Here is a 288358-nt window from a genome sequence, read left to right as displayed (position 1 = left end):
AGGATTAGCACAGGAATTTACTGCAGATAGTATTTGAGAGCAACCTTTCTTAGGTACAGAGTTCTAAGCACAGAAAATATTGAGAGAAACCTTTTCCCATCTCCCTTTAAGTGAATCCACAACCTGATTGGCCTACAGGAGAATTCTGGAAGACTTCCTCAAACCTGGATCTACTGATACCCCTTGGTGGAACAATCCAATTATACAGCACACGCCACATGCTAAAATATGCTATATCTTGGGCTCCATTTGTACCACACATTTAAAGCTTCATCATGCCACTTTAAATAGTCATTGCTCCCCCCCCCAAGAATTCTGGGAACTGTAGTTTGTTAAGGGCGCTGAGAGTTATTAGAAGAGCCCCTGTTACATTTCTCCAAGCCACGATTCCCTGGGAAGAGGGATTGACTGTTAAACCACTCTGGGGATGAGGAATAATTACAGTGGTACCTCGGGTTAAGAACTTAATTCATTCCGGAGGTCCGTTCTTAACCTGAAGCACCACTTTAGCTAATGGGGCCTCCCACCACTGCCGCGCCACCGCCATGCGATTACTGTTCTCATCCTGAAGCAAAGTTCTTAACGTGAGGTACTATTTCTGGGTTAGCGGAGTCTGTAACCTGAAGCATCTGGAACCAGAAGCGTCTATAACCTGAGGTACCACTGTATTAGTGAGAAGACTGCAGTGGTAGTTTTTCACAAAGTAAACTGCTTGGGTGTGATGTTTTAAAACCGCTTTTCCTTGTAATTCTGGAGTAGTCTCCAATGAGTTGTGCCCTGGTAAGGCAAACATTGTGCCTATTTACTTTGGGGGATAATGTTCGTTGTAGGAACGGGGTTCCAATCTGCAATGCTTCCTTGCCCTAATTCTGTCTTCCTGTTACAGAAGCAACTTTCTAAAATGGATAATTAGTCCATTGCTGTTAATTGTTACGTTTCATATTGTAAGCTCTACCAGCAAGTAGATTTTATTATTATTATTTTAAAAAAAGAAAACGACAATCTGATTGTCACAGAGCTGCTCTGCAACTGCTGTTTGCTTTGGCCGTTTGCTTAACAGGGTTAAGCAAGTAGGAAAGTTTATCGCAAGAGGACAGAGACCTGGCCTTGGCTTTAGGAAGCAAAGTTTAGGCAGGCCAATGGATCAGCCTCCTTTTCCAAAACTACACTTGTCAGCACATTTTCTTGCTCATCATGAAGATTTTCTCTTAGCTGTTTCATTTTTCAAAAAAAGTTTATTTGGGTTTTCAGATTTACAAACAATCATATAGAAAACAAATAAGACAATGTCCATAAGTCCCTACTGACTTCCTTCCTCCCCTTTTGTGAGTACTTATGTTAACTTTTTCTCCTTCATCTTCTCTGTTAATCCAATTCTATTAAATCTTCAATAAAACCATAGTTCTAATTACACATAGGTAGCCGTGTTGGTCTGCTGTAGTCGAAACAAAATTAAAAAATTCCTTCCAGTGGTACCAACTAAGTTAGTTATTGGTATGAGCTTTTGTGTGCTTGCACATGAAAGCTCATACAATAACTAACTTAGCTGGTCTCTAAGGTGCTACTGGAAGGAATTTTTAAATTTTGTTTCAATAAAACCATAGTCCAACTTTTAACCATGAACGTCATTCCAATCCTACTAATAACTGTAATTGTTTACAATGATTTTTTAAATGAATTTTATATTTCCCCCATTCCTTATTGAAATTTTGGTCTTCCTGTTTCCTAATTCTTCCGGTCAGTTTTGCCATTTCTGCATAGTCCATCAGTTTAATCTGCCATTCTTCCTTGGTAGGGACTGTGCCTTCTTTCCATCTCTGGGCTAATAGTGTCCGGGCAGCAGTAGTCGCCGACATAAAAAGTCTCTTCTGGTCACTTGGAATTTCGGCCATACAATTCCTGAATGTGGCCAACACATGGGACAGGAACTAAGCCTCAGATTCATCTGGATATCTCACTTCTTCCCTATGTATCCATTTCCTAGATCTATCTGAATGTACATTGTGTATGGAGCCTTTAAAGCACATGACCCCACGGCTGTGGCACTGTGCTGGGCCCAGGGGTAACCCGAGTAACGCAGTCCAGGTCCGGTCCCGAATCCAAGGGTTCTGCAAGGAGTCAGTCCGACAGGGCCAAGGCAGGACACAAGGCAGGGTCAGGCACAGGGTCTCAGGCAGGTTCTGGCAAACAGCAATGTTGCTCCCGCAATCTGGGGCAGGGTCCGACAGCCTTTTATCTCTGTTGGGGTAGTGGCCTGTCCTGATCCCCCGGTGACTCACCTCCCTGTCTCGCCCGAAGGCGAGCACTCCTCCTGCGAGTACTCAGGTCTCTCCTTCTCTCAGACTCGGGAGACGTCGGTGGGTTACTAGACCCAGAGGCCGCCTCAGCCTCTCCTGACCCAATTGGTAGCAGAGCAGCTGTAAGTGATTGCCCAGCTGGAGGCAACAAGGTAATCCCTGCATCTGGAGCCAGGGCAGGCTCAGGCCCCTCACTTGGCCCTGCTGGTGCTTGTTGCAGGGGAACTTGTGCAGACTGGGACTCTTCAGGATCAGGCTCCAGACTAGGTTCAGCTGCCGCCTGAGGCAAAGGATCCAGTGCGGACTGAGACTCCTCTGGCTCCGAGTCTCAGGCCATCACAGGCGCGATGGGTTTGTGTGTCCTGGTATTAACCAGAAGGTTGTTGGTTCAAGCCCACCCAAGGGTGGCTGCATTGCAGGGGGTGGCCTAGATGATCCTCGAGGCCCCATCCAGCTCTACAGTTCAATTCCATGACTTATAATCCCTTCATTAACCACTTGCTGTTTATCAACCGTTTCTGTGCGGAGCCCAAAGCTATTGCTCTCGGGACGCTGTCACACCAGAAACCCAACAAAGGAACACGATCTGTTGGAGCTCCATCTTGTGAGCACCCTGTAAATATGAATAGAAGTATATTATCACAGAGACACACTGTCTCCAGCAAACTTCATTGCAAAGACAACAAAACTCAAGGTATGAGTTTGCACCTCTGAAATCTGTTACCACTCAGAAGTTGGGTATGTGCGTGACAATGACCGATATATTGTGGCTAACGGGAGTTCGTTAGAGACCGAGCACAAACGAATGGCATGAAAGCAGCTCAAACACACTCAAAGGAAGAGCATACAGAAAGATTTCATGCATTGGTCAATATCCAATATTGACTAGGCAAAGTACAAACCCTTAATCTGAGTCCACATTCCCCAACACTGCCTAGAGACGATGAGAGCAGCCCAAGCTGCACTGAATTGCATTTTAAATGTTTGCTCGCGGTTTTTATCTCACCTTTTAGGGTATTCACCCTCCCAAGTTGGCTTACAAAGCCATCGGCAAAACAATACAACAAGATTGCAAGCTGTTTAAAAACAACAACATACATAATATTTAAATGACAGGGGTAGGTTCGTAGCGAAGAGCAGCAAACTCTTGTTGCTTGGAAGCCAAGGGTGAGAGAGTGCTCTTGTGCTCGGGTCCTGCTTGAGGGGTTCCTGGGGGCCGAGTTTTGGGCCCCCTGAATAGTTTTGGGGTAGGGGCTGCCCCCCATATAACCCCTCTTCTGAAACAGCTTCAGTCGGTTGTCAGCTCATTTTGAGGCCCAATTCAAGGTGCTCATATTAGTGCTTAAAGCTCTAAACAACTCGGGCCTCAGATATCTGAAAGACTTCCCTACAGGCCTTCTCGATTGCTGAGATCAGCAAAAGGGCCTCTCTTGGTAGTCCTCTGCCCTCAAAGGCGTGTGTTTGTGTGTGTGTAGATTTGGGAACAGGGCCTTCTCTGTGGTGGCCCCTTAGCTGTGGAACTCACTCCCCACGAAGGTGTGTCAGGCACCTTCAGTATACAGCAAGTCATATTTTTATGACTCGCCTTATTTTTGTGACTGTAAGTTGCTTTAAACTAATTTTTATAGTGCGTTTTAATTTTGTAACCCACCTGGAACCTTAGGGTGAAGGCAGGTAACTACTACTACAAATAATAATAATAATAATAATAATAATAATGCAGCCTGTTAAGGGTTCTGAGAATTACAGCTCGTTGAGGAAGAAACTACATCTCCCATGATTCTTTGGGGGAAGTAATGTGCTTCAAATGTATGGTGTGGATCTGAAGTCAGAGAGCAGTGAAAAGTCAAAAGGTTGTCCTCAATGTTAATCCTACTCAGAGTAAACCCATTGAAAACAATGGGCACCACTAACTTAGGTTCATTCATTTTAATGGGTCCTCTCTTATTATAACTTAAGTGCCACTTCAGATAAACACAACCCAAAGTTGCTAAAAATAGCGTTTGTAAAACAGCTGAATCTGTGGTCTGAAATATCTAAGAAAATTGACTGGGTATCTTATAAAGAATTATTAATGGAAATAGATCATGAGCTGAAATTAAAGAGGTTTGAAGATATAAGAGGATTGTTAACATTAGTTACAATACCATCAACAATTATACACTGGGTGAGGGATTTTGGATATGACATACAATTGGCAGCATGGGAGAGGTTATGGAATCGGGACTTGAAAGTTCACAGCGTGCTATACCATGAAAGAAAACCATATGAAAATGATGTGCTGCTGGTATTTAAAGGTAAAGGGACCCCTGACCATTAGGTCCAGTCGTGACTGACTCTGGGGTTGCGGTGCTCATCTCGCTTTATTGGCCAAGGGAGCGGGCGTACAGCTTCCAGGTCATGTGGCCAGCATGACTAAGCCGCTTCTGGCAAACCAGAGCAGCGCATGGAAACGCCGTTTACCTTCCCGCCGGAGCGGTACCTATTTATCTACTTGCATTTTGACGTGCTTTCGAACTGCTAGGTTGGCAGGAGCAGGGACCGAGCAACGGGAGCTCACCCCGTCGCGGGGATTTGAACCACCGACCTTCTGATCGGCAAGTCCTAGGCTCTGTGGTTTAACCCACAGCGTCACCCGCACCCCAATTTAACCCCTAGTAAATTAGCTAAAATATATAAAGCAAGATCAAATGGATGCTGGAAATGTAAGGAAAAAGAGGGCACCTTCTAACACTTGTGGTGGACTTGAAAAGTAGTAAAAGAATTTTGGGAGATGATATGTAACAAATTGGAAAAAAAAATGTTTAACATTTTCCAAGAAACCAGAAGCTTTTCCTTGTAGTATTATCATACTACTAAAATATTATGATATTTGCTGCTCCCCAGAAGAGATACAGAAAATCATGGAAGCAAGCTTCTTATAACGGTCTCGGTACAATACCTCTCCTATTGGAAATATAAATGGTGCATAAATAATGGTATAACTCACTGTTTGGTTTTTGTAATTACACAGAAAACTGCCTCATATCAAGTGAAACATTTGGTTCACCTAGCGCAATATTGTCTACAATAGTTAGCAATAGCTCTTTGGGATTCCAGGCAAGATTCTTTATCTGGGACCTACAACCCTCTCTGCCATTAAAAGATTGGTATATGTCCCCCCCCCCATATTTTAAAGACATGTATGCCACCTTGCTCCCAAATGACGTCCAAATCACGTTAACAAAATTCCATGTGTGTCATGTGGGAATTGTGCTTAGTCATTCCCTCCAGCCTTGTTTTTAACCACTCCCTCCCACAGCCGGCCACTGAGCCTAAGAGATTACTGAGCCTCTGGTTGTGTCAGGATGTGACCCTTGCCCACACACATTTCTCTGCTTCCATCCTAGGCTGCATTCGCACTTGTGCTGCCAGGAGTGAGTCAGCAGTCAATCACACTTAGCAAGTGGAATTTACTATTAGGAAAAAAACAGGATCTGCACTGGAGTGTCAGGCCTAAGGAGCACAGCAGCTTGTCTTCTGTAGGTCTTGCCCCCGTGAAGCTGTTGCGGAGACTGAAGGTCCCTGCCTTCTCGAAGCTGCCTGTCGCTTCTTCCAGGATTTCCCCCAAGCAATCTGATCCTGAGCCTGCATGAGGCTAATTTCTCCTCCACCCTCTTCATGCCTCCCCTGGTTCTGGGAGACTAGGGGAGAGGGGAGCTTGTCACAGCAGGAGGGGCAGACTCCCGGGCATCTTCACCAGCCTGACTCATCTCCTCCTCTGGGCCTCCCTCATTCAACTCTCCTGCTTCAGCTTCTGCCTCTGATTCTGGACTCCTCTCTGCCACAGACTCTCCCTGCTCACCAAACCCTGATACTTCTTCAGCTTCTGACACCTCCGCCTCCCAGTCTTCTCCTTCATAGTCATCCTACCACCAATCCCTGGGCTCTAAGCCTTCTTCCCTTGCTGGTTCCCCAGCTGGTTCCTCCCACCTGCTTACACTCGCTTGCGTTTCCAGTGCTGGGTTTTTAATCCGTGTTCAGCCCACTATCCAAAATGCATAGGTACCCTGCGCTTCGTTGCGAAATGTGACTGTTCGATACGACTGTGGCACTGATAAAAACAAAGTTGATGTGAACTGCTATGGGGAAGGAGGTGCAAAACACACTGGGAGGGTAGCAGAGGCAGGAGAAAACAACTTCATTGCACCCTAAGGCAGTACAGTGGTACCTCGGGTTAAGAACTTAATTTGTTCTGGAGGTCTGTTCTTAACCTGAAACTGTTCTTAACCTGAGGTACCACTTTAGCTAATGGGGCCTCCCACTGCCACTGCGCCGCCGGAGCACGATTTCCGTTCTCATCCTGAAGCAAAGTTCTTAACCTGAGGTACTATTTCTGGGTTAGCGGAATCTGTAACCTGAAGCATCTGTAACCTGAAGCTTATGTAACCCGAGGTACCACTGTAATGTGGTACCTCTGGTTACGAACTTAATTCGTTCTGGAGGTCTGTTCTTAACCTGAAACTGTTCTTAACGTGAAGCACCACTTTAGCTAATGGGGCCTCCTGCTGCTGCCGTGCCACCGGAGCACAATTTCTGTTCTCATCCTGAAGCAAAGTTCTTAACCCGAGGTAATATTTCTGGGTTAGCGGAGTCTGTAACCTGAAGCGTATGTTACCTGAAGCGTATGTAACCTGAGGTACCACTGTAATGTGAACACATGCCCAATGAACAAAGCACACATTGTGTGTATCCCTAGCCACATTTGGAACTGCCTTCCTTCCACAAAGCCCAATTAAAGGATCCAGAGATGAAGTGGAACTCTCACAGAGCAACATCCCAAATTGTGTGTGGCTTATTGTATATTTTTAAAAAAATTAAATCAAATTTTATTTTCTGGTTTTATGTCCTTGCCTGTCCCAAGGTGCTTCTTTCTTGCTGTGTACCACCTCCCCTGCAATCCTGGCTTATTTTTGGTCCCGGAGCCCAGGCATGAGAAAATGGGCTTAGATCCTGTGTGCAGGTTCCCCACAAGCATCTGGTTGGCCTCTGTGAGAACAGGATGCTGGACTCAATAGGCAACTGGCCTGATCCAGCAGGCGTCTTTTATGGGTTTGTGTTTTTTTTTTAAGCAACTGGGCTGGCATTGTGCAGCAGGAGAGGGAGAGGCAGTCCCATTATCTAGACGCATTAGTTGTCACCTAGTTATGTTGGAAGTTCATTGTGAACTTTGCCATAGAAACGCAGAGTTAATCAGTTAAAACCGAGACAATCCGCCAAAAGCAACAACAACCAACCTTTCATCAACGGAGAGCCTGAAATGTAGTATTTAGCGGATACACAGCTGTGAACCATTTTGATAAATGAGAGATAGATGCTGCCAACATCATCTGTCACCGTCAGCTTTGATAAACGACCCTCCATTTATTGCTGGGCGCGGAAGACTCTCGTGCGTGTGTACGCTGGTATAAATGGGATGCATTCTGTATTACTGAAGTGATATCATGGAGCTGGATTTCCCCACAAAACGCAGAGCTCCCTGCTGTAGGTGCCAGTGATGCCACATGATGTAGAAGGCTTTCCCCTCTGCCTTCCATGTGCACATGGGTAAACATTGTGCCTCTGTAAAGCAGGAGCACGGCTGTGTCAGTTTCATGCCAAAAGGAAATAAAACATTCCAGTATAGATTGGTACCTTGGTTCTCAAACGCCTTGGTACTCAAACAACTTGGAATGCAAACACTGCAAACCCGGAAGTAAGTGTTCCGGTTTGAGAACTTTTATTGGAAGCTGAATGTGCTCTGTTTTAAGTGCCACACTCCCGTTTTGAGTGTTACACTGAGGTTGGTCTGTTTTTGCTACAGTGGTACCTCGGGATGCGAATGGGATCCATTCCGGAGCCTCGTTCGCATCCTGAAGCGAACGCAATGCGCGTCTGTGCATGCACAGGTCGCAGTTCGCTGCTTCCGTGCATGCACGTGACGTCATTTTGACCGTCTGCACATGTGCATGTGGCGAAACCCGGAAGTAACACGCTCCATTACTTCTGGGTCACTGCGGAGCGCAACCCAAAAATACTTAACTTGAAGCACATTTATCCCGAGGTATGACTGTATTTATTTCGCATTTTTGTTTTTGTGGCTGTGTGGAACCCAGATTCAGGTAGGTAGCCATGTTGGTCTGATGCAGACTGGAAGAAAAAAAATTGTCCAGTAGCACCTTAGAGACCAACTACCGGTAAGTTTGTTCTGAGTATAAGCTTTCGTGTGCATGCACACTTCTTCAGATACAGAAGATACAGATACAAAAGTGTATCTGAAGAAGTGTGCATGCACACGAAAGCTTATACCCAGAACAAACTTAGTTGGTCTCTAAGGTGCTACTGGACAATTTTTTAAATTTTTTTTGTGTGGAACCCAGTTCAGCTGATGATTGTGTGACTGCAGCACATCGTTTATTGCTTTCATTTTATGGATCAATGGTCTCGTTAGATAGTAAAATTCATGTTAAATTGCTGTTTTGGGGGTTGCTTTTAAAAGTCTCGAATGGCTTAATCTTTTAATTACTTTCTATGGGAAAGCGTGCCTTGGTTTTGGAACGCTTTGGTTTTGGAACGGACTTCCGGAACGGATTAAATTTGAGAACTAAGGTACCAGTGTAGTTTTAGGATTTATTCAACCAATTCCCTTGTAAGTTACCCCTTTGGATTTTCTCTACATATATTTGTTAGACAACTCCCACCACTCTCTGCCCCCTGACCATAACAGCTGGGATCAATGGGAGTTGCAATCCAACCACATTTGGACCATTGATTGTGTCGGGTGATTCTTTTGGTTTGAAAGCCTTGAGAGTCACTTCCGTTTATTTCAACTGGGTTTCGTTTCGTTGCTGAGTTTCTTTCTCTCTGTGTTGTTTGAAAGCCTTGAAGTCACTTTCGTTTAGTCTGGGTTTTGCTTTTGTGTTTCTTTTCCTTCGTTTGTGGGAACAAAACAGAAACTGAATGTTAAATCCAGGTTCCCTCCTCCTCCTCCTCCCCTCCCCTCATCCAGATTCATGGTTTATCTTGCTGCAAAGATTACTGCAGTCCTCCTCAAAGTTAACTCTTGTGGTTCCTCTTAGTTGATCGGCTTATTCATAGGAATCATAGAACTGTAGAATTTGTTGAGCGCAAATACATTTACAAAAGAGTTCAGAGTCTTAATTCAGCACATTGCAGTGGCATCTGGGCTTGCCTTCAGTTGAATCTCAGGTGTGTAAGGCCAGGGACCATAAATAAACGCAAACATGATTAACTTAATGCACCCCAGCATTCATTCCACAGGTTATTCAGAATCAGCCAAGACTTTCTACGAAACAGTTAATAACATAACAGCGTTAGTTGAATGACATTATTTTCCTTGCCTGTTTGTATCAGTTGCAAAATGTTGCCCTCTACAGACAACTTGAAGTTACTGCAGATATTATGAGATTGAGAACTCTCTTCTTCCTTTTGGTCAACACCCCCTGGCTGCTAAATGGGGGAGAAATTCAATTCAGTTCACATTTAAATTGGAATACGCCCCACTTTCACTTTCTGAAACAATAGGAGAACCAAACCACGGCCTTCAATATTTGCACTTGCCCACATTTTGCAATGTGGTTTCCCAGCCAAACGATAATTACAAAAATGCATATATCAGGAGAATATGTACATAAAGATGAACGCGCTAGTGAAATTAACGTTCAGAAATGCATCGTATTAGGAGAAATTGCTTGCAGATATGTATACATTAATTAAAAATGCATACAAAAAATGTGTTTATTGGAGGAAATTCATACTAAAATGCTGAAGAAGCTCCATTAGGATATATATATTGTATATTGTATACTGTATATTGTATATTGTATATTGTATATTATACATTATATATTATATATTATTGCTGAAGAAATGTGTAGGATTGAATTTAAGACTGGAAAAACAAGAAACAGAGAGAACTGACAGATCCTTTCATCCCTAGTTGCCACATTCTCTAATGTCATCATTTGCAGGTGAGAGGTAATTGAGATGCCTGCAAATCTCAACATTTCTTGCCTGTTTAGCTTTGAGGATAAATATACAGAAGTAAACTCCTTCACTGACCCTGATTCACATCCCAAGTGTTTTTGCTGGGCTGGAATATTCACTGAACTCTGATAATGTCTCTTGTTTGTCTGTCTGGAAGACATATAAGGGTGTGCTGTGTTGTTGATTTTATTTTATTTTGATTTATTATATTTATATGCCACTTTTCATTCAAATGAACCCCAAAGCGGCTTACAAACAAAAAATAGCAATAACATGACAGAACATCACAATTTCAACATAAATCATATAAAATACTTAACAAATATCCAGTGAAACAAGTACATTCTGTAAAACACTGTTGCCAAAGCAACAACTAAAAAAATAAATAAGCTAAACATCATAATTAAAGCAAGAGCCATGTTATATGGTTTACAAATCAGTACAGCATTTATAATCTATAAAACAACATTAACAAAATAGCAGCCATAAAAATAAACTAAGCACTTTTAAGTTCATACACACGCTCTCTACACTCCCACAGCAGGTAACAATAATTAAAACACAATGTGAAAAAACAGTTTAAAACTGTTTATAATCGCAGAAATAAGGTGGCTCCTAAAAACCATGTCAAGAAAGCCAGACATGCAGGGCCGTCTTACCCATAGGCACTAGAAGAAGAAGAGTTTGGATTTGATATCCCGCTTTATCACTACCCTAAGGAGTCTCAAAGCGGCTAACATTCTCCTTTCCCTTCCTCCCCCACAACAAACACTCTGTGAGGTGAGTGAGGCTGAGAGACTTCAAAGAAGTGTGACTGGCCCAAGGTCACCCAGCAGCTGCATGTGGAGGAGCGGAGACGCGAACCCGGTTCCCCAGATTACAATTCCAACACTATTAACCACTACACTATGCTAGGAGTGTGGGGCACCCGGGCGCCAGGCCGAGAGTCCAGGGAAGCGCCCGCCCATCAGTCGGAGTGCCGCGGCGGGCTTTTCTGCTGCGGGCGGCTCTGCGCCGCAAGTTTGGGGGCAACCAAGCCAGTGAGACCCTGAGGAGGCTGGCTGGCTCTGCCCTCCTGCGCACCTGGGACTGGGCTACCTGGGGAGGGAGCACCAGGCGGATCTTTGCACCCTGGCGGCGCATATGCTTAAGACAGCCCTGCAGACATGGGTGTGTGTGTGTGTGTGTGTGTGTCAGGCTTTCTACACTTTGGGGGGAGGTTGCTAAAATCCAAGGATAAAACCACCCCTGCAGCATAGTATCAAACCCAACATTACCTCAACGTTTTTTTAAAATGTTTTATTACCAATTTCAACATAACAACATATCAAAACATATCATATTCATTATTCCCCCCTTTCTCCCCCCCCCCCCCAGGTCCTCTCTCTGATTTCTCAGCAAATATTATTCTCTGCACGTTATAAAATTATACAAATCATTACATTATCTTTCTACCATGTTATCAGCCAATAAATTTGTGTATGTTCATTCAAAACCTGCCAAGGAGTCCAATTCATTTTGTTGTCTTTTTACTTAAAATTACCTCAGCTTTCTAAGCAGCTTGTCTAAGCAGGAGTGTTTTTAGCAGGCGCCGAAAAAAGAACAGCGAATGCTGATATCAATAGGCAGGGAGTTCCGAAGGACATGCGCTGCCGCACGAAATGGCTGAGTTCTTACAAATGCAGAATGGGTATTTATGTGGCACCTGTGGTAGTGCCGATTCCTCTGACTGAAGCAGTCAGGTGGGCACATGTGAGGTAACGCGGTTTTGCAGGTAAACTGGTCCCAAGTTGTTCGGAGCTTTCTATACTAATAGTAACACCTTGAACCAGACCCAGTAGCAAATCGCCAACCAGCAAGAGCACAGGGGTTATATGCTGGCAAGGCCTCACTCCTGTCAGCAATTCTGCTGCAGCATTCTGCACCGGCTGCAGCTTCCGGATCATGCGTGAGGGAAGCCCCCCATGTTAGCTGTGATAGCTGAACAGGCTCCAGCACCACATGTTTTTAATACCAGTCATGGGAAGCAAAGAGAAGGGGGCATCCCAGGAGGCTGTCCCATTTCTGGTTCTCGGATTGGATGGCGCTTCCCTGACCACCTCATTGCTGTGCAGCTGCCTATTAGCTCTCCAGTTGAATATTAACACAAGCGAGCCTTTATTTGCTTGGCGTTAGGGGAGGGCTGTTCTTGGTACCGATCTCCTCCGGGTTGTTGCAAAAAGCAGGTTTCGCAACGCTCTCTACCTGCAGAGCATTTTAATTAAGAGAGCGGAAGCTCTAGATCACGGCGCTTAACCGGCGCTAAGAGCAGCATTCGCATAATCTGGCTTCACAAGATATGTTTTGAAATTATGTGTCTGTGTGTGGGAAGAACAAACAAGAGCAGTTTGAGTGAGAAAGACAGAGTTTGGGGGTTCTACAAGGAAGTTATATAAGCATGCCTCTCCCTGCAAATCTGATATGGAACCAATGGGTTTTGGCTGCCAGGGGTGGCGAACCTACACAGCTTAGGCCCAAGCTATCCGAAAGACACTATTTCCTCACGTGAACCTGCCCATCTTTGGAGATCTTCAGGGAAGGTCCTCTCTTGGTCCTGCCGCCTTCACAGGGACACTTTGGGTGGGGACGCAGGAGAGGGCCTTCTCGGTGGCTGCTCCCAGATTTTGGATCTCCCTCCCTAGAGACTGGCTCCCACCTTGTTGTCCTTCTGCCAAGCAGGTAAAGAACGTTTTGTTCCAACAGGCTTTCGGGAACTGACTGCTTTTAACAAAAGGCCTGGCGCTGTGTTGTTATTTTTTGACCTGGTTCTGAAAAGAAGGTTCAGCACTGGACATAGAGGCATGAGAAGACCCTACGGGGTTTAAGGTAGCATCCTGTTCTCACAGTAGCCCCCCAGATGACTGAGGGAGGCCCACAACCCGGACATAGGAGCAACAGCATTCTTCTCACCCACAATTCATAGCAACTGGTATTCAGAAGCAAGTTGCCTCTGGCAATTGAGGTAGAACATAGCCATTATAGATAGTAGCCACTGGTAGCCTTATCTGGGGGCTTTTTTCCTAGCCAGAACTTTCCAGAACCAATCAGGTGGGGGCCATTGCCATTCTAAGAGAACAAGGGAGGTGTTCATGGTGAGGTCTGGCACCTCTTTTTCTGAAAAATAGTACAGGCCTTCGTTGTTGTTTAGTCATTTAGTTGTGTCCGACTCTTCGTGACCCCCTGAACCAGAGCACGCCAGGCACTCCTGTCTTCCATTGCCTCCCACAGTTTGGTCATACTCATGCTGGTAGCTTCAAGAACGCTGTCCAACCACCTCGTCCTCTGCCGTCCCCTTCTCCTTGTGCCCTCAATCTTTCCCAACATCAGGGTCTTTTCCAGGGAGTCTTCTCTTCTCATGAGGTGGCCAAAGTATTGGAGCCTCAGCTTCAGGATTTGTCCTTCCAGTGAGCACTCAGGGCTGATTTCATTAAGAATGGAGAAGTTTGATCTTCTTGCAGTCCATGGGACTTGTCCCGTCTTCTAAAGCCATCCAAATTGGTGGCCCTCGCTGCCTCCTCAGGGAACGCATTCCATTGTTTTTGTCTATGCACTGTGTGAAGAAATTCTGTCTTTTATCTGTCCTGGAACCTCCAACATTCATAGAATCATAGAATCATAGAATCATAGAGTTGGAAGAGACCACAAGGGCCATCGAGTCCAACCCCCTGCCAAGCAGGAAACACCATCAGAGCACTCCTGACATATGGTTGTCAAGCCTCTGCTTAAAGACCTCCAAAGAAGGGGACTCCACCACACTCCTTGGCAGCAAATTCCACTGTCGAACAGCTCTTACTGTCAGGAAGTTCTTCCTAATGTTTAGGTGGAATCTTCTTTCTTGTAGTTTGGATCCATTGCTCCGTGTCCGCTTCTCTGGAGCAGCAGAAAACAACCTTTCTCCCTCTTCTATGTGACATCCTTTTATATATTTGAACATGGCTATCATATCACCCCTTAACCTCCTCTTCTCCAGGCTAAACATGTCCAGCTCCCTTAGCCGTTCCTCATAAGGCATCGTTTCCAGGCCTTTGGCCATTTTGGTTGCCCTCCTCTGGACACGTTCCAGTTTGTCAGTGTCCTTCTTGAACTGTGGTGCCCAGAACTGGACACAGTACTCCAGGTGAGGTCTGACCAGAGCAGAATACAGTGGCACTATTACTTCCCTTGATCTAGATGCTATACTCCTATTGATGGAGCCCAGAATTGCATTGGCTTTTTTAGCTGCCGCGTCACACTGTTGGCTCATGTCAAGTTTGTGGTCAACCAAGAGTTACGGCCACGAGTTCTAGTGTTGTGACAACTTCTTGCTACTCAAAGAAGTGGGACATACACTCAGGGCCAGCTCACCCAAGAGGCAAGATGAGGTGGCTGCCTCAGGCGGCAGGATCCACGGAAGCAACAGATCCCAATGTTGATCTTTCTCCCCCCCCCTTGCTGCTTCCCTGAGTGCTGGAAAAAAGACCAGCTCCCTGCTGCAAAGCCCATTTCCACCTGGCCCACACTCACCTTGAACAGCTAAAAGAGGCTCCTAGGATGTCACAGGGACATTGATGCTAGAACAACTCTTGGGTTGGGGCAACTGTCTAAACCGACTAAACAACAACAAAATTGTTATTATTGGTTGTCATTGATTTATTTGTTGCTTGTATTGGATACCTTGTTTTTTTAATGTTTGATGTTCTGGTGTGTTTTATATGTTGTTAAGCCTCCCAGAGTGGCTGGGGAAACCCAGGCAGATGGGCGGGATAGAAATTAAAAATTACTATTTATTTTTACTATTGTTCCTGGTGTAGAACTTCCCTCACCCCTTCTTCCCTGGCGGGGAGGTGGGGGCATCATATTGAGGGTCTGCCTCAGGTGCCAAATTGTGCCCTATTCATTTCAGTGAGGGCTTGCACTGGAGAAAATTCCCCCCAGGTTACATTCCTCCTCTTTGAGGAAAGTGCATGCAGCGTGGAGACAGAGAGCTGCATTCACCCATCCACAGTTAGCTCCTCTCTGTGGAACTCAGGTTGTGTGTGTGTGTGTTTAAAGGTGCGAGTCAGCACTTCCGAGTGTATTTGTTGCCTCTCCACTGTGTCAGAGGCAATTAAGTTAACAGTAGGTAATGAGTGAGGAGGACTTCAGGGAACACTGATGACTGAGCACATAGCAGAGCCAAGAGAACTAACTGATTGCCTCTCTTCCTAATGCTCATTTGTGCCACATCAGATGCACTATTCTTAGCAAAAGGAGGTGAAATTGGGACAGGGTTGTCTATCAATGGCTGAAGAGCCAGGGTTAATTGTTTCTCGGATACTAGCCTGGGGCAAGCAATGGCAAACCCCAGGTGGAACATCTAGCTCAGAAGCTATTTACAACAACTCTCAGTGGCTTTCTGGGATCTCTCCCAGATCTCCCAGGATATGCCTGGATTTGAACCTGGGACCTTCTGCTCTGCCACTGAGCTATATGCTCCTCTTGCAGACACATAGGAGGTGCACCTTCTTGTCCATACTTCCTGCCCTCTGATAAGTGGCAACTATGCCACTCCCAGGAGATCAGTTCTGCATCTCCACCCCACTGGCTGCTTCTGAGCAGGAGGACAATAGCACTCAGACTCCCTGGCAGGTTGGTATTGGCCCATGGGATACAAGTCCCCGACCCCTGTCATCCGGAAAGGCCCATCTTACGTTCTTAAACAGGACCAAAACCACAAATCCCTTTCCCTAACAATAACAGAGAGAGGAACTCTTTGGCCTGTATTGTTAACATTGCTGCAGGAAGCTATTCTGAAGTTCAGGAATTAACGAAATTTTCTCTCTCTTTTTGGAACCTTAATCTTGGATACAGGGCCGGATTTAGGTTTCATGGGGTCCTAAGCTACTGAAGGTAATGGGGCCCTTTATATGTCCAGCTGTCCTTTGTCAACAACAAATTGCCGCTGTTTTTTGTGTTGAATACATGCTATATGGTAATTTATGGACCTATTAGGTATCTAAAGCCATTTGCACATGCAGAATGTAGGCACCCTATAGATAGAAATGAGCAAACCAGTGATATTTTAGGGAGCAGGCTAGCAGGCGGGGCCCATTACTTACACCATAGGAGCCTACACAACACAAAACACTGTTGCTGTATGTAGGTTTTATTTTATTTGTTTTTTAACTTATATTTTGGAAATGTACATTTTTTTCTTTAAATTTTTTTTGGGGCCCCCAAGATAGTGGGGCCCTAAGCTATAGCTTGTTTAGCTTATACCTAAATCTGGCACTGCTTGGATATATCCAAGGCGGGACCTTTATATCTGATTGGCAATCCTGCACCCATTCCCTCTATAGATGTCAGTGTATCACTGCTGCTTTTTCACCCACCTTTGCAATCTGAGCCACCAACCCACCCCCTGCTAGCCATCATTTGCAGTTCTCTTCCTTCCCTCCCCGGAAAAACACGAGGTGATGAACAGGGAGCAATTGCTGGGGCGGAAAGCACATTTCCCATTCTTAAACTTTTTAAAGGAAAGGGTTTCTGCTAAAACGTTTCCTGTTTGTATAACCCTGACCTCGAAAAGCTTGCGTCAGAGCTTTTGAGATACTGGTTGCTGACGCCATGTGGAATCTTGAGCGGCTCCCTTGCGATGGAGGAGGAGGGCGCTCGCTCCCACAAGACTGGAGAGAGTGCATCAATGTCCTTCTGCCGCCTCTCTGCCCTCAGTTGGCACGCGCAAAGGTGCACGGCGCATTAACTGCTCTTCTTGCAACTTCCCCTGCAGAACACAGCAACCCCATCTTGGCTGAGATCCAGCTGCAGTCTGCCTGCAAACGAGCCAGCTGGGCATTTTAGAAGAGCTGAGCTATTTGTGGTCTTATGACTCGGGGGTTCAGAAAGAGGAAGATCGCAGGAGCTAAGGGATCCAGCCTTCCTTCCCCACAAACCTGGTGCCCTCCAGGTGTTTGGGAGAACAGCTCCGATCAGGTTGGGGGGGGGGGGGGGAGGAAGGCTGCGATAAGAGGAAGAGGAAGGTCGAAAGAAAGTACTTTTGCAAGAGTTGAATGTAAGGAATTTGCGCTCCAATGACAGCCACCAACTCGAATGCTTTAAAAAGAGAGTTAGACAAATGTTAATGTATGAAAAGGAATAGGCAGCTTGGAGGCATCTCCCTTTGTTGCTGCTGCATTCAAAAGGCAGCAGCTGTTGGACAATGAATATTTTAATCCTAAATGCAAAAATGATGGAGCCAGATGTGAAATGAAAAGCTCCCCCCCCCCGTTGCTTATGTGGCTGGTGTTCTGGCTGATGCTCTGAGAAGGAACTGGGTGTGGAGTCTTCTCTGGTTTCCTGACAGGGAATAAACAGCCAGCCCAGCCTCTAGCAACGCATGCCTGCTAATCATCCATTGGGGACAGGTGAGCTGGCAAAGATTTCACCTTGAGATCCTCCACAAGAGCAAAGAGCTTAATGGCGGTTGCATGTTTCCCCTCGCCATCTGCTCCTGAATGGCCACAGACAACTTAGCTTCCTCCAGAAGGGCAACTTTCTCCACGTAGTACTTTAGAATGCAGCAAGCAACTTGCTCGTGCACTTCCAGGGGGCTTGCTGCCTGCTTTTAGTGCAGTGCTTAGATCTGGAAACAGCTAATAGTCTTTGGAAATATGCAGACAGCCAGAGCCGGCCCTACCATTAGCATAGCTGTCAACCGTCCCTTATTCGGGAAAGTCCCTTATCCCAGCGCCGTGTCCTGCTAATGTCGCTTATTGATGATGTCCCTTAAATTTCCCGGGTTTCAAAGGAAGCAGCTCCTCTCCCTCCCTCCCTGCCGGCCAGGGAGGAGGGAGGCTCCAACTGTGTTGCTTGGCTGCGTTGCTCACCCAATAAGGAGTCTAAGAATGACTGGGGGGTGGAGCTTGCATGCCTTGTGCCGATCAAATCGGCCGCGTTGCCTGGGGACTCGCCTTTGCTCAGCGCTTCCCAGCGGAGAGGTGATGGTGGTTTTCCTTGCTGCATCCCCTTTGCCGGGTTGCTGCGCTGTGGGAACCACCACTTGAGGCTTTGGCTCAGAGGGTCTCAAAAGTTGAACAGACCTGTGCTCCGAAAATCCCTTACTTTGGCTGCTGATCCCTTATTTTCGAGGCTGCTGGTCCGTTATTTTCAAATCTGTAAGTTGACAGCTATGACCATTAGGCAACGAGAGGCAGCCATCTAGCGCAGCAAATGCTGCAGGGCATGGTGTGTATGGACAGAAGCAGTCCATGCTGCAACATTTCTAAGAGACAGACAACAAGGCCGTTCCATTAGTGACTAGTTCCCACAATCTTGCATTGATTGTCAGAGACTGGTTGGATGCAGAGGAATAGTGGGAGGAGCCAGCTGGGGAACCCCCAAGGAAAGAAGGCTCGGAGCCTGGGAAGTGGTGGTGGGACGACAATGAGCAGGCAGAGGGAGAAGACTGGGAGGAGGAGGTGTCAGAAGCTGAAGAGGTAACAGGGTTTAGTAAGCTGAGGAAATCTGTGGCAGAGAGACGTCCAGAATCAGAAGCTGAAGCAGGCAAGAAGGAGGAGGAGGAGGGATGCGAAGAGGAAGAGATGAGTCAGGCTGGTGCAGAGTCATGGGTGTCTCCCCCTCTGCAAAAAGCTCCCTTCCTTCTTGTCTCCCAGAACCTAAAGAGGCATGAAAAGGCTGGTTCACACAGGCACAGTCTCCTATTGCTTGGGAAAAGCCCTGGAGAGGAGCAGACTTAGGTGGCTGTGAGGAGGGAGGACTTTCTGTCTTGGCAACTGATTTTCATGGAGTAAGACCACCGGGAATGAGCTGCTCTGCTTGTTAGGCGTGACTCTCAACCAAATCTGTGGAGATTGTGTTTTTGCTAATAAAGAGTTAGCACCATCTTTAAATTGTGTGATTACAGACTGGCACGCTCCTGTGGCATTGATTTACTAGAAAGTAGGCAGAGATATTGACACCATTTCTGACCACTAAGAGAAGGGCACCTTCTAAGGGAAGTGGAGCAGATCTGGATGTGTATCGGGGAAGGTTTCCAGCTTGCAACGGACAGTGATTGGAACCTAAATCTCTGGAGCTTCATAAAAGGAGGTTGGATGAAGATCTGTCAGGATCAGTTTAATTTGAGGCATCTGTGCCAGTACATTGCACAAGACTGGGTGTCCCTTGATATTCTTCTCAGTCCATACTTTCCTGTTGTCTTTAGAACTTAAACGCAACAACGTTTTCTACGTTAGTTCCTCCCACCCACAATTTTTGGAGCTTTAGCAATGTAATTCAGATGAATTTTCGAAACAAGATAAATGTTTTACAGGAGGGGATGTAAATAAATACTCTGGATTTTCTAGGAATGCACTGTTTCTGCCGACAAGGTCTTTGCAGTGTCTGGAGCTAAGAGAGGCATTCAGAAGCATCCTTTAAAAAAAAAAACCACACATGTGCAAGTCCAAGTTTGCCCAGCAGAGGTCAGCAGTTCATCCCAATGCAATTTGGCATCCAGGGTTCCAAAAGGAGCAGCAAAAATTTTCTGGGACAGGTGCTAAATGTTGATACAGTTACCGAAAGATCAGAGAGCACAGAATATTTCGCTTGAACGTCTGACCTGTCACATCCTGGCAGCGCAGCTAAGTAGGATGTACTTAAAAGCACACTCACGCCGCAAGATTAAATGTCGGCCATGAAAAAGATCACACAGATTCATGAAGAACAGGGTAGTTTTACCGAGACGCAGAGGATGGGTGTTCCATCCAGGGAGCCACTTTTATTAAATACATGTCACCTGGTGTTAGGTCCTAAGGGCAAAAAATGGATTCATCATCTAAGCCGCAGTGGAAGTCTAATGCACCAGGGCAGGGGAATCTTAAATGCCAGTGAAAGGGACAAGGAATCTGTAAGACAAAGGCTGCATGCACGCCATATATGTAAAACACACTGAAAGCACCCGACTCCCCCCCCCCCCAAATCCTGGGAACTGTAGTTTGTTAAGGGTGCTGAGAGCTGTAGGTCAGCACTGGGTAAACTATAGCTCCCATGATTATTGGAGGAGGGAAGTATCTCGTGCTTTATGGGACGCGGGTGGCGCTGTGGGTTAAACCACAGAGCCTAGGGCTTGCTGATCAGAAGGTCGGTGGTTCGAATCCCCATGACAGGGTGAGCTCCCGTTGCTTGGTCCCTGCTCCTGCCAACCTAGCAGTTCCAAAGCATACCAGTGCAAGTAGATAAATAGGTACCACTCCAGCGGGAAGGTAAACGGCGTTTCCATGTGCTGCTCTGGTTCGCCAGAAGTGGCTTAGTCATGCTGGCCACATGACCTGGAAGCTGTATGCCGGCTCCCTCGGCCTATAGAGTGAGATGAGCACCGCAACCCCAGAGTCGGCCATGACTGGACTTAATGGTCAGGCTTATCTCATGCTTTAAACACATGGGGGGGGGGGAGTGCAGCCAAAGTGGTTAAGGAAACAAGAAAGGTGAAGACAGGAGGGAGACGTGAGTGATAATCATTTCCTGTCTCACAAAAGGGAGAGTAAAGAGAAGAGGGTTTCTGAGTTTCACTGTGCCCTGCGTGCCATGAGTCACGACTCCACAGTTGTTTATTGTTGGTATTTGGTTAAAATCACTAAAAAAATACATTTTTTAAAAAACAACAACAACATGGTTATCTATTTAAAGACTCGGAAGAAAGCGAGAGAAGCAAGTAGCTGCTTTCCTTTCCTTTCTGATATTTCCGTTAGGGATTTCACCCAGCCTCTTCCCATGCTTCTGACAGAAGATTACGGCTTCCTCGGCATGCAACGCTAAGCCAAACCATAGCTTAGCACAGAGCTTTCCAAACTTTTCATGTTAGCGACCCACTTTTTAGATGTGCGTAATTTCGTGACACAGCGATTCAGTTTTACTAGCAAACCGGAGGTTAAACTACCCCCTTATAAGAGCACACTGAGGCCAACACACTAACTGTGTCACGACACACAGTTTGGAAAGCTCTGGCTTAGCATGAAAGCATTAATGTTTGAGGTTCTGCGGAGGATATTGCGGCTGTTTTGCTCCTTCTTGGCTCTTTTAGCATAGTGCGGCATAATGAGTTGAGCCGAACCTGTCCACAACTATGATCATGGTCAAGCTATCTCCTTTTCTGCAGCTAAGGTTTACTTTGCCTTGCAGGACCTTGTGAATCTTCTATTTAAATGCAAACCCTTCCCCCACGTATTTTCCAGCCTGTTACTAAAAAGTAGCAGGAAAACATAATGCATCTCTGCCTTTGAAACCTTGCCAGAGATCTTCCATCATAACATTATGATGGCTGACTGGGAACAGTTATGGACCACAGGTATGAAGTTCACGGCATGTAATGCCTTAAGAGAGAATATAATGAAAATGATATACAGGTGGTACATGACACGAGTCAAGCTTGCGAAAATTTATCACTTGCCCGATAATAAATGCTGGAAATGTAAAGAGATGGAAGGTACATTCTTTCACCTTTGGTGGACATGCCCAAGGATTAAGGCTTTCTGGGAGATGATCTATAACGAAATGAAAAAGGTATTTAAATATACCTTTTTGAAGAAACCAGAGGCCTTTCTCCTGGGCATGGTCAGCCAATTGGTGCCAAAGAAGGACAGAACTTTCTTTATGTATGCCACAACAGCAGCAAGAATACTTATTGCAAAGTATTGGAAGACACAAGATCTACCCACTCTGGAAGAATGGCAGATGAAGGTGATAGACTATATGGAACTGGCAGAAATGACTGGCAGAATCCGAGACCAGGGAGAAGAGTCAGTGGAGGAAGATTGGAAGAAATTTAAAGATTATTTACAGAAACACTGTAAAATTAATGAATGTTAGAATGATGTTGGAATGAATCTATGTGATTTTAGCAAAAATGTATCAAAGATTTAAGAAAAATAGACTGTTAATTGGTGAAAAGAGGGAAAGTAAACTTATATTAAGATCAAGATAAATTTTCAGGATAAAAATTTTGAAGAGGGAAAGGATTTGCTGAAATGGATAATTGACTTAGAATACAAAAAAGGGAGGTGTGAGGAGGTCAGGGAAACAAGCAAATGAAAGATAAGTTATGGGAAGGCTCGATTTGATTTGTTTTGTTTTGTTTTTATTTGTTTTTAATTGTTTCTATTTTTCTGTTTTTTTTATTGTGATGTGTTGTTTTGCTATTGTTTAATTTGGTGTTTTTTCCTTTTGCCTTTTTGTAAACTTAAAACCTTAATAAATACTATTAAAAAAAATATATGAAAACTTGCCAGAGATCTTGTTAATTAATAACTTTCCTGTGCAATCTAACCCATCATAGGCACACCTGGCATGCCTTGCAACGTAACTGTGGCTCTGCCCCAAACATTTATTTATGTCTTTCAAAAATTATATCCCACCTCTGAGCTATGGAAATGATGGCGAAACAGCTTTGCATGCAGAGAGTTCCAGGTTCAACCATTTCCAGGCAGGGCAGGAAATGTCCCCTTCCTGAAACCCTAGGGAGCTGGGAGGACCCAATTCAGCAAATGGCATCTCCCTGTGTTCCTAATCTTGAGCTTAGTTGCCTTGCTATGCTGAGATGAAGCACCAGCAAGGAACAAAGTGGCTGCGAGCTCCTTTCTGAGAGTCCTCAGGTTTGCACAGGTAGGCCATATGTCATGAATGAGCCAGCTACCAGGGACGGTTTGCAACCAGCTGAAGAAAGCAGCCAGGAACAGAGAGGGTTAACTGCCAGGCAGGATGGGCACCGGCTAGTGCCAACTCCCCTGCTCCTTGGAATGCCGGTTGAGAGTGTGCCACGCTTGAGAAGTGCAAACTGGCGTGAACAGAGAAGGAAGCAGTTTGTCAGAACGGGAAGAGATTGCAGCTAATCCAATCCCCCCTCAGAGTAGACTAAGGGGAGGGTTGTTAGACAGAAAGCAAAACAAAAGACGTAAGAAGCAAAAGTTCAGTTGCTTCTGGTCAGTCCGGAAGCAGTCTTCAGAAGGGTCATCTTGACTGATGATGGCGGAGGCTGTGTTAGAGCCGTCTGGAGTTACCTATTTGTTTTGACAATAAAACATCCTTTTAAATTAACTATGCTAACTGTGTTATCAAGCCGGGGACTGGACTCCTGGCACCGTATTTCGGCTTATTGTGATGTACAAGCTAAGCCTACATGAAGAACATAGCAGAGGTGATGCAAGGTTGAAAATGGAAGTTTCATCTGGGGTGTTTGACCTGTGGCATCATGCCTCATTCACGAACGGACATCGTCACTGACGGCCTGGCCAGGTGGGAGTGGCTTTTACTGCACCTTTCGCCGATTAATTCCATACTTATGCAATATTATTCCACAGATATTTGTCCTGGAGCCGAGCCCTGCTTCCGATCACACTCTGCCCGAGCTTTAAACATTGCTTGCCAAGGCTTCATTTTGCGGCTTCGGATAAGCCATTACCTCTCAGACAGTTCTCAGTTTTGCTAAGCAGAAAGTGCTCCATAAACATTTGTGACGGCACCAGCCTCCGAAACCCTCATTACTGCCGGATTTTCACTCATTTATCCTCTGGTCCTCGAAAGCCCTGTCGACCTGAGATGAGGAGATTGCTTTTTAAAAAAAAATTCTAATTTGCGCTGCTCATTCAGAGACAGGGAAGCGCGGCAGTGAAGGGAATGCCACAAACTGTTCTCTCTCTTCAGGATCACAGGCCTCGGGCTGTCTCCACATCTCATTGGTAGGAATCAGACATCAAAGAGAAGCCTTAGCAGTGCTGGCAGCTGCTCGGTTCGGGGAAAGGCCTTAGCTCTGTAGCAAAGAACATGCTTCGAATGCAGAAGGTCTCAGGATCAGGCCCTAGTATCTCCAGGTAGGGCTACGAATTGAACTTCAGGTGGCCCGTGCCAGATTTATGTACAGTGGACACTCGGGTTGCGAATGTGATCCATGCACTTCCGCAACCTGCAGCGTCGCGTCTGCGCATGCGCGACCGCTGAAACCTGGAAGTAACCCATTCCAGTACTTTCAGGTTTTGGCGGCCCATAACCCAAAAAAACGCAACCTGAAGTGTCTGTAACCCGAGGTATGACTGTGTAAGCTAAACAAGCTATAGCTTAGGGCTCCACTCTCTTGGGGGTACTCCCCCCCCCAAATTTTTAAAGGAAAACACAACAACTCGATGTACATTTCCAAAATATAAGATAAAAAACAAATAAAATAAAACCTACATACAGTTAGAGCTTTATAATTATTTCACTATTAATATACTTCTTAAGGGACGCGGGTGGCGCTGTGGGTTAAACCACAGAGCCTAGGACTTGCCGATCAGAAGGTCGGCAGTTCGAATCCCCGCAACGGGGTGAGCTCCCGTTGCTCGGTCCCTGCTCCTGCCAACCTAGCAGTTCAAAAGCATGTCAAAGTGCAAGTAGATAAATAGGTACCGCTCCAGCAGGAAGGTAAACGGTGTTTCCGTGCGCTGCTCTGGTTCGCCAGAAGCGGCTTAGTCATGCTGGCCACATGACCCGGAAGCAGTACACCGGCTCCCTCAGCCAGTAAAGCGAGATGAGCGCCGCAACCCCAGAGTCGGCCACGACTTGCCCTAATGGTCAGGGGTCCCTTTACCTTTATACTTCTTCTTAATTGTATTTCAGTTCAAAAATTGCTTTGATAAAATACATATTTTGTTATGTGCAAATGGCTTTAGATACAAATTAGGTCCATAAATTACCATATACAGTGGTACCTCGGGTTAAGAACTTAATTCGTTCTGGAGATCTGTTCTTAACCTGAAAATGTTCTTATCCTGAGGTACTACTTTAGCTAATGGGGCCCCCCACTGCTGCTGCTGCTGCTGCTGCTGCTGCTGCATGATTTCTGTTCTCATCCTGAAGCAAAGTTCTTAACCCAAGGTACTATTTCTGGGCATAGCTGTCAACTTACAGATTTGAAAATAAGGGACCAGCAGCCAAAATTAGGGACCTGCAGCCTCACCTGTTCCAGGCACTCCAGTCTTCCTGTTCTCCTGCAGTCTGGTTAAACTCATGCTGGTAGCTCCAAGAACACTGTCCAACCAACTTTGTAAGTGAATAGAATCTGAATCACATGCACCACAAGGCCTATGCAGCCTCAACTTAAGATGGCTCCCCGGCCTGGCTTTGCACTGCAAAGTTTGCAGCAGCACATGCAACAAAATGGCGTCCAGCATTCAAAAAACCCCTCAGCTTGCATTAACTAGCCACACACAAGCATGCAAGCTCCACCCCCCAGTTGTTCTTAGACTCCTTATTGGGTGAGCAATGCAGCCAAGCAACACAGTTGGAGCCTCCCTCCTCCCTGGCCGGCAGGGAGGGAGGGAGAGGAGCTGCTTCCTTTGAAATTTAAGGGACATCATTTAAGGGACATTTAAGGGACATCCATCAATAAGGGACAGCAGCGGGACATGGCTCTGGAATAAGGGACTGTCCCTTCAAATAAAGGACACTTGACAGCTATGTTTCTGGGTTAGCAGAGTCTGTAACCTGAAGTGTGTGTAACCTGAAGCGTCTGTAACCCGAGGTACCACTGTAGCATATCTTCAACACAAAAACAGAGACAATTTGTTGCTGACAAAGGACAGCTGGACGTATGAAGGGCCCCATTCCCTTCAGTAGCTTAGGGCCCCATGAAACCTAAATCCGGCCCTGCAGGTGGCAACCATTTTGTGTATGTGGGTTCCATTCCTGCCCCCCCATGCATCGGGGGACTGTGCATAAGCCCATCCTGTTCTGTTCCCTCTCCCCATTCCGCCCCCATGCTGTCCTCCTCTGGGTCCATAGCAGCCAGGCATTGTTACTTGCCCCAAAGTGGAAAGAAGCAGAAGTCCCAGCAAAGGAAGAATGGATACAAAAACTTATGGAATATGCAGAAATGGCAAAGCTTACCAGAAGAATAAGAAATCAAGATAACAAACTTTTTATAAAAGAATGGAAATGGTGTATTGAATATTTACAGATAAATTGTAAACAGATAAAAACATTGGCAGGATTATTGTAATAGCTTGTAGTTTCATAAGAGTATATATTTAAAGAAGATGAATAAATGAGCAAATTAAGAATTAGGATATGCAAAAGATATTAACAATAAATTTAAGGAACCGTAGAAAGAGGGGGAAAGAAGTCAAGTTTTGAAATGTCAAAATGATTGTAAAATCAGTGAAATGCATAAATCTGAAAAGTATAAATTTAATTTTTTTAAAAACAGCCTGTAAATTGAAACAAAATAAAAAAATTCCTTCCAGTAGCACCTTAGAGACCAATTAAGTTGTTATTGGTATGAGCTTTTGTGTGTATGCACACTTCTTCAGATACACTGAAACAGAAGTCATATAGTGAGAGGCTGGGGAGGAGTATTACTCAGAAGGGTGGTGGGAATGGGTGATTGGCTGATAGGTGTGGTAAACCTGTTGACAGGAAAAAGCAAGGGGTGAGATGGCCAAAAATAGCTTTATCATGTATAATGAGATAAGAATCCAAGAATTCAATTCAGACCAGGTCTCTCCATGGTTTTAAGTTTGGTAATAAGTTGCAATTCAGCAACTTCTCTTTCCAGTCTATTTCTGAAATTCTTTTGTAATAAGACAGCTACTTTGAGATCTTGCATAGAATGTCCTGGGTGTTCTCCTACTGGTTTTTCTGTCTTGTGATTCCTAATGTCAGATTTATGTCCATTTATCCTTTGGTGCAGGGTTTGACCTGTTTGTCCAATATAGAGAGCTGAAGATCAATATGGAGAGCCTGTAAATTGTTTTTGTTGGCTTTTGAATAAGTTTGCAATCAATTTTCACTGTTTGGCATTTCATTGCGTTGTTATCTTCCTCAGTGGGTCGTGCATAGAACTACAATTCCCAGAGTTCCTCATTAAGAGGGATTAACAACAACAACAACAACAACTCATTTATTATACCCTGTACATTTGGCCACGTTGCCCCAGCCACTCTGGGCAGCTTCCAACAGACTATAAAATAATGCAACAAAACATCAGACATTAAAAACCTTCCCAAAACAGGGCTGCCTTCAGATGTCAAATGTTAAACCACTCTGGGAACTGTAGTGCTCTCTCTCTCTCTCTCTGTGTGTGTCTTTTAACAACTCTCAGTGCCCCTAACAAACTGCAGTTCCCGGACTCTGCAATATATTTCGGGCGAGGTCTCACCACAAATTTGGTGCTGCTGGCAGAGGCAACGGGGGGGGGGGAGGTGGGGGACCCACAGGTATGTTGCCTGAGGGGGTTTCTGCTGCCTTAGGCAATGGCCTCACATGTCTAATGGCTGGTTTGGGTTTGGGTGTGTGTATTCTTCATTATATTCTGCAGTGACGTCCCCCTCTGCCTTTTTCTCTTATCAGCTGAAGTTGTATCCAACAGCATAACTGCAGTTTAGCTAAGGTCCCGAAAAAGAAAGAAAGAGTGCCTTTTGCTCTTTTGACTTCTTTTATGCATATGCAAATGCATTCGGAGTTAACAGCACATTCCTACGCATGTTTACTGTGGAAGCCAGTCCAGGTGTTGAACAGGGTCTGCTCCTAGGGAGCTGCGCAGGATCGCAGCCTTAGATGCTTTTAAATTAGGCAATGGTCCTAATACAGCTGACATACATTTTTTTCCTTGTTAAAACTGTAATATTTACAGAGTTGGTGAGGGTGATCGTTGGGAAGAGGAAGACAAGGCTTCTGTAACTGCGCAGAAGAGAGAAATCTCAGGGAGAGCGCCGCTTTCCTTTCCTCACACTTACACACCCCCGCACGACAAACTACACCTGCCAAATGGTTCATTCTATGAAATTCCTTCCTTTGCATCCGCTCACCCAGGCATGGTGATTTTTGAAAAGCGGCAATCTCAGCCTCCCTTCCCATCTTTATTTTAAAGCCTAGATAATTAGAGGTGTGTGTGTGTGTTTGCGTGTGTGTCTGACAATTTGGCATATGCCCTAAAGTCTCCATTAGCAAGAAAGAGAACATAGACACATGACTTTTCCCTCTGTAGCTGTTCTGTATTTGAAGTGACAGCACAAAAGAAGGCCTGAGTATATTTAAAGGTGCAGCGCACAGCCACAAATGCCATCAGCCACACAGCGAGAGACAGAGCGCTGAGCGCTGAAATGATCCTTCTCTCTCTCTCTCTCTCTTCCTTTTCATTTTTTAACCTGCACTATGGAAAAGACCCTGATGTTGGGAAAGATGGAGGGCACAAGGAGAAGGGGACAACAGAGGACAAGATGGTTGGACAGTGTTCTCGAAGCTACCAGCATGAGTTTGATCGAACTGCGGGAGGCAGTGGAAGACAGAAGTGCCTGGCGTGCTCTGGTCCAGGGGGTCACAAAGAGTCGGACACGACTAAACGACTAAACAACAACAATGGAGATATTATTTATGTTTGCACTCAGCTTGCTCAAGATGGATTGCATTTTACGCTGTTATTTTTTAAAAAATAACTCTTAACAAACTACAGCTTCCAGGATTCTTTGGAGGAAAACGTGGATAGCTCCGTTGGTTAGAGCGTGGTGCTGATAATGCCAAGGTTGCAGGTTCAATCCCTGGACAGCTGCATATTCCTGCATTGCAGGGGGTTGGACTAGATGATCCTCGGGGTCCCTTCCAACTCTACAATTCCGTGATTCTATGAGATAACACATGTTTTAAATATAGGCAAAATTATTCAGAGTTCAGAGCATCTCTCCTGTGAGGAAATGCTGGAGATTTAGATTTAAAAGTCGGGAGGGGCGCTTTTGGGCTGAGGCTGAAGCACTTGGGGAGGTTTATATAGGCCCTGCCTCTTGTTTTCCCCATTTAAATCCTACCCTTTGAAGAAGCTGATATCTACATATTTTCTCCCCTGGGGCAAATAAGAAGTAGATTCATGCCAGTTCAGACCATTGATGCTAAATCACTGAGCCTCTTGGGCTTGCTGATTGGAAGGTTGGTGGTTCGTATCCCTGCGATGGAGTGAGCTCCTGTTGCTTTGTCCCAGCTCCTGCCAACCTAGCAGTTTGAAAGCACACCAGTGCAAGTGGATAGATAGGTACCACTGTGGCGGGAAGGTAAACGGCGTTTCCGTGCGCTCTGGTTTCTATCATGGTGTTCCGTTGCACCATAAGTGGTTTAGTCATGTTGGCCACATGACCCAGAAAGCTGACTGTGAACAAACGCCAGCTCCCTCAGCCTGAAAGCGAGAGGAGCGCCACAACCCCATAGTCACCTTTGACTGGACTTAACCATCCAGGGGTCCTTTACCTTTTTACGTGTCTACACTAACTGGCAGCAGGTCTCAGGTGGAGGACATGCTTTCCATAGCGACAAAGGGCCCCTCTGCTCTCTTGTTAACCTGTGGGTCCCCACATGTTGCTGGACTACAACTCCCATCATCCTTGACCTCTGGCCTAGCTAGCTAGGGGTGATGGAAGTTGTAGTTCAACAGCATCTGGGGTCCCACAGGTTGAGAAAGGCTGTATTAAGGGTTCTCATTAACTTGTGCCGATAACCTTGTCATAATTATGAGGTGCGGAAAGATGGGGAAAGAAATGCTCTTAAAACCCAGGGCTTTTTCATGGCTTTGACCTTGAACACATTCAAGGGATTTGGACCTTGATGAATAGCTTACCCTCTCTCCCACTGCTCCTTGAGCACCATATGTGGAAGCAGAAACGGTGTACCTCCTCAATGGACTCTTTCTCTCTCTCTCACCCACACAAGCACACACAGAAACATACTGTGCTGGAGATACACCAGCAAGGTGGGGATTCAGCAGAACATCTGTATATTGTCCATTCAGCATAACCATCTGAATACAGACCCTGCACAGGGAACATACAAAGGAAAAGTAATTGGGTTGGGGGGGGAGCAGACTGAGTTGGAGATGTCTCAGAGGATGAATAGATCACTGGGGCGAGGGGAGGGGAGGGGAGCAAGCCTGGGTTGTATCAACAGAAAAGACAACAGCACCTTAAAGCAGTGGCAAGGTACTTAAAAAGACTTGGGGCATAAATTGCCTTAAAATGCACATATGCTAATTTCTATGCACCAGTGTAAATCTGGGCTGGCTTTCAGAGAGAGAGAAAAATAACAATGCCTCTGGCCACTGCTGCGGGGGGGGGGGGGGTGCCAATAGGATTTCCTGGGCCCTCCATGCTGTATGTGGATTGGGCCCTCTGCAAATTAAGGGGAGGGGAGCCAGGCGGAACTGTTCTGTGGTGCGCTCAGCTGCTTTGTAAGCAAAGTTGTTGTTGTTGTAAAAAACATATTAACCCTACCTTCTTTTTTTAAGGGAAGGGCAGGAAATCTGGAGTCTGGTGCAGAAGACTCAGTTCTTGGGGCTGCTGAGCCATTCCATAGCAACACCCTTGAGGTGCACAGGCCCTGAGAAATGCTGAGAAAGGAGGAGATTGTGAAGAGGTCGAATGCTAGATTGAGGATGCTCCTCCCTTAGTGCAAGGATTTACGCTTGTGCAGTGCACTCCCCCCCCCCTTCTCCCTTCACACCCTGAACTCTCCCCAAACCTGCTCCAGGGGGTTAGGGTAACCCCCATAACAGATTTAAGGGGTGCGCAGGAGGAGAGTGTGTGTATGGGGGGTGTTCTGTTGCACATGTGTAAATCCTTAGGAACACAGAGAACACAGGAAGCTGTGCTATACTGAGTCAGACCATTGGTCAGTCCAGCCCAGAGCTGCCTACACTGATTGGCAGCTACTCTCCAGGATATTTTATTTTGGGGGTGGGGGTGGGTTGAACCTGCAACCTTCTGCATGTAAAGCAGATGCTCAACCACTGGCCTATGGCCCTTCCCGAATTATCTTTGCGCTAACGGAACGAGTTACTTAATGCTACATTGGATGCAACCCAAGGATTTTTCGAAACATAAAACCTCACACCTAAGTGTTTGTTAGAAATTGTAAAATTTCAGAAGCAGTGCCATATTAATTGGGCTAGCGGTGTGATTTATGCCAGCCTTTGCCAACTCGGCACATTCCAGATGTGTTCAACTACAGTTCCCATCAACCACATCTGGCACGACTTGGGCTAGCTGGAGTTGTGGTCTGATCACATCTGGAGGGGACCCCAGGATGGCAAAGGCTGCTTTAGGTCCCAGGCCCCAGATTATATTCACGTAGTGTTGGCATGCGATACTCAATGCGCCAAGCCCTTGTTTGCAACCTTATGGCAGGCAGGCCAGCTTTTCTTCTGAGTAATATTTTTGTCAGAAGGAGAGAGGAGGGAGGCCCCGAACGGTGCCAGCAGCAGCCCTTGAAGCTGACGTTGTCATCACTCATCCCGGCATGGTTACGTCTACTGAGATTGTCTGTGTTTCTAATAAGATGGCTGTCTTTTCATAAGGCCAAATGATGCTGGATGTGTTCCTGGAAAGCACATCCAAATGTTGTCTTCTGTTAATAGCAGATGTATTTTCTGCACCCCCCTGCGTGGAGAGGTGATGTCTAACAGTTCCATCTCAAACCATGATCTTTACCGAAATCCCCCTTCACCCCACACACTGCTTTTAGTTCGGAAAGGGAGGATTCTCAGTGGTGCCAATGGAAGCATTTTCCAGATTTTCCTCACACCTGTTTTTCTTTTTTTAAAAACAACAACAAAAACCCACCAGGCCAACCAGATGCTTGTAGGAAACCTGTAAGCAGGACCAGAGCACAAGAACATCACTTTCCCCTCCTGTGGTTCTCAGCTACTGGTTTTCAGAAGCCATTACAGCCTCGAGAGCCAGTGTGGTGTAGTGGTTAAGAGCAGTGGACTCGTAATCTGGGGAACCGGGTTCGCGTCTCCGCTCCTCCACATGCAGCTGCTGGGTGACCTTGGGCTAGTCACACTTCTCTGAAGTCTCTCAGCCCCACTCACCTCACAGAGTGTTTGTTGTGGGGGAGGAAGGGAAAGGAGAATGTTAGCCGCTTTGAGACTCCTTAGGGTAGTGATAAAGCGGGATATCAAATCCAAACTCTTCTTCTTCTTCGACTGTGGATGCAGAGCACAGCCATTGTGGCTAGCGACTTACATGAGCCTTCGGTTAAGTAACTTTGGCAAGGCTACTTTTGTCAAATAACAGTGACACGGCTATTTTGTGGCTGAGCCATGTTTCGCTTTCCTGAAGCGAAGGGAAAAGAGGCCTTCCTCAGTTCAGCAGCAGAACCTATACTTTTAAGGAGAGAGCCACTAACTAGCAGCCTTAATCCCCTTTTAAAGCACTCCAAGCCATTATTGTCTCCTGTGGAAACGAATTCCCTAGTTGAACTGGGCCCTGTGTGAAGATGCTTTTCCAGGGGATGAGATTTAAAACTTAGCCTGCGGCTGTTGCCAAAGCAACACCAGAGCTCTGCTGCTGTACAGCACAAGGCTCGGCCTTGGATGAAGTCAATTCTTGCGGGGGTTTCAGGGCAAAGTGTCCTCAGTGAGCCCTTTCCTCAGTCAACAGCTTCACCCAGCTGTCGTGGCAGCACTCCAGTTTTCTGCTGAGTGGCTGAGTCTAGCTACCTGTTTAATTTCCCACAATGCCCCAGAATATTCTAGGGCATTGTGGGAAATCGAAAGGGCAGCTGGATTCAGCTGACTGGATTTGCTTGCTGTGCCAGGTACGGAAAATACCGTATTTTTCGCTCCATAAGACACACTTTTTTCTTCCTAAAAAGTAAGGGGAAATGTCTGTGCGTCTTATGGAGGAAATGCATGGTCCCTGAAGCCAAATTGCCCAGGGGCAAAAAGCAGATCATGCCTTTTTTTTAAAAAAAGAGGGAAATGGGTGTTGAAACAAAGCCGCTGATTGTTTGCCGATCGGGGAGAGAGATAAGGGACGCTAGAGATAAAGGAGGCTGCTTGGGATGGGGCCGCAATGGTGCAAAAACGTGGTTACAAAGCGCGCATCCACATGGATCCTCAGGATTTTTGCATTGGGTCACCCCAAATTCACCATCAGATCACATGTCTGTGGCCACAGCATGAACCACAAAAATCATACATCCAATGTTTCGTTCAGAGTATTTTTTTTCTTGTTTTGCACGTCTAAAAACTAGGTGCGTCTTATGGTCAGGTGCGTCTTATGGAGTGAAAAATATGTACGTGACGGGAACTTGGTCAGGGCAGGCACAAGCATTGGCCCTGATTGGCCCCTAAGCTCTTCCAGCTGGCCTCTTTACATAATCTCTAGTTCGGTCCTTAATTACGCAACCGCCAGCAAAATGCTCCCCCTTTCCCACCTGCCACACCGCTAAAAAACAAGTGAACAAACAAATGTAATATCATAAATGCATACTGATTGCAACATTTTTGGTAAATTAACTGGAGGGGGATGGGTCTCCCACCCTAATTTAGGCTGCATTCATACAACACTTTGTTCCATTTCCCCAGTGCTTCCTGACCCGATAATTTCCACGCTTTATGTGACCTTTTGCACAATGTAAAAGCCATTTCTGGAAAACGAGCAGAATCCGGTGGAAACTTTAGCACTCATTTCCATTTTATTTGCTTCCAGAAAACATCCCTTTTTGCAACTCTAGAAAATTGCAGGAGTTTTGTGTTATTATTTCACATGAGGAAATCTGGGGTGGTATTCCAGAAAACATTTCTTTCCTGACATTTAAAATTTAGGTTTATTGATCAAAAAGACCCACACACTCCTCACTGGTATGGATATTTCATGCCGACACAGACATTAGTTAAATCTTTGAGTGTTAAGTCTTGATATATCACATAACTGTTGCAACTTCTTGTTTATTAGCTGCTAATCCTGTGTTATCTGCTATGTGTATTACTGTTGATACCAAAACCAATATAACTATTATTTTTAAGCCACAGCTCCATACCACAACAGGTAGCACAGTGTAACAGAAATGTTAGAATCCGGCATAGAAGTGCTAGCGTTATAATCAGGAAAACTAACACGATAATCCCCACGCCTGAACTGATCTGGAGTCAAATATGAATTTTTATAATTGTCCTCCTCCCCTTTGCATCCACGTTATACATTTAAAGCAGGAGTCAGCAACCTAAGGCCCATGGGCCAGAAGCAGCCCGCGGAGGTCATTTGACCGGCCCACGAGCCAACCTCAAACTGAGTTGCTCGCTTGCGCGCTGCGCTAAACCGGTGCAGAGCAGCGTGGGAATTGCTTCTGTGGCGCAAGGATGAGCTAGCAGACGCCAAAAATCATGAGTGTGCACGTGTTGCGGCCCATGAGGGATCTCTGCGGGACCGATCTGGCCCAGGCAAGATAAACCTTGCTGACCCCTGATTTAAAGCATATTCAATGCACATCCAAAGCACATGACTTCCCTCAAGGAATCCTGGGAGCTGTAGTTTAACCCTCATAGGGAGTACACACCCTTGCACCCTTAACAAACTACAGTTCCCAGGATACTTGGGGGAGGGGAGTCATGTGCTTTAAATGTGTGATGAATATGCTTTAAATATACAGTGTGGATCTGCCCCAAGGTAGGGAATGACACCAAATTACTCAGGTTGGCAAATACTAAGACCCAGATGAGCCCCCAAAGGACCTGTACAAATGAGCTGAATCAGCAACAAATAATATGATTATTTTATTGTTATGCTGTCTGTTTCTATGCTTTTTGTTATGTTTTTATCATTGGTGCTATGTAATGTGTTTTTAATGTTGTACACCGCCATGGGATCCTTTGATACGTGGCAGTATATAAATTCTCCCCTGGGAGATTAGGCTGGTACCTTCATTATATACTTTTAGGTGCCCGGCAAAAACATTCCTCTTTACCTAAGCCTTTGGCTGCTTGACATCCAATGCCCTTAAAAAATTTTTTTTTGGGGGGGGGTGGAATTATTGGGTTGTTCTTGTTTATCTTTTTATTGCGTATTTTGTGTTTTTATATCGTGATTTTATGTTGTGAACCACCCTGAGACACTACGGGTATAGGGCGGTATGCAAACTGAATAAATAACAATAAATAAACTGAATAAATAACAATAAAATGGCTAATGACTTTTCGATGTTAAGTGCACAGTGGCTGTAGCAAAGTAGAAAGCATTTCATGTGCCCTGGTGGGGTAAAACTGAATTTGTGAAAGCTGGGCAATATGGGTTTCCAAAGCAGGGATGGAATTTGGCCTCGTGTAATACGGTGAGCTTTCTGTACATGCAAGCATTTCACCTTGCTAACACGGCACAATCCCCTGCTCTTCTCTCCTCGTGTGAGCACAGCCTTAGTCTGGCCCTTAGAGGGACGCAGGTGGCGCTGTGGTCTAAACCACTGAGCCTCTTAGGCTTGCTGATCGGAAGGTTGGCGGTTCAAATTCCGGCAACGGAGTGAGCTCCCGTTGCTCTGTCCCAGCTCCTGCCAACCTAGCAGTTCGAAAGCACACCATTGCGAGCAGATAAATAGGTACCACTGCGGCGGGAAGGTAAACAGCATTTCCGTGCGCTCTGGTTTCCGTCACGGTGTCCTGCTGCGCCAGAAGCAGTCATGCTGGCCACACGACCCAGAACAGACCCAGACCCAGATTTGTGGGTTCCCTTGGCCTGAAAGCGAGATGAGCGCCGCAACCCCATAGTTGCTTTTGACTGGATTTAACTGTCCAGGGATCCTTTATCTTTACCTAGTCTGGCCCTAATACTGTGAATTTAAGAAGCACACTGCCACTGACCACCAAGCTTCTTTTTCACCACCACAGCTGATGGCTTACCACTGGACCTGCAGCACGTGAAATTATCCCTATGGAACCAGAAAGGAAGAAATGAGAACGAGGGAGAGGAGACCGCAGGAAGCCAGGATTTTGTGTGTGTCAGCGGTGCTGGATCACTCTTGTCCAGGAGTAGAGACATGGGAAGGATGTAAGTGAACTGAGAGGAAATGCTATTTCCTGTTTTGCTTTGGCCCAAAGGAGAAGAGCTCCTCCTCCCTCCTCCTGGAGGCGAGAGGGTGTCTCCTTACAAGACCCTTGCTGTAACGTCTCTCAAGGACTAATTTCTAAAAGAGCACCACAGGAAAGCATGGTGCTTTTAGCTCAGAAGGCAGAAGAGGATCTCCTGATAGATTTCTGGGCAGCTTGCAGCAAGGATTTCTGATTCCCAACTTGACGACAGCAGCAACAGCGTTACTTGTCATCCTCCCACCCTGAATTATGTTTCTGCTGCAGCAGGATTTTTTGGGTGGAAAGACTGTGAGCACCTTTCCTTTCCTGAAGCAAACTCCCCACACTCTGATTGAATCCTTTAATTCTTAGTTTATGTCTTCTGCACTGGGCTCCAGTTGGAGGATTTTAGGTGTCTAGTAGAAAACCCCACAAACCTGAAGCCTACTCGCTAATATGCATGCTTTAAAGAAATTGCATGCTGACCTTTGACGCAGGATGTCTGTCATTTGATGCAAGATTTCCCACTAAGGCCTGCCTGCCGGACTCTTTCTCTCTCTCTCTCTCTCTCTCTCTCTCTCTCTCTCTTTCTTTCTCTCTCCCTCTCTCTCTATACTGCTGCTGAGCTGCAGCTGCAGCCGCAGCTGCCCTTGACTTCAGCTCTCATCTTCTCCAGCCTCTTCAAATAAGAACTTCAACTATTTCCCGTCCTTCATTCCTGATAATGTTCGACAAATGATACCCATCTTCTTCTTTTTTTCAGTTTGCATTATCACATCTACAAGGAGCAGGCTGTTTCTCATGCAGAGTTCACGCGATTCATCCGGTATGCCACTTACCTTCATTTCAGATCAGACATGATTAAACCTTCCCAGGGCCTGCATTTCTGGGAAACTCACAGTGAAGGAGGAATGCAGATCAACAGCCAGTGAAGGAGGCCTGCGTGGCAAAGACACAAATCCCCTTACTTGAAAAGGACGACTTTGTGACCTGGGTTGACACAGCTAGAGTTGTTGTGAGACGGAAAAATAAAATAACCACAAGGTGTGCTGCTCCCCCCCCCCTTTAAAACCAACCAGACCAGAGCTTTCCAAACTGTGTGTCACGACGCGTTAAGTGTCATGGCTCAGTGGGGATTTAAAGCCTGGTCTCTGAAACCCTAACCACTACACTTGCTTGTTTTGTACCTTCAGGAGATGAACTGGATGCTTGGCTGAGCTGAAAGAGGAGAACCTTGGCATTCTATTTTGCGTTCTGAGACGCGTGAGCAGTAACATGGTGGCAGGGCACTTATCTCTGTTGTGCAGAAGCAGGCAGCGTGCAAGAATTCCTTGCAAACACGAGTGACCTGAAATTGACCCGAGCTGATGAGGGTCATCAGGGATGTGGGTGAAACACCCTGAAATTCCTTTTTCACAGAATGTCGTGACTGGTTCCCGATAACTGTCCTGCGTCATCAGCCTCTGAAACAACCTTTGGGTGGAAGGGAACAGATCGCTGCTTGCTAACAAAATGGAAGTTACTTCAAAACATCCCATGTGGGAGCTATAAACTCTGGAGAGGTGGCTATCTCCAGCTTCTGTTTATGCCTGGTTCTGCTGGTGCTTGCCCAGATTTTTGAGCAAGTTCGGAAGGCTGATAATACTCACCCTACTGTCTACCCGGAGGCTAAGAGAATACTTGTATTTATTTTCAGTGCTTATGGGCCACTTAGGTGGTCAACACAGTTTGCTGAATGGCCAATAAGACAATTCATCAGCCCAATAATTATATTGGATTTAAACAGCTTGGAAGAATATACATATGTCACTATTACTAGTGCATGTTTATGTTTTATATTTATGTTATTGTTTTTCTTTTCATTTTGTGCATGAATGCACCAGAGTACGTGTTGATGGCGAGATATAACAGAAAAGCAAATTTAAAAATGGGTTTTTTTGGGGGGGGGGATTTCATCAGCCCAATAAGGTGGTGTTTAGCACAGATTAAAAAAAAAAACACCCACAACTCTGGCTTTTTTCTGTCCCCAAGTAGCAGTCAGGAGCATGGAAGGAGCAAAGACCTGCTAGGTGTTAAATCGTATTTTATTTCAAACTATGGTTTAATGTTGCAATATGAACCAGACCAACAGGGTTCCCTAGTTCTCCTCAAAGAACTCAAAGCGCCAGTGTGGTGTAGTGGTTAAGAGCGGTAGTCTCGTAATCTGGGGAACCGGGTTCGCGTCTCCGCTCCTCCACATGCAGCTGCTGGGTGACCTTGGGCCAGTCACACTTCTTTGAAGTCTCTCAGCCCCACTCACCTCACAGAGTGTTTGTTGTGGGGGAGGAAGGGAAAGGAGAATGTTAGCCGCTTTGAGACTCCTTAAAGGGAGTGGAAGGCTGGTTATCAAATCCAAACTCTTCTTCTTCTTCTTCTTCTACAGTTCCCAGAGTTCCTTTTGGGAACGGCTAATAAACAAGTCCTTTGAACATGTCTGGATTGCAGGGTTGCAACTAGAGATTCTGGTGCTCGGGGGGGGGGGGAGGGCGGAATTGTTAAAAATAGTTGTGTTTGAATGTTTGAGCAAAAACCACAGCTGCCGTTCTGTCATGCATCAAAAGCACATGTTTTTTCCCTGAGCCTGGGACATGCCGTTTCATCCTCTCCTGTGCAAAGAGATTTGGGTTCTGGGAAGCTGCACCTGTAAGATTTGCATTTTCTCCCAAAACTTGCTTCAGCCGGCATGTTGAGAAAATGCTTACCCTGCATGGAAGTGTCGCATCGGAAGGGACCACAAGAGTCATCATCTAGCCAAACTTTCTGCAATGCAGGAATCTTTTGCCCAACGAGGGGCTTGAACCCACAACACTGAGATTAAGAGTCTCCTACTCTATCAACAGGGGACACGGGTGGCACTGTGGGTTAAACCACAGAGCGTAGGACTTGCCGATCAGAAGGTTGGTGGTTCGAATCCCCGTGACAGGGTGAGCTCCCGTTGCTCAGTCCCTGCTCCTGCCAACCTAGCAGTTTGAAAGCACGTCAAAGTGCAAGTAGATAAATAGGTACCACTCTGGTGGGAAGGTAAACGGCATTTCCGTGCGCTGCTCTGGTTCGCCAGAAGCGGCTTAGTCATGCTGGCCACATGACCCGGAAGCTGTACGCCGGCTCCCTCGGCCAGTAAAGCGAGATGAGCGCCGCAACCCCAGAGTCGGCCATGACTGGACCTAATGGTCAGGGGTCCCTTTACCTTTTACTCTACCAACGGAGCCAGCCTTCAGTTATCGCTTGCTTCTGTTCTCTGAATGTAGGGGCACGACATTTGCATGCTGAATGTCCCTGGCATCTCTGGGAAGCACTGAGAGTGATGCTGTCTCTATGAAACCCTGCGTTGCTGCTGCCAAACAGTGCAGACAATACTGTGTTAGAAGGTCTGGCCAGACACACAGCAGAGCAACTTAATTTATGCACAGAATATATGTTTGCTCTCCTGTTTGTTTTCCTGTTATTTTCCCAAGCCACTGCGTCCAACAGGACCGCTACGACTCCCTTCTAAGGAATAAAAACAAAAGCCACTCAAAGTGAATATTTGTTCATCAGGCCAGGATGCACACGCCTGCCGTTCCAGCAGCCCCTACTACATTTACTGGAAATTTATGGATCCCTACAAAGCCATTTAAAACAAACATAGAAGCATTGTTTAATTAGCATGTCCCAAATTGCGCTCTTACAATAACTGCCTAAGCTTCAGGTGGCAAATCCATTGCTAAGGGATTCCCAGTTGAATCACCGCTGCTATGAATTGATGCATAGCTTGTGATGGGTTATTGAAAGATGTGAGGTTGATTAGATTCAAAGGAGTCGAAAGGGATCCTGTGTTTTTAAAAGTTCAAGGTTTTGGTACTAGCACAAAGTGGCCCTTGTACAGCTGGAGACAACCAGGGCTTGGTACACATTAGCGGTCTAAAATGCAACTAGGTTGTTCCCCGCTCCTGTGTGTGTGTTTCAAACTGCAGTTCTAGAGAGAGGGAGACAGGAAGGTTTTCACCGAGGGCTTATGACCTGAGTTGTTACCCTGAGCCAAACTCCAATTCACTGCCATCTGCACATGTGCAGTGGTTGCCTGGATTGTACATAAAGGTAAAGGGATCCCTGACCATTAGGTCCAGTCGTGGACGCCCCTGGGTTGTGGCGCTCATCTCGCTTTATTGGCTGAGGGAGCCGGCGTACAGCTTCCGGGTCATGTGGCCAGCATGACTAAGCCGCTTTTGGCAAACAAGAGCAGTGCACAGAGACGCCGTTTACCTTCCCGCCAGGTACCTATTTATCTACTTGCACTTTGACGTGCTTTTGAACTGCTAGGTTGGCAGGAGCAGGGACTGAGTGACGGGAGCTCACTATGTCGTGGGGATTCGAACTGCCAACCTTCTGATCGGCAAGTCCGCGTCCCGGTTGTACATACCTCAGCTTAACCGCAGCTTCTGTTTTCAAATTGAATGGAAGCTGGTTTAAAGGGAAGTACATCAAACAAAAGTATTTGTCAATAAGCTACAGCAGGGGTCAGCAAACTTTTTCAGCAGTCGGCCGGTCCACTGTCCCTCAGAACGTGTGGGCGCAGGACTATATTTTGAAAAAAATAATGAACGAATTCCTATGCCCCACAAATAACCCAGAGATGCATTTTAAATAAAAGGACACATTCTACTCATGTAAAAACATGCTGATTCCCGGACCATCCGCGGGCCGGATTGAGAAGGTGATTGGGCCAGATCCAGCCCCCGGGACTTAGTTTGCCTATCCATGAGCTACAGGGCACTTGTGGATTGTGGCTCACACCATATGCACTTGGCTTCAAGCACCAGTGGCAGGAGCACACTGGAGCCAGAATAAGCAGTGGTCTCTACCCAGCCTAGGTTGCACACCTTACCCCTTACAGACCGAGTAGGGCACTGCGTTCTGCTGGAGAGTCTGTCCCTGAAGTTCCTAAAATATCACGGCAACTCAGAGCAGGGCTTTCATTGCGGCTGCCCCTGTTTGGTGGAACAGCATCCCTGCAGAGATATGGCAGGCCCCCACTATTTGCAGTTTCTGTAATAACCAAAGTCATTTTTGCTTCCTCCTATTCCGACTGGATGGGAAGATTTTAAGTCTCTGACCTGAGTGTTTATCTGTGTTGTTTTTGGATCTATTGTTAGTTGTTGTATTGTTTTAAAAACCTATTTTAGTTGGTTTTATTGCACGAGTGACATATGTAAAAGGCAAAATAACAATAAGGACAGAAACAGAATTAATAATAGGACGGGGGCTGTCCTCTGGTTGTTTCAGTTTTTCTTTCTTTCTGTGCATCAACAAGTAGTACCAGGGCGAAGTTCACAGTCAGTATTTGCTATGTATATTCTTTTGTTTTTGTATTATGTGAATTTTTCTGATTGTTGGAGGAAATGCTGATACAAATCCAATTTTTAAAAAGTATATGCCAAGGGGATGTTGGCAAATGCAAACTGCACCATGTCTCCCTAACCATTTTAAGGTGGATCTTCTCCCTCTTTGGCAACGCGGCAGATCACATTAGCCATTTGGATAACCAGGTCACACGCCCCTGCACGGCGGGTGGAGGCTATGAAACTGGTCTGACCAGTCGAGTGTGGGGTGCGTGTGCCAAAAGAGCTGGAAAGGGAAATTATTTGAATGTTGGAGCTGGCTGAAAGTTAGCCAGGGATCTGTTGCCAGCTGAAGCAGCTTTGTGAGGAATCCAGAATGCTGATATTACTTTGCAAGTGGTAGGGTCTGCTGTGTGCTTGCTTCTGAAAACCCATAATATTAACATGTGTACACATGTGTCAGTAAATACATGGGATGCTTCAAAACACTTCCCCTATCTAGCTGTGGATCATGCAACCTTGAGACCCCATCTGCCTATACAGTCATACCTTGGAAGTCAAACGGAATCCATTCCAGAAGTCCGTTTGACTTCCAAAACGTTCGGAAACCAAAGCGTGGCTGCTGATTGGCTGCAGGAAGCTCCTGCAGCCAATCGGAAGCCGTGGAAGCCCCGTCGGACGTTCGGCTTCCAAAAATAGTTCACAAACCGGAACAGTCACTTCCGGGTTTGCGGCGTTTGGGAGCCAAAACGTTTGAGAACTAAGCTGCATGAAAACCAAGGTACGACTGTATAATGAAAGCGGTATCACATCATTTTAAACAGTCATCCCAAAGTAATGGTCCCTTACGGGGAACTGTTAAGGGTTCTGAGAGCTGTTAAGAGACCCTGTGCTCCGATGGTGGAGCATATCTCCATGCCGCCAGGGACAGGTGTTGTGTGTGTGTGCATGCGCCGAGGGTGGGGATAGGGGGCGGAGGACAAACAGAGCCCACCCAGCCCTGGCCCCCGAGCGGCATGGCTGTTGCATCCTTCTTACGCCACCCTCCCTAGATCCGAGCCTTGCAAGGGAGGATGGTGTGGGGATGGGGCAACTGTCCGCCCTTCGATCCCACCTCGCACAGGGATGGTGCAACAGTCATGTTGCTTTGGGGGCTGGTGTCCTATTTGTTCCCTTGTCTTGAGATTCCCCACCTTGGCCTCAAATTGTTGGTGAATATTATAGCGGAGGTGATGTTGCCTGATTCACCCAACTTGGGAAGTGCAGTGTGAATCCAGGGGCCGGGATACGTTCCCCTTGGAAGCTTAAACTTGCTCGAAAGAGGAATTGCTCTACAAAGCCTTACCAAAAATGGATGCCGAGCCTTGGCAAGAATCCACGACAGACTTCTCACTTGATTATGATTCAGCTAGAGATCTTGTCGTTCCATCTGGAATGCAGCCCACAGTGAACGGCAGCAGCGGCAGCGCAAGGATGAGCTAGCAGAGAATATCAAGGGAAAGCTAAGCACTCGAGGGAGGGCATGAGCAGTGGGGTAGCGGAGACAGGCCTGGCATCGGCTTGTGGCATCCTCAGGTGATTGGCAGGGTCCCAGTCACCAGCCAGATCTCACCACTTAGCGATGGGTGAATCGTTCCATTTTGGCTTCTCTCAATTTCTCATTTTTTTCAACGCAGAAGCTCAGTTCTCCAAATCTCCACATCCGTTTTGCATTCTAAAAAATAATACAGTCCAGATGAAAATTCATCAGCATTTTAGTGTACATTTTCCCTCTTATACACATTTTTTCTATGCATTTTTGCAAAGATAAACTGATTGGCCTGAGTTGGTCTCAGATATTTTTCTACATCACAGGTACTCCAGTTCACCTAGAAATTAGAAAACCTAAATAATTACGGAAAGGTAATGACTCCAATTAAGTGGATGATCAGATGCTGCTGTTTTTTGGAATGATGCTTCTGCTACAGAGGAGGTGGGCAGAGTGTCTCCCTTTTTACACATCTATGCCAAGAACAGCAGTTGCTGAGCTTAATTTTCTTCCTTCTTGGTCACGTTGCAATTTGTACATTGTCGCAAACACTTTGACCCAATTGACGGGCAGCTTCTGGGTGTTATGTGGTTGTTTTTAACACTGCTCCTACCATTGCTTTTATGTTGCTCCCATTGTTTTGAATTGCTTCTGTAACCTGAACTCGTAGTGTGAAGTTGTACCATCCCAAGAGGGTTGCACCACATTATCTTCCTGGACGTTTAACCTCCGTTCTCAGACTCTCCAAAATCAGGGAGGCAGTGAAGTGCACCCAGCACCACCTTTCTGTTCACAGAATGGCTTTTGACCCAGCAGTGAGCCCTGGCAATTGAAGGTGATCGTTTCCATCCATCCCCCTGCCCCCTCCACCTGTGTCCTTCCATTCTTTTCCACTGGGTTCCTCTCTCAGGGAACTAAGCAAAAACTGCCTCCCCTTTTCTCTTAGGGACGGCCAACCTGTGGACTCCAGCAGCTGTTGTTGTTTAGTCGTGTCCGACTCTTCGTGACCCCATGGACCAGAGAACGCCAGGCACTCCTGTCTTCCACTGCCTCCCGCAGTTTGGTCAAACTCATGCTAGTAGCTTCGAGAACACTGTCCAAACATCTCGTCCTCTGTCGTCCCCTTCTCCTTATGCCCTCAATCTTTCCCAACATCAGGGTCTTTTCCAGGGAGTCTTCTCTTCTCATGAGGTGGCCAAAGTATTGGAGTCTCTGCTTCACGATCTGTCCTTCCAGTGAGCACTCAGGGCTGATTTCCTTAAGAATGGAGAGGTTTGATCTTCTCGCAGTCCATGGGACTCTCAAGAGTCTCCTCCAGCACCATAATTCAAAAGCATCAATTCTTCGGCGATCAGCCTTCTTTATGGTCCAGCTTTCACTTCCATACCTCACTACTGGGAAAACCATAGCTTTTACCAAACACACCTTTGTTGGCAAGGTGATGGCTCTACTTTTTAAGATGCTGTCTAGGTTTGTCATTGCTTTTCTCCCAAGAAGCAGGCGTCTTTTAATTTCGTGGCTGCTGTCACCATCTGCAGTGATCATGGAGCCCAAGAAAGTAAAATCTCTCACTGCCTCCATTTCTTCCCCTTCTATTTGCCAGGAAGTGATGGGACCAGTTGCCATGATCTTTGTTTTTTGGAAGTTGAGCTTCAGACCATATTTTGCGCTCTCCTCTTTCACCCTCATTAAAAGGTTCTTTAATGCCTCCTCACTTTCTGCCATCAAGGTTGTGTCATCTGCATATCTGAGGTTGTTGATATTTCTTCCAGCAATCTTAATTCCGGCTTGGGATTCATCCAGCCCAGCCTTTCGCATGATGAATTCTGCTTATAAGTTAAATAAGCAGGGAGACAATATACAGCCTTGCCGTACTCCTTTCCCAATTTTGAACCAATCAGTTGTTCCATATCCAGTTCTAACTGTAGCTTCTTGTCCCACATAGAGATTTCTCAGGAGACAGATGAGGTGATCAGCAGCTGTGTGGACTCCCATAAACTCTAGTAAGCCTGCCCAGTTATCAGGGACCCCCATTGTTTGGGGAAAGAGTGCACCCCATGCTATCCCCAAATCTGCTATGAAAGCCTACGGAACCCCCAGAAGAGAATTAGGGTGTGTACAGGGGCCGGAGGGCGGGGCGGGGTGTGCGTGGAAGTCCTGTTGCACAAGTGGAAGTTGGGAAGGGAAAGGGGAATGTTAGCCACTTTGAGACTCCTTCGGGTAGTGATAAAGCGGGATATCAAATCCAAACTCTTCTTCTTCTTCTCATGACAAAACTTGGCTTCTATGGCCTCTACAGAGATGAACATGAATATTTCAAAGACGAGATGAAACGGCTGAAAAAGCTGCATGGGAAAGGACACCCTATGAAAAGAGAATGAAAGAGAGCGCTGAAAAAGAAATAGCACCATTGTTGGAGTAGACCTTGTATTTAATAAACATATCCTGGACAGAAAAAGGAAAAAAGAAAGAAAGAAAGAAAGAAAGAAAGAAAGAAAGAAAGAAAGAAAGAATCCATTAGGCCATCTTAGTCATGGGTCATCAAGTACAACTTCACACCTTCCAACTTTTCATGTATTTATTTATTTGGATGGGATCATCAGTGTACCTGGTGCTCTACAGTTTAAGAGAAGGGATCCTTCTGTATATATAGCATGAGCAGTGTGGTCCTAAGCAAATTAACTCAGCAGACTTACTAGCCAACTAAACATCGTTATTTTATTGATAAGCGTACGTGCTCTTCCCACAATAATTCCTGCCCCCACTAGAATACCCATACTAACAAAGACAAACCTGGGGGGCGGGGAGGAGACATCCTTGAGGTAACCCAAAAAAGTGATACCCAGTGGTTTGGCACTGTTGCCAGTGGAGCTCTCAAATTTCGGTGCTGCCCTGGGCAACATGAAAATTTGGTGCCTCCTGCCTCTCACGCTCCATTCTACAGCATTGTTGTGGTGCGCCATGCAGTGTGGAACCCAGTGTGGCCAAACTGGGTTGCACTAAACTGAAAAGGCCTCTGCTGTTGCCAGCAAGCCCCAGAGGTCTGTCATGGACTGGTTGGACATGGAGGAATGGTGGGAAGCACCAGCTGGGAGGCCCCCAAGGGAAGAAGGCTAAGAGCCCAGGGACTGGTGGCGGAATGACAATGAGTAGGCAGAGGGAGAAGACTGGGAAGAGGCGGAGTCAGAAGCTGAAGGGGTAACAGGGCTTAGTGAGCTGGGAGAGTCTGTGCCAGAAACAGAAGCTGAAGCAGGAGAGGCAGAGATGAGTCCAGCTGGTGAAGATGCCAGGAAGTGCCTCCCCTCCTACTGAGACAAGCTCCCCTCCCCACTGGTCTCCTAGGACCAGAAGAGGGAAGAAGAGGGAGGAGGAGATTTAGGCAGTTTTGGAGACTGAAAATCCCCACCATCCCACCGCTGCCTAATTCTCTTCCTCTCTCTTCTCACAGAGGCAAGACCTACCAAGAAGAGTCGCTGTGCTCATTTGGCCTGACTCCTCTCAGCAGGCCCTGTTTCTGCTAATAAAGAGTTAACTTCATATAGTCTGTGTGATTTATTGCTGGCTGGCTCCCTGGCAGTGTGTCTGCCTATGCAGTAGTCAGGATGTGTGTTATGTACTGAGTTGAATAGGGTCCAAAATACAGCAGTCTGATTGGTCCTAGAACAATAGGATTCAGAATGCAGCAGTATGATTGGTCCCAGAACAATGCAGCGGTATGATTGGTCCGCAGCAGCCACCCAATCCAGCTCCAGGTGGAAGTGAATCCGCAACCTGATTGGCCTACAGGAGAATCCCATAATTAGCCAATCACGTGGGGCCCATTGTGTAAATAATCTATATAAAGCAGATATTTTGGGGGAACTTTCATTCCTCCTCACCACTATGAGCTGAATAAAGAGCATGAAATCCATTCTTGACTCTGAGTATATTTCAATGTGTTTCCCTATTTCTGATCCAGAGACTGGACTCAAATCTGTCAGACACAAGTGTACAACTGTGTTGCCTAAAAACGTTTTTAAAAAACGCATTGCTAGTTTCTCTCAGAAAACAAAAAGTGGGAAAAACTATTATTTTCCAGGGGTGATAGCAGAAATTAGGGGCTGCTCCTCCTCAATAGGGAGAGCCAGGCATGTGGACATAGGGGATGGTGTGCATTTGAACAGTTTCCTTTGTTGCAACCTTGCTATCACATGCCATTCCTACCTATGCAATAGGCTTGCTTACCTCACATGAGGATAGGCACAAATTGCTGTCACTAATTAATGAGGGCACAGTTGAGCTACTATTGCAACAGACAGAGAGCATGTAAACACACACACAAGAGGCTGGAAGCAGATGAAAGATTTGTACTTTCTCTCCTGGCTAATTATGTGTAATAGTCAGCTAGCCTGTCAGTAAGCAAGGCACAAGTGCAGTAAAGTCACAGTTCCGGCCAAAAATACTACACAGGGAATATACTGTTAGTGTCTACCCGTTTTCCCGTCCGCCCAAACTGATTTAAATATACATCTCCGTATTTGCAAAAGCTGTTGGGGTGTCCTTAGAAACAGCACATGCAGAGGGATGCTTCAGATATTGCATTTTCAGAATCAGAATTGTAGAGTTGGAAGGGACACTGAGTGTCATCTAGTCCAACCCCCTGCAATGCAGGAAGCTTTTGCCCAAGGTGGAGCTTGAACCCACAACCCTGAGATTCTCATGGTCTACCAACTGTGTTCCTGTAAAAAGTACTTGTAAAAAAATACAATGTTGGAATGCAACAGGTATGTTTTTAAAAACGCATCTGTTGCATTTTTTAAAAAGAGCAATGGTCTCCTTGAGAAATGAAAGCAGCCCAGAACAAGGTGCCTTTAAATTTTTTTTACTGTTGGCATCCCGGGGCGCAAGCCTGGGCTGTGTATATGGAGATACTTTAACATTAACCCTTTAGGAAATCAACAATAGCACAATACAAAATGTATGCTCAACTCCGCTTCTCCGATAGTAGTTGCAGAGCTGCAGACTGCAGTGCTTACCCAAGTTCATTTTCCTTTTGGAAGGAAGCTGCTGGAAGCTTAGGCCACTTTGTAATATTTGCGATTATTTATAAATATACAGGTTGGATATAGCTAGGTAGTAGCACGGCTTAAACACAGCCCATGGGCAGCAGAAGCCCACTGCTGCTATTTCAAATTTGCCGGCAGGGCAGGATTAAGACATGCTGAGGCCCTAAACTGTATGTCATCTTTAAGAGGACTCATAACATTGTTCTAACAGAAAGAACTATGAAAAAAAGAAATAATAAAGGTTTATATTTGCATATATACCGGCGTACTGGCAACTAAAAACTAACCATCTAACTAAAACATCTATATTGCAATAAAGCCTATTTGCATACGAAACAACTCCAGATGAGAATATATTGTGATTTCTTACTTGGCATATATGAATACGTTTAATGTACAGCGACACAAAAGCAGTTACCTGGCCTCATGAAATTTTCACACAGATTATGGTTATTTTTGCACAGATTTGTAAGCACAAGATGACAAATATGATATGAGTGATGATATTCTTTTATGAGTGGTGCTATAAACACAACATGACAAATAATTGTGTAGCTGAAGTATATTTTTGTCATATCAGAACGGTAATGTCTGTTCACCCCCACCACATTTACATGATCTTTAAAAAAAAAGTGATTATGTAAAGCTTGAAATTTAGGAACAGATATGTATTCAGATCCATTCTGAAGGAAATCAGCCCTGAGTGCTCACTGGAAGGACAGATCCTGAAGCTGAGGCTCCAATACTTTGGCCACCTCATGAGAAGAGAAGACTCCCTGGAAAAGACCCTGATGTTGGGAAAGATGGAGGGCACAAGGAGAAGGGGACGACAGAGAATGAGATGGTTGGATGGTGTTCTTGAAGCTACCAGCATGAGTTTGATCAAACTGCGGGAGGCAGTGGAGGACAGAAGTGCCTGGCGTGCTCTGGTCCATGGGGTCACGAAGAGTCGGACACGACTAAACGACTAAACAACAACAACAACAACAACATGTATTCAGAGGCCACACATAATCTAAGAGATAGCCAATACCCTAAAATCCATACAAAACCAAAACCCATCTCTTTTTCTTTCTCATGCTCATTCAAACTCCTGTCTGCTGTTCTTTTTACACACAGGTCTAACTTGTTCCCTCTTCCTGGATAGAGTATTGAAGTTAGATCACCTCTTCTGATTGTTCCCTAACCTTGTCTGAGCAGCTTGGCTCCTATGGAGACACACCACTTTTCATTTCCCAGGAAGCTGACAGACACTCTTTTTGTCAAGCTTAGGTATTGCAAAGACTTCTCTTTATCTGGGCACTAGGCCCTTAATTTGAAGGGTGACTGTGGGACAGCTCAGTTGGTAACACATGAGACTGTGACTCTCAGGGTCACACTGTAAGAAAAGTGACTAACAAATCATCATCATCATCATAATCATAATACAGTGGTACTTTGGTTCTCAAACTTAATCCGTTCCGGAAGTCTGTTCCAAAACCAAAGCGTTCCAAAACCAAGGTGCGCTTTCACATAGAAAGTAATGCAAAATGGATTAATCCATTCCAGACTTTTAAAAACAACCCCTAAAATAGCAGTTTAACATGAATTTTACTATCTAACGAGACCATTGATCCATAAAATGAAAGCAATAAACAATGTACTGCAGTCACACAATCAATCAATCAATCAATCAATCAATCAATAGCTGGACTGGGTTCCACACGGTCACAAAAACAAAACAAAAAAGCTACAAAAACAAAAATGCAAAATAAAAAGCAAAAACAGACAGACCTCAGCGTAACACTCAAAACGGAAGTGTAACACTCAAAACGGAGCATGTTCGGCTTCCAAAAAAAAGTTTGCAAACTGGAACACTTACTTCCGGGTTTGCAGTGTTTGGGTTCCAAGTTGTTTGAGTACCAAGGCGTTTGAGAACCAAGCTACCACTGTATATTCATTGTTTGGGGTGAAGGTGGCAGGCAGTGTCACATTCTGCAGCCTTGTAAAGAGTTTGATCTTCGCATGCGGGGCCCAACCTCTCTGTTATATTTACATTCAAACAGTTATGAAAATGAATGAACTTTGCACTCTACCTTCCTGCCCCCCCCGCCCCCAAGGTGGAGCAGACAATCTTGCCATCAAGAACAGCCATGTTTGCTTGATGTGAAGAGCCATCTAGTGTGAGTTTATAGCATATGGAAGAGAAGCAAAATCTAAGTGCATGCTTTCATTGGATTGCACAGGGTAATATAGGATGCCATATTAGACCAGACTGGACCATTGGTCCAGCAATGGTAGTAGCATCTGCTCTGACTAGTTATCAGGTTTTCAGGCGGAGAGGTCTCTCTCACCTGGACTGCAAGCCACCCAGGAAACTTAATGTTATGGTCTATCTTACAAACACCACAAAAAAATTTATGAATGAAAAGTAAATCGCAGTGCTGAGAGGGTAGGACTTTGGGGCAGAAATTCAGGACCTCGAATCCTCCAAGTGTCCCTATTTTCCAGGAACAGTCCCAGATTTACAGAAACCGTTCCAGTTTCTTATTTGATCCTGGAATGTCCCGCTTTTCCTTAGGACGTCCCTATTTTCATTGGAAAAATATTGGAGGGTATGGAGTTATATGACACCCCTCCCCCCGAGCCAAAGAGATACAGTGGTACCTCGGGATACAAACACCTCGGGTTACAAACACTTCAGGTTACAGATTTTGCTAACCCATAAATAGTACTGCGGGTTAAGAACTTTACCTCAGGGTGAGAACAGAAATCGCGTGCAGCGGCGCGGCGGCAGCAGGAGGCCCCATTAGCTAAAGTGGTGCTTCAGGCTAAGAACAGTTTCAGGTTAAGAACGAACCTCCGGAATGAATTAAGTTTGTAACCAGAGGTACCACTGTACTATACAACCCTTAGAAGACATCTGAAGGCTGCCCTGTATAGGGAAGTTTTTTAAAAAAATGTTTAATGTTTTATTATGCTTTTATATATGTTGGAGGCAGCCCTGGGTGGCTGGGGAAACCCAGTCAGATGGATGGGGTATAAATAGTACGGATGATGATGATGATGATATAGGATGTCTCTATTAACTGTGTATGGGACCTCACCCAGCAGAATGAGCAGGTCACCCCTTAAACTCTGACAACAGATTTTGACTGACAACAGATTTTGAAGGAAGTAAAGTAATACACATTTCTGGTGCTTTGTTTGGTTTTAAAAATATATATTATTATGAGATGCCAGTACTCGTACCTTGATAAAACTGCCATGGGTGTTAATAATAATAATAATAATAATAATAATAATAATAATATATTATTTATACCCCGCCCACTCCCCAGCCACTCTGGTCGGCTTCCATAGAAACAAAAAATACACTAAAATATCACACGTTAAAAACTTCCCTGAACAGGGCTGCCTTAAGATGTCTTCTGAATGTCAGGTAGTTGTTTATCGCTTTGACATCTGCTGGAAGGGCGTTCCACAGGGCGGGCGCCAATACCGAGAAGGCCCTCTGCCTGGTTCCCTGTAGCTTTGCTTCTCGCAATGAGGGAACCGCCAGAAGGCCCTCGGCGCTGGACTTCAGCGTCTGGGCAGAACGATGGGGGTGGAGACGCTCCTTCAGGTATACTGGACCGAGGCCGTTTAGGGCTTTAAAGGTCAGCACCAACACTTTGAATTGTGCTCGGAAACGTACTGGGAGCCAATGTAGGTCTTTCAAGACCGGTGTTATATGGTCTTGGCGGCCGCCCCCAGTCACCAGTCTAGATGCCGCATTCTGGATTAGTTGTAGTTTCCGAGTCACCTTCAAAGGTAGCCCCACGTAGAGCGCATTGCAGTAGTCCAAGCGGGAGATAACCAGAGCATGCACCACTCTGGCGAGACAGTCTGCAGGCAGATAGGGTCTCAGCCTGCGTACCAGATGGAGCTGGTAAACAGCTGCCCTGGACACAGATTTGACCTGTGCCTCCATGGACAGCTGTGAGTCCAAAATGACTCCCAGGCTGCGCACCTGGTCCTTCAGGGGTACAGTTACCCCATTCAGGACCAGGGAATCCTCCACAACTGCCCGCCTCCTGTCCCCCAAAAACAGTACTTCTGTCTTATCAGGATTCAACCTCAATCTGTTAGCCGCCTCAATCTGTTAACCGCCGTTATTCTTACGTAAATGTGTTTAACTACCACAGCAGAAAAAGTGCACCCTGTTTAGTTCCTGTAGTCGTGATGCTGCTGTGACTGAAATGAAATAAAAATGCAAAACTGCGAGTTGTTGTTTTTTAAATCAGGGTTGGCAAACTGCCTTTAATAATTTCGATGTAACGTATCAGGAATTTGGAAGCCGTTGTAAAGAATGGGATGTTGGTGGTGGTGGCGAGAATATAAAGTTAAGGGTTCGCTTTACTTCAAATGATGGTCAGCAGAGACTGAAGTGACCATGCAAGCACCCCCCAATAAGCCCTGGGTCTAAAATTATCTCGGTGCACCCCTGGATGGAGGAAGATTCAGTAGAACTGCTCCCACCATCCCTGTGACCCGAGTAAATGATGTGCAACTTGAGAACACGTTTGCTGAGGTAATATCAGGTTTTGTTTCGGTTTTTTTAAAAGTTTTTTTATTCAAAATTAAAACAAGACATATTATCCAAAAACATATCATCCTTGTCCCCCCCCCCATTTTTCCTCCCTCCCTCCCCCCCACCCTCCCACACAAAACACCCACACCCCCGACTTCCCTCAGTTCCAGTCTTTGGTTTCTCTGCGACTGCTGTTTTCTGCATGTTACAAAGTTGTATAGATCCTCAAACTATTTAGCTGATTATTATCAGTAAAAAGTTTGTGAATGTTTATTCAAAACCTGCCAAGGAGTCCAGTTCACTTTGTTGCGTCTTCAGATACTTTGTAAAGTGTTCCCATTCATCTTTAAAGTCACAGTTATCAGGTTTTGGCCATGCGTACCTTCCCAAAACCACCTGAAGTGATGCGTCAATGTTACTCCGCTCGGGATCTGATGTAAACAGCACCAGCTGCTCCCAGCACGTATCTCTGGAAGCATGTTGACAAAAACACGCCCTTATTATAGATTTTAATTTTTAAAAAGAAGCGCTGACATTAAACGGAACAAAAACAACTGCGTTATATTTATAAGTTCAGAATGCCAATATGCCAAAGATAGCAAATTCGGAGCCATCACTCCCACAGCGACCATAACATCATCAGGCGCTGCAAATTGTGATTGTTGTCGATTTAACGGCATGGGATAAGTGGAAGGAGTTTGTGTGGGGGTTCAGTCAAGGAGTTGGAACTGAAGCTGAGGGTTTCATGATTAAGCCCACCTTTTTGGAGCAGGAGGAGGGGACCCTACAACCATGTCTCCTTTGCAGATATTAATTAGATTGACTGTTGGCAAATTGAAGCACTCAAGCGGGTTGGGGGGCAGAGGAAAAGAAGGGACAGCACATGCTTATGTCAAAATGTTGCTTGTCTGCATAGTGGGAGGCACACTTACTGTACCTAACTAATGACTCTTGTGTTATCAAGTCCCCTCCTCTCTCTCCTTCCTCCTACCCTGAACCCAGCAGCTCATCTTGAAAGCACAACTCTCACTGACACCCTTTTTCCATCTACTGAGCAAATTGGGAGAGGCAAGGGCCGAGATTGTCAGAGGCTAATGGTGAGATCCTAGATCACTCCTGTGACATTGCTATTGGGGTGGGGAGCACCTGTTTTCTGTGTCTAGGGGGCCCCAGGTTCATCTTTCGGCAGGCTTGCGAATATCCCCCTTTGGAGGTGGTGGACTGCCCTTCCTTGGTGGTTTTGCTGAGGTGGGATGGCCACCTGTGAGGGATTTTTCAGTTGTGATTCTTGCATTGCAGGGGGGTGGACTAGAGGACCCTTGGGGTCCCTTCAAATGCTACAATTCTACGATTCTGTGAAACCCCAGGGAGCCGCTGTCAGTCAGTACTGAGGTAGGTGGAGCAACAGGTCTGGTTCAGAATCAGGCAGCTTGCTATGTTCCTAAAAAATCCACTAATCAGGAATCACAAGTAGGACCTGCAATAAATTGTTGCAGCATGGAGTACAGCTGCTTTGATTCCAGCCCTTACATTCCCTCTCCCATCTGGTCTTCTTTTCATCAACTCCCAGCACTTGAAAAGGTAAAGGTACCCCTGACCGTTAAGTCCAGTCGCGGACAACTCTAGGGTTGTGCGCTCATCTTGCTCTATAGGCCGAGGGAGCCGGCGTTTGTCCGCAGACAGCTTCCGGGTCATGTGGCCAGCATGACTAAGCTGCTTCTGGTGAACCAGAGCAGTGCACGGAAACGCCGTTTACCGTCCCGCCAGAGCGGTACCTATTTATCTACTTGCACTTTGACGTGCTTTAGAACTGCTAGGTGGGCAGGAGCTGGGACCGAACAACGGGAGCTCACCCCGTCGTGGGGATTCGAATTGCCGATCGGCAAGCCCTAGGCTCCGTGGTTTAGACCACAGCGCCACTCGTGTCATATAATTAGCATTATATGGCTGTTGAACAGTCCTCTGTCCCCTTTGGCCTGTTTTTTGTTTCTCCACCCCTTATTTATTTCCTCCTTCTGCAAACCTTGGTGTTTCTCCAAGTTTGCTGGTTCCTCCTAGCTGTGTTTAGGTGATGCTGTTTTGGCAACATCATTCACAAAGCAAAAGATTCACGCATCAAAGCTAGGTAGCAGGGGGAACTCAACCCCTGAAGCTGTTTTCAGCCTGGGAAGGAAGACTTTGTGTGGTGTTCAACTAAGTTTTTTTCCTCAGAATAGGCCAATGGAAATGATTAGACCTGGTTCAGGGCCAGATTCAAGTAACCCGCTCCTCTAGCGAAAGCAGGGGTGCCAACTCGAACAAAACATTGTGGGGGCCCTGCTTAATTGATAACATGAAACGGTGCGCGCACACCATTTGAATGGCAATGCCAATCAACTTTGAGGGGACTCAATATTTATTTTTATTGAGGGGACCAAAGTCCCTGCACCCCCTAGGGGTTGGCTCCTATGGGCGAAAGCCAGCACAAGGACTCTGATTAGTGCAATGGGGATTCCCCCCCCTTTTCTCCCCCTGTGCCTCCCCCAAATCCGCTCTGGGGGGTTAGGAGAACAGCCCACATGGACATGAGAGTGGGGCTGTTCAGTCAGACCAACAGAAATGTTGATGCTAGCCCTAGTGCTCTGCTGAATTCCACTCGTAAGTCACGTCAAGCCATTTCAATGGGTCTGTACTGAGTAATATTTAGTTGAATGCCACCCCTTATTTCCTCATTTTCTACCTGTTTAACGTAATAGTTTCACTTGTGGAATACCAGCATGTTTCTGCACATGTCCCCCAGTCAGTCAGTCCATATTCCATGGCCACTGAGAATACTCAGTTCTCAATGGTTGTGGTTCACGTTTTTCGCTTGATTTTGCTACGTTCGAATCTTGGGTTCCTCTGTAATATTTCTATGGGCAGATGTCAGTTGTGTGGACAGAGCTGCTTCTTTCTTTCTTTCTTTCTTTCTTTATTTATGTATTTATTGATACTTGTCCAAAGATGTACAAAAGTTCATACCCAATACCAAGTATATTTTTATAACAAACTGAAATAAAATAAATTTTTAAAAGAAGAAGAAAGGGGAAATAAAGTAAAAAAAAGGGGGAAGAAAGGAAGAGGAAAAGGGGTGTGTGTGTGTGTGTGTGTGTGAGAGAGAGAGAGAGAGAGAGAGAGAGAGAAGAATAAAGAAATATAAAGACTTCCAGTTCTCTGTCCTACAGCTACATATAGTATTCACTCATTAACTTCCAACCATTCTATCTTTTATAAACTAATATTTTTTTCAATCTTAAAATCCAGATATTACAAGTTCGTTTTATCTTCCATGCAAAAATCCCATAAGAGTTTCCAAGCCGTAATAAAGTGGGGACACAGCTTCTCAACGTGAACCTGGAAATGACCTATCCAGACAGTAAGGTGGATCTTGCTGCCCTTTCTCTATCTATGAGTTTCTTCCTTTTTTCGTCTGTTCCACCCACTTCATTCCATTAGTCTTCCCACATGATTCTCGGTCCCCTGCCCCCCAGGGGTGGAGGAAGGGGAGTGCGGTGGGGGCGGGTCCGCCCCAGGTGTCACCACTGAGGGGTGTGTGTGACAAAATGCTGGGCGGCACTCACAGCAGGGCCTGCAGCGTGCCCGAGCCACACATCTCTCCTGGGAGTGAGGCAGTGGCTTGGGCGCTCGCAGGCTCCGTGCTGCCTCAAACGGTCCGCCTGCCGTCTCCCCCTCAGCTTCAAGGTGGCTGAGGTGGAGGAGGCAGGCAGACTCCTCGGAGGCCCCACGGAGCGTCTTGCCCTGGCTGGCCCCGCCCCTGGGCACAGGGCACGCACGCCACCCCAGGCACCTAATCAGCTTGCTCCGCCGCTGCAGCCACCTGCTTCAATCTGTCATCAGTGGCCATTGAGACCTATTGGTCTGTCCCCTAGAGGTCATTCCCCTTCTTTCCACCCCTGAACATTTTGGGGTTCTCCTGAGTCTGCTGAGAGCAGTGTGGTGTAGTGGTTAAGAGCGGTGGACTCGTAATCTGGTGAACCGGGTTCGCATCTCCGCTCCTCCACATGCAGCTGCTGGGTGACCTTGGGCTAGTCACACTTCTCTGAAGTCTCTCAGCCCCACTCACCTCACAGAGTGTTTGTTGTGGGGAAGGAAGGGAAAGGAGAATGTTAGCCGCTTTGAGACTCCTTTGGGTAGTGATAAAGCGGGATATCAAATCCAAATCCAAACTCTCTGATACCTCCCTCTATGAGTATGTGTGTTTGCCGGCAGTGCCGCCATTTTGATGCCATTTGCGAGCATCTTTGGGGACGGAAATGATAAATAGAGTGAACAATTATTTTGGCTGCACAGCAGTAATGCCCAGGAGGAACCGAGATATCTGCACAGCACACAGCTCCAGGTCAGTGAAATTAGAGGGTTTTGTGGCAAGTGTGTACAAAACCTAATTAACACGTGAACAAAACCCGGCGAAGGTGTAGTAGAAGATCCACAATAGCATTGTAATTCCCTTACTCCTTAGCGTAGTTTCCAACCAGATAGGGCAATAACAGAGAATAAACGAGTTCTTGCTGCTCAGTCGTTTTCCACTAGTAATTCCTCGCTGTCTCCAAAAGTGCAAGCAGAATAATCAATTTTTAAAAAATTTAAAAAGTGGGGGAGGGGAGGAGACTCTAGTGGAGAACACACTTAATAAAAAAGGGATGCTTTTTTGGTGTGTGATTGCTTTAACCTACTTAAAAAAATTAACAGAGCTGTGAAGAATTAAATGTCCCCCCCCCTACTTTGACATCTAAGTCGGTTTCACAAAGCTTGAGTATTACATCAACAGTTTGTGAACTGAGGGTGTGTTGAAGTCGACCCAAATGCCTTTGTTCTTTGTTCGTGGTCACCATAGCTACCATTTCAACTTGCTAACATACTGTTGCTTGCCACCCCAATCTCTGAGCGGTTGGTGTGAGAATCATAGGGTTCTGGGCACTTACCCAGGGTTCATGTTTCCTTTTGGAATGAGGCACAGCAGAGACTGTGGTGTCTTTATGCTATATGGTTTATTTACACATACAGTGGTACCTCCGGTTGCGGATGGGATCCGTTCCAGAGCTCCAGTCAGATCCCAAGATTTTCGCAACCGGAGGTGCCTGCTCTGCGCATGCGTGCGGTGCGGCAGAGTGCTTCTGCACATACATGCGGTGTGGTAGAGGGCTTCTGCGCATGCACGCAGGGCAAAACCCGGAAAAATACTTCCGGGTTTACCGTGTGCGTATCCTGAAGGATACGTAACCAGAGGTGCTCGTAAGTAGACGTACCACTGTATATACAACCTGAGCCTACAACAGAGTGGTCCACAGCATTAAAACACAAGGGGGGGGGGTCTTGTTTCTCCCAAAGCCACAGCCTAGGATTCAAACAGAAATCAAACAGTCCTCCCCAACATTGCTCCGACTCTCTCTCTCTGACTTGCTGCTTTGCTTCTAAGGTCACATTGCTGCAACTCAACTCTGAACTCTGCTTCGTCCTTCTAACTATCTCTGAGTTGAGGGCTCTTCCCTTTGTTTCCCTTAATGGCCCACTGCCCAGGCTGTCACCCCAACACAGGAAAATAGCCTGGTTTATATTTTAATGCTTGTTCATTCCAGGAGTTAGAAGGATCTCGCATATTTCCCCTCGCCTCCCAACTCATAACAATACGTAGTAGCATTGTATTCTTAAAACTCCTTCTTTCCACAGATGCTGCCAAGATTTTTCCTTTGTTCAGATTTGATGTATTTGCACCAGATTTTGCCGCTTTCAAATGGCTGCTTGATTAGGATACTGAAACTTGTAAACGCCTAGGAGCAATTGCCCTCAAATTGCCCCTCTGGCATGATTTGTGCTTACGGTTCTATTTTGAGGGCACCTTCATATTGTTATGGTAGTAATAAATAACAGCAACACATAATGATAATGATAATGATAATTTATTATTTGTACCCCGCCCATCTGGCTGGGTTTCCCCAGCCACTCTGGGCGGCTTCCACAGAAACCAAAAATACACTAAAATATCACACATTAAAAACTTCCCTCAACAGGGCTGCCTTCAGATGTCTTCTGAATGTCAGGTAGTTGTTTATCGTTTTGACATCTGATGGGAGGGCGTTCCACAGGGCGGGCGCCACTACCGAGAAGGCCCTCTGCCTGGTTCCCTGTAGCTTTGCTTCTCGCAATGAGGGAACCGCCAGAAGGCCCTCGGCGCTGGACCTCAGCGTCCGGGCAGAACAATGGGGGTGGAGACGCTCCTTTAGGTATACTGGGCCGAGGCCGTTTAGGGCTTTAAAGGTCAACACCAGCACTTTGAATTGTGCTTGGAAATGTACTGGGAGCCAATGTAGGTCTTTCAAGACCGGTGTTATGTGGTCTCGGCGGCCGCCCCCAGTCACCAGTCTACATGTACCATTATAGCTCCTGCAGCCTTCTCCAACGTTGTGCCATCCAGCTGTTTTGAACTACAACTCCCATAAGCTCCAGTCAGCAGAGAGCATTAGCCGGCAGGCAGGAAAGACGTTTGATCTTATCTTTGTGCAACGTGTAACTAAGCCATCACCAACATAGTGCCTTCCAGATGTTGTTGGGTTACAACTCCCATCATCCTTGACCACTGGCCATTCTGGCTGTGACTGATGGGAGTTGAGTCTAATAACATCTGGATGACAACAGGTTAGACATTACTGGATTAGATCTTCCTTTTTCCCCCTTAAGTGAATGAGGTGCAGCTAAGGACAAAAAGATGATCTGAAGGGAAGAAATGGGACCGTGGGAATGCTTGGAAGAGAATGGAGATTAGATCTTTGCATGCCAAGATAAGCTTAAATTGCATGCGGTGAAGGCAGCCAGCACAGAGAACAAAATAGCCAAGATAAAGAGTGTGAAAAATTAGGGTGAGACCAAATGGAGTTTAAAATGGATCCAGGATGAGGTCACCTCCAGACAGGTGTGGGATGAAGCTCTCTGCCCCTTTCTTCTGAAAGCTCATCCCTAGCTAGTTGTTTCTATGGCAGCACACCTGTACTTGGCCAACTCTTTTGTCATGCAAAGAGATGCTTGGCTAGGGCCATTAACTGAATAAAAAGGGTTGTTTGGAGTCTTTTTTTCTTTTATAGAACCCCACCCCTTACAGATATAAAACCATGGGCTTGGATGAGACTTAAAGACAGCTTCAACGCAACCAATCCTGTAGCAGTATGTTTTTCCTGGATTATTTACTTTACTCCCCCGACCCTTGAAAAATTCCCATGGGTGCCTATGCATACACAGTTAGCCTTCTGTTGGGGGACCCAGCTTGCCTCTCTACTTCCACCCATTGCTCAGGCTGTGGGTGCTTATATAACAAAAACAGTACCTCTGACATACAAGAGGGGGATTTCAATATGCTTGGGGGAACTCCATGTGGGATGATCAGCCTCATACAACCAAAATGCTTAAGTCTATGGCATAAAGGGGTTAATGCCATAGAGTAAGCTGTCCTGCCAGGCTTAACTAAGTCACTCTCCCGCAGTTTGGGAGGAAGGTAATCAAGGACTTTGTTCACTTTCAGTCTGCCTGAGAAGCAGTGACGAGGTTCTGAGCTGGTTGCTGCAGCGCAGGCAGCATGGCTCTTACAAGCCATTCTTGTATTCCTAGACCAATAATTTAGGAACTTTCACCACTGTAACCAAGCCAAGTTGTACTGCCTGTGTTTTCTGCTGTATGGAAAAGCACATGAATCTGACCTTTGGAGAGTTTGTAAGTAAACCATTTTTATCTTACTGAACATGTGGCCTTTCTCTATGCTAAGGGAAGTTTTGGAACTTAGGAGGGCTTATTTTAAAGCTCTAATAGCCTATAATTCCACTCTTTACTTTACTTGGCTTCATGTTTTGTGATTTTAAATCTCTGCTGGGGTTCTCTCACAAAAGAGTACTTGCCCCAAATTTAGATCTTGGCATCCAGGGAATTCTCCATTAATACCCCCCTCCCAACACTCCAAACTTTGCAGAAGTAACACTTTTTTAAGAAAAGAAAAGAAAAGAAAAGAAAAGAAAAGAAAAGAAACAAACCAGCAATGCAGGGACAGGATGGATGGCCAAATGAAAACTGATCAGTTTCTTATAGGTGCTGAGAGTTTGGCACTGTGGTCTAAACCACTGAGCCTCTTGCTGATCAGAGGTTTGGCGGTTCAAATCTCTCCGCGATGGAGTGAGCTCCTGTTGCTCTGTCCCAGCTCGAGTCCTGCAAACCTAGCAGTTCAAAAGCACACCAGTGCAAGTAGATAAATAGGTACCGCTGCGGCGGGAAGGTAAACGGAGTTTCCATGCGCTCTGGTTTCCGTCATGGTGTTCCATTGCACCAGAAGCGGTTTAGTCATGCTGGCCACGTGACCCGGAAAGCTGTCTGTGAACGAACACTGGCTCCCTCAGCCTGAAAGCAAGATGAGCACTGCAACTCCATGGTCACCTTTGACTGGACTTAACTGTCCAGGGGTCCTTTACCTTTACCTTTTACCTAGGGGACCCCTATTCCCCTCACAAAGCTACAATTCTCAGAGTCCCCTGGTCTCCTGCCCCACAACGTGATAACTGCACACTGAATGTCCAGACAGAGCTCTGGTTGCAAATTCCACTGGTACAAATGGTTATTTCTGAATATTATGAACATTCTGAAACAGAGCTTTAATTTCTCCAAAAACATGATCCTAAGAGATGGGAAAGAAATCTCATGTTATAAGAGTTGTGGAGGCTGAGAACTATATTTAGCCATTTCTGTCCCTGGTGTAAGAAAAACAAGCTGCTGGTGAGAATCTGGCCACAATTTCACTCTTTTCAATGTTGCTGCTTTCTCTTATCGCCCTCTTTTTGGGATTCCTGATACTTCCTACTCTTCCATGTTTCTGAAGAAAGTCAGATTTTCTAGTGATGTGACAAAAGGAGAGGTACAGGAAAATGCAGGATGATCATGATGATAATCAGATGGCATCGTTACTGGGATGCTCTGTAAAAAGTGAATTAAATACCATGGAAGCCTTGCAACTTGAATGTTTTGGCTCCCAAATGCCGCATAACCAGAAGTGAGTGTTCCAGTTTGCGAACATTCTTTGCAACCCGAACATCTGACGCGGGTTCTGATTGGCTGCAGGAACTTCCTGCAGCTAATCAGAAGCTGTGCCTTGGTTTCCGAACGTTTTGGAAGTCGAACGGACTTCCGGAACAGATTCCGTTTGACTTCCAAGGTACGACTGTATGGCAGTTCTACACTAAATGTGCAATGTGGAAACACTTTTGGAGACATAAGTAATTTAGCAGGTGGGTTTGAAGATAATGCATTTAGAGCACATCAAAGCCACATTTAAAATGCGTGACTGCCCCGTTAGAATCCTGGGAACTGTAGTTCCCCATACAGTTCTTAGCAGCCTTAACAAACTACAGCTCCCAGGGCTCTTGGAGGGAAGTAAAGATAAAGGGACCCCTGACCATTAGGTCCAGTCGTGGCCAACTCTGGGGTTGCAGCACTCATCTCGCTTTATTGGCCGAGGGAGCCGGTGTACAGCTTCCGGGTCATGTGGCCAGCATGACTAAGCCGCTTCTGGCAAACCAGAGCAGCACACGGAAACACTGTTTGCCTTCCCGCTGGAGCGGTACCTATTTATCTACTTGCACTTTGACATTGTGGGGATTCGAACCGCCGACCTTCTGATCAGCAAGTCCTAGGCTCTGTGGTTTAACCCACAGTGCCACCCATGTCCTTGGGGGGGAGTAATGCACTTTAAATTTAGGTGCTTTAAATATATGGTGTGGATCTGCCCTTTAACGTGATGAGGAAAGCTTGACTTTCTAACTTCCTGCTGCTGTTAAAAGACCTACAAACGTGTAATGGTTCTAGGGGTTGCTCGTGCGTAAGCCGGTGCTTATCTCCCCGGCTGGGTGCAAACACCTGGCTGGGTTGCCTAAGTGAACCTTTTCTGTCCGGACAGCCACTCACCCGTGGCTGACTCAATCGCTGGCAGAATCCGTCAGTGGGCGTTTCTTAAACTTCTTCCAGCAAAGAAGCTCTTTGACGCCTAGTCTCCTCCTACTCTCTCTGCACGAAAGCCTTCTGCGCAAGGAGGGCGTGGGCAACAGAGGACCCCTACTCTCCCTGCTGGTCCCAGGCAAGGAGTCATGGGACTGCCTCGCCGCTTCCCCCATCTGCCCCCATTCTCCACTGGTGCTACGCTGATTCTCTTCCCCAGAAGATGGGCTGCTTCTCCCAATCCCTGGACGCTCTCTGGAATCCCTCTGGCTTTTGCTCTCTCCCTCCGGCACTTTTTTCCCTGACAAAACGGCATTATCAAAAATTAAAAATCTAGTGGCAATCCTACCTTAGAAGCTGCTTTTTAGTGAACTATTCCTAACTTAAATTGCATGTGCACTCTCGGATCTTTCTTTCGCCTTCCACATTTTTGCTGGTTAGGAGCAATTTCAAACGATACCAAGGGGACAGATTGCCACCTTCTGTGGAAAAGCTTGTGGGAGAAGGGAAATGCCAAAGGCCTCCCCCTCTCTCTTAGGAGGCGCCAGTTCCCAGCCTGGAAAGGGCTGGAACGCTGAAAGCCTTTGCTGTGTACAAGCCGGAAGGAGCTTTGTACAGAGTGGAATGCCAGACTTTCTCTGCTCTCCATCATGGTGCATTTGTGGTCGCCTTTGAAAATTCAGAAGAGGGAAATGTAGAGAAACTCCTTAACCCACTGAAGCTCTTGCCCCAACCCTCCTTCCACTCCTTGACCTATGATCAAAGTGAAACCCCGAAAAGCAGATTAGATTGCATTCATCATAGACCTATAAACACATGATGAAGGCAATGTGATGCTTTAAAGGGAAAGGGAAAGATTCACGCAACGCAAATCTGTAGTTATCTTAAACTGAGATGGGCAACCCGCGTAAGGCCTGATAAAGACAAGCAGCTCAAGTTTATCTTTAAAAGGAAACCTTTTTTGGAGTCTCTTAAAACACAGCAAGAACCTTAGGCACAAGCCCAAATCAGAGCTCCTTAAAATAAACTTACAAGAAACAACTTTGATTTGGGCTAGTTAATATCAGGTTCTGCAATGGACCTGAATTTGGTCTTCAGCCTTGCAGTTTTTAGTATGTTTTATTGTGCTTGTACATCATTGTAAACTGCCCTCAGAACTTGATTGAAGGCAGGGATTACAGTACTAGAAATAGAATTGTAGAGTTGCCTATGACAGCAGTGTTTCGCACCAAATGTACCTAACCTGCAGGTAAGACTCCACAAACTGAAAACAGAGTTGTTATTTGTACCTTTGTTACCCATGAAAATCTTTCAAATTTTTTTTTTTAAATTACTGTATACAAATACGCTAAACAACCCTTATCTGTATATAAAAAAGACAACAATTACGATAGCATATTCTCTCGGAAATTTAAATTCCAACCATTTACAAAGAGAATCCAACATTTCAACAAATATATCTGGTTGAGATACCTTCTCTGCCTGTCCAGTTAGGAGCACCACCGTTTAAGACAGTTATTGACAAGCTGGAACGTGTGCAGAGGCAGGCGACCAAGATGATCGAGGGTCTGGAAACAGGCCTTATGAGGAATAGTTGAGGGAGTTGGGTATATCTAGCCTGGTAAAGAGGAGGCTGGGAGCTGTCTTCAAATATCCCAAGGGCTGTTGCATGGAAGATGGAGCAAGCTTGTTTTCTCCTGTTCCAGAAGGTAGAACCCAAAGCAATGGATTCGAATGATAAGAAAGGATGTGCCGACTACACAGTAGGAAGAACTTTCTGACTGTAAAAGCTGGTCAGCGGTGGAAAAGACTACCTTGGAAGGTGGCAGTGCTGTATTAAACCCTGTGGAGGCTCCTGGCAGTTGAAATCTCAAGCGGGGCGCCTCACAAATTATCTCCTAATATCCAGAGGACGAGATTGTTGGATAGTGTTCGCGAAGCTACCAGCATGAGTTTGACCAAACTGCGGGAGGCAGTGGAAGACAGAAGTGCCTAGCGTGCTCTGGTCCATGGGGTCACGAAGAGTCGGATACGACTAAACGACTAAACAACAAATACGTTTTTGATTTTATAATTAATAAAAATAATTAATATTATTTTGATCTGTTGTTGTGGGGCCCCTAAAAGGCATGGGGCCCCATAGGCCACTGCCTGCTCTGCCTGTTTGGTAATTTGGCACTGGAAGGCGGTGGACTGTTCTTCAGTGAACATACAAGTGTGGATGGGATTTTTTAGCTGCAATTCCTGAGGACTAGATGACACTCAAGGTCCCTTCCAACTCTGCAATTCTTCGATTCTTCCTTGTGTACAAACGGAATGCCCAAAAAGGGCTATGGTGAGTCACCACAGCAAGATGCATCACCGAGTGGCCATTTGCATCTGGGTCTCCCAACTCCTAGATCAGTTTTCCAGCCGTGAAGCTTCCTTCCGACACCACACATGTACTCAGGTATACAAGGTCACAAACGGCCTCGGCCCAGTATACCTGAACGAGCATCTCCACCCCCATCATTCAACCCAGACATGGAGATCCAGCACCGAGGGCCTTCTGGCGGTTCCCTCCCTGCGAGAAGTGAGGTTACAGGGAACCAGGCAGAGGGCCTTCTTGGTAGTGGCACCCGCCCTGTGGAACGCCCTCCCATCAGATGTCAAGGAAATAAACAACTACCTGACTTTTAGAAGATATCTGAAGGCAGCCCTGTTTAGGGAAGTTTTTAATGTTTGATGTTTTATCACATGATGATGATGGTGATGTTGGGAGCCATCCAGACTGGCTGTGGAGGCCCAGCCAGATGGGCGGGGTAGTAGTAGTAGTAGTAGTAATAATAATAATAATAATAATAATTATTATTATTAATGGGAGAGGGCAATAAAACTTCCTGAAAGACGCATGAAGAAGCAGATTGGCAGTTACTTTTCTCTCATATAAAAATAAAAAAATCATAAAAAATACAAAGCAGCTTACAAAAGCTATGCATAAAATCAATGCAATTAAAAACATATTATTATTATTATTATTATTTTAAATCAGAGAACAGCTAACTCTTATGATAACCAAGTCGGTACATCATGAGACACTTAATGTCAGAGCTGTGGGTTCAAGCCCCATGTTGGGCAAAAGATTCCTGCATTGCAGGGGGTAGGACTAGATGACCCTTGTGGTCCCTTCCAACTCTAAGGTAAAGGTAAAGGTACCCCTGCCCGTACAGGCCAGTCTTGACAGACTCTAGGGTTGTGCACTCATCTCACTCTAGAGGCCGGGAGCCAGCGCTGTCTGCAGACACTTCCGGGTCACGTGGCCAGCGTGACGAAGCTGCTCTGGTGAACCGGCACGAGAGCAGCACACGGAAACGCCGTTTACCTTCCCGCTATAAAGCAGTACCTATTTATCTACTTGCACTTAAGGGTGCTTTCGAACTGCTAGGTGGGCAGGAGCTGGGACCGAACGACGGGAGCTCACCCCGCCACGGGGATTCGAACCGCTGACCATGCGATCGGCAAGTCCTAGGCACTGAGGTTTTACCCACAGCGCCACCCGCGTCCCTCTTCCAACTCTACAATTCTGTATATTCTTGATTGCCTGCATAAACCTGGTGGAATAGAAAAAGTATTCAGCAGGCACTTGAAAGCTGAGATAGAAGGGCCCCGACTCAATCTCTATTGGCAGCGTATTCCAGAAGACTGGACTGATGACACTAAAGGCTCCTTTTCTTGTCGCTGTCCGAATGAGCCTTGGCAGCCCAGGGAGTGACGAACAACACTCCTGCGGATGATCCTGCAAACTATGGCTTGCAATCCTGATAACAGGCATTTATTATTTTTTAAACACTTATATACCACTTTGTATTTTAAAAAATGCCACAGCAGTGTACAGAGACAATGACCTGGTTCATACACCACACTTTGCCAAAGCATTGCAAATATACAAGTGTGAGGAATCCCAAAGAGGGGAGGGTGACTGCTACAATCCCTCTCCCTAATCTTCCTGCTGCTATGAGCTAAGCTATGGTTTGGTTTTATGTGTTGACCAAACCTGGACTTATGGTTTGTCTCCTCCAGACAAACCACAAGCTATACACCCAAGGATAAACCTTGGTTACAGCTCACGAACTGTAAGGAGCAAGAGAAGCCTCGAACCCGGGTTCAGACAACCAGCTAAGCCAAACGATGGCTTGGTAGTACTGCAGCAGGACTGTGGCAAACGTAAAGCAGCAGCTGTGAGCTCTCCAGGAATCCTCACACTTGTATGTTTGCTTCAAATCATAGTTTAGCTTAGCGTTAGGTGCAATCGCTAAGCTAAATGTGCAGTTCAATAAAAACCATTCTAATGCACATTAGCGTTTTTATTGAATTGTGCAATTCGGTAAAAACCATACCACAAAACAGAAAAAAACCAAAATCATAACACAAAAATTCACAATCATATCCACTGTAGGTGCTGCTTTGTGTTTCCTATCCAATATTGATGGCCTGGGAATGCCTGGGCAGATAGATGAGTGTTAAACACATCCTGACAGCATAACAGAGTTGGCAAGTCAGCTACATTCCGCTCAGTGGGCCTTACTTCTGAGTCAACATGAAGTAGGGCGCTTCAGTGGCTTAATTTATTTTCTTATTTGTTAAGATTTCTGTTCTGCCTTATAGCCAGCGGCCCTGAAACCAGCACACAGCAAGTAGCTTAAAACAATAAAGACGGCGACCATAAAAACCATCAGAGCATTAGACAGAACACTAAAACCGGCTGGTTAAAAACGAATCAGAACAGCAGAAGGCAATTAAATGTGTCTCGACCCTTATTAAAAGTTATTATTTATTTTATATATTTGCTACATTTATATGCCACCTTTACCTTTCAAGGATGGGATGCGGGTGGCCTAGGACTTGCCAATTAGAAGGTCGGAGGTTCGAATCCCCGCAACGGGGTGAGCTTCCGTTGCTCAGTCCCTGCTCCTGCCAACCTAGCAGTTCGAAAGCACGTCAAAGTGCAAATAGATAAATAGGTACTGCTCTGGCGGGAAGGTAAACGGCGTTTCCGTGTGCTGCTCTGGTTCGCCAGAATCGGCTTAGTCATGCTGGCCACATGCCCCGGAAGCTGTACGCCGGCTCCCTCGGCTAATAAAGCGAGATGAGCGTCGCAACCCTGGAGTCGGTCACGACTGGACCTGATGGTCAGGGCTCCCTTTACCTTTCAAGGTTCTCCTCCTCCCCATTTCATTTTCACAACAACGCTGTGAGGTAGGTAACTGGCCCAAGGTCAACCCAGTGAGCTTCATGGCTGAGTAGAGGATTCGAAGCCTGGTCTCCCAGGTCTTAGTCCAACACAACAACAATTATGCCAGACACTGGAGGCACAGGCAGCAGGGCAGAGTTGGGCTGGAGCTAAGAAGGGTACTGGTGTACCTGTGTAGCAGAGAAGCATAAAACTGTACAGTCAGAAGGGACCACAAGGATTGGCCAGTTCCAGTCCAACCCCCTGCAATGCAGGACTCTTTCTCCCCATGTGGGGCTTGAACCCACAACCCTGAGATTAAGAGCCTGGCGCTGAGCTATCCCTCAGAGAGTTTTGCAACAGGAAAGCCACCACTGGAAAGGCTCTGTCTCCAGCAGGGATGGGAAACTTTCTTCAACACATCCCCTTCCTGGCAGCTTTCCAAGGGCCACATGACAGAGGGGGCGGGGCCAGAGGCAAAAGCGGGCGGAGCAACAAACGCAAATATTACCATTTCCCAGCAGACACTGGGACACACTCACATCTGTCACAGATGCTTCCGCTGAGTTTCCTGCATTGCAGCGGGTTGGACTAGATGACCCTTGGCGTCCCTCTCAACTCTTACATTTCTGTGATTCTATACCCTTCTCTATCCTCCATCCTGATATGCAAGATTTCAAGGACAGAAACATTTGGAGCGCAAAGCAGAGCCAGCAAGGCGGAAAAAGGCTGGGTAAAGTTCCTGGAAGGCTGCATTTGGCCCGCTCCCAGAGGTTCCCCAACCTGGTGCCCTCCAGATATTATGAACAACAGGCCCCATCAGTGCCCTCTAGCTACAATAATGCAGGTTGTAGCTCAAAGCATCTAGAGAGCACCAGGTTGGGGAAGGCTGTGGCACAACACACCGGGAAGGATTTTGGAGACAGATTCCAGCTGGCAGGCAGGTTCATATTTGCCGGACGAGTGAGGCTTGGTTATTCTATTTCATATCACAATTTTTCATGTTCATTTTTTTTAAAGCAGCCATCCCCTTGGTTTTGCACTATAAAATTTCACCTGCCTTTTAGGTTTTGCTCTTTGCTGGGGGGGGCGCGGGGGGGGGGCTCACAGCCTGGGTATCAACGATATTTTGTGTTCTTTTTATTTTCCTTCCCAAAGGCCTTTGAGGAGCCAAACAAAGACTACCACATGCAGAAACTTCAGCCCTTCAAGGCTGCCTCTCTCTCTTTTTTCCTCCTTCCCCCGTGTGGAAAAAATTGTCAGATGTTGACAAATTCTTTCCCTGAGCCTCCACTCCCCCCTTCCTTCCTCCTCTTTTCTTTTTGGAAGGGGAGGGGGAAAGGAAAGACAGGTTTTTTTTGGGGGGGGGGTAGAGAGACGGAAGGAAGAGAGCGAAGCCTCTTTCACTTTGGAATCAAATGTTAAGACAGCTTTGGAAAATATGCCATTGGCCTTCGATGTCTCCCTTTGCCCAGTGGGTGGATTGGACGGGTACATTATTTTGAGGGTTCTCTCTCTTTCTCCACCACCCCACCCCAGGCATTTGAAACCTCCTCCAAGGTTTTCTTTCTCCTTCTCTTTCTTCCCCTGAATATTTGTTCTGCAGTACCATTACAAAAAGAAAGAAAGAAAAAACCCCATCTCCCTTCTTCCTCTTCTTCTTCTCTGCCTCGTGTGGAAATGTGCAGGGGAAAGTTGCCTTCATTTATAATAAGGTGGAAGGTTCTGTGTACGGTATTTCTCTCTCTCAACTCCACGCCACCAGACAGGAGAAGCAATTTGCTTTTTTTCTTTTTTTCAAGGAAAAAACCCACACAACTCCAGCAATTTAGATGACTTTGCCTATCCGCGCACCCCGCCTTTCTCTGTAAAGAAGCAATAGCTCCCACTTTACACGCAAGAGAAAGGTTTTGGGCATTTGAAAAAAGAGAGAAAAAAGGGGGGGGAGGAAACAATGCAATAACATCTTTCCACGCGCGCGAGTGGGGCGAGGGCACCCGTCGCACCACAGCGAGCGACTTCGTAGTATTATCTTAGTTTCTTTGTATGGAGATTCCATTCAAACTGTTCAGCGTGTCACCAGTAACCTTCCGCCAAAGAGGAGGAGGGGGAGAAAAAATAGTCCCAAGCTACTCGTCACCCTTCTGATGGGTGCGGAGGTGGGGGGTGGGGGGGAAATATATGTGAGCACGAGAGAGAAATTGCTTGCAACTCGCTTTTTTTTTTTTTTTTGCTGCGGCTACGCCACCCTTTTATATTTTGCACCCAAGCTCCCTGTTCCCCTGAGCATGGCTAGAGTGCATTTGCCAACACTGCCCCCAAACTCCCCTTTTTAATTTTTTTTTAAATTGCAATCTTTCTTTTCCTCTTTTCGCTTCAGTCAAGACACAGTGTAGCCTTGCAACGAGCCTTGCCTCATTGGGCGCAGAGATTGCGAAGGGAACGCTCTCTCTCCCCCCCCCCGCCTTCTCCACCTAACCTGAGCAAACGGAAGCGCCGGGCCGGCTTTGACGGGCGGCTCGGCGGAGCCAATGGCGTGGCGGGGAGGCTTCCCAAAATGTGTGGGCGGCCAATGGGCTGCGCAGGGGGGCCGGCTCGCGGGGAGGCTAGCAGCTCAGGTTGACAGTGACTAGTCCCAGTGCAGGGAAGTGCAAGGAGGGAGAGAGAGAGAGAGAGAGAGAGAGAGAGAGGAGGGGATGAGCTTCAAAGTTCGAGGCTTCCTCTCATTGCAGGGAATTTCCCCCCTTCTTCTTTGAAGGAAGGGGAGAGGAGAGAAGGGAGATTGCAATAAAAGCAGCCTCTGGGAAAAAGCTTTGCAATTGCAGCTTGCTTCCCCTCCCCTTTCTTTGCAAAAAAAGGGGGGAGGAAAAAAATAAAAGAAAGCAGCAAGCTCGTCTTCTGCTATTCCCCCTTTTTCCTCCCTCTAAATTCTGACTCTTTCCTTTTCACCTTCTCTCTATCTCTCCCCCCCCCCAACAACCCTTCACACTCCTCCTCTTCTTCTTTCCTATTTATTTATTTTTTTGCCTCCCCCCCCAACCCCAACCCCCAATGCCAGCCATGATAGAGAAGGGCCCGGAGATCTCAGGCAAAAGAAGGGGCAGGAACAATAATGCCAGCAGCCAGGCGAGCGGCGCTGCTTCTCAGGGCGCCTCTGCCTCCGTCGCAGCCGGCAGCGCCAACAATGGGAATAATAGTAAAAGTTTGGCATCGGCGGCGGCGGCGGCGCCCAATGGCAATGGCAGCAGCGCCGCCAACTCTTGGGAAGAGGGCAGCTCGGGGTCTTCCAGCGATGAGGAGCATGGTGAGTCTCCCGGGGATATTGGGGTGGGGGGAGGAAGGGATGGAGAGAAAATTGAGAAGGGGGGTGGGGAGGAAACTCTGCAGACTTCTGGAAATAGGCGCATGGTTTTTGTAAAGCAAGCATTCTTATTTTTAAATCAGGAGCGGGGGTGGAGGGAAGCAAGGGAGGAAATCGAGCAGAGTTTGCCCCCCCCCAAAAAAGCTTGCAGACTTTTGGGAATACAGGCATGGCAAGCATTTTTTTATTCTTCTTCTTGCTTGTTTCCACATCAGCAGGAGGAGGCATGAGAGTGGGACCCCAATACCAAGCCGTCGTTCCCGACTTCGACCCTGGTGAGTCATTTTCCGTGGATCCTGCGTGCTTATTTTTTTTTTTTTTTTTGGCGTCTCGTCTGGACGAACCGCGAGTAGTTTTGAGGAAGTCCTACTCGGGAGTAGGCCCGTTGGAGTGCATGGGCCCAAGTGGGTAGTCATGGGTGGCCATTAATTCCAACCGGGGCTGCTCTGAGCGTGGCTGATCCGAGGTCTGCCTCTCTCTGTGCACAACCCGCCCCCCCCCCTAATCCTTCGCCATTTGGAAGGGGGGAAAGGATCTGATCTGGTGCCTATTTTTTTTTTTTTTTTTTGCTTAGGAAGTAAATTCCGTGGTGCTTCCTCCCAAGTAAAACGTGTAATGGATTGGGGAATGGCTAAAGTCATTTTGTGTGAGAGATTGCGAACTCAAGGGTGGAAGGGCTTTTCCTTCCTTTTGTTATAAAAGTATTTTTTTTTAAAAAAAAAGTGTTGTTGTTTCCCCCACCCTGTTTAAGAAGCAGGAAGATGACAACTTTTGCCCCTTCCCCTCTGTGTTTACCCTGCTGTCCAAGGAAGGAACAGCAAGGGAAGGGGGGGTTTGGAAAAGCAGAGAAACGTGCTTGGGAAACGTGCCACCACACTTGATGATAAAAGTGGGGGGGGGGGAGAGAGACGATATATTATGGGTTTTTTACTTCTTTGAAAATCTTCCCACAAATCCATTCTTTAATATCTCTTCTTTTCCCCCCTTTTTTCTCTCTTCCTTTTAGAAAAACAAAGTGGATTTTTCAGGGAGGAGAAAAGATTAATATTCTCTCCTCCCCCCCCCCCCATTTCCACGCTTTGCAGGTGTGGTTACTATTTTCATAATTCACATTGGCGGAGTGGGGGGGGGGAGGAACCTGCCCTTTATGAAAATCCGGTGCCAGTCGACTCCTTTAGACTCCTCCCCGCAACCTCTCTCTCTCTCTCCCCCCCCACTACCAATTATTTCACATGCAATTGACCTAAATCCAATTACTTTTACAATTATTGTTATTAAATAAGCGGTTCGCGTTGGTTAGGTTGTCCAGAGAGGTGCGGAGGAGGGCAGGAATCTCCTACTTCTTTTAATGACGGATTTTTAGGGACGAGTGGAGTAGAGGACAAAAAGAGAGAGACAGGGAAGAAAAGAAATCCAGTTAATAAAAACAACAGAAGTCTTTCCAGGGGGCGCTTTATAGACTGGGTGTCAAGCAGAACAACAGATTTGTCCAGCGAGAGATGGCGAAAGGGGAGTGTTTGCTCCCCCCCCTTTAAAAAAAAATATCTCTCTGTACGTGGATATATGGTGTAGGGTTTTTGGGAGTGGAGGAGAACAAAACAGCCTCGTTCCTTTATTTAGGATGTACAGACTTATTGTAATCAACTGTTTCTGTTCTTGGGGGTTGGGAGTGGGAGAAGGAAGAAAAAGCTAGTTCCCCAATGCTCTCTGTATACTTAATCTCTCCCTCAGTTTCCCCTACTCTTAATTTAAAATGGAAGGGGTTGGGGGGGGGGAGAGAGAAACCTGGGCAAACAAAGGAATTCAAGGTTTCCTGTAAGGCAGATAATTTATTATTTTTAATGTGTGTTTGTCAGGAGCCGTGCTACAGCCTTTACTTCCTTAGTTTTGAAACGGAAAGGCTCCCAGTTCTTCCTTTGCAACTATAGCTTAATGCTGTCTTCCTGTAAAACAAGCAAAACAAACGACAACAACCCACCACCCCAATCCCTGCCCCACCCTGCAACCCCCCCACTGTCTCGGTCTTAACATGAGAGCTGACTCCAGCATGTAGCTAACTTGATTGAATCCTTTGTTTCTGGACTTTTCAAAAATAATAAGCCCAACGAAAAAGAGCGCCCAGTCTTCCCCCCCCCCCTTGAAAAGTATGAGATTTCTTTTCTTTTTTTTTAGCACGACCCGCAGGAACTCCGGATAATTGATTTTTTTCCCTAGTTTGCTGACCGTCGTAATTTGTGATAGCGCTCGCAGATTTGTAGGGCTGGTGTAGTTGTGCAGGGCTGGGATTTAGGATGCCCCTGTTTTAAGAATTGGGAGAGCTGGAGGGGTTCCTGCAGGTCATGTAGTCCACCCCCTTCCTCGATGCAAAAATCCCACAGGCAGAGCATCCTCAGGGGTATAGCTGTCCAACCATCTGTTTGTAGTCCTAGTTCATGCGGGTGACATTGTTGAGCCGCTTGTGCCATCAAGAGATTCCTCCTCTTTTTATTTTTTTGCATCCGAAATCTCCCATTAAAGCTTCTCTTTCCTCCCCTCTGTGGGGCAGCTCTTCAGATATCTGAAGAGTGTGTCTTCCACCTTGATCTTTCCGTATTCGGGCTAAACATAACTCGGCTCCCTCCATCCTTTCCTCTTAAGACATGTTTTCCATACCACTGGCCATGCTCGTCGTGTCCTCCTCTGAACCTGTTCTTTTTTTCCTAAGTGCAGAGGCCAGAACTGGATGTGGTACTTGGAATAAAGTGCAGCTATTACTTCTTGCGCACTTGGGGGTGCATTTCAAGCAAGATCACTCTGTCAAAACAGTGAAATGATCTCTCCACCCCCCCTTTCCCCAAAATGCCCTGTACTTGATGTTCTCCCAGATTCATGGAGGTAGAGGAAAGCCCGGATGCGCTACTGAGAGTTCAGTTGTGCTGGCTGCTGCTAGTGGAACGGAGTACTTGAATCTGGCCCTCGGAAACTATGGCTCTATGAATAACAGCTTCAAACTGCGTTGGCCTTTTTTGCCGCTGCATCACACCACGGATTCGCATTTCCGTTTGTGATCAGTTGCAATCGCAAGCTCCTTTTCGCATGCGTTACTGGCAGGCATTGCCATTTGATTTCTGTTTTGCCCAAATGCAAAACTTTTGCATTATTGAATTTTACTTTGCTGAGTTCCAACGTTCGTGTGTCGGCTGCAGTGTGTAGGTGTGTCATGCGAACGCTTCCCGCTCTCCTCCCGGGGCTGGAAAAGGGTTAGTTTAACCTCTGGTTTGCTAGTAAAACTGAATTACTGTGGCGCGAAATGATGCAAAACTGAATTACTGTGTTGTGAAATGATGCATATGTAAAAAGTGTGCCATCGATATAAAAAGTTTGGAAAGTTAAGTCGCTGATAAATTTAAATCTTGCCACAGCCACAAACTTGCCAAACGCTTGATCCTATGCTTACTTATTCAGAAGTAAACACAACTGGTTCAGTGGATGTGGATGTATTCATGGGAGTTTATTTGGTTTCAAAGAATGTTAATCTTAAAACTTAAATATGAGAAGGTCATTTCGTCTGGCTGTTCACCAGAAGGTTGGTGGTTCGAACCCATCCAGGGACAACTGTGGGCTGGGGGGTTGGACTAGATGACCCTTGGGGCCCCTTCCAACATTATGATTCTATGATTTTATGAAAAATGCCCACCTACCTTACTGGGTTGTGTTGAGTATTGCTGACAACGTGTGATTCAAAAGTGCTGTATAACACTCAGAAACACTTAAATGTACTATATTAATGTGAAGGACCCTGTGAAACATTGGGGGTGGGAAGAAATATAATGAAATCATTTTGTGTGGTGGGTTTTTTTTTTTTTTACATTTATAGTCTATCTTCAGTTCAAGGGAAATGGTCTTTCTCCTCGCTCTCTCTTCACCCCCCTTTTGTCTCTCAACAACCATGTGAGAAATCTTAGGTTGAGAGATGGTGACTGGCCCAAGGTCACCCATTCATGGTTGGACAGGATTTTGAACCTGGGTTTGTTGACATTCTGAACTGGGGCGGCTCAACTTCTCATCGCACCTGGGCCTCAAAAGTACTTTGACACAGAATGTGTGGGCTGCACAGTGCCTTGTCACGTGTGTGTGTGGGGGGGGGATTGAGGCCAAAAATTGACACACGCCCCCAGCCTTTACACTGCCTTCCCAACCCAAAGCCCACTAACAAGACTCTGGGCTTTGGGAAGTAGGTGCCAGGCTAGGGTTCGAAATTAGCAGGGCGCCAGCCGCGTTTTGCGCCTAAAGATTCTCCGTTTGTGAGGACCTCCAAAAGTCGGGGGTGCCAATTTTTTTGTGCCTGGCTGACACTAAAGGATTACTGAAATGTCTGTGCTTCGAAGCCTTGAAGTATACGTTAAGGATAGACAATACGTTAAAGAGTTTAACAATAAAGAGTAGAGTGTTTTGAAAACTGTACGGTCCTAATATATTTTGATGTAAACACCAAATTAAACATGTATTAACAAATTTCTGCTAAAAAACATTAACAATGTGAATTAACTTATGTGTATTGTGTGTTAATTCATACTTTTCAAAATAATAACGAAAAAGTTCTGCCACTAGGCATTCTGTTTTGGCACCCACAACCCAGGTCCCAGAAGCCATTTGGCTCCTAGCTTTTCTTTCCCAGTTTCTTAACCCGGCTGGCAAGTCCTGCAGTCCTCCCACCTCCTTCCCAACCCTGGAAAAGTGCTAACTAGGCTTGCCAGGGGCCGCCCAAAAAGGCTTGGAGGGCCGCATTTGTGCGTTGCAACACCCTGCTCTAAACCACACTTGCCCTGATCTAAGCTTTTTATGCCTTGTATATGCTTGTTTAGTGTTGCATGAATCCCTCCCTAGACCGTGACCATGTGTTGTATGCACACACATCTGGTTTTCCATGTGTACATGTGTGTGTGTGGAGCAGCTGGCTATACATATGGCAGCACCAGGTACATGTGTCTTTGTCGCACACAATTAACATCAAAGGGGATTCCCACAGTGGGACACTCCCCATGTAGGAAGCTCTTCCTGGATGAAGGTTACAGGCAGGGCCAAAATCGCAGAGGAGATTTCCTGCCCCCCCCTTTCCCGCCCCCAAGTTATAGAGGGTGAGTGTCTGAATTGGGCCCATGAGCTAGAAAAGCTCGCATCCTCTTTCCCAGGTGTATTTTCCAGATCAAAATTGCTGCTATTTGTAGGGGCAGGTAGAAGGCACCCAGGGATGTGTAAATTTGCATGTTTTTCCCTTTTGGGCAAAGAGTTTCCGCACTGGGGAGGGCTTTTGGCTTGTAAAGGTTTTTGTGTCTGTTGGCTGTTCTCCTGCACCGCAGCCCTGATTAGATTTACTTCCCTACATTTCTTTTAACCTTTAAGGAAAACCAAATACCTGCAGGAGATCCAATCAAGGACCTCTCAAAGTCTTGCCTAATTTGATCCTTTTGTACTCTTCCCTCCCCCACCTCTCCCAACGCCTCCTGCCCCAGTTCTGTAGGTTACAGTGGTCCAACCATTATATGCTGAAAATTAAATCTGGGTGTTGTGTTTTAACTTTTGTGGCCACTGGTTGGCTCTAATTGCTTCTGAAGTACAGTGGACGCTCGGGTTGCGAACGAGATCTGTGTGGGAGGCATGTTCGCAACCCGCAGCGTTCACAACCTGCAGTGCCGCGTCTGCGCACGCTCGGGTTGCGATTTGGTGCTTCTGTGCATGTGCAAAGTGTGATTTAGTGCTTCTGTGCATGCGTGATCACCGAAACCCGGAAGTAACCCGTTCCGGTACTTCCGGGTTTTGGTGCGTCTGTAACCCAAAGAAATTCAACCTGAGGCGTCTGTAACCCGAGGTTTGACTGTAGTAGGTTGTTTCCTTCCGCAATAAACTTGTTACTGAATATTTTTGTGAGCTGGTTAGAGACATTCTTAGGTGGAGGTGCTGAGATGTGTCTGAGCAGCATGTTCCTCTTGTAGAGCTATAATCCACAAGTTTCTTTTTGGGGAGGGCCCCCTCAAACTAGATTGAGTTTTGTAGTGTGGTTATTATATTTTGGTCATCTCATTGCTCCAAGTTGGACTGGCCCCTGCAGCTGTCAGGCATGTTGCATGGGGACCATTTTTACGTTGCATCCGTGTGACGTGGCAAATGACACCGTTATTCCCCAGGCAATCCATTCGTCTCATGTATCTCCTTTCTGCAGATGTGGCTAGGCCACATGGAAGTGGTTCCTAAGCTGCAATAATACAACTATTTTTTCTGGGTTTGAGAGTTTCATGGAACTAACTGTGAATTTATTGTTAGAATAGGCCCTCTTATGTGTGCACTGTTGGGGGTGGGAAAACATATTCCCCACCGAACTCCCATCAGTCTTAAAGCTTTCACATTTTTAAAAAGAGAGACGGGATATTTTGTTGCTTGGAAAATAAGATGGGGTTACACTCAAGGTCCTGGCTGTAGGCTTCCCCATGGCAGCTGGTTGGCCTTCTCTGAAAACAGGATGTTGGATTTGGGGCCCTTTGGCCTTATTCCACAGGGCTCTTCTTAGGTAAATTCTAACTTGTTAGGAATTTGGATACTTGGCTGTTGTAAATGGGATTGCATGTACAGAATTATAGAATTGCAGGGACCCTGAGGATCATCTAGCCCAGGCATGGCCGAACTTGGCCCTCCAGCTGTTTTGGGACTACAACTCCCATCATCCCTAGCTAACAGGCCCAGTGGTCAGGGATGATGGGAATTGTAGTCCCAAAACAGCTGGAGGGCCAAGTCTGGCCATGCCTGATCTAGCCCACCCCTGTGCAGTGCAGCAGTATGCTACTGTCCCGTAAGGGAATCGAACCCGTGACCTTGGCGTTATTAGCACCACACTCTAACCAAGTGAGAACCTTAATTTACTTTCCGCAAAGATGATTATCACATTTTTTAAAATCTCCCTGTCGCCCTTCCCCACATTTACAAAAGCCTGGTGTCCTCCAGATGTTGTCTGCAGCTGATGAGAGTAACATCCCAAAAAAACTTTGGATAGGACCAGGTTGTGTGAAAGGCTAGCTCCCCCCCCCCCACTTGGGCTTCCATCAATTGAGAGTCATGCATACTACTTTTATATGAACTAAAAAACACCTTCTTAATGATGCACTCTACTAACTGGGGTAAAGACCTGTCAAATTACTTGATGGAGCTTGCCACCAAGGTATTGCTTTAACTTGCACAAATGTCAGTGATGTCAAGTTAATCTTTCCCAGAAGTGTTCTTGTCAACTAGTTCTTGAACGTCAGCATTTTTTTTGGGGGGGGGGGTAAGTAAAATGTTTAAGCCTCTCCTTGAAGCAGTAAGGAAATTGGTATGGAAAATACCTTGTGTGTTCTGCCTCCCAAGTGCCTAAAAATTTGGTGCCGTGGGTATCTAGAATTAGGGGTGCTCTTCCTGTCCTGTCTTTTAACTTTTTGTGACTATTTTTTTTTTAGCTGTCTGATGGTTTCAATATTAGGCAGAACGACAGGACGCACATTTGGTGTTAGTAGCTTAAATGATATCTGGTTAGGGTTAGTTATTCAGTGTTGGCTTAAATCAGTAAGGTTGATGCACACCTAAAGTATTTGCTATGTGCTTGCTTGACCCAAGTGTACCATTTTAGCTATTCTAATGGTGTGTAATAGTTATTTGACCTTGTGCAGGCACAGGGGCGATTCAGCTAAAATCCTAACCCAACCAATCGCTTTGATCTGTGGAACTTGCACTTATACAAGGGCCACACAATGTTCATTTCACATTGTAAGGAGCCATTTACAGTTGCATATTCCTGCATTGCAGGGGGTTGACCTAGATCAGGGGTAGGCAACCTAAGGCCCGGGGGCTGGATGCGGCCCAATCGCCTTCTCAATCCGGCCCGTGGACGGTCCGGGAATCAGCATGTTTTTTACATGAGTAGAATGTGTCCTTTTATTTAAAATGCATCTCTGCGTTGTTTGTGGGGCCTGCCTGGTGTTTTTACATGAGCAGAATGTCCTTTTATTTAAAATGCATCTCTGGGTTATTTGTGGGGCATAGAAATTTGTTCATTTATTTTTTCCCCAAAATATAGTCCGGCCCCCCACATGTTCTCAGGGACAGTGGACCGGCCCACAGCTGAAAAAGGTTGCTGACCCCTGACCTAGATGGTCCTCTCAGGTTCCTTCCAACGCTACAGTTCTGTGATTCCTTTAGTGTGGCGTCACCCGATCTTTGGAACTCCCTGCCTATTGACATTAGGTCGGCACCATCATTGTATCCTTTTAGCCACCTGCCAAAAACTTTTCTGTGTTTCGGCAGGCCAATCTGGAGACGTGATTTGGTTACATCTGTTTTTTAAACTTGTCTCAGATGAGACTAGTGTTAGAAACTCAGATATATAATCAAATGGCACCTTAAACCTAGGTTACGGACACCACAACAGAATGTCTAGGCACATTTTTTGTGTGAATCTTCTTCTTCTTCTACTACTACTACCACTTTTAAAGAAAAAACCCTCAAAGCGGTTTATAACACATTAAAACATCAAATCAAACAATCTAAAATAAAACAAATTCAGTCTTCAAGGAAAACATTTCAGATCATTTTCTAAGGGACATTTTGCTTCCCCCTATTTATTTACCTACTTTATTCATATAGCTCCCTCATAGCAGAAGTACTTTAGGAAGCCAGTGTGGTGTAGTGGTTAGAGCAGGCATAGGCAAACTCGACCCTCCAGATGTTTTGCGACTACAACTCCCATGATCCCTGGCTAACAGGACCAGTGGTCAGGGATGATAGTCCCAAAACATCTGGAGGGCCGAGTTTGCCTATGCCTGGGTTAGAGTGTCGGACTAGGGCTTGGGAGATCAGGGTTCAAATCCCCACTCGGTCATGAAGCTCGGGAGACCTTGGAGTCAGTCACAGCCTCTTAACCTACCTTACAGGGTCATTGTAAGGATTAAGTGAGGGGGGAGGGTAAACCATGTACTCCTTGGATATAAAGCTGGGATATACATTCAGTAAATAATTTCTTCTCCTTTCCTGCTTAAGAAAGCTGGAGGGGCCAGCCAGATGGAGATGTCAGTCAGCAACCTGGAACCCGGGGATCTCCGCGTAGTTGAATTTACACCAGTTGCAAAATGTGTCTGGCGCCTGGGGAATTTCGAACACTGATTGCGTCCAAATGTCTCCATGTTTTTATGGAATGACTGGTCAAGAAGTACAGAGGTACTAGGGTTGGAAAAAGAAGTTGGGATCCTTTGCAGTTTCTCGGATCGGCTGCTTGTCTCACCTGGCCTGACTGGATGTAAAGCAAAGCCATTAGGAAGCTGCCTTATACTGCCATTGGCCCATCTAATTTAGTATTGTCTAGATTGGCAAGCATAGGGACGCGGGTTAAACCACAGAGCCTAGGACTTGCCGATCAGAAGGTCGGCGGTTCGAATCCCCGTGACGGGGTGAGCTCCCGTTGCTCGGTCAAAGCTCCTGCCCACCTAGCAGTTCGAAAGCACGTCAAAGTGCAAGTAGATAAATAGGTACCGCTCCGGCAGGAAGGTAAATGGCGTTTCTGTGCACTGCTCTGGTTCGCCAGAAGCAGCTGGCCACATGACTCGGAAGCTGTACGCTGGCTCCCTCTGCCAATAAAGTGAGATGAACGCCGCAACCCCAGAGTTGGTCACGACTGGACCTAATGGTCAGGGGTCCCTTTACCTTTTAGATTGGCAAGCAGTGCGTCTCCAAAGTTTCAGACAGGGGTCCCTCCTGACCTTACCTGGGGAGATCACTCTTGGAGCCATAGTGGATGTTGCACCACTGAATAAGAGTCTTTCCTCTACAGCGAGGACCTAAAGCCCATGAAATTGCCAAGGTAGCTGGAGGCCTGTCATAATTCTGTGCAGAGCCCAAAATGTATCCAGGATAAAAGCAGTGGCCTGTGGTGAGGTTCTTTGTTCTCTGTGACTCCATGAACTGAGTTGAGGCAAGAACGGGCTTGGCACCCTCCCCACATCTAAATGTTAAAGTCTGTGTGAAATCCAGAGTAAAGCACACAGATATGGCCTGTCTGCAAGGTGTGCATTGGTAATAATTGATTTGCATTAAATAAAAATTCCAGACAGTGTATGGGGTCTAATTTGCACATTTTGCTAACGGTGCCGAGTAAAATCAGCAGAAAGGTCTGTAGCTTTGCTGCCATTTTAAATGCCGGAGATATAGTAGGCTTGGTGTGAGGTATACCTTTCTAAGGAAAAAAAGGAAAAGCCAGCAGGATATGGGTCTTATCAGCTAGACAATGAGTAGGGGTTCTCTGCTGCTAGTCTTGGAATTTATTATTTAACAAAATTATATGCCATTTACTGCAAAAAAAACAACAACACAACCCTGTTAAGTGGTTTACAAGGCAGTCGGTTCATTTAAAATACCAATTAAGAATGAGTTACATAAAAAATAAAATCAGTAATTGTAAAACAGTTATACCTGTTAAAATTACATGCCTGGGTAGGGCTCCTGGAACAAAAAAGTTTTTAGCAGACACCCAACAGCAGTTTAGTGAAGGCATCTGCTTGATATCAATGGGTAGAGAGTTCCAAAGTCTTTTGCCACAGCAAAATATGTGTTTCTTGCAACTGTGGAATCGTGTAAGCGGTTGAGTGGGCACATGTGGGGTATTGCCGAAGCAACAATTGCTTTTAAATGCTTTCGGTTTTGTTAGGGTTTCTTTCATGGTGGACTCGCCAACCTTTATTTCTCCCGCTGTGTTTGATTGACTTGCCTCTGGCTTGGACACTCCCAGTCCTTAATTTTGCTGCTTGGGTAGCCACAAAGAGTTGCTTTGGGGACATTTGCTGTGATGATGTTTCAGCAATAAGAATAAGAATAATAGAATTGTAGAGTTGGAAAGGACCACAAGGGTCATCTAGTCCAACCCCCTGCAGTGTCAGAATCTTTTGCCCAATGTTCTCCCAAACTGTACTTTGGTTGGTCACCAGGTTGGCAGAGGCCGCTATAACCAAGCAAAGTTTTGTCCGGATATTTCCATTTTTAGGCAATCGCTCAGCTATGTAAATAATCCAACCGCCTCGTTGTCCCATAACACTTAACCATGGTTTATTAAACCATGACTTTGTGTTGTGCGTGAACTCAGTCCAGCAGCTTAACTATAGTTTGTTTACTGGCAACGAACTACAGCCTGAAACAATGGTTTGTTGTTGACTTAGGAATCTTGGTGTGTTTTAGCCATGTGAACTCAAAACCTTTCCATAACCGTGATTTATTTGACCTTCCCACCTCAAATGCTTACCTGGCTACAAAGACACAAGGCACTGTTCGAAGAAAGGCCTGCGTCTGAAATTATGTATATTCTCTTGAGATGGGGAATAGCATAAAGAGAACAAAGAGGGAGAGACAGTGTGGTTCAGTGGCCAGTGCCAGCCAACGAGAACAGGGTTCAAATCCTCACTTCAGTCATGAAGCTCACCAGGTGATTTTGAGGCTAGTACCGTGCCTCTCAGACGAATCTACCTCACAGGGTTGTTTTGAGGTTAAAGATGGCAGTGTATGGAGGAATTTGGTACCTCATTCCAATCTCCTTGGAGCCGAGGGCAGGATAATCATAAAAATGTAATAAAATAAACAAGGAAACCCTGTCCAGCTACCTCTGGACGAACTCCAATAGTTAGCACGGACTGAGAAGAGTACCTTACAACAGGCTGCTTGTTCCTTTCCTTCGCTGCAGGCAATTAGGGTTATTCTGAGCCTTGATAACTTTTGGAAGCTCTGCAATACTTTCCTGTTTGGGCTGCAATTTAATAGCCAGGTATGGGGTTAAAAAGCGAACTTCCACTTTTAATACATATAATAATAACTTAGGCCTTGCTTGCTAATACAGCACCAGTGCATTTTCATAGAATTGTAGAGTTGGAAGGGACCCCGAGAGGCATCTAGTCCAACCCCTTGCAATGCAATGTGAGGCACGAGCAGGAGATTTTTACTGCTTTGTGTGTATGAATGAGCCCTGACTGCTAGGAAATCCTGAAAATGGATTGACTACAGTTTGGGCTGCGAAGTCTGTAAACATCTTCGGAGAAGCCACTTTCACAGGAAGTGAAGACAACGAGTGAAAGAGTGAAAGGGAGATCGTATTGGCTGGCAGTTCCCCCTTTCCACGTGTTAGCTATTCTAGGATTGGGGGAAGGAATTTGCAGCGCCAGCTAGGAAAGAATCAGGGCTTACACAAAAAGCAACATGTTTATTATACAGTGGTACCTTGGGTTACAAACGCTTCGGATTACAAACGCTTCATGTTAACTGACTCTGCTAACCTGGAAGTAGTACCTTCATTGTTAAGAATTTTGCTTCAGGATGAGAACAGAAATTGCGCAGCGGCAGGGGGAGGCCCCATTAGCTAAAGTGGTACCTCAGGTTAAGAACAGTTTCAGGTTAAGAATGGACCTCCGGAACGAATTAAGTTCTTAACCAGAGGTACTACTGTGTATAAAATCCAAACCCTTAGTCTGGGCGATGGGAAGGATATGACTTGACTTAAACAACAACAACAACGACACACACAGAGTTTTTAAAAAAACAGTTTTATTAAGACTTTCCATATCAAAGAAAAACAAGCAAAGAAACAATGCAAACTCAGAACATATACCATATTTTTTCTGTCTGTAAGACGCCCCCATGTATAAGACACCCCCTATTTTTGGGGACTCCGATTTAAGAAAATGGGGAGAGATACTATCCGTGTATAAGACGAGCCCAGATTTTGAACAGTATTTTAGAGTAAAAAAACATAGTCTTATACCCGGAAAAGTACGGTAAACCTACATATTTGGTTCACTGCAAACATAAGAGCAAAACAAGTAGACGACAGAAGATCTCCCACAAATACACAATTCGTAACACACAAACAAGCATTCGGTGGAGCCATCATTGAAGTAATTGGCTAGCCAAGCACAGAGAGAAAGGAGTGGGTGGGGAATTAACTCAGCCTATAACAGCACTTCATGAAATCATAGAACTCTGTAGAGTTGGGAAGGTCGACAAGGGTCATCTAGGTGCAGGAATCTTGCCCACAGCTGTCCCTGGGTGGGCTTGAACCACCAACCTTTGGTTAACGGCCAGATGCATTGGAGTAAATTTGTGGCTTTTGCATGTACCACTCCCAACATGGTAGAATATTATTTGTGGTGAAGCATGTAGATAAATATGTAATGTGTATTGTATAGGGCTGGGCGATATATCGCCCCAAACCGGTTTGAAGTCCATATCATGATATTGGTTTCATAATGATGTATGTGTGTGCGTGCTTTGCAAAAATCACAATGTGGGAAAAACTGTGAAGCCAGCCGGTGCCTCTGCATTGCTTTATTTCTTATATACATAATTAAGAGAGATTTGCGTATTTATTTATGATAGTTACTATGTGGATACGTATTGTGTTTCTGACCTTGATTCCTTTTTGTTGGGATTTATAAACTGCTTTCTGTTGAAATAGGAAACAGAATATGGATTGAGTAACTAATTAAACAAAATCTGAAAAAACAAAAGAACGGGGGCGTGTTGGTGAGGTCATTGTTAAAGGATCCTTTGAAAGTATCCATAGCAGACACCCAAGTGGTGAAACAAAGAGAAAAACAGCCACAAAAACTGACCACATTTAATTTTCAGAGAAAGTTGGCTGGGTTTTCTTTCTCTTTGTTTTATCCCATTTTGGGGGCGGGGGTGCATTTTTGTCAGGACAAGCCAGTGTGACATAATTGCAGGGACTTAGCACTTTGTCTCACTCAAATGGTTCTTTAAAATACCCCTGTACTTTTTTTAAGGAGTGGGAAGGAGTTTACAAGATTATAAAAGGCAGTCTTTCGTTGTGATGATTTGACATCTTAGTGGAACAGCTGCCTTATCTCCTAGCTGTGTCGAGTAAAGCCCAAGTGAATGATGGGACTTTACCTTCATTTTTTAAAATCTCCTTTTCAAATCTAATACTAACATAGGAAGCGAAGTGTACCATGGAGATTCTCAAAACATTCAGCCCCCTGGGCCCAATTGGAGACACCTGAAAATTAACAAGGCCCACACAATGCTACTGATGAACGGGCAAAGCAAAGCCAACCACAAGATGGTGGCAGAGTTTGGCATAATCAGCTGACATCATTTCCTTCTGATACCTAATCCACGGTTGGTGGTTACTGAATTGTTTCCCACAGCATTTTCCTTTTGGCAAGGAGTTCCGTAGTTTAGCTTTCCTTAAGCAAAGAACAGACATTTGCTTTGGTGATAATACCACAGAGCCTCCCTGTTCTAGGTGAAATCTGCTCATCTAGACGCTCTAAGTTGAATTGGCATTTTCTTTCATAATTTTTCCTGTCCTTAACCCCCACATGGCTCTCAGGCATGTTTTTACCCATCTCCTGTAATTTCCTCTCCCGTTCCCCTCTCACCTTCAACTTGTACCTTATTTCCCCCCTCACACACACTGCCTCCTTTCTGTGCCTTTTGCATTCTTCCTCCTCTCACAGCTTTCCTTTCTCACCCCCTTACTTATTATCATGGTTCTTATCATACATATTAGCAATTTGTCTCACTTTCTAACTTCCTTCAGCACTCCTCTCTAACACCTTTGCCCCTCAGAGAAGGGAGGCCTTTCTTCCCTCCCTCTCCCACTCCCTGCCAAACTTCTCCCAAATCTTTAGTCACCTTTATTCAGCATGCAAGGAGTGGCTGGTGCTGGCGTTGCTCCAAACAGAAGGCTTTGGCATGACTGGGAGTTGGGTTGGACGAGGGAGGAGATACCGGAGAGGCTGTGGGAAACATTGCTACACCAGATAGCTCCCTTGGCCTACTCATGCCGCCTCTCAGCTTGGCCTGCCTTGCAGGGATGTTGTGGGGAGAGGGGAGGACCACGTACACCACCTCAGATCTCTCCTGGAGAGGAAGCTGGGATATAAATGCAATAACTAAAGACCCCGGCGTTTCCAAGCAGGCTGGGAGAAACCCCTTTCCGAATCCCTGTAGAGCTGCTGCCAGTCAGTGTAGACAGTACTTAGCTAGCAGGAGCAGTGGTCAAGGATGATGAGAGTTGTAGTCCAACAACAGCTGGGGACCCAAGTTTGTGAACGATGGCTCAGTTGCTAGAGCATGGTGCTATTATTATTATTATTATTATTAAGAATTTATATACTGCCCTATACGAGGGACGCAGGTGGCGCTGTGGGTTAAATCACAGAGCCTAGGACTTGCTGATCAGAAGGTCGGAGGTTCGAATCCCTGCGACAGGGTGAGCTCCCGTTGCTCGGTCCCTGCTCCTGCCAACCTAGCAGTTTGAAAGCATGTCGAAGTGCAAGTAGATAGATAGGTACTGCTCTGGCGGGAAGGTAAACGGCGTTTCCATGTGCTGCTCTGGTTTGCCAGAAGCAGTTTAGTCATGCTGGCCACATGACCCAGAAGCTGTACGCCGGCTCCCTCGGCCAATAAAGCGAGATGAGCGCCGCAACGCCAGAGTCGGTCACAACTGGGCCTAATGGTCAGGGGTCCCTTTACCTTTACCTATACCTGGAGGTCGTGGGTTTTGAGCCCCACGTTGGGCTGAAGATTCCTGCATCCTATCAACAACCTTGAAAAGGAGCCATCAAGTTACTAGACCTCATTATTTACCTACTCATGTCCATCTGTTGAGGGGGGAGGGAAACATCTGCTCCTGAGACAACTTTTCTTTTCTTTTTGGCCACCAGCGAGTGCCTACTCTTAGCAAGCCTGATTGTAAAGTTACGTTGCAAGGAGGGTGTTCCTTATTTCTTACTGTGCAGAGACACACACAAAGAGCCATTGCCTAGGTGTGGGAGCTTTTCGGAAGGGAAGCTGTGGGTGAGGAACGCAGTTCAAGGCCAACTAAAAGCAGAACGGGCTTCCAGAGCCACTCGTAAGCTATCTGTTAAATAATAATTTTAAAAAGCCATTTTAGTATTCACGCCTGTGTCTCTGGTCCTTCCGTTTGCAACAGAATTAAATGAACGTAGAATGGAACAGTCAGAAATAAAAGCACCTGGAAAACTGCAAGAGGAGCAAAAGATAGCCTTGGCAGCAAATTGCTGTATGTATAGCATGGGGGGCGGGAAGGGGAAAATTCCTCATTCTTTCCAAAGAAATAAAAGCCTTCTTTTCATCGTGTTCCTTAATACAGTGGTACCTCGGGTTAAGTACTTAATTCGTTTTGGAGGTCTGTTCTTAACCTGAAACTGTTCTTAACCTGAAGCACCACTTTAGCTAATGGGGCCTCCTTCTGCTGCCATGCCGCCGGAGCACAATTTCTGTTCTCATCCTGAAGCAAAGTTCTTAACCCGAGGTACTATTTCTGGGTTAGCGGAGTCTGTAACCTGAAGCATATGTAACCCGAGGTACCACTGTAGTTGTGGTGCAAATGCATAGTCTGTACACCTTCATTCTGTATTACCTAGAGTAGAAGATGGACACTGAGAGAAAGAGACAGTGAGAGAGACAAATTGGGGTGCTATGCAGATGTTGTCACCCTGATGTGGGAGCTGCACATTTCAAGGGACTTGGGGATCCCAAAATTTGACGAGCGGAGGCTGACATGTTCGCAGGGATAATATCGGCAAGCCAACGGAACTGAGGATCAGCTCCTCAGAACTAGGGTATTGGCCAGCTTCTCAAAACTTGTGGTTTTTCATTTTCCCTTCCCAGCCTAGCACGTTGGGTGAATTGGCAAAGTGGCAGGGCTAAGAAATCCCTGCGATTAAGGCCTTATTATTAGCTCGGAAATCTTGGCTCTGATCAAGGTGTGCTACATAACGAGGCTTAGGGTGGGATCTTGCCCAGCTACATCCTTAAAGTGGTTGCAGAAGTGAGGATTTCCCATTTCCCCTAATACGTAGTGCAGGGACGCGGGTGGCGCTGTGGGTTAAACCACAGAGCCTAGGGCTTGCCGATCAGAAGGTCGGCGGTTCGAATCCCCGTGACGGGGTGAGCTCCCGTTGCTCGGGCCCTGCTCCTGCCAACCTAGCAGTTCGAAAGCACGTCAAAGTGCAAGTAGATAAATAGGTAGCACTCCGGCAGGAAGGTAAACGGCATTTCTGTGCGCTGCTCTGGTTTGCCAGAAGCGGCTTAGTCATGCTGGCCACATGACCCGGAAGCTGTACGCCAGCTCCCTCAGCCAATAAAGCGAGATGAGCGCCGCATCCCCAGAGCCGGTCACGACTGGACCTAGTGGTCAGGGGTCCCTTTACCTTTACCTTTTTAATAGGTAGTGCACCTGCTTGTACCCATGAGGTCTGTGGTTGTGTGCTGTAGAGAGGGGCAGGTTCATAACAAATGGAAAGGGGGCTTTCTATTGGGCCAGGCTGTCCCATGTTGCCCACTGTGGTCTGTTCTGACGGTCACCAACATCTCAAAGGCATCTTTCCTCTTAAACGGCTGAAGACCACAATACCTCAAGGTATCTTAACTGCCCCAGACTGTACGATCATCACCTGAGGCCCTTCTTTTGTGTGGCACTTTTGCAAGAGGTCTGGAGGGTGGCAACGTGAGAACAGGCCTTTTCTGCAGTGGCTCCCCATTTGTGTAATGCCCTCCACAGCGAGGCTGGTTCAACCCTAACCCTTCATTATACACCTTTAGGTGCCAGGTGAAAACATTCCTTTTTTTTAAGCAGGCCTTTGGCTGATTGATTGATACCTGATGCCCTTTTAAATGTTTTTTTTGTGTGTGTGTGTGTTACTGGTTTCCTTTTGGTCTCTTTTTTATTATGTATTTGGGGTTTTTTAATATCGTAATTTTATGTTGTGAAGTACCCTGAGATCTATGGATGAAGGGTGGTATACAGATTTAAATAATAAAGAAATAATTGCCTGAAGTGAAATTAGAAGAGAATTTGGAGAATCTTCAGTAATGAGATCTGAGGAATTTAATGGAGTATATAGCAGATTTTTTTACACCTTCAGTTCTTCTAGCAAAAGTCCCCCCTTTTTTTTGCGAAATGACCCACGCTCTCAATATCCTTCTGCATCATTAACAACAACAATTTTCTACTCCCTGCTACCTGATTATTCTAACTGGAGATGGCCAGGATCGAACCTGCGACTTCCTGCAAGGCATGTAATCTGAGCAGTAGTATTCCCCCCCCCCAAAGTGCACTTGGATAATGGCTGCCCTGAAAGCATCCTGCCGAGCAAAAATACTCAAAAGAGTGTGCAAAGCCAGGAAAAGATCAAGGACACGGCCAGGGAGAGGGGTTGCAACTGCGGATCACACCGAGAGCAAAATATACAGATAGATAGCTTCTACTCCTGCTACTTTAGGTGCCACTGGGCAAGGGTGAGCCAGCATTAACAAACCATGGCTCCATGTATCATGGTTTGTTCAGAGAGAATCGTGTGGGCTGTAATTCCAAGCTCGCTCCCAGTGGACTTAAGGGAGGAGCACAGCTAGAGCTGTATTCTTCAGTTTATGCACATTGTGGCTTCTGGTTACGCCTAAACACGACCAGTGACTGGCCCTGAGGTCACCTAAGGAGCTTTATGGATGAGTGAGGACCTGAACCCAGATCCCTCCCCCAATTTGTGGTCCTGTACTCTTAACTACTACACCTGCACTGGCCCTTTTGCAATGCTAATATTGGAGGGAGGAGGGGCATTTGCAGGAAAGAATCAGTGACTGGGAGAGATGGCTTGATTTCTTTGCCCACGTATCCCTTGCTGTATTTATCGTTTCTGCGATTAGAGAAGGCGTTTGCAGAGGAGAGTCCGTTACATTCATTCCTTGTAAATCCCTCCCCTGTCCCCCATTCCTGCATGTGTTTAGCAAGTGTGTGTGTGTGTCTCCACCCTTGGAAACCACTTCCCAAAACTTTTTACGTTGTCAGGAGGACTGTTCTAAGGTGCTGCGAGGCTGACAGATGCTCATTACCAGATAATAACTTCTCTTCAGATGACAAAAGACTAAAACCGTTGGGTAATCCTTAAAGCGCAACATTACGGTCGCATTTCAAAGGTGGGACATTGCCTAGCTTGCTGGTGTGGCCCCATAAAACTTCTAAGCCACCTGCCTATCGAAATTGGGCGCCTGAGTTGAAATATTTGTCTGATCTTTGTCTTATATGTATTGGTCAGGGCTGCTGTGGAATTCTTAGAAACTACCAGACAGCGAAGGGCAAGTTCTCTTTAGATAATATAAGTGTGTGAGAGTAGTGTGTTTTGTTAAAGGTAAAGGTACCCCTGACCGTTAGGTCCAGTTGCGGATGACTCTGGGGTTGTGGCGTTCATCTCGCTCTTCTCGGTAGTGGCGCCCTCCCTGTGGAACGCCCTCCCACCAGATGTCAAAGAGAACAACAACTACCAGACTTTTAGAAGACATCTGAAGGCAGCCCTGTTTAGGGAAGCTTTTAATGTTTGATGTATCATAGTATTTTAATATTCTTTTGGAAGCCGCCCAGAGTGGCTGGGGAAACCCAGCCAGATGGGCGGGGTATAAATAATAAATTATTATTATTATTATTATATTATCTATTGGCCGAGGGAGCCGGCGTACAGCTTCCGGGTCATGTGTCCAGCATGACTAAGCTGCTTCTGGCGAACCAGAGCAGCGCACGGAAATGCCGTTTATCTTCCCGCCAGAGCGGTACCTATTTATCTAGTTGCACTTTGATGTGCTTTCGAACTGCTAGGTTGGCAGGAGCAGGGACCGAGCAACGGGAACTCACCCAGTCGTAGGGATTCAAACCACCGACCTTCTGATTGGCAAGCCCTAGGCCCAGTGGTTTAGACCACAGTGCCACCTGCGTCCCTGTGTGTTTTGTTACTCCTCGATTTACTCTTTCATAAAGGTAGTGGTTTTAGGGAGAAACTTGCAAGTTTGAGTGTCTGGCTTGCACGCAGAACATCACAAGTTCATTTCTCAGCAACTCCAGGTTGGACTGAGGGAGGCTCTACTCTGATTCAGCAGGCATCTTACAGAAGTTGTGTCATGCCTATTTTTAAGGAGCTTAAGTATTTACTTGTGGTTTTTGTTTTGTCTTTAACGCTCCCGTATTGTTTTGGTGGATGGATTGCTTTATCGGTTGTTGTGTAAACTGCTTTGGAACGATTTGCATCATCCATGACAGCTGGTCCTGCTAGCTGGGTATGATGGGAGTTGTAGTACAACAGCATCTGTGTGAGAAACAGTGCTCTAACACCTGATTTTCAGAGGTCTGTTGCCTCTGAAGCTGGAGTTTCTATTTAGTTATCATGTGTCAGGGAACTGACATCAGAGCTAGAGGTGGAGGGAAGGCTCTCTAATGATGCTGGAGAAGGGCCCAGCAGGGAGAGAGGCAGCTCCGCAGATGGGGAAGCAATTCAGTGCAACACCAGGAATAAGGAGGGGCAGATGGGGGAATCGGCGAGAGGGCTCCCAGACTCTTCACCGGACGCCAGCGGGGAGAGCACTGGTCCTCCGCTACCCACGCCCTCCCTGCGCAGAAGACTTCCGCGCAGAGAGAGTAGGAGGAGACTGGGTGTCAAACAACTTTTATGTTGGAAAAGGTTTAAGAAACGCCCACTGACGGATTCTGCTAGCGACTGAGGCAGCCACGAATTGAAGGGCTGTCCAGACAGAAAGGTTTAACAAGGCAACATAGCCCGGAGAGGCGGCAACTTACGCACGATCAACCCCATACCCATTATATCATGGTTAGGCCTTCCCCTCGTTATACTCCCCCTTGAAGCTTTCCAAGCAAGCACCAGGCAGACTTCAGGCCAGTGGGAGCTACTTTCAAGCTTGGTTTTGCTAGAACCCCAGGTTCCACTAACTAAGAAGTTGGTGCAGACAGCCACTTCTCGTGGCGGCAGTGGGAGAGGCAGGAGCAGCAAACACACTTGTGGAATTAAAGAGCAGGCTGCCTCTGGGAACATGCTCAGCCCAGGAGATGGTACTGAAAGTGAGCTGCTGTGACTGAAACAAGCCCCCACCAAAAAACAACAACACAGCAACCCTCCTGGTTTCCCTTACAAGCTTTTTTTCATCCCAGCACCCTAATTTTAGAAAAAAAGGGGGGGGGATAGCTTCTTTGTTGTAGCCTGTCCTTATGTAATTGTAGATTTGTAAACAGCATTTCGGAGGTGCCCCATGGCGAATAAGTTCTGTATAGCTCAGTGGCAGAAATGCATGCTTTTCATGCAGAAGGTTAAATCTCCAGCATCTCCCCAGGCAGGGCTGGGAATGTCCCACTTGGAAAAACTTGCTGCCTATCCATGTAGACAATACGGACAAACCAGTGGTTCTGTCTCTGAATAAAGCTGCTTCTCAGCTTCCAAACAATTCGGACCAAGCTGAAACTGCAAGTCCTTCTTACTTAGGCAGCTTCTGGTGTTTCTTTGCACAACGAGTTGACTCGCAGCAGTTCTGCAGACCTGGGGATGCTTCTCTCTCTCGCGCCTTCTTCGTTTCTCTCTCAACCTCCCCGCTTTTGCAATACTTGTAAATCTTTGTGTATGTCGGAGATGCCTCATCATGTCTTTTGTGAAAAACACCCTGCATTCCATAGGCGCTTGTGGGAAGCTGGTTTCTGAGCTCTTGCTTTGGCGGGGACAAGAGAGGGGCGAGTCCACCTGGACGCTTATTTATACCACTGCTGGCATTTTCTCTCTCCTCCGTTCTCTGTGGTCCTCCTGGGACCTCGCTGCTGATTGTGTGTAGCTGCTGAATTCACCATGGGTGACAGTAGCCATGGGAACGCAAGGAGGAAGATGCGAGTCTGTGGCTCCCAACTTGTTGCTAGGCAGGTCTAACTCAGTGCAGGTATTGAGCAGTCTCCGTAAGAGGAATATGTTCTGATTTATATTTTTTTAAAAAATATATTTTTAATTGGAAAAAATCCAGCTTCGCAACACTTGGGGAGTTGACAGCAGAACTGGAGGGTTCATTAGTGGAATAGGGAGATTGTGGCCAAAAGATGGGGGGCGTCCAGCCGGGCACATTGAAAGCACAGCAGATTAAAAGCTCATTTGTTTTTGCAGCTCTCAAGAAGTCTTGAAAGAGCCGATGTGGTACAATGGCTAGAGGATGCTCAGGCGCTCCCCCGCGACCAGGCAGTGTTGGATTACAATTTCTAATCTGTAGTGTAGTGGCAAGTTCAGAAGCCCAGGTTCCCTCCTGGTAGTCAACTCACAGCCACACCCCATCTCAGATTATGCAACTTTATAAAGTTATGTAGTCATCTTATAATTGCACAATAATAACAATTAGGCATGCACTGCAGTGATTAATGCAGATATGCGAGTGTTGCCTTTCAGCTAAGTCTGCTATTTTCTGTACGCGAACATGGGCAAATGTTGTGGAGTGCACAAATATATATTTTGGCAGGTGACTTGAGTTGTGTTTCCTGCAAAGTTGTACACAGCAGAAACTTGCGCACCATTCCCTCGAAGCTGAAACACCTTGCATTTTCAGGCAGCTTTCAAATGTCGCCAGGTGCATTTTGCACCTAGCTATCGGCAACTTGCAACCACTTGATGTCTCCACCATCTGGAGGTGCATGCCTGGAGACCCTCGGATCTTGACCGTGTTCACACACCAGCAACACATCCTGTAGAATTCAATCCATTATATTTCATCTGCACAATCAGAATGAATTTCAGCAACCAAAACGAGTTTCTAACACTGTTTTCAGGGGACCTAAATGCTTTGGAGCTCAGGGTGGCAAAAAATCTCTCCTTGCATGTTGATTGGGCAGGTCTAGGACATTAGAGACAGGGACGCTGCTGAGGAAATACCGTATTTTTCGTTCTATAAGGCGCACCAGACCATAAGACGCACATAGTTTTTGGAGGAGGAAAACAAGAAAAAAAATATTCTGAATCCCAGAAGCCAGGACAGCAAGCGGGATTGCTGCGCAGCGATCCCGCTTGCTGTCCTGGCTTATGGGATAGCCGCGTGCAGCCTCTCTTGGGCAGCGGGATGAAGGCTCCCCAAGAGTCATGCTCCCTTTAAAGAGCGCGCGGAGGCTGTGTGCGGCTCTTTAAAGGGAGCGCTGAGAAGAGCCTCCCGCCTGTATTTGCTCCATAAGACGCACACAACATTTCCCTTACTTTTTAGGAGGGGAAAAGTGCATCTCATAGAGCAAAAAACACGTATTACCGGGTCTTTGACACTCCCCCCCTTGACCCCAGACCATTACACCTCTGTTTCCACCAGTCCCAGCTAGCCAGGACTTAGTGGTCAGGGATGGTGGGAGCTCTGCTCCAAGAAAATCTGGAAGGCACAAAGTTGGGGAAGGCAGGGTTGGACTAGGGATTGCAGAGACCCGGGTCCAGATCCTCCATCAGCTATAGAGCTGACTGACTGTGTTAAAGTGACAATCTCTGAGCCTGTCCTTATCTTACAGGTTTATGGTGAGGATAAAAAGTCCCCCCCCCCCCGGGGTGTGTGTGTGTGTGTGTGTGTGTGTGTGTGTGTATCATGTACATTTCCTTCAGTTCCTTGGAGCAAGATTGCTTGGATATGAATGCAATTAATAGCAATTTCAGAGATCGAACAGATTGCTTTTTTTTTTTTTTTTTGAGGCAGTCGTGGGAAACGCTTGCATGGCGCTCTCCAGCCCCCCCCCCCCGGCCCCAGAAACACTGTTTTTAATTGAATTTTTCAGTGTGGAGCTACCAGGTCTGTATTTTTAACATCAAGAAGTGTTTGGGGGTTTTTTTTGTTTAAAAGGAGGAGGGGTTAAATAATTCAAATAGTACTGGAAGTTTGACTCTGGCTTCACAGTCTGGCCTTCTGCCAATTGCAGCGGCGGCTACTGACACAACTTTAAAAGGCCTCCTCTGTGCAGTGCTGTTCCTCCGGAGCCCATTGCATGCAAATATCACAATGCCCCAGTGAATCTGCGCAGCAGAGTGATGTCGGTGGTGGAAACTTGTCTAGGAGCCGAATCTGATTTCGTTACCGCCGCGGCACATGAGCCATTTTTGGTCACCCCAGGGGAACCCCGTGTTTCCAAAGAGCAGTGTGTTCAGTTCTGAGATGGGCATCTTCCTGACTGCTGCTGAGCAGAGTCTGCCATAGACTGAACTTGGAAACTTTTGCATGCATCGCTGAGCTGCATTCCCTTCCCTACAGGAAGTTGCGGGTGGCAATCAAGAGTATGTGAGGGCACAGAGTACACATTTGCGATGCTCTGGATCCCAGTTAACGTCACGCCTTCAGAAGGCCTTGGGGTTGAAATACCTTTATCTACCTAGCTGCAGCACTCAAAATATGAATATTACTTATCTGTGCAGCCAAAGCCTTGGCAAAAAGCAACATCACTCAACATTTTGTTGTGCGCCAGAGGGAGGCGGAACTTCCTGGGATAGGAGCAGGGCAAAGCAGCGGGAGCCCCTTCTAGCCATTAATTTTGGTTGTTGTTGGCATCTGTCTGTCTCGAGAGACAATGGAGTGCACCTCCAGGGGTGAAGTCAAACTGCTGTTTTAGCAGCACTAAAGTGACCCCCCCCCCCGGGACACAAGCCTGGGCAGTGTGTATGGAGGTCTTGGGCTGCCCAGACAACAAGACTCTCCTCTCAGTCTCGCTGATGTGGTCCAAAGGAAAGCAGAGCAATACGTTTGGCACCAACTTGGTTGTAGGAGTTGCTGGAGGGAGGCGTACAAGGCACTATCCAACCATCTTAGGGACTCTGGATTTGTGTAGGGTTTACTCCTTATCCTTTTCTCTCTCTCGAGGATACCCTGCAAGGCCAACGTTGGACTGGGACCCCATCACTCGGCCACAAAGCTCACCTTGGACCAGTGATGATGATGATGATGATGATGATGATGATGATAATAATAATAATAATAATAATAATTTATACCCCGCCCATCTGGCTGAGTTTCCCCAGCCACTCTGGGCGACTTCCAATCAAGTGTTAAAAACAATACAGCATTAAATATTAAAAACTTCCCTAAACAGGGCTGCCTTCAGATGTCTTTTAAAGAGAAGATAGCTGCTTATTTCCTTCACATCTGAGGGGAGGGTGTTCCACAGGGCGGGCGCCACTACCGAGAAGGCCCTCTGTCTGGTTCCCTGTAACCTCACTTCTCGCAATGAGGGAACCGCCAGAAGGCCCTCGGTGCTGGATCTCAGTGTCCGGGTGCCTCTCATCCTAACCCACCTCACAAGGCTGTTGTAGGGTTTAAATGAGAAGTGGGGAGGAGGACAATGTGCACCATCTATGCAATAATTAAATAAAGTCCCTGGCATTTCCTGGTAAGCTAGGAGAAAACCTTTTCTGAATCCTTGGGAGAGCTACTGCCAATCAGTGTAGGCAGTATTTAGCTAGCAAGACCAGTGTTCACGGATGCTGGGAGTTGTCGTCTCAACGACAGATGGGGACCCAAGTTTGAGAGCGATGGCTCAGTCATTAGAGCATGATGTTCTTCATCTCAAGGTCGTGGGTTCGAACCCCACGTTGGGTGAAAGATTCCTGTATTCATTGCAGGGGGTTGTATTCGATGACCCTGGGTGATCCTTCCAACTATGATTCTATGAAATGCTGGTGGAAAGGCCTGTATGTCCCTTTGTTACTCCATCCTCTCCCTGGCTTCTGCTTGTGTCCTTGAAGGCAGACAAATTGGGGGCTGGGATGCTCTGAAGGCAGATGTCTCCAGCAAAACGTTGAGTGACTAGATTACATGGAACATTGCTTCATCTGATTATCTCTTGCTCAGCTGTGTGAATGCAAGCTGCTCCACTTCCTCCTTCTCCCAGAGCAGCCGAATAGCATTGGGGTGCCGTAGAGCGGCATAACGTCAGAGGCCTGGAAGACAAACCAAACTCCCTTCAAAGCAATGGTGTATCTGATCACAAACCTGTTCTATTTACCCCTTTTCCTGGTGGACAATCAAGGAATGGGCCAAAACCCCATCCCAGTGACCTGTGGCTTTGATGTTTGGGGGAACCGGGAAAGGACTTGACCCTCTCCTTCCACAAAAACAGCTTACGGTCGCACACCAGTTTGCTGCCCTTTTAAACGGGTGCTCCTGTTACTGCAGGCATTCAATAAAAATGTGTGCCGTATCTTGTTGCCTCACAAAGCTGCAATGTTCCTCGCCGCTGGCTGGCCTTTTTCCTTGTGTGCTGCCTGGTGCATTTTTGCTCAGGTCGAAACTTTTAAAAGTTTCTGGCTGGCGCAAGGCATGGTGTGCGTTGAGGCGGTCTCTGGAAACTTGATATGCAGTGTGCAGATGAAGACGATGGACAGTTTGAAGGAACTTGCGTGAGAGACAGGGAAGGTGAGATCTCCCAGGGTGAGGAGAGAAGAAAGGGATGTTCCCAAGTTTGAGATACACTTGTGTGAGGGAGAACCTTGTATTTTTCTATCATTCTTTCTTTTTTTGTTATTCTTGGTGTGGATTGGCATGTCTTTTCCTGTGCCTTGGATCTTGAACGTCTTGCAAGTCAAATGTTTTGGGTCCCGAATGCCACAAACCCGGAAGTGATTGTTCCGGTTTGTGAATGTTCTTTGGAAACCCGAACGTCCGTTGCGACGTCCGCGGCTTCCGTTGGCTGCAGGAGCTTCCTGCAGCCAATCGGAAGCCGTGCCTTGGTTTCTGAACTGTTTTGGAAGCCGAATGGACTTGCGGAACTGATTCTGTTCGAATTCCAAGGTATGCCTGTATTGTGAAAAAGATTAATAAAGATTTATTAAAAAAAGAAAAGAAAAAAACCCCTGTCATTTGGTGGAGGTTGAAGCTCACCCCCCTGGTGGTTCTTCTGTGTTGATCCTTATATATCTGTCTGTATATATACTATCTGTGACAGTAGCTGACTTGAATGTGTGAATGTGCCATCACAGCGCTTACCTTTTAAAAAACAAAAAACACCCAAGCAGCTTACAACATAAAAACAGGAAAACCTCAGTATAAGGGCGCATATAAAAACACGGATTTGGGGGAATTTGCAGATATAAAACAGGACCCAACCTTACTGCTCAGGGAGAGGCTGGACATAAAGATATGATATTATAAGACATTTGAAGCAACTGGTAATTGCTGCTTCATGTATGGCATGGGAAGGGCATTCCATGGTACAGGGGTAATATTCATAATCATAATCATAAATTACTTATGCCCTGCCCATCTGACTGAGTTGCCTCAATCACTCTGGATGGCTTCAAACAATTATTAAAAAGGTAAAGGTAAAGGACCCCTGACAGTTAAGTCCAGTCGTGAACGACTCTGGGGTTGCGGCGCTCATCTCGCTTTACTGGCTGAGGGAGCCGGCGTTTATCCGCAGACAGTTTTTCTGAGTCATTTGGCCAGCATGACTAGGCCGCTTCGGGCGAAAACAGAGCAGCACACGGAAACACCGTTTACCTTCCCGCTGGAGCGGTACCTATTTATCTACTTGCATTTTGATGTGCTAGGTTGGCAGGAGCTGGGACTGAGCAACAGGAGCTCACCCCGTTGCGGGGATTCGAACTGCCGACCTTCCGATTGGCAAGCTCAGTGGTTCAGACCACAGCGCCACCCGCGTCCCTAGTTCAAACAATTATTAAACCACAGTAAAACTTCATACATTAAAAACTTCCCTATACAGGGCTGCCTTCAGATGTCTTCTAAACGTTGTATAGTTATTTATCTCCTTGGCATCTGATGGGAGGGTGTTCCACAGGGCAGGTGCCGCTACTCAGAAGGATCTCTGCCTGGTTCCCTATAACCTCACTTCTCACAGTGAGGGATCCTCCAGAAGGCCTTCGGACGGACCTCAGTGTTCAGGCCCGGAGCTATTATATATGTATATAATATCTTGTATATAATATATGTATGGTATCAGTTCTTTTTTGTTTGTTTGATTGTTTTTAAAGCCACAGAACAGGTTTAAGTTTATTTTTAGATAACCTGGTGCAAAAAGGAAAGCTCAGTTTTAATGCAAATGAAAATCTGTTAGTCTGATTTATAATCTCTTAAACCTAAATGCATGACTCTGTATCTGATATGTTGAACTAAAGCCTGTTGAAGTATTTTTACCCTAAAATGCAGGGCTTTTTTCCTCCAGAACTCAGTTCTGGCATCTCTCAGGTGGGTGCCATTGCCATCCCAAGAGAATGAGGGAGGAATTCATGGTGAGTTCCGGCACCTCTTTTTCTAGAAAAATTGTTGTTGTTTAGTTGTTTAGTCGTGTCTTCGTGACCCCATGGACCAGAGCACGCCAGGCACTCCTGTCTTCCACTGCCTCACGCAGTTTGGTCAAACTCATGCTGGTAGCTTCGAGAACACTGTCCAACCATCTTGTCCTCTGTCGTCCCCTTCTCCTTGTGCCCTCCATCTTTCCCAACATCAGGGTCTTTTCCAGGTAGTCTTCTCTTCTCATGAGGTGGCCAAAGTATTGGAGCCTCAGCTTCAGGATCTGTCCTTCCAGTGAGCACTCAGGGCTGATTTCCTTAAGAATGGAGAGGTTTGATCTTCTTGCAGTCCATGGGACTCTCAAGAGTCTCCTCCAGCACCATAATTCCAAAGCATCAATTCTTTGGCGATCAGCCTTCTTTATGGTCCAGCTTTATGGTCTAGAAAAATAGCACTGCCTAAATCATTATTTTGCATTATTTGTATATTTATACGAAGATTCATATATTGCTTTCCTCCTCCATGGGGGTTTAGATCTGGGCACCCTACCTGCAAAACGCCTCATTCCAGGGCACTCTGCTCACTGCTGCCAGTGGAGGAACTGTCTGTGGTATCTGTTGCCTGGATGCATCCTTGAACAACTTGGTGGGGGCAGGAGGGGTCTGGATTTTCTTAAGAGTAGCACCAAAGAACATAGACCACCAAGACTCCGAAATGGCAATTAATTCTTTAAATTAAGCCACATATGTTTAGCAGTGTTTGACTGTTCAGGTTCGGCACCCTAGCTGGGATGTATATTATTTTCTGCAAATCACGAGCATTTAGAGTCTGTTAGGCAAAGGCTTCATGGAAAAGATGGAAGTTGAGATTTAAGCTTTAAGCAGACTATTTACATTCTCCTCTTAGCGCCTTGCATATCTCTCTGCTGAAGCATTCTTTGGCCTATTACTACTACTACTACTACTCCCCACCCCGCCATCATTTCCTTTAAAAAATATTTGGAAAATCTGCCTGGGTGAGGGCGGGGCAACTTTCTGATTGACAGAATGGACAACAAATGAGAGCTGTGCACAGCTCCTGCAGCTGAGAACTGTTTTCTTCCAGCTTGGGCTGAGTGCTGCAGGTTGGAATGTTTTTCCAGTGCTTTATCGCTAAGCAAAAAATTTCCCATTTCATTAGTAACTATGAAAATAAATATTAAGCAAGGTTGGCAGCTTCAAGGTTTTTGCTTTGTTTAATAAAGACGATGAAACAAACACACCAAATGAGACCAGCCTCATTTTTTAAAATATGAAAATTCCACTTAATTTTCACAGGCGCTGTGTTTGAAACTGGGATGGAAAAGCTAGGCCTGGGATCTGGGTTGTGGGTGCCAAAACAGAATGTCTAGTCGCCATTTTGAGTGGGAGGGTCAGCAAAACTTTTTATTTATTTATTTTTATAAGCACGAATTAATACACAGGTCACATAAGTGACGCATTGTTAATATCACATTTTTAACAGAAATCGTTAATACATGTTTAATTTGGTGTTTACAATAAATATATTGGTACCTTACTTCCGTTTTCAAAACACTCTACCCTTTATTGTTAAACTCTTTAACATATTGCCTATCCTTAACATATACTTTGAGGCTTCAAAGCACATACATTTCAGTAATCCTTGAGTGTCAGGCACAAAAAATGGCACCCAGACTTTTGGAGGTGCTCACAAATGGAGAATCTTTATGCAAAATGCTCCTGGCGCCCTGCTAATTTCAAACCCTAGCTATGGCACATTTTGCACCCGGCTGTTGGTCACTTGTGACCAAGTCAAGATGTCCAGGCACCCAATGGTTGACTGACAGCATGATTCAGAACAATGACAGTGGAATGGGGTGGAGTGGGAAGGAAGATGGATAGCAGAGAGTTGCTAACTTTGGGTTAAAACCTTTGGTCAAATTATAAATATACGCAGCGTTTCACTACTTTTGCAATGTTCTCTTGTTTGTTAGTACTGTGGAAAGTTTGTTCTGTCATGGGGGTCGTTTAAACTGCCCCCAAACTGAGCCGCCCACATGGCGAGTCCCCACACGCTGCGCTAAAGTGGCGTAGCGCAGAGCGGGGACTTGCTTCCGTGGCACTGGAAATCGTGTCTGCGCAGACACCGGAAATCACATCTGCGCAGACGTGATCCGGCCCGCAGAGCGATCTCCGTGAGGTAAACCTTGCCGACCCCTGTTCTAAGTGATATATAAAGGTAAAGGTGAAGGGACCCCTGACGATTAGGTCCAGTCGTGGCCGACTCTGGGGTTGCGGCGCTCATCTCGCTTTATTGGCCGAGGGAGCCGGCGTACAGTTTCCGGATCATGTGGCCAGCATGACTAAGCCGCTTCTGGCGAACCAGAGCAGCGCATGGAAACGCCGTTTACCTTTCTGCCGGAGCGGTACCTATTTATCTACTTGCACTTTGACGTGCTTTTGAACTGCTAGGTTGGCAGGAGCTTTGACCGAGCAACGGGAGCTCACCCCATCGTGGGGATTTGAACCGCCGACCTTCTGATGAGCAAGTCCTAGGATCTGTGGTTTAACCCACAGCACAATTTATGGCCTTTGGTTACATAATGAACATTTGGTAGGGATGAAACTGCCTGGGTGACCTTGCCCCCCCCCCCCCCAGCCTAGACTTCCTCATAGGGCTGTTGTAAGAGCACAGTTAACAGTGGGCACGAATGAGAAAGTGATTATATCCATGCACCTCCCTGGGTGTCTAGATCTCTCTCTTTCCCTCGTAGCTGCTTTGCTAATTATCGTTCCTGCAACTTGCATAACGTCGATCTGCAATGGCCCGCTAGGCTGCGATACCTGAAACCTTGACACTGTAGCCTTAATTGCCTTTTATGAGCCTTGCCTCTGCAGTCAGAACTAGAAACCTTTATAGATATAATACGCTGAAATTGTGTCTTTAAATCCCCAGGCAAAGTCAAATTATATTACAGGCCAGATGTGTCTCGTGGCCTATCTCAGAGTGAAGAACACAAATTGTAACTCGGGCAAGGAGAGCTTTGTGCTAAATCTCTTTTGACACTTCTGGGCGAGTGAAGCAAAACCCATCTCTCCCTCTTATTCCTAAAACACATGGACTTCCTTAAAAAGTACATGGGGTCAAATGGGGTTTGCTCCCTCTTTTCCTCAAGTCATGGTGGACTAAGACCTATATTGCTGGCAATGCTTTCTTAAATGGGGTAAGTTTATTCCCAAAATTATAATACACAAAAGGGGCTCCTAACGGCCAGGTCACTGTCCCAAATACTGGCCCGTGAGCTACTAAAAATAGAAAGTTAACTTTTGCCACAAGCTACTGCCTCCATTTATGGTTCCATAAATCAGTTTTTATAAGACAGGGCACAACTGTGGATGTTACTATGCCTTATTTTGTGTTTGTTAAAATTGTGATGGTTTTGTTTGTTCTTGTTTTATTTTTGATTCTCATTTTCTGTAATTGTGTAATTGTTGCATGTTACTTGGTTTTTAATTACTGTATTATTATTATTAACTCACTGTAGTTGTTGCACGACCTCTTGTGTGGGGTGAGGAGGGAAGAGAAGGGAAACTGAAGATTTCAACCAAGTAAGCTACACACAGAGTAGACCTAGTGAAATTAATGGGCTTAAGTTGGTCAAGTCCATTTATTTCAATGGGCCTCTGTTGTGCAGCTGGTACCGTTCTTGCTACCCTTTAGGCACCAGATGAACTTTGTCCTTTTCACCAAAGCTTTTGATAGCATTTTAAGATCCTTGAGCTGTGTGTGTGTTTTGGAGGGACTGATCTACCTGTGAAAGACTATTTCTATGGGTCTTTTTAGCCACTTGAAGAGTTTTATGAGTGGAAAGGCTGGATGGAAACATCCTAAATAAATAAATGAAGCAGATCGGAGACTGCCAGGGAGCCACATGCAAGACTGTACTGAGGTTTCCAAAGGAAGAGGAACAATAGACTTTTAGTAGGTACCGTATTTTTCGCTCTATAACACGCACCCGACCATAACACGCACGTAGTTTTTAGAGGAGGAAAATCCGTAGGCATGCCACCCGTAGGCATTCCCTCCATAACACGCACAGACATTTCCCCCTACTTTTTAGGAGGAAAAAAGTGAGTGTTATGGTGCAAAAAATACGGTAAATATTCTTCATCCTGGTCTGTCTTATTGGAGAGGAGGATCAGCATTTATTTAGCACTTCTTTGTGTGCATTCAAAGTTCTTCGTGTGCATTTTTGTTTGCAGTCCTTAAAGAAATACTGCAATAGGTTAGCAATGTCCCCATATTGCAGACAGAAGGGTTGAAAGAACAGGCTTTTGAATGAGTGTTTAACTCATAGCTTGCAACTTTAAGAACTGGTCCCTCCCTCCCTCTTACTTTTTTTCCTTTTCTATCAAGTCTTAGATCAGGAATCCCTAACCCTGGCCTTCTACACTTGAGAGAGAGAGAGATTTTAGGTATCCACCCTGTTCTCTTGAGTGTAACCCTTGTTCTCTTGAGTGTAAACCGTTTTCAACATTGCATTAAAAAATAATAATTGCTGTAACCCGCCCTGGGACCTTATGGTGGAAGAGCGGGTAGGAAATTGAACAAAGTAAATAACCGCTAATGTTAAGCTGCTCTGCGGGGAGGCCTTTTTAGCTGCTGAGCAGGGTAAAAATTCTGCTTTCAGCAGATCAATAAAGAAGTTTAAGGTGAGATCTGAACTGGGAGCTGCGGAGTTCGCTCTGCTTCTAATCGGTAAGATCAGTAGCAGCAGACCTTGTTCAGAAACGGAAGTTTTTTTCTTTCTTTCCTTTTTTAAAAGAAAGAAACGGAAATAGCAAGGAGAGGAACAAGGCTGTTACTTCTCCATTCTCTCTCTGTCTCTCACCCCCCCCCCCGGTGTGAGAGGGGTCTACATTTTATCCTCTGCCCTCAAAGTGCGTGTCTGCACACTTTTCCCGGGGAAGAGACTTGCACAAGGGAAATTTATAATCTGCAAGGTATGCGTCTGCTGGTGTCCTTTGGGTAATTTGGCTCACACAATCCTCCACATGGCAAGCTCTCCCGTTTTCTGGCTGTGCTGCGCTGTACAGTGGTACCTCGGGTTACATGCGCTTCAGGTTACATACGCTTTAGGTTACAGACTCTGCTAACCCAGAAATAGTACCTTGGGGTTAAGAACTTTGCTTCAGGATGAGAACAGAAATCGTGCGGCGGCAGTGCGGCAGCAGCGGGAGGCCCCATTAGCTAAAGTAGTGCTTCAGGTTAAGAACTTAAGAACAGTTTCAGGAACGAATTAAGTACATAACCAGAGGTACCACTGTATAATCTTTTGGGCACTTGCACAACAAGACTTCTAGTCTGGTGCAGGCTATTGCAGACGCTCTTTCGTTGACAGTTAGAAATGTTTTCTCCCCTTCCCACCCCAAACCAGGTCCCTAGTTAAAAGTGGGTGGAGGAAAGGGGGAGAGAGAGACCCCAGGTGAGTCGCTCACCTCTTGAGGTACAATCTTAGACTGTGGAAGGCATGATTTAAGGAGGACACCAACACACTGTTTTGGTTCCACTCCAAATCAAAGGAACTGACTTAAGCCCTGTAGCAGCTTCATAAGGGTGAATGGCTAAACACAACCTTTCTTTTGTTATTTCCGAAGTTTGGTGTGGGAGTACAGTTGTACCTCTGTTCCGCAAGTCCGTTCGACTTCCGAAACGTTTGGAAACCAAAACGCGGCTTCTGATTGGCTCCAGGAAGCTCCTGCAGCCAATCGGAAGCTGCGGAAGCCCCGTCGGACGTTTGGCTTCCAAAAGAAAGTTCGAAAACTGGAACACTGACTTCCGGTTTTCGATTAAATCGTTTGGGAGCCGGAACATTTTTGATTAAATCGTTTGGGAGCTGGAGTGTTCGTCTCCCAAGGCGTTCAGGAGCCGAGGTAGGACTGTATTTGGTTCTAAATCTCCAACTGCATTTTAAATAATGGCTGCTAGGCTGTTCAGTTGGAACTAGGGTTTTAAACCTGTTTGGATCTCAAACCAGTTTTTTTTTTAAAGGTAAACTGCAATCTCTTTTCACTTCACCTCTCCATCCTGGCTTTCCTTTTTTTCCAGGGAGGGAAAATTGGGAAAGACTTAGTTCTCCATTGTAAAGAAGATAAATACAGATGAGGGTGGGATGAGGAACCGTTTCAGTCTGAGAGTCCCATTCCCTCCTGGGCAACACATTCCTTCCTGGGAAAAGTTACAGATTCTATATCTACAACTTGTATGAGCAACGCAAATGGGTCACTTTAATAGATTTGCTTGTTTTGCATAATTTAGCTTCTAGTCATTGAGCGATGAGCAAGGGGAGGGAGCGTTATTGTTTTGTTTGTTATTATGTTGTGTATTTCTGTGTTTTTATACTGTGATCCTCCGATGAAGGGTAGTATATAAATTTAACCACCACCAACAACAACAATATACAGAGCAATGAAACTTCACCCTTACCAGCCATTTGAGATCTGCTCTATGCCCTTTGAATGTGGGGTGAAATCAAGTCTGTTTCAGTTTACTGTCTTTCCCTCCAGCCTCTGATCCAGACATAGGCAAACTCAGCCCTCCAGATGTTTTGGGACTACAACTCCCATCATCCCTGACCCTGGTCCTGTTAGCTAGGGGTGATGGGAGTTGTAGTCCCAAATATCTGGTGGGCCGAGTTTGCCTGTGCCTGCTCTGATCCTTTGCAAGTTGACCCCACCCCCTTCCAGGTCTACCTCTGCAGCCACCCATGCTAGAAATGTGCTTACATAGAAGCTTAAATTTCTAGAAGCTGGCTGACGACTGAGTCCAATGGCACAGTCTTGCTAATGCTAGCTTTGTTGTTGTTTAGTCGTTTAGTCGTGTCCGACTCTTCATGACCCCATGGACCAGAGCACGCCAGGCACTCCTGTCTTCCACTGCCTCCTGCAGCTTGGTCAAACTCATGTTGGTAGCTTCGAGAACACTATCCAACCATCTCGTCCTCTGTCGTCCCCTTCTCCTTGTGCCCTCCATCTTTCCCAACATCAGGGTCTTTTCCAGGGAGTCTTCTCTTCTCATGAGGTGGCCAAAGTATTGGAGCCTCAGCTTCAGGATCTGTCCTTCCAGTGAGCACTCAGGGCTGATTTCCTTCAGAATGGATAGGTTTGATCTTCTTGCAGTCCACGGGACTCTCAAGAGTCTCTTCCAACACCATAATTCAAAAGCATCAATTCTTCGGCGGTCAGCCTTCTTTATGGTCCAGCTTTCACTTCCATACATCACTACTGGGAAAACCATAGCTTTTACTATACGGACCTTTGTTGGCAAGGTGATGTCTCTACTTTTTAAGATGCTGTCTAGGTTTGTCATTGCTTTTCTAATGCTAGCTACTTAATGGCAATAGACAACAAAATTGGTTTTTTGGTAAACGGAATGCAATTTGCTTCTAGGGGGGAGTTTGTTGAGAGGATGATGCATTCTGTGCTTTAAAATTAGGAGCATACGTGGTAAGTGCCTTACAGATGGGCCTGACTGTTCTCGCACCATTCAGATCTGTGAAACTTGCCACTCTTGGAAAATCTGCTTTCAGTGCCTGCCCAATAGTGTTCCTGAATCTAATTAGCAGTGCATTCCCTCTTGATTTTAACAGTGTCGTAAGGATATTTCTGTCATTTCAGAAACTTGCGGTTTGAATCCAAACATTGGAATCAATGGAATTTAAGTTGGTTGTGACTTAACCTAAGTCTCACTGATTGCAGTGATGAAGTCTGGATCCAGCCCAAGGATTAAAGCCCTTCTCGGTCTCAACTAGGATAATTTGCAGTTTGGAGTTTTCCTAGCGACACAGTGCAGTGCTTGTCATTCCTAATGCACACTCTCTGTTGCCTTTTCTTGCTTTAGCCACCTGCAACATGTTGGACAGATTATAATAATTTTGGTTTAACGTGGAATTGTCTTCTTGGCTGGTAGGAACTGCTGACCACTGCCCCATGTGGCGAAGTGCATAACTACAGTTTTCTGTGAAAGCTCTTCAAGGTTCCACTTGCCAGGCTGGCCATTGACTTTTCCAGAACAGGAAGGAGTATAAGAGGACTTCCTGTTTTTCACTGCTCATTTGGTCAAGCAACTGAGATATACCTGCACTCTGCTGTGACTTTTGTTTATGGACTGGGTCCTCATTCCCAGCCCCTGAGTGTTGCTGTATTGTTTGCAAAATCACTACGTAGACTGGATTAGAAGGAACAAATTTTTCTTAGCTCCCACCGAACTTTTCGCTCCATAAGATGCACCTTTTCCCCTCCTAAAAAGTAAGGGGAAACATGTGCGCGTCTTATGGAGCGAATGCAGGCGGGAGGCTCTGCTCAGCGCTCCCTTTAAAGAGCCGCGTGGAGCGTGTGTGCAGCTCTTTGGGGCTTTTCCCTGAGAAGGGAGAAGGGCAGCCCATCAGTCCCTTCTCCCTCCTCAGGGAAAAGCCCCCAACACATGCTCCATGCGGCTCTTTAAAGGGAGCACGGCTCTTCTGGCTTTTCTGCGAGGTGGGAGAAGGGCAGCCCATCACTGACGGGCTGCCCTTCTCCCTCCTCGGGGAAAAGCCTGCAGGCGCCGCACACACGCTCCACGCGGTTCGTGAAAGGGAGCGCTGAGCAGAGCCTGGGATGCATACAGGCTCTGCTCAGTGCTCCCTTTAAAGAATTTTTTCCCCTTGCATTCCCCCTCTAAAAACTAGGTGCGTCTTATGGTCAGGTGCGTCTTATGGAGCGAAAAATACGGTATATACGAAACTGAAACTAGTCAGAACATCTTAAGCTTCCTTTCCCTGCTGGTCTCACTCAGAACAGATCCCCCCTCCATACAACTATTTCCAAATTGCTTGAGTTCCTTCTCTCACATTACTGTTGCCTATAGCTCATCTCTAACAATGGCCTCTTCATATTTTGTGACCAGTGACCAGGAATGTTGGGCATTTTGGTCCAACAGCATCTAGAAGGCCACAGATTCCCCACCCTAGCTAAGTTCTATTAACGTGCCTGAGGCAGACAGCTGCTCCTTCCTATGGACTTCTATCCAGGCTGGCTACCATTTTATTACCATATGTCTTCTTCACCCCTCATTATTCCGGTGCAAAAGCTGTGTGCTGGGTTTTTCTGAAGGAACCTTGATTGGTTCTTTGAGTGCATTAGCTGTAATGGCAGGGGCGGGCTCAGGATACAAGGGCTGGCTCCTTGCTGCTGCAAACCTTGTGCATGGTTGATTCTCGAAGACAAGGGGCACCAGCTATGCTAGGCTGTGCAAATGGTACAAGGAAGAGCAGAGTGAGAGCAGGTGTTGAGGTGTTGGCTGCAACTGCAATGCTGAACATTAAACTTGTAAGGACGATATAGATAGATAGATAGAGAGATAGATAGATAGATAGTGCCACAGTTAATAGGGAAGGAGGAGGCTGCATGGAAGAGATGATGATGATGATGATGATAATAATAATAATAATAATAATAATAATAATAATTTTATTTTATTTTATTTATACCCCGTCCTCCCTGGCCAGAGCCGGGCTCAGGGCGGCTAACACCAGTAAAATTACAGTAATAACATAATAGGGAAAAAAATACAATTTAAAATACAGGTTAAAATGGAATTTAAAATGCAGCCTCATTTTAAAAGTAGCCCATAGATCAAAACCGTAAGGGGAGGGAAACATAAGGGTCAGACTGAGTCTAAACCAAAGGCCAGGTGGAGCAGCTCTGTTTTGCAGGCCCTGTGGAAAGATGTCAAGTTTCAGATTTACCTGGTGGATAAGCATGTTGTCCTTTCTAAACTGGCCTACATTCCCTTCCTTCTGCTTGAGGAAGCACACAGGGAAACCAAGACACTGAACCCCTAATCACAGCAGCACACCAATTGCTGCTTTTCTCCTGGATTTTTGCCCTATTTTCTTTGTATGCCATTGTCTGACATCCTAGTGGAACATGCTTAACCGCTCAAGAGAAGGCAGGTTGAGGGAAATTCAGCATGGTTCCATACTCTCCCAACACGTTTCTGATGAAAATGTGGGCACCCTAAGGAAAAACAGGACATTCAGGGATCAAATCAGAAACGGGATGGCTTCTGAAAATCTGGGACTGTCATAATAATAATAATAATAATAATAATAATAATAATAATTTATTTATACTCCACCCATCTGGCTGGGTTTCCCCAGCCACTCTGGGCGGCTTCCAACAAAACACTAAAATACAATAACCTATTAAACATTAAAAGCTTCCCTAAACAGGGCCACCTTCAGATGTCTTCTAAAAGTTTGGTAGTTATTTTTCTCTTTGACATCTGATGGGAGGGCGTTCCACAGGGTGGGTGCCACTACCGAGAAGGCCCTCTCCCTGATTCCCTGTAACTTGGCTTCTCGTAGCCAGGGAACCGCCAGAAGGACACCTGGAAGGTCCATAGTTCATCAAGTGCAGAAGCAACAAGGAGGGAGAAGTTCTTTGTATTCTGGTGCCCTGGAGAATGTGTAGAGAAGTGGTGTCCAAACTTTTTTCAAAGAGGGCCAGATTTGATGAAGTGAAGGGCCGTGAGGGCCGACCAAGGGGCCAACCAAAGTTGTTGAGCTTCTTTTAGGATTGAAGTTGTTGAGTTGTTTGTTTTTGTTTTTTTTTTTTTACCCCAGGAAATAAACTGCCACAGGGGCCCCCCAAACAGACTTTGGACATGCCTGGCGTAGAGGGAGCATTGGTCTCTGGGGTTGAAAATTAGAAGCACTTTAAAAGCATAAGCATTTTTTCCATTCCCCTCTGTAGAACGTAGTAAGAGCTGGAGGTCTGCTCTCTTAGGAGGTCAGCATTATAAGAGAAAAGGAGACCCAAGTCTGAAGAGTGGAATCCCATCCATATCTAACTTGGATCGTGGGAGATCAGGAGAACAGCAAGGAGAGACTGGGCCTTCTCTGTCATAGCACCCCCTGCCTGGTGTTTTTGCTTTTATCTGGACAGCAGCAACAATATTGTACTGCTAACTCTTATTTTATTACTGTATTTATTTGCTGTAAGTTGCTTCAGGGCTTCTTCTTTTAAAGTGGCAAATGCTTATATTTAATAAACCTAAATTAGCTGGCTGTACACATGAGATCCCAAGCAGGAAAATGGCAGGATTTGGGTCTGCTTTTCCAGTTTGCACCTTGTGAACAACTTCTTCCTTTGCTGATCTTTTACCTAGCACACTTTTTAACCCTCCATCTTTTAAAAAAGTTAAAGCAAAAGTGCAGTTAGTGTCCTTTGTAAAAAAAGTCCCTTTCGTACTCATACGGGAGGGAGGGAGGGAGAGAGAGAGAGAGAGAGAGAGAGAGAGAGAGATTGATTGCTGTATCCTAACCCATTCCTTCAAAGCATGAATTGCAATTCCGCACGCAGTTTACAGTGGAAGGGCAATGATTTGCTAGCTCTAGGAGTTTACCGATCTGGAAGGATCCCCAGAATTTTCGAATGAGTTGGCTGCCCTCATCCTTTCCCTGCTTTCCATTGTTGGGGCGAAAGCGGAAGAGTACCGTGTACAAGGAAACTGGAGGAGGCGGTAAAGGGAGAAAGCAAGCTCCCTCCCTCTCCGGGCCATAGGTACATAATGTGCTGTACATTATTTGTGGGAGGAATCATGCAGAAGTAAACAGGCTCCGGTTCTGTTTGACTCCTTCTCTACTCTTCTGGAAATGACACTGGTGTTCTTGTGTCTTTGCAGCGGTATTTCCTTGCCAGTTTTGGTTCACAGGTAGCAAACTCTGGGTTGGTTGTGACTGTATGGACCTCCTGGAGAGGAGGACAGAGTTTCTTTGCTCCTTCCTGTTTTCCCTGTTCTGTTTTTGGCTGCCATACAGCACTGTGCTAAGCCAAGGTTTGGGCCAGGGGTTGCGTCCGTAAACCAGTTGTTTCCTTCCCGTTCGAACAGAATATTTTCCTGTTAATCGTGTGGGCGAAACTTGTGTTGTTTTGGATCCTTCCAAATCCTGGCAATTTGCTTCTGGCGACAGTCATCCTGCGGTCTCCCTGATTTATAAAGAAGATAGAGGAATATACCGTGCAGTGATGAAAGCATTAGGTTTCGCCTGCCCTTTGGCAGGTTGGAGTTGAGGTGTTAGCTTTTCAGCTCCTTTTGCTCCGAATAAAGGTATTTATGCTTGGGCCGCTTCTGATTCCCCCCCTTCTCCTCCTTCTAATGGGTCAGCACAGCTACCGGCTTGGTCACAATGATTGATGTTTCAGAGGCCTGCTAGAAATGAGCAATGCCTTCTTAGGTTCACAGGTAATAGCATTGTGCTGAGACCCCAGCAATAAACCTTACTTGCGTATTCTTGCTCTTCCTTTGTCTTTTGTTTGTCTGCAGTTGCAGATCTGTGTTGTGCTCCACCCCACTGTCTCACTTATACGCAGTGATACAATCCCAATTACTAATTCAGGTATTTATTTTTCGTGTGGCTAAAGCAACTTCAGCTAAGAAGGGTACGGGGTTAAAGGTGACTCAGATAAATTTGGACCAGGGCTTCTCAAGTGTCGATAGCAATGTCTTGTCTTAGCTTTGGAGGTTTGTTTATTAGTTATTAAAGCACATCTTACCCTGCTCTTCAGAACAAGAGAAAGTCAGTCCATGCCCTCGGGCTCACAACCTAAAAAACACAAAAGAGAAGGAAAAAAGGAGGAGGAGGGAGGAGGAAAGAAAAGCAAGCGGAGGCACCAGTTGTTAAAAGTCCCCCCCCCCCAGTGCAACCCCAGTGATAATTACAGTAGTAAAAGTGAAATTTTGTATGGTCTGCACCACTAACAGGAGAGGAACGCGGGTGGCGCTGTGGTCTAAACCACTGAGCATAGGGCTTGCTGATTGGAAGGTCGGCGGTTCGAATCCGCAACGGGGTGAGCTTCCGTTGCTCGGTCCCTGCTGCTGCCCACCTAGCAGTTCGAAAGCACGTCAGAGTGCAAGTAGATAAATAGGTACCGCTCTGGTGGGAAGATAAACAGTGTTTCTGTGCGCCGCTCTTGTTTCGCCAGAAGTGGCTTAGTCATGCTGGCCACATGACGTGGAAGCTGACTGCGGAGAAACGCTGGCTCCCTCGCTCGGTAAAGCGAGATGAGCGCTGCAACCCCAGAGTTGGTCACGACTGGACTTAACTGTCAGGGGTCCTTTACCTTTTTTAGGAACAGGAGAGGTTCCAGTTTGCTTTGGGTATGCAGTGCAATCTGGAGGTGGGAGACTTGGCTGCTGATAAATATCTTAGGGTGGTAGACAGGAAAAACATATGAAACACTGATATATGCAGTGGATTAGTTAACACCTTCTGAACTGGAAACAGGTTTTTATTGTACCTTTGCAGACTTCTGAGTTCTCGAGCCCCACCCTTATTAATGAAGCACAAAGGGGAGAAAAAAAGTTGTTGCCTTATCTTTGGCCCCAGACAGATGTCTTGAGACGGTTTGGTGCCTGAGGCAGAAAAATCCAGATAATTCGTCTCCTCTCTCCCCTAGTGATAAGAACATGATTGTGCTTTTTCAAGGCTCCCCATTTTTCCAGTGGTCTTCTCTAGCCTGGTGCCCTCAAAATATGTTAGACTTAACCTCATCAGCCCCAGCCAACTGGGTTTATTTATACAATTTTATTGTTTCATTTGTTGATTTATTTTACTGATTCCATCAAATCTGCATAACGCTTGATTGTAAACAACAACAAAGCGGTTTAGAATAAAAGAACAAGATGAATTGCAAAAACAACATGGGGAACTTGCCTAAAGTTGCAATCTCATGCGCGCTTACTCAGGAGTAAGCCCACTTCAGAGAGCATGATTTTTGATGAATTGTATTTAAATGCTACTAATCCTTTATAAACATTTGTAAGCCTTTTCAATTTTTTTTTGAAAAGTGCAATTTTAAGAGTAAATATCAAAGTGTGGCATTTTAACCTTTCTATGCTTTGTAAAGCTTTGAAAATATGTAATGTCAGACGTGACTGTGGTGTTGTAGTTATTTGTGTCACAAGTGAAACTAAAAAATCGGAGGGGGGGGTTGTTGGAGAAAGATGGACAGGCAGGGGAATATTTATGTGATAATTGGGTATAGATGCGCACAGGAAGTCTTCCAGTGCTGCTTAATTTACAGCTCTTTTAATTAAAAAGAACCCACTTGATATACAGGTTTGGGGCCTGGAAATGCTCCTTCGCGTTTTAACAGGCCTACAAATTGTACAGCCAACTTGTACATCGGCAAAGGTTCTTCTGGGAAGTCTGGGGAATCTGCTGAAAGACTTGAGGATAAAGTTGATAAGAGAGGAAGATACGGAGAAGGATTGAACACCCGATCACTTGTGGATCTCTTTTCTTGTAGTGCCTGAAGGACTTGCCTTCTCCGACATTTTTCTTGAGCAGTGTTTTTCAGTCTTTGATATAATAATAATAATTAATAATAATAATAATAATAATAATAATTTATTTATACCCCACCCATCTGGCTGGGCCTCCCCAGCCGCTCCCATCATCCCTGTCTCCTTAGGAACACAGAATTGTAGAGTCACCAGGTCCAATCACAAGGCCCAATCTCAGCAATGCAGAAATCCTGCCCACAGATAGGGAGATGATTACGATTACATTTATCAGTTGCTTTAGACAATAAAAAATGATCAGGGCAACCTATCCCAGTAAAAGGCAACACGTAAAAGCAATAAAAAACCAGATTTTTAAAAATGCAAAATACATAAAACACTAGTAGTAATGATAAGTCCTTCCCACAGGGTGGATAAAAATCAATGATTTCTTAAAATTTAAATCAGATTTTTAAAATTTAAATCAGATTTTTTTAAAAAATTGGATTTTTAAAATAAAATGCTTTTGGAGGAGAAATCTTCTAAATCTTTCTAAATCTTTTCTATTTAAGTTACATTATAGTCCAAAGGCTATTCATCAGGAAATAAGGTTTTATTTTAAGTTTTCCATGTGTGCTAAAACTCAGTCTAAGTTGTTTTTTTTTTTAAAAAAAAAGTTTAACCACATCAGTTAACAAACATGGATACATAGGCTATAATGTTATTGTTCTGGTTAAATACATTGTTTAAATTGTTATTAAGGAAATGATTATTGTCAGAGTTGCTTCCAGATCCTAGCTCACAGAGGATCACGCTAGCCAGCGATCATTAAATAAAAGTCTTTATTGAGTTACAGTTTCCATTCTCAAGCTGCTGCGTGCAACCCTACGTCTAATGGTTAGATCGGCGAAGCTCCATCTGAGTCTCCGCCCCTTGTACACCAACTTAATATCCTAGCCTTGCTCCACCTTTTCCGCCTGACTGTTCTTCTCTGGGTCCCTCTACCCCCCGGGGTCTCTTCCTTCCGGGATTCCTCTGACGCTGACGCTGACCCCCCTGACTCTTCTCCCTCCTTTCGGCGGGCTTTAGGACCTGGCTCCCTTTCCGGGCTGCCTACTGCGCCACCTTCCTGTGCATTTGAACTTGGCGCGCGCGCCCAACCTTCCACCTTCCGTCTGACCGTTTCTTCGCTCCCCGATGGAGGTGTGGCCACTCCTGACTCGTGCCCTCCCCCCTGTTGTGAGCTGCCAGCGCTTGATCCCTGGCGCCCTTCCTCTTCCCTGCTCTCTGGCGGTGACGCTGGTCCCGATTTCCAACTGCTCCCCCCTGAGTCCCCTCTGGCTCTATCTTCCTGGGGTGTCCCCCTAGGCTCCCCCCTTGCCCTGGCCACTGGTGCTCCTTTCTGTGAATCTTCTGATTCACTGGAAAGACTCGGAGATCTCGGGTCGTCGTCATCACTCATCTTTTCTTCTGCCTCCTCCCCCTCGCTCTCTGTTTCCTCCCTTGCCCTTGCCTCTGCTCCTGAACCCCTGACAATTATGTTTCTCCTTCCAATAAAGTACAGCAGAAAAGTTGTCCAAATATAAACAGTTAACTTATTAAACCGCACAATAATTTCATAATTCTCGGTCTATGTATTTCTAATAGTATAACCAAATCAGTAATTTTTTATATACAGTGGTACCTCAGGTTACGTACGCTTCAGGTTGCATACGCTTCAGATTACAGACTCTGCTAACCCAGAAATAGTACCTCGGGTTAAGAACTTTGCTTCAGGATGAGAACAGAAATCGTGCTCCGGCGGCAGCGGGAGGCCCCATTAGCTAAAGTGGTCTTCAGGTTAAGAACAGTTTCAGGTTAAGAACGGACCTCCGGAATAAATTAAGTACATAACCAGGGGTACCGCTGTAACTGTAAAAACTACTCTGAAAATTTATTACTCCAAAAATGAAACCTTCCTCTGTTGTCTTTCTGTAAAAAAATGATTTAAATCAAGTCTTACTGACTAGTGATTTAAATCGTCTTACTGACTAGTGATTTAAATCATGATTTAAATTGATTTCATTTAAATCAAATCCACCCTGCCATCCCACCCTCCTTTAAGATGGGCATCACCGTAAGAGGCAACAGTGCTTAACCAAAGCCCTGGGGAAACCAAAGAGTCAGTAAAAACTGACTCGATGAGCATTGCACCTGAGATGAGGAGGGGGAGGCACCACTTGAAAAGCTCTGTTCCCATGTGGCCACGCTCCATACTTCCTTCTGGTGGGGTCTCCAGAGAAGGGCCTCCAGTGAAGATCAGTTACCTTCGGGGCCCAATTCAATCAAAAGTGCTGGTTTAGACCTTTAAAGCCTTAAATGGCTCAGAACCACAAAACCTCAGGGACCGTCTCTCCCTGTATAAACCAACCCAGACTCCATGAGTTCATCATCTGAGACCCTTCTTTGTGTGCCTCCTCCATGTGAGGGTGGTGGCAGGAGAACAGGGCCTTTTCTGCAGTGGCTCCCCGTTTGTGGGATGTTCTCCCCAGGGAGGTTTGCCTGGCGCCTTCATTATATATCTTTAGGAGCCAGGCAAAAACGTTCTTATTCAGACAGCCAGACCTTAGACTGATTAATATTCCACAGCCTTTAAAATGTGTTTATGGGAAGGAGGGGGTTGTTATTGTTTTGTTCTTTTAACTATTTACTTGTGTTTTTAGCTTGTATTTTAATCCTGTGAACTGCCCTGAGGTATTCGGATGAAGGCAGGTATAGACATCTAATAATAATACAGTGGTACCTTGGGTTAAGAACTTAATTCATTCTGCAGGTCCGTTCTTAAACTGAAACTCTTCTTAACCTGAGGTACCACTTTAGCTAATGGGGCCTCCCGCTGCCGCCAGGCGATTTCTATTCTCATCCTGAAGCAAAGTTCTTAACCTGAGGTACTATTTCTGGGTTAGTGGAGTCTGTAACCTGAAGCGTCTGTAACCCAAGGTACCACTGTAGTCGTCATTATCATCATCATTGACACTCAAACCTCCCCATTCCCCCGTATTCGGATCAACAGTAGCTCTGTTCAGGTGTTTCCATGCAACTGAGATGGTGTAGAGTTTGGCAGAAGGGGATGTGCCATCTGCAAACGGCATATTCTATATGTTAATTCAGCAAAGATCCCATAGATTGCACTGCATTATGCTTTGATGATGCCAAAATTTGGGTGCACCGTAAGAGGAATAACTCATTGGTGGCTGTCTGCTGAGAGAAGAGAATGAAGAAGAAGCCAGTTTGGGTGACCCCCTTTCCCTCCTGCCCCACATCTCTCTAAATCTGATGTTGCGGCTTTGGGGACTATCCAGAGCCTTTTTAGAGGGGGTGTTGGGCGCTGCAGCAGTCACTGAAAATTGGCTGGAAAGTCACCAATGGAGACTACACTAAGAATGAAAAGGTGGATAAATGCAGTAGCTTTGAAACTGCTTTTATGGTACTGCTGTCTGTGTATTTGCATAGCAAGAGGTGGAAGGAAGCTCTTGGAATAAATGCCTGATGGGAATGAGCATCTGCTCCCCCACCCCCCAGTTTTTGCGCAATGAATATAAGTTATCTGCAGCATAAGACTTGCAGCTTTGCTCTACATGTGACAGTAAAAAAAAAAAAAAGCTGTCCAATTTAACCTGGCATGTCTGATATTGTGACATTTTAGGAGGTTCTTCTTCTTGGTATTATGCCGTGCTTAGAAGACTTCTAGAATTAAAATCTTAAAATAGCAGCAAATCTGGCTGTGCTTTGAGTACTGTGTGTGCATAGGTGAGCTTGTTCATCGGTAAACTTGAAGTCATTTTAAAAATGTCAGTTCCAGAATTCACCAAGCTGAGGCTTGATCAACGGTTGAAAGTCCACTGTGCAAAAGGATACAGAGAATGAAATTGAGAGCACTGGTCATTCTGCAGAAAAGGGGCGTTTGCTAGAAGAACTGTTGTTGTTTAGTCGTTTAGTCGTGTCTGACTCTTCGTGGCCCCATGGACCAGAGCACGCCAGGCACTCCTTGTCTTCCACTGCCTCCCACAGTTTGGTCAAAGATCCTTCATGGATCACTGCCTTGCCATGGCGAAGGGGCTTGAATAACTCGGAGAAGCTCTGAGCTATGCCGTGCAGGGCCACCCAAGATGGACAGGTCATAGTGGAGAGTTTTGACCAAACGTGATCCACCTGGAGCAGGAACCGGCAAGCCACTCCAGTATCCCTGCCAAGAAAACTCCATGGACAAAGACAACAGAAGAGCTGGAGATGTACAAAATCTAGTCACAGCCTAGGGTACCCCTCTGAAAAAACGCTACTCATCTCAGATGAACTTTTAGCTCCCTTAAAATACTTTGTAGCACCCCCAATTCACTTTTAATCCTGCTCTAAGTGAAATTTTGCCTGCAGCAAAATGTTTTGTGGAAGTTCTTGAATTGCAGAATGCCCTTCCACAAGGGAAAAGTTAACAGTCTCAGAAATGGCAAACACAGTATGTTGGGAAAGGGGTGGTGGAATATGCAGAAATGGATCTAAGAACAGTAGTGGTCTTGACTTGGGGAAACATTGGAAAAATCAATTGGCTGGTACCAGTTACATGATTCAAAAACACCTGGTCTCATTAATGCTCCCCCCCCCTCAATAGTAAGAGTCCTGCTGCATCCATTATGTGTGATTTAAGTAGAAAATGTGGAATTTGTATATCTTCATCAATCTAGGAGGACTTGTCGTCTCTAGAACTAGATTTTCCTCCTGTGCTGATGATGCTCTTGGCATGGCTGCCTTGCAACACTCAGGTAGCCACACCCAGTTCTCTCTTTTAATTGGCAGCTCGTTTGCTTGACTTACGCAAGGGCTAGATTTCCTCTTCTGCCTTGTAACCGCCCTAGATAGAAGGAAGGAGTAGATAACACTTGGAGAACTGCTGTTCTCTCAAGCAGTTTGCAGGCTCTCATTTCAAACATTTTATCAGCCTGCTATTCTTTGCAGTGAGGAGTGAGGTTTGCGGGAACATGGGAAACTGCCTTATAACGAGTCCCACTGTTGGTCTGCCTCATTTAGTATTGTCTACACCAGGGGTAGGCAACCTAAGGCCCGGGGGCCCAATGCGACCCAATCGCCTTCTCAATCCGGCCCACGGAAGGTCCGGGAATCAGATTGTTTTTACATGAGTAGAATGTGCCCTTTTATTTAAAATGCATCTCTGAGTTATTTGTAGGGCCTGCCTGGTGCTTTTACATGAGTAGAATGTGTGCTTTTATTTAAAATGCATTTCTGGGTTATTTGTGGGGCATAGGAATTCGTTCATTATCCCCCCCCCAAAAAAAATATAGTCCGGCCCACCACATGGTCTGAGGGACAGTGGACCAGCCCACAGCTGAAAAAGGTTGCTGACCCCTGCTCTACACTGATGGACAGCAATTCTCCAATTTAAAATGCATCTCTGGGTTATTTATAGGGCCTGCCTGGTGCTATTACAGTGGTGCCCCGCAAGACAAATGCCTCGCAAGACGGAAAACCCGCTAGACGAAAGGTTTTTCCGTTTTGGAGGTGCTTCGCAAGACGAAAATGTCTTGCGAGTTCCTGCGGGTTTTTTTTCCTTTCCCCCCCCTTTCCCCCAAGCCGCTAAGCCGCTTATCAGCTGATCGTTAAGCCGCTTAACAGCTGGTCGCTAAGCCGCTTATCAGCTGATCCGCTAAGCCCGCTAAGCCGCTAATACTGTAGCGCTAATCCGCTAAACCGCTAATGGGCTTGCTTCGCAAGACGAAAAAACCCGCAAGACGAAGAGACTCGCGGAACGGATTCTTTTCGTCTTGCGAGGCACCACTATACATGAGTAGAATGTGTCCTTTTATTTAAAACGCATCTCTGGGTTATTTGTGGGGCATAGGAATTCGTTCATTATCCCCCCCCCCAAAAAAAATATAGTCCGGCCCACCACATGGTCTGAAGGACGGTGGACCAGCCCACAGCTGAAAAAGGTTGCTGACCCCTGCTCTACACTGATGGACAGCAATTTTCCAATTTAAAATGCATCTCTGGGTTATTTGTAGGGCCTGCCTGGTGCTTTTACATGAGCAGAATGTGTCCTTTTATTTAAAACGCATCTCTGGGTTATTTGTGGTTAAACCTCTCATGCTTCAGTTTGCTTTACTGAGTTTCAAATTTCTTTACAAGCACCCGTTGATTAGGAATAAATTACCCAGCCTAGGCTTCAGGTCAGGCAGATCAGATCTGATGACCTCCAAGCCAAATATGTTCAGGCCTGTAAGGTGGCACCATAATGCAGAACTGGAGGGGGGCGCCCCTGAGGATCATCTATCCCAACCCCCAACAATGCAGGAATATGCAGCTGTCCACCTCTCTCCATACGAGCCTACCTGGACCCTGAGACCATCCTCTTCAAGACCTTCTTTGTGTGCCTCCTCCATGAGAAGTTCGGAGGGTGGCAACATGAGAACCAACCTTTTCTGTGGTGGCTCCTCATTTGTGGAATGCTCTCCCCAGGTTATGGAGCCTTCATTATACATCTTTAGGCGCCAGGGTGAAAAAACATTCCTCTTTGACCAGTCCTTTTGGCTGATTAACATCCTTTACTCCTATAAATGTGTTTGTGGGTAGAAGGCGTTTTTATTGGTTTGTGGTTTTTTGTTCTTGTCCTTATTACGCATTTTGTGTTTTTATCTTGTGCTTTTGTTTTGTAAACCAAGATCTGCAGACGAAGGGTGGTATAATAAATCAATCAATGCCAATGGAATGCAGAGGAGGGGGTCTTTAAGAGACTGACTCAAAAGGGCTACTTTTATCTACCAACTTCCCTTTCTGAGGCCTTAGGAGCAGTGTCTGAGATCTTGCTGTTGGGTGTTTCATTAGCAAACATTTCCTTGGTGGGTCCCAGTGACAGGTCGTTCATGATTGGTTTTTGGGTGTGTGTGCTGCTGTTTAAATTGTTTTTGTGCTGGCATACATTCCCCCCCCCCCCCCGAATCATGTTTTTAATTGTCACATTTTTGCTTCTATCATAGCAGTTTTGGAAAACTGCATATTATGCTAAGATCTAAAATATGGTATGAATGAACAATATTGTGAGCGGACTGAGTTTTGTATCGTTGCCTCTTTCTATTTGTCCCCGTACAGTACTTCATTTTTTTAAAAAGTTCAACGTAAAAATCCTATATAAAGTGTGTAAATTCTTCTTATGGTACTATTCTTCTTCTTCTTCTTCTTCTTCTTCTTCTTCTTCTTCTTCTATCACTCATAGCCGAGTAAGATTGCCTTCCATAAACATGGTTTTAACAATGAGTCCGTAAGTGACTGTGGAGGCCAATTCTGGATCCACACGTCCTTACACAGTGGGGACATTGGCAGGAGTTGATAACGGTGTGGATTTGCCAAGTGTGCCTTCCTCTTAGTACGTTTCTCCCTCTCGTCCTGTGTTCGAGTGTCTTCAAAGCCCATGACACCTTTGGTAAAGGCTGTTCTCCAACTGGAGCACTCGCAGGCCAGTGTTTCCCAGTTGTCAGTGTTTATACTACATTTTTTTAGATTTGCCTTGAGACAGTCTTTAAACCTCTTTTGTTGACCACCAGCATTACGCTTTCCATATTTAAGTTTGGAATAGAGTAGTTTACATTTATACTATACATTTATATTTATACTATACATTTAACCCCTCGCACTACCCCCAAAAAACCCTGGGAGCCGGTGTTTACTCCTCACAGAGCTACAATTCCCAGCACCCTTAACAAACTACAGTGGTGCCCCGCAAGACGAATGCCTCGCAAGACGGAAAACCCGCTAGACGAAAGGGTTTTCCGTTTTTGAGTTGCTTCGCAGGACGAATTTCCCTATGGGCTTGCTTCGCAAGACGAAAATGTCTTGCGAGTCTTGAGATTTTTTCCCCGCTTTCCCCCCCCCTTTATCTAAGCCGCTAAGCCTTTAATAGCCTTTTAGCAGCTAAGCCGCTAAGCCGCTAAGCCTTTAATAGCCGCTAAACCGCTAATAGCGCTAATCCGTTAAGCCGCTAATAGGGTTGCTTCGCAAGACGAAAAAACCGCGGAACGGATTAATTTCGTCTTGCGAGGCACCTCTGTACAGTTCACAGAATTATTTGCAGGAGGGAATGTGCTTTAAATGTGATAAAGGGGTATTTGATCACAGACCTAGAGGCCTTTAATGATCCCAACAGAAGCTCTCCTTCTCCTTCAACACCTGATTTAAGACCAGTCTTCAGGGGTAACTGCATATATAAGTTGGCTGGCGCTGCTGGTGTTAAGAAACTGATCCAGCTTTACCTGCTGACACAATACAGCCAGACTCCCATTTCTCTTTGCTTGCTCTTCTTTTTCTCTTGGCTAATAGCTGGGGAGAATCAGATAGCAACCTTTTCTGCAAATCCTGCAGTTTAACTCTATAGTGTGTTACTGTGGGGTTTTTTTTGGCATGTTCCCTGAAAGTGCCAGAATCTTAAAGCAACAACAACAACAACATTTTGAATTCTGTTTCATCTTCATCTTCTGTTGGTCCAGGAAAATATTGTCAAGACATAATTTTTAAAATTATTTTTAAAATGAATGAAAACATTTCAAGGATTGCGGCTAGGTGGTACACTGTTTGTGAGCCTAATTATACAGTTTCTTTTATCGGCGCTTAGAAGCAATAAGATTCCACCTTGCTATTTTATTTTAACATACATATATGTGTTTTCTTCCAGCTAAACTTGCAAAGCGGTCCCAGGAGAGAGAAAATCTTGGTATGCTGGTCTGGTCGCCCAACCAGAATATTTCTGAAGCAAAGTGTAAGTCTCTGGATTTTTGCTTCCTCCAACCTCCCTACTTTTTTTATTAAAAAAAAGCCTGTTTAAAAAGGCAAATAAAATAAAACACCAGGATGCTTTCTCACTGGGGAGAGACTACAGCTGTAACCTACTTTGTGTTTTCATTGTCCTTTAAGTGGAATTTTGAGTCTGTGATGTAACACAACCTTACGCAAGGTTTGCTGAGGCTGATGGGAGGTGTTGTCAAAAACCTCTGGATGGAGAAAGCATCTTTAATTCCTTCGTTTCCTAATCACACATCTTGTGAAAATTTTGAACACAAGCTTCCCAGAATTCTCACTAAATTACTGGACGTGTTCTATGAAGCATTGTGCAAGGATAAGTGCCATTGGCTTTACTGGTTTGGAGAGGGAGGAAGGAAAAAATAATGGCAGCTCAGCTGCAGGAGTAAAGTTTGTTGGGAGCAGGGTTGTCCCTAAGAATAAAGTGGGGAGTAACTGTTCAGAGGCAAGTATTCCCATTCATGCTAATTAGTTAACAAGTTTCCGATAAGAATCCCCAAAAATATCAGGGTGACTGAAAATAGGATATTTGCACTTTTCTTACTGACTTTTTTTTTTTTTTAAAAACTTTTTTAAAATGTGGAATGGCCACTCAAATTTGCATTATTAGCATAGCTGTCAACTTTCAGATTTGAAAATAAGGGATTAGCAGCCTTGAAAATAAGTGATCAGCAGCCTCACCTGTCCTGGAGACAGTCTACGGGATATCTAACAATCCGGGATAGCAGCGGGAAACGGCGCTGGATTAAGGGAATTTCCCACCAAAAAAGGGAAGGTTGACAGCTATGATTATTAGCCCTCAAACTAACTAACAGTAGAACATTTGTTTGTTATTGAAAGCATTTTTACCCTCTCTCTTTGCCAAAAAGGTTCCTAGGGTGGCTTGCAAAAACTGATGACTCATTCAGGGAGTCATGACACACGAGGAAAAAAGAAGGGGAGGGAAGAGGGAAACGACAAGCACAAATTACATCTCTTACAACACAGTTCTGTCGTTTTGCCTGTACGGATTCTGTCTTGTCTCCCCACCACATCATATCTGGAAACGGAGCAGGTGACGGCATTTGGGCCAGGCAGGAAGGATTGTTCCTGCTACACAGCTCTTCCTTTGGGCCAGTGGCAGGTGTGGTTGGAGAAGGCCTGAGGCCTTGCCCTAGAGAAAGACATGAGGGTCAGTTACAGAGGTTTGATGGGCCTTGGTCTGTGGCTCTCCATCCTTTGCTCACCCCTTTCTGCTCTATTTCTAACCTGGCCAGTTGTATGTTGGATGTGCATCCTGTGAGGTTTGCTGTTACCTGGCTACATTCAGATCATCCCAGTATATGCTTGGGAATGGTAATGACTGGACACTGAACATATTTTGTGAATCTTATATGATGCCGTTAGCGTAGCATTTAGCATAGATTGAGTTAGGTGTTTTCGATTTGTTCAGCCAGGTTGCGACTCCCTTGCAGTGCTGGCTTGTTGTCAGTCAGATTTAGTAAGTAAGTCAGGTCAGCTAACTGACTCTACCTGTAGCTGCAGTTTGTGCACCTTCAAATAACATGGAAAAACTGGGATATACATGAAAAGTAAGAGGTGCCTATGTGAGAAGGCATATTCTTCTGGTTTTAATTGCCGTATTTTTTGCTCTATAAGACTCACTTTTTCTCTCCTAAAAGTAAGGGGAAATGTGTGTGCGTCTTATGGAGCGAATGCAGGCTGCACAGCTATCACAGAAGCTGTTCTGGCTTCTGAGATTCAGAATATTTTTTTTCTTGTTTTTCTCCTCCAAAAACTAGGTGCATCTTGTGGTCTGGTGCATCGTATAGAGCGAAAAATACGGTATATTTTCACCATATGCTGTTGCAAGGAACATTGTCCAAACACAGAAAAGGCTTTGAAGAGCGGCAAGCTTTGCTGAATAGTTCCAACTTTTAAACAGCTTATACAGACACTCATATTTTAAAACAACAGCAACATAATTATGATTTATTAATGCCCTTTTTGTATTCTTCAGGTACATTCCGTTGCCTTATCCAACCATGAGGGATAGAACATTTTGGAAAGTGATTTAAGGCTCTCAGTTCTGATAGGGTAGAAGGAGATTTGCAGCTCTTGTTCTTTATTCTCCTTCCCCTTTATACTTCCACGGGACGAAGCTTTTCTGAGATCTTGTGAAGTTTTGCATCTGCAAATTAGCATGCGTTTTAATTTGAGCTGCTCAGAAAAAAGCGTAGAGCTGATGTTCTCTAAAAGTTGTTACAGTGCGCTTTAGGGCAAAAACTGTTGGTGCCACCTTAAATATAACCAAGACAATGCAAATTAAAAAATAAAATAAAATTGGAACATAGGGAAAGGTTGCAGTCATGACCAGATGGGCCCAGGGCTTGTCTTTAGCCTTTTCCAAGGAGCTATAACACCTGCCTCCCAAATGAGCAGAAGGCCTGGTCTGTTGTTTTCCTTCCAGTTTTCTATAAAATATTATACATTGACTGACTTGCAAGGTTAAATCACGATAAGGCAGAGTAAATTCTCTCTTCCGGGGTCTTTGTTATGGAATGGCCAAGCTGCGGAACTTGTGGCCTCTCAGAAGTTGCTGAACTGTATCACCTATCATCCCTTACCATTGGTGAATCTGGCTGGGGCTGATGGGAGTTGGAGTCCAATATCACCTGGAAGGGTACAGCTCTCTGCTCTAGGGCGTCAGAAAAATTTCCAAATCAATCCCCCTGCCCTTAGGTGTTTGTTTTTGGGACAAATAGCCTGAGACGAGACGGATTTAATGCAGTGACAGCCAACATAGTGCTCTCCAGAGTTGCTCTCCAAGTTGGACTCCAACTTGTCATTAGCATGGCCTATGTGCAAGGGATGGTGGGAGTTGTAGTCCAACACAAGAAGCAACTGTGGGCTGCCAAGACTAGACACAATTTGCTGGTCCCTGTACATGAATTTCTGTAATGGCACGTGCAATTCTCTGCATGCATTCTCTGGTTGATTGACCTATCTCCACTGAGGGTAGAAGGCCATACCACCTTGTTGAAAGTCTATAATGTACGTATGTGTGCACTTTTCTGAAGTTACCGCACTTCTCCTGACTGTAGACTTTTTGTTTGTTGTTGTTGTAAAAAAATACCCGCCAGGAGCATTTGAAGTGCCACTTTAATGTGTGATGCACAGGGGAGTGTTATTCTGATCAAAGGCTTCTCCACCCACGTCAAAAACTGAAGGAAAAGCGAAGCTGGGAATAATTTACATAGCCGAAGAACATTTTATTAATACCAGGGAGTTCCACTCGGATTTTCTCGCTTCTCTAACTCCAGAACCAGTGCATCTAATCAAATACTAGGCAGGCTCAGACATGAAGTGAACCCATGGTTTGGTTCTGCTACTGCATGAATGATATTTGAGTCCACGTGTTTCATCCTCCCCTTGTCTGCTCAGGATCCTTCATTTAGTTCTGGTTCTTGGCAAACCATAGTTTCTTGGGCAAACTGTGGCTTGCTGAGATCATGAAGCTGAAGGAAAGAAAGGGAGAACGTGGATGCAAAGCTTCATTGGTTGCATACTATCCTCCCATGGTCTGGCATTATGGGATGGAACCTCTGGCTCACATGTTCCCCCTCTCTTTCTTCCTTGGCTTAATCAATTACAGTATTTCCTACTTTTGCTTCATGCCTCTATTTACTATTATTTAAAATATTTATGTCCTGACTGTTTGCTGTGATTCCAGGTTGGTTCTCAAAAATGTTATAAAACATAAAAATCATAGCTTGTAGTTATATCCAAACTTGCAAATTGTTGTTTCAATTTTCTCCTGAACCAGGACTTAGCTGGGCAAGCACAGACCATAGCTGTAGTTGTTCAAGGGTAGCAGCAAACCAGGAAGTAACTAAGTGGATAATTCCCAGAGATGGATCATATAGCAAAGGGCTCATTTCCATAGCACCAAACAACACACGTTGGGCAACCTGTGTTCATATGTACACAGGTCAATATTGAATGCGAATTTTTCTGCAGCCTTTTGTGGCACATGCATTTGGTCGCAAACCTAGGTTTGGTGTTCCTGTAATATGAAGAGTATTGGGCAAATATCCACCTGTTTGATTGAGCTTTGCTTGAATATTAGTAGTTTGTAATGCTGCAATTTGCAGGGATGCGGGTGGGTGGCGCTGTGGTCTAAACCACAGAGCCTAGGGCCCACCGATCGGAAGATTGGTGGTTCGAATCCCCGCAACGGGGTGAGCTCCCGTTGCTCAGTCCCAGCTCCTGCCCACCTAGCAGTTTGAAAGCCCGCCAAAGTGCAAGTAGATAAATAGGTACCGCTCTGACGGGGAGGTAAATGGTGTTTCCATGCGCTGCTCTGGTTCGCCAGAAGCGGCTTAGTTATGCTGGCCAAATGACCCGGAAGCTGTCTGTGGACAAAAGCCGCCTCCCTCGGCCTATAGAGTGAGATGAGTGCCGTAAACCCAGAGTCGTCCACGACTGGACCCTAATGGTCAGGGGTACCTTTACCTTTACTAATGCTGCAATTAAGGAGCCATTAATCTTTTTATGTATTATAATTTTAAGGTTGCGGGTTTTTTATTAATGTAAAATAGGATAATGTATAAGAGTGTTCTGTATGAATATTGCATAATCTTATATATTTAAAATTGTTTCCTCTTTCATGCACTTGAAGAGATGAGACCAAAGGTTTTCAAATGGCTTGTTAACTTTGTATTATTTATTACGATTATTTTATATACTGCTTCACACCAAAACAGGCTTCTGAGCGGTTTACAAGTATAAAAGCCAATGATTCAAGCCTCTTCCTTCTCTCAGTCTTATAATTTCATTAAGTTTTGATATTATGCCAATACACCACGCTTTTTTTTCCACCTGTGCTATTAATTATATTGTCATTGTGTGATAATTGTATTCTAGCTTTGCCCTGTAATCGTACGGGGCAGAGCAGACTAAAAATAGTTTTATTAAAAACAAAGAAACAGACACTCCTGGTATGTTACTAGTAGTCAAAGAAAAGTCTTGTGTGTTTGAGGCATTGCTGGAGAAAATTTCCCCTGCAGTGGCTTAATCAAATATGTTCATGCTTCCTAACAATGCTCTTAGAACAGCTATAAGGTTTTTTAAATAGTGGAGGGGGGAACTTAAATATCTGTAGATCCGCATCTCACTATGTTCGCATTTCCTTGTTTCCAGTTGTTATTCTTGAGGAAAGTTGGTTTTCTACTTTACAAGTGTCAAGTAGCCCATATTATTAGCCACAAAGGTCCAGAGTAATTTGACTTTATTTTTGGCCTGCAGCCATTTTGAATCAGTGTGGGAAACTTGCTGTTGGCTACAGTAGGGTGTACATAGCGATCTGTACTTGGATTTCTGCTAGCGTTGCAACGTTTACTTGACTAAAATTTTTCGATCAGCCAGCAGTCGATGGCTGGGACTGACGGAAGGTCGTAGTCCAAAACATCTTGAGGACACCAGGCTGGTGAAGCAGGGATAATTAGTCTGTGTGTTTTTGTGAATACTTTTATATTCAGATATAGATATAGATATAAAGCCTAAAGGTAAAGGGACCCCTGACCATTAGGTCTAGTTGTGACCAATTCTGGGGTTGTGGCACTCATCTCGCTTTATTGGCCGAGGGAGCCGGCGTACAGCTTCCAGGTCATGTGGCCAGCATGACTAAGCCGCTTCTGGCAAACCAGAGCAGTGCACGGAAACGCTGTTTACCTTCCCGCCGGAGCGGTACCTATTTATCTACTTGCACTTTGACATGCTTTCGAACTGCTAGGTTGGCTAGGGACCAAACAACGGGAGCTCACCCCGTCACAGGGATTCAAACCGCCAACCTTCTGATCGGCAAGCCCTAGGCTCTGTGGTTTAACCTGCGTCCCATTGATATAAAGCCTACTTCATTACAATAACCTTTTTTGCGTTGTAAAGAGTCTCTACCTGTTTTTGGACTACGATTCCCACCATCCCTGACTACTGGACCTACTATCTAGGGATGATAGGAGTTGTAGTCCAGAAACAGCTGGAGACCCAAGTTTGGGAAACCCTGGTCTAGAGGAAGATTGGTATAAACCGCTTGAGTTATATCCAATTAAATGATACTCTGGGCAGCGTATGAGATCGTTCCTTTGCTTGGAACCAAAGGTGCAAAAAGCTCTCCCTATTGCTCATACAATGTGAGACCATGATTTCCATTGGTCTTTGGTGCTCTTCCTCCTCCTCTACAACCTTCCTTGTCACATCCCATATTTTTCGGACGATTTTGGACCCTATCACATACACACTGGCTTGGTGGCAAAGTGGCAAGACAAATGGAGGACTGACAAAACAATGGGGTCCCCACTTACAGTTTACATTTAGCATTGTAAACGAATTCTTTTCTGTATTACAGTTGAATTTGAATTCATGCATTCAAACAATAATATCAGTTTACAGTAGAATGTGGAAAGTAAACCACCCTGAGATCTATGGGTGAGGGGTAGTATGTAAATTTAATTAATTAATTAATAAAAAGGTGGCACCCAATTTTAGTCACACACGGTGAGGACCCATTGGAAGCAATGGGCAGCAAATGCAGAATTATTATTTTTTGAAAAGTTTTTATTGTTAAAATAATTCAGCATTAATACACACATATTGCAAATATACAAGCATACAAACATACATTTCATACAATCCTTAAAAATATTCAAACATACCTACATTCAGTCCCACAGATAATTCCATTTCCCATCACCCTTTGAACTTTTGAAAACAGCAATTTGCACTGAAATGCAGGTGCGCAGTTATTAGCCCTGTTGTTACTATCCTCAAAGACATTTAGCTGGCCTTCTCCCCAGTGGAAAAAATAAACACAAAATTGAAATAAAAGTTTCCATATTAATTGCAGCAGCTTTTCCCATTTCCCTCCCCTCCCACGCCATGCTCCTAGTTATTAAAAGTATTTTAAGGGGCAGTTTGCCTCAATGTCGCCCGTAACGCACAAACACACACACAAACACACACATATTTTTGTTGTTTATTTTCAGTACTATTTTAGCAGGGTTTGTTGGATGTCATTAGCGGCACAGTGGATTCAAAATACTGAATCCTCACACTAGAGGGGGCTGGAGGAAAAGGAAAATCAATACTTTGTTGCCATGGCAACTGGAGGAGGCCTGGGGTGGTCTCCTCCATTGAATTAATACATTGCTTCGGTTTTCTCCCCCCCCCCCTTTTTTTTTTTTTGCTCTCTGCCCATATAACTAGCATAGCCAGCTCCCCTTCAGAGTCCTCAGTTTAGCCGAACAAAAAACTCAGAGCACACATACACCGTATCCTGGAATTCTTTTCTCTTGCAAGACATCATGACGTAGTTGCCGCCTTTATTCCAGATGGCGGGATCATACTCTCCACCAGCAAAACATGAACAAGGTTTTCCTGTGTTTTTGCATGTAGGAAGTTTTAGGGAATTGCCTGAGCTTAGAAACAGATGATAAACAGTACCGGAATCCCAGGTGCTATTTTTAAGTTGGCTTTGCTTTGTTTTTGGAGGTGGTTGTGGTCAGAACGATGTGACTTCCTTATTTCTTTTTTTGTGTTTCTTGCTGCTCTGATACGACCGATGAAGGTCAGATACGAATATTCTTCCGTCATGTTAAGTTTCACCTGAAGTGCTTCAGGAGTGTTCCAGAAATCTATTGTCTGCAGGAGACAGTCTGCTGCTGCTATTATTATTATTATTATTAGTAGTAGTAGTAGTAGTTGTTTCCCTTCTCCCCATTTTTATTCTCACAACAAACCTCTGAGGTAGGCTATAAGCTAAGGGGCCTAAAGTCACCCAGTGAGCATTCATGGCTATGTTGGGATTTGAACCCTCATCTCTCAGGCCTTAGTCTAACCAAATTTATCTGCAAGTAAAGGCCTGCCGCTAATTGAGATTTTGAAAATGGAGACTTAAGAGTTGTATCAAGCTAAATTCTACTCTCTACACCCCCTGAAATTAAGAAGTGTGACTTAGTCATACCTGTTCTTTTCAGTGGGTCTGAGTAGAACTAAAGATGGCTGTAACCCTATGAAAGGAAGCTAGGATTTACCTACACTTAAAAAAAAAAAAAGCATTCTCCTTCGTTTTTAATTAATCAAACTCTTGCCTCACCTGCTGCAAGAAGTCACAGCTGGAAGCCTGCGTAGGTCCTGTGTTACCACATTATAAACTGTCCCAGATTGACGAGAAGCAAATGAATCAGGCTGTTTCAGTTCATAGTGCATTACAAGAGAATCTAGTAATATTTCAACAAGCCAGACTTTCCGCCTTACACATATTTTGAACTGCCACTCCTATGAGCACCAGACAAGGTTGGCAAAGGCTGCATTAAACATTGATCTTAGCTCACCGGTTGTTTGCAAGACGGCATACACACCACGCATTCAAAATGTGCACACCCACTACCGAATCCTGGGAACTGTAGTTTTATGCCTAACAGCGCTATAATTCCCAGCACTCTTGATAAGCTGCAGTCCCCAGAATCCTTTGTGTGGAAAAGATCTGCTTAAATATATGGCAAGTATGCAGCCTCCGTTGGCCGCTCTGTGCCTTGGCTCTTGTTTGCAGCCTTTTGTTTAAAAGTTGTATGTGGTGGTGGTAAGGTCTTCCCAGGGGTTTTCTGAGCCTTCTTCCCACTTCCTCCTACGTTATGCTGCTGCTTAGCTGCATCCTGTTGCACACATCTTAATGCAAAAAGATAATAATCTAGGAAGGTGAGAAAGGCAAGTAGACACCACCTGTTTCTCTTGCAAACCCTATATTATGGTCTGCCAGGGGGGTGGGGAGGAGATGGGAGAATAAGTGTTGAATAATGAAAACCTTGGAAGAGGCAAGTACGTGACTGGGAGGCAAACGTACAGGAAAGCAGAAATCAGCTCAGATAAAAAGTGTGACGTCCTGCAGTTGGAATCAGTCATTAATGCATCCACCATCCTGTTCACCCATTACTTATTGATTGATTGCATTTATCAGGCGCTTTATGCGCTAAAAAGTCTCTTAAGCAACTGAAGGCTTAAAATAGGGGAATCTAACTACAGTGGGTTAAGGGCTGAATCTAACTACAGTGGTACCTCGGGTTACAGATGCTTCAGGTTACATATGCTTCAGGTTACAGACTCCGCTAACCCAGAAATAATAGCTTGGGTTAAGAACTTTGCTTCAGGATGAGAACAGAAATCGTGCTCCGGCGGTGCAGCGGCAGCAGGAGGCCCCATTAGCTAAAGTAGTGCTTCAGGTTAAGAACAGTTTCAGGTTAAGAACGGACCTCCGGAACGAATTAAGTACTTAACCCGAGGTACCACTGTACTTTGACCTTGCTATACTTTTAACACTTACAGAATGCTAGGTGCTGTACTGCTGCCAAGAGAAGCACAGTCCCTGTGGTGGGGGGTGGCAGTCTTCACCCTACTCCAATGAACCATGACCCCCAGGCTCCCAGCTTTCACTTTGTTAAAAAAAAAAATTAAATTACTATCATTTATAGAACCTAAGATATGAGGCACAATATGCAGGCACTATTCTTTCTTTGTTTTGTGAGAAACTAGCATTTAATTATTTGTAGTATTGACTGTGGAAGGAAGGAAAGAAGGAAGGAAGGAAGGAAGGAAGGAAGGAAGGAAGGAAGGAAAACGTGTGGATGTTCACAGTCTCTTCCTAGAAGCAGTACCAACTGTATTCAATGGGCAAAGCAAAAATTGGCAGAATGTGAGGAGCATTATGGGTAGCAATGGTTGTGGACCATTTGGTGATGTTCCCCAGTAAACATTCTCCCCTTAAGGAACACATCCATATTCTGCCTTTCTCCTCCTCATGAAACTCTTTGAGAGCTGCCACCAGTCACACTGAACCCAGGCTTCCTCAAACTCGGCCCTCCAGATGTTTTGAGACTACAATTCCCATCATCCCCGACCACTGGTCCTGCTAGCTAGGGATCATGGGAGCTGTAGGCCAGAAACATCTGGAGGGCCAAGTTTGAGGAAGCCTGGGCTAGACTGATCAGCCGTTTGATTCGATACGAGGCAGCTTCCATTGCCTTTGTTTGGAGAGGAGCTAGGCATGGCCTCCCCCAGATTCTAACAAAATCTATCACCTTTCTGCACTCCCTGGCAGTAGAATTGCCACAGGGAAGAACAGTCCAGTCTCCATTGCTGGTTGATCAAGTTTCTGCATGCTCAGCTGAGACAGAGCTTAGAATTGTGACTGCTTTTTCCCCTGATAGCAAAGCTATGTCTGTGTGGTGAGGAGTGAAAGAGAGAAGTTGCAGTTAGAGTTATGGGGACATGTATGTACCTTTTTTTCACTCTTTAATACTAGCTTCTTGGAATCTCCCAGCCTCCTCATGCCCTCAACTTGATGTGTCAAATGTGTTCAAGAAACCTGGGCCAAAAAGGGTGGGTGTTTGTGCGTGCACGCTTACAGAGCGAATAGTTGGAGGGCAAGAAAGGTGGAGTTTGTTTATGGTTGTCTTCCTCAACTCAGTGACCTCCAGGTGTTGGACCTACGTTTTATCCCCAGTAAGTGTAGTGACAAGTTCAGAAGTGCAGGTTTCCTTCATGATAGTCAACAGCCATGGCCCCTCACAGCCAGGCTACTTCAAATATTATACAGTTCAAACTTCTAAGAAAATACAAGAATATTATAATTCTACTATTGTACAACAGTATTTTTGTGAACTACCCTGAGCTGTATACAAATTCAATAAAAAATAAAATAAAATTAGCGATGCAATGATTAATACAGATCTCCCATGTTTTGCCTTTCAGCTCGATCTTGCTGTGCAAATGATTTGGAGTACTCTAATATCACTAAGCCACAGAGCCTAGGGCTTGCCAATCAGAAGGTCGGCAGTTTGAATCCCCGTGATGGGGTGAGCTCCCGTTGCTCAGTCCCAGCTCCTGCCCACCTCCTGCCTACTTGCAAAGTGCAAGTAGATAAATAGGTACCACTCCAGCAGGAAGGTAAATGGCGTGTCCGTGCGCTGCTCTGGTTCACCAGAAGTGGCTTAGTCATGCTCGCCACATGACCCGGTAACTTTCTGCGAACCAACGCCGGCTCCCTCGGCCTATAGAGCGAGATGAGCGCCGCAACCCCAGAGTCGTCCACGACTGGACCCTAACGGTCAGGGGTCCCTTTCCTCTTTAATATCTATAATAATCTATATCTTTAATATCTTCTTTGGAGTGACACTGTGTTTTCCATGAAATGTCACTCTGCGTAACAGAACTTGCATACCAATTCCTTGAAATGGATGCACTCTTAAGTTTTCAGTGTTCCTAAATTCCTAGCTTTGGTGCACAAGGTGGCTAAAAAACCTCTCCTTTCTTGCTGATGGAGTGGCTCTAGGATCTTGGAGACTGGGACCCTCCAGCAAAATTAGTAGCAGGTTTTTGAACCCCCCTCAATCCCAAGACCACTACACCACAGATCATTCCTGACCATGCAAAATGCTGGACGGGGTTGATGAGTGTTCAAAACACAGCATCATACTTGGAAAAGTTGGTCTGTGGTCTAAAGACATTTACTTTTTTCAGCAATGAAAGTGCTGTTTTCCTCTCCCTTTTTCTGTAACCCCCGCCCTCGTTATAGTTATGAATAAACGTGTACAAGAGTTATTCACTTATGGGGTGTGTGGAAGGATTATTAGAAAGGCTGACTGTAACCTAAATTCCAGAGCGTTCAGTGAACTTTGAGAGTCAGGGAATCCTGGGATTAAGCATGCCTTAGCTTCTGCCAGACTATTCGAGCGTGTGACCTGAGAAGCAGGTGATTAAACCCAAGGTTTGAAGGTGATATTAATTTGGTGCATCAAGCTCTGTTTCCAATGTCCAGGGTTGTGAGTGCCATCGCTCACCTAGTCCAAATGGCATGAGCTCACACAAGACGCGGAGGTATTACCCAGCTTGGGGGAACCTGAGGTTTGCAGGAGTACCAAAAACCTTAATAGTGGGAGCACCACAAATGGGTGTTTCATGGCCATGGGATGCCAAGTGGGTTTGGAAGCGGAATGGAGTATCAGGCAGGAGGGCTGACCAGTGGGGGATGGTGCTTTTGGGTATATAGGGCACTGCCCCCCAACCCCATTCTGCTCTCAGCCTGTGCTTGCCTGCCTTAAACCGGTCCAGGGGGTGTTGCAGTCTTCTTCCTCCTCCTTAGTCCCAGACTTGCCCCTTTTGGAACTCAACAGGGAAGAGGATGGGGACAAAAAGATCTGCCTTATATTGGCTCTGGCTCCCCCTACTGTTGGCTTCCCTGCCTTTGCGACCTATCAGTCCCCAGTGCATCCCAGCTGCTGCTGTGATTGGCTGGCTGGAACAGTGAACAGGAGCGCTCCATGCTGCAACATTTTAATGCAGGTCTCACTTTCCATTGCTGGAGTTCTGGAGTTTCTCATGTGCAGTTCAGCCTCAGAATTCAGATGCTGACTATTGGCATATGGCTTAAAATATTAGATTATGATGTTCTTTTACTAGCGAGTGTGAACTTCTAGCTTCTGTCAATCCTATGTATGTGCAGTCCTACGTACAAATGTCCCAATGAATGCACCCTTCGTGATAACTGTACGTAGGATTGCAACCTATATGTGAGAAGTGTGTATGGGACAGAGAACGCCTAGGTAATTTGTAGTTGATTTGCAGGGAAAGCTGCCTGGGAAACAATTGTTGTGACATGCCCCCCCCCTTTTAAGTTTCTTAAACTATATTTCAGTATGCGAAGTTACATAAAAAAATAAAAGAATTCTAATCTTTACTGGCAGTGTGTCTTTCTAATTATAGTATGCCTTTAATTGTAAATATTTTAATCCAATCAGATTAGGCCCTGGGGTTCTTGTCTGGCCTAGTACTTAACAAAAGGAAATCATCACCTTTTCCCAGACTAGGAAGGTGGTAAGGGGGAGTTGAGAATTGGGGGAAATACCTCTGTTTCTGCTAACTTGGGAAGGACTTTTACTGTGGATTCAGGGGAACAGGCTGGCATGCATGTCTTGCTCATTTCTCTTTAATGGAGAGTTGGCAGACATGGGAATCTCTTAGGTAAAAGGACTCCTGGACGGGTAAGTCCAGTCGAAGGCGACTATGGGGTTGTGGTGCTCATCTCACTTTCAGGCCAAGGGAGCCGGTGTTTGTCCACAGACAGTTTTCCGTGCTTTCGAACTGCTAGGTTGGCAGGAGTTGGGACAGAGCAACGGGAGCTCACTCCTTCGCAGGGATACGAACCACTGACCTTCCAATCGGCAGGCCCAAGAGGCTCAGTGGTTTAGACCACAGTGCCAATCTCTTAGAATTTGCATGCAAGGTCCCAGCTTCAATCCATTGGTATTTACAGGTTACAGCTAAGAGAGAACCCTGCTCTAAGAGTCATTGCCAGTTAGTGTAGATGGACCAGGTCTGATTTGGGATGACACAGCTTCCCATGCTCGTAAACACAGTTTCTGACATCCATCTTGGCTATGAGTCCTGGAAGACCTGCTCTCTGCCTTGCAGGCCTTTTTCTACCTGGCCTGGGATGGTGGGACCTGGACGGACTCCAACTACAAATGCTGAGGCTACAGAATATTAGGCTGGGGTATTGTTTAGGATGGGTTGTTGGTGTTATTGATACTAATTTTTTGTGCCTTTATTTTAGATCTTACGATTTATGTGAAGTTGTTCAGTTTGCTTGTGTACTTTTTAATGTTTTTATTTGTTTATGGCTAGCTTTGTTATGTTGTAATTATGTGTTTTTTTCAAGTTGTAAGCTGCCTTGAGCGTGGTTTGAACTATGGCGAAGCAGCATACAAATAAAATCCATGTTACGTTATCTCTTCATCATGGTTCAAAATACAGTGGTACCTTGTGTTACATACGCTTCAGGTTACGGACTCCGCTAACCCAGAAATAGTGCTTCAGGTTAAGAACTTTGCTTCAGGATGAGAACAGAAATCGTGCTCCAGCGGGGCGGCGGCAGCAGGAGGCCCCATTAGCTAAAGTGGTGCTTCAGGTTAAGAACAGTTTCAGGTTAAGAATGGACCTCCGGAACGAATTAAGTACTTAACCCGAGGTACCACTGTAGCTAAAAATCAGAAGGCCATGGAGATTTTTATCTATTAACTTAAATACCCAGGGTGATTAATCAGGCAGATTGATTTTGGTCAACATTTGCTGTTAACCCAAAAGTGCAATTCATGCAGAGGAAGTCCAGATTTCGGGTGAGCATTCCCAGTTCCCCAATGTACAGGGGCTGTAATGATCTGATACTGTATACAGCCTTACAGGAAAGTCTTCCTGTTAATGTGGTTTTGGGAATCATTTTGGGGGAATAAATATATAAACCCCCTTGTTTTAAACATTTTGTTAATCATTTCATAATTTTAAAAAAAATATTTCTTCCATTCCCCCCCCCCCTCGTTTTTTTGTGAAGAACGGAAACAAAGAGAGGCTTTGTAAAAACCTGGAACAAACTCTGATTTTTCCTGATTCTTTTCTCAGGCCTTCACATCTTTAATGGTCTCTCTGTAGTCCCTGACCTAAAGCACATTCTGAAACAGTCCTGGGAAGTCTCTTGCTGATAGGCAATGGAAGTTGCTAGACTGGTATGCTGAGACTTTGATGACAGTAGCTCTACAGGTATAGATTAGGACCAGCCCACGTGCAGCTGTTAACCCAATGAGAATCTGAAGGCATCGCACAGTTTGCAGGATGTGGCCTCTTGCCAGATATTTCCTGCCTTTTGGCTATTGCTGAGTGAGAATTTGAGAGCTGCTGCAAAGTTGAGTGTGGTTTTTCTTTTTGTAAAGCTTGAGAACAAGCTTAAAGCTAATTCACAGCGGCTGCTAACAAACAGTCCTTTGAAAAGGCAGCATTTGAAGCCATGGAGGAGAATGTCTAATTCTAGATGCGTATATAGTTTGGTGTTGCTGCTGCTTTGAACTCGTTAGCATTGGAAACTGACATGGGCCAAGCACATGCTGCTACTTGCACTAGAATCACCTGAGGTCATGCAAGACCTTGTTCCCATCCCATCATTCCTGAATCCAGCGCATAGTTTTAAAGTAACTCTCCTCTTAATTCTTCTCCATTGAAGATTCGCAGTTCCGTTCATGAATTTATTACCGTAACTATCCGTGTAAAATGTTTTGCCTTTGGTGTCAGAGGAAGAATGTCTCTTGAGTGCCTGTTGCTAGGAATAATAAGAGTGCTATTGTGCTCAGATCCTGTATGGGAACTTCACATAGGCACCCGGTTTGTCATTGGAACGCTCTGTCACAAGAGACTAGGGCCCTGCGGGACTTGACATCTTTCCGCAGGGCCTGCAAGACAGCTGTTCCACCAGGCTTTTGGTCAGGGCACAGCCTGACTCCCTCCTTTGGCAATCTTCACAGAACTCTAGCCCAATGGTTGCCATCAATTTGATTTGAATTAATTTTATAATGACTGATTTTAGAATGTTGAACTATTTTATTGTTGTTAGCCGCCCTGAGCCCGGCTTCGGCTGGGGAGGGCGGGATATAAATAAATTATTATTATTATTATTATTATTATTATTATTATTATTATTAGAACAATATGCTTTGGGACTTCTATGGACTCTACACTCCCTGTTCCCCAACAACTCTGCGAGGAAGCTTCCAGAGGGGTAGGCATGTTAGCTTGTTGCAGTTAAAACAACCAAAAGGGACTGAAATTCCAACAGATTTATGGTAGCCCAAACTTCTATGTATTTTGAGCAGTGTTAAAAACTCAGATATACAAGCTGACTGTCAAATGACACCTTATGGTCGCCACAACAGAATGTCAAGGCACCCCTTTTTATTTTGCAATGAGCTCGTTTTCCATTTCTGGGCTAACAAAACACCGGCCGCAGTAGTGGCATACTTAAATAGGCTTTTATGACACCTGGGAATTTCCATCTGAATTATCCCCAACAAAAATGACTCTTCTTTTTTTTTTAAGTACAGTGGTACCTCAGGTTAAGTACTTAATTCGTTCCGGAGGTCCGTTCTTAACCTGAAACTGTTCTTAACCTGAAGACCACTTTAGCTAATGGGGCCTCCCGCTGCTACCGCGCCGCTGGAGCAGAATTTCTGTTCTCATCCTGAAGCAAAGTTCTTAACCCGAGGTATTATTTCTGGGTTAGCAGATTCTGTAACCTGAAGCGTATGTAACCTGAAGTGTATGTAACCCGAGGTACCACTGTACTTTTAAACTTTCCCCTCAATTCATTATAAATTAATTCCCCATACTCTTTTACAGGTCCTCAAGGAAAACATTTCAGATCCTTCTCTAAGTGGCATTTTGCTTTCCTCATATTTATTTACCTACTTAATTTATATAGCTGCCCCATAGCAGAAGTACTCCAGGAATCCAGTGTGGTGTAGTGGTTAGAGTGTTGGACTAGGACCTGGGAGATCAGGGTTCAAATCCCCACTCAGTCATGAAGCTCATTGGGTGACCTTGGAGTCAGTCACAGCCTCTTAGCCTACTTCACAGGGTCGTTGTAGAGATTAATTGAGGAGGGGGGGTGAACCATGCACCAGTTGGAGGAAAAGTTGGGATATAAATGCAGTAAACAAGCTCTTCTGCTTACCTGTTTAAGACAGCTGGAGGGGCCAGCCAGATGGAGATGTCAGTCACCAGAAATCTCCACATGGTTGCAGTTGGATCTGTGCCAGTCGCAAAACGCACCTGGGGAATTTATAGCGCTGGTTTTGAGGGGCAGGCAAGCAATCCTCAGTGAGGAGATGGAAGTGTGCTATCAGCTGCTGCCATTTGGAAATTAAATGGGAAAAACCCAAACCTTAATCTGATTAGTTAATGACAACTTCGTGGCATATCTTTTGTGTGTGTAATGCCAGCACACAGATCATGCCAGAGATGGCATGTGGTGTTCATGTGGATTCTCTGCCAACCTGTAAAACATGCAATAGGATTTGCACTGCAGGCATGTTCCTGTGCCTGGGGAAAATAAAATGCGTGGACTTGCTTTCATTTGCCCTGTTAATTACCTAGAGGGTGTGTCTTCACCACAGTCCCCTCTCAGTTAGACTACTGGAACTGTCATTCCACATATACATTAATTCACCAGTTAAAAAGAGCAATCTCTTTCACATACTCAGTTGACATAAAGACTTTCTCCTGACTGAAGCTGATAGGAATATTTATTTTTAGGCTGTAATCATAGCCCAAATTATAAATTTAATGGAGCTTGCTTCTGACGTGGCTAGGATTCCACTGTAAACTGTTCTTGCTAGTGATGTGTGCACTCTTTTTCTCTCACTCCCTCAAACACACCCTCAATCATTTGGTTCCTCCCTTGTCTGCCTTCTTCTTTCTCACTCACTCACTCACTCACTCTCTGCAATTCTCTTGCATTTTCCTGATGGTTCGTACGTACGTATGTACGCACGCGCGCGCGCGCGCACACACACACACACACACACACATATGTTGCGTAAAGAACTTTTAGGGAAAGCATTTCCCCCCCTTTCAAGCAGAAACTTGCATTCATGTGTAAGAGAATATGTGGCGCTGGTACATGAACATTGTACTATGTGCTAATAAGCTTTTTCCACTCTTAAAGGCATCTTAAAGAGCTCTTTGCGAGGAGAGTCTCTGAGTATTGCTGCAGCTTCATTTCGAACTAAGGAAGTGCCTTTTTTTTAATTTATAATAGCATTTTAGAGAGTCCGCCAACATGAGAAATGGCTGCAGCTCCGTAGTAGAGCACAACTGTGGTGTAATTGCTAGATTGTTGGACGAGGACCTGGGTTCAAATTTCCCACTCAACCATGAAGCTCACGCCTTAGGCCAGTTACAGCCGCTCAGCCTAACCTACCTCTTAGGATTGTTGTGAGGATAAAATGGGGGAGAGAGTTGTATGTGCCATCTTGAGCTACTTGGAGAAAAGTTGGGCTATAAGTATAATAATAATTTTAAAAATAGAGACAGCACCTGGCTCAGTCCTATTAAAAGGAGGATCCGGGTGGCAGGTGATGTGAGAGAGCTTCTGTCTGAGAGACTGTTCCAAGTTAGTGGAACAAATAGACTTGAGCTTACATAAGGGGCAGCCCCCTGTTTCCCCTTCTTACAAAACAGCCCTGGATGGTAGGCCAGTATTGCGGTTTCTGTGTTGCATGTGGGATGGCTGAGGTCGGGAGAAAACTAGCCTGTCTAGGGCCTCATCCGCAGCACACATTAAAACCAGTAATATACCGCTTTATAAACAGCCGTGGCTTTCCCCAAAGAATCCTGGGAACTGTAGTTTGTTATGGGGAGCTGGGAGTGGCGAGGAGACCCAGCTATTCCCCTCACAAAGTGGTCTTAACAATAAATTTGCAGTGCGGTTTCACAATCAGTTCCTTTTTTCAAGGAACTCTGCGAGGGGGAATAGGGGGTCTCCTAACAACTCCCAGCACCCTTAACAAACTACAGTTCCCAGGATTCTTTGGGAGAAGCCACGGCTGTTTGTAAAGTGGCATGTTGCTGCTTTAAATGTATAATACAGATGGGGCCAAGGCTAGTGAGTTTAAGATGGACTAGGAGGAGGGGAGATTTCAGCGGAGGACTTCCTAACTGAGAGCACAGTCTGTTTAATCACTGCACCTTGCCAGCCCCTCCTCCCCATTTGTGCCTCTTTTAACTTTCAGCAAAGTCCCAAAGTCCGTGGAGAGCATTGCTTTCCTTTCCTGCTTGCCATTCTCCTAGAGGGCAGCAAGAAGTCGAATAGGCCTCTACTTTTGCTGCTTCAGCGGTAAGACTCCATGGTGATCCCTCTCCCTTGCAATAGGCTTCATTATCAGTAGCCCTCTTAATGCATCTTAATCTGAAGGCAAGTCCGTGCGTATCCACCTTTTGCATGTGTGCCTGAGTGCAATGCAAAAACCTACGCCCTGTAGTGGAATAATGGACTTGCACAGTGTGAACTATTTATGAAGCTGGGCTCCTGTGTAAAACTTTCATGAGATAGAGAGAGAGAGAGGGAGGGAGAGAGAGGGTGGGTGGCAGAAGTTACGATGCCTAAGGATGAAAACAGCATTATTCTTAGAGGCCCCATTCAGCTTTTGATAACGGAACTGGGAAAACTGGACTGGACTGGTGAGGGGTGTGTATGTGGATCTGAGCAGTATTAGTAAAAGATATTTTGGTTTTAATCACAGGCCTTGTATTTAATACACAGGCCTGTGTATGGAATTGAGGAAATGGTATGCTTAGAATTCTGTGGTACATAAGAAGCTGCTTAATACCGAGTTAGCGTATTGGTCCATTTGCTTCTGTATTGTCTGCACTGACTGGCACCAAGGCAGCCCAGGGTTTTCGGACGGGGTATTCCCCAGCCTTACCCAGAAATTGAACAATATGAAGAACCAAATAAACAGAAATCTTGTAAATCTCTAAAGTCACAAAATGTGCTCTCTTGATGGATTCTCTTGAAAACATAGAACCAAATAAACATAAGTCTTATAAGTCTCTGAAAGTCTTTGTAGACTATGCAAGTCTCTGAAAGAAGCAATGGGTCGGATTCTTATCTGATGTAAACAAGCCGTAAAGCTTTGTTTTATGATGTCCAAGGCTGCCGAAGAGGTCCGCAAACAGACGTAGTGAACAGCGATTCCAGATCTACCCACTGTTTCGTAGAATTTTTCTTCAGCACAGCAGAAGGATGCAAAAATGCTTCATAAACTGCAAATGAATTATTGAAACGATGACCTGCATATACATGGTAACTTACAATAACTCAGATTCTATGTTTTCAAGAGAATCCATCAAGAGTGCACATTTTGTGACTTTAGAGATTTATAAGATTTCTGTTTATTTGGGTTTTCATATTGTTCAATGTTCCGTATAGATTATATAAAGAGTTTATATTGATATTGCATTGTTGTACTTGGTCATCGGGTTGCCTGGGATATTACTGATAATTGTTTGCAACACAGGGGTTTAATTGTTTGGTTACTTACCCAGAAATTGAACATAGGGATCCTTTTGCATGCAAAGCAGATCCACTGAGTCATGCCTCTTCACTCTGAGATTTCTTAGAATCATAGTGTTGGAAGGTACCCTGGGGGTCATCTAGTCCAACCCCCTGCAATGCAGGAGTCAAAGCTAAAGCATCCTTGGCAGATGGCCATTCAACCTCTGTTTAAAAACCTCCAAAGGAAGGAGAGTCCACCACATTCTGAGGGAGTCCTTTTCACTGTCAGAACAGCTCTTACCTTTAAAAAGTTCTTCCTGATGTTTTGTCGGAATCTTCTTTCTTGTAATTTGAAGCCATTGGTTTGAGTCTTGCCCTCCAGAGCAAGAGAAAACAGGCTTACTGCATCCTCCATGTGACAGCACTTAAGATATTTGGAGACAGCTATCGTATCTCCTCTCAGTCTCGTCTTTTCCAGACTAAACATACCCAGCTCCTTCAACCATTCCCCATAAAGCTTGGTTTCCCGACCCTTGACCATCTTGGTTGCCCTCCTCTGCACACATTCCAATTTGTCAATATCCTTAAATTGTGGTGCCCAGAATTGGACGCAGTATTCCAGCTGTGTCCAGTCATACCTCGGGATGAATACGCTTCAGCTTAAATATTTTCGGGTTGCGCTCCACGGCGACCCGGAAGTAACGGAGCGTGTTACTTCCGGGTTTCGCCGCTCGCACATGTGCAGACGCTCAAAATGATGTCACACGCATGTGCTGAAGTGGTGAAACACGACGCACGCGCAGACGCACAGTTGCATCTTACGTTTGCGTCAGGATGCGAACAGGGCTCCGGAATGGATCCTGTTCGCATCCAGAGGTACCACTGTATTACTTCCCTTGATCTAGACACTGTACTTCTGTTGATGCAGCTTAGAATAGCATTAGCTTTTTCTTTTTTGCTTCTGCTGCATCACACTGTTGACTCATGTTCAGCTTGTGGTCCACCAAGACCCCTTGATCCTTTTCACATTTACTGCTAGTAAGCCAGGCTTCCCCTATCTCATATTTGTGCAGTTGGTTGTTCCTGCCTAAGTGCAGAACCTTTCAATTTTAGCAGTGTTATGAAGCGGGGGCCCAACAGCATTTTTAACACTTAACTTGGGTTTCATTTTTTTTTTTTGAAATTCATATCTTCTCTTTCTTTTGCTTTGCTACCTTTTTTTCTGGTCGCACCTGTGTGAAACATGGCTTGTTGTTGATGAGGATCAATATTCTAAAATGTGCACATAAGTAAACAAGATGTATGACATTAATCCCCAACATTCAAAGAAAGTGAAAAAAAATGGGGGGGGGCAGCATTCCTTGAACTTGTATAAAATTGTGTATTAACAGCCTCCTTCTACCCAACAACCTTCAGAAGACGTTGGACTCCAATGCCCATCGTCCCTGGGCCATTGGCCACGCTGCCTGGGGATGCTGGGAGTTGTAGTCCGTGAGACTAGGGCCCTTCAGGATTTAACCTCCTTCCGTCGGGCCTGTAAGACAGAGCTATTCCGCCTGGCCTTTAATTTAAATTCAGCCTGATCTTTTATTTCCCTTCTCTTCCCTCCCCCTCCCCTTTTATGAAGATTACCTGCTCTGAGACCCCACAGCTAATTCTCCCCTGGCCTCCTTGCTGGCCCAAGTAGGACTAATTCAGCCATCTAGCCATGGTGACTATCTAATGCTTATTGGATGGATTTTCCCCAAATTGATTTTTGAACTTTGAATTTTATTGTTATTCATGTTTTTATACTGTATTTTATGTTGCTTCTCTGTTGTATTACAATTAAGTGTTTTAAATTTGTTGTTAACCGCCCTGAGCCCGGTTTTCTTAACTGGGAAGGGCGGGGTATAAATAATAAAAATTATTATTAATTATTATTATCTAGAGAAGCCACAGGCTGAGAAAGTCTGGGGTATATAATATATAGATGGTAAATGTTTATGGTACGTGAATTTCTGGAGTATTGAGTCATGGTAGAGTTTTGGATCCATGGGATACTGAGTTAGACCACTGGTCTGTTTAACCCAGTATTGAAGCAGTGCAGATTCTCATTTGTGTACCCAAGATATTAGTTCACAGGTAGCCCCTGTAGCATCTTCCAGTTCCCATCATTCATGCTCATTGGCCATGCTGGACTCTGTGCATCCTTAATTCTGTAAATGAACACCCATTTTTCATTTGCTCCTTGAGGAACATTTATGCAGTAGGAATTCAGACAGCAAGATCTGTTCAGTAATATTAATTAAAACGGTGCCTGCATTAACCAACTTGTTGCATTCTTTCTACTAAAAGGGAGGGGGGAAGCAAGTTGTCTAGGAAAATATCAGCCAAGCAATAAACAATCTGTTCCCTTCTTTCCATTGAATCTGTTTCTTCAAAGCCTTCTCCCAGCATTTAAATGATAACACACTTATAAAAGGTATTGTTGCACTTAATTGTTTTCTGGATTGTTTACAATCTTTCGTCCTTCAACTTTTGTTGCGTATTTTGTCTCTGTATTTGTATACAACCAATGATTATAAAAATAAATACAGTGGTACCTCAGGTTAAGTACTTAATTCGTTCCGGAGGTCCGTACTTAACCTGAAACTGTTCTTAACCTGAAGCACCACTTTAGCTAATGGGGCCTCCCGCTGCCGCCAGAGCATGATTTCTATTCTCATCCTGAAGCAAAGTTCTTAACCTGAAGCACTATTTCTGGGTTAGCGGAGTATGTAACCTGAAGCGTAACCTGAAGTGTATGTAACCTGAGGTACCACTGTAAATAGTAAAGGTGCCAGTACTCACCAATAAGTTGTTACAGTATTGCCACACTTTAACATTGGGGGGGGGGGGTTTACTGGTACTGCGTACATATGAGTACCCCCAGTAAATAGCTATATAGAAAATATCATGTACTGCTGTTAAATGGGTACTCAGTTTTATGTGATTTGGATGGTGGTAGTATTTGCTGAGAAAAAACTCTGTGTGTTTTTATTTTGTATTTTTCAAAAAACAAACATTATTGATTGAACTGAATTGATTCACATGGGTAGCAATTGTGGCTGATACAGATTTTTAATTAAGATGTTTTGATTGTATATTATAGTGCTTAATAGTTCATGTAATGAATGGACTGAGAAGCTGCAAAAGCCTTTCCTGAATTTGAGTATATAAAGCCATTCTCAGTTCAGGTGTAAAGGTAAAGTTGTGCAACTAAGATGGACCACAATCTTGGTCTCTTAAGGGTGGTTTTCTGGAAAATGCAATGCCACCTGCCCTGACAATTTCATAAAACTTTAGTTAGAAATTGCAAATGCCCTAACTGGAGCAAATTGGCTCTGTCCCCCAAATCGTCAGATTATCCCAGACTTGCAAGCCAAATCCAGCCCATTAGCTATATAGATTTAGCATCTCATCAGAGGGTCATGAAAATGCACTGTTTTTGCAAACCCACCTGGGCTTAGCAAACACGGGAGTTGCATTCAGCTTGGCAGCTCACAAGTAAAAATGTTACATGGGGAAAAAAATACAAGAGAGAGACATTGCACACACTTTTGTAAATCAAGAAAATCTTTAATAATAATAATTTTAAAAAACAGAAAAGCAAGTTGCAGAGGCCTTCCTTGCCTTGTTTAAACAGGCTTGCTTTCGGCCTCTTCCCTCTCACTGCGCCTTTACGAGCAAGAATGCGCATATGCGCCACAAGATGGCAGAGTTGCTTTGCCGATGAACCGCGAGCAAAAAGCCACCTGCTAACCGCAGATGTCCTTCTTTTCTTCCTTTCCTTTTTAAAGGAAAGCTAAAGCGCAGCTCCCGGTGTTTGTTTTAGGCTGTCACCATGTTCTGGAGCCCGGAAGATGCTTCAGATTTGTATGCAAGCAATCTGCACCGGCTCTTCTGTATGATAATGGGTTTTGGAAGGTGGGGGAGGATGAGGACGGAGGAATCTTGCCCTGTCTTAGCCTCTCATTGTTTGATCAATGCTAGAACCTGCACCGAGCATACTAAATACGGGGGTGCTGTTGAAACCGCTGCCGTGTCCTCAACTCAACCCTGTTCTCTCAGTGCATTTTGGCACGTAACAGGCAAGGTGTTGCAGAGCCTCCTTTTGCAGTACCTTGTCACGTAATGGTGAATTAAGCCTGCCGCGGCCACCTAACTTTTGGGGTTTCTTGTTCTCTCTTTTGGGCTCGGCTCCCTATGGATCTCTCTTTCCCTCGGCTCCTTATCAGGATAATGTGGGAAGGTAGTCTCCCTCTTCTTTCTGCAGCAGCTATGGCTGATGGAATGCTGGGTCAGAAAGCAAGATTCAGAGATCCACAGTGGGTGGGGCAGGTTGAGAGATGGCATTAATACCCCCCCACCCCACAGATTTCTTCATAGATTTGGGCTCTCCGTAGTTGAAGGAAGCACATGTAATTAATAGGTCTGGATATGCCTCTCTCTGCCCCCTGTTCCATAAAGCATGCCCAGCATTTACTGTGTCCATTTTATGGGTTATTGTATGGCTTTTATTGTGATGCGCTGTTCTTTTTATTTTATGTTATTCTCAATGCACTTAAATTTTTGTAAGTCGGAGGCTGTGTGCTTCTGAAGACCAGTTGCTGGAAGCCATGGGGTGGGGGTTGGGGGTGGCGGCGGGGAGAGGGCTGTTCTCAGGTCCCACGGTCAGGCTTCCCAGAGCCATCTGGTTGGCCACTGTGAGAGCAGGATGCTGGCCTTAGATGGACTACTGGCCTGATCCTGCATGCTAGGTAAAGGTAAAGGGACCCCTGACCATTAGGTCCAGTCGTGGATGACTCTGGGGTTGCGGCGCTCATCTCGCTTTATTGGCCGAGGGAGCCGGCATACAGCTTCCGGGTCATGTGGCCAGCATTACTAAGCCGCTTCGGGTGAACCAGAGCAGTGCACGGAAATGCCATTTAACCGCCGGAGCGGTACCTATTTATCTACTTGCACTCTGATGTGCTTTCAAACTGCTAGGTTGGCAGGAGCAGGGACAGAGCAAGGGGAGCTCACCCTGTCGCGGGGATTCGAACCGCCGACTTTCTGATCGGCAAGCCCTAGGCTCTGTGGTTTAACCCACAGCGCCACCCACAATCCTGCATGCTACTCTTACGTTATTAAGTTTCTTGGAGACTCCTTGCGTGGCGAGCGACTAATGGGTGGCAAGCGACACATGAATTGAGTAAATAAGATTTCCTCGCCAGATGCCTTCACTAAAATGCAGAACCGCTCTCCATGCTTTGCTTTTCTAGGTATGGGGTGACTCATGTGTCTGCACACACACTGCCATGCACTTTTTATGAATGAGCGTGCAACTGAATCAGCCGACGGGAGCTGGCTTGGCAGTCTGCAGGTCTCGCGTGAAAGCTAAACCCACACACATTACCGATTCATTAATAAAAGAAAAAACCTGACACATGCATGAAATCATTGAAGGGACTGGCATCGTGTTTGCAGAGCCAAAAGGAGAGGAGCGAGTGTGTTGTGTATGTGAAAGCGCCTTCCTATCTTAACTTATTTTAGGTCATAGGAACATAGGAAGCTGATGTACACACAGAGTATTATCTGCTCTGACTCACTCCAGGGTTTCAGGCTCGCAGATTACCAGCCCTGCTTGGAAGTGGTAAGGATTGAATCTGGCACCTTCTGCATGCTAAGCAGTCGATCTACCACTTGGACCTGGGCCTTCTCCTCTGGTCTGTTCCTGAGATTCTTGAAGTATGCATCTATCAGTGTGTGCTCCATATTAACACATTGCATGTTTGCATCATTCACATAACGCTAAGCAGGAGCAAAGGCACAGCAATCCTGTTATGAAACTTTTGCCCCAGTGTTAGAAATTCTAGGGCTGCTATACGTCCAGAATTTCCAAGACATACAGGAGTCGGAAACAGTGTTGAGGCAGAAATCACTGAGATGTCTGGGAAAATCCAGACGTATGGCAATCCATGTCGGAAGTCTAGATTTTGGCGAATTTCCTTCAAAATACAGTGGTACCTTGGTTTACGAACTGAATCTGTTCCAGAAGTCCGTTCTTAAACCAAGGCATGCTTTCCCATAGCAGCTAGGGACTCAATTTGCAAATGGAACACACTCAACAGGAAGCGAAACATATTCTGCTTCCAAGGCAAAGTTCACAAACCAAAACGCTTACTTCTGGGTTTGCAGTATTCTTATTCCAAGTTGTTAATAAACTAAGCTGTTCTTAAACCAAGGTACCACTGTAGCTCAATAACTTCATTTTTTATTTTTTTTTTAGATTTTGCAAAACAAAAAAAGGCTGAACAACTTTTTGTGTCTGGATTTTCACCTTTTGAAATATGGCAACCGTAGAAATTCCCCGGGCACGTTTTGCAACTGTCAAATGTCCATTTGCAACCACGTGGAGATCTCTAGATGCCAGGTTGATGACTGACATCTCTATGTGGCTGACCCCTCCAGCTTTCTCAAGAAGGCAAGCAGAAGAGCTTATTTATTGTGTTTACTCCAAGGAGTAAATGGTTTACCCAGCTCCTCTCAGTTAATCCCTACAACAACCCTGTGAGGTAGGTTAAGAGGCTGTGACTGGCCCAAGGCCAGCCTGTGAGCTTCCTGGTGGAATGGGGAGTCTAATCCCCCAGGTCCTAGTCCAACACTCTAACCACTGCACCACACTGCCTTCCTAGACTACTTCTGCTATGGGGCAACATTCCCACCAAGTCAATGGCCAAAAGAACCCTCAATTCAGCTCCACCACACTGCAGAGGAATAGTTTGGAAATTCCTGTGAGAATACCAGCTCTCAGAGGGAAAGCAGGGTGCATTTATGTTGTCTGTTACTCTAGTTTTTGTTTTAGCACAACTCCCTCTTGGATATTGGTCTGTATGCCACCAGTTCTGTCGCTAGCACTTGCAGTATATAATAGCTTTTTAAATTAGTGGGGACTTGTGTTTATGAGAAATTACTGATTATTCCTTAATTAATCTCAATTGCTGATGGTTACTTAGGCTTTCCATTTTTCATAATTAACATAATGAGCTAAAAAGATTAGAGTGAAAAAAGATGTTCATCCTTAGCATAACACTAATAAATGAGCTCTGGCTTATCACTGAAGGGTTGACCTGCACAGTGTCACTTTGGCGGGAGTCTTAGGCCTGGTTGACAGATGCAGAGCCAATGGGGTGTGAATGTCTTGAAGAAGAAGAAGAAGAATGAACTAGAACTCCCATCATCCCTTGCCATGCTGGTTGGGGCTGATGGAAACTGTAGCCCAGAATGTCTGTAGAGCATCAGTTTGAGGAAGGATGTTGGTCTATCTAGAGCAGGTGGCCTAGAACACTTTCCTATAGATTTTGAGGAACACCCAGAAGAACGCATTCAGCAAGAACTGGTAGAGTCTGTTCCAGCAGCTCAGGACTCTACCAGTTCACACGCTGCATGCGTAGACTAAGCCTCATTCTGGTGACCTAAAAGATTTTAGCTCCTCTTTCAACAAGAAGAGCTCACCCTGTTTATGCACAGTTCACTAAAGGGGTAATTTATTGAGCTTGTGCTTAAGATTGGTTAGGGTTGACTTCGCGCGAAATCCCACCTGCATTTTATATTATTTACTCCAAAGGTTTCTTAAAGAGCTTTTCAGCCACCTCTCCGAGAACCACCTTAGTATCTCAGATTAGAAATCTCTTACCAAAATTAAAATGACAATTGATTCGAGATACAAGAAAGAAGAGTCCAACTAAATTTCGGGAATAACTTTCTGACAGTACAAGCTGTTCCACGGTGGAAAGAACCCCCTCTTAGAGGTTTTTAAACAGAGGTTGGATGGCCACCTGTCATGGATGCTTTAGTAGAGATTCCTGCATTTCAGGGGGTTGGACTAGATGACCCTCAGATCCCTTCCAGTGATACAAGTCTATGATTATATGACAGAAATATTTAGCATGATGGCAACTAATTACAAAAATCAAACAAATAAGCAAAAACAACTCAGAACAAAACATAACTGATGCTTGCTTCCAGAACACCATGAGAAAGAGTGTTGAGCGAAATCCTCATGGAATGAACAGCTTTGAGACCCTGGGTTGCTGCTGACAATGAGTATGTACAGTGGTGCCCCGCAAGACGAATGCCTCGCAAGACGAAAAACCTGCTAGACGAAAGGGTTTTCCGTTTTTCGATGCGCTTCGCAAGACGAATTTTCCTATGGGCTTGCTTCGCAAGACGAAAACGTCTTGCGATTTTTTTTCCTCCCCCCCCCCTTTTTCTAAGCCGCTAAGCCGCTAATAGGGTTGCTTCGCAAGACGAAACAACCGCTAGACGAAGAGACTCGCGGAACGGATTATTTTCATCTTGCGAGGCACCACTGTAGACCATCCTTCTCTAACTTGATGTTAGAGATGTTCTTGGACTCCAACTATCTCCATGGAGGATGGAGCTGATGTCAGTTGGAGTTCAACATCATCTGGCGGTCACCATGCTGGAGGAGGTTTGTGTAGACCTTTGTTTCCCAAACTCCAACTGTTTTCGGACTACAGTTCCCATCCTCCCTGAACATTGGTCTTGCTATCAAAGGTTGATGGGAGTTGTAGTCCCAGAACCTCTGGAGACCCCATTTTGAGAAATACTGGTATAGACAGTCGTTGGCCATATGGACGGGCAATCTGATTTTTTAAGGCATCTCTATTATTTCCAGACTAGCTGTTGAAGACTAGTACTGCTGCTGCTGTATTATATATTGCCGGTGGTTTGTTTTATTTTGTGTTTTATTTGCTTGTGTGTGTGTGTTACAAGCAGGCTTGATCTTTGGAGGAGTGATATATAAATACCATAAAAAAGGGTCGTAAAGAAGTTGCCTGTTCTCTGTCCCTTAAGTGTTCTTATTTGGTATCAGTGTTGGTTAGGATTGCAAGATAACTAGAACTTGTACCTGTGTTCAGGCAAGGCAAGGCAACGAAAAGAGGGAATGAATGTTGCCAGAGAGAAGTACATGAATTACAGAAATGTATGGTAATGGGAAGCAATATATAAACAAATGAGTTAGCGAATAAAGCCAGTAACGCCTATGCCAGTGCTACCCCATAAAATCTGATGAATTAGGAAAATAACAAAGGGATGTTCATAAAAATATATGGGGGACCCTATAACAAAACATTGCCAGTGTGGAGCGCTTCTGTTCTGGGTTCAAGTCACTCCAATCCCCGCATAGCTTCCCTTCTCCCCCTCCAGTGGTCAGTTAGCATTCCATGCCCACTGAACATTCTCAGGCAACTCTCGTGGCCCATTCAGGCTACATTAAGTTCTTCAGTTTCTTCATTGATGTCTGAGGCTAGCACTCTCTCCCGTTCCTGGAGGACATGGCAAAATAGCTCCTCAAGTGTGAATTAGGAAGACAACGAGAAGGTTGGTTATTCTTTATTCAAACCCAACCAAACAAAATCAGAAACAAGAAAGCCAAGGGTCTTCTATGCGCAGACCCCACAAAAAATGTTATATTAAATTATTTGGTTTATTATTGCATTATTGTCCCATCTTTCCTCCAAGGAGCTCAAGGTGAGGCACTTCTGGCATGCATTGTTCCCCTCATCATCATCATCAACACCATCATCATATATTATTTATACCGCGCCCATCTGGCTGGGTTTCCTCAGCCACTCTATTATCCTCATTAAAACCCTGCGAGGCTGAGCTTTGGTGATTGGCCCAAGACCATCCATTTCTTGTGACCAAGTGAAGATGCTTAGGCACCAGGATGGCTCCTGACATCTCCACCATCTGGAGGTGCATGCATGGGGATCATTGGATCTAAGCTGTTTTCACACACTAGCAACACGTCCTGTAGAATTCTATCAGATATATTTTATCTGCACAACCGGAAGGAATTTCAGGCACCATAATGCCTTTTCTGTGCAGCCTGGGCCCAGGAGGCCAGCCTAACCTCCCTGTGGCCCGGGACCTCCAAGATGTTTTTGTTTGAAGACTGTAAGGTCCTCTGTGGGGCATACCAGGAGAGGGGGTCCCGTAGATACGAGGGTCCTAGGCTGCACCCGCCGTCAAAAGGGGTGGTTTCCATGCGACCACTGTGTTGACGTGTCTGCTCTGAGCAGAGCCGTCTTTCCCATAGGGCTTAGTGGTGCGTCACTCCAGGGCGCCAGCCTCTCAGGGGCGCCCCAGCGAGTGGGGAAGCTGCACGGCTTTTCTGGGGGCCTCCCCTTTCCCTGCATGCCCGCCAGCTACGCCCCGCCAACCATATGGCTGGCTGGTGTGCAGCTTGCCTCCCAAACCTCTGCGGGAGGAGAGCGATTCCCGCAGAGGCTTAGGATGGAATCTGCACCCCGCCAACTATATGGTTGGTGGGGCGCAGCTTCCCCCCCAAGCCTCTGTGGGGATTGCTCTCCCATAGTGGCATGGGGGAGAGTTGCGCCGCCCCGATGGCTGGCAGTGCGCAGCTTTGCGCCCCCCACTATCCGTGGTAATTTGGGGGCGCTGGGCGGATAGTTGCACCCCGGCGCCGCATCTGCTAAAGACGGCACTGGCTCCGAGAGAGAACAAGTGCCACTTAAACACACATGAGCTTCCTCACATGTGTGCACCTTCTCTGTGGTACCCTCCAGATGTTACTAAACTCAAGCCTTTGCCACCCACGAGTCATTGGCCCTGCCGTGGCTTCGTTGGTGGATTCCAGCAACATCTGGAGTGCACCGTGTCGGCAACTCCCGCACAGCCTGTCCCCTCTCGACCCCTGCCTCCTTTTTTCTGCTTTGGAGAGAAAAAGGTTATCCCAGTGCAAACTCCCTATTACGTTTTATTCGCGGAAGCTAAGAGCGGCGAACGTTTGGGGCTTGTGCCTGCGGAATGTGAAAACATTTCTCATCTGCTATCAATAATTTCTCAAGGTAATGAAACAATAGATCACAGTCCCTCTTTCCCCCTGGGGTGTGCCGTCTTTCGGTTCTAGGAAACTGCTTTCGTTTTCTCTATTAAAATCTTACTCACATGCTCAGCCTCAACTTTGGACCGATGTTTAATCCACCCCACTGGCCACAGTGACCAAGTTTTGCTTTTTATTTCTAAAATGGCACGCACACACAGAGAGAGGTCACTCCAGCGGCTTTTAAAGGTGCTATTGCTGTAGGATACTCCCCCCCCCATCCCTTTTATACCCTTAAGTTGAATTGGCAGCAAGGAGAGGGGCTTTTAACGGACAGTAAAAACCCTGACTTTAATTGCCGCAGACATTAGGACCTTAAGAGGCTAATTTGTAAGAGAGAACTTTTTATCTGTCCTGCTTTTTATTGATCTTCCGGGGAGTGGAGGGGGGAGGTTAAAATGTTATCTGGAAGGTGGACTTCGCTTCATGCTAAAAGCCAGTTAGTGGCAGCTGTGCTGTACTCAAGAGGAGGGTGGCTAATGATGGAAACCTGCCATATACATATTGGAGCCTTTAAGGACTGAGTTTCTGGAGCAGGGAGGTACAGAGAAATGAATGGAATAGAGAGAAAAGGCATTTAAACCTGGGGGTGGTTAACGTGTGGCATCAGAAGAACCCTGGCTGGATGAGGCCTGTCTCGCCCAGCATCCTGTGACCAACCAGATCCCTATGAGGATCCCACAAGCAGGATCCCACACAATAGCCCTCTCCCCTTCTGCGGTTTCCAGCAACCAGAATTCACAGCGGAGGTAGAAAATCAGGGCAGTAGCCACTGATGGCATGAATTTGTCTAACCCTCTTGCAAAGCCACCCAAGTTGGTGGCCACCACCAACTCTTGTGGGAATGAATCTCCTCATTTTAACTATGCGGCGCGTAAATAAATGCTTTCTTTTACCTGTCCCGTTGGATGTCCACAAATTCTAGTGTTATGAGAGACGGAGGGCAGCTTCTCTCTATCTCTGCTTTCTCCGTGTTCGTTTTAGAAAAGCCGGAAATTCCGCAACCTGATTCGCAATGCATTATAGCGATTCTGCAACCTGATCTCTACAGTAGGTCGCCTAAGCTTCGTTCAGATGGCATCTTGCTCTGCTGGCTGCGGCAATACCGCCAAGTAAATGGCCAGCAGGGTGTGCAAGGTTCTAGCACTTTTGCCTGCCTTGTGTGTGCCCTTGGGGTTTGGAGCTCTCTCCCTGGGGAAGTCTGCCTTGTTTGTTCTCGGGGCGCCTTCCAGAAAGAAGCCCTTTCTTTCAAAGTGTTAACAAATTCTGTTTTTCTTTGAACCTCCAGATAAAATTCCTCGGTTGCCCTAATAAGCCAAGAGAGTTGACACATTTAAAAATGTGTATGTATGGATAAACGCTACTAGCTTCTTTATTTTATCTGTTGTTCTTTGTTGCTTTTTGCAACGGTCAGTTTTATTTATATTGTAAAGTGCTTTTCGACATCTTTTTATACTTAACCTTACAATTACATATAACCCACCTTTCAGAATACAGAGATCATCCTGACAGGCTTCACAGGCAACATTAAACCACGTTGTTGTTGTTTTTTAAAAAAGCATAGTAAACAACACCAACATGCAAAATGTCATTGGGATCGTTCCCTGTGGGGAGTGGGTGGGCAGAGGATGGTATAAAATGGTGCAAGAAAATGCAAGCGCCGTTTCCTTCTGTGGGTGTAAATTAAAGCAGCCGCATGGGAACGGCTTCATTCCCACTTTGCTGCTGTAATGCATAATTGGCACCACCTACGTAGTGTTGTCCCTTTGAGAGTTTCTGCTGAGCTGTACACTGTTATCTTTGGAAGGGAGTGGATTGGGGAGGAAGCCATAGCAAACTGGCCTTGCATCTCGTGACCTCATTAGCCCTCCCTATCCAGTGACCCTCTCCCCAAGACATCACAGGGTTTTCTAGCTGCTTCAGGAACCAAGTCATAAAAAGGCAGCGCTCAACAATGTCGATTTAGCATAGGAAGGGCAGCTTCTGCAGGTCTGTGTGCAGAGAGACGCCCACTGATAAGAAGAAAACGAGACTGGTCAGCCATGCTGTGTTCCTGATGGTGAAATACTTGACATTTCCTATGCACATTCATGTTTCCGCAGAGCTCGCCACGTGGGCTGTGGCGTGCAGTGCGTTCAGGATACAATATCCCAAGGCCCAGGGAGGTTTGCCTCCCAGGAAAGAAAGTAATGTCATGGGAAAAACCTCGGCTGTCCACCAACAGGGAGCTTACTTGCTATTTCCAATCAGACAGAAAACACCTTCTGGTCTTCCTGGGATTGAAGAAATGGAAGAGAAGAGAGCTTTGTCCTTGCTGGGTTCAGCCGAGATTCATTTGTGCAGAGGACAGAGGCATAGTATTGTGGGGGTTGTGGCTCCGGGTGCAATTTTGAGAGGGGGTGCACACAGCAGGCTCCTCCTTCGGAGCCTGGCTCCGTTGCAGAGCCCTGACTGCGGTGCTTGTGCCTGGTATAGCTCCGCCCCCCCCAGGGCAGGTTTAATGGGGGGGAGAGAGAGAGCAGGTGAGTGGGTGGCAGCCCTCCTCAGCCATAGTACACCTCGCGCCAGGTGGCAGCAGCTCTCTCACCACGTCACTTCTGACTCAGCAGCAGAGAGCATCGCACCTTGGCCATGGTGAGATGCGCCCGGCCACAACAGCTCCACCTCCACCACTGGGTCAGGTGGAGAGTGGAGAGCAGCTTCCCCACCCCTCTCCTAACCCTGAACTGTGGCACACAGAGGGTGCCCTCTGCCCCCCCGCCCCCTTGCTGGCATGCCCCCCTCGCTTGCCCCTGGCAGCGCGGGCATACGCTCTGCCACTGGCAGAGGGCACCCATGGTTTCAAACCAGAATGGGGAAGTGCTTGCTCCATCCCCTGGCAATGCAGTTTCCTGAAAACCGCAGCTCACATGTAGGGGCTCAGGGAGAACGGAAACTCCAAGGAATTGGGGGTCTCCGTTGTGTGAGAAGCTGCTTGTACATGGGGTTTCCATTGCAGAGGGCTGTGCTCAGCTGGTGGGTCTAGCGCTGATGTGGCTGTTAGAATTCCTGCTCCGTGATTGCAGTCATGGGATTATTGTCTATCACATGACGGTATATGTTCTGACTCTACAGAGTGGGAAGTGACGGAGACAGGATGTTTGTGTTACTGTGTTCCATGAAGTGGGACCATTGTCTTTTGTTCTTTTTTTCTTTGCTGTCTGATGCTTGAGAGAGAGGGAGCCATGGTGCAGTGCTCCGTGTGTGTTTATATGTAAATGAAGTAGATTAGCCAAAATGCTGAGTTGCTGAGGTCTGTCACATGTATGCTGCGAAGACTCTGTGGATCCCTAAGTGTGCCGGTGTCAGTTGGCATCAGTGATTTTCGGGCTGAAGAAAGCTTGTGAAGCTCCCGAACGATTGACCAGGAGGGAGAGAACATGCCAGTCGGGCATGTGTCTTCTAGGGTCCTACTCGAGTGTACGCAGAACTCCTGACAGTGGCATTGGGGCGAGGTGCGTGGCCTCGCTGCAGCATAGAAGGGCGAGTGCCCTGCAAGCAAAAAGTAGCATGTAAATGGGGCTTAAGCAACTTCAATAATTTATCTTCCCATCCAGTTTTCCCTCCCCAGTCCACTTTGTTGTTGTTTTTTGTTCTGAGCCTTTCCAGTTGTAAACCTGTGGGCCGGGACTCTCTTGTTGTTTTTAATCCCTGTGTGGTGCTCAGCAAATTGTAGGTGCTTTTTAAGTGATAAGTCATAATAATAGATAGGCAGTTTTGATAACTTATTTTCTGGCTTGCATTCAGAGGATCAGAAGTACGCATCGTCTTTTCTGCACGGAGGGGAATATTGTGCTTTTCCGAAGCTTTTGTTGCTCAATATCTAATTCTCTTTCTCCCTCCCCCCCTCTCTCTCCCCAATTCTCCCCAGTGGATGAATACATCGCTATTGCAAAAGAAAAGCACGGCTACAACATGGAGCAGGTACTGAAAACAATTCAAAAAATTATAGTGTCCTATTAACCAAATGATGATTTTTTCTAAAGGGAAGATTCATTTCCAGTATTAATGACTGACTGATTGATTGATTGATTGATTGATTGCATTTATACCCTGCCTTTCCTCCAAGGAGCTCAAGGTGGTTTACATAAGTCTCTTCATTTAATCCTCACAACAACCCTGTGAAGTAGGTGAAATTTGGTGTCCCAGATCCTAGCCAACACTCTGCATGTCCATCACTTGCATTCCAGTTGTTAATGAAACAAATTCACCTGTAAACTAGACTGTTGTACTGCAGTCTTCCTTCTCCCCTTTGGACCAATGCAGTTAATTTTTTGATGTCTGGAATAAGCAGATATTTTATTAATCATTCCCAGTACGTTGGATTTTGTTATCGTTTCCATTTCTTAGCCTCCACATCTTAATTTTTTAAAACCACTGTGGGAATGTTTTACTCCTGTTTCTAACCAAAATAAGGTGTTTGGGGGTGGGCAGGCAAGGAGAAAACCATACCCATGTAGATGCATTTGACACGATCCTTATCTGCCATTCTTGGGTGTATTTATGTATAAACAAGCACATTTAATATCTTGCCTCTCCGTAAAAGGTCAGGCTGGCTGGAAACATTAAAGTCTTGCTCTAAACGTATATACCAAACAAACAACAAAGGCTAATACCTTAAAAAAAAAAATCCACAATACAAAAGGACACACAGCAAAACACACAAGACCAGTAAGTGACGTCATGAAACATAAACCCACTAGATGCCTGCCTAGACAGGTGAGCTTTGCCTTTGTTTCTAAATTGCCAAGGAGAACATTCACTGGCACAGCTGCTCTACAAACTCCTTAAGATGGTTCAGGAGCAGGAAAATGCACAGATAGGAGCTAAGCAGAAGACCTCTTCAGGTGTTCAGAAGAATGTGTGTGGCCATAAATTGTGAAGGAGAGTTAGAAACTTAGGTGTATAAGCCCAATGGCGCCTTAAATCTAGGTTACGGTTGCCACAACAGAATGTCTAGGAACTTTTGGCTATATACTGTATTTTTCGGCCCATAGGGCGCACCGGCCCATAGGGTGCACCTAGTTTTTTGCGGGGGAAATAAAGAAAAAAATTCTTATTTTCCCCCCAGGCGCGGGGCTGGGGCAGGGGAAGCCCGAGCTTCCCCCGACCCCAGCCCCCAGAACGGGTCCGAGAGCGATGGCGAGGTTGCGTGCAACCTTGCCATCGCTTCCGGAGCTTGCCGGGCTGGGGGGATAGCTTCCTGAAGCCTGGAGAGCGAGAGGGGTTGGTGCGCACCGACCCCTCTCGCTCTCCAGGCTTCAGCAAAAGCCTGCATTCGCCCCATAGGATGCACACACATTTCCCCTTCATTTTTGGAGGGGAAAAAGTGCGTCCTATAGGGCGAAAAATACGGTAATCATAATAATAATAATAATAAATTCTATACCGCTTTATGTTTTAAAGAAAAAATCTCAATGCAGTTTACAACAGATTAAAACCCCAAATAAAAACACTTCACAATGAAACGAATGCAAGCTTCAAGGAAAATACGTTTTGCTTTCCCCAAATTTATTTACTTACCTAATTTATATAGCTGCCCCACAGCAGAAGTACTCTAGGAAGCCAGTGTGGTGCCGTGGTTAGAGTATTGGACCAGGACCTGAGAGTTCAGGGTTCAAATCCCCACTGAGCCATGAAACTCACTGGGTGACCTACGGCCAATCGCTTATCCTCAGCTTCATGTACCTCCCAGGGTTCTTGTGAGGATATATGCTCTGGGATATAAACGCGAGAAATCATAAAGCTGGTTCCTGCCCAGTCTAAAACTGACACCGGAAATTGACAAAAGAAGGAGAGAATAGAAGTGGGGGTGGGGGTGGATATGTGATTGTTTTAATTACACATGTTTCTGTTTAGTTTTGAACCTAAGGGGTAGCAGATGAGAGATAAAATTAATGCATGCTTTTCTGTATCTCTTCTGGCCAGTTGAAAATATCATAGTATGCATCTTGGTGCCTCTCTTCTTCCGTATGTACCCATTTCCTAGATCTATCTAAATGTACGGCGTGTATGAGATGGAGCCTTTAAAGAACACCACCCCATGGCTGTGGTGCGGTGGGTCAGTGCGTCTGACTATTAACCAGAAGGTTGTTGGTTCGAGCTCACCCAAGGATGGCTGCGTTGCAGGCGGGATGGACTAGATGACTCTCGGGATCCCTTCCAGCTCTATAGTTCTAGGATTCTATGACCTTCCCAAAAGAATTCCTGGAATTATAGTTTACCCCTCACAGAAGTTACAAACTCCAGCTCTCCAAACAAGCTACAATTCCCAGAATTCTTTTGGGAGAAAGCCATGTTCTTTAAATGTATGGCATGTAAAAAGGTAAAGGGTAAAGGGACCCCTGACCATTAGGTCCATTTGTGACCGACTCTGGGGTTGCGGCGCTCATCTCGCTTTTTTGGCCGAGGGAGCCGGCGTACAGCTTCCGGGTCATGTGGCCAGCATGACTAAGCCGCTTCTGGCAAACCAGAGCAGTGCATGGAAACGCCATTTACCTTCCTGCCAGAGCGGTACCTATTTATCTACTTGCACTTTGACGTGCTTTCGAACTGCTAGGTTGGCAGGAGCAGGGACTGAGCAACGGGAGCTCACCCCGTTGCGGGGATTCGAACCGCCGATCTTCTGATCAGCAAGTCCAAGAGGCTCTGTGGTTTAACCCACAGTACCACCCGCGTGTACACAGCCTAAATGGCGTGTACACAGCCTAAATTGGAAACTACTGGAGCATTATGACTCATGGAACTAAGGTAGATCTGGAGAAGGCGGTGAATAGGATCCACTTAATTCTTGAATGATACAAGTATAGAAATGCATAACTTTAAGCTTTGGTCATTCCATTATTCGACGAGGCACCGTCCCTACTGAGAGGTTAGAAAGGGGCGGAAAGGAAGAAACTACTATTTCATGTAAAAAAGATTATTTTCACAGTGAGTCATGTTGAAGGGAATTCCAAGAAGGAAAACTCCCTAGATATTGAGCAATGAGTGTGTGATGACACGGAACTGAGCAGCAAGGTCTTGCGTGTGCTGACCAATGTGGAGCTGCAGGAAATCACGAAGTGATGACTTTTCTACCAATGAAGAAAAACTTTAAAAAAAATAAAAATAACAACAATTTGCATTGCAAAATGGGCTCGGGGAAAGGGAAATCCCAGTATCAAAGTTAGCGCTTTCACTTTGAATAACCTGAGTCAAAATGTTTTTGCCAAGAGGTATGTGATCTATATATAACTTGCAGAGAATTAAGAGGTTTGTTCCAGGGCATTTTAACCAACAGATGGAGGGAATAATAATTTTACTTCAGGAGATAGTGCTGCCAAATTAACCTTTTTAAAAACTATGACCGTGAGATAGTTGGTTCTTTCTGAAATGTTTGCTGTGGAGGAAATAGGGAGGAAAGACTGGGTCGTGCAGCAGATACAACTTGTTTAGTAAGATGGGCTTTCCAGACATTCTTTGTGCCACCCTTCCCAAATGTATCATGGTGATCTTGAATGGCTTTTGTCTTCGCTAACTAAGAAACAAACACCTGAGCATATACCTACATACTGTCTCGGGCATTAAAGCCAGCAGTAGGGGCCCTCTTGATAGTTCATCCACCCTCAGAAGTTTGGAAGCGGTGGGTGACCCAGGAGAGGACATTCTTTGTTAGCTGCCCCTAAGTTGTGGAAATTGCTCTCCAGAGAGGTGCATCTGGGACCGTCATTGTGTGGCTTTTGTTTTATGCAGAAGACACAATTTTGTATTCTGCATTGAACAATATACATATATAACACACGGAGATATATATATATATATATATATATATATATATATATATATATACATACACATATATCTGTAGAGATGTCATCACGCTGTAGTTCACATGGTCCCTGATAGGTGGCACTGCTAACTACAGTGCGAAGGCAAACTTAGCAAGTGGCCAGCCAGGCAGTGAAGACCAGCGAACAAGAAAGCGGGTGGCAGAAGCCACAGCGGCCAGCGTAATAATAATATAATAATAATAATAATACATACATACATACATACATACATACCCTGCCCATCTGGCTGGGTTTCCTGTAAGAGTGGCAGGGTGGGCAGCAGGGGCCAGCGAGAGAGGGGTGGGATGGGAGAACTGCAAAGTCTTAACTGCTGTCTGAAGCCGCCACCCATCCTATTCTCTTGACAGCAATTTGTTTTAAATGGCTTTTTAATACTGCCTTTTGAAATTGCTGTAAGCCACCCTGGTGGCGAAAGGCAAATAATGAATGAAGGAATGAGAGAGAAGCAGAATCTCCGGCTCATTCTGTGACAGTACAGCCATGACCAACAGATCTGAGGACTTCATCTGAAGTTCATTTGCTCTTCAGGAGTGCTGCTCCTCATGGTCTAGGGCAGGCTTCCTCAATCTCAGCCCTTCAGATGTTTTGAGACTACAATTCCCATCATCCCTGACTACTGGTCCTGCTAGCTAGGGATCATGGGAGTTGTAGGCCAAAAACATCTGGAGGGCCAAGGTTGAGGAAGCCTGGTCTTAGGGAATGCCCAAAGATGTTCAAAACAAAATTAAAGGTGTGGTTTGTACATTGCACTCCATCTGCATGTTCAGTAGCCCATACGTGTGGTCTGCTATTTCTATTATTATTATTATTATTATTAATAATAATAATAATAATAATATACTGCCCTATACCCGGAGGTCTCAGGGCGGTTCACAGAATAAAATCAAGATATAAAACCACAAAATACATAATAAAAACAAAAACAACCCAATAGCCGCCCCTCCTTTCTTCCCACAAGGCACCCCCGAAGCAATTTACGATATAATACATCTAGAACACTTAAATTATATAGGAATAGTTAATCTATGATTGGATATATAAAAAACAGAAATATGAAAACAGCTTAAAAGAATGGCACGTAAACAAAATCAATTCAGTTCCGAGAAAAGATACCAAGTGGTGTAAAGATTTTAGAAGTCTTGTGGAAACTGCTCAGAGACTTTACTGTGTTTTGAGTGGATCGTTTCAAGATTAGCATGTGTTGTGGTCTCTCTCTCTCTCTCTCTCTCTCTCTGTGTGTCTCTCTCTCTCTCTTTCTCTGTGTGTGTGTGTGTGTGTATGAGAGAGGCAGACAGAAGCAGAGACTGTGTGCCTCTTTAGTCAACTGGGAAGGAATGGATGCAAGGCCAGCTTTTTACTTCCAGAACATCTGTGTTCTCCTTATGGTAAGAAAGCAGTGAGCCTGCCAGAAGGTTACCAGAAAGCATCTGAACACAGCCCAAGCCCTAAAACCTAGGAACTAAACTGAGGGTAGAAGTGTTGGCCTTTTTACTTACATGAAAATTGCCCGGGTGACGGTTGTTTCCCTTTGGTTGTGGGTCCACTTTTTGTTGCATTTATCCATGTTACCTCTCTCTTCCTTCCTCCAGGCCCTGGGGATGCTATTTTGGCACAAGCACAACATTGAGAAGTCTCTGGCTGACCTGCCCAACTTCACCCCCTTCCCAGACGAATGGACGGTTGAAGACAAAGTCTTGTTCGAGCAGGCTTTCAGTTTCCACGGAAAAACATTTCACCGTATTCAGCAAATGGTGAGGCATCACTGAGGCCTAAGTGTAAAGGCGTGAGAGCCTTGGCTTTGGAAGCAAGTGCGGGTGCTGCGATCCATGTTGGGTTTGGATGATCTCAAGTAGATTTTCCAGTTGGGGAAGGCGCAGGGATCTTTAGAGCCCGGGGATGGGAGGGCTGAGTTGCAAGAGCTTGAGTTTTTGGACTTCGTGTTTATTTCCCCCCACTTTGTTCATGAACTACACAATTGATAAGTGTGAAGCACTGATAGGGAGGAGGGGTGGAGACTTGGGGCATGAGATTATAACAGGGGAAATGATGATGTGCTGGGAACTCCCCCTTTTTACATTTATACTGTAAGAAAAACAATCAAACAAAAAACAGGTTGCAAAAATGCAGAGATAAGAATGAAAGCTACCCTTCAAAATGTCGAAAGCAGCTACTGAGGAAGAGAGATTCTACTCAGCTGCATTAAAGCAGCACAGTGGAGAATGCAAATTAAAGGACATAAGATGAACACTCCGGGATATACTTCTAAAATGGAGACTAGTGTTTCATCCTAATAGAATCAGATCCAACAAGGAACTTGTCAGATAAATATTTACGTATATCATAAAGGGCTACTCAAGTGCACCCCATTCTGCTGTTGTTGCTTTGCCCTTGATGGTTTTAACATTCATGAATAAGTTTTTCAAGGAAAAAAAAGTGCTGTGTATGCACACACACACGAAATGAAGACTTACCTACAACTGGTCACTAATCTCATAAAGATGGGAGTGTCTGGCAGTCTAAATGGTTAGGTTATTATTTTGCCTGTAATATGCAGGAAATTCACAGACTGAGAGCGACATCAGGCCCTCCTTATACTGGTGTATGGAGCGAGGGGGTTTTATTATTCCACTGCCATGAAACACCAGCGACGACAACACTGTGATATGGAATCACATATCCACCTTTCTTGGCCTGGAAAGAGGATTCAGATTGCCAAAACACATCCATCAAAATATTCATGTACAAAAAGATCACAGCAAGGTTTCTAAGGCTAGATCTGTTTATATAGGAGCTGTGGGTGGAACCAAATTAAGATGGCAGAAACGCAGGAGTGTTTTGTATCTGTTTTAATTGCATTTTAACTCTTGCATAAATTTGCTTAATCGACTAGGAGAAAGAATGTACAAAAAAGGGACTCCCTCTCCCCCAAATCTCTGCATTCTTGCTTTTCCTCGAGGGTTTAAAAAAAAGAAAAAAGAACAGAAGTGTTTTATATTTATATTCACTGGAGATTACGGGTCACACTAAAAGCTGTGTGCTGTTAATTAGCAGAAGTAACAGCTGTAACTCCCCCGCCCTACCAAGTCTTCCAGCTTAATCCCTGTTCTTTAACTATTTTACCACCAGTTCTTAAAAATAATAATTATGTTTTTTAGTCTACGGGCAGAGCTAGATGTGGGCCTGTTACTCAGAATGGGAATCCCATATTGAGTTCTCCCACCTCCTACTGGTAATGTACAGGCAGACGTTTAGCCAATGATGTCGATTAGGGTGGGGGACAATGACTTTGTGGTACGGATACCTCTGGCCCTCTGCCTGTTGTCGGATTTGCAACTCACATTAGGCCCAGCCACATGTTCCCTGGCTCTGCTTCATGATTTGGAGCATTGGAAATGAGCCCCAAGCTCACACGATCCTTTTGCCTATGTGGCTTTGTCTTTCCCATTTAACCATGATGTCGAAATCTGCAAACTGGATAGCTCTTGCTCTCCAAACTCATTTCAGACTTCAAGCCACGGTTTCTTGATTTGGAACATTATGACAAACTATGGTTAGCACTAAACTGCAGCACTGCAGAGAGAGGAAGGGTTCACCATTATTGACTGATGGAAAACGACGGTTAGGATTTATACTGTGGGAGAAAGGTATGTAAGATGAGTGGAGGAATCCTTCGAATGATGATTTGGAGCTTTGTCTGAACTGAGTCAATATGTAAAGAAGCCTGTAATTAATAGCACCTTTGATTGTTTCACAGTTGAGGGTCTTTGACTACCAAGTTTTACGTTTTTCAACCAACAAAGACGACCTTTCAAGTGAGCAAGATGCAGGGCTTTCTTCTCCATGTGAAGTCTTGTTGATTTTCAGCAACTAGCAAAAAATGAACAAGCCACTCCAAAGGCATAAATATGGTTGCTGTGCTTGAAAGGTTCTCGGGAAGAAATGACTTTTCCAGGGCCTGCTTAAAAGTGCATTCTTGTGGCATTCGGTACTGTTATGAGGACGATGGCAGAATTAGTCACTTCAGGTCACCAAGATAGCACTAGCCATGTTTGTATGGTACTTTACACAGGAACATGAGCCAAAAAGTGACTTAGGAGGAGCTTGCACTCTAAATTTCAGCCATGGGAGAGACATGCCAAGGGTGGACAGATAGATGGCAAAGTGAGTGCAGTCTCAGTGCTTCCTTTCAATGGGAGATGAGTGCAAAGTCGTTATACCCACGGCTTCAAGGATGTATAATGGGTTTTGTGACATACCTAGAAGGAAGAGAGACCTAGCATCACTTTGCTATAAGGTAGTTCCAGGCAGAAGGGAGCCAGTAGAGATTATGGACAGAATGGCTTGAGAGCAGGGAATTTTGGGTTGATTCCTTTGGAGGTGCAACGGCACTGGGAAATCAGAACATAATGATGGAAATGATCACCCTCATTTTATTTGTCGGCCGCCTTTCCATAGTTAAGACCACGCTCAGGGCGGCTTACAACATGAAAAGTTTAACACAATTGCGAACGTAACAAACGTAGTTGTAAACAGTAAATAAAGCACATCGAAAAGTATGCAACCAAATGGGACAGTTTCCACAAAGATCATCATAAGATCATTTTAAGTTGTATTCATTCAACTTGTTTTTATTATTGGTTGTTAGCCGCCCTGAGCCCAGCCTTGGCTGGGGAGGGCGGGTTATAAATAATTTTTTAAAAATAATAATAATAATAATAATAATTGTTGTTGTTGTTGTTGTTATATCTAATAGTAAAGGTAAAGGTACCGCTGCCCGTACGGGCCAGTCTTGACAGACTCTAGGGTTGTGCGCTCATCTCACTCTAGAGGCCGGGAGCCAGCGCTGTCCGCAGACACTTCCGGGTCACGTGGCCAGCGTGACGAAGCTGCTCTGGCGAACCGGCACCAGCACAGCACACAGAATGCCGTTTACCTTCCCGCTATAAAGCGGTACCTATTTATCTAGTTGCACTTTAGTGTGCTTTCGAACTGCTAGGTGGGCAGGAGCTGGGACCGAACGACGGGAGCTCACCCCGCCATGGGGATTCGAACCGCCGACCATGTAATCAGCAAGTCCTAGGCGCTGAGGTTTTACCCACAGCGCCACCTGCGCCCCCCATTATATCTAATACAAAGATGCAAAAAACAATTAATACCAATTACAGCAACAAGATCCCCCAACAAAAACCCCTAAACCAGTGTTTCCCAAACCTGGGTCTCTAGCTGTTTTGGGACTAACAGTTCCCATCATTCCTGTCCACTGGTCTTGCTAGCTGGGGATGATGGGTGTTGTAGTCCCAAAACAGCTGGAGACCCAAGTTTGGGAAACGATGTCCTAAACAATACTGCAACACAAGAGTATGTTCAGCGCCTCAGCTTTTGTAGCTGGAGTCAGTCAAGGCCCTTTCTTAAAGCGCTGTGAGACTGACCCGCTGACTTTGGCATAAGCCCAAAGCTTGGCCTTTCTGTCTTTTGTACTTGCACCCTCTTTTGTACCTATACACTGCACCCAGTGCCAGCCTTTTCTCCCACAGTGGATCATTCAGAGGCCTTTGCAGTGCAGCTTGGTGTTAACAGACTAGTGACCTAGCAGACACTTCAGAAAGACTAGAAGAAGGGCAGTTCCATTCTGGACATCCTTTCATAGGCCATGTATCAGGGGTGGGTGGGGCCAGGAGCAAGAGTAGGCAGAGCAACAAATGTAAGTTTTATCTTTTCATAGTGGGCTATTTTTCACACCCTTGAATGCCACACTATCTGTCCTCCATCTGAGCCAAGCCGGGGGGGGGGGGGACCAAAACAAAAAAACCACAACCAGTCTTTGAGGAACACACCTCAGCCAGGCAAAAGTACTCAGGGAAGGTGCAAAGAAAAACTGGTGAGGTCATGTGTGGCTTGGGGAGGGTCACGAGAGCCGGATGGAAAAGTATGGAGGGCCACATTTTTTAATAATAATAATTTTTTAAAAAATTATTTATACCCCACCGTCCCCGGCCAGAGCCGGGCTCAGGGCGGCTAACACCAGTAAAATTACAATAAAAACATAATAGAAAAAACCCCCAATTTAAAATACAGGTTAAAATGCAATTTAAAATGCAGCCTCATTTTAAAAGTAGCCCATAAATCAAAACCATAAGGGGAGGGAAACATAAGGGTCAGACTGAGTCCAAACCAAAGGCCAGGCAGAACAACTCTGTCTTGCAGGTCCTGTGGAAAGATGTCAAGTCCCGCAGGGCCCTAGTCTCTTGTGACAGAGCGTTCCACCAAGTCGGGGCCAGTACTGAAAAGGCCCTGGCCCTAGTTGAGACCAATCTAACCACCTTGCGACTTGGGACCTCCAGAGTGTTGTCATTTGTGGACCTTAAGGTCCTCCGCGGGGCATACCAGGAGAGGTGGTCCCGTAGGTATGTGGGTCCTATTATGTTTCCAGGCCTGAGGTTCCCCATCCACGAACCTGCAGCCAGGCTTTTCTGATCTCTTCTAACACCTCACTCTAAAAGCCAAGCAATAAACTATAAAAGCAGCCATCAGATCAGCAGCTGGGATGAAAGAGGCAACTAGGGTAGAAATTACACCAAGAAATCCAAAGTACAGTGGTATCATGGGTTACAGACGCTTCAGGTTACAGACGCTTCAGGTTACAGACTCTGCTAACCCAGAAATAGTACTTCGGGTTAAGAACTTTGCTTCAGGATGAGAACAGAAATCGCGCAGCGGCGGCACAGCATCAGCGGGAGGCCCCATTAGCTAAAGTGGTGTCTCAGGTTAAGAACAGTTTCAGGTTAAGAACGGACCACTGGAACGAATTAAGTTCTTAACCCAAGGTATCACTGTAAGTGAGTAAGGGTACTCTTTAGCTCATCTATAGTTTTTTTATTATTAATATTATTAATAATATTTTGCTGGGAGCCGCCCAGAGTGGCTGGGGAAACCTAGCCAGATGGGTGGGGTAATAATAATAATAATAATAATAATAATAATAATAATAATATTTTGGCTGGTGAAGAGAATATTACTTGCCTTGCCTCAGGATCTGAGGAACTTTGGTCTCCCCAAAGCAAGACCACTTCCATACAATATGAGAACCAGTGGATGAAACTCAGCCATTATCAACAGGTTTTCAGAGGACATAAGGTGCTATGAGAGGAGGAAATAACACGCAAAATTGCCCCTTTCAGGTTGTAAGCACATTCTTTTTAAAAAGGAAGAAAAAGAAAAAATGCAATTGAGAGACAGCTCTTTAATTGCAAATTGCTTTTTCTAAAGCTGGCCTTGTCTAGCAGTAAAAGCAGAACAACTGATAATGTAATTAGTGTTTAAGTGAAAATAAAGCAAGACTAACTCAGGTAGAAGTTGGTGGGAGGGGAAAAACATGCAAACTTGAAAAGGAAGGTGTTGTGTTATGGAACGTGAGGCAAGTTATAAGACCAGCCTCTCCACTGAAGCCAAATAAAAGGAATCATTAAGAAGCAACCAACTGAAACACTGTCAAGTTGTTGCCGTTCGGTGGCTGTGTTCACATACAATGCTAACCCATGGTGGCTTGGTGTTATGCGCAAACGAAACCCATGTGTACCTCTTTATTTTGTGATTTTAAATTAGTAGTCCTCAAAATGCATTTGGGGACCCGCTTCTTAATTTTTGACACTTGTTTGAGTGGTAGCAGTTCTGCTATTTTGACCCGTTTTAGGTCGCTGTGCAACCCAACCGTGGGTCAAAGACCAGCAATATGTACCGTAAGTCATTGGCTGTGATAATGCACTCACTTTGCCTGTTGTATTATGTTCGGTTTCTGGAATGGCACCTGCATTTGGATTTCCCATAAAACCCATGCACCAGCCTTTTGTGCGCTGCTGCCAGTTCAGGCAAGTGCTAGTTCATCCCCAAGCAATCCCAGAATCAGATTTTGCCCTGTCCAACACAACAATTACCAACTTCTGCTCACAATGGGTCATGGCTGTTTTCCTCGGCAAACTTTGCTATCTGATTGGAAGCTGGTGCGTGAGTAACGCAGGGTGTCTCAATGCTCCCAATATTCTGTGTTCCGCAGCTTCCTGACAAATCGATAGCAAGCCTGGTGAAGTTCTACTATTCCTGGAAAAAGACGAGAACCAAAACGAGCGTCATGGATCGTCATGCTCGGAAGCAGAAAAGGGAGAGGGAAGAAAGGTAAGCTTGCCAATAGGATTTGAAGACATAGGATCTAGAAACAAGGGCCCTTCGAGGTGCATATTTCGCAGTTTTGTTTTGTGCAGAATTATGCAGGCAGTTTGGAGTTCTTTGAACAGAAATACCTTTTAACACACACAATTTGGGAGTCAAAGGTAATCATAGAATCATAGAATCATAGAATCATAGAGTTGGAAGAGACCACAAGGGCCATTGAGTCCAACCCCCTGCCAAGCAGGAAACACCATCAGAGCACTCCTGACATATGGTTGTCAAGCCTCTGCTTAAAGACCTCCAAAGAAGGAGACTCCACCACACTCCTTGGCAGCAAATTCCACTGTCGAACAGCTCTTACTGTCAGGAAGTTCTTCCTAATGTTTAGGTGGAATCTTCTTTCTTGTAGTTTGGATCCATTGCTCCGTGTCCGCTTCTCTGGAGCAGCAGAAAACAACCTTTCTCCCTCCTCCATGTGACATCCTTTTATATATTTGAACATGGCTATCATATCACCCCTTAACCTCCTCTTCTCCAGGCTAAACATGCCCAGCTCCCTTAGCCGTTCCTCATAAGGCATCGTTTCCAGGCCTTTGACCATTTTGGTTGCCCTCCTCTGGACACGGTCCAGTTTGTCAGTGTCCTTCTTGAACTGTGGTGCCCAGAACTGGACACAGTACTCCAGGTGAGGTCTGACCAGAGCAGAATACAGTGGCACTATTACTTCCCTTGATCTAGATGCTATACTCCTATTGATGCAGCCCAGAATTGCATTGGCTTTTTTAGCTGCCGCGTCACACTGTTGGCTCATGTCAAGTTTGTGGTCAACCAAGACTCCTAGATCCTTTTCACATGTACTGCTCTCAAGCCAGGTGTCCCCCATCTTGTATTTGTGCCTCTCATTTTTTTTGCCCAAGTGCAATACTTTACATTTCTAAATAATAATTTATTATTTATACCCCGCCCATCTGGCTGGGCTTCCCCAGCCACTCTGGGCGGCTTCCAACAAAATATTAAAATACAGTAATGCATCAAACATTAAAAACTTCCCTAAACAGGGCTGTATGGTGGGAATATTCAGTGTTGATGCTGTGTGAGCATCTCACACAAATGTAACAAACAGGCAGCCCTGTTTAGGGAAGTATTTAAGGACTGATGTTTTTATTCTGTTTTTAGATATGTTGTAAGCCATCCAGAGTGGCATGGGAAACCCAGCCAGATGGGCAGTGTATAAATAACATTATTATTATTATTATTATTATTATTATTATTATAGCAGAGGTGACCAAAATGGCGGCTGCAACTTCCATCATCCCCGTTCACTGTCCATGCTGGATCTGTTGGAGCAGGATTATGACATTGCATAGAAAGCACCATTTCTCCTTAAAGAATGAAAAAATTATTGTGGCCTAAGTTTTGTGGCTGCACCTGACACTGTAGCCTCTGTCCCTAAAAGCTCGTGTCATTATAAACCTGTTTGCCTGTCAGGTGCCCAAACGCTCTCTGCTGTTTCTGCAGCTGCAGATCTGCAATGCTTCCTTTGGAAGTTATCACACAAACAAGGCTCTTGTTTCCCCCCTGAAAAGAGCAGCATTTTGCAGTGTATTGCAAGTGATGTCCATCTCTGTGCTTTCCCATTTGTATCTGGCCGTATATATAAAACTAAAATTGACACAGTGAAAGGGGTGGAGCCTGGCATTTTAGGACTGTCTGTTTAGATAGCGCCTATCTGACCAAGTTGCAAGAATTATCAATCAGTTGCTGCTACATGAGATCAAATGCAGACCATTCCTGGAAAGTCCTAAATTACCCAAGGAACCTTTCTTTATAACTACCGTATTTTTCGCTCTATAAGACGCACCAGACCATAAGACGCATCTAGTTTTTGGAGGAGGAAAACAAGAAAAAAAATATTCTGAATCCCAGAAGCCAGAACAGCAAGAGGGATCGCTGTGCAGCAAAAGCAGCGATCCCTCTTGCTGTTCTGGCTTCTGGGATAGCTGCACAGCCTGCATTCGCGCCATAAGACGCACACACATTTCCCCTTACTTTTTAGGAGGGAAAAAGTGAGTCTTATAGAGCAAAAAATATGGTACCCCAGGATTCACGAGCCCAGTGGACACTGGGCATGTCTTGTGGGGTGATGACATAGAGAGTCCCTGCCAGGGTCTCTGCCCAGCCTGCTTATAGGAACATGCAGCTTCCCTGTTAATTCCTTGTTGTGAAATTGGATTTTCTGGTAAATGGGATCCTTGCTGTGGGCTTTTATTTCCACCTCTCCTCCCCCTGTCAGCCAGTCATGCATTCTCTTCCCGGGGGCAGGGTTGGTTTGCATTAAGGGGAAAAGTCATTTGTGTGTCACTGCTTATAAAGCTTAAGGCCATTCAAAACAACAACTCAGGGCCCATTCAAACACAGCCAATCAGTTCTTAATAAGCCAACATATGAATGAACCTTCTGCCCATTCACGCTTTCTGTCTCCGTCTGTCTCAATGAGATGTGTAACTAGCCATCGTTTCCTATGTTCTCGCAATCAGCAAGCTGGCTACCAGCTTCGCAGCAAGTATGTTGAGAGATGACCGTTCAGACACAGATTGTTCCTTTCACACCTTCTATGTTTGCAAGGAAACATCACATTAATATTGCCATTGTTAATTTCCCCCTTTTGTTTCCTTTTGCAGCTAAAAGGCTTGCATTCATCAGCATTATTATTATTATTATTATTATTATTATTATTAGGTGTGTGTGTTTAATGGCTTATTCTGAGGACATGCAAGCAGAAAATTTGCAATGGGAATAGTCCCAAAGGGGGAAATAGCTTAATAGTTCCATCCTGCTCCTGTTGGGTTTTGCTTTCTCTCCATCCTGCCTTTTCCTTGAGACCCGCACGTGTTCTTAATCTGATTTACAAGGTATTTTTCCCCATACCTTTGGACCCTGGGAAAACTCCACAAAGATGTGCCTGAGCCTAGATTTTGCATTAATTCAGTGCTCTTGCAGTGCAGGAATATTGATTCAAAATAGTCATGAGAGCCTGTTGCTATGGAGATGGTGATTCCGCTCTTACAATTTAGGAAAGGGACCAAGCTAGCATATGTATATTTTGTGTGAATATATATATATATATATATATAACCAGGAATAGATAAACTGCAGGTTTAAATTGTGCTTGGTTTCTTAATTGTGATCCACCTTGAGCTAAACTTGGGAAAGCTGGGTGCAACTGTATTAATTTCATCACTGAGATAAGCTTGTGAGCAAAAAGTGTTTTTGGCTTGATCTCTAGACAGCAAGCAGCATTGCAACTGGTGCCTCCCCCCCCCCTTTTTTAAAAGAAAAGCACCAATCCAATTTCAGTAAACAAGCCAGTATCTGAATGTATGTGATAAAAAAAAAAAAAAATTGCAGCCTGCGGGTGCCTGGTTGCAAACACTGAAGGGAACATTTGCACAACATGAGTGAATGCAGAATAGAAATGTTCCTGAGCCCTGGGTTGATGCTTGCTTTCATCAACACCAATGACTTACAACTATTTCAGCTAAACTGAAGGGAGCAGGCATGCGTAGTAGACTTGCTTCGCATGATTTTCCAACATGCCTTACTCTTAACACTGGAACCAGAGCAAGCAAAATAGTAATTGGAAAATTGCTAGGAACTTAAGAAGCTGGTTTATTTTGAGTCACGCTGTTAGTCCATCTAGGTCTTCAACGTTAAGACTTCACCCACCTGGTGTCTACACCCATTTCACTTAGGCACAAGACGAAGGTTTTCTTTTATTTTTCCAGGCTTTTAAGTGAACTTCCTGAATTTCATCTTTTAAAATGGTTGAGTAGGGCTGCGGTTATTGTTCTCAATTGTTTGCGTGTGTGCATGTGTACTCTGTTGTGTGTGTGTGTGTGTGTGTGTGTGTGACTGTCTTTCTTGCACTGCATACTTTATATTTTTGTTACTGTGCTTCTATTGCTTGCTGGCCTGGGAATTCTTGAGAGTCAAAGGTATTGTTTTATCCAACAAATGCAAGGTGCAAAGGTGGATGCAGAAGCAAATACATGCATTCTTCCTCCGCCTTCAGCAGGTGCACTGGGAAATAAAAAGCCACCCAGGTAGCCCCCTTCACACATTACGTTTTATTTCGTTTGTTAGTTTGTACGTTGCCCTTTTGTATAAATATTCCCAGGGCTGCTGCGTTCAGTAAAGCAGAACAATAAAAACACATGCAGCGAACGTAATTTTATCCACCACTTCAGTTTATTATCGTCAGCGACGATCTTTCCACAGTTAAGAGAGAATAAAAAGGAAGGAGAGAGATCTCAGTGGTCCAGCGTCTGCTTTGTAGGTCTCAAGTTCAATCCCTGGCATCTCTCAAGTAGGACTGGAAGAGACCCATGACTGAAACCTTGGGGAGATGCTGTCTATCATTGTAGAACAGAGGCAAGCAATGTGGTGCCGCCCAGAGATAGTTGGACTGACTCCCAAATCCCATCATCCCTCATGGCTAGTTGCAAGGGATGATGGGAGCTGTAGTCCAGCAGCATCAGAAAGGCACCATGTTGTCTACTGATGTCATGGGCTGGTTGGGCGCAGAGGAATGGTGGGAGGAGCCAGCTGTGGAGCTCTCAAGGGAAGAAGGCTCAGAGCCCAGGGGTTTGTGGTGGGATAACAATGAGTGGTCAGAGGGAGAAGGCTGGGAAGAGGCGGTGTCCAAAGCTGAAGAAGTAACAGGGCTTAGCAAGTTGGGAAAGTCCATGGTAGAGAGAAGTCTAGCATCAGAGGCAGAAGCTGAAGCAGGAGAGGAGGAAGGATAAGAGGCAGGGATGAGTCTGACTGGTGAAGGGGAAGGGGTGTCTCCCTCTCCTGCTGCAACAAGCTCCCCACTGGTCTCCCAGAACCAGAGGAGGCATGAAAAGGGGTAGAGGAGAGGTTGACTTCATGGAGGTGCAGTCTCTGATTGCTTGGAAAAAGCCCTGGAGAGGAGGGGATTTGAGCAGCTGTGGAGAGGTGAGGACTTTTAGTCTCGGCAACTGCTTCACAGGGCAAGACCTTTTGGAGATGAGTAGTTGTGCTCATTAGGCCTGACACTCCTGCGCAGATCCTGTTTTGCTAATGAAGAGTTAACTCCAGCTTGCTTAGTGTGATTTACTGCTCCTGTCAACCACTGACTTAGATGGTGCTGATCTAGACGGACTCAGTCGTGTGACTCTGAAAAAGCAGCTTCCCCTTCCCATTTGGGGAAGGGGCTGTAGCTGTGTGGTCAAGCATCTACATTGCATGCCAAAGGTTCCAAGTTCAGTAATCCCTGACTTGCACAAACCCCTGTCTGAAACCCTGCACAGTTGCTGTCTGCACAGATTTGAAGTTAAGTTTGCCTAGCCAAACGGTAGCAACAGATTCATAAAGCATGAGAGAGAAACAGGGGAGGAGGTGTGTGTGTGTGTCATTCTCTTCATTTAATTGTATACAACATATTAGAAAGCTTGTACAAGCAGTGGTGTATTTGCAAGATAGCACATTAGTTAAGGTTGCCTGAATCGGTGCCCCCTCAACAATTCCTGCGTTGGGTTATTAAAATTATTTTTGCCTCGATTTGTGAAAACCACAGAGTCAGAAAATACTAACAGAAGTGTTCCGCAGTAAACAGGTGCAAAGTCCGGGCTCCGTGGAAGGAATTCTAAAAGGGTTTGGGAAAGAAAACAGCAATGTATGTCATATGGGCTTCTGCAATAGCTTTTTTTAATTTCATGGGTTGTTGGAAAGGTGTGCCAGTTTCATTGGATCTGAAGCCTACGCATATATTAAAAGTGGAGCCAATAAGTTCCTCGCTGTTGTCTGTCCTTCCTACATGGCACAAGCCTCTTCAGCAGCATCCTGTACAGCAATGCTAAGTCACAGGTGAGCATCACTGTGAATGGTGGTCCAGCGTCTGATTGGAATTATATGATGGAATCCCATCAAAACGTGATAGGTTAGATCAGTGATCCATCGTGCTCAGGACTGATGTTGCCCTTCGTCAGTGGTTCCCAAAATTGTTGCCTCCGTGGACCACTTGAAAATTGTTGAGGGTCTTGGCAGACCTCCGAATGGCTTTTCATGCCCATTGCAGCAATTGTAATGTGCTCTGCAAGGTGCTGTGTGGTTTTAATTGTAATTTCATTGCTGCTTTTACCGTTTATATTTTACCGTATTACGTGGAGTGCAGATTGTAACACAATAAAATAACAATAAAAGAAGCAATGCAGACACAAATTAAAAATCAATATCACTGTTTTAATGCAATGGAAGTGCCGTCTCCTGTAGTCAGCCACAAATCCACAGGCGCACTGTGGACAACCTGAGCAAAATTTGCACACTCACTGGTGGTCCATAGGCCACATTTTTGAGAAACCCCTGCCCTCTGGCCCACCCCTGGGAGGTTCACAAGTGTAGCCAACCCTTCCGGTTCAACCTGGAAATTGAGAGGGAGACATATTCTGGAGACAAAAACCGCAGTTCTGGTTAACAGCTTGTTGCTAGACATGTCCTCCTTTCCTTTTATGTTCCCTTGCTTGTGTCCCTTTCCTACATGGTGTTGTCTTTTTTTCTTTTCTTTTTTTAAGACAGCAAGCCTGCAGGCTGGGTTTGTTTATTTCAAAATAATTAACTGTGCAGTGCCTAGCAGTTGAGGCACTTTATAAACAGTGCATATTAATCTCTCTCTTTCAAAGTAATTGCTATGATATAGCTTGCATATTAAAGCAGCAGTTAGACCCATGGGAAGCTGCTCTGTGCTGGGTTGGGGCTATTCGTCCAAGAAGCCAGAGAGATGTCCCTCCAGATCTTCTCAGACTCCAGCTTCCAACATAGTCAGGGGTCGGAGGTGATTGGAATTGCAGTCCAACAACACATGGAGGACTACAGATTCCCTGTGCCTGATCTAACCCAGTATTGTCTAGCCCAGGCTTCCTCAACCTCGGCCCTCCAGGTGTTTTGAGACTACATTTCCCATCATCCCTGACCACTGGTCCTTCTAGCCAGGGTTCATGGGAATTGTAGGCCAAAAACATCTGGAGGGCTGAGGTTGAGGAAGCCTGGGCTAGCCTGACTCAAGGATTTCAAGCAGGATCTTTCCCATCACGTGCTTCCTGGTCTTTTTAACTGAGGATGCCAGGGATGGACGCCAGGTCCATCTTGCATGCAAAGCATGAACTCTGTCTCTGAGTTGCGGTGCCTTTCTCCTTGTTCTCAAAGATAACACTTATAGATGCTTCTACAGCTCTGGGTCGAAGCACACAAACCAATCTAGGCAGCTATTCCCAGGTCTGCACTCTTATGAAGCAGTTGCAGCAGCAGGGGACCATTCCCCTCCACTAGCTTGTGTACCATCCCTCGACGGGCTGCACGCATGCAGCCGGAGACTGAGCCTGCGTGGAAGCCGCCTCTGCTCCTCCCTTTTCACTCCGCTCCTGGTTCTGGGAGACAGTGGTGCAGGAGAGGGTGGGAAAGCACTTGGCCCTTCAGTTGCTTGATCTGCCTCTTCCTCTGCTTCTTCCAACCCATCCTGAGCTCCACCCTCCAGCTTGGAAGCTTCCTCTGCCTCCAACTCTTGCCTCCTGGCCGGTGCAGTTCCCCACAAATTGCTGGCCTCCGACTCCAGCCCACCTTCCCCTGGGACACACCTGGCGGCATTCTGCCAGTCCCTGCCATTGCCTCTTCCCTTTGCTCAGTAGGTGATCCATGAGCCAGATTGGGGCTGCTTCTTCCCTCCAACTAGCCCTCTGAGCCTTTGCTCCATCCCTTTCTTGCTGAGCTCCAGAAGGGGAAAGAGTTCAATCCCTGACAACTCCAGGTTCAAGCAGAAGGTTGGATTCCTGGCACCTCCAGGTAGGGATGGGAAGAAATTGTGGTGGGCCACTACTGGTCAGCCTAAATAGTACTGAGATAGGTGGAACCTGACTGGGTACCCTGTGTCCATATGCCATTGTCCTTGCAGTGGCTGCTTCCTCTAGTTCTTGTGGCTGCATTTCTTTGATTATGCACGTGAGACAGCAGTTGTCCTTAGTCTTGGTACAAATTAGTCTTACTCAGTGGAGGACCTACATTTCAGGGTCTCTGAAGTTTGAGCCCATCACAACCAGCAACGAAGTCTGGGTAACCACTGTTATCTTCTTCAATGGGGTTGTTCCACGACAGGTCACCACATTAAAAAAATAAAATAATTACTACTACATCTCAGATTTTGATTAGAATTGCTGTGCTGGATCATCTCGTATTACATGAAGCACGTTTTGCAAAATACTCTTTTTTCTGGTTTTTCTAACAACATTCACCTACAGTTTCAGACGAAAATGTCATTTTCTAGAGACAATATGCCTAAAGAATTAAAGCGCTCTTCAGCAAAACAGCCAGTTTACTGTGACACTCCACCTTTACAGCATCTGTGCCACTGACTCTCAGACTTTGGGACTGTTTTAATATATACAACAAAAAAACTAATCTACTAGACCCATTTTTTAAAGCAATATGGGCTAAAGTCACTTCTGGGGCCCCCCTGGGATTAGGAGCTTGGAAGCTTAAGCTTAATTAGTTTCATAGTAGATCTGCGCCTGGGCTTACTTCCCCCAAACCTGAACTGAACAAACTTTCATTTTAAGTATTATTTCCTTGTATATTTTATATTGTTTTATATAAACTGCTTAGAGGTTTCTGTTGATTAAGCAGCATGTAAGTGAATATAAACAAACAAACAAAAAATCCACTAAGTCTGCAGGCCCCGTTTGACAGCTTATCACTGACAGTAATAAAAATAATAAAAATAAAAATTAATAGTAATAATAATAATTTTATTATTTTTATCCCACCCAGTGTGGGGTACTTTCATAGGGTGATAAGGCCCATTGAAATCAATGGATACAAGTTCATTGATTTCAGTGGGTCTACTCTTGAGTATGGCTAACGTTAACTATCACACATATATCCCAGAATATAAAATATTTGCCTTCATGGTAGATAGTGGTGACAGATGACTTTGAAATACTTTGCTAATATATTTTTGTTTTATTAACTGGGGTTTATTTAAAGTCATTATTAGGCACCTTGATACTTCAGTGTGGGATTGGTTAAGATCTAAAGGAATCTCTTAGGGCTGTGAGTGCTTGCAAGATCTTACATTCGTTTTCCCACCTGGCCTGGGAGGGCAGGGCCCGGACTGACTCCAGCTACAAAAGCTGAAGCTGCTGGACAGACCCTTGGGCCGCAGTATTGTTTAAGGTGTTTTGTTGCAGAGGTGTGTGTTGCTGTTGTTGCTGTTAATTTTATGTACAGTCATACCTTGGGTTACGGATGCTTCAGGTTGCGTTTTTTTTTTGGGTTACGGACCGCTGAAACCCGGAAGAACCAGAACGGGTTACTTCCGGGTTTCGGCAGTCACGCATGCGCAGACGCGCCGAATTGCAATCCGCGCGTGCGCAGGCGCACCGCTGTGGGTTGCAAACGCTGCGGGTTGCAAATGTGCATCCCGCACGGATCACGTTCACAACCCAAGCGTCCACTGTATCTTTATTTTGGATCTTAGGATTTGTGTGGAAATCGTTTGATTTGGCTGTGTACCTTTTATGTTTTGTTTATTGCTTAGGACTACTTCTGTTATGTTTGTAGCCATGTAATTTTTCACATGTTGCAAGTCACCTTGAGCATGGTTTTAACTTTAGAAAGGCGGCATACAAATAAAATGATTGATTGGTTTTCCCCAACGCCCTTATTCTGCCTGTTCCATGACAATCAATATTGTTCCAGTTTGATGTCCGTTGTTTATTCTTTTGTTGTTGACAAGAACGCGATTTCACTCAGCCAGGAATTAAAACAAACACGTACACAGATTGCAGAGCATATGCTGTTTTGTGCCTGGCAGGGAAAAATCTGTCACCTGTGGTTCCTTCCTTTTTTAAAAAAAAGAAAAGAAAGATACCGTATGATTTAGCAAACAAGAAAATCTGTGTGCAGCCCCGTTTGGGCTGCAACCCTATATTCACTTACCTGGGAGTAAGGCCCATTGAACTCAGTGGGGAATTGCTTCTGGAAAAGGCCATTTCCGTACTGGGAATAATCAGGAAAAGAATTGAAAATAAAACTGCCGGTATCATAATGCTGTTATACAAATCTATGGTGCAACTAGAGTATTGTGTACAGTTCCGGTCTCCTAGCCTGGAAAAGGATATTGCAGAGTTGGAAAAGCTTTGGAAAAGGGCTACCAAAATGATCAGGGAAATGGAGCAACTCCCTCACAAAGAAAAGTTGCAGCATTTCAGACTTTTTAGTTTAGAGGACAAGGCAGGAAACATGATAGAAGTTTGTAAAATAATGCACGGCATGGTTAAAGGTAAAGGACCCCTGGATGGTTAGAGTCCAGTCAAAGGCGACTCTGGGGTTGCGGCGCTCATCTCGCTTTCAGGCCGAGGGAGCCAGCGTTTGTCCACAGACAGTTTTCTGGGTCATGTGGCCAGCATGACTAAGCTGCTTCTGGCGCAACGGAACACCATGACGGAAGCCAGAGTGCACGGAAACGCCGTTTACCTTCCCGCCAGAGCGGTACCTATTTATTTAAAGCTTTTGACCTTTAAAGCCCTTCATGGCCTAGGACCCTCGTACCTACGGGACCGCCTCTCCCGGTATGCCCCACGGAGAGCCTCAAGGTCCATAAATAGCAGCACCCTAGTGGTCCCGGGCCCTAAGGAAGTTAGATTGGCTTCAACCAGAGCCAGGGCCTTTTCAACACTGGCTCCGGCCTGGTGGAACGCTCTGTCTCATGAGACCAGGGCCCTGCAGGATCTGATTTATTTCCGCAGGGCCTGTAAGACAGAGTTGTTCTGCCTGACCTTTGGCTTGGAATCAACTTGATCCCCTTCCCCTCTTTCTTTTTTCCTTTCTCCTTCTGTGATGGAACTCTTATTTGGGGACTTCCCTGGCTTTTTTCTGGCCTACGTAGGACCAGTCTGGATAGTTGGCCTTGGTGAAGATTTGACATTTTGATCCCACAAAAGTTTTTGATTTGAGTTTCTACTGAAATGAGGCTGCATCTTAATGTTGTATTTTAATCTTGTTTTTAAGTTGTATTTTAATCAATTGTTTTTATATCTGGTGTTAGCCGCCCTGAGCCCAGTCTTGGCTGGGGAGGGCGGGGTATAAATAAAATTATTATTATTATTTATTTATTGTTGTTGTTGTTGTTGTTGTTATCTCCTTGCACTGGTGTGCTTTTGAACTGCTAGGATGGCAGGAGCTGGGACAGAGCAACGGGAGCTCACTCCATCGCTTGGATTCGAACCGCCGACCTTCTGATCGGCAAGCCCTAGAGGCTCAGTGGTTTAGACCACAGCACATGGCATGGAGGAAGTGGATAGAGAAAGGTTTCTTTCGCTGTCTCATAACACTGGAACTCACCGGCATCTGATGGCTAGGCTCTGCCCCCACAGTTGAAGGAAGCAATGCTTCTGAATACCAGTTGCTGGAAACCGCAGGAGGGGAGGCTGTTGCTCTTGTGTATCATGTCCTCCTTAGTTTCCCACAGGCATCGGGTTGGCCACTGTGAGAATAGGATGCTGGACTACAGGGGCCAGTGGCTTGATCCAGCAGGCTGTTTTCATGTTCTCGTGCATAGGATCCTCTGCCAGTTGGTTTGCTCCATCTGGGCTTGGGCTAAAATGAGGTTGTCACCAACACTGCACACACAGAGTTCCATGGGATCTTCCCCTTCTTATCCTCTCCCATGTGCTCTTAGACTTTGCCTTTGGGTTGATTTTGTAGAGGGCTGATGGGGGAGAGGTGGGAAAGATTCTGTTGTTCAAGCAGAAGTGTGCTGCGCTATTGGAGCAGCAATGATGGATATGACCCATGAATTTAAAAAAACAAAAACAAACGCAAAGGGTTCAGGGCTATTTTTTATGTATTTATTGCTCCCCTTCCAAAAAGACATAATATGAAACTGCCATGGCAGCTTACAAAGCAAATAATCCCAAACCATAATATATAATGATTTAAAACAAATAAAAGGAAGCAGCTTAAAAGCAGCTACTTGCTTCTAAGGTTTGGAAACTTGGTGTCAGGTATAAGTAATCGCAAGTGCTGTAGACCTTTCAGTGAAGTGGCTTTTGTTATAGCTCTTCTAAGATGTAATGGATTGGTGGCTCGCACGCAAAAAAAGCCCGTGTTTGCTTCAGTAGTTCTTGTGAGATGGTCTCTTAAAATATAAGAATGACCTGTCTCTCTAAATACAGGTCACATTAATACTTATTTAGGGGATAGTGTGATTGTTTCCTTAGTTTGAGCATCTCCCCTGGATGTTCCTTATAAGATTCTTGCATTCTCTTTTTGATTATATTTTGTTGTATTAGACCCTGCACACCGTCTTTTCTTTAAAGTGATCTGTCTGGTGTTTACTGAAAAATAATGTGGCATTTTCTTCCTCTTTTGTTTTCTAGCGAGGATGAAATAGAAGAAGCAAATGGAACCAACCCTATCGATATCGAGGTTGAACAAAACAAGGAGAACAAAAAAGAGGTATTTTCCCTAATAATGCTTTAGTACATTTAAGGTAGGGAGGGGGAAATATCCTGTGGAATTGCTTAAAACAATCCTAAGTAGTTTGTGCTTTCTTCATCTAGGTGTTTTTTTTTTTTTTTAAAGTAAGGATTCAGTTCTAACTGCCTTAGCTTATGTGGGAGGTAATATGAAAACACAGGTTAGTTACAAGTCTGTTCTAGAAGTTTGTGCCTCTGATTCTTTTAGCCTCAACTGTTTGCTTGCTGTTGGGGTCATTTTTTATTAACTTGGCTCACCTCTCTATCCTAAGTCACCTTTGGCCCTTCACATGTTGCTGAACTGCAACTCCCAACATCCTTGGCTGTTGGTCATGTTTGCTGTGGCTGATGGTATTTGTAGTTCAGGAACGTCTGGGAGTTTCACAGCTTCCCCTCCCACCCCCCGACCGAGAAAAGCCCTTTATTTTATCTGTTCTTAATCTTCCAATATTCAGCTTCACTAGGATGTCCATGACTTCTAGTGTGATGAGAGAGGTGAAGAAAACCTTCCCCAGTGCTTTTTTCCTTTAAAAAACCCAACATTTAGGAGTACTCTCATTTTGACTCAAGAAAATCACCATTTTATAGTTCAAATTGGGGAAACTAAATACAGTAAATGGACAAAAGTACAAAGAACATTCATTACCTCATATCACACAGCTGACAGCTCACAGTAACTTCCACATTGGCATGAGGGTGTGTGCACTAACTGGGCTTGGGCTAAAATGAGGTTGTCACCAACACTGCACACACAGAGTTCCATGGGATCTTCCCCTTCTTATCCTCTCCCATGTGCTCTTAGACTTTGCCTAATTGAAATACTGCCCCTCAGTGAGGCCAAACTTTCATCAGAAAAACACCACACATCCTCATTCCACACTGCTTCACACATTAAACGCTCTCTTCTGTCGGAAATTCAGGAGACACCGGGAAAGGAAATGAGGCCTCCATCGGGGGTGGTAACAATGAAACTGACCAATCACCATGCTAGATTCCAACTCCTACTTCACACATTAAACGCTCGCTTCCGTCTGAGACTCAGGAAACACCGTGACAGCAAATGAGGCCGCCTTCGGGGGTAGCAACGAACTGACGATTCACCGTGCTAGAGAAGAAACAAAACATTTAAATTTTTTTGTTTCTTCTCCCGTTAGATTCATAAAATGTTTAGGGGTATGCGTCCCCCCAGAAAAAAAGCACTGGTCTTCCCCCATGCCATGCATACCATCTGTGTTGTCATGTGCGTAATCAAGGACATGTAGCAGCTAGAACTGCAATCTGAAACTTGAGCCCAAACCATGTTAGAACATCTGTGTCCAGTACCACTTTCTTTGAGTGTTCAGGATTCTAGCTTGCGAGTTGGGAGAGTCATGGGAAGGAAAGCTTTCCTCAGTGAATTGGGCTGGTCCATCTCGGTTTATCCAGCTAAGTGCGACCTACCGGCCACTGGACTCCCTCGTTCTCTCTCCTCTCCACCAGGCAGACACACATCAAAAACAGGAAGATTCTCACGCCCCTTGTGGACCTCCCTTTTATGGTTGGTGGGCTATAAATGTTTGAGAGACCACCTAGGTGCACGGCTTTGCCACATATATAGCTGTCTTGTCGGGGAGTGTTGGTGAAGCTAAATTTTAAGAAGCTCTTTGAGCTTCTCAACCCCTTTATCACTGCTTATCACAGGGATTTGTCACACTTGGAACATTGTACTTTTGTACCTTATGCTCATACAATCTATTAAGTCACTTTTGTGGTTAATCAGACTCAGGATTATGTAGAATAAGCAATTACGTTAAAGCTGCAAAAGAATAGACAGCAAATCGATGGGGAGGCGTCCAGTTCACCCTTTCGCCGAGCTGCATTAAATATAAAATTTTAAAACATCTGAGTGAATAACAATGTTTTGATACCAAAATTCCCTGGAGGAGTTTGGAAGAGGGGAGATTATATATTCCTTCTCTTTAAATTGTAGCGCGGCAGCCTAAGACAGCTGTTTTTAAAAAATGCTTCCTTGGCCCAGTAAAACATCACTGCTCTTGGCAACCGGATGGCACAAAACGATCATCTTATTTGCTCGAACTGGAGCAGGGCTGGATGCTCTTGGGGGCAAACATCATTCTACAAACTCCAAGACTGCCACATCGTACGTGGCTGCTATCTTGATTAGTGCCAAAGGCACCTGTCAACAATACATTCAGCATTGAAGATGATGGGAATTAAATCATCAGCTGGAAGCCCATAGCTAAATTGTACGTTAGGAGTGCGTGTGGCAAACTAATCTACTGTTCAGAGGAAGCTCTGCAACTGGGAACTTGGCACCATTGCTTTAATCTGGATGCCATCTTTACTGTGTTCTTTCATTCAGCACCTTCTCACCCTGTTTTCAAACTTCATCTGCTTGTCATGAGGACCAGAGACATCTGTAAATTGGGGTTGCATTGGAGCAGGCAGTGGTCGGTGTCCACCACTGATGTTCTTGCTTTTATCTCAACCTCATAATGGCTTTGAGAGGCCAGCGTGATTACTAAATTGCTAAGACTAGTGTCTGTAAAGATGAATATCCGAGGCAATCCTTTGCCCACCCACAGTTGTACTGGTTGCATTTGAACTGTTTTTCTTGCACCATGAACGAAATTTGCTGACCTTATCTAATAGTTGCTCCATGCAGAGTTTTGTCTTGGTGCATGGTCACAACATGTGGGCCGTTGGATTCCTCCATGGTGCAATTGATAATAATTACCCCATGGTGGAAGTAACCAACCAGACAAATCCACTGTCAAGGAAACAATCCTCAACCTTCTACTACTAGAGGTCTCCCCGCTTAAAGAACAGTTCCTTAGTTGTAGTAAGGCAGATTAAACACTTCTTCACTGTGGAGACAGTAACAGCATGGATGACACTTAATCTGTGTTGCATACAACGATGTACTTCCTGCAGTCTGGTGCAGCTGCTGATAGATTATCCAATTTCCGCCATATTGTTTGTTCGTTTTGATTTATTTTTTAAAAACCAATCTTCCACCCAATTGGCAGCCCAGAGCAGCACGCAGTATAATTAAAACCCATCAACACAAACTGATTCACGACACCATTAATGTCTTAAAAACTCAACCTTCCAAAACTACAGTTGAACACGCATGAAGATTAGGTACCTGGGTAACTAGGTTCCCCAAAGGCTAGTTGAATAAATAAGCCTTTGGCTGGCACCTGAAGCCCAGCAATGAAAGGAACTGTTGTGCTTCCCCAAGGAGGGCGTTCTAAAGTCTGAGGGCCACCACTGAGAAGGCCACTTGAGCACCACCACAAGCAGAGCGCCTTGCAGTGGTTGCAACCCACGCTAGGCACACTGTTCTGTTAGGGGTGTGGGGGCTTGCAAGGGACATAACCATGCGAGCCATTATACCTGTGTGAGTGAAAGCTTGCACACATTACTGGGAGCAGCACGCAAGCAGCCAAAGGACAAAGGCGGCAACCACATTTTTGCGCATAACGTGCATTGCTGTGAGTCATGAAGCAATGTGCCAGTGTGGCATAATGCAGGGATGAGGAAGCTTCTTCTTGTCGGGTGGGGTGAGGAAGCTCATCTCAGCAGGAGGGGGAGCCATCCTGGCTTCCTCCCCAGCTGGACTCATCTCTGCCTCTTGGCCCCACTCCTTTCCAGCCTCTGCTTCTGCCTCCGAGTCCGGACTGCTCTCTGCCACAGACTCTCCCAGCTCACTAAATCCTGTTGCCTCTTCAGCTTACAACACCTCCTCCTCCCCAGTCTTCTCCTTCAGACCACTCATCGTCATCCCACCACGAATCCCCAGGCTCTCTGGCTTTTCCCCTTGGAGGTTCCCCAGCCGATGCCTCCCACCGCTCCTCTGCGTCCATGGCACATGGTTGGGAAAGACTCTGAGACATCAGGGAGCTGTATCTGATCTATGTCAGCAGTACTAAGCTAGACAAATAATTGACCTAACTTCCTTTGCCAGACTGGGCTTGGGGTTAGACCCAGGCTTAAATCCCCACTTTGTCGTGCAACTCGCTGGGTGACCTTGAATCAATTAATACCTCTCAGTATAACAGACCTCTGCTCAGGTGTGTTGTGAAGAGGAAAGTGGGTTGGGAGAACCGTTTTCACTTCCTGGAGCTCCTTGGAGGAAACGTAGACTATAAATATAATGTAATGCATAAATCAGCAGACCGTTGCATGGACTGTCTTTCAAATGCTGAATTCTGGAAGCACGTATGTTTCCCGTGCCCTTGTGTTCCTTTTTGACAGAACCCCTTTCATAATTTTTGCAATAATTTTTTTTTAATTCTTAAGTGACAGATGGATGAATTTATCCAATAACACCTAATGAAGTGCTGCTGGAGGGAGCTCCCACTTTGGGAGTTTACTGTGACATTGAGTGATAATTAAGCACAAATTTAATGCAGTTTAAATTCTGTTAAAATTGCCTGCCTGCCAAATCCCCAATCCAGGAAGCTTGAGGTGTGTATTGTGTTTCTGAGGTGATGAGCAGCTCTTTGATGTGAGTACCGCAAGTGCCGTCACAGGTCTTTGAACAAGCTCTTTCCACCCTACCCCTTCACAATATTCGCATTCGTAATCCAAATCTTTCAGACCAGGGTCAGGAACAACCTGACCCCAAAGCAGAGGTCCAGAAGACATAAACAAATTATGGGATAACCAGCCTCATATAACCAACATGCTTAAGTCTAATGAACGTATGAAGGGGTTAAAACCATAGAGTAAGCTGTCCAGCAGGCTTAGCTCTCTTTGGAAGAGACTAGGTAATCAAGGCATTGTTCTTCCCTGGTCTATCTGAGAAGCTCAGTGTATGAAGAGGCTAAGCTGGCTAAACTTAGCTGCATGGCTCCAACATGCCTCTCCTTAGTTCCTGTACCAATAATTTAGGAACTTTTACCACTGTAACTAACCAAGTTTTGCTGCCCGTGCAATTTTTCTGAATGCTGTATGAATCTGACCTTTGGAGAGTTTGTAAGTAAATCATTTTAAACTTACCAAAGGTGCTGTCTTTTTTCTATACTGGGGAAGGGGCAAATTTTAGATCTCATAAGGGCATATTTTAAAGGTCTGACAGCCTATATTTTCTGTGCTTTACTTTTCTGCATGTTTTGTTATCTTAAATCTTTGCTGGGGTTCTCTCACCAAAGACAACTTGTCCCAAACTTGGATTTTGGCATCCAGGGAATTCTTCTTTCTAAAAATGCCTATTTTTTCCCTTGAACCAACATTTGAAAGCACGCAAATTTCACTTGCCAATCTGACCTTGTAGGACTTTTTCTCTCCTGAAACCCTGGTCAGTGCAGGCAATGCTGGGCTCAATGAACCAATGGTGTGACTTATGTAAAAGCAGATGGGTGTGGTTTGCAAGACCAATAAAAATATCCCACTCTCGCTTTTATTTTTATTTTTTTAATTGGCATTGTTTTCTGGCACTACCAAGGCCACAACTGTCTCTTTGTCGGATGGATGTTTTAGGATCGGTGTATAATTAGCTAAAAGTTTTGAAATCCCTTTGACAGGCTTTGCTTATGACAAATGTTGGCTTTAGCTGTGCCTCACCCTCACCCTCACCCCCCAAAGCCTTTTATTGCCACTGGCTCCCCGCTGCAAAGCCAAGAACGGTGGATGTAGCCGTGCATGCTGAAAGTCAAAGTTAATTTGTGTCTGCTGTGCTTTCCAAAAGGAAACAGATGGCTGCAATGTTTGAGTTCAGGTCCCTTTTGCAGCCAAGCAGTGTGCGTTGGATTACACACCCTTGTTTATCACGCTGTAGTAGAGATAATCTCTGCCTTCATTCCCTCCCTTGTACTCACCTGGTCCCTCCAGAATTGCCAAAGCGCATCCAGTCGCTCTGCGGGCACAAGGACACGCTGCCTCTTAAGAATACATATGAGTATTGTGTGCTTGTGTGTGTGCGCGTGTGTGTGCATTCTTCAGGTCTGAGAAGGGAAACCAGGTGTTTGGCAGCAGACACTGTTCTTGGTGCCTCGGTCACTGCCCAGCAGCTGCAGTGCATTGTGGGGTACAATGAGAGTACTACTAGTCACAATGGCTGTGCGCTCTCTCTATTGCCATAGTCGTTGGCAGCTGTCTTGAGAGACAACGGAGTCCGCCTCCGGGGGTGAAGTCAAACCGCTGTTTTAGCAGCACTGAAGTGGTCTCCCTAGGATGCAAGCCTGGGCAGGGTGTATGGAGGTCCCGGGCTGCCCAGATAACAAGGCCCCCTCCTCAGCCTCGCTGATGTGGTCCAAAGGAAAGCAGAGAATTACGTTTGGCACTAGCTGGGCTCTGTCAAACAGGTCAAAACAGGAGTAGCAGGAAGGAGGCTTACAAGGCGCCATCCAACCGTCTTAGGGACTCCACTCCAGATTTGTGTAAGGTTTACTCCAGGGGTCAGCCAGGTTTACCGGCCATGGGCTGGATCACTCCCATGGAGATCGTCCGTGGGCCGGATTGACGCAGCACGACGCCTGAAATCGCTTCTGCACGTGCCCAGATGTTGAAAATTGCGCCTGCGCCGAAGCAAATTTCAGCATCTGCACATGCACAGATGAAATTTCTGGTATCTGCGCGTGTGCAGACGTGATTTCCGGCGCGCTCGGTGAGTCCCCGCACCACGCTGTACCATTTTAGCGCAGCGCATGGAGGATTCGCCAAGTGGGTGGCTCAGTTCAGGGGCAGCTTGTGGGCTGGTAAAACGGTCTTCGGGGGCCACATCTGGCCAATGGGCCACACGTCACCGACCCCTGGTTTACTCCTTAGCCTTTTCTTCTCCCGAAGATATCCCGCAAGGCAGTGGAGGTTTAGAACCAGAGTTTTCCTCTTCTGTATTTGTTTGCAGCAGGAGGGACTCTCTCGACTCTTCTCCCACCTGCTCCCTTTTCTCTGGCATCTCTCTCTTCCACAGACCCCCCTTACTCCCCCCCACCTTCAAATTTGCCCCCTCCACTACTGTTTTGACCTGTTTGACAGAGACCTGGTGAAGAACCATAGAAATTTAGAGTTGGAAGAGGACATCCCCCCCCCCCAAAGGTTCATCTGTCCCACCCCACCACCCCAGGGCAGGGCAGTAGTTTATTTGAGCGTTTATACTGCTTTCCTCATTCTCAGCGCTGCAGAGGACCACTGCAAAATTGGATAAGATATGGGGGCTTAGTTGTCCCATTTCTTCTCCTGGGATTAAATCCTAGAACATGCCTTTAAAATGGAGTCACTATTAAGGTCTGCTGCAGGGTGGGGAAACCCTTTCAGTCTGAGGAACAGATCTCTTATAGCTAACTTTCCAGGGACGGCATGCCAGGGTGGGTGGCATCAGAGGCAAAGGTGGGCAGATTATTAGATACCACTGTTACTTGAAAAATAAATGCACCAGCCTTGTAAAAGTGAGGGGGTTTTTTTTTGCCCCCCATCACATCATTTAGGCAAGCAGGAGGCACCATCATAGTTCAAGGACACATTCCAGCCAGGCCAAAGTAGTTGAGAATGGCACAGGGCAAACTCGGGGTGCAATGTGTCTTCGGAAGGATTCCAAGGGCCAGATGGAAACCTCTAGAGGGCCACAATCTGCCCACAGCCTCGAGATTCCCTATCCCTGGCCTTCTAGATTATTGAGCTGCAGGGCTCTTGGTGATGGATAATTGCATTGGTTCTACCTTGAATAGAGCAAAGATGGAAGTTGTCAGTCAGAACTGGCAGCACAGAGTTAATCAGCCTGCATATCTGTAGTCCCTCGGCTGATGCAATCCAAAATTATCCTGCGAGATTAATCTATGAGAGGACGTACATCTCTCCCCATTCTCCCTTCACTTGTCATATTTTTCTGGAAATGACATGGTCAGGTTTCTCTTCTCCCTCCTCCCCTCCCTCCCTATTTAATTAAAAACTGGATGAACTCAGAGTACGCCGCTTTATCATTTGGTTAAATGGTATTAAAAATTAATATGAGAGTGGAAGAAATTATATAAGGGTCCTCCGCACAATGTACGTGTCACAATTGGTTTTCTTAAAGCTTGTTAACAAAGTGAAATCTCTGCCCCTTTCCCCTCGTTGCTTGTGTATTCCTTTAATCCTTTGATCAGCAAATCCCATTGTTCCTTTTTTAAAAAAAATAAAATAAAGTCCCTGCTTCATCCTTCAGATGTTCTGTGGAGCAGTGAAAAAAAAATAAATATAATTTATTTCTTCTGCTACTGTAAACAGAAGCTCAGGCTGAATAGCGCTCTTATCCAGCCCTTGGGAGTCTCTTCAAGCCAAACCTTTTTACACCCTCCTCAAGTGCTTTTGCCTGACTAGAACCTGCCCTGGAAGACAACGATAATGCATTTTGTTTGCCTGCATGGAGAAGGAAAATAGGGATGCAGGTGGCGCTGTGGGTTAAACCACAGAGCCTAGGACTTGCTGATCAGAAGGTCGGCGGTTCGAATCCCCGCGAGGGGGTGAGCTCCCGTTGTTCAGTCCCAGCTCCTGCCCACCTAGCAGTTCGAAAGCACAAAAGTGCAAGTAGATAAATAGGTACCGCTCCGGCGGGAAGGTAAACGGCGTTTCCGTGCACTGCTCTGGTTCGCCAGAAGCGGCTTAGTCATGCTGGCCACATGACCCGGAAGCTGTACGCCGGCTCCCTCGACCAATAAAGCAAGATGAGCACCGCAACCCCAGAGTCGGTCACGACTGGACCTAATGGTCAGGGGTCCCTTTACCTTTATGGAGAATGGAAAAATGTAACGGTTGGGGTGTGGAAACCTCCTGACGTTTGCGTGGCTAGGTTGTGGCCTACAGTACCAAAATTAGAACCATCGTCCCGCCCACTTTTGCCTCTGGCCCCGCCCATCTGTGGCATGCGGCCCCTGGGAGGTCACCTAAGGTGGAATGTGGCCCTTGGTGGGAAAAGGTTCCACACACCCCACACACATTAAGGGATTGTTAGCTGCGCTGCGTGTTCCAAAAAGCTTACCCTAAAATGTGTCGATGGTGGTGTCTCTGCTAGGTGCCACTGCCCACAGATGTTGACTTGTGCTTGCCGGCCATTATTTGTTGTGGCCTATCTCTGTTCCCTTGAGCCGCCTGGCACACAGAGAGCGCTTGGGAAGACGGATGGGGTCACAGTGTCCCAAGTGCGCTGGAATGTGTGGAAGCAAAGGAGCAGGAAATGGCCTTCTCCCCAAACATAGTGCAAATCATCATCATCATCATGTTATTTGTAGGCCGCCTTTCCATAGCTAAAACCATGCTCAAGGCATCTAACAACAGTTATTTACATAATTGCAAACACAGCAACAACAACTTTATTATTTATATGCCACGCATCTGACTCAGTTTTCCCAGCCACTTTGGGTGGCTCCCAGCAGAATATTTACGCGGCCTTGTTTTCTGTCTCTAGTTCAGAAGTGAACAATCTGTGCCCATGGTTATCTGTGTGAAGAAGTATTTTTCAACTTTGAATGTAAATTGTAGGGTGTGCTCCTCCATCACAGTGTTTTGGGGGGGAGGGAGGGGCCTATTATTTTACTTTTATTAATTTGTTGAAGCAGCTGTATGCTGCAAAGGCACCGCTCGGGGTTGCTTGCATTTAAAACGGACAATTTCATTAAACAAAAAAACCTCATCAATATGAAACAATCAGCCAAGGAGACAAGATCAGCAGTAGAAACCAAGCCTAAGAACATTAGCTCCCCGCATATGAACAAAAGCCTGCCGGAACAAAGGAATCATTAATAGCTGACGAACAACTGCGAGGGAGGGGGGCTGAGATCCAGAGGCACACAAACTGCAGAGGCCCCCCCCTCCAATTGCTTCTCTGTCAGCATCTCTGAATTACCCCACACTAACACCCCCTTCCTTTCCTTGTTAGTGATCACGAAACTTGGGTCGTGGTGCCCAGACTGCCATAACCATCATTTAAAGCCAGCCAAAGTTTGCTTTCAAAGCAGAGATTGAAAATCAAGATTAAAAACTGGTTTCAATCTCTGGCTTGCAAGCCAAGGGTGACTAGAGGGAACAATTGCTGCACATTGTGGTAAAAACATAGTTATGACTACGCAGAAAAAGAGGAGGGGGGAGGAAGGGGAACAGAGGCAGAGATGTAAACCAAGCTATGGGATGCTCTTGGTTTGAACCACGAGGTAACAAAAACACGTAAAATATAATGTGCTGCTATTCTGGTGCATGTGACTGTTGCCCTCTGTGATAGCTATTTCACTCAGCTCTGGCTAATGCAGATCACAGCTGTCAGCCTACAGAGACTCCTCCCTATCTGAGGAGGCACCAGCCATCATAGGTGCTTAGCTGCCTGACCATTGGAGCATCTAGTTCAGTATTGTCTACACTGACTGGTAGCAGCTCTCCAAGATAACCTGGAGATGAGACCTGACACTCAACCCCTTTGCTGCAGCCCATCCTTAGAACAAGGTGTGTTGCCTGCTCAGGGAAGGTTTATTCCAGGGGTCGGCAAGGTTTACCTCACCTGGGCCGGTTCACTCCAGCAGAGATCCCTCCGTGGGTCGGATCGTGCGCCTGATTTCTGGTGTCTGCATCTGTGGGTGGCTCGGTTCAGGGGCGGCTCGTGGGCTGGTTAAATGACCCCCGTGGGCTGCTTGTGGCCCATGCTTAGGTTGCCGACCCCTGGTTTAGTCCCTCAGACTAGGAGAGAGCAGCACGACTACTTCATACCTAAAGGTAAAGGGGGACCTCTGACCTTAGGTCCAGTCGCGAACGACTCTGGGGTTGTGGCGCTCATCTCGCTTTATTGGCCGAGGGAGCCGGCGTACAGCTTCCGGGTCATGTGGCCAGCATGACTAAGCCGCTTCTGGCGAACCAGAGCAGCGCACGGAAACGCCGGAGCGGTACCTATTTATCTACTTGCACTTTGACGTGCTTTTGAACTGCTAGGTGGGCAGGAGCTGGGACCGAACAATGGGAGCTCACCCTGTCACGGGGATTCGAACTGCCGACCTTCCGATCAGCAAGCCGTAGGCTTTGTGGTTTAGACCACAGCGCCACCCGCATCCCTTACTTCATACCTAGCAGTCTTCAAAGAAGGAAAGGAAGAAGTAACGGTGGTAGCACAAATATTTTAGAAGACCCTTTCACATTCTGCTGTGTATACTTCCTTATCCGTAAGAAACTGGGAGAGAAGCAAAACAATGAGTTTTTTAGAGAGAGAAATCTGTACTGGAGCTGCAAGCAAATCCAAGTGCTTTGAAACGCAAAACAATATCCCAGATTCATGTTTTGAAAATGCATTCTTTCTGTTGCCTACCTTGTCCCCAGAAGACCTTTTATTTTCTTTTGCAGGGCAGATTCCATACCAATGCAAAAATCCTTATCTTAGTGCTTTGCGGTACTGCATATAAAAATGAATGAGCTTTAAGGATTAGTCTGCAATCATCTGACCCCTCATGTTTTGTCTTAAATTAGTTTCTGCTTCTTCCCCTCTGGCTGACACACAGGAAATTACATCTCAAACTTAAACTTTACTCTTCTCTCTCTCTCTCTCTCTCTCTCTCTCTCTCTCTCCCACCCACTCACTCAACAAGCTAGGTCTTCTTTTATTTCTGGCAAAGAATTAAAGTGACATATTGGTGGCCTAGCTTTGGAAAGAGTGGCGTGGAAATCGTTGTGTAGCTTTGAGTGACACACTTGGAAAGTGCTGAGGGGAGCGGGGACAGGATTATTTTCCTCCAGCTGGTAAAACCAGTAGCAACCTTCTATAAGGGTATTTATTTTACAAATGCCTTTGGGGCTGAACCCTCACAAGGCAGCTTCCAACAAAGCAAAGACTCAGCCCAGGCAATCTGCCGGAGATGAGTTGCTGTCCTCATTAGGCCTGACGCTCCTTGTGTGGATCCTGTTTTTGCTAATAAAGAGTGAACTCCAACTTGCTAGTGTGATTTGCTGTCAGTGAGGGAAGGAGGGGAAAACAGATCACCTGGCCCTAATGGAAGAACTGACTGAGCACTACCTGGGATACAAGCCAATATTAAATGCATAACACAACATCCATGCAATAACAAAAATTTAAACAGTTGTATAAATTACAGTTCATAATAATGAACAATACAATGCATGATAACAGGTAATACATGATACATACTGAACATAATGAATACATACTAGGAAGCCGTGTCAAGCTAATCACAACTTTGTCCCAGCAATAAATTCCAACTCAGCCCCTGTAAAGTAGTCTCATAACTTGTTATTACCCACTTACCTTGCTTGCAACTGTAAAATACAATGCATATCCTTTTTTTTAATTGCAAATTTATTAAAGAAAGAAAAAAAAGAAAATGCACACAAGGGGGTGTGTGGAACCAAACAACAACAACAGAACAAAACCCAAATCATCTATTCACATTCACAATAACACTCAGCATCTATGCATCCATCTTAATTTACACATACAGATCAATATATGCCATCCAAATGTCCAAGGGCATTAAGGTCTTCAGATCATTACATAATAGATGGTATTTATTCCTCCAGGCTTAAGTGTAAGTCACTTAGTCACCATAAGGACTCACAGATTCCATTTTTGTTGTCCTGTTGTTAGTCCCCATACGACAGGGGAATAATTTAAAAGTACACGAACACCCACAAATATGAAGGATTTTTCCAATACAGGATTAATACAGACAGCAACTTCAGCGCAAAACTAAGTATTTTGCTGCACCGGCCCACATTATATGCCTCAACGAGGCATTTCTTGCATTGCACTTTCAGCCTATATCTGAGCTTGACAGCAATTTCTTGTAGAGATTTTATGGAATCCAGCTTACCTGAAACCCCCAATTTTTAAATCAGAAGAAACATTCTGTCTAGATTCCAAAGCAATCTTCCATTGTTCGGGTCGTATTGTACATTCTAATTCCCTGTTCCACTCTTCCCTAAATAATGCAAATACAACTTCTTCCTGGAAAATACGAGATGCCTTAGCATATCTACATGCTATTGTTAATGATGCCAGCCTCGTTCTGACAGATGCAGTGCAAGCATGGTTAACAGCACTGGGGTCACCATCGTATGTATGTCAAGCAGGCCCAGAGTTCCAATTTGTTACCCATAAGAACCATGTCAGCCTTCGTGGTGGCTGCAGTAGTGCTGTGATGGTGGTTCCTCCCAGGGAGTCCACATTTTCCCCACCATGCTGGGGGCTGGTCTGCTAATCCCAAACAATTTGCAAGGCAAGATTGTCCATACATCTGAACCGCTCTCTGCCATAGCATCTTCCTGCTCACCAAACCCTGTTACCTCTTCAGCTTCCGACACCTCCTCCTCCCCGTCTTCTCCTTCTGACCACTCATTGTTGTCCTACCACCAGTCCCCTGGCTCCGAGTCTTCTTCCCCTAGGGGTTCCACGGCCGGTTCTTCTTAACACTCCTCTCCACCCAGCCAGTCTATAACTTCAGGGCATAAAAATACAGCGGACTCTCGGGTTGCGAACGTGATTCATGAGGGAAGCACATTCACAACCCACAGAATTCGCACCCGCAGCGGTGCGTCTGTGCACACGCGGGTCGTGATTCGGCGCTAATGCACAAAGTGTGATTTAGCACTTCTGCGCATGTGCAAGCGCCAAAACCCAGAAGTAACCTGTTCCGGTACTTCGGGGTTCGGCACAGTGCGCAACCCAAAATCGCACAACCCGAACCATCTGTAACCCGAGGTATGACTGTACAACATAAAAAACACAAAACACATAATAAAGTTGAGCAATCCTCCCTCCCACAACACATTTAAGGATATCAGATGTTAATCAGCCCAGTGTTTTGCCTGGCACCTAAATGTATGCAGTGAAGGCACCAGGCGAACTTCCCTGGGGAGAGCATTCCACAAATGGGGAGCCACCCCAGAGAAGACCCGTTTTCGTATCACCACACAAAGAAGGGCCTCGGAGGATGATCTCAGGGTCTAGGTTGGTTCATAGGGAGAGAGACAGTCCTTGAGGTATTGACTAGATGGGTCATTTTGGTCGGACTTGGTATAAGGGAACTTCCGATGTTTCTAGCCTCTCCCATTACACATATGGGGCTATCACATGGAGTCACTGGTGTGTACAAGCTGGTCCCTGCATGTGGGGCCAGTTAGGGCTGGGTGATATATCTATACATCTTCCACAACCGGTTTGAAGTTCATATCGTGATACTGGTTTCATAATTTTTAACCTGGCAATATATCGCGAATCACGATGTGTTTGTGTGCTCGCTATGTGAAAATCACAATGTAAGAAAAACTGCAAAGCCAGTCAATGCCTCCACATAGCTCCATCCTTATTTGAGACATTGTGGGACACGGGTGGCACTGTGGTCTAAACCACTGAGCCTCTTGGGCTTGCCGATCAGAAGGTTGGGGGTTCGAATCCCCATGATCCTCCTGGCAACCTAGCAGTTCGAAAGCACGCCAAAAAGTGCAAGTAGATAAATAGGTACCACTCCGGCAGAAAGGTAAACTGTGTTTCCATGCGCTGCTCTGGTTTCGGTGTTCTGTTGTGCCAGAAGCGGCTTAGTCATGCTGGCCACATGACCTGGAAAAACTGTCTACGGACAAACGCCGGCTCCCTTGGCGTGAAAGCGAGATGAGCACCGCAACCCCAGAGTCGTCTGTGACTGGACTTAACTGTCAGGGGTCCTTTGCCTTTCTTTTTTATTCTGCGATGGTGGTATATCACAAAGTTGAAAACCAGATATCACCCAGCCCTAGCGCCAGTAATGTGGCAGCTGCACTCCTTGCAATGATCAGCCACCACAATCAGACAAATTACAGGTTCGTAGGCCTCTTAAACAGTTGTATGTGTGGATTATGGTTTGAAGTGAATTATCCCGGCTTAACGTATGGCAGATTTCTACTTTGCAGGTTCCCCTGGTGGAAACAGTTCCTCAGGTGAAGAAGGAAAAGCACAGTACCCAGGCAGCTAAGAACAGAGCCAAGAGGAAACCTCCCAAAGGAATGTTCCTTTCTCAAGAAGATGTGGAGGCAGTCTCCGCCAACGCGACAGCTGCTACCACCTTGCTGAGGCAACTGGATATGGAATTGGTCTCCATCAAACGGCAGGTACGAGCGCTTTCCCTGCAACAAATCAAGGCTTATTTTTAATCATCCCATACATATTTTAAGAAAGGAGCTGCCATCGGTCTCAATTTTGTGCCTCCCCGGAGGATTCAGAGCTCGGACGAGATGTTTTGCATCGGGATGAGACTTGATTAACAAGCTGTCAGCTGAGCAGCATGTTTCAGAATGGAATTATTTCATCTTGGCTTTCTATTTACAGTGCAGCAAGGTACAATGTGCGGTTTGCCAGCTTCCTGTCTCTTCCCCCAAGATGCTACTATAGACTTCTATAAATCACAGTTTCTGTACTCTTTTTTGTACTCTGGACGGAGGTTTTTTTTTAATGTTTTTTCGTTTGGAGAACATTTTTGTACCGGCCAACTATTTTTTTTAAAAAAAACTTCTTCTTTTTTTGCGTACTTGGTGACTTGATTTCCTTCCCAACTTCAGCTTTTACTCATATAGCAATCTTCCATACTCTCAAATCCAGGAAAACAACTAGGATAGCACTTGTTTTTCCTGCCCATACCATTCCTATACAATAGATATTTCTCTACTCCCCCCCCAAAAAACCCCTCCAAATTACAGCTAATCTGAACTGTGTGACAGATTTGGCCTAGTTGATGCCGTACTGCAAATCTTCAAGGTTCCTGTGTTAAAACGGCTTTCTTCCAATTTTAAGAAAGAAAATTGTTTTAATATAACTGATATAACCCAGTAGCTCAGTTGGTTGGATCATGGTGCTGAGAATGCCAAGGTTGTAGGTTCACTTCCCTGCATTGCATGGGGTTGGGCCAGATGATCGAACTCGTATGATTCCATGATTTTATGATCGCAACCCTTGGGCAACTCGCTCCCCAAATATGCTTTGTCTTAAAAGGATTGTTCTGTTCTTTCAAGTGCCACATATATTCACCCCACGTATTTAAAGCACTATGATTCCATTTTGAACAGTCATGGCTTCTTCCCCCAACGAATTTTGGGAGCTGTAGTTTGTGGTGCTGGGAGTTACTAGGAGATTCCCCTATTTGCCCCCTATAGTTCACAGAGTGGCTTCACAATCAAGTCCCTCTTCACAGGGAACTCAGGGAACTGTAGCTCTGGGAGAGGAGTAGGGGTCTCCCAGCAGCTGTCAGCACCCTTGACAAACTACAACTCCCAAGATTCTTTGGGGGAAGACGTTGAGTGTATGAAGTAGTATGGTACCACTTTATGGTGTGAATGTGGCCCAGGCCGCCTCTAATGGCTGGTGTGAACTGTTGCCGAGGGAGATGTAAGCTCCTCCCAGACTTTTCCTAGTATGTACTGATTGGTCCATGGTGCAGAATTCCAATTGCCTTTCTCCCAATCAGTGCAGTAGAAGAGGCTGTGTGTTGATTGGTTGCGCTCATTATTAACTGAGCAACATTCATATTTTTTAAAAGGCAGGTTTCTCTCACTTTCTAAATTAAAAATAATAATAATGCAGAAGCATGTTTCTTCATATAGACACTTGTAGCCTTGTTCCCTTTTCTCTTGAACCAATGATCAATTGTCCGATTTGGATGATTAATGCCTGTTGCACCACTCTTAATTACTGATAATAAAAATTTAGGGGCTATACTTTGGCCAAGCATCCAGTTACAGCATAATAGAAATTAGAGGTCAGAGCATCAAATATTTTATGCCCTTTATGAATATGAACAAAAGCTTCAATCCTATCCGTGAGTAAATACACTTGAACCTGTGAGTAAACATGCACAGAATTGCACTGGAAGTTAATGCAACCTTTTTTGTTTGGCCGCATTCTACATTTGCTTATACCAATCACTTAATGGCGCTTTGGTTCCATGCGCAGATAAGTGGGATAAACCCCTCACCCCAAACAAATAGAAATCAAGTAAAGCAAATACTTCCTTTTCCTAATTAATTTTACTACGTTTATATCTTGCATTACACCGGGCTTTTATTTTCCCTGCACTGGCTACAGCTATAAAAGGGTTGAAGTAAGAAAAATGAACCCTGGTGTTTAATGGAATCTCTTGAAAAGCTGAACAAAATATTTATAGGCTCCGCATGGATTATGAATGCCTCATGAAGGACTGAGAAATGAAGGATGGGAGTTGAAAACTTGGCAGGTGCGGCCTTGCCAACACTGAACCCACCAAAGGGAGAAATGGCACCCCGCTGACTTCACTTTTGCTCTCTCTGACGCCTTTGTAGAATAATAATAATAATAATAATAATAATAATAATAATAATAGTAATAATAAATTTTATTTATACCCCACCCTCCCTGGCCAGAGCCGGGCTCAGGGCAGCTAACACCAGTAAAATTACAATAAAAACATAATGGGGGGGGACCCAATTTAAAATACAGGTTAAAATGCAATTTAAAATGCAGCCTCATTTTAAAAGTAGCCCATAGATCAAAACCATGAGGGGAGGGAAACAGAAGGGTCAGACTGAGTCCAAACCAAAGGCCAGGTGGAACAGCTTTGTCTTGCAGGCCCTGCGGAAAGATGTCAAGTCCCGCAGGGCCCTAGTCTCTTGTGACAGAGCGTTCCATCAAGTCGGGGCCAGTACTGAAAAGGCCCTGGCCCTGGTAGAGACCAATCTAACCACCTTGCGACTTGGGACCTCCAAAATGTTGTCATTTGTGGACCTTAAGGTCCTCCGCGGGGCATACCAGGAGAGGCGGTCCCATGCTGATGCTTTTGTTGGGACTCCCAACTCCCTTCATTCCTAGCTATTGAACAAGTTGCCTAGAGGGGATGGGAACTGGGAATCCAACAGTATCTGGAGAGCCACAGGTTCCCCACCCCGAATTAAGAGGAGCATGGCAGCCAGTGAACCTGTCATCCCACTCCATGCCTCTCCTGTTCAGCAAAATGCACAGAGGTGCCGTGCCACAGATTTAAGAGCATAAGAAGAGCATTGCTGATGGGTCAGACATAGGGATTTCCCTCTCCTATAGTTGCTTCCCAGCAGCTGAATTGCTAGATTCTTTGGGGTGGTAGGTGGATGGATGGATGGGGTGAAGCAAAAGGGAGGCCTGGGTGTTTCTGTATGATTTCCTTCTGGTATCTGATTCCAGGATCTCTTTAATGTTTCCCTACAGTATACTGAAAGCGACAGTCTCAGTAGGGCTCCAAGGCAGGGCTTCTATGTTCTATAATCTGGTGGTGGTTGTTGTTTTTAGTTTTTAAAAAACCAAGTTGTTTTCTCTTGCTGTGTGTTGTTGGGGTTTTTTAAGGGCGGGATAGGTAAGTACTCTCTGCTTTTAAATGTCAGCATTAAACTGTTACCAGCTGCCTCTCGGCGTAAAAGGTCTTTGAGGGCAAACGCTCTCTGTAATTCAAAGGCCAGGCGTACTTTCCCAGTTATTTCCTACTGGCCTGCAAACCGTCTCCGAGATCCTCTTGACCTGCGCCTCTGAAACTTAACAATTCCCTTAGATTTTGTGCGTGTGTAAAGAAGCCCTGGAAAAGGGTATTTTCTTTTAGATCTTGTGCAGGCTTGCCTCTTAAATTAGTTAAAAGTTCTCATTTCTTCCCTGGAGTCCTTTGGCTCTGAAGCGAAGCTGCAGTCCTCAAAACAGCACTGACCCGGGGGGGGGGAGGTAGGAAGTTTTAGAGAAAGGAGAAAGCGTTTCAGAAAATTGCAGATCAGAGCTTGGCAGGGGCTTCTCCACCCCACCCCACCTGAAGGAAGTGATGTTTTATTCTGTTATCTCTATTGACAGACGAAGCTTTTCTTTTCAGATTCAGAATATCAAGCAAACAAACAGCGCTCTGAAAGAGAAACTTGAAGGAGGAGTCGAACAATATCGGCTGCCAGAGGTAACTTTATGCCCTAGTGGAATTTGAACCAAAGGAGGGGGGTGGGTGAGATGTGCTGAAAGTCTGTTGGTTTCATGCGCGCTAACTGGTGATAAATTCATATGAGTTCTCATTTTGATGTGTCTTTACCAAATTCACACTTCCTGAACCAGCAGGCAGATTGAAACAAAGGTTTCCTTTCAAATTCACCTCCAAACTTTGGAATGCAAGTCAGCAGCAACAAAAACAAAAATGCATACAAATATTATATCTATATTAGAGGAAATTGCCACACTCATCTTGGCTCTGGTCTTGCCTACCCCCGCCCCGCAGGCTAACAGGAGAGAATGCAGGGCTTCCATAGGGGGAAAAAAAAAAGGTTCTGCACCTTTTTAGCAATGCAGGAATCAGCCTTGGGTCTCACATGCTCTCCCTTCTCACTCCTCCCCCCGGTGCAGCCATGCAGAAGAGATTAGGAGCATCTATGTGCACTTCTGCGTAACCAGAGTTCTGGTCTATGTCTGGACTCTGAGCACCACTTGCTGGGAATTGCAGGCTACTGTTCTCATACTCCCCTTGCAGGCTTTCCCCCAGGCATCGCTGGTTAGTTATTGTAAGAACTAGATGGCCCACTGGCTTTGATCCAACAGACTCATCTTACATTCCCGTGAACTATGGTTAGCTTAAACTATGGTTTGTTCAAACACGTTGGGATCAGACCATGTCACGATCCTGGTGCCAGATTGAATGGAGAAGCCCCCCGTGAGTATAGCCAGCTCCCCCTCGAGACTTTCTCATATGAGACAAGGAGTTCAGGGTTTTGTTTTGTTTTTAATGATTTTATAGGTTGTGTGGCTTTGTTTCTGAATCTGATCATTCTACATGGTTTTGTATGCGTTGTGGTATTTTATACATTGTGACTTGCAGTTATTTTGATTCATCATAGTTTAGTAATTATTGACAGGTAGGTAGGTAGCCGTGTTGGTCTGCCGTAGTCGAAACAAAATAAAAAAAAAATCCTTCCAATAGCACCTTAGAGACCAACTAAGTTTGTTATTAGTATGAGCTTTTGTGTGCATGCGCATGTATCTGAAGAAGTGTGCATGCACACGAAAGCTCATACCAGTAACAAACTTAGTTGGTCTCTAAGGTGCTACTGGAAGGAATTTTTTTTTTAATTATTTATTGCAATTGTTAAGAGTGAACTTCTGTTTAATCATTACCTGTTAATGTTTTGAGAGTTGATTCTGTTTTTTACTATTATATTCTAATAGATCACTGAATATTACTTTGTTTGATATAAGTCTTTCCATTTCAAAGTTCCGTTTTATTATTACTTTCTGTAGTGGATCAGATTGTTATAATGTGTGTGTTCTTTGTTGCACATTTCAGTGCTGTATACCGCCTTGTGTATAGTAACATACACAAAGGTGATATACAAATTAAAAGTGAAATGAAATGTGAGGTCAGGGAGTGGAGCCAGGCTAGCAGGCATAACATTGAGAGAGCCTGACATTGAAGCTCAAGTGAGTCACCATGGACCAGTCACAAGCTCTTGGCTGAACCACTTCCCAGGGTTCTTGTGAGGATGAAAGGCAGGGTTGAATCACGTCTGCCATTTTAAGCTCCTTGGTGGAAGGGAGGGCTATAAATAAAATTTCATAGAAGCCTAGTTTTAACATGAAACTCTGTTGGGGTGGTGTTTGAAGCGAACTTGTTGGGTATGGCCACCATCGGTCAATGGCAGAGCATTGACCTTGCATGGAGAAGGTCCCAGATTCAGTGCCTGGAATCTCTAGGTTGGGCTGGAAGAGATTCCCTGAGCTTAGATCACCTGCCCACTTCCACCCCTCCTTCTTCCCTGCTGTCAGTCAGCAGTTAATTCAGATAATGAATTGCTTCTGTCGTTTGACTAAATATATTCTTTCTTTCTTTCTTACCGCTCAGAGGAATAATGGGGACTTTGTTTAACAAATGACTGTTTTCCTCTTGCAGCTCAAGCAATTTGTTCAACTTTTTCATTTGTGTACACTTGTCAGGCTCTGGGTTTGAAAGCAGATCTGTTACCTAAGTAAATGATTCCTTTTCTTTCTCGTGACACTTAGGTTACGCTGAAATGCAACGCGCGCTGGACCACCGATGAGCAGCTTCTTGCTGTACAAGGTATAGTGCCAGAAACCCATTTCTGTGCGTTGGAGGGTGGCTCTCAGGCCCCGGGGTAGTCAACGTGGAGCCCTCCAGATGTGCCGGAGACTCCCAACTCCCATCAGCCCAAGCCATCAGGATCAAAGATCAGGAAGGATGGGAGTTGTAGTTTGCCATATATAGTGGGCACCCTATTTCTTCGTGATGGGGAACTTCCACATTGATAACAAAGAATTTATCCTGTACTGGTGCAACTTCTCCAACATTTAGGTGAGGTTTTGGGTGTATCAGCGCCAGCTTCTGAGGTGTTAGGTGCAATCTATAGATTAGTTTCAAAGTGAATTCCCTTTTTTTGGCTGAGATGAGCTTAAAGGGTGGTTTAGACCAGTGGGTGGGGTTTATTTCGTAACCTATATCATGCTCCCATTGGACTTTGATTGCATTGAGGGATTTTTGTAGGGTCTTGGACTAGTATTTTGTAAATAGAAGTGTCTCACGTCGAATGCAACCGACCTGTAGAAAGGACTATGCATTGAAAACAGAGCCGTTGTATGTACCCTTGTTAACTAAAACCTTTGTTAAAAACATTTTTTAAAAGGAAAAGAAAATCAGAGAGACTTTATCTACTTTCCTACCTAATATTATCAAGAGGCTCCTGGTGTCATCATTGCATGTCTTTAGGCTTTGGGCAAAAACATTCCTCTTTATCCAGGCCTTTGGCCATTAGGTAACCTGTGGCCTGTTAAAGGTGTTTGGGACTGACAGTTATTATGATTGTTTTTATTATTATGCTATCTATTACTGTGCTTTTATGTTCTTCTTATGATGCCCTGTAAAATGTTTAATGTTGTACGCTGGGATTTTTTGATAAAGGGCTGTATATAAATCATCATCATCATCATCATCATCATAATACTTACTGTAAACCATCACGGTAGTTTGGAGGGAGTCTGGTTTGCAATCTACGGTTGAGGTTGCTCTGTGATAGCTCAGCTCTGGCTCCACCCAGGTAGCGATGCCCAATGCAGTTTCGCAAGTCACAGGTGGAGTTGGCTAGCAAAAAAAAGAGGCCTATACATTTGTAGCACTATTCATTATGAACATTCACTCAAAGGACTTTTAGCTAGGAGCTAAGTGGCACCTTAAACCCAGGTTATGGGCTCAACAATGGAATGTCCAGGCACGCTTTTTTAATAACTAAGAATACAAAGCTGAAAAGGAATGAACTGCAGCTGAAATACTACGTTAATTTTTCACATGGTCTAGTCCTTCTCCTGCCCACCCCCCTAATATTCTTAAGAGGGTCTCTTCTCCAGTTTTCAGAGAGTAGCTGGAAGTGGGGAGGCAGAAAAAGGTCCTCCTTTCCTTCCACTATGCAGCTTTAATCTGAAATCTTAGGCACAGTACTGCGCCGAGAGCTCAGAAACTGCTTGGGTTGATGAAATTCCCCATCGCAGAATGCGCCTAGAACGATGGGAGTTTCGAACACTGGATGAAAGTGTTGGGGCCAAGCACACTTCTAAGGGGAAGGCATTTCTCAAGGAGAACATCCCTGCAGAAAAGGCACTTTCTTGGACCACAGCGTAACCCGTCTCCCACAACAGTGGTGAACAGAGAGGACAAGTATTGGTTGTGGTGCTTTGGGTCTGTTTACTTCTGTTTTCAGTAAAGTTTGACTGATATTTTACAAGTTCTTATTAGCTAGCATAGAAAAGTGGGGGGGGGGGATTGGAGATAAAACAAAAAGCACGCAGCTTGCATAGATCCGCTTTTCTTTGTGCATTATATATATATATATATATATATATATATATATATATATATAGTGCATGCAGTCCTGGTTGCATTTCTTAAATCTTTTTTCTGACTTTTAAAGTTAGTTGCCTAACAATGGTGACGAATTTTATTTGTTCCATTCATACTTAGTAGCGCCTGTCATGCGTTTGATGCAATGCAGTCCTAAGTATTGTCGGGCCAGGAACAATTTCAAAATTTTATTTTGTGTTTATCGTTTCGTTTATATGCCCACCCTTCATTAAGAAATCTCAAAGCTGTTCACAAATTGTCATACAGATAAAAGAACGCAGAATAAATAATGAAACACACTGAAAAAGAAACGACCTGCAAACCATGGCGTAAATTTCGAACGGCTTCACATAAAAAACCTATAGTCAGAAAAGATCTGGAGACCCAGAAAATGTATATCAAAAGGGCTCAAAACCCTGGGTGAAAAGTTGCACCTTAAGTTGTTTGTGGAATTGAAAGCTCAAAGTCGCAGAGAGTTCCATAAGGAGGGTCCTGCTTGACCTTATGATATTTCCAGTGTTTGCTATAAAATATTTATGAAATCTGTTTTAAACAGAGTGTGCTGCTATTGAGAAGGCCACCTTGAGCATAGCCCCCTGGCGTGACCATGGGCAGGATCCTCTTCAAAGATAATAAAATCAGAGTTGTAGAGTTGGCAGGGGAACTCTGAGGATCATTTAGTCCATCCCCCTGTAATTCAGGAATCCCAGCACACAGTCCCCCCACCCACTCACCATACTGGACTTGGGTGATCTTGGGCCAGTGGAGAGGATGAAATGGGGGTGAATGCATACTGCTCTCAGCACTTTAGAGGATGATGGGAAGGATAGAAACGTAATGTAACGTAGGACACAGTGTCCCAACAATACAAATTCAAGCATCACGTGTCTAATAATAATAATAATAATAATAATAATAATAATTTATTATTTCTACCCCGCCCATTTGACTGGGTTTCTCCAGCCACCCTGGGCGGCTTCCAACAAAGATTAAAAATACATTAAAATGTCACACGTTAAAAACTTCCCTAAACAGGGCTGCCTTCAGACGTCTTCTAAATGTCAGGTAGTTGTTTATCTCTTTGACATCTGATGGGAGGGCGTTCCACAGGGCGGGTGCCACTACCAAGAAGGCCCTCTGCCTGGTTCCCTGTAGCAATAATAATAATTCATTAAAACTTTAAAGGCTTCCATTATTGCGCTGATAATAACCTTAGCACCTCTTCTCCTTTTCTCTAGCCATCAGGAAATACGGTCGAGATTTTCAGGCAATCTCTGATGTGATTGGAAACAAGTCTGTGGTGCAGGTGAAGAACTTTTTTGTAAATTACCGGCGGCGTTTTAACATAGACGAAGTCCTACAGGAGTGGGAAGCAGAGCATGGCAAAGAAGAGACGAATGGAACTAGTACGCAGAAACCTGTAAAGTCGCCAGATAATACCATTAAAGTTTCCGAAGAAGAAGATGAGGTAGGAGGGATATAACTTGAGTTCAATCTTGATTTAGTTCCCAAAAACTTGACAATCGGTTCCTTGGCAGAACCGGCTCCTTTTCGGATGGTGTTTTGCTAACATTATTACTTAGCGGTGTCATTTGGAAGCTGGCCAGTCATATATTATCAGCTAACTGCCTGTGGTTTTGACATGTTTGGAGAACGTCAAATATTCACTGGAGCCAAGGATAGCCTTGAGGCCAGCAAAACGAAGCAAAAGTTTGCTCTGCGGCAACTTTTTAACATAGGATGCTCAGAGAATAGCAAAAAAAGAAAGAAAAAAGGTCATTCTGGGTTCGGCGTGTATCTTATTTATTTATATTTTATTTTGTAGACTTTAATCCTACCTGGCAGAATTAAAGCCTGCTTTCCAACTGCTATTCCGCAAATTGGGTTGCATTTGAAAAGAAAAAAATGAAAGCACAAGTTAAATTATCTTGGCAACAATAAAACTATAACAGGGACAGATTAAAATAGAAAGTTGGCAGCCTCCAAAGATTGTGTGTGGCTAACCTGGGGGCGTCTAGCATGTACATGGAAGATCATTGTCTTTCTCAGGTCTGATTTAAACGCACTGTCCACCAAGAACTTTCTTTGTGACTCCGCGTCAAAATTTTGTTGAGTTTTCTGTAAAATCTGTGACAAGAAAGTGGCTGGTGGAGGCCCTTGGGGGTAATGCGTCTCCTCACATGTGAGGATGATATTTATACCCTGCCCTTCTGACTGGATTGCCCAAGCAACTCTTCTTCTTTGCAGCTTACAGATAAAAAGAAGAATCGCTTAAAACATAGAAGAAACAATCATTAAGAAACAATTGAACATTAATAGAATTAAAACTATACACACACATAGAATCTGTTTAAAACATGCAAATAATTATGGCAAAAACAGCGCAGCACCAACCCTTTAGTTAAAAGCAGTCCGTTCCCAAAGTCTGGTTGCTATTGACAGAAACAGTGAAAATCAATTCGTTTATTCTTGACGTTGTTCAAATGATGGCAGATCTTATGGCGGCTTGTGGGAGTGAGGTGCCTTCCTCAGTGGGGTGATACCTGTGTTTTTGGGCAATGTGCTTTGCGTTGGGCTTCCCTGAAGCTCCCTTTGGGAGTTCCCACTGCAGCCTGCTTTGTCATAGAAGCAGGGAGAACCAAGACTCATTTGCCTGCCATGGTGGCAGCTGGACAAGCATGCGATTTACTTCCAAGCAAAATTCAAGTTCTGGTTTTGACCTTCCAAGATCTTAGGTGGCCTAGGACTCACATGTCTCAGAGGGTGCATGTCTCCATATGACTCCCCTCCCAGTAGGGGGGAGCCTCGCTCATGAGTTCTCTCCATGGAATGTTGATTTCCTGGGAAAGTGCACCCGAACACTTTCGTTTCTCTGATGTGTCAGGCCCAATTTCTAAAGCTTCCCTTTCTAACGAGTTCGGATGGCGCTCGACTTTTTCATATCGTTTCTCTCCCCCTACCCTGTTTCATTGCTTTGTGAGCTTGATGTGCGTGCGGCTTTTATATTTGTTTTGACTCTATTATGGAATATCTCGAGTGTTGTGCATGAGACATAATAGACATTTATAAATCTAGGGCCCAGGGGGGTTTGAGGATGACATTCCTGCCTCATCTCCCTCCCTTCTCATGTTCTGCTGAAAGCCGTGCCATTGACAAGAGTGGCAATGCAACTTGACGTTTCAGCTTTCTGTTTGTTTATGAATATTGACTGAGAAATCCGTGAATGATGTCTCGGAGCAGACGGGAACTGCCAGCTCCTTGCTCTCAATTCAGCCATCTGTGGGTTTCCCCCCTCCCCTCATTTTGGTGCCTGCTACCTTTGATTCCTTGGGGACAGGATACGAGGCTTGGAAATCTGACCTCTGTGTGAGTCGTCCGATTTTAATGTTGTGTCTCCCTTCTCTTTTCTCCTCCAGGCAACTTCTGTTTTGGATGTCAGATATACATCCGCATCATGAGAAACTCAGGTAGCCTAGAACAATGTTGATGTTTTGACTACTGTTGGTTATCCATGATATCAGGTATTAGCAAAACCTCAAGACAGCCATCATATCTCCGTGGACAAGCAGCTATTACCAAAAAGAGAGAGAGAGAAGAAGAAGAAGAGAACAAATCACAAACCAAGGCAAAAACACTTCTGTTCCTGTGCTACATTTGCCTTAATTTTCTCCTCATTCCTCCATACTGCCTCCATTTGCTCTTCTGCAGTTCCTGGGAGAAGCTCTCTGCCCTTCAACAGCACCCAACTTCAAAGCATTAGCTTCTCCTTGAGCCATCTACGTGCCGGCATGCAAAAAACCTCTTACCAGCCAGCTCTCCTCCCCCTCCTGCTCCTCCCCCCGCTCAGAGGTTGACCCCTAAAACCAGGGGTGTTTCTTGCTCCCTAGTAGTATGTATTTCTGTACGGACTTGTGTGGTTTCAGCTTACTTTATGGTGTAATCATTATTCTTACAGTGACATTTTAAAATCTTTTTCTTTTTCTTTAAAAAAAATTATATACATACATATATATATGAATGAACTCTCCATCAAAAACATGTATTGAGCATGTGCTAGGATGGCCTGGTGGCTTCTCTGAAGTCAGGGAACATGGCAAGTAGGTGGGATTTCAGGGCTGCAAGCGGTAGACCACCCGCCTCCTAGCACACACAGAAGCTGTATTCTGCTCCTTTTTATTTTTAAAGAAAACTCCGTTCTTAGTTGTGATTTCTATTATCGTCATTATTATTGTCGTAATGGACCTTCTTACTTAGTGCAAAAGGGAATGTGCAGCCTATAACCTGCTTTGGAACAATCTGTTGGTCAATCGATGTATATGCACCCAAACCCCCGTGTTCTTTCATTATAACCTCCCAGCGAATGCTGACACAGCTGAGTTCCTTTGACCGTCTTAAGGGGTTAGGGCAAAAGCAGCAGCCTTTGCCATTCGCTCCGGGGTTCTTCTGCATCTGTTTGATACTTCTGTCGTCTTAAGGAAGGGACTTGGCGCCCCACCGAAGTGAACAGAGGCTGCACAGTCTCTGCGCTTGGCAAATGGCTTGCTTGGCCATGACATTGCGATGCAAATTAGGATAGAGAGCTTCAGTCCTTTAAAATGTGTGTTTGAACAGAAGGGACACACACACACACACACCCTGTCCCCTTTCTCCCACCCCAAGAGCTCCTTCAAGCTGCTGTCGCTTAGTTCCTTCCAACACGCGGAGCCCAGCTGTGTGGCAAAGGCCGTTGTGGCAAGTTCCACTTCCTAGGAGCTGGGGTGGAGCTGGCTTGAGGAAGAGAGGTTGGAGGTTCCTCCTCCTTAGAGGAGTATGGAGGCGGCGTGGGTACCAAAGGAGCCCTTCAGCTGAAAGATGTAGGACGTAGCGTTCTTAAATATTTTCATTAGCTGTAATAACGATGCAAAATTAAATAATTTTAATCAGGGATGTCCAGGGGTTAATTTATGTGTGCGTGTTTTTAGTCGACTTCATTGCCACAGTACCCTTAACGTAGAAATCAATTTCAAATAAAGTTGCAACCTCAATATGCACGGCTTTTTGAGACGCTGAGGGCGAAGGGGGGGGGGATTAATTTGCAATTTAATAAACCTACCGCTCGTTGGACGGAAAAAGAGCTATCTTTAATACTTTTCTCTTACCATGCCCTTTTTTACGGCAGCAGCTGCAAATGTACATGTGCGCCCTTCGCTGGTAGTCACGCTGAATTTGAAATTTGCCTCTGCCTTCTAAAGTTGACACACACAAACCCTGCCTACGAACTAACCTGCCGATCAAAGCTTGCTGTCCTAAGACACGTTCTGTTTGGTACACCAAACGCCACTGCAAATATATGGGGGAACAGGTCTTCTAGTAATAACCCTTGTTTCCTGAGGTAATGTAAACGCCTTATTTTTGGAAGGGTCTGTCCCTTCTGTTTTGATAATTAAAAATATATGCCGTTAAAGCACAACAAGTGGCTTATTCCTTACGACATGCATTAGCCAGTGTAAGCATTTTAACCATTGTGGTGTACTTAGGTGGTTCTGAAGCTTTTTAAAAATATAATAATATAACAGTAATAATAACTGGGGACTTCTACTATGCATGAGAAGGCAGAACTGCACTTTATCATAATTTTCAGTGGCTGAAACCACAAGGGAATTGCAATCGGCTGGTAGACAAATTTCATTGAAAATAATAGCCCAACCAGCTGCCCATTTTGCCCTGATTGCAGGGATGAAGGACCTTGTGGTCCTTCAGATGGTGTTGGACCTTAGCTCCCATCATGCCTGACCTTGCTGGCTAGGGCTGATGGGAACTGTAGTCTTGCCAAATGTGGCAAGCAACAGGTTCCCCGGTCCCTAGCATAGCGGATCCTGAACAGCCAAGATCAAGACTAATTCTAGCCACTTGGAAGCACCTTTTAAACAAGACTTGCTTCATAGCAGCTGCCTGATGGTGAAATGTTGGAGAAGTCGGGATATATAATGTTGCTTGTTTTCTTATCCAGGGTTCAAAACAAGAGGAGAATACATAGATAACACCAAAAATCATAAAGAAACAATAAAGCTTTTGAAAAACAACGCCAGCTAGTCTGAGAAACAGGGAAATTGAAAAACACTAGCGCGCAAATGACAAAATCTTGGCCTCCTTCCTTTACTCCTAAGTGACACCTCCTTGTGCCTGAGCTATCTGATCTAGATTACGATCTCTGGGATCCATTTCTTCCCCTTCTTTAAATCCTCATCTATCCATATTGAATTGAGTCTGTTCCCTGCCAGGCAAGCTTGTAGAAAGTAGCTGCTTCCAAGAGACGTGGTGAAGAATAATTGGCGTGTTTTAACAATGTTCTACATTAAAAAGGTTATGGGTTTGGATTTCCACCTAGTAATTTATTTATTTTTAAAAACAACAACCCTGGCCTGTCCTTTTTTAAAAATCGAGCCACAGCACTAGGCAGTGTGCAATTTTATATTTTTAAAGAAAATCTATGTAAATGTTTTATATTAAATTAGCAAAGGATATAATAGCCAGGTTGGTTTGAACGGTCTGCCTCAAATCCATACTGTCGGAGAGCTGAAAGGTATGATCATGTGATGTATATGTTGCTGGACATTTGAGATTGCTGGTTGGGAGAGATTTGAAAACACTTCCACGTAGAGAACTTTCATGCCAGAGAGTGAGGCCAGAACATGTTAAGATTGTGTCTCTAGGGAGCATTTATGTCGAGTAACCTCTCCTCTACAGCTGAAGTGGTACAGTCTTGACAGTGGACCTGCTGATCATGTGGTTTAACTCAGAGTACAAGCCTGTTTCACTGTTCCCTTCAGAAAAAGATCGGGTTTTGGCTTGATCCCTATCCCAGGAAGAGAAATCATGTCTTTGCCTCTTCATGATTACCTTATTGTAAACCTGAATACAATAAAACATGACACTGAATTCCCCTCCCCACCATTAATTGAATATCACCTGCAACTGTTCCAGTATGAAACGGGGGAAATATTATTAACTTTCGGTTGTTTTCTTTGTTTCATAGTCTTGTCTCCTATATGGAAAAGCTTAACCTTTCAGTTCAAGCATTCACGTTCCGAGGCACCACGTTCTGATTTAGAAAGGTCCACAAAGATTGCTACATTACATGTAATATTTGCTTAAATTTTGTTTCCTTAAACTATCAGTGTGGATGTTATAATTATATATATTTTGTGGAAGATGGGAAGTTTTCGTTTCCTTCTAAGTATAAGTTATTGTGCAACGACAGCTTCGCTACGACAAAAAGTGGTACTTTTTTATTAAAAAAAAGACTTTTAGTTTTAGAAATCTTAACAAATGTACACATGCACCATAATTTTACATTTGTTCTATTTAATTTTTAAGTATAGTTGTGTAACATGCCAGTACATTTTTCTCCCCATTTCTTCCCAACCTGCTCTGCTTATCCATCAGGATTCCTTGTTTATTTGAATATTGTATCCTAACTGGTCTGAAACATGGCGATCGAACTCTTTAATCTAGAGCCAAGGGAAGACGAGATATTTGCAAGAGACGTTGTATGTTGAACTTAACACAACTTAGGGAAATGTTGTACAATCATATGCTCAGCAGCCAGTGCAAAGCAGCCATAAGGGTTGCCCTCGTACATATTTCAGGGATTTATTTCGTTTTGTGTTGTTGTTTTTTTTGCAGATTCCCCCTTTGAAACGCATCTGTGTGTTGAGGAGGGAGGGAATTGTAGTCCTTGGCCCCGATCCCTGACCTTCATGCAGCTCCTCCCCCATCCCTGTTTTCCAGGGGTTGGCAGAATGTGTGCAAAAGGGCTTATGCTCATGCACAGATCTATGGAGTCTTCAGTGTGAGTAGGGACATTGCACAGCCAGGCTCTTTGATCGTGCGGATAGAAGCCGTCTGTGTATAGACGCCCTTTTCATACATTCTGCTGAAGACAGATTGAGGGGCAAGATGACTGGCCATTTTAACTGCTCTTCCACTCCATGTAGTCAGCATATGCATGGAGGGAAGGTGGAGAAGAAGGTCAGGCTCTGCCTTCTAGTCTACTAGTCGGCGCGTTGTCTGGCAACCTGCCTTGCAATACCGCCCAGGAAGTCAGGGGTCTCCTCCATGCAGCTCCCAGAAAGGTCAGGTAGGACCAGAGAACCGATGGCGCCCATCCTCGATCCTGGAGGTGATAATTTTGCCCTCCTGTTCCACAGCCCCAAGTGGCCCACTGCAAAGATGTACCAGGAATTCCAAACAGAATGATCTCTGTTCCAATGCCAGACAACACCGTGTTCAAACGTTCTGATAGATGAGTCGCTGAGTCCCATGCACGGTGTCTGCAGTGGCCTCCTGGCAGGGATTGATGTATGGGGTTGCTGTTTTTCTCAGAAGCTTAATCCCATGTGAAGTAGTTTGTCATGTGGCATTGGTAGGCCAGGGAACGGATGCCGTTTGAGAAGAAAAAATGGAAAAAATATAAGGCTCGCTTGAGTTCCAGAAATGACATTGGCTGTTGCGTGCATCTTGAAGTTGGGTAAAAATGGTAGCAGGTATTTTACAACTTTTTTGAGGGAAAGAGGAGGGATCTATCCTCAAATCGCCATCCTAGCCAGCAGTTTTGTTACTATTTATGGCCCGGCTAAAATATGTCCGTTGTCATTTAACTCTTCGCTTTCGTTTAGATTCTCTCTCACACTGCATGTTGTGTACCAGATATGATCCAAGCATTGCTTTTAAATAACCTGATTTCCTTTCAGTGTAGACGAGTGTAAAAGGCTTTACTAATTTTGGAAGTTTCCGTTTTAAAATGGCAAAGTTTAATCCTCTTGGGACATTTTTAAAACTTGAACAAGGTAAAAACAAAAACAAAATCAGTGTCCCTGTTTTTATGAGTTTCAATTAGCTGTAGTCTGTGTTCTTAGCTTGTCAAAACCGAGCCATCTTGTGCAATGCCCTAGAATACCCTGAGACCCCTTCGGCTACTCCCTGAAAAAAATGCAGCTTTTTTTGTGTGTGTCTCTGGGCACATCCCACTTGCAAGGATGATGATGCATAGCCTCCATTCGTTTCAGTGGTGCTTGAGCTGGAATCCTTTCCTTGCAAGCATCCCTGAAACAGAAGCAGCACCTGTTGGATAGCTGCCTCTGTGGGCAGCAAAGCACAGTTAGCAGCGAAAGCGACAGTTCTGAAGAGAGAAGGTCAGTATATGTCTGGGCATGTTGTATATTAATGAGTGTTTACATTCATATTCTCCTCAAATTTAAATTTATACTGGAGTGTATAGTTATTCCATTATGTAGATTTTATCAATTTTGTTAAATTCTCATAGACCGCTTACAAGGTCAACCCCCCCCCTCCGGACTTTCTGATGATTAAGGTTAAGTTTGCAAATATAATAAAATTCTGTATTAGCCTTTGAAGTGATACAATTATGCATCAGGGGTAGGTTTTTTTTAAAAGTATGTATTGATAATGCTGTTGTAAGTAATATTATTCATCTCTCTCTCTCTTTTCTTTCCCTCCCTGCACATTATTTAGTACATTTAACTGTGATGAATGGTCATAGAATTATAAAACTGCTTAGCCACTGAAAATAATAGTTTTTCCTCCCCTACCCCTTGAATTATCATTTTACTGTAAGAGGAATTATGGCGGGGAGGGGAACTCGTGATTCTTTTCTGAAACTCTGCACAGTTCATTTTTCTATTATTTCCAATGTTTGCTGACATGAAATTAAATAAACAAAAAACAAAACTCAAGCCATTGATGTGATGTACTGTGTGCTTAAAAGCCTCATCATTCCAAAATGGATAGGACTTGAGAATTGATTGCTTGTCCAGCGTGATTGGTGCCTCACTCTGTGAGGGACACAGGCCTGTTACAGGTATCAGCAGCCAACACTTGAGGTGACCGAGATTATTATGGCCTGTCCTTAAGAGCCAAACCAAAAGAAGCAGACCTCTTCTTTCCTAATAAGTCCCTTCTTGTAATCAATATGCAACTTCTATTTATCCCATACTTAGGCTGTGTACACAGTACCTGCTTACAGTGCAGTTAAGCCATTCTTCTTACTTTGGATTGAGGCTGCTTTTCATAAGGAGAGACAGGATAGATCCAGATTCTGGCTCACGGGATTTGTAAAGGCCGCTCCTGCCAGACAAACACAATGTGTTCTCGGGGAATAGCGTTGTGAGTGTTTGCAGAGCGAGTCTGCGGTTTCCATTGATTCCCATGAGGAAAATTCTATTGCGTTCCCGAATACGGGATTCGGGCTCCAAGATAAGGAATAAAGCACCAGGACCACCCTTTAAAACCTTGTAAAAGGCAAACAAGGAAGGGGAAAATATGCTCTCTTATATGCCCAATCTCTCCTCCTCCATCCCTGTGGGCTGCCACAGACCCGCAAAACAAAAAAGCAAGGCTTGTTTAAGGCGGCTTATTTGTTTACAGTACTACATGCAGGTTCAGCTGTTTGGATAGCTGAATCTGTGGTGTGTCTAGTGAGGTTTGGGTACAAATTCCTCATATTTGGACAGGTGAATTTTTTGTATAACGAGCGTTTGGATTGCACAGCACTTCCCAAACCAGTGACGGAAGTGTGTACACAGCCTTGGTCTTCTCTTTCCTCTGGCCATATAAGAAAGAGCTGTGGGTCCAGGGAGAAGCCAGAAGTGAGGAAACTCACGACAATGAATGCACACGCTAGTCGCTCCTGACAGAACCATCACTGGCCTGAGAGAACTCTTGGGCTAAGTGAGGCTGCCAGCACCTCTTCTTTTCAAGACGTAGCAGAACATAATCCTGTTTCAATGTCTTCCTTCAAAACAAAACAAAACCCCCAAATAGGCTTTAAATGTCATTAAAGGCTTTATTCCCATTCACCTCTTCATATGTGTAAGACATTTCACTTCAATAATACACACCATGTCCTCCTAAACTGCTATCACTATTCCAGATGGCAACACACTTCTGCATTACTTAAAACAAGGATGTTCTATCAATTGTCAGAATATTCCAAGCAAGCTCTTGATTCTCTCGTGAGTGTTTTGGATAACCAGGAAAGATCACTCTTGGGCTGAAGAGTAATGCTGTATCCAATAATCCTTTAAAAAAATCTCTATTATTTATCCAATAAATTTTAGCAAGGCTACAGTTCCACCGTAATCCCTCAGATTATGCTGTCAATATACATTAGGACAGTCGCACAGTTCATTCAGTCTCGCAGGGGCTCATTATGGTTGTAACATATAGACTATTATTTCTTATTTTAGGTCAACACGTACAGAAGATGCATCCTACAGAAATGACAGTTTTGCCACTGGGAAGTGATTTTCCTTCCTTGCCGTGTATAGAGATCCAGTCTTGTACCCCGCAGGCTGCAAACTCACACTTTTAATTCACAAATTTAGCATTGCGTCTGCAAACATAGAAGCATTTGATTTAAACCATTGAAACGTCCCATTTTCAGACCATTTAAGAAATTAGGGTATCAGATTATGGGCTACTATAGGCTGACTGGCAGTTCTGGAAGTTGCCCAGAAATTATGATTACCAGACTCTTGATTCCTACCACTGAGGTCCCCAGCCCTTTTGTTGATGTCTTCTTCTGGGTTCATGGGGAAAGGTGGAAAGGCTGACTGGTGGCTGCAGCCCCTAAGAGAGCTCCTCACAAAAGAAACCCAAACGAACGTATTACTCATGTGTAGGACATACCCCCATACAGACCAGAGTCAGTGAAGGTGGGGGCAAAGGGGGCACTATCCTACAAACATCAGCCTGCTCTCTCTCTCTCTCTTTTTAAATGATATTTATTGAAAAAATTTTAGAATTACAAAAGAGAACAAAGCAGAAAAAGAGAAAGAAAAAACAAAGAAAAAACAAACCACATCAAACAATACAAATTCAAAAAACAAAATACACCACATTCTTTAAACATTTTTGCTAAAGCCAAGTAATTTCGTTCCAACATTTTTCTAACATTCATCAATTTTATAAAACAAACCATAGTAGTAAAAAAAAGAAATAAAAACAATCCAATCTTCATCCAGCGTCCCTTCCTCCTGGTCCCGGGTTTTGTCAGTCCTTATTATCCCATCGATCTAGCGCATTAACCTGGTAACCTTGTATCCGAGGCCCTTAAGTCTCTTCCATGTCCCTTCCGCGGCTCTTCTTCATATTTATAGTTGTATTTTCCTTTGTCTCCTGCTCCTTTCACTCGTGGGAACTCCAGCTTAACAATGTTTTTGACCCTTCTCGACAAATCAGCCCCTTTTCCATAGTCCACACTAAACTCCATGTGGTATTTAAGAACATGTTTCAAAATCCCTCCAAAATTTAGAGCCCCCACAACCCCAAACATCTCACGGCCCATTGCCAGACTTGAAAAGTCCAAAAATCCCTGCATAGGGGGGTCTATCCAACCCCCCATTTCCAAACCAAACCAAACTTTATCTTTCCAAATTGGCTTTTTCCAAGTTCATTTGTCAAATCCAAAAGCTCATGTTCCTGCTGGGCCACAGCTCCCTCCATCTCTGGCGCCCAAGATTCAGCAACATCCTCTTCCCTCATCTGTTCTGCCAGGGCACACTCCTGATTTAATTCCTGGGTGGGCTCCATATAATTTCCCACTGCCTGTTCAAAATTTCTGATCGCATCAGTCATCAAGTCCGTCTTCTCATGTAGCTGTTCCAGTAGGGCATTTGTTTTACAGAAAGCACACAACAGAGCTTCTGAATACATTGTCCTGCAAGGTCAGAAGTCTATTCCCACGATTGTAATCTGTAACAGTTGCAAGCTCCCCGGAGTTGGTTACAGTTTCACAGTCTCCCTCTAGGGGGAAAACTTCTATTTGTTCTTTCTTTTAAAGACAAGTCTAATAACAAAGTTTCCTTTTTCAGATATTTTGTCAATATTTGTTCCTTTAAAATGCGAAGGGGAACAATGGAATCAATGTTTCTCTTCTTATAGCTATCTGTCAAAAACGTTTGTCTCTGGTCAATGAGCTTCAAAAAACGTCAGTCCTGACACCCCGCTCCAGGATCAGGACGGTGGAAAGTTACTTTACTTTACACTCACTTCTGCAGGTTTAAACAGTCCGAAAAAATCCCCCCTCTTCTCCTGCTTCCAAAGGGGGTTCAACAATTTTAAATGATGAAAGTTAATCTTTTACAAGCGATTTTCTGAGCTCTAGTTTGCCATGTCTTTGCTTTAATCTATCTACAAAGAAACGGAAGGCTGACTTCCTGTTTAGACCTTCCCGTTTCAGTGCCAAATTGAGGTAAACTTTTAAGTCCAATTTTCCTTTCTGCTCGCAAGTCCTTATTTAAAGTCCAATTGTCCGAAATTTAAGTACTCACGGGTGATTATTTTAGAAGCCAAATTGTCCCAGGAAAAAGGCAGCGCTCTCCGGCAACGGCTGTGCGGCTTCGCTCCACAGAAGAAGCAGTTGACTCTCAGCACCGCGCCACTTCCCCCTCTTCGCTCCGGAGCCCGTTAATGAGTTCCTTTGCGGGTTGGGGGGGAGCTAAAGGTGCCCGCCGAGTCCCATGGTCACAGGCTTCATCCGCCTGTGATTTTTGAAAGGGTCCCCGCTTCGCCGTAGCGGAAAAGACCCGTTTCGCTTGGAGCTAGTCCCTCCAGATCAGAGGGAGTCCGCCATTGCCGATGGCGCCACCCCGGAAGTCCAAACATCAGCCTGCTCTCAGCCAGCTCCTGTTTTATGTACCTTCTTGCATATTTCAAACCTAGAAATTGACATTATCCTCCCTTTTGGAAGTCATGTCTAATTAAAAGGCTTTCATGCACAATGCAGTGTCTCAGCTACTGACTAGGCTTCCATTTGGAACATTGGAAAACATCTTCCTTGGTTGTCAGGTTCATTTCTGGACCCAATTAAAAGTGCCCGTGCCCTAAGTGACTTCGGTCACCAAATATCTGAAAAACCTCCTCCTTCCCTACTGACATGTCTTCGGTGTGAAGATCAGCAGTGGCGACCCTTTTGGTAATTCTGCTGTCCTCAGATGTTCAGAGTGCGGTTGGCCAGGAGGAGATCTATTTTGTGGCAGCCCCTAAATTGTGGGTTTCCCTCACCATAGAGGTCTCCTGGCACCTTCACTGTACAATTCTCATTGTATGCTGAAGGTGCACCTCTTTACCCTAGCCCTAGACATGTGTTGTAATATCTTTCGTGACAGAAATGTGTTTCAAACACTATTTAAATTGTTATGACTTGCCTTGGGACATTGTGATGAAGAGTAGGTGATGAAGAGTAGGTAAAAGGTAAAGGGACCCTGACCATTAGGTCCAGTCGTGACCGGCTCTGGGGTTGCGGCGCTCATCTCGCTTTATTGGCCGAGGGAGCCAGTGTACAGCTTCCGGGTCATGTAGCCAGCATGACTAAGCCGCTTCTGGCGAACCAGAGCAGCGCACGGAAACGCCGTTTACCTTCCCACCGGAGTGGTACCTATTTATCTACTTGCACTTTGACGTGCTTTCAAACTGCTAGGTTGGCAGGAGCTGGGACCGAGCAACGGGAGCTCACTCTGTCACGGGGATTTGAACCGCCAACCTTCTGATCGGCAAGTCCTAGGCTTTGTGGTTTAACCCACAGCGCCACCCGCGTCCTTGAAAGAAGAGTAGACAATACTTCAAATTGAGAACAGGGTGTTAATGGGTGATACTCAACTAAGTTTTTCTCCAAAAAAGACCCATTGAAATTAATAATGTAGGTCTAGTAATTTCCATGGGTCTACTCGATGAGTAAAACCTTGTTTTATGCCACCTAATATTATTATTAATACTAATAAGTAAATAACACTCTAGAACTGATTCATTTCAACAAAGGAACTGCATCCTCTACTGAGCCAATGTCACCCCAGTAAACGTGAGGTGAGCATACCTGGTTTTGTTCCTTTTCTAGGGGAAAGCCCAATGGATCCACAGCGGAAACAGAGCAAAACAATGGCTGCATGAATGGAGACCTGTGTTTGGCACATTAAGAGGCAATTAGAAAAGTTTCATGGGAGTGCCTATTTATTTTCTGTTAACACAATTTACCAAGTAGGTTACAAGCACTCCTGTAGATCCCTCTTATTTGCACAAACAAAAGCCTGTTGTGTTGAAAGAGGGGACAGTCTTTTCAACATAAAGCTATGGTTCACTGCAACATCCTTTTCATTTGTCTTTTCCCCTCTCTCTCTTAGCATAGTATTGCTAACGAGAGCATTGGCTTGCTCCCTTTGTGACAGGAATAGTCACAGTGCCCAGGCACTGAGTTGTACTTTTGTCTCCTTAAATGCGTTAAAGCTGATGAGCAGTTATGTTTTGACTATTGCGCATGAGCTGTAGTGCTTAAGAGTAGTTGGTGAAATAGGCAGGGGCCTCAGTGGCATAGCACATGTTTTCACATAGAACAGCAGTGGGGGACCTTTTCTGGCTCTGCGGGCCCGATCCTTATCAGGATCAGCGTGGCTGCCTACCTGTCTGTCACCTGATAGCACAATGATGCCAGGTGGCTAGGGACTTCGAGGTCCCCAAATTGGGACTTTACAGAACTACACTCAGCCAATCCAACAGGCTTTGTCTTTACGATCCATCAGTTAATGGGAAGTAGAGCCGAAGTCTGCTTTCCCTTGCAAATACACAACCAGGTTGGCAGCCATGTCTCTACCTGTCCCAGGCATGGCATGGCAACTTGTTGGGACAACTTTGTTGCTTCCTTCCAGATCTGAGCTGCTTCTTGAGCTCCTGAACCATGGCTCCTGAGCCCTGTGTCTACTGCTATGCCGGTGCCACTTCTTGCTTGAATAAATATATATTTCCTCCTTACAAATAAGAGCCTTTGCTTGTGTGTTTTAAGGCCTTCTGCATGCAGTCTTGTGTGCTTTGCTACAGACTATAGCTTTGCTATTGCTATAGCCGTCCTTTCCCTTGACAAGGATCTGTATGAGAGGAATAAAATGTTGGGGCTCGCAGAAGCCGCTGTGAAGTTAAAAGGGCCGGATGCTATGATTTTGTGTCACAACTTCACAGGGAAACCATAACAAATGACTGCATAAGAGACACAATCTGAACGCTCACCCATCAGACCTTCTCATTAGTGTCAGGTTCGGCTTTGGGCTCTGACAGCAAAAATCTGGAAGACCTGCAATGGAGAATGTTCTGCTCTCTGGGAATGCATGAGCATCGCCTGTGTGAGGGTGTTTTCAAATGGCAAAATATTGCCATAAGCTTTCAGCCAAGTAGTTGTCAATAGGCAAAAGGCAAAGGCGGGCCTGCTCATTTAGAAAGGACAATGTAATATAATACAGAACATAATCTGTCCCCTTTCCTTAATAAATTAACAATCCTTCAAAATAAAACCAACCAGTTTCTTCTATGAAGAAGAATTAGGTGTAACTGATTATATGTAGAGCATTATACTATATCTTTCTTATTGTATTTTGGGCACTATTCCCCCTTTTTTACTTTTTCTTTTCCTCTCATAACTTTTTTTTTTAAAAAAATTAAATGTTGGAGCTCTGATGCAATTGGGCTGGAAAAATTCAGGAAAGTTTGCAAAAAAGGGCTAAAAAGCTGTCACCCAGCCCAAACCTAGGACTAGCTCCTGAGCTGGTATGAATCAAAGAGAACCATAGAGTTGGAAGGGTCCCTGAGGGTCATCTATATATTATAAATGCCCTCTCACTTTTCTTAATGGTGTGGGACAATCACCTGAAATCTCTGTGCTTGACCTATGACATCCATATAGATCTGGCTACTTCTGGCTGAGAGATGCACATATTTGGATTGAAGGTAAATGAATAAAGTCCCACCAAATTGTACTGAAATATTGCCTTCCCCTGTTTCAGTCTTAGATTGGCCGCTATCTTTCCTGCAGTTGCAGCAGACCTATCATACTGAAACTGTAATAATAATAAATAATAAATAATAATAATAATAATAATTTATTATTTATACCCCAGCCATCTGGCTGGGTTTCCCCAGCCACTCTGGGTGGCTTCCAGCAAAATATTAAAATACAATAATTCATCAAATATTAAAAGCTTCCCTAAACAGAAATCTGTGTAGACAGATTCTCCGATTCCTTCCCATGCTGAACTGAGGTACCCATCTAGCTGCAATTAGTGAAAATGTTTCCAGTTCTTTAGACAGAATATCCTTGTTTGATCCTGGAAATGTCAAAATAAAAAGTTCTGGAGTGCAATTGATTGATTCAGTATTTTTTTTTGTTCTTTTGAAAGCTCTCCTGACTCAGGTGGCTTTTAGTCATTCCCCAGACAGACAGACAGAGGAACATGACGCCTTTTGGAAGTCGTGAAAGGCTATCCCTGCTGCTGGATTTCCCCATTTCCCAGTCGGATGAACCCTTTCTACGGTTTGCATGCTGAAGGGGAGACACAACCTCATTGCCTCGCTAGGGTGGGAAGACCAGAGTCCTGAGCAATCTTAAACTGGCAAGCTGGCAGAACGCAGGACTGCATTGCAGTCAATTCCTACCTTAGAGGTCTTGAAACAGAGGCCCACCTGCCAGGGACGCTGGAGGAGTGGGTTTCTTGCAAGCAGGTTGGGTTAGATGACCTGTTGATGTCTCATCCAACTCTTAAGTGCATATACGACTGCAGTCTTTGCATCGCTGGTGGCGGTAAGAGGCTGTGCCCTGGGAAGAGCATTGTTTGCAAAACGGGAACGTTGGCGGTGTCCTTTTCCAATTTGTCAACAGCCTAAATGGCAGGTTATAAAGCATTCTGCATAATATAATTGCCCTATAAATGATCGTCAATGATAGGATACGCTTAGGATTCACATTTGATATTTTCCCAGCTTTTAACCATGCTGTGCTTTGCCCTGGGCTGCTGTGAACAGGGCGTGAGATAAATCAAAACAGAAGTAATATAAGACTTGAAAGCTCGCTTGAGTTATGGCACTAAAACTCCCTTAGGGAGAAGGCACACGAGGGGGTTTGGAAAAGAAGGATTCCTTAATGAGGTTTCTGCTGGATGGTGGAATGAGATGGGGAGGGACAGCTGCTCTGGTTTGTGAAAGGAAAAGTAAATGAGAAAGATGACATATTGCCTTTTCTTTCTTCTCCCATTTGAGAGGCTGCTTGTGTGACATCTTAACAGTGGCCTCTCAACATAAATCTACATAGATATATGCCTTTGCAAGGAACATAGTCTGTCTTCCAATGGTGGGCTGACATGGGAGCTCCGGAGGGTGGCAACATGAGAAAGGGCCTTTTCTGTGATGGCTCCCCATCTTCAACCAAGTCCTTAGCTGATTGACATCCGATGCGCTTTTGAATGTGTTGTGGTAGAGGGGATTATTGGGTTGTCTTAGTTCTTAATTTTATTAAGTATTTTGCATATTTTATATTGTAATTTTATGTTGTGAACCATCCTGAAATCTATGGGTATAGGGCAGTGTAATAATAATAATAATAATAATAATAATAATAATAATAATAATGAAAAACAGCAGGGTTGTCCTCCAGATGCTACTGCCTTTCAAATTCCATCACCCCTGCCTTTTGGTCATGCTGGCCAGCTGTAGTCCAAAATCTGGAAGTTAGTGTGGAATTAGGGAGTGCATAAGATGCAGGTGGCGCTGTGGGTTAAACCACAGAGCCTAGGACTTCCCGATCAGAAGGTTGGCGGTTCGAATCCCCACGACGGGGTGAGCTCCCGTTGCTCAGTCCCTGCTCCTGCCAACCTAGCAGTTCGAAAGCATTTCAAAGTGCAAGTAGATAAACAGGTATCACTCCAGCGGGAAGGTAAACGGCATTTCTGTGCGCTGCTCTGGTTCGCCAGAAACGGCTTATTCATGCTGGCCACATGACCCGGAAGCTGTATGCCGGCTCCCTCGGCCAATAAAGCGAGATGAGCGCCGCAACCCCGGAGTTGGCCATGACTGGACCTAATGGTCAGGGGTCTCTTTACCTTTACCTAATGCCCCAGGCTACAGCTACCCCAACCTGTATGCTAGTACGATGTATGGTATTTTAAAGCATGGGTAGGCAAACCAAGGCCTGGGGGCTGGATCCAGCCCAATCACCTTCTCAATCCAGCCCGCGGACGGTCTGGGAATCAGCGTGTTTTTACATGAGTAGAATGTGTGCTTTTATTTAAAATGCATCTCTGGGTTATTTGTGGGGCATAGGAATTCATTCAATTTCCCCCCCAAAATATAGTCTGGCCCCCCACAAGGTCTGAGGGACAGCGGACTGGCCCCTTGCTGAAAACGTTTGCTGACTCCTGTTTTAAAGGGATGTGTGATATTTTAAAAGGATTTCCTCGGACTGGCAAAGGGTTATTTTTTAATGCGATAAATAGGCATAATTCCGAGGCAATGGCACAAGATAATGGGCTCTAGCATTTATGCTTGCTCTATTTCCTAAAACGATTTCCTTGCACTTCATCGGTGCTTATCAGTAACATTTGTAGCAATAACTGTGCCACTTTAGGGATGTTCTTTTTATTTATTTATTGCCGGTGGCGTTGATGATATTTTCATGGCCGTGGCTGAAAACAAAGGGTGGTGATATGCTATCCAAGAACAAGTTGATGCACAAGTTTGCACTGGGCATTTCCAGTATAAATATCACTTAGCATTTTGATATAGTACGTGTCAATTGGGTTCAAGTGCATCTTGGGTGCTATGTGGACCAAGCAGTTATTTAATACCATATTCGTAGCAATGGGAGTCCTTTCAGAAGCTACTGTCCAGATAGCACTTAATACCAGCCAAACATAATGCCATAGCAGTGGGAATCTCTCACTCAAATGGGCGAGAGCCAGTGTGGTGTAGTGGTGAAGAGCAGTGGACTCGTAATCTGGGGAACCGGGTTCGCTTCCCTGCTCTTCCACCTGCAGCTGCTGGGTGACCTTGGGCCAGTCACGCTTCTTTGAAGTCTCTCAGCCCCACTCACCTCACAGAGTGTTTGTTGTGGGGGAGGAAGGGAAAGGAGAATGTTAGCCGCTTTGAGACTCCTTAAAGGGAGTGAAAGGCGGGATATCAAATCCAAACTCTTCTTCTTCTTCTTCATTCAACATGATCACAGAAATAACATAGCAATGCTGGCTATTTCAGGTCAAGCTCTGCCAAAAGAATAATGGAAAATATTTATGTATGCTGCAACAGCTGCAACAGTTTTGCTAGCCCAAGGCTGGAAGCCAGGAGAAGTACCAACCAAAGAACAATGGCAAGAAAAATCGATGAATTATGCATAATTAGCAAAGTTAACTGATAAATTACATGGAAAGGACAATAGTGACTTTAAAAAAGAATGGGAACCTTTCACAACTTACCTACAGAAACAACAAAAAGAGATGGACTCATTGGCAGGTTTTGAATAAACATTCACAACTTTATTTAAGCAGAATATGATGAAAGACAGCGTAACAACATGTATAGTTATTTAACATGCGGAAGATAACAAGTAATGTAATAAACCAGAAAGGGAAGATGAGGGAAGTCTATGGGAGGGTGGGGATTGTAAAATATAAAATTTGGATAATTGCATTTGCAATTTGTTATAACAAAGAAACCCAATAAAAATGTATTTAAAAAAGAAAGAAAGAAAGAAAGAAAGAAAGAAAGAAAGAAAGAAAGAAAGAAAGAAAGAAATAACGTAGCAAAAAATATCCCCTGCCCGCCTTTAATGTTGGTTTATTATTTAATTCTATTTGCATGGCTACTGGAGGAATGTGTTATCTGGGCAGCTTGCAAAAAGAAAAAGAAAAAAAAAGTAATAGAAAAAAATGCAAAGTTATAATACTGTATGATTAATAGAAAGCAGCCTAATTGTTTTCCCTGGCAGGGGGGGAAAAACAATTAACAGCATATCTGTGCAAAATGGGGCGCCAACATCTGCCTGCTGGTTACTTACTAAGACAAAAGGCCAGAGTTATCCACAATACACAAGAGATTGTTTGTTCTTCCTGCTTAGTTCCTGGTTCAGCATCTCCTACATCAAGGGCCAGCGAACCTTTTAAGCAGGGGCTGGTCCACTGTCCCTCAGACCTTGTGGGGGGCTGGACTATATTTGGGGCGGGGAATGAACAAATTTCACCTGCCTGCAAAGAGGCCTGAAGATGCTTCGCTTTACCTGTCCCACTTGTCGTCCCAATAGTCAGTTGGGCTTCTCCAGCCAGGCGCTGTGGCGGGATAAGGGGCTGTGTTGCTGGTGAAGACGGAAGCAGCAGCCCCGGTGGAGGAGCCACGGACGGAGGTAGGGGAACATTGTCGGAGCTTTTACCCACCACCTGCTGCTGCTTCCTGAGAGGCACCGCGGAGAAGAAGTCAGAGCCGCCCGCCAAGCCGCAAGTGGCCACAATGACCCGCCTGAACGCCGTGGGAGGAATGAAGGAGGGAGGGTGGGAGGGAAACAGGCGGCGGCGAAGAAACCGCACGAGGAAGCGGCGCAGAAAAGGGGCGCAGAGAAGGAAGGGGGTAGACTGAGGGAGAGGGAGGAGGAGCAGGAGGAAAACACAGCAGCAGCCGGTGTCACACAGTGGCACCCTGCTGAGGCAGGCAGGCGGGTGAGCTGACTCCTGCCATCAACAGCGCCCGGTGTGGGACAAGATTGCTCTGTCCCTGAGAAGAGAAGCACCGCCATGTGAGGGAAAGGGAGGGAGAGGAAAGAACGTGCGCACTGGCGATCCACACGGCGATTCCCGGACCCTCCGCGGGCTGGATCTAGAAGTCAGTTGGGCCTGATCTGGCCCACAGCCCTTAGTTTGCTGACCCATGTGTGATAGGAATTTTGAGGTCTTAGATATATGGTAATGTTCATAAGCGTACCAACCAAGCACGTACATAGATCAGCACAGGAAGACTGACCTGGAACCATTTTGATTCCTAAACTGAGCAAATGTTTTCTCTGCAAGGTCAAAGTGGGAAACCTCCCCATTGTCTCTTTCCTCACAAATCCTGTCTTAAGGGCACATTTAAGATATGAATAGGGTGTGAGCCTGTGACCTGGCCCAGGAACTAAGTATTTATCATTACAAAAGACTGGCCAGGCTCCCCAGGAAATCCAACCAAGTAACCTGCCAGACAGGAGATAAACGACAGGAGAAAAACCAACATTCAAATTTTTGTTTTAGGCTGCCTTTTTTGTGATGTAAGTATGATGTATCTGAGGGTGGTCTTGATCTACAGGGTGGCAATTTCAAAAGTCTTTATAAGGCCTTGCGCGCCATTTTTCTGGGTTCCTCTTCCTCTCCTGCAGTTGAGGGGAGCATCCTGTTGCAACAGTTTAATAAAGATCAGGCTTACTAGCTGCTTTGCTTCTCAATATTCTCTGGTTGGCCTCTGTTATCTTCTCCTACCAATAGGGAACCTATGTAAGGACTCTATATGGGCTCTTGGATACCCCATAAGGGGAAAGGGCAATTTTTGTTTACAACATATGTCGTACATTAAACAAAGCCCACCCCACCCCATCCCCTGGCCCTGCTTAAACATGACTATATTTCATTGCATGCAAGACTAGGAGACCTCTCATTCTGAACAGGGGAAAGGTTCAAAGAGCTTCTCTCTATGATTTGCAGCTCCTGATATACCATAAAACAAACTCAAATGGAAAAGCCCAGATTGTAAAAGCACAAATTATTTACGTGTTCCTGGGTGAAGTAAAAGGTCTTTGCCTGGTGCTGAAAACACCATAAAGGGGTTGCAAGGGAAACAACTCCATAAGTGGTGTGCCAACACCAATAAGGCCCTCCTTCAAGCCGAAAGCAGCACTCAGAGCAGGCCCTCTGATTAGGATCTGGAGAACCAGGCAATTTATATGTAGGTGGAGGTGAAATTCCAGGTCACCTGCTTCCAGCTCATTAAGGGCTTTCAAGGTTAAAACCATCACCTTAAACTAGGCTCAGAAATAAACAGGGAATCAGTGCAACTGACAAAGCACGGTAGCAATTTTATCGTTTTTTCTTTTTCCATTTGGTAGGCTCTGCAAACTAACGTTTTCCTTAGGGGTCTTATCTCATTCATGCTGGTGGCAGCCTGATTAGAAACAGAACGAAAGTAGGAACTGGCAGCGGGCTGCACGTTTGAGAGCTAGTTCTCAGAGATTTGGCACCCCATCCGCCTGAGATCAGGGGCGTGGATAACCAAGATTCACGCCAAGCCCAGACTACGTGGCTTCCATTCTTGACATATCTCAATAAGGACTTTGTTCCTATCTGCCTGCCTGCCACTCGTGCCTCCTCTTCAAAACACTCTCTCTTTAGAATTGATTTGTACAGCACAGAAACAATCCGCCTGAAGTGCCATCCTGGATATTTGACAATTGCATGACAGCTGTAATTATTCAGTGTTAATGTCACAATATTTCAGTATTGGAGTTCCTGGGTTTTTGTTATATCGCTCATAATGAGCTGATCAAACATGACAGGTGAGATCTAACGTGTCCATCCCTCAGCAGGGCAGATGCTATTGGCATAGCAGATTCTCCTCCACAAATGCGGTCTGGAGGGTTGAGAAGTCCATACCCTCCAATATTATTCCTCCAATGAAAATAAAGGTAAAGGTAAAGGGACCCCTGACCTTTAGGTCCAGTCGCGGACATCTCTGGGGTTGCGGCGCTCATCTTGCTTTATTGGCCGAGGGAGCCGGCGTACAGCTTCCGGGTCATGTGGCCAGCATGACTAAGCCGCTTCTAGTGAACCAGAGCAGTGCACAAAAACGCCATTTACCTTCCCGCTGGCGCGGTACCTATTTATCTACTTGCACTTTGACGTGCTTTTAAACTGCTAGGTGGGCAGGAGCAGGGACCGAGCAATGGGAGCTCACCCCGTCGTGGGGATTCGAACCGCCGACCTTCTGATCGGCAAGTCCTAGGCTCTGTGGTTTAACCCACAGCGCCACCCGTGTCCATACCCTCCAATATTATTCCTCCAATGAAAATAGAGGCGTCTTATTCCTCCTCCTCCTCCTCCTCCTCTTCCTCCTCCTCCTCCTTCTTTCCCCATCCATCTGAGTGGGTTGCTCCAGCCACTCTGGGCAGCTTCCAACATATATAAAAACAAAATACAACATTAACCTTTAAAATAACTTCCCTTCTAAAAGTTGTATAGTTACTTACCATCTTGGTTCTGGAGTCACATAACTCCATACCCTCCGACATTTCTCTTATGAAAATAGGGACATCCTAAGGAAAAGCAGGACATTCTGGGATTAAATCAGAAACCAGGACAACTTCTATAAATCTAGGACTGTCCCTGGAAAATAGGGACACTTGGGGGGTTTGGGAGTCCTCTGAAACAGATTTGGAGTGGGGGCTGCAGAAGAAGAAGGGAGAGGAAAGGATGTCCCATTGTAGGAGTGGAAGTCCACTCTTAATATATTGGATGTCACCTCTCTGGTTGGATCTAGACAGTAAAATTTTTCACATGTTCCATTCAGTGGGTGTACCATCCATATCCATGTGTACACAACAGCTGAGCTCTACACTTGTACAGTCATTCCCATGTCACGTTCAGCGAGTGTAACGTCTGTACCCCTGTGCACAACCGTTAAGCTCTGTATATCAACAAGGGTGGACTCTTTCACACAAAGCCTTTTACGTGGGTTGGGATACTTTGCACCTGTGCTCAGTGCAGCATGTGAACAAGCCTTTGGTCCATATTTAGCGTAAGACCATTGAAACCATTGGGACTTGCTCATTCAAATCCTTTTGATTTCAACGAGTCTATTCGAATAATAGACCCAATAAAAGTGTTTTAAGGTGTATTCATGGACATTATGTCATATTACTGTACTTTTACAAGTTAGGCCCATATTTTCATCCCCATGATGCTGATTTCTTCGGGGCGAGGGGGGCAGGATGCAGAGAGCACAGTGGCCATATCATTATGGGATGAGGTGTGAATCAGGACCTTTCTGGCTCATGCTCTGCACTTTGCGGTAGATCTGGAGAGAGATGGTAGAATTCTGAGACTGTAGAAGGGACTGTGCCACTTCAGTCTATAAGGGGGGTTATTGTGATTTTAAGAAAAACAAAAACCTAGCATTTCAGGGGGAGATTTTCTAGTTGAGCCGGCTTCCTATATACAAGGAAACAAGCAAAAACAAGCAAACCACGGGGGAGCATTCAACACCTCACCACACACCTGAAGTCTGAAGTGGTACAGTCACCTCTTATCATCAGAGCATCCTCACATCCACCAACATGTCACAGGGTAAAACAGGGTCGCATTTTGTACCTAAGTGCCATTATTCTTACACCGAGGGTTGCTGCTCAAGCTCCTCCCACCCCAGTTGCAAATCTTCTCTGCCTGTTGTAGGGTGCGTTCTTAGGTGCCAACTCCCTGAGGCGCTGGGTGCCCGAGCACCCACAACATTCCCCATGAATTGGCACCCACAAATTTCAGTACCGCCCATGGCCCCGGGCAACCACAGTCGCTGGGCCAAGTTGGAACTCCTGGATGCATTCATTTAATCTGCAATAGTCTGTACTGACGCAGCTTCTGAAGAGAGAGTGTTAGTCAGCATGTTGCAAGCGCGTGAGCAGCTCTCTCTCTGTGTGTCTGTCTCTCTCTGTAGGGCCAGCCCACACATGAGACCAAGTGAGGCAACAGCCTCAGGCGGCAGGATCCCCAGGGGCAGCACACCCCGATGTTGTTTTTCCTCCCCCCTCCTTGTTCCTTCACTCATCCCTTCTTCCCTTGTGGGGAGAGATAAGCCATTTGGAGGGGGGGGGGTTGCCTCAGGTGCCGAAATGTACTGGTGTGTGTGGGAAGGCACTCATGAGTGCATGTAGGTGAGCCACATTGGCGTAAAAGTGAGAAGGGGAACTGTCTGGGCTTGGGGGGCGCTGCAATATTTCCTCGGGCTCCAGCACATCCTTGCGGGCCTGACAGGCAGGGACTGCGTCTTCATAAAAGCAGCAAGTGGAGATTTCCTTAAATGACTTCCTTGGCGCACGTACACCTACCTGTGCTTGAGAATCTATCTGTATCTGGTAAGTTATGCAGCCGCAGAGCCATATAACGCTCAGGATATAATAAGAGAAGTCGCGAGGAAGTAGCAGAAGACGTCCCCAGATTCTCCCGAGATGGAGCAGCTCTGCTAGTAAATTGGTTTAGTTTTCCTAGGGCATCCTGCGAGCTCCACAGCCTGCCTGTCACCATCCAGGGTCATTACTGTGGCAGCAGAAAGCGGTACATTACAGCCTGCACCAGAAATAAAGCCAAGGTTAACTTGCCTGTGATCTGAATGCAAAAGATGCAGGGGCTGAGAGGAAGCTGCGCCAGGTATTCGCTTGCAGGAACAAAGCTCGTTCCTTTTGTCCAAATAGAACACGCCGTGTCCATAGCACAAGAGGCGATGCAAAGTTAGGGGTCCGTTAATAACTTATTCATTTATTAGACAACATATTCTTCGACCTTCCAGCTTCAGAAATGCTTGATGCAGCAACCGATGGATAGAACGATTGAACAGCAATCCCTCAACCTAACCTACACGGTCGGGTTGTTGTGGGGATAAACCAGGGAGAGGGAGGACCATATACAGTACCTTGGGCTTTCTGGAGGAAAAGTAGAATACCAAGCCTTAGAAGGAACAGTTGGGGGAGTTGGGCATGTGATGCACTGAGAGGAGATATAGATTCAGGTAGGTAGCCGTGTTGGTCTGATGTAGTCAAAATAAAAAAATTAAAAAATTAAAAAATTGTCCAGTAGCACCTTATAGACCAACTAAGTTTGTTCTGGTGTAAGCTTTCGTGTGCATGCATACCTGAAGAATTCAGAAGGTATCTGAAGAAGTGTGCATGCACACGAAAGCTTATACCAGAACAAACTTAGTTGGTCTATAAGGTGCTACTGGACAATTTTTTATATTTTTATTTTGAGAGGAGATGTGATAAGCATCTTCAGATATTTCGAGGGCTGTCACATGGAAGATGGAGGAAGATGGTTTCTCCTGCTCCAGAGGCTAAGACCCGATCCAAGGGATTCGAGTTGCAAGAAATGAGATTCCGACTCAATATAAGGAAGAATATAATGGCTCACAATGGAATGGTCTCCCTCAGGAGGTGGTGGACTCTCCTTCCTTGGAGGTTCTTAAGCAGAGGTTGGATGGCCGTCTGCCATGGATGCTTTAGCCGAGATTCCTCATTGCAGGAATGGTTGGAATTGATTATTCCAACTCTAAGATGCTATGATTGCATAAGTATCATAATAAATAAAAAGGATGCACCAACAGCAGAATATATATAAATACAAAGATGCATATCAACAAACAAGCACGGCAAGTAAATCAAAGGTTTGTTAGAAAAGAACAGTCTTCCATAGGTGATGCTGGAACAGGGGGTGACAAGAATATGTCCTGGTAATGGAAAGCTTGAGAAAATGTTCTCTGCATGCGGGCAGCCTTCTGGGGACCTCATGCCAGTGGTGGTTGGAGGTGTGTGTGGGGGGGGGATGGAGTCGGCAGATCAACAAATATAAATTTTACCTTTGTGCCATAGGCTAGTTTCTACACATAGACGCATGTCGTTCTCAGTCCTCCATCCAGGCAAACAGCAGACATGATGGGAGTGCAAGGATGCATTCCGGCCAGGCCCAAATGCCCAGGTCTCTGTGTGTATTTGTGTGGGTTCTTAGTGCTTCCTTGAGCACAACATATTCCTGTCAGGAGAGGACAACTGAAAGTGGTGGTGGCAGCTGGTACTGTGTAGTGAAGACGCAACCGGCCAGCTCTGCAAGGTAGTTGTGCAAGGAATGGCACGGGACGCTCTCCAGGGCTTCCCCCTTTTGTCACAGGCATCTCTGCTGCAACCTCTCTTGCTGGGGCGAAAGAGCCCTTGGTCTTAATGGAGGGAGGATTTGCATAGAATTGATGCTACCTATTAAAAGAAACAAAGGACTCACCAGTGTTTTAAATCAAGTCAAGTAACCTTTATTGGCATCACATTCAGAATACATTCAGAATAGATAGGCCAGTGCGATCTCGTCGCCACCCCAACGACACAGTCACCCGCCAAAGGGCAGAAGAGGCGAGCAATCCACCTCATCTCTGTGGGTTTCCAGCAACGACAGGATCCTGTAGTGTACTTTGGCGACAAAAAATCAAATAGAGGAACTTAGCTACTGTCTTGGTGAGCTCCTGGTCTCTCTCCTGTAATAAGAAGGGCATAACCTCCGTCTCTGGTTTCCATGTTGGAATACATAGATAGAAATTGTTGGTGAAGATCATCATACATTTTCCAGTGTCTTAATATTGGGGGAGATTTGACTGTGACCACACAAGGATTTACTTGCCATTCCTGCCCCCCCAGCTGTCTTGGCTCCATGCTGTGTCTGTATTATTTATTAATCCTAACTAAACCATCTTCTTAGCTCAGTTGGTTAGAGTGTGGTGGTGCTCAGAACGCCAAGGTTGCAGGTTCGAATCCTGTGTGGGATATTTCTGCATTACAGGATGTTGACTTGATGATCCTCAGGGTCGCTTCTGACTCTACAATTCTGTGATTCTCTATCTGGAGCTCAAGGTCAGCTGAGGCCCCTGCTCTACAGAACACCGAGGTACGTGATTCATCCAGAACCTATTAACATAACATCTATACTGTTCATATTTGTTTCTGGGCTGCTTGTCAGCCCAAATCCCTCAAAGCAGCTCCCGCTAATTAAAAAGAAAAGCAACCATAAAAAGATAATGAGAACCAAACTCAGTCAAAGCACAATAAACAAGCACAACGACAGGGCTGGCCAAAGACGTTTTGCCACCTAGAGCCATCCTCTCTGACCACTGGGCATGCTGGCCGGGGCTGATACGAGTTGGCCCCCAGCAATGTCTGGAGGGTCATAGCTGTCCCACCCCCACGCTGAGCCTGACACTTTCCTACCTTTACTCGCAATGTTGCCTCAATGAGACAATATGGCCACATTCACCCCATGCATTCAAGGCACTATGATGCCACTTTAAACAGCCATGATGGCTTCCCCCAAAACTGCGTATTTCTTTGTATGCCAACTTGGTGAAGAGCGGTTAAGAATACTTATAAATTAAATATATACATAAGGTATCACCACCTCTGAAACTGAGCTCTACTCTCCCAGAAATATGTGTCTTCTAATGCAAACTTGCCCCCCCCCATGCATGCATTTTTGTATACACTGGAGAGCTGCATCGCAAAATTCGGAGAAGTGTGGACTTGGAAAAGATCGCTGCATTTCGTTCCACATGTTGTTGTTGTTTAGTCGTTTAGTCATGTCCGACTCTTCGTGACCCCAAGGACCAGAGCACACCAGGCACTCCTGTCTTCCACTGCCTCCCACAGTTTGGTCAAACTCATGTTTGTAGCTTCGAGAACACCGTCCAACCACCTCGTCCTCTGTCGTCCCCTTCTCCTTGTGCCCTCCATCTTTCCCAACATCAGGGTCTTTTCCAGGGAGTCTTCTCTTCTCATGAGGTGGCCAAAGTATTGAAGCCTCAGCTTCAGAATCTGTCCTTCCAGTGAGCACTCAGGGCTCATTTCCTTCAGAATGGATTCGTTCCACATATTGGTTCCAAATGTTTGAACTGGGTATTTTCTCATAGGAGATGTGAACAAAATCAATTCCATGCCCCATCCCTCCCCACAGCCCACCCTGCAGCATCTTTTCCAACCCAATGCCACTGACAGCTGGTGCTGCTGATTGACAGGAGGAAGAAGAGGAGCAGCCCAGGAGTGACGGCCCACCTACTTCCTCAGCAGAGCTCCAGAAACCGCCATCACCATCACCAACATATGCGGGACAGAGCTTTGAGCTTTGCAGCACCTCTTTCCCAAACAGATGCATTGCAACTGATGCTCTTGAAAAGAAAAAAGGAGGGGGGGGGGATGATTTTCTTTTGGAACTGTTTATGGCTTAGTCTAATGTCATTTATTTTTTGGGCTGTCTTATATCCCTCGAACTGTTTGATTTCCTGAGATAGTGAGCCTCTTGGAGACAGAACTCTCAACGTTTAGAAGAACTGCGGTAAGCCTGTCCGACCCCATGGAATACGGGAAAGGAAGCACTCATTTGAATGAGAGAAAATAAAGAGCTATACTCAGGAACGCACCCCAGGGTGTGTCTAAAAACCTGCCCTGGCCACCCCAGGGCCAAATTAAACACTAGGTCAAATGCATTGTTACGTTTTTTTGAAAATGCAACCAGCAGCTTCTGGGGAGGAGGGAAGGAGGGCAGATATTTATTGGGATCACAGCAGGCCAAAAGGGGTTATTCAAACCCTCTCCCTGTCCTGCTATGCTCTTGGTGAAGATTGCTCCTCTGAAGCTGCTATTTACAATGGGAGGAAATCCACACCCACCCTTTTGGCACCAGTGATCTGGGATGAGAGGCAGACTTTGCTCCCTCCTGAGTGTCTCTCAGATTGCAGGCTGCTTCCTTTGTCCCACAGAAAGCAATGGAACCCGGATCGATATTGTTGACATTCCATTCAGGCAAGAGTCTTTCCAAGTCTTCCCTGGAGATGCCGGGGCCTGGACCTGGGGCCTTAAGCAGATTGCTCAATCCCTGAACCTCAGTCCTTCTGAGATATCCTTGCCCTGAATTCTGGCATGACAGCAGAGTGTGGCAGACCCTGGAATCTGGGGCTTTTAAGACTGCAGCCAGCAGAGAGCAGCGTGGGAGCTGGCTGTTTCCATACAGAAGATAATGGCGCTATTAATTTGCAAAACGCTTTGAGATCTTTATTGACTCTATGCTTGCAAGGAGAGACTTTCTTCAGAAGGGGTAGAACTAACAGAAATTATATTTTATCGCACCCTAGCAACAGGAGACTGCGAGCGGGGAGAAAACCTGAGCAAAATTAACCCAACACACACACACACACACACAGAGAGAGAGAGAGAGAGAGAGAGAGAGAGAGAGAGAGAGAGAATTGCTGCTTTCACCAGAGGTGCAATTCTGAAGCCTTTTTTGAAGCGAATTCTCTGGTGGATTCTCAGGTGAAACATCTGAGATATTCTTAAGGCAGCAAAATGTGTTTCGGCAGTGTAACCATGCAAATAAGGCAGGACTCAGACATAATACACCAAAGAGCACTCACTGCACCACAAACATGCAGCAATTGCCGTTCTTGCTGCTGCCTCGAGCAGACTGGGAAATCAAATGTGGATATGGCCCCACTCATTCGTCTCCTGCTTTCAGTGATCTCCCCTTTTATTTTATGTTTTGGGATGTGAATAGATGCTAGGAGAGGATATATTTATAAAATATTATCTTTCCTTCCTCATGTTTGCGAGTTCAGCAGAGTGCCACCCCTTTGCATCTTAAAGAGAAGCTTGGATAGGCTAGTTTTAGCCTTTTTGTTTTAAGTAATCTAGGATATTTTAAGGCAGACTGGATTTTCCCGGTGTTTCCCCCTTTTCTCCCCCCTTAAAACAATAACCACACAAACAGTTTTGTAAAAGGTAAGAATAACATTTCCTCATTCAGAATACTTGTCGAAGAGTAACAGGTACAGCAGTTTTGTCCAGGCAGGCTTAAAATGGTAATTCAGTTCAGGTCTAAGTTTGGAGCTCAGACTAGGCAGATGTTGCCACATTGCTGGCAGAGTGGAAAGAGATGGGAAAAGGTTGTGCCCTGGCAGGTAGGAGAAAATATGGCTATGCCCTCCCACTGTCAGGGCACAGTGGGAGACACTCTCTAGTAAGTTTACAGGGAAACTCTGTGAGCTTCAGTTCTTACCATGTGCCTGTCTAGTAAAATGTGAATTGTTGGTTTGCCTGTGTTTTAAATATCCCACATTATGTGCAACTTTAGCTGAAAGCCCACATAGGTTTCTAGTGAAATAAAAAATTTAAGGTCATATATATATATATATATATATATATATATATATAATGTTCATAAATGTACCAACCAATCGCATACATAGATGTGTGGACCACATGTCTGGAGCAGCACAGGAAGACCACCCTGAAACCATTTTGACTCCCAAACTGACCAAATGTTTTCTCTGCAAGGAGGGAGGGGGTGGGGGAGCCTTCCCATTGTCTCAGGAATTAAGTGATTACCATCTCAAAGGAATGGGCAGACTACCAGGAAAGGCAATCAGATAAGGCATTATCAGATAACCTGGCATTATCGGATAACCTGGCAGACAGGAACAACAACATTCAAATTTCTGTGGTAGACCACCTTTTCTGTAATGTAGGTATGATGTTTGTGGGGGGTGGTCTTGGGTTACACCCCTTCTGTGATGTATGGAGGGGTGGTCTTGAGCTCCAGGGCAGGGAATTTAAAATGGCTATATAAGGGCGGGCACACCTTGGTTCTGGGTCCTCCTCCGTCCTCCTGCGTGTCAGGGGAGCACCCTGTTGCAACAGCTTTAGTACAGATCAGGCTTACTAGCTGCTTTGCTTCTCAATATTCTCTAGTTGGCCTCTGTTATTTTCTCCGACCGATGGAGAACCTACAGAAGACTCTGTAAGGGCTCTTGTGTCCCCCATAAGGGAACAAGGGCAGGTTTTTGTTTATTACACTAGTCCATAACAAAAGGTCCTAGGTCATTGCCCACATACACCTATGATAGTATGTCGTGTCACATCAATGGCCTAATGGAAACTATCGTACTTCCTCTCTCTGTGTCACATAGTGGGGGCGTTTCTGAGTTGTCACCAGCAGGACTGGGCAGTGGTGATTTATTTCCCCAGGTGATTTCGTGCCCCTTTAAATACGCTTAAATTCTTTATAGGGGACAGAGCACAACCAGGAATCTGGCTGGCTGCCTTGCATAGGCAGCCCAAGCACCCAGCACAAATACAGTTCCCAGATAAATTGGTCACCAGTCATGCAAACAAATGTCGTGACCCATAGACTGCATCTTCATTCTGTTGGAGAAGGTATCATGGGGTCAGTAAGTAATTAAAACTTGCACCTTAAAAGATGCATTTTAAAATGTACTGCTGCAGGCTTCAATCAGTAGGTTAATAATCCAAAGATAGCAATCTTATCTAAAGCTTGATTCATTAGTGGGGGCAAACATTAATTGCAGGAGATTAAAGGGCAACGCTCTTCCTTTCTTTGAGGATTTATTTCTCTGTCTCGGGATGGTAGCTGTAACAAGAGAATGGAAAATAAAATATTAACAATGCCCTTCTGTCTAATAGTGAGCAGTAGCTTTCATTTATTACATTGAGATTTTAAGGAAGCACCTTGCTAGACCAGATTTAAAGGTAAAGGTAAAGGGACCCCTGACCATTAGGTCCAGTCGTGACCGACTCTGGGGTTGCAGCACTCATCTCGCTTTATTGGCTGAGGGAGTCGGCGTACAGCTTCCGGGTCATGTGGCCAGCATGACTAAGCCGCTTCTGGCGAACCAGAGCAGTGCACGGAAACGCCGTTTACCTTCCCGCTGGAGTGGTACCTATTTATCTACTTGCACTTTGACGTGCTTTCGAACTGCTAGGTTGGCATGAGCAGGGACCGAACAACGGGAGCTAACCCCGTCGCGGGGATTCAAACTGCCGACCTTCTGATCAGCAAGTCCTAGGCTCTGTGGTTTAGGGCCCGTCAATTCAGGCAGCTGCCTTCAGGCACCAGGCCCATTGGCAAACCAACTCTGCGTCACAAAGATGTCTGTAAACGTGACATGAAGGCTGGCAACATCAACCCGGAGGTGTGGGAATCCCTTGCAGGTGACTGTCATGCCTAGAGACAGGCAGTCAAGTTGTGCGTCCACGGCAGAAATGACCACTGGGAGGAGCCCAGAGAGAAGAAACGCCATGGTGCATCCGCAGCAGCACAACCGGATGCCTTCATCTGCCCCAGCTGCAACAAAACATGTCTCTCTTGCACTGGTCTCTACAGCCACAGCAGGCGCTGCAACCTCCCAATCGTTTGGCCTCACCCCTAAAGGCTCACGTCTCCAATGTCACGCCAGACAGATGGATGCCAACAACTTTAGCATACTATTTCAAAGAGAAGCCACTGAGATGCATTCAGAAAACTGGCACGTCTGTCAATAGTCTTTCCCTCTTGTATACATGTGCTTCCTGGCGGCTCTTTGTTGTGGGGTTGGTGCTTCTTGTGTGTGCAACCTTTTTGCAATTTGCCTTAATACAGAGCGTTTTTGCATGTTATTTTCTTGAATATGTATATGCACGGTTTATTAACTGCATTTTTTGGGGGGTACACATTAATTGGCTAGAGAATTGCATTGCTAAATTCAGAAAAGGGCAACTTTTGAAGGACAGCTGTGTTTCAGTTCACATAGCGATTGGGCAGAATGTGAATTGGGGAGGTTTGCCTTTAAATGCAAGCTGAATCAAATTTATGGGTGGCTCACCCCCAGGGAGGTGCACTCTGCAGTTTACTGCTGTCGTTTGTTAAAGCTGCTGAGAACAGTAGCAACTATGTAAAGGATAAACTACAGTTCCCAGGATTCTTCGGGGGAAATCATGTGCCTTCAGGAGCCTCCCTGGGCTCCTTTGGGAGGAAGAGCAGGATATAAATTTAGTGAACTATATTAAAATATGTAGCTTTGTCTGTGTTAAGAATGGGGTGTCTCCAACAACCCCCATCATTCTGAGGTCCAGCTTCAAGGGCCTTCTGGTGGTTCCCTCCCTGCAAGAAGTGAGGTTACAGGGAACCAGGCAGAGGACCTTCTTGGTAGTGGCGCCTGCCCTGTGGAACGCCCTCCCAGCAGATGTCAAGACAATAAACAACTATCTGACTTTTAGAAGACATCTGAAGGCAGCCCTGTTTAGGGAAGTTTTTAATGTTTGATGTTTTATTCTGTTTTTATGTGTGTTGGAAGATGCCCAGAGTGGCTGGGGAAACTCAGCTGGATGGGCGGTGTATAAGTAATAAATATTATTATTATTGTTATGTATTGAAGTTCTCACCCTGGGCCAGCAGGGGGATACTGTAGATAGTTTTCACTCAGGTCCACATATGCAAATAAGGAATTGAAAGTGACGTTCAGTGATTGGATAGTTACAGAAAGTTGTTACTGTTGCTTTGTAGCTGAGCTCTATATAAGCTGGTTGGCTGAACCCTTCAGCCCAGTTCTGTTCTGGGCCTGTGAATAAACAAGAGCTGTTTGAAGAATCGCTGTGTCGTCTGATATGTTAACCCTCAACTTAACAATTATTATTATTATTATTATTATTATTATTATTATTATTTTAAGAATGTCAAATCCTTCATCTTGAATAAAGTATTGAAACTGAATCAAAATAATCATGAAGAGAGAGGAGAATATATGTTTTTTCTATGGAAAAGATAGAGGTTTTGATGTAGTATTATCAGCTAGGCTTACGTGGAAGAGACAGTTCTAGTTGTTTGTATGCTTGCTTCTTGCATTCCACTTTTCTTACCTTCTGAGGTTGAAAAACTGACAATCTTTAGATGCCTAAGAAGACTCATCTTCTTGCTATGCAGTGCATATAACTCAAGATTTACCTTGATCCCCCTTTGCTGTCACTTGTTTTCTCTTCTGCAATCCCCACTATGTAGGTTGCTGTGGCTTCCTAGGACTGTAGCTCTGGTGATATTTAATTTTTTCTTTTACAAAGTGATCACTTCATGACACTTAATTGCTAAAAAGAGGGGTAAAGGTAAAGGGACCCCTGACCATTAGGTCCAGTCGTGGCCGACTCTGGGGTTGTGGCGCTCATCTTGCTGTATTGGCCGAGGGAGCCGGCGGACAGCTTCCGGGTCATGTGGCCAGCATGACTAAGCCGCTTCTGGTGAACCAGAGCAGCGCACGGAAACACTGTTTACCTTCCCGCCGGAGCGGTACCTATTTATCTACTTGTACTTTGACGTGCTTTCAAAATGCTAGGTGGGCAGGAGCAGGGACCGAGCAACAGGAGCTCACCCCATCACGGGGATTCGAACTGCCGACCTTCTGATCGGCAAGTCCTAGGCTCTGTGGTTTAACCCACAGCGCCACCTGCATCCCAAAAAGAGGGGTAAGCTGGGCCTTTTGAGTCTGTTTGGAAGTCATGGGCTCAAGCTTCAGATTTTGTGTGAGCTAGGTTTTTGTTTTTTAAAAAAGTTTTTATAAAAATTTGTGAATTATAAAAAGAAAGAGAAATTTTTACATACAAACAAACAGGAATGATTGAGGGGGAGGCACTCAAGTCAAATGTAGCGTAAGATGCAGCAACAGAAGACAAAACAATTGCAACATTTTTCACGCAAGAAGGCGTTTTCTCAAACAGAGCAATTCACATGCAGACTTGTCAGGTGAAAAAGAACGAAGGAATGAAGAGTTAACAGCATTGTTTTCCATTGCTTCCCAGGTACTAGTTGTCCAACAGACATATAAAGTGCATATGTCTGCCTAAACTCCACAGTTTTGTGGGAATGTAGAAAACCCACATCTAAACAATGGTTCCTGGAGAATCCCCGCTTTCGATTTGAAAAGAGTAAGTTTCTAGGTCTTATGATGGCGATGATTTTCTTTGTTTGGATGCCATGCCCCACCACTGTCCACTGAAAAAAACTACTCTTTAGTGCTAAATCAGAACAAACAGCAAACCCAATTACCATTTGTCCTGTTAAAGGTCAGATTTCCGGGGGTGGTGGTGACAGGGCAAACAGGGGTGTGGATAAGCCCTGAGCCACAGATGGGGAACCCAGGGGCCTTCAGAAGTTGTTGAACTTCAACTGCTATCCACCTCGGTGTCAGGGACTGAGCAGAGGAGGAAAGGTGGAGACCGCCTCCCCATCCTGACCCTTCCAGGGAGGAGGAAGAGGAAGACAGTATAGATTTACAGCAGGGGTTTGAGGGAGGTCACAGCTCAGAGGCAGATGAGGGGGAAAGTTGGGCAATAATGGGAGAGCCAAGAGCAACACCTGCTGCCGTGTCATTGTGACGTTAACATATGAGAGTGCTGGAAGTGACCATCAAAAGTGTGAAAGGATCCTTGAACATTGTGGCAGATGCCTTATCACAAAAACCAGAGAGTGAAGGATGAACAGAGACAATCAACAATTTACTTGTTTATGTATGTATATATGTATATGTGTGTGTATATGTATATATATATATATATATTTATATATATGAAAAAAACAAAACAAAACACAAAACTGTTTGATCAGGAGTGTAACTTTAAGAAGTTAACTCTCCTGAATTGAAACTTCTTAAGGGGGGAGGTATGTGACGTTAACATATGAGAGTGCTGGAGGTGAAATAGTTAAACAGGTTACCCAATCAGAACCCAGGGGGGTGGAGTCAGAGGGACTATAAAACCAGCTCTGGGAGGGGCGAAGGAGGAGTTCATTGGGAGTTGGGTGGTTGGTTGGAGTGGGAGTGAATTGGAATACAGTCTGGGGGTAGGTTGAGTTTGTGTAGCGAAATAAGCTGAGTCAGGAACAGTTAGGGGCTAGGAAGACAAGTAAATATCTGAGAGGTGGTTTAGTGAGTGAGAGCAGGTAGCGGAAGTTATAGGTCTGGATAGGCACCCCATGATTGTAATGGACCGATACCGTTTATGAAACCACTCGCTTGTTAAACTGCAATAAATAAACAATTTAACCCTGACTGGACTCAATATTGTACCAGGTAGGGCCTGGGTGGTGTCAGCGAGAAATAAAGTGGTGGCCCAGGGATCAATAGACGGTGAAACGTCCGGGGACCCTGTGTGATCGCCGCAGTCATTAGAAAGCATTCCAGACCCTCCATCTCCCAGAACCCGGTGAGCCTTAAAAGTAGGAGAGCAAAGAGCTCAAAGGCAGAGGGCACGTAGCAGCACCCGTAGAAGTGACGAATGAGAAATTGGGAGAGACGGGGGGGGGGGGGAGATTCACACGGGACAATGCCATTATCCAAGAGGCAGGGTTCTATAGCCTCTCTCTCTAAGGATTGGAATAAAAAAGGACTGTAACCAACTTTCCCTTGTCTTTATACTTTCCTGGGCATCCAGCCAGGAGCCTCTGACAGCATCCTGACACCCAGCCAGCACCATCCCAAGAGCTACAGGTCCCTCATCCCCGCCGGAGCTGAAACCAGGTTTAAATTAAGTCCTGTTGGGAGGTGCCTGGCCTAAGAGCTCAGCAAGTACAGCAATGGGCAGAAAGAAGCACTCCGGCCTCTGCCAGGTGGCACATCTGAAACTCTTAAGGAAGGGGCTGATGTATGCAGTGCGAGCATCCTACAGTGCCACAGAACCACCGGATGCCTAAAAATAGAACACAAAAGTTGTAGGGGTTTGCACATAAATGGTCCATAAATCTGGGCTGGAACGATCGCTATAATTCTAGTGATGAGCCACTAGACAGGACCAGGAGAACAAGCAGATGCGGAGATGGTTGGAAGCAGCTGAAGATGCTGCATTGAATTTTCCCCAAGGTAAATTTTCATCTGGAGGTGACCCATCGCTCAGATTTTAAGGATTATTTAGTACCTTAGCTGACGGAAGGATCTCGGGGCTTGTGAAATCATTTGTAAAGCTTTTGGATCTGTAGATAAATGACGGCTGGGGGGCTGGGGGCTGTTGTAATTATCCTCCTTAATGCCAGCGTGAAAAGCCCTGGCAAGTCAGTAGATTAGAAGCAATGATCATGTAGATTACAGATTCTGGCCAAGGAGGATTTATGCAAAGTGTCTTTGTGTTGCTGCTGCTACTGAAGGAGGAAAGAAAAATGTCCACATATTTGGAACGGAATTTGCAAACTCCAGTATGCACCGTTCTTCATTTTTATCTGTGATCTCTGCCATTGTTGTTTTCGAAATGCATTTTTAATGTTATGCGTCCTTTATGTTTGGGGGTTTTTTGCATTTTTTTAATAAAAAAAGCATTGTGCTTTTGTTGTGAGCTGCCCTGCGTGGTGTATGAGCATTAGAGAGGTAGGGGATACTATTTTGAGCAGAGGGTTATAAATTACCGCATTTTTCCCTCTATAGGACGCATTTTCCCCCCTCCAAAAATGAAGGGGAAATGTTTGTGCGTCCTATGGAGCGAATGCAGGCTCCTTGGCTTCAGCGAAAGCAATGCGAAGCCTCCGAAGCGCAGAGGGAGCGCTCCCTCCGTGCTCCGGAGGCTACACATTGCTTTCGCTGAAGCCTGGAGAGCGAGAGGGGTCGGTGCGCAGTGACCCCTCTCGCTCTCCAGGCTTCAGGGATAGCTGCCTGAAGCCTTTGGAGCGCAGTGGTACCTTGCACTGCGCTCCAAAGGCTTCGGGGTTAGCTGCGCAAAGCCTCCACAGGGCAGCCGGGTGAAGGCACCCCGTTGCCCTGCGGAGGCTTGAAAGGCTGTCCCCGAAGCCAGAACAGCGAGACGGAGTGCTGCGCAGCGTCTCGCTGTTCTAGCTTGGGGATGCCGGGGCTTTATGGGGAAACCCCGGGCTTCCCCCTTCCCCCGACACTCATTTGATTCAAAATATTTTTTACTTGTTTTCCTCCTCTAAAAACTAGGTGCGTCCTTTGCTTGGGTGCATCCTATAGAGCGAAAAATAGGGTATAGTTTCTGGGAAACACTGGCCTGAGAGTGCTCCAAAGAACAGCCTTTACCAAAGGTGTGATGGGGATGTGGGGGGCGCTGTGGTCTAAACCACTGAGCCTTTTGGGTTTGCCAATCAGAAGGTCAGCGGTTCGAATCCCCATGATGGGGTGAGCTCCCATTGCTCTGTCCCAGCTCCTGCCAACCTAGCAGTTCAAAAGCTCACCAGGATGGTAAATGGTGTTTCCGTGTACTCTGGTTTCTGTCACGGTGTTCCATTGCGCCAGAAGCGATTTATTCATGCTGGCCACATGACCTGGAAACCTGTCTGTCGACAAATTTCAGCTCCCTCGGCCTGAAAGCGATATGAGCACCACAACCCCATAGTCACCTTTGACTGGACTTAACTGTCCAGGGGTCCTTTACCTTTACCTTTACCATGGGCTTTGAAGACGCTCAAACTTAGGGAGAAAAGGAGGAATGTGCTAAGAGGAAGGCACACTTGGCACACTGTGTAATCAACTTGAAGGGTCTGCAAATATGTGCCACCAAGTGGTCTATGGAGTATCCTGGTTCCTGGACTTTTAGGAAGATGAGGATCTCACTTCTCATGCTTCGGAATTCCTCCGCAGGACACACTTGCTTAGAAGAATGATTTGAAAGCTCCCCACAGATCATAATGTGCAGTGATCACCCAAATGCAAATTGGGTATACTTGGTTTTTTGTTCGCCCATGCAGGGAAAAATGTCTTGTGTGAAGGTTCTCTTACAGAGATGGGAATAGCTTTATTTCTGAAGCAATCTATGTTTTAATTTCAATGTAGGATGCCACTCTTGTGAAAGGAACCAAATCTCCAAGCTTTGGAGCAACAATCAACCCCACACCTGAAGTGTGCCAGGAGTGGAAGGATATGTAAATTTCACATTATCATTGGCTAGGAGTTTCATAGCTACTGCTTCAATAAATATAATGCACTCTCCTGTGTGCAAATGTTTCCCTGGTTGCTTGTCTGTCTGGCTTCAAGCAACTTCACCTCTTCCTTCCCTTTCTCCTTTCCCCTCTTTTCTGCAGGAGCTCCAGAACTTCTGCCTCTCAGTGCTTATTTGGACCAGTGGAGGGGGATAAATTAGAAAATGGATTGCCAACAAGGTCCCACAGGTGGCAATAAGTCCAAAAGTCCATATGAAGTACATATGATGTCTAGGTAAATATCCCCTTTAAAGACCCCAGTGCAGGAGAGACTGGATGTGTGCACACTCCTGTTTACTCTCTGTGTAGTGTGCTCCTGCTGCCGGTTTTGGAAGCAGTGTGCACATGGCTGTCAGGGAGGAATGGTGGAGACCTTCTCCCCAGCCTGACCCTTCCAGAGAAGAAGAAGACAGTTCAGAATTACAACAGGGGTTTGAGGGAGATCACAGCTCAGAGGCCGATGAGGGGGAAAGCTGGGAAATAATGGGAGAGGAGGAAGCAGCAGCAGTGGAGGGGGAGGGACAGCTGACGGACACAGTGTCTTTAGAAAGCATTCCAGACCACCCCCCATCCCTTTTGCGATCAACTATGGACGCTGGTGGCGCTGTGGGTGGGCGCAGAGGATTTGCCGCAAAGGGGTGAGATCCCGTTGCTCGGTCCCAGCTCCTGCCAACCTAGCAGTTCGAAACCATGCCAAAAAGTGCAAGTAGATAAATAGGTACCGCTGCAGTGGGAAGGTAAACAACGTTTCCATGAGCTGCTCTGGTTCGCCAGAAGCGGCTTAGTCATGTTGGCCACATGACCTGGAAGTTGTACGCCGGCTGAAGGGAATGAAGGGAACGCAGTGGATGTAGCCTACCTTGATTTCAGCAAGGCATTTGACAAGGTGCCCCATGATATTCTTGTAAAGAAGCTGGTAAAATGCGGTCTTGACTATGCTACCACTCAGTGGATTTGTAACTGGCTGACTGACCGAACCCAAAGGGTGCTCATCAATGGTTCCTCTTCATCCTGGAGAAGAGTGACTAGTGGGGTGCCACAGGGTTCTGTCTTGGGCCCGGTCTTATTCAACATCTTTATCAACGACTTGGATGATGGACTCAAGGGCATCCTGATCAAATTTGCAGATGACACCAAACTGGGAGGGGTGGCTAACACCCCAGAGGACAGGATCACACTTCAAAACGACCTTGACAGATTAGAGAACTGGGCAAAAACAAACAAGATGAATTTTAACAGGGAGAAATGTAAAGTATTGCACTTGGGCAAAAAAAATGAGAGGCACAAATACAAGATGGGGGACACCTGGCTTGAGAGCAGTACATGTGAAAAGGATCTAGGAGTCTTGGTTGACCACAAACTTGACATGAGCCAACAGTGTGACGCGGCAGCTAAAAAAGCCAATGCAATTCTGGGCTGCATCAATAGGAGTATAGCATCTAGATCAAGGGAAGTAATAGTGCCACTGTATTCTGCTCTGGTCAGACCTCACCTGGAGTACTGTGTTCAGTTCTGGGCACCACAGTTCAAGAAGAACACTGACAAACTGGACCGTGTCCAGAGGAGGGCAACCAAAATGGCCAAAGGCCTGGAAACGATGCCTTATGAGGAACGGCTAAGGGAGCTGGGCATGTTTAGCCTGGAGAAGAGGAGGTTAAGGGGTGATATGATAGCCATGTTCAAATATATAAAAGGATGTCACATAGAGCAGGGAGAAAGGTTGTTTTCTGCTGCTCCAGAGAAGCGGACACGGAGCAATGGATCCGAACTACAAGAAAGAAGATTCCACCTAAACATTAGGAAGAACTTCCTGACAGTAAGAGCTGTTTGACAGTGGAATTTGCTGCCAAGGAGTGTGTTGGAGTCTCCTTCTTTGGAGGTCTTTAAGCAGAGGCTTGACAACCATATGTCAGGAGTGCTCTGATGGTGTTTCCTGCTTGGCAGGGGGTTGGACTCGATGGCCCTTGTGGTCTCTTCCAACTCTATGATTCTATGAGTCTATGATTCCCTTGGCCAATAAAGCGAGATGAGCGCCACAACCCCAGAGTCGGCCACGACTGGACCTAATGGTCAGGGGTCCCTTTACCATTATGGTCCCAAAATCCTTTCCTCATGTGCTGCTTCCAAAATATATCCCATCATATACATGTGTTGTTGCCCAAATGCAAGACTTTGTATTTGTCCTTGTTGAACTCCATTCTGTCCATTTCAGCCCAGTTTCCCTTTCTGTCCATGCTGTTTTGAATTTCATTCCTATCTTCTGCGGCATTCCCTGTTTTTTGTGTGATATGCGGGTTTGATAAGGGTCCCTTCAACAACTGCTTTCATCTAAGAAGAGAAGAAGAAGAGTTTGGATTTGATATCCTGCTTTATCACTACCTGAAGGAGTCTCAAAGCGGCTAACATTCTCCTTTCCCTTCCTCCCCCACAACAAACACTCTGTGAGGTGAGTGGGGCTGAGAGACTTCAGAGAAGTGTGACTGGCCCAAGGTCACCCAGCAGCTGCATGTGGAGGAGCGGGGAATCGAACCCAGTTCACCATATTACGAGTCCACCGCTCTTAACCACTACACCACACTGGCTCTCAGTAATCTAAGTAATTAATGAAAATATTACTAGGCTCTGAGTAGCGGCACCCCACTCAGTGCCTCTCTCCAGTTTGATGAGGAACCACTGATGCCCACTTTCCAAGTATGATTTTCTCTCCAGCTGCGAATCAACCGAAGGGTATTATTGTCTGGCTCACATTTCACCAGCTTGCTAATGCCATGGGACATTTAGCTGCCCAACACTGACTTATCATTTTTGTGGACATCTAAAGGTCAGACCTCCCCCACAAGGACTCCAGCCCTACTTCCTGCTAATTCTGGCACATTGTCGTAGCCGAACAGCTGCGATCCTAGGCAGAAACCTAGGAATGGCATTCCAATCTTTCCAGAGAAGAGCTGGACTATAGAACAAGTATTCTCTCAAGTGACCTGGTTTTAGGACCGATGAAAGGATGTACTGTTTCACACAGCATGCTGGTGGTGGGCGGGGCAAAAGGGAAAAGTGGATGGGGCAATAAAATGTGCTTTACCTTTCTGTAGTAGCCTAGTGAAAGTGAGGAGGAATTAAAGAACCTTTTAATGAGGGTGAAAGAGGAGAGCGCAAAATATGGTCTGAAGCTCAGCATCAAAAAACGAAGATCATGGCCACTGGTCCCATCACCTCCTGGCAAATAGAAAGGGAAGAAATGGAGGCAGTGAGAGATTTTACTTTCTTGGGCTCCATGATCACTGCAGATGGTGACAGCAGCCACGAAATTAAAATACACCTGCTTCTTGGGAGAAAAGCAATGACAAACCTAAACAGCATCTTAAAAAGCAGAGACATCACCTTGCCGACAAAGGTCCGTATAGTTAAAGCTATGGTTTTCCCAGTAGTGATGTATGGAAGTGAGAGCTGGACCATAAAGAAGGCTGATCGCCGAAGAATTGATGCTTTGGAATTATGGTGCTGGAGGAGACTCTTGAGAGTCCCATGGACTACAAGAAGATCAAACCTATCAATTCTTAAGGAAATCAGCCCTGAATGCTCACTGGAAGGACAGATCCTGAAGGTGATGCTCCAATACTTTGGCTACCACATGAGAAGAGAAGACTCCCTGGAAAAGACCCTGAAGTTGGGAAAGATGGAGGGCACAAGGAGAAGGGGACGACAGAGGACGAGATGGTTGGACAGTGTTCTCGAAGCTACCAGCATGAGTTTGACCAAACTGCGGGAGGCAGTGGAAGACAGGAGTGCCTGGCGTGTTCTGGTCCATGGGGTCACGAAGAGTCAGACACGACTAAACAACAACAAGTAGCCTAGTTTCCACACATGCACTCCCACGCCCCTCTCTCCATCCAGAGGCGTGAACAGAATTCCAATGCACATTCCAGCCAAAGCCTGTGGAGAAGGGCCAGTGAGGATGTGTGGCTTGGGGAAAGGGGGCTCCCCTAGCCCACCACAGCTGAAGAAGGTATACGTCTGTGAGTCAAGTCTTTATTGACAAAAGAAGCACTTAAGGTGACTCCCGTGGTGCTCTAGATGCACACGCAAATGTACACGCACACACACGGCTCTAGTCGCTAGACAGCTGTCCTCCATAAATCTGCACCCTGCAGAGCAGTTGCGCCAATAATGAGACCCCCACCCCTCTGCAGCTTATATACCCTCCCCTAATACTTCTTCTGCATGGAAAGTTGTTGGGGACTAGTTGGATGCAGAGGAATGGTGGGGGGAACCAGCTGGGGAACTACAAAGGGAAGAAGGCTCAGAGCTCAGAGCTCAGGGATTGTTGACGGGGCAAACTGAAACAGTAGCTTAGTGAGCTGGCAGAGTCTGTGGCAGAGAGAGGTCCAGAATCAGAGGCAGAAGCTGAAGCAGGAGAGGAAGGAGGCCAAGAGGCAGAGCTGAATACAGCTGGTGAAGAGCCATGGGAGTCTCTCCTCCTGCTGTGACCAGCTTCCCTCTCCTCCTCATCTCTCAGGACCAGAAGAAGCATGAAAAGGGCAGAAGAGAGATTGGCTTCACGCAGGCGCAGTCTCCGATTGCTTGAAAAAAGCCCTGGAGAGGCGGGGGCTTAGATGGCTGTGGGGAGGAGGGGACTTTCAGTCGCGGCAACTGATTTTCATGGAGGAAGAGCACAGGGAATGAACTGCTCTGCTCACTAAGCCTGACACTCAGTGAAGTCTGCGGAGATGGTGTTTTTACTAATAAAAAGTGAACTTCAACCTGCATGGTGTAATTTAGGGCTGACTTGCTGTTTCCACTTCAAGCCCCTCCTGGTTCTAGGAGACAGCAGGTCCGGGGAAGGCCTAGTGACCTGTCTGCCGCCTGAACGGCCTCTTCTTCTTCCACCGCATCCTATGCACCTTCCTCCATCTTGGACTGCCCTGATTCTCTTCCCTCCGCCTGCCCTGGCTCCTGCCTTGCGAATGGCGTCAAACCCCATGAAGCGCTGGCTCCCTCTCCTGGGTCACTCCCTGAAATATACTCGGAGTCGAGAGTGGATTTCATGCTCTTTATTCAGCTCATAGTGGTGAGGAGGAATGGAATGTCTGCTTCATATACATTATTTACACAATGGGCCCCACATGATTGGCTAATTCCGGAATTCTCCTGTAGGCCAATCAGGTTGCGGATTCACTTCCACTTGGAGCTGGACTGGGTGGCTCCTGTGGACCAATCAGACTGCTGCATTCTGAATCCTATTGTTCTAGGACCAATCAGGCTGCTGCATTTTGGATCCTATTCAAATCAGTACATAACACTCCCCTTGGCCCCTGCCTCTGCCACACACTCTTCAGAGACCTGACAGGGGTGTGGCTGGGGAGAGGTGAGAATCCCCAGGACCACATTCGGCCCCTCGGCCTGAGGTTTGCCACCCCTGGGCTCCAGTTTCGCCATGATGCTGTGTTTCTGCGATATCCACAGCTTTCCTAGTTTCTCAGGGCTGTGCAAAGAGACTCTCTGGCAATGTTGAATGCGGGAGCAACAGCAGCTTTGCATTTTTGTTTTTTGAGGGGTGGGGGTGGGAGAAAGATGCCTATCTGACCTCCCCGAAACCGGGCTTTGCATTGCAGCAGTAGAATTTACTTCCATCTTGTGGGTTTTAAATGCTGCCTTGGCAGGAGAGTCGTGATTCAACTCTGCAGCTGTGTCCTGTGGTATATACGCAGCATCCAGAAATGACAAATTAAGCTTTCAAAAGGGGGCAAAATGCAATTCCAACCCAATTCCGCAGCTTCCAGTTGTCACCATGCATGTGTTTTATAGGCATCTTCTCCCCCATCTTGTATATATATATCCCTCCCCCCGCATAAAGTAAAAGAAAAATGGCATTACGGTATTTATCTGTGGCTTTGAACAAATAGTTCTAATTTTCTCCTCCAGGGGAGAAAATAATTACAAGGTCAGTCAGGCTGTCTGTTCTTCTATAACCAAACCTTTGGGTTGCATTTCCTTGGGGGTAATCTGTCAGGGGCCACATGCCACTGGTGGGCAGGGCCGGATGCAAAAGTGGGAGGGGGCACAATCTTCTCTCCCCCTTCCTTTCACCCTGTGTTTTTTCCCCTTCCTAATAATAATAATAATAATAATAATAATAATAATAATAATAATAATTTATTTGTACCCCACCCATCTGGCTGGGTTTCCCCAGCCACTCTGGGCGGCTTCCACAAAGACCAAAAATACACTAATATGTCATACATTAAAAACTTCCCTGAACAGGGCTGCCTTAAGATGTCTTCTGGGTCAAGAGCCAACACCAGAAATGGAGACCCATTCACAGTATGGGAGGGTTCTGGGTGTAGATACTTCTGGTACCCACATGCCAGTGGTAGGTAAGGCCACAGGCAAAGGTGGGCACAGCATCAAATCTGAATCCAATCCTTTATAGCAAGGATGGGGAACCAGATCTTGATATTGTGGGACACTATCGTAGTCATACCAACAAACCATGTTCTGCCAGATAGAAACATGAAGGAGCTGAGGCTCACAGAGATTTCCTGTAATATTTGCTAGAGAGAACTCTGTGAGGTCACTTCCTTTGGCTGCCCTGGCAGGAAGCTTTAACACTGCACACTTCCTTCTTGCCTGGGCACCTCTCTTTTTCTTCATCATGCTCCGAAGCTGATGACACATGCATGCTTGATCTCTGCAGCTCCGACACCTTTTTAAAAAAAACTTCCATTTTGTACTTTTGTAACTTAGATAGTACAGTAGTTACAAACCTGCCTTCATTTTGCAACTTTAATTGCTGCTTCAAGGCCTAGATTATGTAAGTAAATACTACTTTTATTTGTTCACACAACCATGTGTGGGTGTGTGATCGTTGTTTTTAAGGGGGAGAAAAGGGGCAATACCAGGAAAATCCAGTCTGCCTTAAAGCATCCTGGATTATTGTTTCTAGAAGGTTAGGTCAACTTTGTCTTAGCTTCCAAGTTTAAGCTGCAAAGGATGGTACTCTGTTGATCTCACTAAAGTGAGCAAGGAAGGATAATAACAACAGTATATCCTCTCCCAGTGACTAAATCTGTTTCTACAAATCTTTCTCACCCCACCACCATGAGACAACATTGACCCCACCCACCTGTCAGTCATCGCAATGACATCAGGTGACTGATAGGTGGGCAGGGGTAGGCCCTCTGTCTCCCACCTGTCAAAGATGACCCATGGGGCCAGATGGAGGGGTCTCATTCACCAGCACATTCCCTGCAGGGAATGAGCTGGTGAAACAGCACTCAGCTGGACTGAACCATGCTAGCCAACTGATGTCACCTGGTCATGTCAGCTGATGGTCAGGTGGGTTTGGTTTTGGGGAAATGTCTTAGCAGCCCAACTCGGACTGCCTCGTAGGCCAAGAATGGCCCAGAGCCCAGAGGTTCTTCCACCCCTGTTTTGGGAACGTCTGCCTTAGGCGAATAGCACAACATCCACACGTATTTAATGCCGTTTGGATGGTAAACACCAATGTTATGGCTGCATCTCTGTTCTAATTAACCTAGAAATGAAATGAATAACCAAGAAAAGAAAAAGAGGAGGGAACAAAACAGTAATGAAATGGAAACTAAACAAATGAGACAATGACAAATGGAAAAGTAAGGAAATTGGGTTCCTGGAAACAAAACAGAACAAGGGATGAGATGAAATGCAACAGTAATTTTTCAAGAGCACAACTCTAGTAGATCGTGCAGGGTTAGGAGGATCCAGAAGTCTGAGAAGCTGTGGAAAGAAGTGTGGGTGGGCTGGAGGATTCAGCAATTTAGCCTTAATGTGTGGCACAGCTGTGCTCTCTGATGCCAGTTTCTTCATTTGTCCTCTAAGGAAAGGAAGATATTTCCCTTGTCTGGAAGGCTGTATATGCAGAGAGGGGTGTGTTCTACAATTGTAGCCTCACCAATAAGGCAATCCGATACATGTCTACTCAGAAGTAAGCGCTGTTAAGTTTTATGGGACTTACTTCCAGGTAAGCATGCATAGGACTGTAGCCTACAAGGCTTAAATGTTAACTGATCCAAGGGCGTTGGGAAGTGTGATTGGGGGATGGGACAGGTAAGGCAATAAACGGATCATTACTAATTAGAAGAGGTGATTTATGTGTAATAGAGAAGGTGACCCATCAAATTAAAACAGAAAACAATGTGGCAAGTCCTGCTGGTTGTATATATTTACTGCACTATGCAATGTTTAAATAGCTTTCGCATTAAGATTTTCTCATAATTTTCATATCTATTCTTTGTTTTGTTCTATCAAAATGTCACCCTACAGCATTAATATTTCCAGGGCACCTTACAGAATTAAAACAACAAAAACAGCAATTTATTTATTCATGAAATATTTATGCCGCAACTTTTATGACAACGTCGGATATACAAAAACACCCCAGCAGAGAGCTCTGTACCTTAGTGAACCGAGTTTGTATGGGGACAGTTTAATCAAAATCATTTGGTTTGCAGTGATAATGTATTCATATTATTCTTAATGTTATTAATATTAATATGTCACTTTTATTGGGTCAGGTGCTCTTGCAGAACTTATTCCTTAAACACCCAAGGCTTTGTGTGGCTTATGATTCCCATGAGTGTGGCTTATTGGACAGAACAGAAGGTGAAAGTCAGTCTCCTACGTCCACCTGAGGCAGGTGTGGGCAAGTGTGAGGAACTTTTGGCCCTCCAGGTGTTGCTGAACTACAATTCCCATCCCCCCGGTCAATGGCTATACTTGCTGGGGCTGATGGGAGTTGTAGTTCAGCAGAACTCTGAAGGGCCAGAAGCTTGCCACACCAGCCCTAGGGCCTTGCATGGCCCTCAACCTAATTTCATGCATCCTTGCCCTACTTGTAACTTCATTTGGGTGGCAAGGATTTTCTTTGAACCGCCTGAGACCACAGCTATGTGGTCCCTGGCAGATTATCCCCAGGGAATATGATTTTCAACAAAAGAAAAAGAGCTAAGGAAATTCAGAACTCTAAGCCGATAGGCGTATAACATGGGTAGGCAAACTAAGGCCCGGGGGTTGGATCTGGCCCAATCACCTTCTAAATCCGGCCTGCGGACGGTCCAGGAATCAGCGTGCTTTTACATGACTAGAATGTGTGCTTTTATTTAAATGCATCTCTGGGGTTTTTTTGTGGGGCATAGGAATTTGCTTATTTCCCCCCCCCCTCCAAAATATAGTCCGCCCCCCCCCACAAGGTTTGAGGGACAGTGGACTGGCCCCCTGCTGAAAAAGTTTGCTGACCCCTGGCGTATAATGTCCTGAATCCCTCCCCACCCACCCCCGCTGGTAGTTTTCATCTGAATACAGCGGTACCTCGGGTTACATACGCTTCAGGTTACAGACTCCGCTAACCTGGAAGAGTTACCTCGAATTGAGAACTTTGCCTCAGTATGAGAACAGAAATCGTGTGCCGGCGGCGCAGTGGCAGTAAGAGGCCCCATTAGCTAAAGTGGTGCTTCAGGTTAAGAACAGTTTCAGGTTAAGAACGGACCTCCGGAACGAATTAAGTACGTAACCAGAGGTACCACTGTACACAGTTGGGGAAGGATGCAATCTACCTGTGCTGTATTACTTTGCATGGGGTGCGCATTGCAGTGTGCATTGCAGTGCATCCCCACTACCTTCTTATGCAACATTTGCACATTAATACCTTTCCCAGGGTTGGACTGAGGCTGGAAGAGGTTCTGATCTCAGGTCTCCCTGTGAATGGGTTCCTAAGAAACCACTGCGGAGAGTGTCAGGAAATTGTACATTAGACAATCTGAATGGCGTCATTATCTGAGCGGAGTAAGTAATTTGGTCTGATAATTTGTTTGAAAAACAAGGCAAGACTTAGAGAATGATTTAGCGCGGACATGCCAACCCAGATCTAGTCAAACAAAAGGGAAGATAAGAAGAAGGTATCTTCCCACGCAGATCAGAGCACAGTGGAGGAGATGCAATTTTCTTTTTAGAATAGTTTCATACCGGTTATTCTTGAGATTCTGTCTTTTGTAATTAGGATGAAGGCTTTTCAGTGGCTCCAATTTTGACTAGCTTTCTCGGGATACATTTTCCGCAGTCCTTGTTCCTCTCCAACCTCTTTTATGATAAATTGGTTCATATAAAGAAAAGCTCAAGGAAAGTCAGGTACTATGGCGCAATGGCGGGGGTGGTGGGCAGGACGATAATTTATTATGATTGGGGCAAGGTCACTGATCCTCAAATCTGAAAGCCTCATCTTACGGTATTAATAGATCTGGAGAGGCGTCTGTTGGTGAGAAAAACAATAAAACTGTACCTGTAAAGATTTATAACTGCTGGAAGGGTAACAGAAGAGATCATTCCATATGTAATTTATGGGTTAATTTTGTTATCCATAAGTCAGCTAAGAGGGTGGCTGAGGTGATGTTACTTAGCAACCAGGCAGAGTGCTGTAAGGTAGTTTGTGCTCTGTAGTTCTGAGGGAGTTTTCCTCCATATGTTTGGCTGGATGTCTTCCTGATCTGTACAAGGCCTGAAGTAAGAAAACACAAAACTGCTCCGTTTATTTCTCACATTACACCCCCCCCCGCCCCGCACTGCTCCGGTTCCTCAGTAATGCATTTTCAAGACTTTTCTCTCTGGACTTTGTCTTATTTAAGTGACTATGCTAACCAAAGCAGCAGGCACAATAGTCCAGAAAAACAAACCCGGATAACAATTTAGCTAAAAACATTATTATTATTATTTAATTTTTTTTAGCTACAGTTGATTTAGCAAACTCGACATTTCTAGCTGATTCCTAAGGTACACACCCACTTTATGATTTTAATATATTATGCCATTTTAGAATAAAAAAGCAATATATACATACATACATACGTACATACGTACATGTATGCCCCCCTAAAACTGCTGTTGTATAAATTTATTATTTATACCCCGCCCATCTGGCTGGGTTTCCCCAGCCATTCTGGGTGGCTCCCAACAGATTAAAAACAGAATAAAACATCAAATATTAAAAACTTCCCTAAATAGGGCTGCTTTCAGATGTCTTCTAAAAATCAGAAAGTTGTTTATTTCCTTGACATCTGGTGGGAGGGCGTTCCACAGGGCAGGTGCCACTACCAAGAAGGCCCTCTTCCTGGTTCCCTATAACCTCACTTCTCGCATTGAGGGAACCGCCAGAAGACCCTTGGAGCTGGACCTCAGTGTCCGGGCAGAACGATGGGGGTGGAGATGCCCCAAATCAACAGTTTTGCAGTTGAGTTCCAGGGAATCCCAAAAAGGGGAACCAAGATCACTAAGGGACTGAAACAAATTCTCTGTGAAACAAATTCCCTGTGAGAAAAGATTACAGTGGTACCTCGGGTTAAGAACTTACATTTGTCCTGGAGGTCCGTTCTTAACCTGAAACTGTTCTTGACCTGAGGTACCACTTTAGCTAATGGGGCCTCCTGCTGCCACACGATTTCTGTTCTCATCCTGAAGCAAAGTTCTTAACCCAAGGTACTATTTCTGGGTTAGCGGAGTGTGTAACCTGAAGCGTATGTAACCTGAAGCGTCTGTAACCCGAGGTAGCACTGTACAATGTTTGGGGTTTTTTTAGCTTGGAAAAAAGGCAAGTAAAGGAGCATGGCAGAGGCGTACTGTTTGAAAAAAGCAAACAGACCTCTCTCATAGCATTAGAACCCAGGGTCCTCCAACAAAGAGGAATGGTGGGGGAATTCAGGGCCAACAACCACCTTTTCTGCCTCAACTCCAAAGGCCAGAAAGCCCCCTCAGAAGTCTGCTGGAAGCAGCTCTCGTATGCAGGCTTTTCAAGAGCTGGAGGGGGGGAGACAGATACCTTTTGATGGCAAACGCTGGCCAAATTCGAACCGTACATTTAAAGCACTACGATGCCACTTGGAACAGTCATGGCTTCTTCCCCCAAAGAATCCTGGGAGTTGTAGTTTGTGAAGGGTCCTTTATTCCCTTCACAGAGCTACCGTTTACAGAGCAGTTCCCAAACCATCAATCCCTCTTCCCAGAGAAATCGGGGGGTTTTGTTGGGGGGGGGTTCAGATTGGTTCCCCAATACCACCAGAAAAATCTATTATCTAAATGTTTATACAGTACTTGGGGAGAGAACCTTGGCCAGATGAGGAGAGAAATGTCGAACGGGGCTGTCATTCTGGAGGGAGGAGGGGATGACAAATACCTTCAGTGGTTGGGGGCAAAGGGACGTCTCTTCAACGCTTTAAAAATTACAATTCAAATTAGAATCTGGAATGTGCTGGTCTCTTGTCTGCACTGGGAGCTCTAGTACTCCATTAATGCCTGAACCCTTAGGAAGAATTACGTAAGAAGAAAAAAAGAAAATTAATAGTGTAGAAGGCACCATTGCGATGCAGTTCACGTACCACCCTGTAATTCATAGGTTATGAGTCTGCCCAAGCTGTCTAATTCATGGGTGTGATTATTTAAACTTTTTTTTTGCCTTGTAAGGTGGGGGGTGGGGAGTCACTCTGTGGATTTATAGTTTTCAATGGAAGTTTCAAATTCACCATTTGAAATGAAGCCATCCAGAAGGAAGGGCTTCGCCTATAAATCACAGCATTACAATATGGCGCTCTGCTCCGATCAGGGGTGGGGCGTTTGTGGCCCCCTAGATGTTTCCAGACTACAATTGCCACAATCCCTGGCCTGCCTTATTAGAAGAACAAGCTCTGCCACGGGCAGCATGGCTGTTTCTGAAGGGGAGACACCAAAGGGGCTTGATGCTTTGGGTGTCTTTACTTTGGGGTGTCAGAGGCACAGGGGCAATCGCACTGTCGGTCAAAATATGGAACTGTACTCCAGGTCCTGTAAGAAACAGGCCTATGACCCTCACTTGGGGCAAAAGCCTGGTAGAGGGCAAGTTTGACGTGGTGACTTCCCCCCTGAGTGAGAGACAGGGGGAGGAGCGTTGAAGTGGACTTGCTGCCTTCCTCCTGACATTGTGGGGTGCCCAAATTCGGGGTGCCATCTTCCCGGACACCACCTTCCCATTTTTTTAATCGCAAGAACACGGCGACCATCTGGGTTGCCGTGATCTCATGCAATTTCGCACTGTGGTTCCTTTCCCCAAAAGCGCTTTTTCGGTCAAAGCATCCAAAAAACACGTGTTTTGGGGTACTATGCAAGATTGCAGCCCACCCCAAGTGCTTTTTTTCAGAAGAAGATTACACTGCAAAATTGCGTGAGATCACAGCAACTAAAATGGCTGCCATGCTTTCATGATAAAAAACCAGGATGTGCTGGTTTTTCTGGAACACTTGCGGGGTATGGGATGCTCCTACTACTGGGCCTTACTTTATTATCCATGGCCTGATTCCCACAGTTTTATATGGCGACGCTGGATGGTGGTGGTAACACACTAACATTTATCCGATGAAAATAGGGACATCTCGCTCAATAACGATAATTTTATTATTTATACCCTACACTTCTTACTGGGTTGCCCCAGGCACTCTGGGCATATATAAAACGTATACAAAAACATAATAAAACATTAAACATTTAAAAAACCCTTCCCTATGCAATCGTACCTTGGTTTTTGAACAGCTTAGTTCTCAAATATTTTGGCTCCCGAAAACCCCAAACCCGGAAGTGAGTGTTCCAGTTTGTGAACTATTTTTGGAAGCTGAACGTCCGATGGGGCTTCCACGGCTTCCAGTTGGCTGCAGCCAACTGGAAGCCAACCTTCCTGCAGCCAATCAGAAGCTATGCTTTGGTTTCCAAACATTTTGGAAGTCGAACGAACTTCCGGAATGGATTCCATTTGACTTCCGAGGTACGACTGTATAGGATTGCCTTCAGATGGATCGGGGGGTCAGATAACACCATACCACCCAACATTTCTCCAATGAAAATATAGACGTCCTAAGGAAAAATGGGACATTCTGGGATCAAATCAGAAACCGAGACAGTCTGGGACTGTCCCTGGAAAACTGGGTCACTTGGAGGGTCTGTAGCAAAATCTGTCTGGGTGGACAGGTAGCAGAGAGTTGCAAAGATGATGGCAGGCAGTTAAGAGTAGAGAGGCTGAGCACCATTTGGAGAGGAGGCCTGTTTCAGCCCCCAGCCCCCCAGCCCCCCAGCCCCCCAGCCCATTCCTCTGGAAAGCACTGAGGCTAGAATTGCCAGAGTTCCCTGGGGAGAGGAATAGACCATGAGAATTTCAGCTCTTTGAGGGAAATAGGGTTCTCCTAGCAACTCATCTGGAGCTACAATTCCCAGAGGGGTTTAAGAGTGAAGAAGAGAAGAAGAGTTTGGATTTGATATCCCGCCTTTCACTCCCCTTCAGGAGTCTCAAAGCGGCTAACATTCTCCTTTCCCTTCCTCCCCCACAACAAACACTCTGTGAGGTGAGTGGGGCTGAGAGACTTCAAAGAAGTGTGACTGGCTCAAGGTCACCCAGCAGCTGCATGTGGAGGAGCGGACACGCGAACCCGGTTCCCCAGATTACAAGACTACCACTCTTAACCATTACACCACACTGGCTCTCCTTTTTCTCCGGGAACTCTGGGAATTGCAGCTCTGTGGGTGGAATACAGGTCTCCTAAGCTATGGTTTTCCCAGTAGTGATGTATGGAAGTGAAAGCTGGACCATAAAGAAGGCTGATCGCCGAAGAATTGATGCTTTTCAATTATGGTGCTGCAGGAGACTCTTGAGAGTCCCATGGACTGCAAGAAGATCAAACCTCTCTGTAATGGATTTAGGGGTTGCTCGTGCGTAAGTTGCCGCCACTGCTGGCGAGGTTACCTGGTTAAACCCTTTCTGACTGAACAGCCTCCAGCATCGTGACTGTCTCAGTCGCTGGCAGAATCCGTCAGTGGGCATTTCTTGAACCTTTTCCAGCATAAAAGTTGTTTGACGCCAAGTCTCCTCCTACTCTCCCTGCGCGGAAGTCTTCTGCGCAGGGAGGGTGTGGGCAGCGGAGTACCCGTACTCTCTCCGCTGGTCTCCGGCGAGGAGTCTTGGAGCCTCCTCTCCGATTCCCCCATCTGCCCCCCTTCTCCACTGGTGTTATGCTGATTTCCTTCCCCAGCAGATGGGCTGCCTCTCTCCCTACTGGGACCCTCTCCGGCATCCCTCTGGAGCCTTCCCTCCGCCTCTAGCTCCAATGGCAGTTCCCTGACATCCACCTCCCCCCCAGGACCCCCTCCGCCCCCGGCCCGACCTTCAGATCCAACCTCGTCCCTTTCCTCGGCCGACGATGCGGGGAAGCCCCTGAAGGAGCTGTCGCTATCCTCTGAGGATTCAAAACCCGCTTCCCACCCGCTCCGTTATCTTCCCGCGGGGTGGGCCTCCCAGTCTGATTCTTCTCTCTCTGACACTTCCCCTCCCTCCTCTTCGGAGGCAGGAAAACCCACAAAGTCCTCTTCGTCGTCTGTGGTTCCAAATTCTTCCTCCCAGAATCTCGCTAGTGGTTTCGGTTTATCTGGGAACAGGCTGTGGAATTCTTCCACTAGATACCCGTCATTGATCGCCTCAGCGGGGACCCACGTGTTTTCTGACTCGGGTTCTCCCTCCCAAGCCACCAAGTACTCCACCTGGCGCCCTCGCCACCTTGAATCGAGTATTTCCGTGGCTTGGTTGTGGTGCTCCCTCTCCTCTACCCGCGGGTGGGTGGTGACTCCTCCCTCCTGCCCCGGAAATTCCCGCCCCTCCCTGTACGGTGAGAGTAGGGACCTATGGAACACCGGATGTATCTTCATGCTGTCAGGCAACTTGAGCTTGAATGCCACAGGGTTCACCTGCTGTGTTACCTCAAAAGGTCCCAGCCGCCTTGGCTGCAACTTCTTACACCCTCCCTTTAGGGGTAACCCTTGGGTTGACAACCACACTCGGTCTCGCACCTGTATGGCCTCCCCCTCCCGATGGTGCTTGTCTGCCTGCCTCTTGTAAACTTCCTTGACCCACTCCAAGTTCATCTTGAGTTGCTGGTGCAATGCCTCCATTTCTTCCACAAACTGCTCTGCCGCAGGTACACTCCACCCTTCCTCTCCCCTCCCCGGGAAGGCCCTGGGGTGACACCCATAATTGGCCATGAACGGGCTCATTCCTGTAGACACATGTTCAGCGTTATTGTACACAAATTCAGCCAGTGCTAGTTTCTCTACCCAATTGTTCTGTCTCTCGCTGACGTAGCAGCGTAGGTATTGCTGGAGTATACTGTTCGCTCTTTCTGCTTGCCCGTTGGTTTCCGGGTGGCGCGCCGTCGAGAAGCCCACCTCGACCTGCAACGAGCTCATGAGCTTCCTCCAGAACCGGGAAGTAAATTGTTTCCCGCGATCTGAGATGACCCTCGAGGGAGCCCCATGCAGCCTGAAGATGTGATCCACAAACAACTTGGCTGTGTCCTCTGCCGTCACCGCATGTGAGCAAGCTATGAAATGGCACATCTTCGTCAGGAGATCGACTACTACCATGACTGCTGTCTTCCCCCTTGACTTGGGCAAGTCTGTCATAAAATCAATGGACACCACCTCCCAGGGTCTTCCCGGCGTGGGTAAGGGTTCCAGTAACCCTGCGGGTGCAGCCCTCTCCCCCTTTGCCCTTTGGCAGCGGTCGCACCCCCGTACATATTCCCGTACATCCTCCCTCACCCTGGGCCACCAGAACTGCCTGGTGACGAGCAGCATGGTTTTGTGCTGTCCAAAGTGCCCAGCTGTAGGGTTGTCGTGGAGTTGTTTGAGTATATTCCCCCTCAAGGTCTCCCCCGGTACATACAGCGCTCCCTTATAGTACAGCACCCCTTCCTTTTCCTCGAACCCTCCATGGTTTTCCCTCCCGTCTCGGAGTTCCCTGATTTTAGTTTGAGCGAACACGTTGTTTCTAGTCAGCCCGGCCAGTTCTCGTTTCCCAACCAAGGCTCCCCCACACACCCATCGGTCCTCGGGGATCACGTGTCGGATCTCCGGTGGTCCCTCTCCTTCCATGTACTCCGGTTTCCGGGAGAGAGCATATGCTCTTACGTTTTCCTCTCCCGGCACGTATCGGATCTCGAAGGAAAACTTGGAGAACTCCTGTGCCCATCGAATCTGTCTCTGGTTGAGTACTCACGCGGTCCTCCAGTATTCCAAGTTCTTGTGATCAGTACAAACCTGGATCTTGTGCTGCGCCCCTATTAACAGATGTCTCCATCGGCGAAACGCCGCATAGATCACCAGCAGTTCGCGGTCATACACCGTATAGTTTTGCTCCGACTTGCTCAGCTTCCTCGAGAAAAAGGCACACGGCTTCCAGTCCTGCTTGCCCCCCCCCCGGCTGCAAAAGTACCGCCCCAATGGCTTGGTCGGACGCGTCGGTCTCTAGCCTCATGGACTTCTCCAGATTAATGTGCAGGAGCTGCTCTTCCGAAGCGAACGCCTTCTTCAGTCTTTCAAAGGATTGCTGGGCACTTTCTGTCCAGGTGAACTTCCTTTTGCTACTGAGACAATCTGTGATGGGCGCCGTCAAGTGGGCGAAGTTCTTGATGAACTTCCTGTAGAAGTTGCTGAACCCTAGGAACCTCTGCACATCCTTCCGGGTTTTGGGGGCCTTCCATTCCAGCACTGCCTGCACCTTGCCTGGGTCCATAGCTAGTCCCTTGTCTGACAACTTGTACCCCAGAAACTCGACCTCTCTGGTGTGAAATTGGCATTTTACCAGCTTGACCCACAACTGGTGCTTCTGCAGCCTCTTTAGTACTTCCCTGACGCCTCTGACATGTTGCTTCTCATTGTCTGAATAGATTAAGACGTCGTCCAAGAAGGCTACGCAGTTCTTGTACAGCAGGGGCCCCAACACATGGTGCATGAATGCTTGAAAGCAGGCGGAGCCCGATTGTAATCCAAATGGCATGACTAAGTACTCAAAAGCCCCCAGGGGGGTGAACATGGTGGTTTTCCATTCGTCCCCCTCCCTTTTTTTTTTTAAAAAAAATAATATTTATTAAGGTTTCAAAAAAAAAAAAGATTACATATATAAGAAAAAAAAAGAAAAAAAAGAAAGAGATAAAAAAGAAAAAAATACAAAATACAGAAAAAAGATAAAAAACACTTAAAAACAAATCCATCTTCCATGCCTTACATTTCATTTCCTTGCTTCCCTGACCTCCTCACACCTCCCTTTTTTGTATTCCAGTTCAATTAGTTTATTCAGCAATTCCTTTCCCTCTTTGTTTTTGTCTTAATCCTTTAACTTAATATATTATAACTTTAGATTCTCACCTGTTAACAATCCATTTTTACATACACCTTTATAACATTGCTGCTAAAACCACTTAACTTCATTCTGACATCATTCTAACATTCATTAATTTTGCAGTATTTCTGTAAATGGTCTTTAAATTTATTCCAATCTTCTTCCACCGACTCTTCTCCCTGGTCTCGGATTCTGCCAGTCATTTCCGCCAGTTCCATATAGTCCATCACCTTCATCTGCCATTCTTCCAGAGTGGGTAAATCTTGTGTCTTCCAATACTTTGCAATAAGTATTCTTGCTGCTGTTGTGGCATACATAAAGAAAGTTCTGTCCTTCTTTGGCACCAATTGGCCGATCATGCCCAGGAGAAAGGCCTCTGGTTTCTTCAGGAAGGTATATTTATATACCTTTTTCATTTCATTATAGATCATCTCCCAGAAAGCCTTAATCCTTGGGCATGTCCACCAAAGGTGAAAGAATGTACCTTCAGTTTCCTTACATTTCCAACATTTGTTATCGGGCAAGTGATAGATTTTTGCAAGCTTGACTGGTGTCATGTACCACCTGTATATCATTTTCATAATATTCTCTCTTAAGGCATTACATGCCGTAAACTTCATACCTGTGGTCCATAACTGTTCCCAGTCAGCCATCATAATGTTATGTCCAACATCTTGTGCCCATTTAATCATAGCAGATTTCACCGTTTCATCCTGAGTATTCCATTTCAACAGCAAGTTATACATCTTTGACAAAATCTTAGTTTTGGGTTCTAACAGTTCTGTTTCTAATTTTGATTTTTCCACCTGGAAGCCAATTTTCTTGTCCAAATTGTATGCCTCCATTATCTGATAGTAATGAAGCCAATCTCGCACTTTGTTTTTTAGTTTCTCAAAACTCTGCAGTTTCAATCTATCTCCCTCTTGTTCCCGAACTTCCCAATATTTCGGCCATTTGGCCTCCATATTGAGCTTTTTCTGAGCTTTCGCTTCCATCAGTGACAGCCACCTTGGGGTTTTATTTTCCAGTAGGTCCTTATATCTTATCCAAACATTAAACAATGCTTTCCTGACAATATGATTTCTAAATGCTTTATGTGCTTTGACCTTATCATACCACAAATATGCATGCCATCCAAATACATTATTAAAGCCTTCTAAGTCCAAAATGTCTGTGTTTTCAAGAAGCAGCCATTCTTTCAGCCAGCAAAAAGCTGCTGATTCATAATAAAGTTTAAGGTCTGGCAGGGCAAATCCACCTCTTTCCTTTGCATCCGTTAGTATTTTAAATTTTATTCTAGGCTTCTTGCCCTGCCAGACAAATCTAGAAATATCTCTCTGCCACTTCTTGAAACAATCCATTTCGTCCAAAATTTGCAATGTTTGGAACAGAAACAACATTCTAGGCAATACATTCATTTTTATCGCAGCAATACGGCCTAGCAGTGAAAGCTTCAAATTTGACCAAATTTCTAAATCTTTTTTCACTTCAGTCCAGCATTTTTCATAATTGTCTTTAAATAGATTCCCATTTTTAGCTGTCATGTTAATCCCCAGGTATTTCACTTTCTTAACCACTATTAAACCTGTCTCATTCTGAAACCTCTCTCTCTCAATTGCTGTTAAATTTTTCTCTAAGACCTTTGTTTTTAACTTATTCAGTTTAAATCCTGCAACCTGACCAAATTCTTGAATCAGTTCCAGAACCCTTTTAGTACTAGATTCTGGCTCCTGTAATGTCAATACTAAGTCATCTGCAAATGCTCTCAATTTGTACTGTTTAGCTCCGACTTGTATACCTTTAACCAATTGGTCCCTTCTAATCATATTCAGCAGAACCTCCAGGACCGATATAAAAAGCAATGGAGAGATTGGGCAGCCTTGTCGTGTCCCTTCTTCTATCTTAAATTCCTCCGTTACCACGTTATTTACAATTAATTTGGCCTTTTGTTCTGAATAGATTGCACTTATACCGTTTCCAAAGCCTTGGCCTACCCCCATCCCCTGTAAGTTCTTCTTCATAAAACTCCAAGAAATGTTGTCAAAAGCTTTCTCCGCATCCACAAATCAAAACTGCCTTAGTATTTATATTCACTTGTAATTTTTCTAAAATATTGATTATGTTTCTCACATTATCAGACAAATGTCTACCCGGGAGAAAGCCTGCTTGATCTTTATGTATCTCTTCCACTAGCACTTTTTTTAGTCTTTTAGCCAAAATGTCTGCAAAGATTTTATAATCCACATTGAGCAGTGATATGGGGCGGTAGTTCTTAAGCTGCGTCTTTTCAGTCTCTGTTTTGGGTACATGTGTAATATACGCTTCTTTCCACAACTCTGGTGCACTTTTCCCATCCATTATTTCATTGCAGACTTCCTTTAAAGGTTGTACTAACCATTCTTTTAAGGATCTGTAGTATCTAGAAGTCAGTCCATCCGGTCCTGGATATTTACCTAATTGCATATTCTGAATGGCGCCTTCTACCTCCTGTTCAGTTATTTTATGATTCAGCATTAATTTATTTTCTTGAGAGATTTTTTGTAATCCATTTATTTTCAAAAATCGGTCTACATCAATTTCTTTCTGTGGCCCTTGTGTATATAATTGTTTAAAATACCTCTGGAAACAGTTTCTAATCTCTGTATGTTCCTTCCTTCCACTTCTAAATTTGTAACAGTATTTAGTTTTTGTCTTTTTTTCATTTGCCAAGCCAACAATTTCCCACATTTATTGGCCGACTCGAATGTCTTTTGTCTCATTTGTTTGATTTTCCATTCTATCTCCTGATTCATCATTTTCATGTATTGTACTTGATATAACTTTATTTCTCTCAAAATCTCTTGCGACTTTGGTTTTGCTCTCAATTTCTTTTCATTTTCCTTTATTTTCTCCAATATTTTATCCTTCTTCTCATTTTGGATTCTCTTCTTTATTGCATTCTGTTGTATCAAGAACCCTCTCATAACAGCTTTGCTTGCGTCCCAGATTACTCTTTTTTCAACATTGGTGTTCATATTTATCTCGAAATAGTCTCTCAAGGTTTTTTGGGCCTTCTTAATCACTTCTTCATCTCTAAATAAGGTGTCATTCATCCTCCATCTGAAGGAACCAGTTGGTGTTAGTTTCATCTCCATCTTCATGGCATTGTGGTCGGAGCAGGTTTTTGGGCAAATTTCCACTTTTCTTGTCTTTGGTGCCATTCCTCTAGTTACCCATATTTGGTCAATTCTTGTCCATGTCAGTTTGGCTTCAGAGAAGAAGGTTCCCTCTCTGGCCAAGGGATTCTTTGTTCTCCAAATATCAACTAAGTCCAAGTTGTCTGTCATCTCAAAAAAGGTTTTCGGCTATCTGCCGTCCTTAGTGACTACCTGTCTTTGTGCCTTATCCATATGTGTAGATACCACTCCATTCATATCTCCCATCAAAATCACATTATAGTCCAAATAGTCCATCAAGGTCTCATGCAACTTTTTAAAGAATTCAGATTTCCCCTCATTTGGTGCGTAAACTCCTACTATTAAGAATTTCTCTCCTTGTATTTGAATTTCAATTGCCACAAATCTTCCTTGGTCATCTTTAAAGATAAATTTCGGTAATAGTCTCTCCTTTGCATAAATCACTACTCCTCTTTTTTTAACTTTATCCGATGAAATAAACTCCTGGCCCAGTCTTTGGTTGATCAATACTTTCTTATGTAGCCTTGTCACATGTGTTTCCTGTAAACAAATCAAGTCCAATTGTTCCTTTTTTAATAAATGAAACACAGTTTTCCTTTTCTGAGGGGAGTTGAGACCATTACAATTCCAACTTAATAGTTGCAGAGCCATGATGTAGTTACTTTACTTCTCCAACTGCACCAAGTGCCTGTTCCTGTTCTGTTGGTGGTATCACCTTTTCTAGGCGGTCTTTTAATTCAAAAGGTAGTTTTGGTATGTCTAAAATTCCTCTTTCTAGTACTCTTAGCTCTTCTCCAGCTTCTTTCTGTAGGTCTTCTCTGTGGTCTCTCAAGAATCTTTCTTTGTCGTCCACTGATCTTATTTTTATCTTTCTTCCTTTGAAGCTAAAGGATAGGCCTTGGGGGAATTCCCACCTAAAGATGATTCTGTTGCTTCTCAGCAGGGCAACCAAATCTTTATAATTGGACCTAAGGTCCAAAAGATGTTTCGGAATGTCTTTAAATATCTCCACTTTTGACTGATGTATTTCCAAAGTCTTCTGGAAGTGCAGACTCAAGATTTTGTCTCTCTCCTCTTTTGTTCGGAGGGTGATCAAACAGTCTCTCACCCTGTTCTTCTTCCCTCCTCTTCCAAGCCTGAAAGCACTCACTATCTTAAAGTTTTCCTTCTCCAAATCTGGGTTCCAAAAGTCTACAAATTCCTGCATAAGAAAGTCAGTCAGGTTGTCTTTCTCAAGTTCAGGTACGGCCCTGATCCTCAAATTCGTTTGTTTCTCCTTCAATTCAATCATAGACAATATTGACCTGTGGTCTTCAAGTTGCCTATGTATCGGTGGTATCTTCTCTTCTACAGCAACTGCTATTTCCTTTGCTTCTTCAGCTGTCTTTCGGGTCAAAGTAGATTCCTGTAGCAATTTCTCAATAGTTTCTGTGTTAGTGTTTACCTTCTGTCCCAGATTGTTGATACTTGTGGTATTTTGATCAATTTTAACTGATGCTTCAGCTACTTGTTTACTTAGTTTTTCCAGGGATTCATTAATTTTGCCTAGTGCCTGAGCTAAAACATCTTCGGATGCCATTCCTTTGGGTTTGGGTTGTACAAATGCAGCCCCTGTTGATGAGCCAGAAGGGCCAGATGTTGATGCTCTTCGCTGCTGCCCAACGTCTGGGCGAAATGATCTACCAGACCTCGTTGTTTTTTCCTGAAGCAATTCTATTTTCTCTTTTCCATTTGCCATAACACTCTAGATAAGGCCCAAGGTCAGTCCCACGACTAGAATTTGTTTTGCAGTGGAAAATTCCCCAGTTGTTATTGTAACAATTTCAAACTTCCTCTAGGGGGACACAGTAACAGTCAGAAGTTGTTGCCTTAAAATAAATAACCTTTTTTCTTTTAATCCCCCAATTCACAAGATAGACGACAGTTTCAATTTCAGTTATTTTCCAGTTACTTTAAAGCCAGGAGAAGCCAGCCAGAAATATTGTATCTCACTTGTATCTCACTTGCAGAGTTAGCTGTCAAAAAGTACTTTCACCAACAGTGCATTTCACAGTACGGCATTCTTATTGTTCATTGGCAGCCCGTTCCCAGGTTTTAAGCGGTGGATTTTAGCTTCCTTTTCTCTCTCTTTACAGGGAAATACAGTTCACACCTTTCCCCCCTCCTCTCCTGTAGTTAAGGGGGGAGATCGCTTGTTTTGATGTTAGAATTATAGTCCTTTTCAAGCGTCTTTCAAGGTTTTAGCTTACAAGTTCATTGCTTTGCTCTATTTACAAAGAACGGAAGGCAGACTTCCTGTTTATGCCTCTCCGCTTCGGTATCAAATTACTTCTTTGTTCTCCTTTATTTCCCAAATTATCCTACTCACGGATAGTTGTTTTGTAGCCAAATTGTCACAGGAAAAAGGTAGTGCTCTCTGGTAACGGGTGTGCGGCTTCACTCCACGGAAGAAGCAGTTGACTCACAGCACCGCGCTGCTTCCCCGCTTCACTCCGGAACCCGTAATCGGGCTCCTTTGCAAATTTGGGGGGCGCAGAAGGTGCCCGCCGAGTCCCACGGTCACAGGCTTCACCCGCCTGTGATTTTTTCAAGGGTCCCCGCTTCGCCATAGCGGAACAGACCAGATTCCCGTAGAGCTGGTCCCTGCAGATCAGAGGGAGTCCGCCATTACCGATGGCGCCACCCCGGAAGTTCATTCGTCCCCCTCCCTTACCCTGATCAAATTGTACGCTCCCCTGAGGTCCAGCTTGGTAAAAATTTTCCCCTGCCTCACCCATGTTAAAATGTCGTCAATCCTGGGCATTGGGAAGGTCACGGGTTCTGATACCAGGTTTAACGCCCTATAATCTACGACTAATCTGGGCTGATTAGTCCCTTTTTTGTCCACAAAGAACACTGGACTGCCCCCCACCGCCTTTGATTCCCTTATGAACCCCCTCTTCAGTTTCTTGTCAATAAACTGCCGTAACTCCTGCATCTCCTGGTCCGACATGGCATACAGCTTACCCACAGGCAGTTGAGCCCCTGGGATTAAGTTGATTTGGCAGTCAAAGGGCCTATGGGGGGGTAGTCTGTCCGCCTCCTTCTCGCTGAAGACTTCCTTTAGGTCAGCGTATGGTGGTGGCACCTCTCCCTTTGTTTCCACCGCCAGCCCAGCCACCCTAGCCACTGTCCTTCTTGGGGTTCCCCCCCCCAGACAGTGTTCCAAACAGTAAGCTGACCCAAAGGTGACTGACCGCTGATGCCATGACACTATTGATCATGCAGTGCCAGCCAGCTCATTCCCAGTATTATTGGGGGTCCTGCCAGTGTGGCCACGTGAAAGGCAATGGTCTCCGTGTGCCTGGAAACCCTCATTCGCATTGGCGGGGTCTGGTGTGTCACTTCCCCTCCCAGAAGTTCCCTGCCATCGATGGTGGTCACTTGCAAGGGAAAATCCAGGGGTAGCAAGTGTATTTGGTGCTCCAAAGCGAAGTCCCTGCTGAAGAAATTGCAGGAGCTGCCCAAATCCAGCAGCCCCTCAACCTTGACTGGGTGCCCATTTGGGAGTTCTAGCACCACTGCTATGGCTATCGCTGCCCGGGGGGGGGGTCAGGCTGGGGCACTTCTATTGGTTGCTGGCCTGGCTGCTGGCCCCTCTGGTTGGCAGCCAGGCGTTGTCGTTTCCCTGCGCCTGCCCTTCCTCCCCCTTCTCCTCACAGCCAGCAGCCCCCACCATCCCTTGCTAGGCCTTTCTTTGAGGGCAGACCCTTGCAAAATGTCCCGGCCGTTGGCTGAGGAAACACTTCTTGGTGGTTTTCCAATCCTTCCCCTCCCTCTTGCGACCTTCACTGGAGTTTGAAACCTCACGTGCGCGCGCGCCATCTATTTCCATTGGCTCAGCTGCCTGGGAAAACTGTCTCGGTATTTCAGGAATGCGGTAGTCATGGCAACGTTCCCCTCTCACTTCGCGTTTCTCCTGAGACCGCGCTTCCTGCCTCACTCCAATCGCAAGCACAGCCTTGGTCAGCTGATCCATCGACTGTGGGCGGGGGGCGCGGGACAGCTCGTCCTTCACCGTTGGGGACAACCCCTCCTCAAACAAATTTGAATAGGTTCAGAGTCCAGATCCCACCCGAGACGGTGGATCAACATTGCAAAGCGCGACCAGTAGTCTCTAACTGACTGGCTCCCCTGCTTGCACCCCATCAGTTCTCGCCGAGTCACACTTTCCTGGACTTCACTGGAATACATCACATCCATCGCCTGAAAGAATTTCTTAAGGTCCTTCAAGGCATGATTTTGCGTCACCATAAGGGGCCTGATCCATTCCCTTGCCCCATCCTCCAGATGCCCCACAATGTAGGCTACCCTTTGCTCATGGTTAACAAAGTCATCATGCTGCAGTTCCAAAGCGTACTCTATTTCCGTTCGGAACGCATTGTAGTCCTGGGGTTTCCCCCCAAACTTGTGTACCAGCCCCGGTACCTTCCTTGCGATGGGGGTGGGTCTGACCTAAGCATCCTGAGCTCGTCTTTCGTCCAGCCACGCCGTCAGGAGAGCTACATGCTGTTCCAAGTCTCGGTTTCTCTCTACCAGACCTTGCACTGCAGCTGCTTGCTCCGTCTCTCCGGCTCCTCTGGTCTGGCTCATGGTGCTGCCTCTCTGGAGCTGCGCACAAGCAACGTCGGTGACTGACGGATTGCTGTAATGGATTTAGGGGTTGCTCGTGTGTAAGTTGCCGCCACTGCTGGCGAGGTTACCTGGTTAAACCCTTTCTGACTGAACAGCCTCCAGCATCGTGACTGTCTCAGTCGCTGGCAGAATCCGTCAGTGGGCGTTTCTTGAACCTTTTCCAGCATAAAAGTTGTTTGACGCCAAGTCTCCTCCTACTCTCCCTGTGCGGAAGTCTTCTGCGCAGGGAGGGTGTGGGCAGCGGAGTACCCATACTCTCTCCGCTGGTCTCCGGCGAGGAGTCTTGGAGCCTCCTCTCCGATTCCCCCATCTGCCCCCCTTCTCCACTGGTGTTACGCTGATTTCCTTCCCCAGCAGATGGGCTGCCTCTCTCCCTACTGGGACCCTCTCTGGCATCCCTCTGGAGCCTTCCCTCCACCTCTAGCTCCGATGGCAGTTCCCTGACACTCTCCATTCTTAAGGAAATCAGCCTTGAGTGCTCACTGGAAGGACAGATTGTGAAGCTGAGGCGCCAATAATTTGGCCACCTCAGGAGAAGAGAAGACTCCCTGGAAAAGACCCTGATGTTGGGAAAGGAGAAGGGGACGACAGAGGACGAGATGGTTGGACAGTGTTCTCGAAGCTAGCAGCATGAGTCTGACCAAACTGCGGGAGGCAGTGGAAGACAGGAGTGCCTGGCGTGCTCTGGTCCATGGGGTCACAAAGAGTCGGACACGACTAAACAACTAAACAACAACAAACAACTCTAAGCACCTTTATCAAACTACAGCTCCTGGGATTCTGTGGGGGGATGGTTAAAGTGATGGTTAAAGTGGCATTTGTGCCATGCAGATATGGTCTGATAGGTATCTGAGTTTGGTATCAGAAAGAATGGTGATGAGACAACAGTGTAGGTACGGACACACCTTTGAACAGTTCTGCTTTCTCAGAAACCCTTACACCTGCAGGAACCGCAGTGTCGCTTGGTTAGGCTAGGCAGAGAGAGTAGGTGGGGGATTGGAGGAGTCATTAGAAATGCCAAATGATTGCAACGAGCTTTGAAATACTGCAGGGAACTCATCAAAGCTGGCTATAAATACTCTTTAAAATTACCATAAGCTGTCTGCAGCTGTAGCAGAGAAACCTCGGGCAAATGGTCACTCATTCACTCAGGCTGAACTCGTACGCCTCCCTTCCTTCAGGAGAAAAGTTTCCTGGGCTCTCAACTTCCACAGGCCTGTAAGAAGATCCAGGAGAAGCCTTTTATGTGGTCAGATTCCTCGTGGAGGGAGAGGAGCATTTATGGCATTCTTGAACCTGGGAGGAGGCAGGCAGGCTGTGTTGCAGCTCGTAGACATCAGACACCAGTGCCAACACTGTCACCTCTCAGTGCCAGTTCAGCAGCACCCATTGCACAACACTGTTCCCACTAATGTTTCCATGCACCCAAGTCTTTGTGCATTTGTCTGAAAGGAGAGTGGGCATGAACTGGTGGGCATGAACATATGCAGGTTAATAATAATAATAATAATAATAATAATAATATTTTTTTTATTTATACCCTGCCCTTCCCGGTTCAGAAAACCGGGCTCACAACAAATTTAAAACACTTAATTGTGATACAAAAAAAAAGAAAAAAGAAAAAAGCATAAAATACAGTATAAAAGTGTGAATAACAATAAATTCAAAATTCAAAAATCAATTTAGGGGGGAAATCCATCCAATAAACATTAGATGATCACCAGGGCTAGCTGGCTGAATTGTCCTATTTGGGCCAGCGAGGTGACCAGGGGAGAATTAGCTGTGGGATCCCAGAGCAGGCAATCTTCATAAAAAGGGGAGGGAGAGGGAAGGAAGGGGAATAAAAGATCAGGCTAAGTTCAAGTTGAAAGCCAGGTGGAATAGCTCTGTCTTACAGGCCCTGCAGAAGGAGGTTAAATCCTGCAGGGCCCTAGTCTCATGGGATAGAGCATTCCACCAGGTTGGAGCCATCACTGAGAAGGCCCTGGCCCTGGTGGAGGATAATCTGACTTCCTTAGGGCCCGGGACCTCTAAACTATGATTATTCCTGGACCTTAAGGTCCTCTGCGGGGCATACCAGGAGAGACGGTCCCGTAAATACGAAGGCCCTAAGCCACAAAGGGTTAGGCTCCCCAATCTGTAGGTGTCAGTGGTGAGTGTCAGCTGGCATGGCACCACTTCTTCCCTGTGCATGCAGGTTCATATGCGTGTCGCAGAATAACGTCAGAACAGCCTAGAATGAAAGACTTTGCAAGTATGTCTCGTAAAGCAGAGCAGGGAATCACATTGTCTTGGGGGTAATTTGTTTGGGGTTTGTGTGCGTGCATGTCACTAGTGATAGGGGCCAGATCCCAAAGCGAATGGCAGACCCTCCAAGTGTCCCTATTTTCCAGGGACGTCCTTGATTTAGAGAAGCCATCAGGTTTCTGGACTTGATCCCGGAATGTCCCGCTTTTCCCTAGGATGTCCCTATTTTCATTGGAGAAACGTTGGAGATCCCAGGGCATGTTACAACGCAATGCAATTTTGCATGATATTTTCACCGACAGATGCATCCATCTGCACATCTTACACGAGCATATGTATTTTCGTGCACATTACTTGGCGGGAGAACTTCGTAGCAAAATTCAGAGAAGTGCGGATTTCGAAGGATGGCTGTATTTCTCTCCAGCGTGCTCCCCACTGGCATATGGACCCTGGAAAGTTTCCCATGGGGGAATGCAAACTGGGGGGAAACAAACCCCCACCCCGTTGCAAAGGCTCAGATGCAATTGTGGGATGGGGTTGTGTGTGTGGAGTAAGAACACTCAGGAAATCCAGAATGAAGTGCACGTGTAAACACAGCTGAAGCGTGCCTTATTTATACCATAATTAACATAGTTGGATTCTTCCAGCTCTCTATTTATAGTGCTGTTTTTCCCCCTTCTTTCCAAAAGCTGCTAAGTCCAATGTCCTCTAGAATGCCAGTTCAGCACTTTCTGGGTATCATTGCGTTTCTCCAGCCAGAGTTAAGCAAGGGCAGCTTATTAGTTATACTGTGATGGACTGAACCCAACTATTGAAGGAACTTTCCAAGGTAACGACTGAATAATAATGTTTGGATTTTACTTATTTAAAAAGGGAGAAGGAAGATGAATTGCGGTTTTACCTTAATCAATTGTGATGCCTTCCCGTGGCCTAAACTGGCTTTGGATCACTCCAGAAGGTTTATAACATTCTGCCTGGTGTGGAGAACGTAGATGCAAAAAATCTCCACCCCTCACTGCTGTGTCTACCTTTCAGGGCCATCCAACAAGACTGACTGGCAAAAAATTCAAGGCCAGAGATAGAGAAGTATTTCTTCATGCAGCACAAAGTTAACCTGTGGAATTGGCTGTCTTAAGATGGCTTTAAAGGGGGATGGCCGTATGAGTGTACATGCAATACAATTGGCAGGTGTACAATTTGTGTACCTGTGTGCCCAAGTATTTGAACTGTACAACTCCATAAGGATACACTCTGTTGCTCAGATGTGAGTATATGTGTAAAGACCTGTGCTTGGTATAACACGTGAACAAGCCTTTCGAGACACATTCATGGAGAATGGAAACTACCCAAATTTGTACTTCCCTGGCTTAACCAATGCATCAACCAAAACACGACTAGTTGCATTTTGCGAAATGCATGCGAAATGCTATCAAAATTCTTTTGGGTGTTGCTCTACGCCAAAAGCCCACGGGATGCTTTACAATGCATAAACAGCACAGAAGGGAAACAAGGTAAAAACACTTGCTTTACTACAACTTATAATAAAAGCATCATCGTCAAACTATCCACAAATTACTGCGGTCATCCCAAAGCCTGCTGGAAAAGGCGGGTCTCCACCTGTTTCCTGAAAGAAAAAAAATGACGTAGTTGGGTACACCTCAGTGGGGAGAATGAGCCACAAAGGGCTCCAGTGAGAGCCAGTGTGGTGTAGTGGTTAAGAGCGGAGGACTCATAATATGGTGAATCGGATTTGCATCTCCGCTCCTCCACATGCAGCTGCTGGGTGACCTTGGGCTAGTCACACTTCTTTGAAGTCTCTCAGCCTCACATACCTCACAGAGTGTTTGTTGTGGGGGAGGAAGGGAAAGGAGAATGTCAGCCGCTTTGAGACTCCTTCAGGTAGTGATAAAGCGGGATATCAAACCCAAACTCTTCCTCCTCCTCCTCCCCTTCTTCTCCTTCTTCTTCTTCTTCTTCTTCTTCTTCTTCTTCTTCTTCTTCTTCTTCTTCTTCTCCTCCTCCTCCTCCTCCTCCTCCTCCTCCTCCTTCTCCTCCGTAGGCTCAGCCTCTTCAGGGGGCTTGGGTGTCTCTCAGCATTTAGGGAGAGGCCTACGCAGGGCAAGGACAGTCATCATCATCATCATCATCATTTATTTGTACCCCACCCATCAACTGGGTTGCCCCAGCCACTCTGGGCGGCTTCCAACATATATGAAAACATAACAAAACATTAAACATTGAAAAGCTTCCCTATACAGTCATACCTTGGTTCTCAAAGGGATTTCTGTTCCGGAAGTCTGTTCGACTTCTGAAAACGTTCGGAAACCAAGGCAAAGCTTCCGATTGGCTGCAGGAAACCGCAGAAGCCCTATCGGACATTCGGCTTCCAAAAAACGTTTGCAAACCGGAACAGTCACTTCCGGGTTTGCGGCGTCCAGGAGCCAAAACATTCGAGTCACAAGGCATTTGAGAACCAAGCCACGACTGTACAGAGCTATACAGATTACACTTGCCTCAGGCCTGAGGGCTAAGCTGACTGGAGTCCCCTGCCAGGGACTTATACCGTCATGCCAAGAATGCCCGTGCCTCCCAGTTGACTGGGAATTCCCACCATAGGCCTCAGACAAGCTCTGCACGGGCATGTTCAGGGATCTCCAGAGGCTGTCCAGTCAACGCCTGGGCTTCCCTCTCCTCTCCTTTGCTGTTGTTGACTTGCACCCGGCTCCTGAGCCCCTGACTTAGCGGTGCCTATGGGGAGGCTGCTGGTGGAGGGTTTTTTAAATTCTCACTGGTGGCACAGAACCCCCCAGTTCGCTAGTCTCATCCCCAAGATCCTCTGCCTCTTCCTCACACTGCCCCACCAGCCTATCCCCAGTTGTGCCCTCTGTCATGTGCCCTCTCTTCCCAGCCCCTTCACCTTCCAGCTCCTTCCAGTCCCTGCCAGTGATTGGCCCAAGGGCCACCCAGCAAGCATGGTGGCAGAGCAGGGATGAAACTAGGACTGCACTGAATTGATAAGAACCACTCCTTAGTAGTGGTCTCCCCACCTTGAAATCAGCTATTTTGTTTTGGCTATGTAAACAGAAACTCGGCTACTGTCCTCTTGAGTTGGAGCCCAGTGCTTTTATGGCCAGCTCTTTTATTACGCTAATGAATATTGACCCACTAATTGTGGCTATTGACGCTTTATCTATTTCTGGTTGCTGTTCGTTATCATGAAGTCAACCATTATAGAGCATTGCCTCTCTTGTTTGAGGTACTTTCCACAGCGCTGGAGGAAAAGGGTTTTATTCTTCAGCCTCTCTGGTGCCTCCTAAACCTGTTTTGGGGGTTCCCTGAACCCTTCAGAGCAAATTTGGGGCAGGGTACAGTGCTTCGAGTGGGGAAGTGTACATCCTTATGCTAACTGAATAACGGATTGGATACTGTCCAAACTGACCAAGGATAGCTGAATCCATGGTGGGTTTTCCATCCATGGTCTGCAGCAGATCAGGACCGTTGAAAAAGAAGCAGGAATTTTAGGGAGGAAGAAATCGGGCGGTGTTCTTTGGCACTCACAAGGCGGATTGTCATTTCATATAACCCGGGAAGTGTGAATTTAGCTTTGAGTGTAGCAATCAAGGGGAGATGCAGCAGCCACAGATTCCAAAACCTGTAGTAAAGGTAGGGCCCTTCCATTGAGGAGGAAGGCATATGAATAACCAAGAGGCCACATGCTATACACACACACACACACACACACACACACACACACAGAGTGGTACCTTGGGTTAAGTACTTAATAAGTTCTGGAGGTCCGTTCTTGACCTGAAACTGCTCTTAACCTGAAATTCAAAGATTATTTACAGAAATATTGCAAAATTAATGAATGTTAGAGTGACGTTGGATTGAAATTAAGTGGCTTCTAGCTGTACAGGGTTTAAAGTTATAAATATATCAAGATTAAGGATTAGGATTAAAAAGGTTAAAAGAATGGAAAAATTGGTTTTTAATAGGTAAAAATTTAATGTTATATTATATTAAGATTAAGGATTAGGATTAAAAAGGAGGGAAAGGAATTGCTGGACTAAGAAACTGAATTGGAATACAAAAGAGGGAGGTATGAGGAGGTCCGGGAAACAAGTAAATGTAAAAGTAGTGATGAAAAGATGGAATTGTTTTTAACTGTTTTTTCTTTTTTCTTTTTGTATTTTGCATTGTGTATTTTTCCTTTTATTCTTGAATTTTTCTTTTATGTTGATGTGATTCTTTCTTGGTGAAACTTTAATAAATATCATTAAAAAAAAAAAAGAAAAGAAAAGAAACTGCTCTTAACCTGAAGCACCACTTTAGCTAATGGGGCCTCCTGCTGCCGCCGCACTGCCGGAGCACGATTTATGTTCTCATTCTGAAGCAAAGTTCTTAACCCGAGGTACTTTTTCTGCGTTAGCAGAGTCTGTAACCTGAAGTGTATGTAACCTGAAGTGTATGTAACCCGAGGTACCACTGTATACACACACACAGTGGATGCTCGGGTTGCGAACGTGATCCGTGCGGGATGCACGTTCGCAACCCGCAGCAGCGCATCTGCGCACGCACGGGTTGCGATTTGGTGCTTCTGCGCACGTGCAAAGCGCGATTTAGCCGTAACCTGAAAAAACGCAACCTGAAGCATCTGTAACCCAAGGTATGACTGTATATATATACACACACACACACACGTGTATACCTAAAGGAATGTCTCCACACCCATCGTCCAGCCTTGACCCTGAGTTCCTACTCCCAGGGCCTTTTGGCGGTTCCCTCACAGGGAAACAGGCAGAAGGCCTTTTTGGTAGCTGCACCCATCCTGTGGAACACTCTTCCAGTAGATGTCAAAGAGTTGAACAACTATATAACTGTTTTGGGAAGTTTTTAATGCTTGATGGTTCCCCCCTCCTCCAGGTTCCCTCTATTTTTGTTGGAAGCTGCTCAGAGTGGCTGCGGCAACCCAGTCAGATGGGTTGGGTATAAGAAAATAATGATAATGATGATTAATAATAATAATATACTGAATGAAACCATTCGTCTATGTAGTTCACTATTGCTTATTCTGACAGCAGCTCTCCACAGTCTCATCATCTTAGGCAAAGGTCCTCCCAGACCTTTTGAACAGGAGATTCCAGGGATCAGGGCCACAGCTCCAGCTTTGAAGTGCCCCCGGGTCCCTTCCTCTGTTAGTGGGCTTACCTGGCTGCAGGTTGCAAGGTTATGAACCGCACTGGGCTGATGGTTCTAATCAGCTTATTAATTCCCTAGAACATTCCAGCAGTGCCACAGTGTGCAGAGGTAGTTGCCCTGGGCGCAAAATGGTTAGGGCTGCAAAATTTCAACACCTAGTGCTGCGTCAACACAGCTGCACACTTCTGTTGCTGGGCTCTGTTGAAAACAGCTTCTCCTTGCGAACCAGGAAGCGACCTCTCCAGACAACGGAACGACTATTCTTTTTTTATCTCAGTGGTTGCGATCTTCTGGGTGACACGAACGCCATTAGGCAGTTGAATGTGCATGTCTACTCCATCCGTTTCCCTCCCTCTGCACAGCCCCGGGCACTGGCAACCCACGCTATGCCACTGCATTCCAGAATGATGCTAGATCCAGGGGCACTGTGGGGATTTTACAAGGTTGGTTTGGTTCACCCGCTTGTCAGATCTGAACATTTATTTTCAGATCGCCAGAGTGTGGGGTTCAGGTCCTGATCCTGGCACTGCCAAAGATTGAACTTGGTAGTTTCTGCAAACAAAGCATGCACTCTTCCATCAAGCTACCATGATAGGGGTTGTGAACCTTTTGGGCCAGGTGGGCGCATTTCGCAGTGGAAGAAGTGCCATGAGCACCAGTCACAAAATGGCTTCTGCAGGAGGCGTGGCATAGCACAAAATGGCTGCGACAGGGGTGCGGCATAACACAAAATGACTGCCATATCCAAAAGGGCAGCAAAAGGCACAAGGCTATAAAACGTTACAGACATGCCTCTGCATCGGCCACCCTATCAATGGGGGTTGTGGGGAGCATCTACACCAGACTTTTCTACCTCCACTCAGAGAGAGATGCTCTTTGCACCTCTCCTATACTCAGGACGGATGGGAGGATGGGTGTCCAACCCTGGCACCCAATGAAACGTGGACAGGCTTAAGGGTGTGTGTGCATCGTGACAGGGACTGAGCCAGGAACTGGGAAGAATGAGCAAACAACCTCTCGTTCATTGTGGGTTTCTGAGAAGGTGCTGGCAGCCACACGGTTGGCAGCTTCTGCTGTATCCTCCTTTGCTGTGTAAATTGTGTAAAGACAGTTTATATCCTCCATAAATGCATATCTTCTGGGTTGCAATCTTGCCAGTCTATACCCAACCGGAAGAGTTTATAAATACGTTTTTTTCCCGAGCCATCCTGCCGCAGACGTGACTTGTCACGTACAGCTTGCTTTCCATAATCATTCCCCTCCCTCGCTTTCTTTTTAACGACCGTTTTATAAACTGGAAAATGCCGCATGTGAAGTTACTCCAAGATAGATCGTATCGTTGCTTCCCACTGTTCTGTGAAGCACGCTTGAAAGGATCCCAGCGTATCGGTAGATCTTGATTTTTATATATATATTAAAAAAACCAACAACTGACAAAATATAAAGCTTCTCTGCCCAATGAGCTGCTGCTTTATTGACATCTTAAGACATTGTGTTTGAAAATAAGGCTCATCCCGAAAATGATCCTGTTAATTTCATTTTCATGCAGGGCGGTGGAATTAGGCACTGAGAACATAATAGATCATTGCAAATGTGGACTAATGGCTGCAAGTTATAGTTTTCCGCTTTAGCATTGTTGTTTTTTTAAAGCCAGAGAAATTGGATTGCACTAACTCTCCAACTATTAGACGCAAGCATATGCAATGCTATAACAGGGGGGATAGATGAAGCAATTTTCCATCAGAGAGGTACTGCATTTATAACTCAGCACACAAGCACCCGAAATGCGCATTTAGCAATTTAGTTACACCTGTTGCAGTTTGCAACCAGCCCTGGTGTGAAAGTTTACCCCTTTCTCTTTCACTGGTCCTATTGGTACATTTCCCCCTAGGTAAGCATTATGGATTATGTAGTGTTTGACCTTTTGAATTATGGTGCTGGAGGAGACTCTTGAGAGTCCCATGGACTGCAATAAGAACAAACCTCTCCATTCTTAAGGAAATCAGCCCTGAGTGCTCACTGGAAGGACAGATCCTGAAGCTGAGGCTCCAGTACTTTGGCCACCTCATGAGAAGAGAAGACGCCCTGGAAAAGACCCTGATGTTAGGAAAGATGGAGGGCACAAGGAGAAGGGGACGACAGAGGAAGAGATGGTTGGACAGTGTTCTCGAAGCTACCAGGATGAGTTTGACCAAACTGCGGGAGGGAGTGGAAGACAGGGGTGCCTGGCGTGCTCTGGTCCATGGGGTCACGAAGAGTTGGACACGACTAAACGAATAAACAACCACAACTGTTTGACCAGAGCAGCCTTTTCTAAACCATAATCCAGGCAACCCAAACAGCAGCCACAGCAACTCAGGCCCCCGTCAAGAAGGTGGCAGGCAAACTCTGCACAGCACAGCTTTCTGGCCACAGCAGCTTCAGTGTGAGCCAAGTCTTCTCACTGTCAGCAGCAGCGGTGTCTGGATTTTCATGTAGCGATGGGAACCTACCTCGTAGGTAGCCATGCTTTCGTTGCTAGATTTTGCTTGCAAAAGACGAAGCCAGGTGGTTTGCCCAAGTTAGCAGCACAACATGTTTTCAGTTGTGGGCGCCACAATTTAAGAAGGACATTCACAAGCTGACAGGTGTGCAGAGGAGGGCAACCAAGACGATCAAGGGTCTGGAAAACAAGCCTTATGAGGAACGGTCATGGAGGGAGCTGGGTATGTCCAGCCTGGTAATGAGGAGACCGAGAGGAGATACGACAGCCATCTTCAGATATCTAAAGGACTGTCACAAGGAGAATGGAGCAAGTTTGTTTTCTCCTGCTCTGGAGGATAGGTCGTGCACCAATGGATTCAAGTTACAAGAAAGGAGATTCTGACTAACATCAGGAATAACCTTCTGGTGGTAAAAACTGATTGGCGGTGGAACAGGCCCCCTTGGAAGGTTTTGGACTCTCCTTCCTTGGAGATTTTTTAGATGGATGGTCATTTGTCATGGATGCTTTAGCTGAGATTCCTGCATTGCAGGCACTAGATGACCCTCAGGTGCCTTCTAACTCTGCAGTCCTATGCTTCTATGATTATATGAACATCTGGTGGGCCAAAGATCCCCCACCCCTCCTCTAGTCCTTTATGATCCTTCTCCCCCCTTCTCCTTTGCAACTCCAATGTCAGAGGTGCAAAGGAAAATGGGGAAGGATTGGAAGGGCTTTCAAAGCCTCTCCATGTGGCGCCTAGGTGGCTCCAAGCTCGGAGGTGCAAGAAGCCATGCAGGGCAGCTCCAAAGAGCTCTGCTGGGAGGGAGAAGCCGTTTCCAGAAATTGCATCCCCTTCCTTCACCAAAAGATGCTTCTATGTCTTTTTGCTGTCCACCACAGCCAAGGGAGATGAAAGGTTGGCCTGGCAGCAGGAGGAGAGCAGGAAGAAGGCCACAAGCGCCGACCAGTTGGGGATCTTCTGTTGCAGAAACGGATTACCAGGCTGGCCTGCCACTGCTCATCGCCACCTTCCTGTGCTCCTACAGGAACTCATGCTCCTATTTAGCCATGGAAGTAGAAGCAGAAGCTCAAACTCCTCAAGTTGACTTGGGAGGAGTAAGGTGGCTCGTAGCAGCACCAGGCAACCTGGGGCTTTGGATCCCGGGGACAGGAATTCTAGGACTGGCAGCTGGAGGAGCTAGTAGAGTAGGGCAGCTGCTAGGGATCTCCTGGAGTTTGTTTTGGGTGCTCCTGAGCCATTCATCCACTGCCTTTTGAATGGGTTTACTCTACAGCACCCCCTGTCGGTGGCTCAGTGAACTGCAGCATGACAACACCCTTACATGTTTATTATACTTAAGGCAAACTGCTTGCATCAAGCCTTGCCCATGATGTGCTGGAGATTGAGACCTGAAACGTGAAAGTTTGTGCTTGGAAAAGCTTCCGATGCTTTCTTTTTGTGCCTCAGGACCACGATTAATCATTTTAAGCAAGAATAAATAAACTGCCCTTTACATTTTCAAAGCCTCTTATGAACATTAAATATGCAGTTCACACATCTCTGTTATCCAGAAGAAACAGCTACGGTGAAAAAACTCCTCTTCTCCCTGTGCGCCGAAAATGTCACCATTCATAATAATACCCCTAATCTCTACTGGCCAGGAACTGAGAGAGACCAATTGTTGTTCAGGCTGGGCTGTTAACAAATGCGAAGGGAAGTGCCATGCATTTTCCAGAAACTGTCACCCGCTCCTCCTGTGATACATGCATGCCATTGCATGTGAATCTTGTGCTTGTTCAGACAATCCAATACCTCAGGTTGGCAGCCATTAAGCTTGTTTTAGATGGAGCCCTGGTTCTCACTAAAAGGAGCTCATGGATGTGGTGGCTATGCATTACCTCCGATTTACAAAAAGAACAAAGCAATTCAATTATTTAAAAATAAAATAAAATTAGCAATACGCTTAAAACACACATCAACATTCTACCAAGCCTTGTAGGCTTGTCTCAACAAAAATGTTTTTAGAGGCACCGAAAAGAGTACGGTAAAGTCATTTGCCTGATGTCAACAGGCAGGGAGTTTCAAAGTTTGGTGGTATCAATGCAGAACACACATTATGTTGGCACCTGTGACAATGCCAGTTCCACAAGGCTCCTCTTGTGAGCATCGTTGAGAGGGGAAGAGAGTACACCATACTGATGTCCATCCCTCATTTTAACCCCTGAACTGCTGACATCAAAGGCCGTAGCAGCCAGCAGGGTGGGGAGGGGTGGGGCAGAGCAGTATTGCTCACTGAGCATTGTTTCACGAGAGGGAGAGGGACCAGGGAGACGGGTGAGGCATGGTGGGAGCTCAGCACGGTGCAAGCACGGTGGCAGGAAGCATGGTTCCGCTGCCGTGCCTTCACCGAGCATGGCAGCTTCCTGCACCTCGCACCCCCTTCTCTCAGGAACCAGCAGCAACACTTGGTGCTTGGAAGGCAGATGAGGAAGACTGCCCTGCCTGTGCTGCCCCACCAATCACTACAGATCAGGAGTAGCCGATGTGTTGCCCTTCAGATGTTTTGAACTACAGCTTCCATCAGCTTCACTCAGCCAGCCCAGCCCATGATCAGGGATAAAGGATGCTGTAGTCTAAAACATCGGGAGTATACCATAAAGGTTGACATAATCCAGAAAGCAGGGCCCTTCCACCAAATGCTACACTTGTGCTAGAGATTATAATTTACTAGTTCTGGTAGTGTCTGTGACTCCCAGTTTGTGTGCTCCAGCACTTGAAGTGGGAGAGTGTACAGTTCCGTTCCGTCCCCCATAGTGCATGAAAACCTTTATTTGGGCCCCTGGAGAGTTGCTGGACCAGGGATGGAGATTTTCAAGGCTCAGGGGCCAGATAAGACCCCCTAGGTGTCTCTCATTGGCCCTCAGGACTCTCACCAGCCTGGCTCTCACTTGCTGTCCTGTTTTTTACTTTTTGAAATATGACAGCCCTACTCACCACCCCTTCTTTTGCAACCTCCTTGGGTGTTTTTTCCTATGTGTAAAGTGTCCTTGAACTCCAACAATGGCTTTTGCCTGCCTGGGTGGAAGTCCTTGTGTGTACAAGAATGTGTAGAGCCTAGGCTGCTATGGAAAGTTAAAATGCACATTCTGCCCACCGCTGGCATGTGGCCCCTGGATGATCGTCCGGAAGAGAAGGTGGCCCCCGGCCTGCAAAAAGTTCCCCACCCTTGAGGTAGATAGTACTTAGATTAGCTGGGCAAGCAGCGTGCCCTGGTATAATGCATCACCCTGTACTCTGGAACAAAATATTTGCTTTAAATGCCAAAGAAGGCAACGCGATCTTTCGCCTGTGCAATCTGCCTCCGCAACCGGCATCTGTTATTTTCTCAGGAGGCATTTATTTGCGAAGAGCACAACCTGAGTTAAAGGTAGCGCAAGAAGTACCATTTATGGATTTAAGTTGAATTGCTTAATGAGTTGGTTGGAAATCTGTCTCTCTCGGTTGTGCAGCTCAGTATTGCACCAAAGATTCCTAAGAATGCTTCCCCCACCCCCAATCCACTTCACTCCCCCCCCCCCCCCCCAGTACTTGGAGATTGCAAACCGCCACGTTATCGCTGCGGGGCTGGAGGTGAATTAGTAAAATGTGCTGCAGAACTCCTTGAAGCTTGCAGCAGAGGTTGCCTCCTGCATGCGTTCTTGTGCTGTTCTGATTCAGCTCTTTCCCCTCTTATAGATCTGGACTTGGCAGCAATGAGGTGTGATTAGAATATACAGAGCTGCTTTCACACACACAGAAAAGTCACCGCTTGGAGTGATTTCCTCTCCCTTTAAAGCTGCTGTTGAACGAAATTGATGCACAATATTCCTCCACGCTACGGTTGTTCTCAGCCTTCGAAGGCATGCTAAGAATGACGAGCGGCTTCCTGAAAGCCTTTTGATATTAGCAGCACCTCCTGGGAGCAGTGCATATGTTGTTGTTGTTTGCTACTTATGGTAGATGCTTGTTTTTATTTTATTTCCCTCATTCTGGAAAGCTAGGCTCCGGCTAATGCTATAGCAACTGAGGCAGAGGTAGCGAGCAGGAAATCCATTTCTGTCTTTGAGGCTTACCATATTGTCGGGAGAAAGATGGCTCCGCGGCGTTCTCTATTTGACATCTATTTATATTTGCACACAAGGATAAGCACAGTGCAACCTTCTGTTTCGCCCTACAGCAGCAAGTGTTGCATGCAGAAACGAAAAGTCAACATTTAATCCTCCGGAATGAAGGGAAGTGCAGCTAACAGTACTCAAACCAACTCGTGCATGTTTGTGCTGGAAGTACTGTAGCAGTTAATTATATATTGCTGGCATATACTGCATCTTCTCCCCATCATGCTGAAAACGTCCGTGGTGCTACTACTCATCCAAGCTGGAAATGTAGGGAAGTTTCCTTCTACTGAGTCACATCACTGACACAGCTGGCTCTGTACTGCCTCCACCGACTGGCAGCTGGTCTCCAGGATCCAGGAAGGGGAGATTCCTAGCTTTAGCTGTAGATGCCAGGGATCGAGACCGGGACCTTCTGCATGACAAGCAGATGCTTTTAACACCGAGCTATCGCCCTTCCCCATTGTGTAGCTAACCGAGTTAGTTCTGGGAAGATGCCTTCAACTCATGGTAGGAAGCCCCTTTCAGGAATCAACATGGGCATTGTACCACCTTGGGGCTGCATCCATGTTCATCCCTGAAAAGGACTTCATTGCTGTTGTTGGCATCCGTCTGTCTCAAGAGACAGTGGAGTGCACCTCCGGGGGTGAAGCCAAACTGCTGCATGAACAGCACCAAAGGGGCCTCCCCAGGGTGTGCTGGGCCCGGGGGTAACCCGAGCAACGTGGTCCAGGTCAGGTCCCATATCCAAGGGTTCCACGAGGAGTCAGTCCGACAGAGCCAAGGCAGGACACGAGGCAGGGAACCAGGCAAGGTCAGGCACAGGATCACAGGCAGGTTCTGGCAAACAGCAAAAATGCTCCCACAACATGGGGCGGGGTCCAGCTGCCTTTTATCTCTGTCAGGGTAACGGTTGGTCCAGATCCCCCGGTGTCTCACCTCCCTGTCTCGTCTGAAGGTGAACACTCCTCCTATGAGTACTCAGGTCTCTCCTTTTCTCAGACCTCAGTCTCTGCAGCTCAGGAGATGAGGCCGCCTCAGCCTCTCCTGACCAAACTGGTAGTGGAGCAATTGTAAGTGATTGCCCAGCTGAAGGCAACAAGGCAATCCCCGCATCTGGAGCCAGGGCAGGCTCAGGCCCCTGACTCGGCCCAGCTGGTGAGAGCCAGTGTGGTGTAGTGGTTAAGAGCGGTAGTCTCGTAATCTGGGGAACCGGGTTCGCGTCTCCGCTCCTCCACATGCAGCTGCTGGGTGACCTTGGGCTAGTCACACTTCTTTGAAGTCTCTCAGCCCCACTCACCTCACAGAGTGTTTGTTGTGGGGGAGGAAGGGAAAGGAGAATGTTAGCCGCTTTGAGACTCCTTAAAGGGAGTGAAAGGCAGGATATCAAATCCAAACTCTTCTTCTTCTTCTTCTGGTGCTTGTTGCAGGGGAACCTGTGCAGAGTCCGAGCCCGAGCCCCAGGCCATCACACCGGGCACAAGCCTGGGTAGTGTATATGGAGGTTCTGGGCTGCCCAGATGACAAGACTCTCAGTCTCGCTGATGTGGTCCAAAGGAAAGCAGAGAAATACATTTGGCACCAGCTTGCATGCAGGAGTTGCCGGAGGGAGGCGTACGACGCACCATTCAACCACCCTGAGGACTCCATTCCAGATTTGTGTAGGCAGCGGAGGTTTAGGATCAGAGTTTTCCTTCTCCTAGATGTGCTACCATACCTGGTTAACATAGTGGGGTAGGAAAACTGGGGCGGGGAGTGGGAATTGCATCTGCACAATAGTACATGGGTAGATGAGTCTAAGAAGCCTAGGACACAAATTGTCACAGCCCTCTAGCATTTATAGTGGCTCATTTACCAGAAGTAATGTATTTAGTGTTAACTCTGGAAGGGTATACTCGACTCTGACCCAACTAAGCTTCCTGGTGTATATTTTGTCCCGCCGACCCCTCACTTCCCTCTACAGCAGATACAGAAACCACCTTCTTGACCATTGGACCTCACAATTGGTCTCTTCTGCTGAACCTGCCGGAGTCTGTCTTTGCATGCAGTGGAGGTCCCTAACTCCCTGAGGGTTTGAGACCCACTGGCTACCCTCACCTGGTTTAGCTGGCCAGTTGAAGCCGATTCCTGGGATGTGGCTGCTGTCCCATGGAGACAGCTTCCAGGAGCCACCACTCTGAGGTCTACGGATGAAGGGTGGAATGCAAATTGAATGAATGAATGAATGAATAAATAATGTATTTGTTGTCTTTGTGTTTTTAACTTTGTATTTTAGTTATTTATTCTTTCAATTAATTATTATACCCCTACTTTGTTTGCTAGAGGGGGCAGGCCTTTATTATGGTTCTCAGCAGAATGGACCACTGCTGGCACCCACAGCAATGCACGAATACCTGCTATACAAAGATAAATATATATATATATATTTCTTGCCCCCTTCATGTTGCGTCTGGCCCTACTGCTTGCAAGTTGCCCTCCTGAAGGCTGCTCAGAAGAAAACACACCCCGTAGGACGAAAAAGGTTCCCCATCTCTGAGTTACAGAAAAGGAACGTTTTGACTCCATGCAGTTTCTGGAAATAAGAACGAAGGATTCCGAGTTTATCAGTGTTGCTCTGGGAACATAATCAGGTAATTAAGCAGCTCAGCATCTAGGGATTAATTCAGATGGGAGGCTTTCACGACTATCCCTACTGCTTAGTCAATCGATTAATTGATTACATTTCAATAGCAGTTAGGCATCTTATGCTGATTCCCTTTTCTGGCTTCTCCTACAAGCAGATGGTCCATTGTTGCCTTGCTAGCTTGCCCTTCAGCCCGACGGTGCTGTTAACTGAATGACAGGCTGGTTCATCTCAAAAGCTTCACACATCACACATCAGTGGCTTAAAATGCAGCGAGGTCATTTCTTTCTGCTGCGTTTCAAGTTCTTTTTGTGTGTTGCTGTACACACCAGAGAGTGGGGTGGGGATGCCTCCCCCCAATTTCTTTCCCCATGAAGCAACTTACATTTTTGAGTTGGATAGAAGTTGGTTGAATGGGAAACGCATCACAGAACAGTATGTGATGGCCTGGGATTCGGACTCGGATGCTGAACCTGAGGGATCCCAGCCTGCACAGGATTCCCCACCTCCAGAACCAGCTGAGCCGGGGCTGGGGCCTGAGCCTGAAGGGTCCTCACCTGTGCTGGATCCTCAGGTGCAGGCGTCAGCTGAGTCTG

The 288358-nt window shown here is 45.5% G+C and overlaps 1 protein-coding gene and 3 long non-coding RNA genes across 5 annotated transcripts; 2 read left to right on the top strand and 2 right to left on the bottom strand.

The window, feature by feature from the left end:
- Positions 1–29818: 29818 nt before the first annotated feature.
- Positions 29819–37400, bottom strand: LOC308470588. The gene is made up of 3 exons (XR_013982487.1): positions 37350–37400; positions 37002–37101; positions 29819–30136 (listed from the first exon to the last, which is right to left on the bottom strand). It is a non-coding gene; the product is annotated as an uncharacterized lncRNA (long non-coding RNA).
- A 33100-nt stretch (positions 37401–70500) lies between these two features.
- On the top strand, positions 70501–214419 carry RCOR1 (REST corepressor 1). 2 transcript variants are annotated; one of them, XM_080986562.1, is made up of 12 exons: positions 70501–71156; positions 71429–71488; positions 122335–122418; positions 157215–157267; positions 162762–162923; positions 169223–169341; positions 181785–181863; positions 196740–196937; positions 200678–200755; positions 202840–202897; positions 205924–206153; positions 208102–214419. In XM_080986562.1, the coding sequence occupies exons 1-12, from the start codon at positions 70904–70906 to the stop codon at positions 208141–208143; spliced, it is 1416 nt and encodes a 471-aa protein (XP_080842688.1). In that variant the 5' UTR covers positions 70501–70903; the 3' UTR covers positions 208144–214419. The 2 variants fall into 2 exon arrangements, with proteins under 2 accessions (XP_080842688.1, XP_080842687.1); XM_080986561.1 differs by having other exon boundaries at positions 70503–71156; positions 196725–196937.
- On the top strand, positions 140468–147812 carry LOC308470618. The gene is made up of 2 exons (XR_013982498.1): positions 140468–141204; positions 147651–147812. It is a non-coding gene; the product is annotated as an uncharacterized lncRNA (long non-coding RNA).
- Positions 208364–221543, bottom strand: LOC308470567. The gene is made up of 2 exons (XR_013982481.1): positions 218355–221543; positions 208364–216436 (listed from the first exon to the last, which is right to left on the bottom strand). It is a non-coding gene; the product is annotated as an uncharacterized lncRNA (long non-coding RNA).
- Positions 221544–288358: the final 66815 nt, after the last annotated feature.

This window comes from Podarcis pityusensis (genome assembly GCF_964106645.2).
Source record: "Podarcis pityusensis genome assembly, chromosome: 1".
Classification (NCBI taxonomy): domain Eukaryota; kingdom Metazoa; phylum Chordata; class Lepidosauria; order Squamata; family Lacertidae; genus Podarcis; species Podarcis pityusensis.
This window is presented reverse-complemented; position numbering and strand designations above follow the sequence as displayed.

Coding starts and splice junctions, on each gene's coding strand:
- RCOR1 (XM_080986561.1), top strand. CDS start 70,904: ATGCCAGCCATGATAGAGAAGGGCCCGGAGATCTCAGGCAAAAGAAGG. Junction 122,419..157,214: donor GAATATTTCTGAAGCAAAGT/GTAAGTCTCTGG, acceptor AATTCTCCCCAG/TGGATGAATACATCGCTATT. Junction 181,864..196,724: donor ACAAGGAGAACAAAAAAGAG/GTATTTTCCCTA, acceptor AACGTATGGCAG/ATTTCTACTTTGCAGGTTCC.